The sequence below is a fragment of the Erpetoichthys calabaricus genome, chromosome 2, assembly GCF_900747795.2.
Source record: "Erpetoichthys calabaricus chromosome 2, fErpCal1.3, whole genome shotgun sequence".
Classification (NCBI taxonomy): domain Eukaryota; kingdom Metazoa; phylum Chordata; class Cladistia; order Polypteriformes; family Polypteridae; genus Erpetoichthys; species Erpetoichthys calabaricus.
The window spans coordinates 116,898,168-117,186,525 of record NC_041395.2 but is presented as its reverse complement, the minus strand read 5'-3'; the positions used below and the strand labels follow the sequence as shown (position 1 = coordinate 117,186,525).

General features: G+C 38.3%; 3 protein-coding genes across 6 annotated transcripts; 1 reads left to right on the top strand and 2 right to left on the bottom strand.

Moving 5' to 3' along the window:
• Positions 1-84,766: 84,766 nt before the first annotated feature.
• Positions 84,767-88,100, bottom strand: kcne4 (potassium voltage-gated channel, Isk-related family, member 4). The gene is made up of 2 exons (XM_028794413.2): positions 87,791-88,100; positions 84,767-86,396 (listed from the first exon to the last, which is right to left on the bottom strand). Exon 2 carries the CDS (start codon positions 86,370-86,372, stop codon positions 85,857-85,859), a length of 516 nt encoding a protein of 171 aa, XP_028650246.2. The 5' UTR covers positions 86,373-86,396; positions 87,791-88,100; the 3' UTR covers positions 84,767-85,856.
• A 12,065-nt stretch (positions 88,101-100,165) lies between these two features.
• Positions 100,166-199,799, bottom strand: acsl3a (acyl-CoA synthetase long chain family member 3a). 4 transcript variants are annotated; one of them, XM_051923780.1, is made up of 16 exons: positions 199,581-199,799; positions 196,441-196,636; positions 185,022-185,468; positions 173,492-173,669; positions 150,342-150,451; positions 142,186-142,324; positions 137,968-138,118; positions 130,544-130,667; positions 129,655-129,726; positions 129,151-129,290; positions 128,843-129,015; positions 121,416-121,490; positions 120,521-120,709; positions 110,959-111,073; positions 110,508-110,665; positions 100,166-102,564 (listed from the first exon to the last, which is right to left on the bottom strand). In XM_051923780.1, the coding sequence occupies exons 3-16, from the start codon at positions 185,370-185,372 to the stop codon at positions 102,407-102,409; spliced, it is 2,133 nt and encodes a 710-aa protein (XP_051779740.1). In that variant the 5' UTR covers positions 185,373-185,468; positions 196,441-196,636; positions 199,581-199,799; the 3' UTR covers positions 100,166-102,406. The 4 variants fall into 4 exon arrangements, with proteins under 4 accessions (XP_051779740.1, XP_028650241.1, XP_028650242.1 ...); XM_028794408.2 differs by lacking the exon at positions 196,441-196,636 and adding an exon at positions 193,238-193,309; XM_028794409.2 differs by lacking the exon at positions 196,441-196,636.
• An 11,344-nt stretch (positions 199,800-211,143) lies between these two features.
• farsb (phenylalanyl-tRNA synthetase subunit beta) lies at positions 211,144-286,696 on the top strand. Its single transcript, XM_028794407.2, has 17 exons — positions 211,144-211,268; positions 214,981-215,036; positions 229,116-229,270; positions 231,563-231,635; positions 231,839-231,954; positions 247,129-247,279; positions 250,946-251,054; positions 251,555-251,625; positions 251,714-251,775; positions 251,864-251,915; positions 259,092-259,153; positions 259,769-259,976; positions 260,136-260,216; positions 261,877-261,969; positions 262,354-262,471; positions 273,320-273,472; positions 286,110-286,696. Exons 1-17 carry the CDS (start codon positions 211,211-211,213, stop codon positions 286,259-286,261), a joined length of 1,770 nt encoding a protein of 589 aa, XP_028650240.1. The 5' UTR covers positions 211,144-211,210; the 3' UTR covers positions 286,262-286,696.
• Positions 286,697-288,358: the final 1,662 nt, after the last annotated feature.

Genomic DNA, 288,358 nt, shown 5'->3' with positions numbered 1-288,358 from the left:
AATGGGTGAAAAAGAACATTTTTGGAGTGAGTTGGATGAAGTGATGAACAGTGTACCCAAAGGGACAGAAAGTGGTGATTGGAGTGGATTTCAATGGGCATGTTGGTGAAGGGAACAGTGGAGACAAGGAGGTGATGGGTAGGTATGGTATCAAGGAGAGGAATGAAGAAGGTCAGAGGATAGTGGATTTTGCCAAAATGATGGACATGGCTGTGGTGAATATGTATTTCATGAAGATGGAAGAACATAGGGTCACGTACAATTGTGGAGGAAGATGCATACAGGTATATTACATCCTATGCAGAAAAGTTGATCTGAAGAAGATTGAAGACTGCAAAGTGGTGGCAGGGGAAAGTGTAGTTAAGCAGCATAGGACGGCGGTATGTAGGATGATGTTGGAGATCAAGAAGCGGAACAGAGTGAGGGCAGAGCCAAGGATCAAATGGTGGAAGCTGAAAAAAGAAGACTGCAAGGTTGACTTTAGGGAGGAGGTGAGACAGGCACTGGGTGGCAGTGAAGAGTTATCAGACAGCTGGGAAACTACAGCAGATGTAGTAAAGGTGACAGCAAGAAGGGTGCTTGGCATGACATCTGGAAAGAGGAAGGAGGAAAAGGAAACCTGGTGGTGGAATGAGGAAATACAGGAGAGTATAGAGGAAGAGGATGGCAGAGAAGAAGTGGGATAGTCAGAGAGATGCAGAAAGTAGACAAGAGTACAAGGAGATAAGGTGCAAGGTGAAGAGAGAGGTGGTGAAGGCTAAAGAAAAGGCGTATGATGAGTTGTATGAGAGGTTGGACACTAAGGAGGGAGAAAAGGACCTGTACTGATTGGCTAGACAGAGGGACCGAGCTGGGAAAGATGTGCAGCAGGTTTGGGTGATAAAGGATAAAGATGGAAACGTACTCACAAGCGAGGAGAGTGTGTTGAGCAGATGGAAAGAGTACTTTGAGAGGCTGATGAATGAAGAGAATGAGAGAGAGAAGAGGTTAGATGATGTGGAGATAGTGAATCAGGAAGTGCAACAGATTAGCAAGGAGGAAGTAAGGATAGCTATGAAGAGGATGAAAAATGGAAAGGCCATTGGTCCAGATGACATACCTATGGACGCAGGGAGGTGTTTAGGAGAGATGGCAGTGGAGTTTTTAACTAGATTGTTTAATGGAATCTTGGAAAGTGAGAGGATGCTTGAGTAGTGGAGAAGAAGTGTACTGGTGCCGATATTTAAGAATAAGGGGGATGTGCAGGACTGCAGTAACTACAGGGGAATAAAATTGATGAGCCACAGCATGAACTTATGGGAAAGAGTAGTGGAAGCTAGGTTAAGAAGTGAGGTGATGATTAGTGAGCAGCAGTATGGTTTCATGCCAAGAAAGAGCACCACAGATGCAATGTTTGCTCTGAGGATGTTGATTGAGAAGTTTAGAGAAGGTCAGAAGGAGTTGCATTGCATCTTTGTGGACCTGGGGAAAGCATATGACAGGGTGCCTTGAGAGGAGCTGTGGTATTGTATGAGGAAGTCGGGAATGGCAGAGAAGTACGTAAGAGTTGTACAGTATATGTACGAGGGAAGTGTGACAGTTGCGAGGTCTGCGGTAGGAGTGACGGATGCATTCAAGTTGGAGGTGGGATACATCAGGGATCGGCTCTGAGCCCTTTCTTATTTGCAATGGTGATGGACAGGTTGACAGACGAGATTAGACAGGAGTCCCCGTGGACTATGATGTTTGCTGATGACATTGTGATCTGTAGCGATAGTAGGGAGCAGGTTGAGGAGACCCTGGAGAGCTGGAGATATGCTCTAGAAAGGAGATGAATGAAGGTCAGCAGGAACAAGACAGAATACATGTGCGTAAATGAGAAGGAGGTCAGTGGAATGGTGAGGATGCAGGGAGTTGAGTTGGCAAAGGTGGATGAGTTTAAATACATGGGATCAACAGTACAGAGTAATGGGGATTGTGGAAGAGAGGTGAAAAAGAGTGCAAGCAGGGTGGAATGGGTGGAGAAGAGTGTCAGGAGTAATTTGTGACAGACGGGTATCAGCGAGAGTGAAAGGGAAGGTCTATAGGACGGTAGTGACACCAGCTATGTTATATGGGTTGGAGACGGTGGCACTGACCAGAAAGCAGGAGACAGAGCTGGAGGTAGCAGAGTAAAAGATGCTAAGATTTGCACTGAGTGTGACGAGGATGGATAGGATTAGAAACGAGTACATTAGAGGGTCAGCTCAAGTTGGACGGTTGGGAGACAAAGTCAGAGAGGCGAGATTGCGTTGGTTTGGACATGTGCAGAGGACAGATGCTGAGTATATTGGGAGAAGGATGCTAAGGATAGAGCTGCCAGGGAAGAGGAAAAGAGGAAGGCCTAAGCGAAGGTTTATGGATGTGGTGAGAGAGAACATGCAGGTGATGGGTGTAACAGAGCAAGATGCAGAAGACAGAAAGATATGGAAGAAGATGATCTGCTGTGGCAACCCCTAACGGGAGCATCCGAAAGAAGAAGAAGAAGAGGTGAGTGCAACTGGTCTGTAGTCATTCAGACTGCTTGGCCAGGAAACCTTAGAAACAGGGGTAATGACTGACTGTTTCTGCAGCTTAGGTACAACGCCACAGGTCAGAAAATAGTTAAAAAGCAAATGAAAAACCAGAGAGATCTGCTTAAAGCAGGACATTAAGAGCGACCTGATATGCTGTCTGGCCCCACTGCCCTGTTTGTTTTAGCCCACCGCAAGCCATTCTACACTTCAGATAAACTGAATCCTATCACAGCAGAATTCCTGGTGTTTTTATAAAGCATCTCCTTTACTTCTGCATTTTGGGTGCTGAAATTGCTTGTTTCAAATCTGGTAAAAACGTTATTAAGTTAATCTGCTAAAAGCTTCATGGTTATTAACGTGATACTGTAGTTCTAGTCTTCCCACCAGGCTAGCAGCTAATTATGCCAGACATTAATTGTGCTGTATACATAACTAGCAGGAGTACCCGCCGTTGCCTGGGAATCTATAACTGGTGAATTTCACAAATGTAAGAAACAGAACATAGAAGTTGAACAAACATTTTTCTGATTGACATTTTATTGTAATAGGTAATATAAGTGGTCATTTTAGAGGCTTTGGATACAGTATATGTTTTGTGTTGTCGTGGGGTTCCGAAAATGAACAAATTGTGAGGATTGCCCACTGTAGAACATGTTACGTAGAGTTGTCCGTGTGAAAAGCATGGATTTTCCAAATTGATGCCTTTAATTTGGAGTGATTTGGACACAGCAAAATCCAAACGAATAGGAAATTGTAGGCTTTTGAAATCAAAGGGTAAATCATTCTGAATCACCGGAATTCTTTGTATGAAAACATCTTGACGTCTTGCGCAAGGTTTGAGATGGCCTTGAAATAGACTTTTTTGAACAGGAAATTGTAGATGTTTGAAATCAAAGGGTAAATCATTCGGAATCAGCGAAATTCTTGCTATGAAAACATCTTGACGTCTTGCGCAATGTTTGAGACGGCCTTGACATAGACTTTTTTGTGGCATCGGAAGTGGACTTTCTAATGCCATGTGTTTTTTTTGGTTGCATGGGTATATTAGCGAAAAGCAGGACAATTATAATGTGTCACATGGTATTACGTACGGAATAAGTACCAGAGTGAGATGAATGTACGTTATTTACAATATGTCGGAAAGCGAACAAATAGCACCACAAATACGCAAAGCCAGTCACGCGCACTGGGTCGTTGACGTTTTACATCCATACGGCAGTTCCCCTTCACGCGATGAAAGCAGTCGGCTTTCTCATACTTGGACACTTCCACAATTTCTTGGCAATTTAAAGAAACATTGGTAAAGAGGGATGCACAGAGATCAAACGTGCCGCTAGATGGCTCCGCCGTTAACGTCTGTTGCAACGTGTGGCCATCTTATCAATGATAAGTATGGGGATTTTTTGCGAATGTTGTGTCGGTCAAAAGGTGTCCTGCGCTTGACCAAGGGCATTTTTCCCAACCAAACATACCCCATGACCTCACAAAGCAGCCCCATGCCCAGTTTGGTGGTGATCGGACGCCCGGTGCAGATTTGTATGGCGTACAAACAACATATATAGACTCTGCTTTATATATTAGATTCATAGGAGTACTTCAGGCCAAAAGAGGTTGCAAATAAACAATGCACATTGTATAGTTCCCAAAATGCTGCCCAGTTACTGACTTCCAAAATCTAGCACTTGAACAGGGCAGATAGCATACATTATTGGATTCTGTTAACACCCAATGCTTATTTATATTGTCACACACGTGCATGGGAGGCAGCTAAAGTCCTCAAATAAGAGTAATTAAATGCCAGACCATAGGGTGACCTTTCTCTCTTTCCACTGCAGACCATTTACAGGAAATTCCGCCTGGCCCTGATGAGGTCACTTCTGGTTCTGGTCCCAATGATGTCACTTCTGGCCCTGCCCCCCATAACGTCAGTTTCGGTCTCAACCTCGATGACATCACTTCCTTTGCCTTGCTTTACCTTACCCATGCAGTTCTGTTTTGGACTCCAATCTGTACGCAACTGTACTATCAATCAACTTTTTGCAGGTGGGTTCAAGTATACAGGAGGCTTTCCCAAACCTTTTTGTGTTCCTTTTGTCATTCTTTGACAACTAGTGTATTTGGCAGGATGCTGGGCTCCAAGACGTACCAGGAACAGGACCTGAAATACAGTACATCCTGGAAGATCAAACCTCAATTAATGTCCAGGTGGGAAAGTACCATACCCGAATTTCTGAGTGGGGAGGGCATCCCATAATTCAGAAAGACCAGGTGCATGCTCTGTCCCCAGTACACATAACTGGGCAAACTAGATACCACGGGGTGTGTGCCAGAGTCTCTCGGAGTGCCACCCTCCCCATCAAGGCAGAGCCCTTGGCTAAAAATGCCCCAGACCAGCAGGTGAGAGCAATAAGACAGTGGAAGTTTGACCTAGAGTGGCCAACCCACGAGTAGACATTTTCAATATGGGCTAAGGCAGGGCACTGGCTAAGGCCAGAGGAAAACAATGCACACCACATAGTTGAGCAAATCACCAGCAATTTGTTAATAAATATCCTTCCTAAATATTTCACCCAGTTGGTCTGGGAACAATATCGTAACATGGTTGAGCTCACGGAGCTCATTGAGACAATTAGGAAAGCCTCACATTTTGGGAGGGCAAAACTGTCCCTTAGTCAAACCCAGATGGAATACGTCCCAAAATACCAGCCCAACCATCACGAGCCAGAGCATGTACCAAAGTTCCCGGATCGCAGATGCACAATCTGCTCAGGGATAAGGGAAAATGCAGATGGAGGGGGAAGGAAGGGTGTTGTGCACTTACAAATCCTCTGGCAATTCCACATACAGGAGTGTTAATTTTTTAACGGTTTTAATATCACAGCCTTATTTGATTCCGGCTGCAACATTTCCATTGTAGCTCGCTGATATGTGTTACCACAATAGTGTTATTCACCATTCTCTGTGATTCTGGAGCAGGACTGGTCTAAAAGTAAAAGAAGTTGAACACCTTCCACTCCTAAATCAATTTTGAGCCTAGTCGTGGATGGAGACAATACATCTCAAGCTGCCCCCATGCCATGTAATCAGCCAGAATTGAAAGAAGATGCAGCCACTCAGTGTGATGTGGCAATTCCCGGACTGCCATGGGCGGAAACGTCATCAGCCATTGCAACAACACGGGAGGAAACCACGCCCCTTGAGGTAGGTCCTGACCCTCTCTTCTAGTTACAGTATCAGTTTAAAGAAACACCAGCTTCATTTAACACGGAACAATGGAATGATGATTCCCTTAAATTTGCAAATAATGCAGTCATTCTTGTCAATGGCCAACACACTCATCTGCCCATGCCACAGGGTCCTCACTTTGTCTTTGGAAACGACATTTTGTATCTGGTAGCACAGTATGAGGGGGAGGTGCGGAGGTTGTTGCTAATACCACAGACCTTCCAGCAGCAGGTTTGTAAATTTGCACACGCCCCACTCCTAGGAGGCAATCTGGGCTCTGAAAAAACTTTGGAGTGGATTAAGCTTCAATTTTATTGGCCAGGAATTAATAAGGAGGTTTGTCGCTTTTGCACGTCCTGCCCGGTGTGTCAATTGCGACAAATTCCTAGGAGGGACAGTGCTCTTCTTGTTCCCATTGCCCTGATTGATGTCATGTTTAAAAGGATTGGGGTCAACATCATAGGACCCCTGGAACCCTCAGCTAGAGGACATAAATATATTTTAGTCCTAGCGGATAATGCTACCTGGTATCCTGAAGCTGTTCCATTGCACTCATCTACTTCTAGTTGGAAGTTGGAAGGTTTTTTGCGGCATCCCTAAGGAAGTCCAAGGGACACCTTTTACCTTGGAGACGTTCAGGGAAACAGACAAGTTACTTAAAATAAAGCATCTAAAGACCTCAACAAGGCAGACATTTATTGGAACATTATTTCTAATCTGAACGGTATTGAAGTATTTGTATACATGGAGATCAACAAAAGCTACAGCCAATCTAGTGTGTTTTCAGCTTGTCATTGTTACATTTTTAAACTTGTACATGTAAGTATGATCAATCCAGGCATCATTGACTGCTGCATTTCAACAGGTTTAAACTTTAACCACAGCAGGTGGCACACAAATTAAGTAAAAAAGGCTGTAAGATATCCTTCTTTTAGTGATAATAATGATAGGCGCTTAAACCAAAGTAAATCCAGTATTTCACAATATTAGCCAATTTCTTTATACTATTATTCAAAACCTATTGTTCCATTTAAAACCAGAGAAGTTAGTATTTCATATAATGGAATGAGTAAACTCATGTCTTTCCATTTTTTTAAACACACTTTGCCCTAGTCATAGTGAATGTCTGTCCATTAAAGAACACTTTTGCGCACTTCTGCACTTACTCACTCTTCACAGAAGGGAAATTTAGAATAAACTATGAACTTACAGAATGTTGATGGACGGTCAGAGGAAGCAGAGGAATTTCACCTCCCCAGAAACACTGTGATATTGCTTTTAATGTCATCTGGAGATGTATGTCATTATAAGATATAGCAATTTACATTTGCTATTAAATCAAAAACATCACTCTTCAGTTTAAGTTTTTTTCTTGTCTGGCCTCACAGTAAACCCACAATCACTTTTTTAAATTGTTCTAAGAGCATCAGAACATTGCATCCAATAGTGGATTCAATTGGATATAAACAACTAGACTGGCAAAACCAGAGAGTCCAGGAGAAGAAAGGCAATCTAGCCGTGATGGAATTACTTTCATAACGTTTTTAAGGATCACAAACCAGCTATTGATAATACCTTAAAATGAAGTAGAAATTAAGTTGAAATTAATTTAAAACAGTTGAATTTTAATTATTCCTTCTGTCACTTGTAATTATTATTAACTGACACAGACTTTTGGAACAGAGCTGAAGCTTTGCCTTCTGGATGTGCAGGGCAGTTTTGATGTCAAACCACCTGCTCATGCTTGTGTGAAGTAATAAATAAGCACACAGCACAAAATTAAACAGAAGATGGACCTTGAACAGAAAAGCAGTGTTTCATCTGAGCAATACTGCTAAGTGCACATTTAATTTAAGAAATCTGGGCGATCTTTTAAACTGAACCAAAGCAAGCTTGTTATGGTAGAAAAGTTGTCTCAACATTAGTAATTAGCAGGGCTGTTGTGCAAACAGACTTTTTCCAGGAAGGATGTGGATAACTTGCAAGCAGCAGTGTGACTCAGTTTAGGCCGACTGTCATGGAAAATGCAAGTTTAAAACAGAAACAAGTATATAGACCAAATGGCTGACTAATGTTGACCTTGAGGCAATCAAGAGATGTTAGTTCTGTTTCACAACTTCAGAGACCTGGATTCCTCCTCTGCCCAGACCATTACTGTGAGGAATTTGAATGCACTGCCCATGTTTGGGCGGGTCTTCTCTCCTGGCAATCCAGTTTTCTCACATATCCTAAAGACATGCATGACAGTTCCAATTTAGACCAGTAATAAGTGTGTCAAGTCAACTCTCTGTAATGAATTTAGAAATGCATGGATAAACAGTTTGTCAATATAATGCCAATGCTGAAAGAAACTTCTTACAGAGGGTAGACCAAATCTATTAATAAAAAAGTTTTAGCATTTTACAGTTTTCATTCCAGTCATTTTCTAACCTGCTTAGTCTTAAACAGGTTTGTGGGCAGCACAGGGTGCAAGGCAGGAACCAATCCAAAACAGGGCAGCTGTACTAGGAACAAAACTAAAATTAGACTTTGCACTAAGTAAAGAGTGCACTGCAGTGGCAAATTACTCTCACAGATTTAGCATCCTGAGTTTGAATCCAATGCCCAGTTACTGTCTGCATTGAGTCTACAAACCCCCTTTGTAAATGTGGATTTTTCTCCAAGTAGTAATTTACTGCTCACACATTTCAAAAATATGAATATAAGGCTTATGATACTTATAAACTGATCCAATGTGTTTGAGACTGGATCCTTGTCCAGAACTTGTTCCTGCCTTGGGTTGAGTGCTGCAAAGGTAGGCTCCAGCCATGATGATGCTCAATTGAAATAAGCATGTTTAGGAATATTATTAACCTGAAATGACATTTACGTGATCTACCTATGAATTACAAAATTTAAAGCAAATTCAATTACCATAAGGAGTCAAATGATTCAGTCTATTAATTTATCTAACTTGATTTCCTAGGTCATCATAGCAGTAATGTAAACAATGCAGGATTTATCCATAATGGTGGAATGAGCCCACTGTAACGGATTATCATTTAGTCAACTCAGTATAATTTAGAAATGGACAAGATGAACATTTAAACTCCACCAAAGTAAGTACCACAGATGAATATAAAACTGTCATGGTGTTATAAATCAATCAGTGCCCATTACTGCATTTGCAAGGAAATATTGTAACAGACAGAACTTCAGGATTTGAGTGAAAAAGCATCTGCTTGTGAGAGCCTCACCAGCATGGGCAGATGTGGACCCTTGAGCGACAGGCAGCCTGTCCATTGTTGAAGGAAATGTGTAGTATGGCAAACCTTCTAAGGATTCAAGAAAGAGGGCAGAGGCTTACAAAGAAAAACTTTAAACAAGAGCCTCACATAGCCATTAATTCCTGCCTTGGATTCATAATTCATGGTGAATTATAGAAAGTGACGGAGACTGCTGAAAGTGACAGTGTTCACTGCTTTACTCATGAAATGCTCTGCTTCTGCATTCTGTGCTTTCATTTATTAAACGCTGCAGCACTGATTTGTGGCAGGGTGGCAAATTAGCTCATAGTATGCAATTACTTTAATCCACATGATGAAATACTCATTTTAGTGTTGCACACACGGCGCAGATGTGTGTGATGCTGGTCAAAAGTTCAAAGAGGCTTTTTCTGGCAGATTGCATATCCGCGTATGATGATTCCTCTACCTAACATCAGCATATTTTAAATGACAGCATTTTCCATAGCTAATTTAATGAATATGCCATAAAGAAACATTTCAGTATTCTGCGGAAAAAGAAGCACTAATGGGACCTCCTGATTACAAATGGGGTATTTCAAACACTAAGCACAACCAGCCAGACAGCAAGTGTTTGAACTGCCACAAGAAGTCTAAGTCCAAGGAAGAATTTAATGAAGATGCAGGGAGAACATACAAACTCTGGACTGAAAAACATCAAATGGGACCCAGGCTCTATGAAACAATATTAATACACACCAACACTGATACAATCACCATTGCCTTTGAATATATAAGATGTTCAAGACATGGTCAGAACAATCCATGTGCTCTGTTAGTCCTGTGCTCATTCAGCAGCAGCAAGTGACAGGTTGATGTGAAGTCTACAGAAAAACTAGAGGAGGTACATTATAGCAATTGGAGCAAAATATTATTATAGTGAGTAAGAAATATAATGTGAAGGGCAAGACTGTCAATAGTATTTCACAGTCATGCTGTTTTGTATTCTAGCTTGGGCTTTGACTGCTGTGATTATTTGTTCAAGTTACCAAGCTCAACAATAAGACTTAGGCTCTCTGCCATACGACTGTTTTAGGTGAGTCTAATACTATCAGCTAATATGTCAGTTCCATAACAGACGAGGTCTGAACTGTATAGGCATTGCTCAATCATCCTCTTTAGTTCAAATTTATTGTTATGTATGAACTGTACAATGAAATTATCATATGTGTGTTTCTCATAGACTGATGACTGTAAAACAACAATAAATACAGCATAGACAATGAATGCACCATCGGACAGTATATACAATCAGAACTGAAATACTTGTCAGCAGAGGCATGACCACGGGGGGGGCTGGGGTGGGCACTGCCCCCCCAGAGACAAGCCGTGCCCACCCTGCGAAATGCTCTGTCTGTCCAATGAAAACCCTGGAGAAGAAAATATTTGATTTTCAAAACTGAGTTGCTTTCCAATCGGCCCGTTTGAATTTGGGGCGTATCCGTCAGTGTCTCCTCCACTAGACAGGCTCCGTGCTGCTCACAGTTCACTTCGCCGCACATTTTGCAGCACGTTTTGAACTTGTTGACCGCATTCTTTAATTAAAACAGTGTATACGTTCCATTCTTCTTTTATTTTCTGGTTGGTAACACCAAAGGCTATGCATAGGTGGCTTATTAAAAAGCAGACATCTTCAACCTCTGTCCCTCCGCAAGCTGCTGGCTCCATGGTAGAGCCCAGCACCGCTGCTACCAACACGGAGCACAGCGCACCCACATCGGGAACTGAAACTCCAAAAGATGTAGATAAGCCTACACAATCCTCCAGCTCTGCGCCCGTGTCGGGAACTCCAAACCTCTGCCTTCAACAAAATATACAGTCCGGTCTGCCTGACTTAAATATGGATAGCCCATCCCAGCCTATTTTATTTAACTATCCCAAGCGCGCATTCGGAAAGACACTCGGATGTTTTAGTGCAAGCTGGTATCAGACTCGACCATGGCTTGAATATTCTGTTGTCCGTGATGGCAGCTTTTGCTTTGCCAGCCGCAAACTTAGTGTTTCCAAATCGGACCGCAAGGACATATTCACCAAACACGGCTACACTAATTGGAAAAAAGCTCTAGAAGAAGACGGTGGCGGCTTCCACAAACACGCGTCTAGTATCCTGCACGTCAGAGCCATGTCTGCATCACAGCACTCATCATTGGTGTGTCTTCAGCTGCATCTCACAGGTGGCGCAGTGGTAGAGCTGCTGCTTTGCAGTAAGGAGACTGTGGAAGATTGTGGGTTTGCTTCCCGGTTCCTCCCTGTGTGGATAGCACTTTGAGTACTGAGAAAAGCGCTATATAAATGTAATGAACTATTATTCTTATTATGCGAAAGCTCTTTCTCTACTTTGAACCGCATTCTCACTCCACTCCGCCGAACAATGCTGCATTCAAGGAAGAGAAATTTAGTCCTTCTGGCACATGAGAAAAACATGACAGAAAATCTAGACATGAATGAATTTTTTTCAGAATTTGCCAAGAGTAACCGCAGACTGGTCCTGTAGATAATATCCAGGTTAACCACTGGAAACTGATATCCTATAGCCTCCCATGACTATAATAAGCCACGTTTCTGTTCTTGCTCTCATATGTTGTATACATTTGACTTTATTGATATTTACCTTGTAGATGTAGTTCTAGGGCGGCACGGTGGCACAGTGGGTAGCGCTGCTGCCTCGCAGTTAGGAGACCTGGGTTCGCTTCCCGGGTCCTCCCTGCGTGGAGTTTGCATGTTCTCACCGTGTCTGCGTGGGTTTCCTCCGGGCGCTCCGGTTTCCTCCCACAGTCCAAAGACGTGCTGGTCAGGTGCATTGGCGATCCTAAATTGTCCCTAGTGTGTGCTTGGTGTGTGGGTGTGTTTGTGTGTGTTCTGCGGTGGGTTGGCACCCTGCCCAGGATTGGTTCCCTGCCTTGTGCCCTGTGTTGGCTGGGATTGGCTCCAGCAGACCCCCGTGACCCTGTGTTCGGATTCAGCGGGTTGGGTAATGGATGGATGGATGGATGGATGTAGTTCTATATTTATTCACAAAAAATAGTAATACAAGTTCCATTGCCTCTGTTAATTTTATTGAACAATAGGTTATGATTTATGCCACAATTTTTGCTTTTATATGTTATATAAAACTATGTTGTTATTATTATTTGACCCCCCCTACAAAAATGGGGATGGATGGATATTTTTTGCCCCCACCCCCCAGACAAGCCAAATGCCCACCCACACATGATGTTCTGGTCACACCTCTGCTTGTCAGTATGACTGGCTGGAGAAAAACCGTCCTTAAAACAGATGGTGTGAATGCTAAAGATCCAGAATAATTATACAGAAGACAGGAAACAGAAATGGCTAAGGTCTTTGGTAATGCTTTTTTCCCCATCTAAGGCAACATGAGTTTTAAAATGCCTTGAACAGAAAGGAGCAGGAATCAATAATATGCTGTGCCTTCATCAACACAGTGGTTTGTGGTCCTACACTAAGCAGGTGTCAGTGTGAGTGTGCAGCTCAAAAAGCTGATTAAGTATAGACAGAGACATTTCATTTCTCTTATGGCCTCAGGCTAATGTGCTAAATACACTAATGTTCTGAATTTCACTCTGGTTTGGGGACTTATCTACCTCAGTGAGAAGTCTTGTTTGGAGTTTGTATCTAGCATTCAATTCTAAATTCTTTTTTTATGATTTATGTTTTCTACTTTCAGTTTTCTATTTGTGAATATTAATATTATAGAATCTCTTTGGTGGTATAATACAGTTTTTGTTTTTTTGTACCTTGGAGTGAATTGAGTTTAATAATTTATCTCCTGTTTTCTGTTTAACAGGAATAACTATTTTAATGCTAAAGAGCCTTTTCTCTTTTTCAGATTATTTTTATTATAGTTGTTTTCTTTTGTTGTTCTCTAATTACAGATTTATAATTACCTGACTGTTCTAATCAATTTCAAACTCAATTACGTTTGGTGTTCCTTGTGGTTTGCAATTAAGGTAAAGTAATTAGCCAATTAAGATGCAGCTGAGGTGCCTATTTATAGGTGTGGCTTATTAGGTTTAACCTTTAGGGCATTGGTGCAGAACAAAGTGACATATTGGCAGCATGTGATCACTGCAGAGGCTTCTCTAGGGAGCAGGGAACCACTGGACTAAATCCATGAACATCTGCATTGGCTTTAACAATAACAAGAGTGCAACTTTATCTCACAGAAGCACAGAAAACACTCAGTGAGACAAAAGCCAAGCTAACCTTGTGTTTCAATCCATGTTTAATGCTTTCTCTACAAATATAACTGTTTTGTAGTAATTGGTGTAATGTTTGTGGTGTTGCTATGGTCTTTGAGCATAGACATATCTTATGAAGGCTGGTGCATTGTTTGGTTGCTATGATCTGAGTTACAACAGTTTATTTCAGGTGATGCATTGTTTGATGTGTTGCTATTATCAAAGCAACTTTGTATATCATTGTTATAATTTATTAACATCATCCCTGGATAAAGAAACACTGCTAAAAATGTTTTAGATAGACAAGCTGTGTGTGTAGTGGTTAAGGCATTGGGCTTCAAACCTTGAGGGTGTGGGTTCAAATCCTGTTACTGACACTGTGTGACTAGCTGCAAGTCACTTGACCTGCCTGTGCTCCAAATGGAAAATGAAAAGAAATGTAACTAATTATATCATAAATGTTGTAAGTCATCTTGGCATAAAAGTATCAGCCAAATACTGTAAGTAAATGTTAAATCTAGAAAGAAATGGGATAAAGGTATTGTTTAAGAGTCTCTGTTACCAACAAGAAAACAACATATGCTAGTACTCAATTAGCTGGTTCTGGGACAAATAACTCCAAGACATAGAATAACCTGCTAACAGGAACCTACCAACAGACAAAATAAAGGTTTACTGTCACTTGTACAGAGTATGACACATGAAGAGTTTTTTTTTCTCCATAGGATCCTTTCAGTTATACTTTACCATCAGCATTAAAATAACTGAAGAGCATATTTTCAAACCATTTAACTTTCCTATATCATTGAGAGGATATAGCATTTAACTGTATCTCTGTACCTAAAAGAACACAATTCCAGTAATCTGTGTCGTGAACTGGGAGTCCCAAAAGCACATCCATCCATTTTCCAACCCGCTGAATCCGAACACAGGGTCACGGGGGTCTGCTGGAGCCAATCCCAGGGTGCAAGGTAGGGAACCAATCCCGAGCAGGGCGCCAACCCACTACAGAACACACACACACACACCAAGCACACACTACGGCCAATTTAGAATCGCCAATTGACCTAACCTGCATGTCTTTGGACTGTGGGAGGAAACCCACGCAGACACGGGGAGAACATGCAAACTCCACGCAGGGAGGACCTGGGAAGCGAACCCGAACTACCACTGCGCCACCGTGCCGCCCCTCCCAAAAGCACATACATTCCATAAATACTTCCAAACTTGCACTCTGGGGGGGTTACCGTCAAAACCCTGACTAGAAACAAAAATGGCCTTGAAGAACCTTTATTAAATTAGAGATTTATTTTTAACAAAAATGCTCAGTAGCACAATGAGCCTCGTAGAGCACAAAAGGAATTGCCTGAGAAGGCAAGGCAAACATAGTCTCAAAACAGAATTCAAAATTAAGTCAAAAACAGAGCACAGGTTAAAAAAATTCTGTTATAAAAAAAGGTACAAAGTACCACAAAACACAAGTAAACACGCCATTCCCCAGCACATTCAAAATGAACCACCAGGTACTATGGGAGACCCTCCAGATTTATAGGGCGGAGGGCAGTTTCTGGTGGTGATTGGCAGGTGCCTCCTTGGCATTAACCTCGTGCATTGAGTTGGACTAGGAATTTTCTGCGCTACAGATAAATCAGAGTCAGGCTCAGGGTGATGTGCAATGATATGCTTTATAGTGTTAAGCCCAACAACTCATGGGACAGTATTCTGCTGCCATCAAATGGATGAAATAAAATTATATTGCAAACAAAAACATGACTATTTCTTTAGTTTCTGCTACTTTATGGTACAACATTGTATTTATGAGTTGGGCGTAGCCTCCAATGAAAAACACAATGGCAAAAAAGCTGTAAAGGCAGTTTCAGAATGGACTAAAATGGAATGACAATTCAAATCAAGCAATAATGATAACAATATGAATTGGTCATTAGACATTGTCACAGAAAGTGAAATTGATGCATGACACAGCATGGTACAACCAATCTGCCATAAAATACCCAGTGAATTTGGTCATGTGAAGCTTCTCTGTGGTGCAACGGAAGCTGAGTGACAAAAAGGTAAAATAATTGCTATCAAGTGCAAGGACAAGCAAGGCAATAGCTCCCTAAGCATTGTTCACAATGAGGCAACTGTTAATGCTCCTGTCAGGGCAAGTGTGGAAGTCACTAAGGCTTTAAACTATGGTAGTCTTCAATAACATAAGAGGCATGTCAATAGTTCAGATCAGGCACTGACATTCTACCATCTTGTGTGTAAGCAACATAAAAAAAAGAAAATCAGACAACGAAACACACTTCTACTGCCCTGATTTCAACATTGGGCTATGCATTAGTGACTGTCTCAAAACATATCACACAAAGCAGAAAGTTATAATTTTGTTTCAACCCTTACAATATACCAGTAGATTAAAACAAGGATAGTGAGACATCAACTATGCATGAAAACTTGTAGATATTTGGAGAAACGCACGTATAATTATGGAAAACAATTTACATCAGCTGACATCAAATTATAATGTGACTTTGAAAGAGGCTTTGGACACAGTAGCTTCCCTTAAAACAAAAACAAAAGTGCATAGAAATTCACTTAATTAGGTAATGTGAAATAATCATGAAATAAATTGTCTATTTCCACAATGTGCCTGGTGTCAGCACATGTCAACATCCATTAAAAATTGGTTCTTTATATAATTGGTATTTATTTAATTTCTGTATGAATACCTATATTTCCTGAGTGAAAAGCCAAATGAAAGTCTACGGAAGTCCTTGATCTTTTCGCAAGCTGGTGGACATGAGGCTGCCCTTTAATTGTTTGTTTAAAAGAAAAAAAACTACTTGCAAGCTACAAAGGGTTAAAAGCTGTTCTGCTATAGTAAAAAGGTTATTAATACAGGCACCTGTCATAAGACAAGGTGAAGAAGCTGACCTAGGGTAAATTCCGTTCTAGGAGTGCGTCTGTTTGACACAGGGAAGATGGCCTTTCCTTCTTTGGGGCCCCTCTGACACGTACACAAAACAGAAATGTTTGGCCAATTTGCACAATATAAAATTAAATGCATAGGTAAACGATATTATGCTTTTTTATAAGTAAGGGGAAGGGGGAGGGAGAAAATATAAAAAGCTGACTGAAAAGCGGCAAAACATAGAATCCATGTACTCATCTGCGACTGAATAAAGACTGATTGATTGAACTATTCCTGTCTTCCTCGGAGATCTCCTTCCACAGTTGCTTCAAAATTTTCTGGGGACGCAGCTCTCTGTACCCCAGACACTCTCACATTCATTGGCAATTAGTATTATTTTTGTTATTTTAATCTAATGTGATTGGACAAATGTTGACACACTATTTCATGTTCATGTTAATGGTTCACAGTTCACACTTGACATTAATGTAACTACAAATGAGTTTGTGCGTCTTTAGGGAGATAGAAACCACAAGTGGAACTTCAGAAATCAAAGAAAATGTGGTTATTTCTGTAATGAAACACCCTTTTATAAATCATTCACTTAAAGAAAAAAAATAATATAAAGGAGCATGGACCGAACCAAACTGACTTAGGAATTCAGCAACAAGCAAGTGATTGAGAATGAGCTTATTTATACACAGACTTTTTTCCCACGCAAGCTCCACTCTACTCCAAGGTGGTCAAGATCTGTTTGAGGAAGATAGGTCTACCTGGAGAAGCTGGCATAAAAGCAACTCCAAAATCACCCTGTTAGAGCAATTCGGTCATGTCTACTTGCTGCTAGAGTCCACCTGCCCTGTGTGTGTGGTCATCAGTGAGCTTCACAGGGCTGGTAGATAGTGGGTAAACAAGTTGCTTCTGAGGCAGAGGGGTGATCAAAGGGGTGAAGCAGCTTGGAGATGCCACCAAAGTGTTCACTATGTCCCATGTCTTTGAACGCTGATCTTGGTTCTCCTTTTTACCTACCTCCAGTAGTCCCGCCCCTTCAGGCAGTTGAGCAAGTATATGAGATATACTGTACTGTATATGTGTTTTTGGTTAGTAAAGTGGTGTGCTTCAGGATGATTTTAGTTACAACAAGTGTGTCACTACAGAGAAAAAGGTTGGAAAACACTGATCTGGACAATAGTATGAGGCTAAAATGTTTGGCAGGCTTAGTTAAATGACTCAATTTAATAAGACAGTAATTGAGAAATTTTCAGGCCCGAAGGAAAGGAGGGCAATATTTATGATCAGGGAAATATAGGTATCTTAATCATAAAGGCAGAATAAGGTTTAGATTGTACTTATCCTGGGTGTGGTATAAGACAGGTTGGGGGATGAGATATATTTTAAGATGGCCAAGGACTGGGCCATCAGTCAGAGACATAAGATTTGGATTTGATTTATGCTATGTATGTGTTATACAACAGAACAAAGTCCACATTATTCAAAGATTACACAAGTGGGGGTGTGGACATTATGGTGTGAGTTTTGGCAGAATGGGGACATGGGCAAGCTGGCAGAGGATCGGACAATTTAGAGACAGATGTAGTATAAAATTTGGGTGGCAGGTGCACATGTTCCTTTCCTCATCTATAAGGCAAGTTGTGGAAAAAATAAGGGGACTTTGGATGTCACAAACTGAAGTTTTGATGCACAGTAGAAATGGGAAAGCAGGCATCAGAATGGGCAACACAGTGGAATTCTGAACAAACATTAGTAGTGAAGACTTTGTGAACTTCATCTCTATATATATAAAATCCAACATTTGTCTGTCTGTATGTATGTCTGTTCGCTTTTCACAAATGAACTACTTAACAGATTTAAATCTAGTTTTTTTCTATAATTTGCTTGAACATTCCGGTTGATTTTGCGAATTCTCTCATTGTGCTATGTATCATAGTTTGCTTGTGGTACTGATTTATTTGTGCGAATCCGAGAGACATGCAGCGGGCCAAGGGAAGGGGATGGGGACCTCTTCACTCACGCACCAGCCTCATGGCATGTACCTTATCTCCGCTTAGCTAGCGAACAAGAGAACTACTTAACGGATTTAGATTGTGTTTTTTTCTATAGTTTGCTTGAACATTCCGGTTGATTTTGCAACTTCACTCATTGCGCTAAGAATCATAGTTCGCTTGCAGGAGCAATATATTCCTGCTAATCCGAGACAAAGGCTGCGGGTTGAGGGGAGAAGGAAGCATGATGTCAGGAGTAAGGAGCCGGGCACAGTCCTGTTTCAGTACTACATGGGTGGAGCTACGGGGGACGGTTAGTTAATGATAAAAAAGACAATATTAGATTCCAATATTTCAGTATCACCTCACAACCTAAATATTACATTTGAAAACCCTGTCTCGCCTTGCACATACATACACAGTAATTTTATTTTAATAACAGAACAGGAAGTCATAAGTTCCATTTATAAAATGAAACCTACTACTTGTGCCGTAGAACCAGTCGCAATTAAACTAGTGAAAAGCCCAATGGATGTTCTGGCAGGACCCGTTCTTAACAATGTCAATAGTTCATTACTGAATGGAGCAATTCATAATACATTAAAAGTGTTATCTGACCTTTACTGAAATAATCAGGGCTAGATGCACATACGCTTAACAATTATAGATCTATCTCAAATTTACTCTTTCTTTCTAAAATACTTAAAAAAAGTATTAGGCAATAATCGGTTTCAGTCTCATCTTACATATTACAAGTTATTACAGAAATTAGGATATCCCCTGATGAAGGAAATTCCTAAGTAATTATGTTGTAAGATTTAAGTGCAGAATTTGACTCCATTGACCCCTCTAATCTTTTACATACGCTGGAAAATTATATTGTGCCCTCAAGCACTGTCCTTGTCTAGGTTAGTCCATATTTATCAAATAGATTTCAGTAAGTACAAAAAACGTTGTCATTATACTCAAAAGTTAAATATGGTGCCCTACAGGGCTCAGTACACAGACATTTATCGTTCTCACTTTACTGTACATACTGCCATTGAGAACTATCTCCTGGCGAACCCAGAGCAGTACTAATGGGATTCTGAAAAAACATCAACAATTTTAGGCATTTAACACTTTTTTTAGTTCTAAGTCCCTACAAAAACAGTACATGGATATTCTGCCATATTTAAAACTCACCTGCTTCTCCACTGAAGTTGGTAACTATTCAAACAAATGTCTTCTCGGGTATCAAATTAAATTAAACTCATACTGTGCCATAGCCTGGCCAGCAGATCCCAAGGACTGACTTTGATGTCCCTTTCTGTCTACCTGGGAATGTCATCTTTACAACGGGTTAGAAAATGACTGGCTGAGTTTAATAACAAGATTTTTGCATTAGCTTATTAATATTCATTCCAAACACTGGTTACAATAAAGACAAGAGTGACCAGATAGGAGTATAATTACATTAAAGTCCAAGAAATTGGTTTAGCTGCTCTATAAGTCTCTGCACACCACTGGTCATGGTCATCTACAATGGGAAGAGGTGAGTAAGGGGGACGAGGAGAAGAAGCCTCTTCTGTTGAGCTCACCATGATGTTCAAGTTCTCTGACATACAATAATCACTAGTCATGATGCTCTTTGGCAGCATTTTGCCAATTCAATCTCCCAATTATGAATTAAGCATAGATGTTATCTTAGGCATAGTCTGGCAATAGCTTGTTGTGCCATTTGCTTGCTTCGAGCAGCGCTTATTTTCTTCTTCTTGTCATGATGCAACTCTTTGTTGTCTACTCACTAACTTTTGTAGATATCAAGTATTACAGAACACACCCATGAGCCTTTCTGCTGTCTATAACATCAGGCAACGCAATATAGAAGTTTTTCACTGTTTTGTTTAACTTAAAAATGCACAAATATGCTGTTTGCTTTCAAAAATATATTTTTGTGGTTGGTTATGAGAAGGCACTTTTGGTCTGGAGGACCCTCCACCTCATTGAGGCTCTGCATAGGGCCTTTGCTATGCCACTGGTTCCAAGTCAAAACCACCCAGTCCCATCTGGGCATTCTACAATACATGTAGTTGTGTTTTTTTGTTTTTTTTTTTTATTAATTTTTATTGTAATCATTCCATACAAATAGATCAATTTATAACCAAACAAATTAAAGACAAATCAGACCCCACCCCAGAGAAGGAGAGCTTAGCTAAAGGAGAATTGCTTAGGGCTTTTTAATAAGACAACAATAAGCAAAGGAAAGGGAGAAATAAATATATATGTAATTAAGAGATGGAGAAGGGAATTAAATGCGGTAATAGTTATTTCTCTTATTCTAAAATAATATTGATCAGATCCTGCCAGGTTTTGAAAAAATTTTGTACAGATCCTCTAACTGAGAATTTGATTTTTTCCAATTTCAAATAATATAAAACATCAGTTTCCCACTGACTTATCAGAGGAGAGTTAGGATTCTTCCAATTTAACAGAATAAATCTGCGTGCCAAAAGTGTAGTAAATGCAATCACCGTTTGCTTATCCTTTTCCACTTCAAGCCCGTCTGGAAGAACCCCGAACACAGCTGTTAATGGGTTAGGAGGGATTGTGACCCCAAGGCTGTATGAAAGGCACTTAAAAATTTTTGTCCAAAATGATGTTAGTTTGGTGCAGGCCCAGAACATGTGACCCAGTGAGGCAGGAGCTTGGTTGCAGCGTTCACAGGTTGGATCTTGCCCTGGAAACATTTTGGACAGTTTTAAGCGAGACAGATGAGCTCGATACATAATTTTTAGTTGAATAATTCTATGCTTTGCGCAAATGGAGCTCGAATGAATTCTCTGTTTTGCTACCTTCCACTCCTTTTCTGATATATTGATTAAGAGATCTTCTTCCCAATGTCCTCTTGGATCTTTGAAAGGTAGGGACTCTAATAAGATTTTATATAATGCGGAAATGGTGTTTAATTCCTCGAAATTGAGCAGTATTTTTTCCAGCATTGTGGAGGGTGCGAGGTGGGGAAAATCGGGCAATTTCTGTTTAACAAAATTTCTAATTTGAAGATAGTGAAAGAAATGTGTAGCTGGGAGGTTGAATTTGGAACGTAATTGTTCAAAAGATGCAAATATGTTGTCTATATAAAGATCTCTGAGCATTTTAATCCCAAAACTTTTCCAAGTATTAAAAACTGGATATGTTTGCAAGGGTTGAAAGAGGTGGTTTTCTTGCAGAGGTGCCACCGATAAAAGATTTTCCATCTTAAAATGCTTTCTAATTTGGTTCCATATTCTAAGTGAGTAAAGCACAATTGGGTTATTAGTATATTTGTGATAACTTGCATTTATTGGAGAGCAGAGCAGGGAGTATAAAGAAGTACTACAGGATTTTATTTCTATTGTGGACCAGGCCTGTGTATGTTCATTTATTTGTGTCCAGGTTTTAATGGCTTGTATGTTTGCTGCCCAGTAATAAAACTGAAAATTAGGTAGAGCCATGCCACCTTCTGCCTGAGGTCTTTGTAAGGTCGCTCTTCGGATACGTGGGTGTTTTGACTTCCAAATGAATGAGGTTATTGTTGAATCTAATTGCTTAAAAAATGATTTATTGATATATATTGGAATGTTTTGAAATAAAAAAAGAAGTTTAGGAAGGATATTCATCTTAACAGTGTTAATTCTTCCGGCTAGAGTGAGATGAAGGGTTGACCATCTATCCAGGTCTTGCTTAATTTTTTCCATACAGACGGCAACATTTTGTTGATAAAGAGCTTTATGTTTACTTGTGATATTTACCCCATGGTATTTAAACTGATCTGCTATGGTAAAAGGTAGGGTGTCCAATCTGATATTATTTGCTTGTGAATTCACTGGAAAGAGTATACTTTTATTCAGATTAATTTTAAGACCAGATATCTTTTGAAATTCTGTTAGTGCTGTTAGAACTGCAGGGACAGTGTTTTCTGGGTCTGATATATATAAAACCATATCATCTTCATATTGAGAAATTTTCTGTTCCAGTCCTTCTCTGACAATCCCCTTTATCTGATAAGAATTTCGGCAGTGAACCGCCAGTGGTTCAATGGCAATTGCAAACAGCAGTGGCGACAAGGGACATCCTTGTCTGGTGCCACGTTCTAGCTTAAAGTAGTCTGAGCAAATGTTATTAATACAAACTGAAGCTTCTGGATTGGTATACAGTAGTTTGATCCATGCACAAATATTCGGGCCAAACCCAAATTTCTCCAATGCAGTGAAAAGGTAGTTCCATTCAATCTTATCAAATGCTTTTTCTGCGTCTAATGATAGTAATATCTCTGGGGTGTTTGATTTTGCTGGTGAATATATAACATTAAACAAGCGTCGGAGATTGGAAGATGGATGTCGGCCTTTAATAAATCCAGTTTGATCCTGTGATATTACCGAGGGCAGCACTTTCTCCATCCTTCTAGCTAGAATTTTTGAGAGTATCTTAACATCATTATTCAGGAGTGAAATTGGTCTGTATGATGCACATTGTAACAAGTCCTTATTTTGTTTAGGAAAGACGGTGATTAATGCTTGTCGAAATGTTTGAGGTAGTATTTGGTTGTCTCTAGCTTCTGTAAATGTTGCCAATAAGAGGGGAGCTAGCTGAGTGGAGAATTTCTTATAAAATTCTACGGGGTAACCATCAGGGCCTGCTGATTTCCCGCTTTGTAGTGACTTTATAGCATCTAGTAATTCTGTTAGCGTTAGAGGTTTATCCAGTTCCTCAGCACTTAAAGCATCTATTTGTGGTGTCTGTATTGTATGCAGAAATGCATTAGATTGTGTGTTGTCTTCTTTGAGCTCAGTAGAATATAAGGGTTTATAATAATCTCTAAATGTGTGCATTATATTTTTATGGTCTATAATTTCTTCTCCATTCGTGTTGGTAATTACTGGTATTGCATTGCGAACTTCTTGTTTGTGAATTTGTTGAGCTAAAAGCTTATTAGCTTTTTCTCCGTGTTCATAGTAATGATGTCTAGACTTATAAATAAGTTGTTCAGTTTCTTTAGTTGTTAAGATGTTAAGTTCTGTATGCAGGGCCTGCCTTTTCCTGTGAAGAGCTTCGCTTGGACGCCTGGCTTGTTCTTCATCTATTCTAGTAATTTCGCTTCTTAGCTCTGATATTTTCTTGGTTTCTAATTTACATGTAGTTGTGTTGAGGTTTTTTCAATGTTTTCTATGCATGATGCAAAAATCCTCAAAGATTAAATGCTGTATACATATCATAATCAGTAATATCCTTAAACCAATCCACCATCTTCTTATATAACACGCTACCGTGGCTGTCCGTTTGTCTGTCCAGGATTTTAAATCACCTGTAGTTTGCAAACCACTTGAACTATTGACCTGAAATTTGGTTCACATACATTATGCAATGTCTACTATCCACTTTCGGGGTGATGATTGACCTCCAAGGTTATTCCTCTTTTATTTTTATTTTATTTTATTGTAGAACTAGCAAAATACCCGCGCTTCGCAGCGGAGAAGTAGTGTGTTAAAGAGGTTATGAAAAAAAAAGGAAACATTTTAAAAATAACGTAACATGATTGTCAATGAAAGCCCGTTTCACTCAGTAAGTCTTATGTGTGTATATATATGTAGATGTGTATATGTAGATATGTATATATATGTATATGTATATAAATGTTTATGTGTGTGTGTATATTATATATATAATATATATATATACATATATATATATATATATATATATATATATATATAAAAGACAGCAACAGTTATAACAATGACAACACAATTACATTGACAATCATGTTACGTTATTTTTAAAATGTTTCCTTTTTTTTTCATAACCTCTTTAACACACTACTTCTCCGCTGCGAAGCGCGGGTATTTTGCTAGTATATATATATATATATATATATATATATATATATACACATATACATATACACACATACATGCAGTTTTAATAACACAGAAATCAATATAAACATTAACATCATTATCATATGAGAATATGAAGTAATATATAAGAAGCACATTTCATATAAATATAAATTATTAAACAGTAAAATCTTCTTCTGTAATTTGCTACCGTGGCAATTTGTGTGTCTGTCCAGGATTTTAAATGACCTGTAGCTCGCAAACCGTTTCACCTATACACTTCAAATGTGGTACACATATAGTACGTCACGTCTACTATCCGCTTTATGGGTGATGATTGTTTTACTCTTTTTATCTTTATTTTATTTTATTGTAGAATCAACTCCTATCTGCGCACAGCAGGGCAGCCGTGGGCGGATGCGTATGGTGTATTCACTCCATGTTATCGTGCATTGCGCTGTCAGTGGTATTTTGATAAAAGAATTTGAACAACATATAAGAAGCGTATAAATTATTAAACAGTAAAACATTAACATTTAAGAAGTAAAGTTACATTAAGTACTACTGCAGTGCCTTCGGGTATACCTCATTTTTTGTTTGCCCATTACATGCTTAAATGTATACATTTTTTGGTGCACCTACCTGAGAACACGCGACATATAACCGAGCGTGGGAGAAGCATGGATTTTAAACATGCGTTGAGTTGATCTGCTGGTCTCCCTCGTGGAATAACTGGTAATGTTTGTCTAAAATCTACAGCGAGTAAAACGACATTACCTCCTATTTTTTTTTTTACGATCTCTGAGATCTTGCTTTTTTCGGTTCAAGGCTTCATAAGCTCTTTTATGTTGTATGGTGTACTTATCCCAAACCATCATCTTTGAATGTTGCAAGACTTTCGCCTTGTATGTAGATCGGGGTAATTACATTCATTGCATTCCTAGTCTGAATCACAATGTGATTGTATGGGTGGTTACCTGGCACTGTAGGGTTGCCACCCGTCCTTTAAAATACGGAATCGTGCCGCGTTTGAGAATGAAATTGTGCGTCCCGTTTTGAATCAATACTGGACGGGATTTATCCCGTATTTTTTTTATCATTTTTTTTTTAAAGCAGCGTCTCATGCAAATCATCCCACACGCATTTTATGAAGATGCCTCCTTTCCTACTTTTGATTGGGTAATACTTGATGTCATCGTTAGTTTGATTGGTGTTTTTAACTGTCCAGTGAGGAGGGCGTGTCTTTTAAGTACAGTCTGCAAAGTGTTGGCACTGAGATGTGGCGTCAGCGCCATACTTGAAGCCCCTAACGTTGCGGTCAGCAAGTCGGCTAACATCCGCCATGTGCCGTCTTTCAGTTGCGAGAAGCAGATCATAGAATGGTTGAAACTGTTGCCCCTAACGTTGCGCCACGGCGTGTGGTTCGTTTATACCTCGTGTGTTCTCATTAAACTTTTATCTCGCGAATATGTTATTGCAATCCGCAGCGGGAGCGTTTCTATAAACTTAATTTAAACTTACGTTTTACACCGTGCTTTCTTTCCCTTATGAACATGCTTGTATGCTTAACTCGCTCCGTTCTCAATTGTTTAATTAATTTTTTCCTCCATTTCCCCCTACTTCGTTCTTTTATCTCGCGAATATGTTATTGCAATCCTTAACGGGAGCGTTTCAATAAACTGATTGAAAATAGTTTTGCATTTACCTTTTTAGTAAAAGGCGAGCTTTTAAGCCTGAGAAATCAGCCCGTAAATGCACACGTTTAATTGCACATGTGTTAATATGTATGGTTACACAGTATTAAAAGACAGTGAACAACGTCAGTTACCTTTGTTCCCGCGTTTGATAAAAGGTGAGCTTTTAAGCCTGAGAAATCACCCCGTAAATGCACACGTTTAATTGCACATGTGTTAATATGTATGCTTACACAGTATTAAAAGACAGTCAAAAATTAACATCATTTACCTTCGTTCCCGCGTGTGACTCGTGCTGTAAATCTCTTCCTTGTTTTTAGTTCACGTGATTACGTAGGAGGCGTGATGACGCGATACGTGACTCCGCCTCCTCCATTACAGTGTATGGACAAAAAATATGTTCCAGTTATGACCATTACGCTTTGAATTTCGAAATGAAACCTGCCTAACTTTTGTAAGTAAGCTGTAAGGAATGAGCCTGCCAAATTTCAGCCTTCCACCTACACGGGAAGTTGGAGAATTAGTGATGAGTGAGTCAGTGAGTCAGTCAGTCAGTCAGTGAGGGCTTTGCCTTTTATTATTATAGATCAACTTTTGGCAGCGGCCAGCAGGGCGCCGTTCTCATCCCTACTACCTTTGCCGTCACTTCCCCTACCTCTTCATATCTTAAATCATTCTTGAGGCAGATTGAAGACTTAAGTGCCAGCATAAGTGAAAAATTAAGGAAAATGTACTAAGTAATTGCAATACAAACACTGACTTAATCAGTTTTAACGTGAAAAGAGGCCGACAAAAGAAGAGAAGAAGCGGGCCGCTAGGGTGGAGAAAAGAAGAGCTGCTTAAGAAGCAGCAAGCGCATCAACCTCTGAGCAAACGAATGCTAAACGTACACAGAAAGAGTATGAAGACTATGAATGCTCAAGTCAAATGTATTCACTGCACCATCACAGCACATGGCAAAGAGGACATAAAAACAAAAGAAGTTATTAGTAACTAGGGGAAAAAACTAATAACTAAGTTGACCCATTATGTATTAACGTAGGTTCTGTGTAAGGTTCTGTATTGGATTCCATTGTCTGTGTTCAGTTAATAGACAGAATAATGTGCACCCTCCCCCCAACCACACACACAATCACAGGATGTTTACTAGCACTTCCATTTGTTACTTTTCTATTACATACAGCACTTTGTAAAAAAGCTTTTTCCATCTATATGCCATACACCTTTCAAAAACTGTCTGCAATGAAATGAAATGAAGGAGATTATTGGATTTCCATGGAGAGAATGAGCTTATGATTTTTAGCAGTTCATGGAAGACTATGTTGTACTATTTTCATTATCATTAATATTTTTTGCAATGCAATCACAGCAGAGAAATCTGATTTTGGGTGGGAGGTGGGGAGCAAGTTAAATCTTAAATTGTGATGAATACAGCCTCTCTAATGTTTTCTATACAGAGAACTGGTTTCGCTAACAAATCCCTGCTCTCTTTTTCTCAGAGAATTTGAACACACAGATACATCAGAATAATGAGATTGATTATTTTGGCTCAGTACAAGTGCCTTCCACCAACCCATGTGCTCCCACCCCCTACATCTCTGGGATCAGCCAGCATTATTGAGGAAGACAGCTTTCTTGTCCCTCTTTCTAATTTACTGTGTAGGAAGCAGACCTCTTCTGGCCTTCTAACAGCTTGTTTTTTGACAGGTCTTTCTCAGAAGTCCACCATTCTTGTGGCAGCTTATTGGAATGGTCAAAGGTTAGGCAGCCTAATTGCACTGGAGGCAGAAATCTGAAGTTCCTAGAATTCTGTGCACACAGAAGATAGATTCTGGTACTTTTTTAATGTAGAGATTGTGTCACCAAGCATTCAGCGGAAAAATGTTTTGTGAGCAATGCTGACGTATGTTTAGAAATGATAGCGATGAAGACTGTATGACACAAACTTCCTTGCCCTTTTGCTTTAATGCTTGTCTTTCCTGTGGGGGTTTTGTCAATTGCCGATATGCTCATTTGCAATGCCATCCTCCCTCCTACCCTGTGCGGCATTTTACCCCCTCTTCCCCCAGTACAGCTGATTATAATTTCCTATTGAATCATACCAGCTGTCTTGATCATATTTATCCAACCTTAGTCAGAGGCTTTAATTAGACGTTGCATTCTCTCAGATCCAACCAAGTGTGACCCCTGTTGGCTTTATGTGCCTTTATTCACAAAACAGTGGGAAGAAAAATAAAATTTGTCATCAGTAGGAAATAGATTATACTGTAGGATTAATGCTTGTAATGAAGATGGATGGAGAGAAGGATTAATAACTGGGTTTAGCAATCCCAACAGACTATTGTCTGGAATTTATTTTATTTAATTTTACCAGCACTGGTGACTCAGACGTTTGATTTTAACGGGACTCTAACTCCTTGCGTGCTTATGTGCATGGCCCATTTGTCTGTTATTTCTATCTTCTCCTCCTGTCTCTCACTATCTTTGCCTGGATTATTTACCTTTATCAAGGCATGAAGGGAGCTCTGTTAATGAGGATAAATACAAATACATTGAAAGGACATGACGGTAGTTAACTCAAAACATCCATTTCATGAACCTATTTTTTTTAAAAATGCAGTACTTTGTAGATCCTTAATTACTATGCTGATATTTTTCTTAAGGTATTTTTTCAAAAGGTTTTGGGAACTGGAAGCACGACTTAAAAAGTGGAAATAGGAGTAAGAAGTACATCAGGTAAGCTGAGTTGGGCTTCTATTAAATGAATAGACATTATGTATTTTAATATAATTGTGTTTAACAGAGTGTGTCGACTTGTACAATGTTGTTCAGATATGCAAATAAGAATGTTACTGTACTCTGTACACATGACAATACTACTACTACTATAACATTATTGGGTAATAGAGTCCTGAAGAAGGAGTGCCAGTCCATCACAAGGCACACTCACACACCAAACACTTGCCAATTACAGTAACACCAACCACTACAATATCATGCATCTGATTGTTATTAATTTGCTAGTTAGATAATAATGATAACAGCATTTTCCTGTTTTAGAGCTGGTATCATAGGGCTGACAATATCCAATGGGAGGATGTTTTGGCTGAGATTACATCTCAAAACCATTTGTTGAAAATATGTTGCCATAAATATGCATAAATTTCATTAAATTGATCAAGAGGTGATAATGATTTTATAATGATGAAATATAACAGCTGTCACTAATGAGAATAAGTGTGGCTATGTTCATTGATTACATTTTCTGAATCTACTTATTCAGTACATAGTCACACATAGTTATAGCAACAGGCACAAGGCAGGAATAAAACCTGAGTATAACAGAGGAAGTTAAAGTCCAATGAATATATACTGTATATTTTTATTTTAAAAGAACTGTATGTGAGAACGGCATCAGTGTTCGACAGTGATTAGAGCCATTCTCTGATCACAGGTCTACAAAAAATTTTTTTTTCAAGTGCCAAGGTTTTTTGAATGGATTTAGGTTATTTTGAGGGTGCTGAATTAAAAAATCCCATTACTTTTGCTGAATTGGTTCTATTTTTTGAGATAATGGACATCCATGAAAATAATGCATTCCCCCAATGCGACTTGTGTGTGATAACAAATGCAATAGCTTTTGGTCTGTCTTTTGACTCTTTAACAGTGTCTTAGGTAATGAAATATCCCTTATAATTATTTTGTATTTCAATCTGTAGGCCTACAATGCTATAAAATCGACTTTTTGAAGCCAGAATTCAACTGTGAATTTGCAAAGGAAAGAAGTCGGCTACAGTATAAGTTTGTCAACCCAGTCTTGGTTTATACCCAAAAAGTTCTGTCTTAATAAATATATAAATACATGTAAAAATTATGACTTCATCAAGAAGAGCTTGCATCAACAATCCTGATGTATTCTGCTACATCTGTGGAGAGTACATAGTTGAAAAACAAAGAAGAAATATCACAGACTTTGTGAGTACAGCTTGAAGACCAGGATAAGTCTTGGGCTCCATATATGGTTTGCAAAACATGTGTGGAGCACCTACGACAGTGGACAAAAGGTGAAAGAAAAAGTTTAAACTTTGGTGTGCCAATGGTATGGAGAGAACCGAAAAACCACCATGACGATTGTAATTTTTGTGTTGTAAAGATTAAAAGCTTTAATCGTTACAAGAAAGCTCGGTGGGATTATCCTGATTTGGAATCAGCACGACGACCTATTCCACATGGCAATGAAATTCTCATACCAGTGTTTACCAGACTACCAAACCAGCCACTGCCAGACTCTGAAGAGAGGCAGGGATTGGAGTGTATGGCAGGTAGTAGCAGTGGAAGTGAATCTGAGGGAAGCTCTTCGACGCCTCAACCATTAAGCCAAAAAGAACTCAATGACCTGATTCGAGACTTACATCTGTCCAAGCAAGCATCTGAACTTTTAGCATCCAGACTTAATGAACGAAATCTTATAAAAGCAGAAGTTGAAATTACAGCCTATCGGACAAGAGAAGAGAGGCTTCTCCCATATTTCAACCAAGAGGAAGAACTTATATACTGCAATGATATCCCAGGAATTGTACTTCAAATGGGACTAACAGAATATCGACCAGAAGACTGGCGGCTTTTTATAGACTGCTCCATTAGAAGCTTGAAATGTGTTCTCTTGCACAATGGTAACCGTTATGTGTCTTTTCCAATTGCTCACTCAACAAAACGTAAAGAAGAATATGAAAATGTAAAAATCGTATTACAGAAAATCCTTTATCATGAACATCAGTGGTCGATTTGTGTTGATCTGAAGATGGTGAACTTCTTGCTTGGACAGCAATCTGGATACACAAAATACCCATGCTTCATGTGCCTCTGGGATAGCAGGGCAAAGCAAGATCATTGGACAAAAGTGTCATGGCCTACAAGGGAACAAATGATTGTTGGCGCTGCGAATATCATCAACAAGCCGCTGGTGAACAAGAACAAAATCATTCTCCCACCGCTTCATATTAAGCTAGGATTGATGAAGTAATTTGTTAGGGCTTTGGACAAAACGGGTAATTGCTTCAAGTACATTTGTAGATCATTCCCTGGACTGAGCATGGAAAAACTAAAAGCTGGAATCTTTGATGGTCCTCAGATTCGTAAACTCATGAACGATTCCAATTTTAGCAAATGCATGAATGACACTGAGGCTTTGGCCTGGAAGAGTTTTGTCTCTGTTGTGAAGAACTACTTGGGTAATCACAGATCAGACAATTATGAAGAATTGGTGCAAGATAAGCTTGCTAACTTCAGAAATTTGGGAGTTAATATGAGCATAAAGATGCACTATCTCTATAGCCATTTAAACAGATTTCCAGATAACCTTGGAGACTTCAGCGAGGAACAAGGCGAGAGGTTCCACCAGGATATGAAGGTGATGGAGGAGAGATATCAAGGCAGATGGGACATACACATGATGGCAGACTACTGTTGGAGTCTCCAACGTGATTGTCCTGATAACACACATAAAAGGAAATCACAGAAACAGCGTTTTTTGAAGCATTGACTTTAATAACAATTAATAACTAATTAATATTGTATTAATTAATCAAATCATACATAACTTTTTTCATGTCACTGTTAGATATTTTTAATTTCTTTTTTGTACAGTGGAACCTCGGTTCACGTACAGCTTGGTTTATGACCAAAAAGTTCGCCAAACTTTTGCCTCGGTTCACGACCACACACTCGGTATACGAACAAGCCAGTTTCCCTTTCGGTTTGTGCGCGCCGATGATTTCCGCACGTGTTGCTTTGTTCTCAGTCAGACGTGCGTGCTTGCACGTGCGTGCGTGCTTTCGCTGTGAACTCTTTGTGCTCTATTTCATTTCCCTTCCAGTTCGTATGCGCCGATTACTGTATTTAAGCACGTGTTCAGCCTATTCCTGTTCATTGTTCTCAGTCAGACGTACGTGCTTTACCTGTTAACTCTTTGTGCTCTACAGTATTTCGTGTGCTTTTGCAGTTAACCATGGCTTCTAAGCAAGTGAAGAGTGGTGGGAAGAAAGTGTTGCAATGTTACTTTTCTCTTTTTTCAAATGTTCATTTTTTTCCCTGTGCTTAAAACTCATTTAAAAAGAGTGTTTACAGCGATCGGGTTGTAATGCTATTAGCGTGAACTCCTGCAATGTTACTGTCTTGGTTGGCTTTTAAATAAAGTTCGGATTTGTTCAAATGTTCCTTTTTATCCCCCTGTGCTTAAAACTCATTTAAAAAGAGTGTTTACAGCGATCGGATTGTAAGGGCTCACGTGCTGCTGAGAGAGAGCAAGCCTGCACATGCAGCTCAGCAGGGAGCCTGGGTGTTTGTGTCAGTGTTATTCAATGTTTTTACATTAGTTTACTATTACACTGTGCATTCTATGGTGTAATTAACTATATTTGTGCTTAAAAATCTTTAAAAAAATATATTTACATACAGTTCGTACAGTCTGGAATGGATTAATTGTATTTACATACAATCCTATGGGGGAAATTGCTTCAGTTCACGACCAAATCGGTTTATGACCTGAGGTTTGGAACGAATTATGGTTGTGAACTGAGGTTCCACTGTATTCATAATTATGAATCAAGTGGCTACTTGTTCGCTGTACTAAATTCACACATTGCTCCATGTCTTAGTGGGTTTTCTCCAGCAGGTACTTCTATTTTTCCCTCACATTTTCAAAAATACAGTATGTGGCTAACTGTGGAATAACTTGTGAAAGTACATTGGCCATGTGCAAGTTGGGTCTAGTGTTGGAAATGTGCATGAGTGTGCACATGAAATGGACTGCCATCCTATCCAGTGTTGGCTCCCACTTTATGCACTACATACATACAGAGTAAGTCCCAGCTTTTGACAAACCTGAAATGGATAATAGGGTTAGGTAGCAAATGAATATAAATTGAGGGATGTTATGATTAGTCTATATAATGCACTAGTTCTCTGTGCAGTTCTGGTCACCACACTATGATAAAAACATAGCAGCACTTGAAGTTGTACAGAGGAACTCAACCAGGTGCAGTCCAGGACTTAAGGACATGTCCTACTCTGCAGACTCAGAGAATTAAACCCGTTTAGTCTTGAGCAAAGGAGACTGCGTGGGGACCTAATCCAGGTATTTAAAATCCTCAAAGGCACTGATAAAGTAGATCCAGCAGAATTCTTTCAACTAAACATTGAATTACATAGGCAAGGAAAAGAGTGGAAATTAAGAGTTTTGGGAACCTGGAACAAACTGCTAAGACAGGTAGTTGAAGCAGAAAACTTGACAACCTTTAAGAAGAATCTGGATGATATATTGGAACAGCTTAGCTATTAGCTAAAGAAATGAACTTGATATGGTCTTCTCTCACTTGTCAGATTTCTTATGTTCTTATGAATATATTTTTCTTATGGAAAAAATAGCAGTGTATTGTCCATTTTTAAAACCAACAGAATAACACTTGTGAAAGTTACTGCAGAGTAACTTTTTGGTTTTCATCAGTTTATATGTTACCTGTTGTCACTTCTCAGGGAACTGCCCAAAAGGTCAGGAACATCTCAGCCAAGCTGCACTCCTTCATGCCTGCTTTTCTAGAAGCCATTTATTGACCATATATATGGATATTTCAGGGCGGCATTTGAGGCATGTTCATGTACATATACTTACAACGTGACTGTGATTTATAAACTGTAAATTATACAGAAATGTGCATACAGTAGGTTTTATAATCTGGTTTTTTTTGGCATATGCAAATTTTCATAAATAATGCTCCTGGCATGCCATTTGTATGCGCTATATGTAACATACTGCATATTGCTTAGCTTCAGCAAAAGTCCCTAGGGCCCAGAGTCTTGAATCAACCAACATGTAAATCTGACCTTTCAATAACACAGTTAATTGATTCTTGCTCACATCATCTGGACAAATTATTTGAAAAGCATTTTGGTTGGTACTGTGTCTTAAGTGTTATCTGAAAACTTACATTTTCATAAAATTGTCTTTTTGATTAATATAGAATTTTCACCAGCATAATTACTGCCAAGAGCATTCTAATGAAAGTATGACAAATGCCATGCATATGAGGACACATGCACAAAATAAAAGATAATTATAAATACTATTTCTTTTTTAACTGTACATTCTGTCATTTTGTGAATGGTACTGTACACCCAGCCATTACGTCAATCTGCTTATTCAGTTTAGTCAAAGGCAGCGATTCCTGTATCATCAGGTCCATGACAAGAACCAAACCTGGAGACAGCACCAGTCATACGGCACACTCATGCACACAAAGTCATGCTCTGTTAATTTGAAGTTGCAGATCAGCACAACACTTGTCTTTGGTACTGAATTTGTAAAAATGTATATAAGTTGTTTCAGTATTGTTTGTACTGACTGTTTAAAGGTTCCAGCTTCTTTTACTGTAACTTGCTCAGCAGGACATGGGAAGAAAAATAAAAACAGAACTATCTGCATCATCTTGTTATATATTGTATATGATTAGAGATATACTTTAAGAAACTATCCATCCATCCATTATCCAATTCACTACATCCTAACTACAGAGTCACGGGGCTAGAGCCAATCCCAACCAACACAGGGCGCAAGGCAGGAAACAAACCCTGGGCAGGGCGCCAGCCCACCGCAGGTCGCACATACACACACACACACACACACAACAAGCAAACACTAGGGACAATTTAGAATCGTCAATGCACCTAACCTGCATGTCTTTGGACTGTGGGAGAAAACTGGAGAACCCAGAGGAAACCCACAGAAACACGGGGAGAACATGCAAACTCCACGAAGGGAGGAACCGGGAAGCGAACCCAGGTCTCCTAACTGCGATGCAGCAGCGCTACCCACTGTGCCACCGTGCTGCCCTTTAATAAACTAATAAAATATTTTTCCTGACAAGCAGTTCTCACTCCTCCAAGTCTCAATCAATCATTCCTCCATTCTAGTCACAGTAATATTTATCTAACACTTTACCTAAATATTTAATTAATGAAATCTGTATTCAGAGATCTCTTTTAATCAAATAAGATAGAGAGAAGAGTAATAAAGAAAAGCCAGCCTCATTCCTGTTGACTTTTTTTCTGTCTGTTTTCAATTTCAGTAGCTAGTCACCCAATTTCCACTCAGCACATTGAGTTTATAAACTAAACTGAATACTCACACTCCTGGCAGTATGACAAGAGCAATTTATTAAGCCTCATTTTGACAAGTGAGTGGACAAATAAACTTTCTGGTTCTGTGCTGGTCTCAGCCACCCTGCTTTGCAAAGCTGCTTTGTCATCATAAAGTAGTAAGAGGATCTATCATTCAGTGGTACAACTAGTCCTACTGGCAATAATTTGAATTAAACATTCATGTAGCACATATCTTAATAAACTGATCACTCAAAACAAAATGAGGTTGGACCTTATTTTGCATGTGGTTCAAAATAAGGGGAGAAACCTTATCAGGAGTGTTCTGTTACTGTGACTCACTGTAGGCAAATACGGACACAGCCTGGAACATGTGGAGCTTGCTCCACATTGACCATACCTTTAATGTTTCATTTCAAGACATACAAAGGCTTACCTCTTCAGTATCTGGCCTGAGGCAGAATAAAACATCAATGAGGACACCTTGTCGTAACTTACCTGAAAATGGTAAAAGTCTGTCTAGGTATTACGTGTTCAGAAGATCACTGGGTGAAACACCTTGCTTCAGGACTTTGTTGAAGACCAAGGAAGGTTTACCTCTCTCTTTAAGCTGTTCTACATTAGGGGTCAGATTCAATGGAGGATGTGTCTTAGCTTACTGTTATTGCACCAGTGAAATATGTAGGCCTCAGGTAACTTACCTGGGAAAGGTGGAGTTGTCAGCATGGCCCAGAAATTTGCAGCAGTCAAAAACTAGGTGCACAACATTAGAAAACCGGGTATGGGATGGGTATTTGACATGAAGGCCACTTGCTTATCCTTGTCTTGTTTTATGAAAATAAATGCCAGGATAGCCATGTGGTAAAAAGAAGTGTAAATATTTCTAAGTAGTTGTTATATTAACAAACTGAACATTTACAAGTTTGTTTCTTATAAGCTCCAGATCCAATAATGCCTTCAAATCACACTAAACTTAATTTAAACAACCAGGTTATAAATCACAGACTCCCAGTTATTAGTCACTTTTCAATGGGGGATACTGCATTCAATTTAAGAATGCACATTACAGAAGCTAAGCAGGTCAGGCTGACATCTTTTCAATGACAAAGCAGAAGCAGCATTACCTTAGGAATGATAAGTAAAAGAGAAGGGTCTGTAGGAGGGTGAGCCTTTGTTTGCAGTATTGGGAGTTTTGAAACTGCAGTGGGGTCAGAATATGTTGGCTTTGTCCTGGCCATTTTATTACAAACCCTCTCTTGATGTGTGTCTCTTAAGGTTAACTTTTTTTAGACAAAGCATTCGAGCACAAGCTATAAAACAATCCATCCATCTATCCACTTTCTGAATCAATTTATTTCCATTGCAGGGCCAGCTTTTCCATGTTTCACTCTGACCTTAGTATTTAAATACTGAATCAACAATTAATGGTAATAATTCAAGTAAGAATTTACTGTACACATGCCATTAAATCTGATTTTCCATTTGAACTTAACTATCTTTGCTTTTGTCATGTCCTGTCCTTTCCACGTTGTTGCTCTAATGCACACTCCGTGCTTTTACCAGTAGATACCATTTTTCCTGAACTTTTCTGTCTTAATTCCTTGAAAAATACCCTGCAGGCAGCTGCTCACCTGGCTTGCTTTAAAATAGTGTCATGAATGAGACGAGTACTTCTTGTCTGCCAGTGATCTGTTCAAGGTAGTACTGGAAGGGAAGGGTCTCCTGTTAGAAATCAGCACTGTGTCTCTCTTCTGAGGGAACAGAACGCCATACTCCCATGACACCTGAATCATTAAGACCCACCTTGGGTACTCCTACCTGTCCACTTTCAAAAAGCCCTCAAGATCAAATTTCAGTAGTCTTAAGACACAGAAAGTTGAAGGTAAATGCACCAAACAAGAAAGCAAAAGACCAACTAGATTTATTCATGAACAACAAAGGGGTCAGATACAATGGAGGATGTGTCTTAACTTTCATACAGTAGCTTAATGTTATTGCACCAGTGAAATAAGTAGGCCTCAGGTTACTTGAACATGAACAACAAATCTGCATCAGAACATTTTCTTTTTCCCCAGCCAATACATCAAACGGCATCCAGTTGGATCTGCAACCTATTTTTTTCAGAGCAACACTTTACTTTGCTTCCTTTTTAATTTGTTGTTATAGTTTCAAGACTATATTTTTAGCTTCTGGCATTACATAGCTAATAATTCTATTATAATTATAAACTCTATACAGAGTCATCTTTATCTGTACACGTTATGAAAGACTTGAAGCTGGAATTATACTTTGTGTCACAGCTTGCTCTAACTCTTTTGTGAATGGGTCTGATCAGATGCCTCAGAAGCTGTTCTGATCTCTTTGCCAGAAGGAACCTGACAGATGCTATGAACACTGTTCCCAAAAGGGTTACACAGATGCTCCTAGGTGGTGGTCCAGCCCAAGATAGTCAAGATAGAGAAATGAAAACTGGCCCATCCAGGGATGTGAACCCAGGGGAGTATATAGGAGCCCAGGAAAAATGAAAAGCAGTTAACTGGAGGCCACCAAAAGAGTGTCAACTCCATTCAAGAGGCGTTTTGCTTAACTTTATAAGTCTTCAAGACTTCTGTTAAGTTGGTTTGGAAACTCATTCAAGATGCCTGGTAGCCATTTATTCATTGTAGAGTTCCTCCCTCATAAAAATGCAGACACAACTTTGCTAAAATGTAAGTAACAGCAAACAATAAATATACCACCAGGAGTTAAAACTCTATGGAATGATTTTATGCTTTGATTTTCCAAGTGCCCTTAAGCAGCTATAATCATTTGAGTCATCTTGTAATGTGCTTCAATGCTGAAGATTGACTCATAAAGTAGACTGTAAAGGTTTGTAGATTGATCAAGCCACTTAAGACGACTCAATAGCAAAAACATTCCTTTTAAATGTTACAAACATTTTCTTTTGCTGCCTTCAGTCTAGGTATCTACTTCTGTCAGTTCTCTCAGTCCATGAGTTCTTTTTTCTTCTTGAGATATTACTGTCTTTCTCATAATCCATTTTCTCTAAATTTTATACATTTCCTCTTCCTGTTTATTCACTTACTTCGCTACACACTGCACATGTGTTGAACATACTGTTGTTCACCATGACTTTGAAATTAAACTCATCTTCACATTTTTATATTCTGAAATGAGCTACCCTATGTTCACAAACTATTTGAGCTGCTCACCATGCTCTTTGTCTCCAGTCATGTTTAGCTAATTTCTTCTCTATTCCAGTGCTGCTAAATCTCCGGCATTTAGTCTCATTTTCATTGTTTTTCTTGACATACTTCTTTCAAACAGTAATTACTATGCTCCTGAGTCCTCTCAGTCCTACCACAGTATCTGCGATTGCTGCTTGGTCATTTACTGTATGTGTTTCTATAGCTCATTTTCTATCAGTACACCTTCTTTAACATTCTTCAATGTTTTCCACATTTGTGCATGAGGATCAAGAAGTTTATGCCAATTACATATTGGTAGATGAGATCGTGGGTGTCTAATCAGCATTTAACAGACTTTAGCTCTTCAGTATCTGCATGGGATTTGTGTATACACAGAATAACTCAGTAACAAGCATCACAATTACACCTCTTGACTTCCTTCAGTATTTCTATAAAAAACTTTCTAATACAAGATACAAGCATAACAAACAACGTCATCACCTTAGTGTGTTAGTGTATTGCAGCTATTTATATTACATAATGCCCAGAGAATACTGCCTGTCTCAAAGATCATCATTCTTCAGTTTCTCCTGAGCTTTCACATAGACATATGTAGAATCCAGACACATCTTTCAGCACTCGTACTTAAAATATGAAAGCAAGGCGTTGGAAACATTTCTTTCTGCTCCCTTAAATCAAACATCTTTGACCACAATGCTACAACTGAATTAATATCCTAATAAACCCATATATTGCTCAAAAACATTAATCCATGTATCTATCAAAAATATGTGATTTGTGTATAATGGACAAAAAAAGAAACATTCCATGTGGCCTTGACATAGTGTAGGGGCTTGTAAGCCTTATGGATCAATAAAGATATTTTTGGCAGCATTTTTCTTCTTGTAAGGTTATCTTTAGTAAATTAACCAAAGAGTAGGAGCTAGACAAAGAGCACCCAAAATTCCACTACCAAGATAGTTCATACAGAAAACAAAAAAAAAATTTCTGGTGTTTCTAGCAGGGGCCTCTCAATCCCGGAGATATATTTTAAATTAGTAAAGTTACAATGCTCACAGTCCCACCTTAGTGTATAAAAGAAAGTAAAATTCCATTAAAATATTCAGTTCAACTTAGCAAAAGGAGTTTCCTAGCTGGAGCACTACAATGTGCGCCTTCATTAGTTGATTAACTTCCAGGTTTTATCACAGTTAACTCTGTCTTTTTAGAGTGCTTTAAAATTAGAGACAGCAAAGGTAAAGACACATTTTAAAACTAACATGCATGTTTTTTGTTTTTTTTTCCTATTAGTACAAGTAACCAATTTATTTTCTTTTACAACTTATAACACCATCTCACTTGTTAGAATTCCACATATATTTCTAGGGGTATGTACACAACAAACTAAGTGCATTTCTATAAAATGTGTAATGTTTATTGATTATTGCAACACACCAAATACTAACTGCTCCACAGTGCCATTCAAAGCCTATGTGGAGCCCTAGGTCATTTATCCAAACGGCACGCCTTGGTGTTAATAGCTGCATTAAAGTATTATTAGACTTTGAGGACGTGCCCCTTGAGTTACTAAAATCACACCCTTAGATTTCCACAGCATGCACCTCTTAGCTATCATAAATGATGCACCTCGGGTGACAGCATCCTAGATGGCCACCTATGTTGCCTAATAGATTGACCAGCTCTGCTGCTCCATCCGGGAACAAGAAAAGAATAATCCAACTCAAGGACCAAGACTGGAATTCTGTTAAGCAACATGTACAACAGTGGCTGTGGCTGGGTAACACTCACAGTCTAGTACAGTTTAGTCCAAGGACGCCACATGAAATAACTGTGAGGTTACCACCTTTAAGGTTAGGGATGGATAACCACCTCTAAGGCGAAGGATGCAATCAAGTGCAATGCTAGTCAGGTCATCATCAGTATGAAGGTGTACCGTAATTTCAGATGAATGAAACCTAAACTGAACAAGGTTGCTTTGTACATGATATTGAATCTGTAATTAGACTGTTTGTCTGGGGAAAGGCTCTCTCCTAGTATATCCAAACATGCAGTTAATGCTGTCTGTGAGCCTGTACTGTAAGTCTATTTTTAGGATGATTTCAATTCACTTTTGGAAGAGGTTCTCCTGCTTTTGAGTGGTGGAGGCAGCTGTAAAGATGGACATCCTAGAACATCAACCCAAGAACATCTAATTAGAGTGTTTGTAGGAAGTTCTACAGATTTGACTGAGATAAATCATCAATCCAAGAAGGCAGAGGCAGAATCAAAAACTTTTCTGAAAATCTTATTATTCTGTCTCATTGTGTGCTCAAGTTATGTATACAATATGTGGAGCTGGCCCAGCATCAGTCATTAAAATACAAAGAGTAAACAAAAAGGTTAGATCATTTTAAAGATAAAAATGATTTTGCTTTTGAGTAAACAAGTGTTATTGCACTTCATTTTGCATTATATATACATTAGACATTATAATTACAATCTTGCACAATAATAAATTTTATGACACAAGTAAAATGGTGTTTACAGCATACAGATGGTTATAATGTATTTTTTTTCACATGATACTTACTAGAAATACTACTCTGAGTCTCATTTTTAATAAAACATTCTTATGCATAAAATGCATGAATGAACTGATCTCCTGAAAGTATCCTATTGACTTTCAAATGTTCCAAATTAATGTACAGGATACAATTGTTTTAGTTAGAAGTTTTAACTTGTGGGTTAATAATATTACATAAAAGCTTCCTATCTATATTAGATGCAAATTAGTTTAATTATACTTATTAGCAGATAATCCTGTTTTAATTAAAGGCAGCATGGCTGGGTATACAGAGGACTAGATGTATTCAGTCACTTTATGTTCATGACAGTCACTAGAGGATGATACATTGGGATCAGCTTTTAAAGGCAAAATGGACAGGTTCAGATCATGATGCCCTTAAGGTGCCATTATTATTAATAAAGCACTCTAGGAGTAATCATTCTTTGATATGGTTTATGTGAGGCTTCTTAACATGATGAGGGGGCACAATCTATAGAATGTCACTTTGCTTGCTTTTTAAAATCTCTTTGCTACAATTAAGCCTACATCACATATTTAAACACAGGATTTGATATGGAAATTAAATGATCATTTTACTGAAATTAGTAGACATTTAAGAGGGAGAATTACTTATCAAATATTTTAGGTTGCGTTACGTTAAATAGTCTTTTATTGTGCCAGAGGGAAGTTTGTTTTCAGCCAGAGTGTATAAGCAATAGGACTTTGTTACACAGGTAAACCAAAATAAGCCAAGATATCACAACCATTGCTATATATGAGAACCATTGCTACAATCTCAACAACTCAATAAAACTCTATAAAAATCAGTACACACACCCATAATATTTCTACCATTAAGAATAATGAACTCTAACAGTACACAATAATTATTCAGAACTCAGCAGGATCTCTGCAGCTGCTAGAACTCTAAATGCTTTTTACTCTGGGGACAAAAGAGTTTTTAAACCTGTTGTTCTTCACCCTTGTGCACCTAAACATGCAGGCTGATGGAAAGAAATGAAACATTATTGTTTCAGTTTGAAGACTGCTTTGGAGTGGTGGGCCACTACGGTTGGAAACAGAGGGTGGCTACTGTCAGAACAGAATCGACCCTGTTTGCTACTTGTTTTTGATATAGCACAATGAGAGAGGTCTTCTGTAAAGTAATAGTTGTACTGCTGATTTGTGCTGTTGAGACAGTTTTATTTCTTTATACTACGATTCCCAAACTAACCTCTGAAAGTAAATGTAATAACAGAATCTATAAAATGCTTATAAAAAGTATTAATATAGTTTTTTTCTGTACTAGAACAAATGTCATTTCTTAGAAAGAAGAGCCAATTTTGTCACTTCTTACAGATTTGTTCTGTTTTATAATAATTGACCCTAAATATTTGTAGTGCTCTGTGACCTATACAGATTACCCTTTTATTATTATTATTGACAGAGAGGGGAAAAGAAGCATCTAAATTCTTTGTCGTAAGAATTCTTCTTTTGTTTTAGTGCGACACTAACATGTCTATAAGGTTTTCCATCTTTTTCTAGCAGAGCTGTAGTGGACCATTTACACTCTTTTCTTGATTCCGTGTCCCTAACATCTCTTCATTTTGCATTAAAATTGAGTTCATCATTGTTGGCACAGTCCATATTGAACTAAACATCCTCGAGTTTGACTGATGCCGATGATAATTCACGCTGGAGAACATTTTCAGTTTAATCACTAAATTGATACTTTTTACCAGAGGATCCACTGTGCTAAGGGTGAGGGACACTAGAGCACATGGTCAACTGCTACCCAGAAGACCTAAATTAGGGCTGCTATTTCTGGACACCATGACTTCTGAAAGCGATTACTGAATTCATCTGCAGTGGCCTCACACAAAGCAAGCACCTCCACTCAACAAGATGGACAATCCTCAGAAGAGGAAAAGGGCCACAGCCATCACCAAGGACTCAGCTGCTAGAAATAGCTAAAGACTGGCAGCTGAAGATGGACCCTTGGATGCCACCCAAATTCCCATAAACTGTTTGAACAGTGACCCTAAGCCCAGAAATTATACTGATGTCTGAATCATGTAGGCAGGGAGTTTTGGTTGAACTTAATGTTTTGGGGAAAGACTGGATGGAGGAGGCCAATAAAAGTAAGAGACTGTGAGCTTGAATACGAAAAGAACAGATGGATATAGTGTGTACCGACTGAAGTAAACAGTAAAGGATATTCAGTTTATTGTCTCTGCAAGGATAACAATCAATTGGAACACATCAGAGAAATGCCTTCAGAACTATCACAGAGGCTGTTGAAAGGGACTCAAGATTGTTCTGGATCAGGAGTAGTGACCCTTGGACTGATAATGCTGTTTTGGCAGAGGTAGGGATTTGATCGATGCTAGCAGGGTCAGCTAGGTGAGGGGTCTGTTGTTGAAACACCTAAAACACTCAAAAACTTTGGGTTATATCAAAGATGTTGTGTTCAAATGCAACTGATGTGGATTATAATCAATTCCTTGTTTTGCAGGTTTCATTCTAAGACACCTTGATGGGCCACGCATACAGAAAATCACGCCTTTAAAAATCTAGCACAATGCTTGCATTGATTGAACACTCATTATGTTATCGGGGCTATAACAAAAATGGCTTTTGGCAAACTTCATTTTAATCATGGACAAAATTCATTTTAATCATTCATAACATATATTCTAAAACTTGTGCCTTATTTGTTTTCTTCACATATTGGTTCATATTGGTTTATAGACATCTGCATGATGTGAATGAGGTGTGGGTATCAGCCTTTGGGTAATTCTCAAGCCATAGCAAGCCATACTCTAATACTCACAAAGCAAGACAATGATAATGCTTTAATAATACATTTTTCATTTCTATAAACAATTAATTGTATTTAATAAACACTGAACCATTGGTCTTCACAGGGGCATGAAGCCACACACATGATGATGGAAATAAGGCCTTCACACCTACCAGGAACAGGAAAGCTAGAGGAACACTTTATGAACATCACCAGATAGTGTGAAATGTCATCGCACATATTAACTCTTTCCTTCATAGGACTAGTGTCATCTGCAGCTCATTAGATAATATCTCACACCATAGGCCAACAAACAACACACAGAAGTAGAACACAATTTAGGAAGAAGAATTATGAAGTGTTCTATTGACTGCTCACAATACCAACTGCATTTAGAGTGGTCTAGGGCTCAAACAGACTTGACTGCCATGTACTGATAAAGGCATATCTTCTGTGATTTGGAGCTGGTGATAATCATACAATATAAAAAAATTCTTTAACCGCTTTCTTCCAAAAGAACAGATGTTATAAAGTGAGATTTTTTTGCCTACAGTCATCACCTCTGCTTCTTTTCTAGGAGCAGTGTGGCCACATAATTAATTATCATGGCGATCCTGCTCACTATTCTTTGACATCTCATGGCAAGACTATCTGCTGCCATTTTACAACAGGACATTGCCTGAGTAGCTATGGCTACAACCTCTCAGGAATGCCTACAATTAAATCAGCCCCCTTCCCCGGCCTCCTACATCCAAAATAGCAAGTGGTAAACGTTCTGGTTCCTTTCACAACCTCTGTGAACACTTGCCTTTCCAGAGGAGCAGTTGCTTAAAGCTTGCACCAGGAGACCTTTGGGTACCTTTTTTAAATTCCAGGCTACAGTATAAGGGGTCTTAATCATTTTTTTTTATTTATGTGTCACCTGTTTTGCATGTTAGATTTATATAATATAGACCAGTGCAGTATTTTATAGCATTCAGTAATATTATTCAAGTGTGATTATTTGCTAATTAGTCAATACAGAATGTAGCTCAGACCAACAAGTGATTTGTGAGGTAAATTAGATCTATCTCAAATAGCAAGGAAATCAACTCTGGGATGAGTGTACAATATAAAAAATCAGCTGGTTTTGGCTCAGCATAGTTTGAAATTAAGAGCTGAGACACAGCACAGTAGTCAGTTAAACAATACAATAACTACAACTCAAGTTGTTCTAAAATTCAGGAAATAAATGGTGGCCTTACAGCACCTAATTGAATATTAAACAGATTAAATGACAGAATTCCAGCATGCACAATGTGAAACTAGTGTTCACTGAGAGCTGCAAAATGAGACTTTCTGACAGCAAGAAGACTGGTAGATGTCTGGCACATTGATATGTGACAAGCAAAAAAGGCAGGTGCAGTAATTTGGTGGTTAGAATGAAATGATTTGCAAGTTAGTAGCAATTCGGCACAAGTAAACAGACTGAGATACAATGTTTCTTGCAGTAACCTGCTATACTATAACATAACATTCTCAAATCTACTTAAGGCAATTCAGGGTCAGAAAAAGCTGTGTCCAATCCTGGCAGCAAGGAAGACAAGTCAGCAAAAAGTGCTAGGCATGGTGCAGTTCATTGCAGGGCCCTGCCATAATATAATAGATAAGAAACAAAGGTATGGCAGACTAGTTCTTCATTTGATGAGGAAAAATTAGGCTTGGACAGTGGCAATGTATTGTAGGTGACAAACACTGAAGAAGCTTTAAATGCTGCTTAGAACCCAGCCTTGGCTAGTGACTGAAGATAACTGAATAGGCCTGAAGAAACATTTTCCTATGTGGTTAAATAAGTGCATATGGGGCTAACACTTAAAATGTAATGTGGCCAGTGTTTCATGATTTTTTATGATTCTGACAAGAATAAAAGGGACAATATTGAAATTCACCTGAAAAATCTAGTATTAGTGATTGTGCAATTGAAATGTACTATTTATTATAAACAACTGTGTAACTGGTAACATGGGCCTCAGAACTCCCAAGTTCTGGGTTCAAATCCTGGTTTATGACCTGTTTGTGTGGAATTTTTCCAAATTTCCTGTATTCCCACAGGTTTTTACCAGGTAGACTGTTTTGCTCCCACATCACCAAGGATGGCCCCTCTACATTCCCTCGGGATAAGCGAGGATGGCTAAGCAAGTGAATGTAACCTCCATTGGACTGCCACCACATCTAGGGTTTGTTCCTGCTTTTCGGCTGATGTAGCTCTACTGGCAAATGTGAGTTCATGAAAAAGGATGGATGAATATTTTTTCTTAATTTATGCAACTTTGTTATGAATATTAAATACATCAAAGTTCAACATGTACTGGAAAATTGTGTTTTAATCCGACTTAGTTATCAGTCTCAATAGCAAAGGCTCCCAAACTAGATTTTAAATAGGACCAGCACAAATGGTGCTACTGGCACTTACATATTGACAAAGTCACTGTGTTTTTAATAGCAAATGATGTTGGAAATTGTTTTGGTGTTTGAGCAGTAGGTGTCTTATATTTTTAATGCTGCATGGTGACAGGATTTGTGGAGGAGAGAAGCTATTATGATTTAAATCTCCTTGCCAGTTTTCATTTGATTTTTCGACAAATCTCCAAGACAGCCACACTAGGCCTCCTCCTGTGTATCCAAGAGAGATGTGCTGTACAGCCTGTGCACTTCTCTTAGCTTCTTTCTTCCAACCTGTATGCTTGTGACGCTCATAACTGCAAGTGTCTGTATTAAATGTTGTCCCAGTCCAGAAAGGTAACTAAACAGATTAACCATAAGCATGATCAACAATGTTTAGATTGTACTTGAACATCTGTCACAACAACCAGGACTGGTTCCTGAGATATATCAGGTGCTGCTAGCAAAGGCTAGAATACACTGCAACTGGAAAATGAAGGAAACAATATTTGCATCATGATGCCAAACTGAGCCTCTCAAAATAGTCAGATCCATGTACTAAAATAATGCTCAGTGTCCCATGTCCCCTTGCATCCATATCATAACCCTTGGAAGGGGCAGAATATAACATTTAATTTTGGGGTGCACTGTACAGGGATTGAACTCAGCCAGATATCTGTCCACAACATGTAAAGCATTCCATGGTAAAATTATTTAAATTTTCCTGCCAATACAATGAAATGGACAAGGCACTCTACAGATTAAAACAATGGTTGCAAGCTTTCACAAGTCAGTGACCAGCACTTCCAGTCAATCTACCACTCCATTTTCTAACTCATTTTTTTCCAATGGTTTTCTTCTCTGCATACATTGATATGTTTAAATCAAAGTCATGATAAAAATAAAACAACCAGAAATGGGACAAAGTGCTCACAGTAAACAAGCAGAGTGAGAACTTATTTTGTCAAAGAATCACAACATGATCCATCCCAGTCCAAATACTTGCACTGTGGTATCTGCCAGTGTCCATCCATGAACCTGCAATGTCTGAACTGCTTCTAAGAACTACAAACAGAGTGCTTATTGTTGGCATCACCTGAGCTCTATCTCTCACTCAGCCTCTACCTTTTGCACACCACTGCCACTGCAGAACTGAACCTAGATTCCTAGAGTTACGAGACACAAGCACTATACATTGTGCTGCCTCCAGCTGAAAAACCAATGACTAAAATGAAACTAAAGCAGTTACACAAGTAGAAACAGGAATGCAATTGCAGCAGACATAAGGAGGAACTGGGAAAAGACTTGAAGCCAAGAAAATGGAACAATGTACTGAATAAACAGAAATAAAACAACTGATAGTGATAGATTTCAGACAAATTGAACTAGCACTAATTTTGTTTAAGTTAATTACATACAGTATTTTAGGATGGGACTGCTGCCTCCTGGATCCAAAATCCTGGGTTTCAATCCTGTGTTTTGTTGCTATCTATAAGAATGCTGCATGTTTTCTCCACATCTGCATGCAGTTTCCCGAGTACTCCAGTAATCCTCCTACTTCCCAAAGGCATGTGTTAAGCTAATGGGTTTGGGTGTCTGAGTAGGTGTGTTTTGCAACTGATTGGACACTCCTTCCTTGGTTGGCTCCTGCTTTGTGCCCGACACAGGCAAGATAAACTTGGGTCATCAACAACCTGTTGTTTTGACTTGACACAGCATGTGGATTTCCCCACTCATACTCAGGGTCATAATCTTGACTTGCTTTGTTCAAATGGCTTGAATAATGCCTGTCTCAGGTTCACTCTCTGGTATTTCTGATCATAAGATTATTGAATGTAACTTTAGCATTACTACCACTACATCTGTCAAGAAAAAGTCTGTCTCCTATCGCAACATTAGGTCTGTTAATTCTGATTTGTTTGCTGCTTCCCTTCTGTCTTCATCTCTTTCTAAATTGCATAGTCTTCCCTCTCCTGAAAACATGGTTTCCCTTTATAACAGCGGTGTTTCCCAACTGTTAGATAACTTTGCTCCCTTAAGGACTAGGCAGGTTCCAGCTTCCCGCTCTTGTCCCTGGAACACCGGTGAGCTCAGAGCTATGAAAGACACTAGCCGGCGTGTTGAATGGCTTTATAAGAAAGGCCTCATAGTTCATTCACAACTTTACACTGAGCACATACTTAAATATAGGGATGCCCTTAACACTGCTCGCTCCAACTATTATTCCTCTGTCATAAATGGTGTTAAGTCTAGGCCTAGAACTCTTTTTAGAACGGTTAATAAACTCCTCCAACCCCCTCCTCTAGCATGCCCCAATACAGCTGAAGAGTGTCCGGCTTTCTTACATTTTTTTAATACCAAAATTGATCAAATCTATCACAGTTTCCCCTCCACACCACAGTCACTCACTCATTCCGATCTGCCATCTTCATCATCAAGACTCGCTTGTTTCTCACCTGTTGACTCTCTTGCCATCTCTAATAAGTCTAATGCCTCCTCCTGTCCGCTTGATCCTGGCCCCAGTTCTCTGCTTAAGACATGCTCATCCATAATTAGTATTCCTATTGCCTCATTGGTAAATGCATGTTTCAGTTCAGGTTCTGTCCCGAATGCCCTCAAAACTGCTGCAGTTACCCCAATCCTTAAAAAACCTCACCTGGATCCTTCTTCTCTCTCCAGTTACAGGCCTATCTCTAATCTCCCTTTTTTGGCTAAGGTGATGGAACGTGTGGTTGCTACACAACTCCATGCTTTTCTTGTAGATAATACACTCTATGAGCCTTTTCAGTCTGGCTTTCATACACAGCACAGCACTGAGACAGCTCTTCTCCGTGTAGTCAATGATCTTCTACGGTCTGCAGGTTGCAGTTCCCTTAATGTTCTCCTCCTTCTTGACTTAAGTGCAGCATTTGACACTGGTAACCATGAAATCCTCCTGTCACGTCTCTCTGCTGTAGGCATCTCTGGCTTAGCCCTTCAATGGCTCACATCTTTCTTTCTAATAGGCAACTATTTGTCACACTTGGCCGATATAAATCCTCCACCTCACCTGTGTCACATGGTGTCCCTCAGGGTTCAGTCCTTGGGCCATTACTTTTTCTACTTTATATCCTTCCTTTGGGTCAGATTATTCGCAGACATGGCCTTAACTTCCACTGTTATGCAGACAATATACAGTTTGTGGCGAGTGGCTGAGGGTGGTACCCAGCTGGGACGCGCAGGAGGACCGGAGGAGGGCTTACGCCTCCTCCAGACCACGAGGGGGCGACCGCCCTGGTGGCTTTGGGGACCACGGGAACAGAGTTTAGAAGCTCAACCCTATAGGGGCCCATGGTCACCGCCATTGGGTGCCCCAATGCCTACGGAGCCCTGGCCCTCAGCACTTCCGCAACACCTGGAGGTGCTGGGGGAAAGAAGACCAGGGACACCCGGAGTGCTTCCAGGTGCACAACCGGTACTTCCGCCACACTGGGGAGTGCCAGCGGAGGCTAATCGGGAGGCACCTGGAGCACATCTGGGTGTGTATAAAAGGAACCGCCTCCCTCCATTCAATGGCTGGAGTTGGGAGTGTAGCAGGACAGAGCTCGGAGGAGAGGAGTGGAGGCGGACCTGAAAAGGCATTTGAGGAAGAAGGCCTGGACTTTGGGGTGAAGTGGGTTGTGTGTGTTTCACTTTTGTAACTATTGTGTAAATAAATGTGTGTGGGTTGAAATCAACGATGTCTACCTGTCTGTGTTCGACCTGTTTCCCACAAGTTATATCTTAGTACAGACTCCCCTATTGATTCACCTCCCAGCACACTGACGGAATGCATCATTGATCTTAAGCTATGGATGGAAAATAACTATCTCAAACTTAATGCCAATAAAACTGAAGTGTTACTGGTAGGTCCAAAATCCCAACTTTCTAAGACATTCAATTTCTCTATTTCTGTTGATGGTACACTTGTCAAACCTGCTCCTGTTGTCAGAAATCTTGGTGTTTTGTTTGATTCATCACTTGACTTTGAGTTACACATTAGGTCTCTTTCCAAAATTTCATTCTATCATCTCCGTAACATTGCCCGCCTCCATCCATTTCTGTCCTTGTCTGATGCTCAAACTCTGGTTCATTGTTTCATAATGTCTCGTATTGATTACTGTAATTCCCTCTTCATTGGCCTCCCTGAAAAATCTATACAGAAACTACAGTATATTCAGAACTCTGCAGCTAGAGTCCTCACCCACACAAAGCGTTTAGTTCACATCTCCCCTGTTCTCTCCCAGCTTCACTGGTTACAGGTTCCATCAAGGATTAAATTCAAGATTCTGCTTCTCACCTTTAAAGCCCTACATAACATTGCCCCCCTCTACCTCACTCAGCTACTAGCTCCTTACACTCCTTGTCGCTCTCTCAGGTCCTCGAGCAGTAATCTCCTTACTGTTCCACGTACCAGACTTTCCACCTTGGGAGGCAGGTCCTTTAGTGCTATAGCACCTCAACTCTGGAACTGTCTTCCTCAGTCTCTCCGAGATTGCTCCTGTTTCTGCACTTTTAAATTGCAACTGAAAACTTTCCTCTTCTACGAACTTTTGTCATTTGTGTAATTTTTTTTTTTTACTCTGTATGTAAAGCGACCTTGGGTTTGTGAAAGGGGCTCAATAAATGTAACCTATTATTATTATTTTATTAACCCTGACTTGGAGTATGTGAGTATGACAATACTCCACAAAATATTTTAGAATAGGCTCCTTACACTATTGAATTGGAATAGGAGGTGTGGCAACTGTATCAGGTTCAAAATTAGCCTTTTCTTTAACAAAGTGCATTTAGACCAGGGGTCTCCAACCTTTTTTTCCCCTGAGAGCTACTTTTACAAAATGAAAATGGCAGAGAGCTACTCATGTTTTCTAACCTTTATTCCCATAGCTTATTTCAACCCAAACAAACTGTATAAGCTTGTTTTGCCTGAACATTTACAAAATGTTGGTGTCCACAACTCACATTTTGCATTAAAACATCACAAAAATATTTAGTTCACCTGCAAGTGCATTTTGTATGTCTGTATGCATTTTCTAGTATGTATTTTCTGTATGCATTTTCTATCTCACACTATTGAATTAAAACATGAATGCTGTCAAAACAAAACAATGCAATTACAAATACACAGATATGATTTACTCATTTGTCATTTTGTTACAGGTCACTCTTTCACTTCACAAGAGTATTCACATGTCCAGTTGCATGTGTGATGTGTTTTTTAGTTAGTGAGATGACTGGCACTGCATGGAGTCAACAAGAGAAGTGTATGGTGGAGTGTAGCCACTTAGGATCACTCTTATGGAGTCATTTAAATGTTCATCTGTCAGTCTTGTTCTGAACTTTGATTTCATGACATTCATGTCAGAAAAGGCAGACTCACTGAGGTATGTAGACCCAAATAAAGCAGACATTTTCAGAGCTGCTTGGTGAAGTTTCTTATAGTTATCTGGCTCTACTAAGCTCCAGAAATGCTAAGAATGCTGTTGAGACTTTAACTGCACATTATTTCGAAGGTTTACTAATACATAATATATAAAATCCAATGTCTGTTTGTCTCTCTGTATGTCTGTCTGCTTTTCACGAGAGAACTACTTAAAGGATTTAGATCAGGTTTTTTTCTATAATTTGCTTGAACATTCCGGTTGAATTTGTGACTTCTGTCATTTTGCTATGTATCATAGTTCGCTTATGGTACCAATTCATTAGCGTGAATCCGAGTGAGATGCAGCGGGCAGAGGGGAGGGGGGCTGTAGCCTTGGGGTGTGTTCCTTACCCCTGCTTAGCTAGAGAACGAGAGAACAATTGAATTCAGCTTTGTTTGATATTTAAAATAAAGTGTTACTTAGGTCTTCATGAATTCGGATGGAGTCCGGATATTCTCTTCTTAAGTGTATGCCACACTGAAAAGACAGATTGCAATTCAGATTGTGGATCGCGATTTTATGTTAAAAGGATCGTGATATGATTTTTTGGAAAGATCACCCACCCCTAATTTGACTAATTGAGTTTTCAAATTTATGTAGGATTCATTAACCCTTTGGCGAGCTACTTGGAAAGGGGTTGCAAGCTACCGGTAGCTCACGAGCAACGTGTTGGAGACCCCTGATTTAGACTGACTTTTCCGTACAAATATTCTCCTCCTTCTTTTCTTTTTTTTCTTCCTCCATAATTGAGTTTGGTCCTTCTTCATTTCCAACCAAGACTTACTCAGGTGGGGATCAGATCTTTGTTAAAAGCAAGATCATCACTCCCATACCCAGAATGCACTATCTGGACAGGTGGAGCCTCCTGATGATAGGGGAGCCTCCTCCCAGCAGCAACTCCTATTGGCACCCATGGATCCTAACAAGGCTACCATTCTGGACTATAACTTCTGTGCAGCTCTGCCAATGTCCAAATGAGAGCCTTGACCAAGGATGCCACCATCCAGTGTAGTGGGGGAATTTAAGGCCACAGGAGGCAGTCTCCCTCTGTCCTTCCATAGTGCAGGAACCTCAACTGGGAAAAGGAAGAATAACTAACCATGTTGGAATGCTCATCCATCCATATTGTCCATCCATTATTGGGGCCTTCAGGCTAGGTAGGGGAATATTATCCAGCCCAAAGGGGATGGTAGCCAGTGCACATCCTCCTTTACAGTGGATTCAGAAAAAGACTGGATGAAAGAATGATCACTATTTTAAAGGTGCTTTTCACTTTGTTGACTGCCACAAACTGCCAAATAATTCATAAAACGTTTACAACCAAGCTTTGTACAGTGACTTTTATAGAAGGTAAAGTATCATCAAAACTCACTCATCAAAGACATAAAGAATAAGATTATTAAAAGACTTTAATTTCTACTGGGTTTCATAATAAGGACAATCTAAACAAGCTGTGTAAAAAATCAAATTCTAAGTGAACCATTGTTTTACACACTACCTTTCATAATGCATATCATAATGTGATGCTCTAGAAATATAGAGAAACATTAGAATAAACCTTTGCATAGTATGCAATAAAGTATAAAATGCTGGTCATAATATCAAAAGTAAAATTACACTGAAACAATTGTTGTTATGACCAAATTCTTTTCCAGACATCCTGGAATTGTATCCTTCACAATACCTAAAATGGTTCAAAGTTATCAGGCTGGGTCTCTTCAAGTCTTGCTGTATGTCCTATATAATAGAAATGTGTTCTGAGGGTTCTGTTAAGCATTCACAGATTTACACAAAGCCATAGAGAGGGTTTTGATACTAGAGTATGTCTTGCAATGCCCTAATGCAGAGGTGGCCAGACTTTTGGACTTAGCAATCTACTCTAAAAACAGAAACTTTTGCAATATACCATCTTGATATATATAAAATCCAACATCTGTCTGTTTGTATGTCTGTCCATTTTCTACGAGAGAACTACTTAATGGATTTAGATCGGGTTTTTTTCTATAATTTGTTTGAACATTTTGGTTGATTTTGTGATCTCTCTCATCATGCTAAGTATCATAGTTTGCTTGCGGTACTGATTTATTTGTGTGAATTCGAGAGAGACGCAGTGGGCTGATTGGGGGGGGGGGGGGGGGGGGGGGGGCGCCCTCACTCACACACCAGCTTCAGGATGTACCTTACATCCACTTAGCTGGCGAACGAGAGAAGTACTCAATGGATTTAGATCGGGTTTTTTTCTAGAATTTGCTTGAACATTCTGCTTGATTTTTCGACTTCTCTCATCATACAAAGAATCATAGATTGCTTGCAGAAGCAATATATTCACGCTAATCCGAAACAGAGGCTGCGGGGTGATAGGAGGGGGAAGTGTGACATCATTTTTAAAGTTTGTCGTTTCACTACTATGCAGGCAGAGCCATATTACTGAATATTAATATTAACTAAGCAAAAAAAGAAAAATAGCATACTAATATCTAGCATAAAAAGTTCAATTCTTCATTCATTATAAATTAATCTTTTTAAACTAAAACAATTTGCCATACTTACATAAAAACATAATTCCTATTGTGAAATTGATACATAACACTACATATCTAGCAATAACATTGGATTAGACTGGAGTGGTGGCTCTGAAGCTAAGGATCTGCGCTGGTATCCCGAAGGTTGCCGGTTCGAATCCCCGTCACTGCCAAAAGAGATCGTACTCTGCTGGGCCCTTGAGCAAGACCCTTAACCTGTAATTGTTCCTGGGGCGCTGTACAATGGCTGACCCTGCGCTCTGACCTCAATGAGTATGCGAAAACTAACAAATTCCTAATACGAGAAATCGTATAAGGCAAAATAAAGAACAAAAAAAACACTTCATTAATCCCCTGGAGAAATTTAGATGCATACAGCAGCAGAAACATAAAAAGCATACTATATTCGCAGGGCAAAAAAATATAATCAATCAATAGATAGGTAAATAACTAAATAAATAAATGTATATTGTGTAGAAATTGCAAAGTTAATTTAAAGATTATAAGTTGTTATGTTGATATGTCGGGAGTAAGCACTAAATTGCCCGATAGTAGCAGGCAGAAAAGATCCCCAATGGTGCCTCTTACCACACTGTGGTGGAATGAGCATGTAGCTTAAAGTGCTCCAAAACAGAGTTTCCTTAAAAGGATGGAGAAAATTTTTCATGATGGCATCCAATTTTGCTGCTACCCGCTTTTCTACAATAGCTTACAATGTGTCCAGAGTTAGTCCTGTGATGGATCAGGCCTCCTGATAAATTTGTTTATGCTTTGTGTGTCTTGCTAATTCAAGTAGCTTCCCCAAGAGATCATGGCATAGAACAATACATTGGCTACTACAGACTGGTAGAACATTTTCAGCAGCTTGCTGCATACATCAAAACACCTTTGTCTCCTTAGGAAGTACAGTCTGCTCAAGCCCTTAAAGTATAGCACTATGGTGTTGTCAGACAAGACCAGATTGCTGTTTATGTGAATCCAAGGTACTTATAAGGTCTGCTCCACATCCACATCCTCTCCCTAAATGGTTACTGGTCTCAGAGGTTTTTTGGAGAACTGGAAGATGCCAGTACAGCTAATAGCAAGTAAGAATTTCATTTTACTGAGTGCACTTGACAATAAGCTTGACTTAACTACAATAACAATGATGTTTATGTGAACTTAACACAAGTTGTCAATATATAATCATGTGAATGGACCTCTATGACCAAACACAATTATGCAGAAAACCATAACAGGTAAAAAAAAATCATTAAATGATGGTTATGTAGCAAGCATTTCTCGAGTTTTCAGTGAAATTTCTACAACAGATATAGGGTAGAATTTACACTTAGTAACATTGTTGATTTTTCAGAAGTCATTGCAAAACCACAAAGTACCAGGTATCCTGTTTGGACACTTTCTCACCACTACCCCATGATCAGTATAAATATGATGTGAGGTAAGATGTATTAGTCCAAATTCATCATTCAAAACAATGAAAGATGTGTTTAACAACACTAGACTCTGATTATGTTGGAAATTAGCAAGAGAATCCTAAGTGACAATTTTTTAGTAAGTTAAGAGTTACCCCCTACTCCGGTAGCTGCTGTATATCACATGGGGTCCAAAACCTGATGATAAATCTTTTGTTTTTTTCTGTTAATCTGGTTATATAGCTAAATAGTCTATGGACTCTTTCACCTCATATTGACCTTGCCAACATGCAAGTAATTTAGATTGGGACATGGGTACAAGTAGCATAACTGTATCCTCCAAGCTGAAACTCAAGTGTTACCAAAATACCTTTATTCAGTTCTTCTTGCTTGGACCTTTTTCCTGTTTTGATGAGAGTTTGTAATTTTTCAAATCTTTCTCTCACTGTGAGCATGTTGTATTGCTCATCCCAGATCTCCTCTGCAATGTCTAACCTTTAATAATATACAGTACTTAAATATTTCAATAAAGTAGACATAATAAGGTCTCCCGATATGTTATCATTTCTTTTGGATTATCAACACAGCTAAACGAGGGGTGGAGGTGAGCACCAGTGCAGGTGGGGCTTTTCAAATGTATATATAAAATATTTTTCTTTGCTATCCTCTTTCCAAATTTGAAATCAAATAAAGAATTGATATAAAAAAGCAGCTAAACAGATGCACCAGTACCTTAATGACTGCACTGGAAGTCATTGTTTGAAAAGGAAATCCTACAGGTTTTGCATTGAGCAGTCCACAACTACCATTATGTATAGGTGTTCCCTTGGTGACTTTTCTAATGGTGTAATGCTATCCATAGAAATAATTCAAATGGAATATTTTTAATTGGCAGGGAAACCAATAGAACACAAGTAAACCTCATATTTCACCTCAGCTCACTATCAAGACATGAATTGGAGAATAGTTCCACTTCATCTATTATTCTGGGCCAAAAGTATCATTTTAACAGTCACGCTTTGATTATGATTTTATGAAGATAGCCATTGAGAGGAAGGTTGTGACTCAATTGAAACAGATATTTCTGGTAAAACTGGGGACCTAATAACACTGCACAACAAAGTTTTTGCTTCTTGAACACTGTTGGGTGTTTCCTATAGAATTTCAGGTGCTGATCACGAACATCACCCTGGGCATGTCCAGGCATGGAATCAGGCCAGGCTGGAAGCTGTTCTGTGGAAGTTGACACCCTGGGCATGCCTGAGCAGGTCTGAATGATCTTGACACTGTCTCAGCATGCTGTAAAGGTGGCTTGCATACACCGATCCTGCTCATTTGGTTAATATAGATAGTCAGCGTGTATGTATAGTATCAGTATAATAAAGTACAGTATCTGTAGCAATATAACAGTAAGTAAGCTTGATGCTATAAATGTTTTGGTGTTGGGCAATATGTCTTGTCAATGTCATAACAGCCGCGATACATTCTGCTATATCTGTGGCGAATATACACTTGCTCCTCAGAGATGTTGGATGACTGCTCTTGTGAACAAAGCTTATCATCTGTATTTCAGCTGCAAAATTGGTGATCAAGAGAAGGAATAGGCACCTCACATTTGCTATGCGGCATGTGCTGTCAGTCTGAGAGCCTGGCTCAGAGGCACTCGAAAGAAGATGCCGTTTGCTGTTCCGATGATATGGCGAGAACAGAAAGACCATGTGACGGACTGTTACTTCTGTTTGACTAATGTGTCTGGTTTCTCTGCCAAAAACAAGAAGTCAATTGAATATCCTAATCTGCCTTCAGCAATGAGACCCGTGCCACATGACATCTGTCTTCCAATTCCGAAACCACCAGAGGATTGGACCTTAGACGAACCAGATGAAGAAACTGTAATGCAGGGTACTGACAGTGACATTGACCTGGATTTTAAACCATGATCATCAGGTGATCCACATCTGATAACACAGTCTGAATTGAATGATTTGGTCAGAGATTTGGGTCTGTCAAAAGCAAAAGCCGAGCTGCTGGGTTTGAGACTGCAGGAATGGTGTTTGCTGTCACCAGGTACGAAAATTTTTGTGTTTCGAGGTCAACATCATGATATAACCACATTTTTTGCACAAATCGACAGTCTCTGTTTCTGTTGTGACATTGAAGGATTGTTCTCAGCCTTGGGTTGTGATCACAACCTGGAAGAGTGGCGTCTCGTCATTGATTCGTTGATTTGATTAAAGTCGTTGCTCTGTTACTAGGACTGCAGCTCGGCTATACAAAGTACTGTTGTTTCATTTGTGAATGGGACAGCCGCACCAAAGAGTCGGTCTATTCTCAACAGAACTGGCCACTCCATAAAAAGTTAGTTCCAGGACAGAAAAATGTGGCACATGAATTGCTTGTCGACCCAGCAAAGATATTTTTGCCTCCTCTTCACATAAAACTGGGACTCATGAAGAATTTCGTGAAAGCACTGAACAAGGAAAGCAAAGAATTTTGTTATTTAAGACAGATGTTCCCAAGAATAGCTAACGCCAAGATCAAAGAGGGCATTTTTGTTGGCCCCCAGATCAGACATGTTATGAGTGACAAGCGGTTTGAAGATCTGTTAATTGGGCCGGAAAAAATTGCCTGGAAAGCCTTCAAACACGTTGTTGACAATTTTCTGGGCAATTACAGAGCCCCAAACTACATTCAGCTGGTAGACAAACTTCTCAAAGCATACAAGACAATGAAGTACAACATGTCACTCAAGATTAATTTCCTCCACTCACACTTCTTCCCCGCAAATCTCGGTCCTGTCAGTGACAAACACGGTGAAAGGTTTCACCAGGACATTGCTACGATGGAGAAACGATACCAGGACAACTGGAATCCATCAGTGCTTGCTGACTACTGTTGGACACTGCAACGTGATGCACCAGACATTGAATACACAAGAAACTCAGGAGCAAAACACTTTTAATTCTGTTGAATTTAATAGCTTATGAGAAACATAAACATGACAAAATACGGTATTGTCAGTAAACATATAAATGTCTATTTCTCAAAGTTCCTACGTGATGCAGTAAAACTATATTTGTGCATACCCAGTAGGTGTCTGTCACAATTGGCAAAAACTTTTCAGGAAGCAAGACTTTTCAAAAACATTGTTGTGCAGTGTAATTGCATCAGTTTCGCAAGTTCTCTCTATGATCCAACATAACATAACTAGTTGTTATGACGAAGTATGGGTATGCTGCTGTGGATCTCCCTAGATGTACTGCAGCTTCTACTTCTACACCTTTTCATACATGCTTCAGGGTGTCATCATTTTGCTGATCAGCTCTGAAACTTTGTGTCATGGCAGTAAGTCTTTTGTGATAAGGATGACATCACTTCCTATGTCCACCAAAGCAAGTGCTGACTCTTCCTCTACCCTGACTTATAAATAAATGGGAAATGAATTACCACCAAACACCAATTATCACTGCTCTGTATCATTACTTACCTCTGGGTGAGTTCCAGCTTTCATTGCTCTGTCCCCATCAATAGCTGTTTCACTGACACTCCCAATTCCTCCCCCTGTGTTCATGATGGGGAGGTGTGGTTCTTCTGGTCGGTGGTGGTCTAGAGAGGTCTATCTTCTTAGCACCTCCAGCAAGTCCGTTAACCACTGGTTTCAAATCTTTAGCCCTTGAAAAAATAACATTTTATAAAATCACCAGTTTGATCAACATTTTTTTGAAGTCTAAAATTTAGTTGTGTCTAAAATTGCAGTAGCTCTTTGAATCCTACCAGCTATGACATTTGGAACCATACCAAACTTGTTTAAGGAAGTTTTCAATCCTGGATGTTGGAATGCTTTTATCATGTTGCTATTTTTATAGTTTACCCCAAAATAACTCAGTTAAACAATATTGTTACTATTATTATAAATAATAATTCTTTACATTTATATAGCACTTTTCTCACTACTCAAAGCACTTTACATAGAGAATGGGGAGCCGCTTCAACCACCACCAATGTACAGAATCCACCTGGATGATGTGACATGTGAGGTATTATTGCATCAGTATTTTCACCACACATTAGCCATTAGGTGGTTAAGGGGTGAGAGAGATTGTCAATTAGAGACAGGGGATGATTAGGGGGCCAGAAAGACTAGGCTATGGAGGGCAATTTAGCCTGGTCTTCAGGTTACACAGGATCTTTACAAAGGATGCCCAAGAATCTTTACAGACCACAGAGAGTCAGAACCTCGATTTTACATCTCATTCAAAGGACGGCACCATTTTAAAAGCACAGTGTCTCCATCACTGCACTGAAGCATTGCAATCCACACAAAGACCACAGAGTAAGCGTCTCCCGTTGCCCTCTCCAATACCTCTTCAGGCAGAAACCCAAGCTTTTGCTAGATGGTATTTCATCCAAGTAAGGACCGGGCCCAGACATGCTTAGCTTCATGTAGATTACCTGTTCTGAAATGCAGGTGTTATGGCTGCTGGCTATATAACAAATTGAAGTATTCAGTCAAGCCAGTCCCCTTGTAAATAGAATAGGGACCTGTGTTTTTATTACTCAGATTATACCCTGGATTAATAATGTGCAGAGTTTCTATCAATGTGAAATCTGGAAGTGAACTGACTTCCATGTCTGAAGTGTTTCATTTAAAGAAGTATTGAGTCACATGACCTGAAAGGAAAATCCTCTTCGGATGCAGTAAATACCTGTCTACTTCTAGCTACCTTCTAGGGAGCATGACTGTTTGTACATACAAGTCTAAAAATCCCTCTCCGAACTCAGTCTTCACTACAAATTGGACTGAAGTATGACAGCATACATCTCCTGCTTCCAAATGCACCTTCAGGTCATCTGATGACAGTCTGCAGTGTATTTCACTATTTCCTCTTGAGTCACAGTTTTATCATTTTAGTCCTCCATCCACACAATTTTGCCACCCCAATCTTACCCTGGAGCAATACCAGAGAAACATCGTAATGGTAAAAATGAGCTGAATGTCCACAGTGGCTGCATTTACAGTAAGTCAATGTGTTACTACAGGCTATTAAGGCTACATTCAGACGGCATTTAAGAGTGACTCAATTCCGATTTTTGTCTAATACATTTTTTTTGTTTGACATATCAAATTAATTTAAGTAATTTAAATCCGATATGACTATGTTTCAATATCAATCCTGAATCTGCAAAATGAATACAAATGAATTCATCAGACAGATCTGACCTAAAAGACAACCAAGAATGCCAGCTACATGCTGACTGCTGACATAGCTTTAAATTGCTTACAGGACATCTGTGAATTCATTACTTTAAGACAGCACGTGCCCAAAGATGCATGTGTGGAATCATCACTCTCACATATGTTCATATAAACTGTGGACATGACAAAGGAGGCAGAGTTGGTGGAAACTAGATGTGGAGGGGTATGAAGCAAAACAGTAGTTTGATCATTTTTCTTCTTTGCATTTCATATTTATCTAAAAAGATCAAAACTTTGTCACAAGTGAAAAAAAATCACCATTGAGTGACATTATACATAGGTTTTAATAACATGTAGCTGTCTATTTAACCTGTCAGTCTAACAGCTAGATTAAAGTGATGGTAACAGTACAATCATAATCTTGACATATAGCTCCACAAAACATCCATCCATCCATCCATCCATTGTCTCCCGCTTATCCGAGGTCGGGTCGCGGGGGCAGCAGCTTGAGCAGAGATGCCCAGACTTCCCTCTCCCCGGCCACTTCTTCTAGCTCTTCCGGGAGAATCCCAAGGCATTCCCAGGCCAGTCGAGAGACATAGTCCCTCCAGCGTGTCCTGGGTCTTCCCCGGGGCCTCCTCCCGGTTAGACGTGCCCGGAACACCTCACCAGGGAGGCGTCCAGGAGGCATCCTGATCAGATGCCCGAGCCACTTCATCTGACTCCTCTCGATGCGGAGGAGCAGCGGCTCTACTCTGAGCCCCTCCCGGATGACTGAGCTTCTCACCCTATCTTTAAAGGAAAGCCCAGACACCCTGCAGAGGAAACTCATTTCAGCCACTTGTATTCGCGATCTCGTTCTTTCGGTCACTACCCATAGTCCATGACCATAGGTGAGGGTAGGAACATAGATCGACTGGTAAATTGAGAGCTTCGCCTTGCGGCTCAGCTCCTTTTTCACCACGACAGACCGATGCAGCGCCCGCATTACTGCGGATGCCGCACCGATCCGCCTGTCAATCTCACGCTCCATTCTTCCCTCACTCATGAACAAGACCCCGAGATACTTGAACTCCTCCACTTGGGGCAGGATCTCGCTACCAACCCTGAGAGGGCACTCCACCCTTTTCCGGCTGAGGACCATGGTCTCGGATTTGGAGGTGCTGATTCTCATCCCAGCCGCTTCACACTTGGCTGCGAACCGATCCAGAGAGAGCTGAAGATCACGGCCTGATGAAGCAAACAGGACAACATCATCTGCAAAAAGCAGTGACCCAATCCTGAGCCCACCAAACTGGACACCCTCAACGCCCTGGCTGCGCCTAGAAATTCTGTCCATAAAAGTTATGAACAGAATCGGTGACAAAGGGCAGCCCTGGCGGAGTCCAACTCTCACTGGAAACGGGTTCAACTTACTGCCGGCAATGTGGACCAAGCTCTGGCACCGATCGTACAGAGACTGAACAGCCCTTATCAGGGGGGCCGGTACCCCATACTCTCGGAGTACCCCCCACAGGATTCCCCGAGGGACACGGTCAAATGCCTTTTCCAAGTCCACAAAACACATGTAGACTGTTTGGGCAAACTCCCATGCACCCTCCAGGACCCTGCTAAGGGTATAGAGCTGGTCCACTGTTCCGCGACCAGGACGAAAACCACACTGTTCCTCCTGAATCCGAGGCTCGACTATCCGATGGACCCTCCTCTCCAGGACCCCTGAATAGACTTTTCCAGGGAGGCTGAGGAGTGTGATCCCTCTGTAGTTGGAACACACCCTCCGATCCCCCTTCTTAAAGAGGGGGACCACCACCCCGGTCTGCCAATCCAGAGGCACTGTCCCTGATGTCCATGCGATGTTGCAGAGGCGTGTCAACCAAGACAGTCCTACAACATCCAGAGCCTTGAGGAACTCCGGGCGTATCTCATCCACCCCCGGGGCCCTGCCACCAAGGAGTTTTTTGACCACTTCGGTGACCTCAGTCCCAGAGATGGGGGAGCCCACCTCTGAGTCCCCAGGCTCTGCTTCCTCATTGGAAGGCATGTTAATGGGATTGAGGAGGTCTTTGAAGTACTCCCCCCATCGACCCACAACATCCCGAGTCGAGGTCAGCAGCGCACCATCCCCACCATATACAGTGTTGACACTGCACTGCTTCCCCTTCCTGAGACGCCGGATGGTGGACCAGAATCTCCTCGAAGCCGTCCGAAAGTCGTTCTCCATGGCCTCCCCAAACTCCTCCCACGCCCGAGTTTTTGCCTCAGCAACCACCAAAGCCGCATTCCGCTTGGCCTGCCGGTACCTATCAGCTGCCTCCAGGGTCCCACAGGACAAAGGGTCCTGTAGGACTCCTTCTTCAGCTTGACGGCATCCCTCACCGCCGGTGTCCACCAACGGGTTCGGGGATTGCCGCCACGACAGGCACCGACCACCTTACGGCCACAGCTCCGGTCAGCTGCCTCAACAATAGAGGCACGGAACATGGCCCATTCGGACTCAATGTCCCCCACCTCCCTCGGGATGTGGTCGAAGTTCTGCCGGAGGTGGGAGTTGAAGCTACTTCTGACAGGGGGCTCTGCCAGACGTTCCCAGCAGACCCTCACAACACGTTTGGGCCTACCACGCCTGACCGGCATCCTCCCCCACCATCGAAGCCAACCCACCACCAGGTGGTGATCAGTTGACAGCTCCGCCCCTCTCTTCACCCGAGTGTCCAAGACATGTGGCCGCAAGTCCGACGACACAACCACAAAGTCGATCATCGAACTGAGGCCTAGGGTGTCCTGGTGCCAAGTGCACATATGAACACCCCTATGCTTGAACATGGTGTTCGTTATGGACAATCCGTGACAAGCACAGAAGTCCAATAACAAAACACCGCTCGGGTTCAGATCGGGGGGGCCATTCCTCCCAATCACGCCCTTCCAGGTCTCACTGTCATTGCCCACGTGAGCATTGAAGTCTCCCAGCAGAACAAGGGAGTCCCCAGAAGGTATGCCCTCTAGCACCCCCTCCAGGGACTCCAAAAAGAGTGGGTACTCCGAACTGCTGTTCGGTGCATACGCACAAACAACAGTTAGGACCCGTCCCCCCACCCAAAGGCGAAGGGAGGCTACCCTCTCGTCCACTGGGGTAAACCCCAATGTACAGGCTCCAAGTCGGGGGGCAATAAGTATACTCACACCCGCTCGGTGCCTCTCACCGGGGGCAACTCCAGAGTGGTACAGAGTCCAGCCCCTCTCAAGGAGATTGGTTCCAGAGTCCAAGCTGTGCGTTGAGGTGAGTCCGACTATATCTAGCCGGAACCTCTCAACTTCGCGCACACCTCAGGCTCCTTCCCCTTCAGAGAGGTGACATTCCACGTCCCAAGAGCCAGCTTCTGTAGCCGAGGATCGGACCGCCAAGGTCCCCACCTTCGGCCACCACCTACCTCACACTGCACCCGACCTCCTTGGCCCCTCCCATAGGTGGTGAGCCCATGGGAAGGGGGACCCACGTTGCCTCTTCGGGCTGTGCCCGGCCGAGCCCCATGGGTGCAGGCCCGCCCACCAGGCGCTCGCCATCGAGCCCCACCTCCAGGCCTGGCTCCAGAGTGGGGCCCCGGTGACCCACGTCCGGGCAAGGGAAAACGCCGTCCAAAATTGTTTTTCATCATAGGAGGTTTGTTTAACCGCTCTTTGTCTCATCCCTCACCTAAGACCAGTTTGCCTTGGGTGGCCCTACCAGGGGCATAAAGCCCCGGACAACAGAGCTCCTAGGATCATTGGGACACGCAAACCCCTCCACCACGATAAGGTGGCGGTTAAAGGAGGGGGCTCCACAAAACATATAAATTAAATTTAAATTTAATTAAAATAAACTAAATAGCCCAATATAATCACACAATTCAATAAAATTGAAGTATTATGATAATTTTATACATTTATCCATGATTTCTGTTTACTGTATCATTTCCAACTTATACAAAGAATGCAATATCACCATCCAAACAATGCAGGAGTTTTTCCAGGAAGATACCTACAATGAAGAATGCATTTAGTGTGCCAGAACCATTGCAGAGTTTTAAAGGAATACTCCAACCAAAATTAATCTATTTTTATATGTTACTTACCCCCATGTAGTTTGTAGTGATGGATGAGAAAAAAAATTTATTGCATGTTTTCATGCAGAATGTAAATAAAAAAATGTGTGCTATAATAGAGCCAATAGTAAAGCTGCACAATGACAAACGATGTGAAAAATGTCCAGGTGAAAAAGAAAAAAAACAAAAACAATCTTACATTACTCGCGTCACATAATCTATCCAGCCATATGCTCAAAACATACAAAACACATACTTTTTTTGCAAAAATATTGTTAAATAAACAGTTCTGGGAAAAATCAGTGCACATTATAAGCAGGATACTAAAGCAACATGGCATAGACTTTTTGGAACTGAAGATCTGTCTCTCCCCTTCATTAGTTGGTCAAGAGTACTGTCATGGCCATTTGTGTCCTATGCTATTCTAATTAGAGAATTATTATTATTATTATTGACATCATCATAATCATTATTATTATTGTATTATCTATGATGTAGAATATAATTTTTGTTCCCCAAAATTTAAAATGAGTAAACGAACATCTGTTCACACCCAAACATTTGATGGACTTTAATTCAAAGCCATCCTGCATACCTCAGGCCCCCAAAGATTTGATCGAAAGGTTATTCAAGCAGCAGGTCATTATTAAAATGCATGCTAGGCAGTACTAGAGGAAGGGGTTTTTTACTTTAAAATACTGCTTATGGTTTACAAAGCCTTAAATAATATTTTTCCATCCTATATTTCCAAATGCCTCTCATGTTACACTCCAAATTGTACCCTTAGATCGTCTTAGAGTGTCTGCTTATTATTCCAAGAGCTAAACTTAAAAGAAGTGGTGATGCAGCCTTCTGCTGTTATGCACCTAAAACCTGGAATAGCTTACTGAAAGGAATTTACCAGGCTAATAAAGTGGAGCACTTTAAAAAACCGCTAAAAACCCGTTACTTGAACATGTCTTTCTCATAGCTTCACTTCAGTGTAACCCTGATATTCTGCATATGCAGGTGATCTGCGCCACCACCATCTGATCAAAGCACCGTGATGTCCCTACATTGATGGATTGAAGGCCAGATATCCACATAACCATCATCATCTAACCTCTTCCAAGTGAAGCCTGAAAACCATGAGGACTGATTTAGATTATTTATGTTAGATAGAATGCCCAGTGGGGGCTGGGTGGTCTCGTGTCCTCGGAACCCCTGCAGATTCTGTTTTTTATCTTCAGGCCTCAGGAGTTTTATTTTGTTTTTTCTGTCATTCTTGCCATCGGAGCTTACTTTATTCTTTGTTACTTGCTTAATCTTATTGTTATATATTTTTTTTTCTTCATCTTGTAAAGCACTATGAGCTATATCATTGCATACAATATAAATAAAAGTTGTTGTTGTTGAGATACAACTTTTTTTTTTTTTTTTTTTTTAACTCCAAAAGCAAGTTGAAACACTGAAGCCTTTTTGTGGGGAGTCCTGTCTGTTCATATGGCAAAAAGAATGTAATATAAGGTTTGAAAGCAGGCATTCAATCAGGAAAGTGGCTGGCACATTGTCATAAAATTCAACACCTGCTGCTAACGCCTGCCCAAGAGGCGGCAAACATGGTAGTGCTGTCTGCTTAAAACTAGTGGCTGACAGCAGTTTCACAGCTGTCTTGCTGAGCCCACATCCCACAGTTCCATAAGTGCACAGACCTTGTCCTTTGCTACTGAACAGGAGAGCAGACAAAGTGCTATGAAAACTTTACAAAATGACATAAAACAAGGCAACTGATGTAACTTAAGATGTCCAAAAATAAAATATAGATACCACTGATGTCTATTTGAAGAGAACTTAGTATTTTTAAATATTTCATATATATTGCAAAATATTTTAAAATAACATGTTACGGTATCTGAAATGCATTTTAAGATATCTCAAATGCATTTCTAGATATTTTGACATAACTTTCTATGCATTTTGAAATATTTTAAAATAACTTTCTGTGCATTTAGAGATTTCTGAAATACAGTTCAAGGAAGCATAAAATGATGGTCTGGTCTTGAAAAAAGAAATACATTTATCATGTTAACATTCAATAGACTTGGACACCATGTGATAAAGAGTCAGAAGTGGCTACCAAATTCAGGGGGACCCTTAACTTATCAAACAATTGTGACTGAGGATGCCCTTAACAGCATCCAACATCATAAGTTTCTGGTTTTGTTAAATTAATTTTCCTGTATAATAGTCAGAATTTTAAATAGGATTTCTTGTCAAATTAAGATACCTTGAAATTAATTTTAGTTTATTTTTTCAAAATACAGATAAGATTTCTTGAAATGCAATTAAAAATCTTAAAATGCATTATGAGATATCTTCACATCAACTCATGTTTGATATACCTAAACTATATTTTTAGACATCTCAAATCTGGTTACAAAATATGTAGAATATATTTTATCTTTGAAAAGACTCAGGATATCTGGGTATTGTTTTAAACTACCTAAAATACAATTAAAGCTATCTTAGTTGTGTTTTTCAGATTTCTTAAAACAGCATCTTAACAATTTTGAGATATGTCAAAAGTACAAGAACATATCTAAAAAACAACTTCTGCATTATTTTAAGATATCTCAAATATATTAATATATTGCCATCTAATAGAAAAAATAGGAAATTATACCAGAAATGCTAGACAGTGTAACATCAATTGAATCTTAAAATACACATTAACTTATTTTAATCTATCTTGAAATGCATTTGAGGTATTTTAAAATATATCCAAGATATCTTAAAATATATGGTAACTTACTTTGAGATATCCTCAAATTCAATTCAATTTGTTTTCGTATTGCACTCTCAACTGAGCTCAGCTGCAGAGTGCTGTGACAAGCTCTCAGGTAAAATTCAAGAAACTTTTTTTACAAACTACTAGATACAAAATTCGTACACCTTGCCATGTGTGTACACATAGGAGACGCCTGATGGGCTCTGTTGAAATGATACCATTCCTGGACGGGAGGGGGCATTGACGCTAACAACTTCTCCCTTTTCACCCACAGCTCCAAATGACATGTGCCAGAGGATGCATGGGCCCAACTTGATGGACAAGCCAAGCCTCGACCCTTCCTAGCATGGAGGTATTTATTCCAGTCGTCAACTGAAAGAAGGTTGGCTTTTGGACCACAGACTTCCAACGTGATGGCGCTCAGGCGAACTCAATATGTTTTATGAAGAGCAGCACTTGGCAGCAAAGCCTTTGTTGTGCTTAAGCACACATACTATTTTGTCATATTTCTTTTTGATTATTAAATGAGGATCACTAGGCTGATGCTCCAAACCTTACTTTTATATCTGTCCTGTTTTTGTACCACCACAACATAAAGACACAGATCTGTTTGAAAACACAAATGTGTTTCAGACATCTGAAAACATGAACTACTTTTTGAGGTTTGTAATATTCACTTTGAGACAGGCAGAAGTGATTAGAGGGATTGCCATTCTCTGCCACCAGAGAAATGCTGAGTGAAAGAAGTACTTCTTTATATTCCCTGCTCTGTGCCCCAGTAAATACAAATTATCAAAAATACACTAATAATCCAATTACCCTTCATTCACTCAGAATATGGAACCAATGTAGGAAGCACTTTAAGATGGAGAAGCTCTTTTCTGTTGCGCCTCTACATGACAAGCACTCTTTTCCACCCTCTTAAACATACACAGTATTTAATGCTTGGAAAATGTCTGGGATTAAAACATTTAGAGTCTTGCACATGGATAATGTTTTTGCATCCTACGAGAAATTAAGCTTCAAATTTAACTTCTCATCAACACTACTTTCAAATTAGAAACTTTGCTAAACTAAACCTGCCCAATTTTCCTTACCTTCCACTTATTTCTACTCCAGAAGAAATATTATTCAGGGAATGGATCTTTTACTTAACCTTTCATAGTAAGAAGTCAAGCAAAATGACACCTTTTATTGGCTAACTAAAAAGATTACAATATGCAAGCTTTCAAGGCAACTCAGGCCCCTTCTTCAGGCAAGATGTAAGAAGGGGTCTGAGTTGCCTCTAAAGCTTGCATATTGTAATCTTTTTAGTTAGCCAATAAAAGGTGTCATTTTGCTTGACTTCTCACTACATTCATAATGGCTAACATGGTACAACACCCTAGTACTACTTAACCTTTCAGAAATGGAGTGGAAGGCAGCCATGCACAGAATACACTCTAGCTCCATATGTGCAAAACACTCAATTATTCAAATTAAAATTTTCTATCAAGTACATTTATCTCCATTAAAACTATCCAAAATGTTTCCAGGGCAAGATTCAACCTGTGAATGTTGTAATCTAACTCCAGCCTCATTGGGCCACATGTTCTGGGCATGCAACAAATTAACATCATTCTGGACCAAAATCTTTAAATACCTTTCAGACAGCCATGGAGTCACAATCCACCCTAATCCACTAACAGCTGTGTTTGGTGTACAGTACTTCCAGATGTGCTTAAAGCGGAGAAGGACAACCAAACTGTAACCGTCTTTACTTCACTACTAGCGCGTGGACTTATCTTACTTAAATGGAGGAATCCCAACTCACTACCTTTAAGTCAGTGAGTAACTGATGTCCTATACTTAAATTGGAAAAAATCTAATTCTCACTCAGAGGATCTGTTCAAAACTTTTTTTAAATATGGCAGTATCTAATCAATAACATTTTAGTACAATCTTCTATATTGGGGAAAAGGATACTTTTCCTTCCTTGCTGCTGCAAAGATTTGCTGTCCTCTGTTTCTTTTGGGTGGGGGTTGAATTTTGGTTATGTTTGATTTGATTGTATGGATTGTTATTTGCTTTTAATTAAAAATAATAAAAAAGAAGTGCTGAGTTGCTTATGAAAGTTAAAAGCTTTTATACACTGGTTTGCTCATATTTATTAGATGTGATGAAGTCTGGAAAAGTGCCATATAAAATTAAACTTGCAAGATTGAAGTCAATGGACTCTAACATGTAAGGCTGCCAGTTCACTCCCCAGCATTGACTCACAGTGTGACTCTCAGTAAGTCACTTATCCCAATTCTAAAAATAGAGGCATGATAGTACTGAAGATATTTACCCATAAAGTACATTTCAATATATAAATGTTATCTGAAGGAAGGAATGACCAATTGAATTGTATTGCAATCAATACAATGTAGCACACTGGGTAAGGCATTAGACTGGAACCCTCAGGGCAACACATAAAATAAAAACTGACTGGTACATCAGTCTGGTACACCCTAAAAAGTAAATGAAAAACGTACTTGTTAATGTAAAAAAACTGCAATTTCTATACATAGGGTTCCTAGACATGTCTACAACAGAGTTCTTGAAAGTAACATTTATTTTTTTCAAAATCATAATCTGATTACGTTGAGATAACACCGGAGTTGTGGCAGTGCCGACCCTCTCCTCACCTAGGTGTAGGGCTGTGTCAAAAGTCCTTTTCTTCACAGAAGACTCCGTTCCTGACTTGCAACACCTTTGCAGTTGCCATGGAAATCCTGCCAAAGCGAACAGCCACAATGCCTCCTGCCACATATTCTAAGGCTTGTTCTTCTACGAGGCAAGAGCCAGGCTTGCAAGTGCATAGATTCCACACACATTAAAAGAAATGACAGAACGCACTTGGTTCGGGGGGTACTGTATATGTATCTAAAAAGCATTGACTTGCATAATAAGCAATTTAACAAGACTGAATATAGAATGCTGTGTATTAGCCAGTCTTTTATACAGCACCCTTCATGGTGATCACAGGCTAAGAGAATCTGCTTGTAATGAGCCAGTTATGTTTATTGAATGCAGAAGCCTGTAGTCATCAGCTCATCTACAGCAAGGGCACAGCAGTGGGCATAAATGGGGTTTGCTCAGTGCTGAGATGATTGTGAATAATAAAGTGTGAAATCCAGCAATGTGATAACTTTTCAGAGTAAAGCTGCTGCATCTCCATATTGAGAGGTGCCAACTGAAATAGGTGACAACACCCCCATACACCTCCTGCTATGCTCCTTTTCAAAAACTCAGCCACCCAGGACATCTTAAGGATTGGATTGGATAGATGAATTGATGGATGGTCCTAATAGGCACCAGGAGAACTTAAAAAAAAAAAAAGAAACTTCTGACTTGGCAGTGCAGGTGAGGCATTATGCAGATGTATTGCTGTTGGTATAAAGGAGCCCCAGTAGCGTTTCTTGACACACTTTTGCTCAATAATTTGTTGGCTGAAAGCCCTCACTGTTAGTGTGTCAGAGAGAGGATGTGAAGCATTGCTCATCAAGACATTCAGTTTTGTTTTCAATCCCTCTGTCACTACACCCTCTAGGGGGTTGAAAGCGCATGTCATAACCGAGCCTGTCCTTTTAATTAGCTTGCTGATCCACAACACAGTCATTATAAAGAGTAATCCTAAGTGGAACTGGTAGAGGACAAGAGAAGACCAACTGGACCAATGCAGCACCCTCTACATGGAGGTCAACATAATATTCGTCCTGCATCCCGGTTGATGTTAATTAACCTTTCTCCCAAATCTGGTTGCAGCAGTAATGACAGACTTTTTTACAGTAGACCACAGCCTGTTACATCTTAATCAAGCGAACCTGAGAAGCATCTGCTATGCCCAAAGTCCTCTTGAATGAACATGGTCCTTCATTCCAGGCCCTGCCTTTAGTATCCTCTTTCAAATCTCATACATCTCGATTCTTTCTTTCTTTAAAAATGGACACTACCTCCTAAAAATAAGTACAAGCTTGGAAAATACAACAATGAACTATAACATAGTGCAAGAAAAAGAAGTCAGTGTCAAGCCAGGTAATTGCAGAACATATCAAAATACATAATATGCAAACAACCGTTGTGTGCTAAAAAAAGAAAAAAAAAAACTTACTACTTCTATTAGCCTACGAAAAGAAAAGTGACTTCCATTAACACTGTTGTGTTGCTTTGTTTAGATTTGTTGTTTCCTCGTCTATCTTTCAAACCCCAGCAGGATTCAAGAAAGACATTCTAGAGATAAGATTGGCAAGTCGGTGATGAAAAGATCAAAAGAAGATTTGACTAAAGCCGGTGACATCCGGGACTTGGACGGCCCGCCTCGGAGTGGCTGGGAATTGAGGAACAGCAGATCGTCTGGCGCCCTCTGCTGGGCTTTACGCTTCAGCGGTGAGCTCTCTGTGGGCAGGTGGCAAAGCCGCAATTTAACATATGCAGCAGCGAGTCAATGAACAAAGCGACGATAAAGGACCCGGTATTAGAAAAATAAAAGAGAGATCACTGAGGCAACTATGTGATTTGTTTTTCCGGGCATTCTTATAGTATTACAGTTAGAGCGCCAAGTGAAGTGCAGCGGCATCACGGATTCAGCGTCGGCTGTTTGAATCCCACGTCCGGTAATTGCAGTTTGTAGGCTCTCTGTATGCCAGCATGGGTTTTATTCCAGGTACTCTGGTTTTTCATCAGCATCTCCAAAAACGTGCTGGTAAAGTTGATGAGTAATTCCACATTGGCCCTATCTGAGTTCGGGTGTATGCCCTCTGCCATGGCTCAGAATCCGATTCAAAGCAGTTCTCTTCCTCGCTTCCTGATTTTGTTGTGGCTCCTTAGCAGAGAGCTGGAGGAGATAAACCGCATAACTTAAGTAGGAAGACACTAGCAAAATATGCGAACTGATAAAAGGAGACACTACTGCAGCACAAATCCAAAACATGGGCCAAAGTGGGTGAGGGCCAGATATCCACTGTGCCTATGTGGAGTTTGCATGTTCTTCCTGTGCTAGAATGAGGTTTTCATTTTCCTGTGCTAGCACGAGGTGCTTCATTTTCTCTCATCAAGGCCTGCTTCACACCTTGTGCTCATTTCACTCAGGATAGACTCTGTAGCAGGGTCAGCAGGTAAACTGATAGTCTCCTTGGTATCAAGTACATCACTTTTGCCTCCCTATTGATTAATGACTGATTAATGTAAAATAAAGGACATCATTTCCTGCCGTATACTTACATGAAGCACACTCCACACATTGGTAAAGAAATATTTTCTCTCCTTAGTCATTTTACAATGGCAATCAAATTCTACCTAGGCTTTTGTGTCAATAACGTCTTTCAGCTGTTGGAGATGTTCTTCCTCATTTGCCTTTTTTCCTTACTTGAGTATCACAGCCTTCTCAATCAAGCCACCTTTTATCTTGATGTGATCAAAATACATTTAAATCATCCTGACTGTGATTAGTTTTGGTATGCAATTGTGTTTGTTCTTTCAGTTCATAATTTGAACTTCTACAGCATTTGCTTTTCTTGATAGCTTTTGCTCTGCCTTCATTCTAACTTTGGGCAATCATTCAAAGTCTAAATAAAGATAAATAAGGCACTACATAGAGAGATATATTAGGAAATATATACTAGATCAACACTTAGATAGATAGATAAAGCACTATAGATAGAAAGATAGATGACAAAGGCATACAGATAGTGCATGTGAATTCAGTGTCTGTTATACAGTACCTAAGTCCTGTTGTAATGTTCTCAAACATACGTACTTTGCATCCTGAAACTCTGTAAACCTTTCATTTCTACATAATAGATACATAGATAGATAGATAGATAGATAGATAGATAGATAGATAGATAGATAGATAGATAGATAGATAGATGATAAATGTGGCACTTGGTGCCATGGCCCACCTGGCAAGTTGTTTTGCCTGCCTAAGGAAAAGTCATCCCAGATGGAGGATCGCAGGAATCGTGGGAGAGAGGGTCCTTTCATCGGATTGGCTGGCCCAGCACTGTTTCAGCTGTGGAATGGCCAAATGGGGAGGCAGCTTGAAGGATGAGGTCTCCAGGACTCTATACAAATACAAATCTTATTATGGGATATATCATTTACTGTTAAATTCTACTCTGTACTTCTAAAATTTATATATATTTTTTTTTTTTTATTTCTTACTATATTGAGAAATTGTTCTGTGTACTATACTGTATTGTATTGTATTGACCCCCTTCTTTTGACACCCACTGCACGCCCAATCTACCTGGAAAGGGGTCTCTCTTTGAACTGCCTTTCCCAAGGTTTCTTCCATTTTTCCCTACTAGGTTTTTTTTGGGAGTTTTTCCTTGTCTTCTTAGAGAGTCAAGGCCGGAGGGCTGTCAAGAGGCAGGGCCTGTTAAAGCCCATTGCGGCACTTCCTGTGTGATTTTGGGCTATACAAAAATAAACTGTACTGTATTGTATTGTATAGATAGATAGTTTATTAATCCCAAGGGGAAATTCACATACTCCAGCAGCAGCATACTGATACAAAAAAAATTAAATTAAAGAGTAATAAAAATGTAGGTAAAAACAGACAATAACTTTGAATAATGTTAACGTTTACCCGCAGGTGGAATTGAAGAGTCACATAGTTTGGGGGAGGAACGATGTCCTCAGTAGATAATAAATAAATAATATTCTTTACCATTATCTTCTTATACCTTTACTCTAATGCTATATGAAAACCCCATATTCAAAAAATGAATAATTTTCAATATGGAAAATGTTGTCACATAAAAATGAGTTAAAAAAGGTGTTGTAGCAAATCCACATCTTCAGGCTATTTTTTTAAACAAGTAATTTTTGAGGAGGTAGCCGCCAGAGGTTCCAAGGTGAAATTTGACTAGTAATGCTTGGTGATCATGGCAAAGTGTTTCATATTTGTCAGACATGAATTTCAGTGTACCCTGTACATGTGATGTTGAACCCAGACTTCAATAAAGTATGAAAAAGACATCTTTCAGAATTGAGTGAGTTTCTACAAGTGTAGGTTGGCGCCCTCTGCTGTACATGGACAATAAAATGTAAAATGCTATTAATGTTTTGAGATAATATCACAAATAGCAATGTCCAGGACTACGCCGCCCTAGTTTTTCTATTGGCAGTGTTTTCTGCTTTAATAATGTGTCTATATTGATCATGTCAGCTCTTATTGGTTTTATTTTCTATTCATCCATTTCCTAAACCCAATTATTCCAATTAAACCTATGTCAGCAGCTACAGACAAAAGAAAAGAGTGACACTCACATTTGGAAACAATTTACAAGCACTAGTTAATCTGGCATACATGTCATTGGAGGCCATTGGGGGTTGTTCAGTTGCTAAGTAATGGAGTAGTCAAACAGGAGAACTCCTGTCACACTGAGATTCAGACTCATTCTTCCAGAGTTATGAGGTAGCACCACAAACCCTTGTTCTGTACCACCATGCTGTCCTCAATTAAACACATCAATATTCAACGATCTGCTTATTTATTAACAAGGTTGTGGTATATTTACAATTGAAAGTGATTGAATGGTTTAGAAATTGGTGTATGAAAGTGTCTTTCTTCAGTGCATGTCGGATTTTGTCCCACCATTGCTGGAAACAAAATCACATTTTCTTCCTATATATGAAAAATATAGGGAAAAGTTACAAATATATTGTAAAGCAGTTGAGTCTTTGTTATGTGTGTCATTGATATGTTTTTTATGCATTTCAGTTTGAATAATCAAAGCAAAACATTTAGCTCTTAATAGCATATCAAAAAATGAAAGAGAAGTGAAACTCGTATATTTGGTGGACTAAATACTATTCCAAAGCACCATTCTTATCAATTTCATACATACGGCCACAGTTACCTCCATCTCCTGACCAGGAGCCTGAAGGAAAATGTGGAGATAAAGATAAAACTCTCCAGATACAGCAAAGCAAATTGTTCTCTTGTTCTAGGAAGCATCTGAAGATGAACATGTCCCTTGAGGGAACCAGAGAGCAGCAGGAAACAATAAAGTCAGAGTTTGTTTATGAGCCACATGCTACTTCTGATCACATGCTATGACACTAGCATAAAAGAGAGTTTTCGGGAAAGAAGAGAAGTTCATTTCATGTATGGCTTAATTATTTTTATTATTGCTTTATAGCTGGAAATTTGTCTCAAACAATCTGAGCCTGTACTCAGGTCAGAGAAACAGAGAAAATTAAATTGAACTGAATTAAATATCTAGTGATTACGAGGAAAAGAGCTCCACCAGGAAAAGTGCAAATATTATATACTGAAACAAAACAGTGATTCTACTTTGATAAGAATTACACAGGCCTATTTGCAGTGCTGGGATTATTCATTTTTTACTGGACTGATTTTCTTGAACTATGTGGATTAAACATTACAGATCATCCAGCTCTAACTGTTCAGAGCAACCAAAAATTGTAAACTGAGACAGTGTCTGTTATAATTGATTTCCTTTAGTTAAAACAACAGCCTAATGAAGGAAACTGAAAAGCTAATCAGAGAATTTGTGTTCTTGTTGCTTGAGGTCACAACACTTTTAAAGTAGAAAGCTGACTCTTTTGACCAGTAAACCCTTTTCAGAGCCCAGTCTGTGTTAACATCTGTCATTGTGCAAAAAGATAAACTTAAAAGTTAAGGAGCATGTCCTTCACGAAAATTATTTATAAAAACCAGTTGTGATCCTAGTAGATCAACTGGAACAAACCATAAGTATCATGTAGAGTGGGTGCGAGAATGTTATGTTATGTTATGGTCTGTTGCTGAAAATGCATATGGTAAGTTAACAGTTTGATTGTAATTCCTGGTGAAATACAATGACTGTGATTTGAACCTAGTGATAGAACTGTCATTAATTTGCTGCCCTCATGGTGACATCTTCTGTGTGGAATGGCTTAGCTACATAAGGGAGCAGTGTCAAAAAAAAAAATCAGTCAATAAAAACAAAGTAAATAATGAATATTTAACATTCAACAATTTTATAGCTTGATATAGCAACAATTGTTTCTTGGCATCATTGAATCTTTTTTCCTACTGCAAAAACACAACATGCATCATTCCTAAAGTAATAAAGTCTTACTAGATATTATTAGGCAGAAAAAGCAAAGACAAATAGTGATGTACTTCAATAAAAGTGCAAAAAAACAGCCTAGCAATCCTAGCTTCGTTGATGATGAGTTCCACTCAAAAGCTATGAGAGCTATGAAGTAATTTCTTTTTATTAGATTGTCCAGCACACACTTATAATACTGTAGAATGTCAGGATGATCTGGGTGGCTTGTTGATCTAGCTGGTCATAGGTTTTTTAAACTGTGGACCACCATGGGGCATTTGTGCTGGTGAGGTTGACATTCTTAAAAGAAATCTATTCCAACTTTAAAGACATCTTTTTAAACGTACCTCAAAGGTACATCAAAATCAAAGCCGATCTCAAGTTCACATTATGGCCTGTCACAGACTGAGTTGGAAGAGACTGGCGAAGGTATGGATCAGCCAGGACCTCACGCTGCAGCATCTGCTCCAGCTGACACCGCATGTGGAAGCAAAACTGTGAGTGAGGTGGGCAATGAGAATTCACTGATCTCAGGCAGGATATTGGAATCAAGTATGGCCTCTTTATCCCTACTGTGTCAACAGAATCAACTCCGACAAGATACGTAACTCCGCTTTCAGAGCACAAAGAAGATGGAAACATCATTCAAGCTGAAGACATTGATTGCCGCAGTCAAAATAAATGATGCAATGGAGGATACACACAAGAGAACAGACAGAATTGACGTTAGAATGGACAAGATATTTCAAGATATAAAAGATCAGGAAGTACGTTTAAGCAATAAATTTGATGTAAATCTTAAAATAAATCTAGCAAGAATTGATGAAAACATACTGGAAACTTTAAGCAAAATTTAGAGTAAAATAAGAGTACTTGGTGATCACCTAGAAGAAGTTAAGCAAAGACATTGTTTTTAAAAAAGCTAATGTTCATCACCTGTTGCATAAAACCAGGCCTATATCAATAAGGTCTAGAGATTCTGTATCATGTGACATGCATCAGTGGTCTGCTATAGTTAAGGTCTGCTGTTAATCAAAACCATGCTCTGTCCTGACCACTTACAGCATCCAAGATCCAAGATTATGTTCTGCTTTACAACACTGGCTTTATATTAGTAGGGGGCTGTGACCAGTTAGTACAAAATTTTGGGGATCCTTGGCTTAAAAAAGTTTGGGAACCTCTGGTCTAGGCTATCAGAACCATGACTTAGCCTGTTATTAATGACAAAGAACTCTCGGGGGATGATTTTCTCCAGGAGTGCTTCTACTTGGAGTTGTTCTGTTCCTCTCCTTTGTAGTCATCTGGCTATATCTCACTATAATAATAATAGACTTTCTGTATATTGTGATAATTTTATGTTAATCATTCTAGTTGCTCTGTTTTTCTCTGTGGTAATAATGTAAACTTATAGTTTAACTGACTGTTGCTGGGTTGCATGCCAGCACTACAAACCCGTGTTCAGTGAGGAGTGAGGAGCACAATGCATTGAACTCATCTAAATTACAGTTAGAAGAAGCAGACTCCCCGCCTTTCTTTGCTAAATGCCTCGTATATAATTCACAGCTACAAACTGTCAACTTACCAGCCCGAACTGCACTGAGAGCTTGCAGATCATCTGTGGACTACTTGAGACTGGATATTTGCTGGAGCAATAAAGATGAGTATTGAAGAGAACAAAGCTAGTCTGAAGAGCATAGCCAAAGAAAGTGTTTCAAAGTGGTGCGTACAATGCTTTGAATTCAATCTAACTGCCTGCCTAATGTTATGGGATGAAAATAATCAGTGAAAATAACATCCCTGTTCCCTCATTGAAGGCATTCTCCTTTCAGTGCTCAGCGGCGCTAGTTTTTAACAGTTTGGAAATGGATGGAAGGCTAAACTAAGTGCTTCAGCATACATACATTGGAAGACCATTTGATTCAGATGGTAAAATGAGCTTTGATTTGTTATATTAAAGAGTATAATTTCAGGGCAGTGGGTAGTGCTACTTCCACACAGCTTTAAATGTCCTTGGTTCAAAAACCAACATTAGTCACTGTCTGTGTGTAGTTTGAATGTTCTTCATGGTTCTGCAATGATGTTTCTACAGGTACTCTGTTTTTTTCCACATGGGAGGTATACCAGGAAGAAATATTTGCTGTCCAAAGTCTGGCTATAGTTTGCTCATGAACATCTAGTCTAATAAAATATGCTCTGGACAGACAAGATAAAAACAGAGGTATTTCACCACAGAAGAAGAAGACATGTTTGGGGAAAACCAAAGAGAGCGTTTAAGCAGAAGAAGCTAATACTAACTGTAAAGCATTTTAGTGGAAATGTTATGGTTTTGGGCTACTTAGTTACATTAAGGCCTGGGCAGCTCACCATCAAAGAATCCAGTAGGAATTCTTCATTCTATCAAAGTGTGTTTGAGGAACTTCTGAGATCATCTGTCACAAAGACTGAATCTCATCCAAAAGTGGACCTTGCATCATGACAATGATCCTAACCATACCAGTAAATTCACCAAGGAACAACTGAAAAAAAAAGAAATGCAGCATTTTGGAATGCCCAAGTCAAAGTCTGGATCCAAATCCCATCAAGGTGCTGTGGAAGGATTTGAAACAAGCTGGGCATACAAGACACCCCTCAGACATCCTCCGGCTGAAGGAGTTCTGCATGAAGAAATAGGAAAAGCTTTCTCCCAGTCAATGTCAGAGACTGCTAGATAGGACATGTCTACTTGAGGGGGCCATACCAGCTGTTAGAACCAAAGGTGGACTTTTTCCATAGACAGAAATGGCATATCTATTTATTTTTTGTTGAATAGCTTATTGCAAAGTCAAATTTCCATTTTTTTTCTGAATTAAATCACATTTATCTGAAGATAATGTTTAAATGAAGAACATACAGTATCCTCATATCTCCACATATTGTGAAAAGGGTAAATCATTTCATGGAGTGTACTTATTTGCTTTTTCACATGACTGTATTTTATCAGTTTTAGCGATGGTCGATATTGCTACAGTGAAGCCATAAGATGGATTGCATGGAAAACCCTAGAGAATTATGCTCTTCAACTTGATAAGGGCATGCCAAAACCAGGAAGCAAGCAGAGAATAATGATAGTCAATAGGCAAGCATTTAAATGAAGAAGTGAAATAAAGTGCAAAGATGACAAGATCATACTGAGAGAAGGAATCCAGAGTCCTCCACTGACAGAGTTCACTCAGCATGGAGGCCATGGTGCAACCAGACAGTGAACAATTATACCTCACTGATAAAGCTTTTTATGGTCACAATCACCACTTAAAGAAGAGGAAAAAAGCACCTGAAAGGGAACAAAGCACCGGAAATTATTAAAACAGATTACACCAAGATTCTTCAAGGTTATTTCATTGGACAATGGTTCAGAAACCTGACCAACATTTAACTTTGGCTGCTTAACCTGTAGCCATTTGCTCTGTAATGCGGAGGTCTGGAAACCAGCAGGCTGAAGTCATGTTAAAGCTGTAGTGTTGTCATGGTAACTACTGTATGTCTGCCAATTGTGGTCTCCGCTGATTTTAATGGCCTCAAAGGCAATAAACAAAGATCTCCATGTACTTAGCAGAATGGAACTTGCTGTGTTTATCCAAAAGCCTGGGGAGCCCTGCGTGGGCCGCCGTCCGTCGATCTCCCTCCCCAGTGTGAAATAAATGCACGTCTCCTTTAGTAACAGCTGAAAGCAACGTGCTGCAGTTGGGAACTTTCTCACAGTTGCTTAGGGCTCAGATGCACTAATGCAGTGTGAACTGATTGTCCCTTATCTGAAAATAATTGTCATTTATTTTGCAATTCACCAGGAACATTCTGCCATGCAAAAGATGTTTGCTTTTGGTAAATAGAGCTGCGCTCCCCAAACAAAAATTTGTCATTTGTAAGACTGTTTTGCCTATGCTTTCCAATTTCAGTTACAAGGGCAGTGAAATTCCTTCTGTTGGCCATGTAGACTTGGTCCTCAGATAGCCTTGTGCACTAACCTCCCCCCAGAGTAAGACACATTTGTAATAGGCACGTGATTTCCTTTTGGGAGCTAAGATGATTCATGGAGCTTTGCATGTATTTCTGCAGTGAGCCACACAGAGCAGAGAGTCCATTGACGTTATCCTTATCGTGGATGTCTCCTGAGAGGCATCTATTAGACAGAGCTACACTTGCATCACAAAATCTCTTACAAGAGCAGCAATTGATGGCCCTAAAAATCACGTACTACAGAGTGTTTCAAGCCAAATATTTCAACAACTCCAACATCTCAGCTGGCTGCATTACACTGGTCTCCTGACAACTTATCAGTCATCCCCAAAAGTCTCCTTCATACTGTAACTTCTGACTGGAGTTTACGTGTTAATTATACAATGGTGGTCTCTCCCTCTGGTGATTCAAAACACACACAATCCAAAGACCTGCTGGGAATTCTGGGATATCCTAATATAGATAAATACACTTCTAAACTGGCACCCCACTGTGTTGTAATTCTTCACCTTGTCTGTTCTGTGTTGGCATCACATATGGCTGACTTGAGTAAAATTGAGAAAAAATGAAGAATGGATGAATGCACAGTTGAAGTGTAGTAATAATGTGACAGGGTAGGACAACCTTATGTGTACCCATAATGAATAGAGCTTCGTGCTGCTATTTAAATCATTTTAAAGATACTGCTACACACTTACCAAGATTTTAACTGTAACCTCTAAAATGATCCATCCATTTTTCTACCTGTGTATCCAGTTCATAATTGTAGAGGACAAAACCAGTTCCAGGAGAACTGGCCACAAAGCAGAACCAACCCTGGAACCCATACCAAGCTATGAGACATAGGTGATCAACCAGCTCTGTCCTCCTCTCTATGCACAGGCATACTATATAGTGTTCTTTGTGAATGGTCAGGCAGTTGTGTAGACCTCAGTTCCTAAGCTTAACTCTGAGGATCTGTCATCCCTTGATTGGGAGGACTGGACTCTTCTGTCTTATGTTTAGAAAATTGGACTTTTTAAAATCACTTTAAGCACTTATTATTTTCTTGGATTGTCTCCATGTTTGCATGTGATAGTGTGCTTTGTGAAAGGCACTATATACTTGTATATATACTGTGAAGCACTTTGTGATGTTACTTACTGTTAAATGCACTATAAATATGCATGGATCCCTTTCTAAGCATCCTAGTGGTAGCACACTGAGTTGGATGGACCAGGCCACCCCATCCTTAACTGAAGTCCCCAACTCCTTCTGGGGAGCTTCCCAACAATTCCAAGCCAGCCAACATAGTATACAGTAGACGCCTTCCTGAGTCTGACTCCTGTCAAGCCCTACATGTGAAATTCAGAGAAAATGTGAACCCATCCATTCATGCACCCAAATTTTTGGAATTTAATTATTCTAATCCAGGATTCTAAGAAACTGGAGATTATCCTAAAATAATTAAAATAACATTGTCAAACTGACTTAATCCAATTTAGTGTTGCAGGCAATATTGGATGCAAGGGTGGAATCAACCTTGGATAGTGTCTGTCACAGAGCCACCTTGGAAATGCCAGCTAACATTACACACATCTGGAGATAAAAGATAAGTAACCAGAGAAAAAGCCATGCAGACACTGGAGAAAGGCAGACTCCATGAAGACAATGGCTGAGCATGAGATCTGAGGAGCAGCAGCCCTGTGGGGGCATCCTCAGCTCCACAGAAATGAATAATTAATCTAGATTAACAGCAAGTACAAGAAAACAGGTTGCAAAGGCTCCTGGGAGTAATTTACTGTATAAAATAACTTCTTAGCCAATGTTGTTATATTGTTTATTGGTAGTCAATTTGTTATATGCTGCCCAAAAGGTACTTCAATAACATTAAAACAACAATAATAATAATAATAATAATAATAATAATAATAATAATAATAATACCCCATCCATCCATCCATTTTCCAACCCATTGAATCCGAACACAGGGTCACGGGGGTCGGCTGGAGCCAATCCCAGCCAACACAGGGCACAAGGCAGGAACCAATCCCGGGCAGGGTGCCAACCCAACGCAGGACACACACAAACACACCCACACACCAAGCACACACTAGGGCCAATTTAGAATCGCCATTCCACCTAACGGGAGAATTCTTGCCTTGGACAAAGTGGGCACAGAAAATAGACAGGTGGATGAATAATAAAGATACTGAGTTAATGAAATGTCCATGTGAGTGTTAAAATCCTGTCCAGTTTTTGTAAAGTTTGGATTTCATTGTATCATTTTTTGTACTGCCAGAAGATGCCATCTGGGACAACATTAATAATAATAACAATTAGTAATTAATAATTAATTACACTTATATAGTGCTTTTCTCATTTCTCACAGTGCCATACATAGACAGAGGGGACCAACGTCAACCACCACCAATGTGCAGCATCTGCCTGGATGATGTGACGGCAGCCATTCTTGTGCCAGTATGCTCACCACACATTAACTATTAGATGCTGACAGAGAAAGTTAGCCAATTAGAGACAGGGGATCATTAGGGGGACAGATTGACCAGGCTGTGATTTTCAATTTAGCAAAGGACATTGGCGTATACTCTACTCTTCCCAGAAATCTTTTATGACCAAAGACAGTCACAAATTCAGTTGCATTTCTCATCTAAAGGATGGCACTAATTTTTACAGCACAGTGTCCCTGTCACTGCACTGGGGCATTGGGATCCATGCACATAGACCACCGCGTAACTACCCATTAATGGCCTCACCAACACCTCTTCCAACAGCATCCTAAGCTTTTTCCTAAGTGGTCTTTCTTTCAAGTACTGACTGGGTCGGAGCATGCTTAGCTTCAGGTGGATGTCCTGTTCTGAAGGGCAGGTGGGGATGGTTTGGCTGGTGGCTTATTGCCTGTTCTGCTTGCAGCCCTTCTGTAAGTGTCACGTAAAAGAAAATTCCAATGTTTTAAAAAGCTGAGCTGATTTTCAAGGAGCAGATAAGCTCAGTGCTGGAAGGTCATAATGACTGCAAGTTTTTTAGTGGCCAATCACATTTCACTCCGTACACACATCTCATGGCCTCAGTTGTCAGTGTTTTTGGTCTTCTATCTAATATTATTAGAAATCTGCCTTCTTATTAAGCTGTTTGTTCTCTTTAATTTAAGTCAGACTGCTTGTCCCTTATCAAGCAGATTATCTCTGATGAGCAGACATGTTGTTATGAATGACAAAGTGTTAAACTGATGTGTGGTGTTATCAGGAGTAACATGCCTTTTACCAAATTAGTGCAAATGGACACGTGTGACCTCAAAAACCTCTGGTTAGATTTTAGATAGATAGATAGATTTAGGGAAGGCAGCTTGTTTTAATGGATTCATAAATTCAGGAACGGGTAAACAGGAACCAGAAAAAGTTATGAAATGTCCACCTGTCTAGGTGCATCAACTGCAAATTAAAGCCAAGCCTTAACATCAGTGGCCCCAGAATGCTGACTCACATAGGAGCTCACAACTGAAACAAAAATAAGTCAACTCTCCACTTCACTTCTGGGTTCATTTCCTCTTTGTACATTCTAACTCCCAGCTCTCCAGTAAAGGTTGGGGATAAGGCAGCTCTCCCTAGTAGCTTCCATAACTCCATTACCACCAAAAATCGCAGTGCACCATTCCCATGTGAAAAATTAAAAAACAACCATTTTCTAGTATGTTCACCAAAATGGAAGGCAGAAGCTTCTCTTTGGGCAGAGACTGGCTCACTTAGAGCTACAGAGCACACAAGTGGATGAACTGCACTTTGCTGTAGTAATAATAATAATAATAATAATTCTTTACATTTATATAGTGCTTTTCTCACTACTGAAGATGCTTTACAGAAAGAGGGGTGCCACTGCAACCACCACCAATGTGTAGCACCCACCAGAATGATGCAACGGCAGCTGTTTGTGCTCCAATATGCTCACCACACAAGAGCTATTAGGTGGTGAAGTGGTGACAGAGAGAATTAAAGTACAGACAGGGGATGATTACGGGGTCAGAATGACTAGGCCGTTGAGAAAAATTTAGCCTGGACAATTGGATACACCCTACTGTTTCTGGAGGATGTCCAGGGATCCAGGACCTCGGTTTTACATCTCATCTGTAGGACACCGTCATTTTTACAGAACAATATCCCCATCAATGTACTGGGGCATTGGGATCCGCGCTGGGTAAGCAGCCTCTAAAAGCCTCACCAACAGCAACCCAAGCGTTTGCTGGTCTCCCACCCAAGTACTGGCCAGGCCCAAAAAACGCTTAGCTTCAGGTGGATTGTAGTATTGTTTTCCACTGAACGCAAATGTGACCCCTGAAAAGTGGGGGTGAGGCAAGTGTTCAGACAGTGTAGCTCTTCACTTGGGTGATGAGACTACAATGGAAATCAGGCTCTGAAAGGCATGGAGTAAATTAGCAAGAGATTTATTTAATTTAAATAAGAGAACTGTCTCAGCAAAACACTTAAATACATACATTTGAAATTATTACATTTTATACAATATAATACAATATCTACACAAAAACAAAATTATTTACATCTTTCATACAGCAAATTTTGCATAGTGTATAAAATATCTTTCGTTCAAGTGATTCCAGGGAAATAGAAATGTGTCTCTTTTTTTTCAACCGGAAAAGACACACTTCAGTAGAAAGTTACTATGAAAAGAAACTCCCAGCAACCCAAGCTGATGTGTTCCAGATGGTGCAACATGATGATGTGGCCTGGAGTGCTGTCGGTGTGGGATTTGCATGCTCCTTCTGTGTACATGAAAGCTTCCTGCATAGACCCCCCATTTCCTCTCACAGTGCGAATGCATTCGTCCTAAATGAGAACAATGTCAGCAAACCTGGGTTCAATGGACTTAAGTCCTATCCAGAGTTGGTCCCCATTTTCCATCCATAATAGAATCTGTAGGTTCAGAAAATGTTCCACTTGGCTCCACCAGAGTATTTTCTTGCCCTGATGGCTGTGGGTGAATGTGATTACAACCAGGAGACTGGGTTCAAATTCTCGTCCAGATTCAGGCTTTGTTTTTCCCCTGGTCCTCTGGTTTCTCCCACATGCTGAAGTCCTGTACTATCTGGTTAACTGGTAACTCTATGCTGTCCTGTTGTGAATAATTATGAGTGCATTTATCAGAGAAGACTGGCACTCCACCCAAGGCCGGTACCTGCATTGCACCAACACTACCGTGTGACTCTAATATTTCATTACTCCGAATCGGCAAGAGGTTGGATAGTCAGATCTTTAAAGTAAGCGAGCATTACCATCTTCTAAATGTTCTCATTTTCACAGCAAAAGCAATCTCGATGGATAAACCTTAGAAATACAGTTGTGTACAGCAATAGAGACCATTTAAGCTACCACTTCACTAAAAGATTTGTCCCCAGCTGGCATTACTTTCAAAATCAGGTTACTAAGAATTGTTTATTGGCAACATCAGAATGGAAGATCTTTTATTTGATAGGGGTTTCATGCCCCAGAAATGCTAGCAGGCCATTTCATTGATGGCTTCCAAAGAATGAGGGAGAAGGGCCTGTGAGGGTTCACCAATGCCAATGTCAGACTCTTCTTCCTCAATTGCAGGGTGCAGGTCTGGTGAGGAGCACACTGAACTGTTGCTGCTTTCCTCCAGCGTGCACAGTGTACAGGAGAACGCTGATGGCACCATCCCATCGGATAAGGAGCCAAAGCCAGGTAGCAAGGAGAGGTGGACACCTCGGAGGCCAGAGATAGTGGGAAGACTATGTTTCTTCACTACTCCCCCCCATGCCTTCTCCTCTTCCTCATACAGTAGGAACATATTCCTCTCCCTCTTCTTAGACCTCATATAGAAGAGCATAATCCCCAATAGGAATATTCCATAGAAGGACAGCACTATAAGAATGTAGAGGTACTCGTGCCCCCTCTCCTTCATGTTAACTGTGCCAGGAGCCGCAGATCTGCCAGTCACTGAGGGGGCAATGGTGACCTCTGTAGCGTTTAACACAGCCATTATAAGCATGGGGACTGCAGATCCGGATTTGACCTGTGAGGGGGAAAAGATCTCAATTATTTGAGAGAACGAGTGCATCCAACACTTGGGTTATTTGTAATTTATTTTCAGAATTACACTTTACTAAATGTTTTTGGTTAGTTTTTTATTTTAATTTTAATTAGAAACTGTATAGTATATTATATTATAGCGGATTCAAATCCAACTACTGTATAAAAATTCAATATGATGATGTTACCATACAGTCCTTCTTGAAAGAAGTGAGCTGCCGCTGATCGAAGTCGCCGGTTTAGATTTTGAGTAACCGTTTATTTGTGCCAGTCTATTTATGATCGAATTGTGAAATGCAATGCTCCAATTTAGGACATGTGCTAGTCATTTTTAAGCCCGCTTACTGTTTTACAGAGACGTTAGAAACCATAAGCCGGGAGCTTCGCGTGCAACGCAGAAAACAAACCGTTAATCGCCGGCCACACTCGTGCACGCGCACTAGGGTGACTTTTGGGTTGACGGTCAATTTAACGTGTGGGTTTTGGGGATGTCAGAGAAAGCCGTTCTGTCAAGAAGAAAATAAATAAATACATACACACACACACATACATAAAACACTGGGGGAATGTGTAGATGGCGAATTAGTCATGAGATGTAAGGTAGTAGCTCCATTAACCATTGCGCCTCCTTGCCCTGGCATAAATATGGCGCTTTCTAGTTAATTTTACTTTTTCAGTTATTTATTTTTAACAACTGTACTTCTACTTGATGCATAATTGCTAGACTATTGAATGCCCATTCTCGACTACCGTACGCTTGTGAAATTTAAATTCTTCTCATATTCTAAATTAGTGATGGCTAGTATCCCTGTTTAACGATATGTATTACGCAGTTAAAAAGAGACTGCAGAATGCTTAGTAAAGATAATGAAGCTTGATGAGCGCGATATCATAAAATAACATCTGCAAAAAAAACTACTTTGGCTTGCCTGTCTAAAACGGTGAAGCCAAGACGGCTGCAGAGTTTGTGGATTATTTACTATTTTTTAAAGTAGGAGATAAAAAAACAGACACCTTGCGCCGGGGAGCAATGTGGCGTAGGTATTAGTACTGTTATCTGATATCAATACGAGTTTACGCTCCATGGTGGTCTGAACGGGTTTTCTAAGGTTTAACTTTTTTTTTTTAATTTAATGATGCACCGATTTTATTCCAAAGATGTACAGCGTGATCAACTCAAATCGACATTAATGGTGTCCCCTCTTGGATTGACCAGATATTGGAGATGTGCAACCTGATATGCGAACAAGAACTAAATTAAGCGATGCAAAATTTAAAACATGCAAGTTAAATACATGCTTGCACCTTAAACAATCTTCAAACCGTTTGATTCCTGCAAATCGCTTTCCAATAGGTCTGAATAAGACTGTTACTTACACTTCCACAACCGCTGCTGATTCCTGGAGGACGAAGAGGACTTTTTTTATCAAAGCGGCCGTCTCGTTTCGTCAGTGCGCCGTAAGTGTGCTCGCTTTGCACTTCTGCGGAATTTAAATAGTCGGTGCCTGGAAGGCGATGACGCGAAACACTCCAGGCGCGCTGCTCTTTTTTTTCTTTCTGACGAGACGGGATGTGAGGAGTGGGGCTAAGTGTTAGTGGCTGCACTGTCTTTTTTTTTTGTTCTTCATTCTTACAGAAGACCGAACAACTGGAAGTGTGCCCACTGTCTAGTCTACCGTTTTGCTTTATATGTACTGTATATATATTACATGTATATGTGAATATATATTGTCTTTACGCGTAATTTATCGCTATATCCTTCAGGATTAATACCATTTTCCAGAACTTCTGAAATACTGGGGAATCTTGTAAAAGAGCACCCCTAACAAGTTTACAACAAAGTGAACGTATGCGCTGCAATCAATGGGGTTAGAAAGGGGTGTTGAGCCATCAATTAATTTTTGGAGCTGCTTATTCCATTAAATAATTACGGACAGCTTCAATATATCCCAGTAGCATCGGAACCAAACCCGAAGGGAGCGCAATTAGGCATTAATCCATATCCACTCAAGCGGGGCCATCGCTCAAAAGAACGTGCGCTTGTTGAGGGTTGCAATGGTGCATCCATCCTTTTTTCAGAGCGGGGTCGTAGGTGAGCTGGTGCCATTGCTAGCAAGCATCAGGCGCAAGCCATTCTCAAACCGGCTTAATCTGGGTAACGGTAACATGGGGAATCTGCCATGGACAGGGTACCATTCCACTGCGGGACACACAGCCACAGAGGACCAATTTAGAACGACCAGTGATTAAAACACCCACTCGTGCATGTCCAACACACAATTCCAACTCTCCGATTCATCACCTCTAGTTATGTGAGGACGACAGGGGAAGAACGAGCAAACTCCGCACAGAGCAGAATGAAGAAACATAATTTAATTTAATAAATTATGAGATCGTAGGAATGTTGCATAAAATGGAAGGAAACGTGTTTCTCAAGTGAAAACAAATAACAAACGGTCTACGTTTACGGCTCCTTATTACTTATCCATCCATCCATCCATCCAACCATTTTCCAACCCGCTGAATCCGAACACAGGGTCACGGGGGTCTGCTGGAGCCAATCCCAGCCAACACAGGGCACAAGGCAGGAACCAATCCCGAGCAAGGTGCAACCCACCGCAGGACACACACAAACACACCAAGCATACACTAGGGCCAATTTAGAATCGCCAATCCACCTAACCAGCATATCTTTGGACTGTGGGAGGAAACCGGAGTGCCCGGAGGAAACCCACGCAGACACGGGGAGAACATGCAAACTCCACGCAGGGAGGGCCCGGGAAGCGAACCCGGGTCCCCAGGTCTCCATATACCAGTAAAAGCATGCCGGATGACGCTTAGAAGAACATGGCAAGAATAGTTTTGGATTGGATTCAGTTAAAACCTTCCATCTAAGTGTTTCCTACCCGCGTGTGTTATTTTGCTTACATTACCTCTCTCTTTCTTTCTTAATATAATGTAGAGTCCCGTAAATTGTCTTTGCTTTCGCGCAGAGTGTGTCGTATGTGGATGACGCGATTTAACCGTCATGTTAAGCTGTTTGCATAGAAACGACTTTCACCTTACAGCAGCGGACATGCTTTCAATCAAGCGCCTTTCCAGAAAAGCGTCCATCCCCAGAGTGTCAGGCAGAAGAAATACGTAACTCCTCCTAAGTTTTAGATTCTCAAGCTTCCTTAAGCCTTTCCGAAATAAATCGGAGCAAACGTGGTAACAGACAGCGCTGCAGTTGTGCTTTTCTACATGTGGACAACTAGTACTGAAGAGCTGTTTTCCATCCATCCATTATCCAACCCGCTATATCCTAACTACAGGGTCACGGGGGTCTGCTGGAGCCAATCCCAGCCAATACAGGGCGCAAGGCTGGAAACACCCCCCGGGAGAGCTGTTTTCAAATGTTAATAGTCAAGTTTATCGTGTAGTAGCTTTAAAAAAAATACACCATGCCCCCTCACGGGCTCCGTAGCTGCCTAATCACCGTTTTGTTAATAACGCGTACAAAGTGGGAACCGGACGGCAGTACAATCCCCGGTACACCGAAGCGCACCCTTTTCAGATTTTTTACGTGGGTTACACGTCCGTTGAAGGTGTATCCCTGGTTTGCACGCTTGTATACTGGAGGTAAAGGTGCCGCTGCATGAGTTACCAGAAAATGTGACATCGTAAAATGTTTTTCATATCCCCAGAGTAGACGTATCATCAGCAGGGCCGGCGCCACCATTAATAAGGCGAATTAGGCAGTCACTTAGGGTGCAGATCAAAGTGTGCTGGGAGGCACCCAGTCGCACAGGTTAGCAACTGAGATGTCGGTGGGCGCACTAATAAGCTTGGCCTATGGTGCAAAATAACCTAGCATCGGCACAGAATATCAGATACCTACAGTGGATTCAGAACGCATTCACACCAGGGACATCTTAGCGTACAGTCACAGTGGGTTTATGGGGCACTGGCCAGGGGCAGAGGGGCCCACGATGTTTCTGATGCCTTTGTTTCTGTTTTGCTATTAACACGGGGCTCCAGCACACTACTTTGCTTTAGGGGGCCTGTGATGCTGTTCAGACTGCTCACATTCAGACCCCTTCACTTTCTGCACACGTTATTCTTTTGAAGACTTCATTTTAAATGGATACATTTGCCATTTTTGACCATCAATCTACACTCAATGTCCCATAATAACAAAGTGAAAACATGTTTTTAGAAAGGCTTGCAAATTTAATAAAAATCAAAAACGGAAATCTCGCATATTAATGTAAGTAATCAGACCCTTTGCCATGGCACTTCAAATTGTGGTCAGGCACATCCTGATTGCTTTCATCCTCCTTGAGATGAGACTTGAACTTGATTGGAGTCCACCTGTTCCAAATTGCACTGATTGGACGTTATTTAGGGAGGCACACGTCCCACGATTCACACTGCATGTCAGACAAACACCAAGGAACTCTATATGGACCAACATGATAAAAGTGGGGTGAAGCAAAGATCAGGGTAGGAGTATAAAAGAACTTTTAAAACGTTGAGTGTTTCTAGGAGCATAGTGTCCTTAATAACTGTGAAATGGAGGAAGTCTGGAACCACAAGGACTCTTTCTAGAATAAAAAACATATGACAGGCCACTTGAAGTTTGCCAAATGGTATTTAAAGGACTCCAGAGAATGAGGAGAATAGATTCTCTGGTCTGATGAGAAAAAAACTGAACTCTTTGGTCAACACTCCAAACATTATGTCTGGTGAAGACCAGGCACTGCTCATCTCCTGCTTAATACTGTCTCTACAGTGAAGCAAGGTGGTAGTTGTAACATCATACTATGGGGTTGGGGGGGTTCCCAGTGACAGGTACAGGAAGACTGGTCAGAACTGGAAAGGAAGAATGCATCCAGATACTAAGAGGTTCATGAAGAAACCCTGCATCAGACTGGGGAGACGGTTCATCTTATAGCACTGTGGTGCCGAACTCTGGGCCCGGAGGGCCACAGTGGCTGCAGGTTTTCATTCTAACCCTTTTCGTAATCAGTGACCAATTTTCACTGCTAATTAACTTCTCTTCCCTTCATTTTAATAACTCTGTTTTTAAGGATTCAGTCCTTGAATTTATTCTTTTCTTCATTAAATGGCAGCCAAACAGAAACGAGACGTGAAAGGAGCCAAAAGATGACCAGCTAAATTGGAGCTTCGAACTCCAACCAATTTCACTCCAACCAGTTTCTTAATTAGAAGCTGATTCTTGCTGTTAATTAAACTCGTTATTTAATTCCATGGCTTGTTGCTGCTCTCATTCTGCCACTGCAGACATTTCCAAAACTGTTAATTTTTCTGTTTTTTTCTAACAACACAGATAAAATGTTTTGGTGACCTGGAAGATCAGCCTTACTGAGACCTTCATCTTCCTTTATTTTCAGCTATTCTGTGATGAGTACAGGTTAGCTGGCCGTGTGGTGGCTTGTTAAGTGTGTCTCATTATTGTTATGCTGCTAATTAAGGAAAACGAAATAAGTAAGGGGCTTGAGTCATGTTAATTAAAACTAAGAAGTTGATTAATAGCAAAAACTGGTCACTAATGAAGACGATGGTTAGAATGAAAACCTGCAGCCAGTGCGGCCCTCCAGGTACCGGGTCATGATCAGACCCTTAATTCAATACTTTACAGACACCCCTCTGACAGCAGTCACAGTTTTGATTGTTCTTAGGCAAGTCTCTACAAGCTTTGTACATCCAGATTTGGACAGTTTATCCCCTCGTTTCTGGCAGATCCTCTCAAGCCCTGTTAGATTGGATGGGGAGAGTCTGTAAACTGCCATGCTTACAATACGTGAATGAGAGAGTTCAGTTTTTGGTTTTCAATTTGCAAAAGTTTCTGAAAACATGTTTTCATTTTGTCTTTAGGGGTTATTGAATCTAGATTGATGGGCAAAAATGGCAGATGTATTTATTGAAACTTAAATCTACACCGCAACTAGATTTGTGTGTAGATACAGTAAATAGATAAGTGTTAGTGTTTTTATTTTTAATTTGTTACATTTTTTTCTTACTTTTACCATAACAGCTGAATATACCTGATGTTGTCAAAAAACAAAGAGATGGAATCATGTTTTTAAAATTTTCTTTTTCTTTCTCAATCTCCGAATACATGCATACTGAAGAATCAGACTGTCTTTGTTTTTAATATTTGACATGGCACACTGTGATCTGATGGCTTTTAAGTATAATTTTAAGCTTTGATAGTGCCAACTCTCTCTCTCTTACAGTATATCACAATGTGTTTTTTGTGTCTATCCATACACCTATTGCATGCGCTTCAAGTTTAGGTGACTCCTAATCTTTGACAATAGATAGACAGACATTAAAAGAAATGACACTGTACTGGGGTACTGTATATGTATTTAAAAAGCCTCGAATTGCATATTAAGCAATTTAACATGACTGGTTCTGGAATGTTGTGTATTAGCCAGTCTTTTATACAGCACCCATCATGGTGATCACAGGCTAAAGGAATTTATGTGTAAAAAGCCTATTAAATTTATTGAATGCAGAGGCCTGTAGTCATTAGCTCACGGCAGTGGGCATAAATGGGGTTTGCTCAGTGCCAGGTTACTTGGCTTATTGTGAATAATAAAGTGAGAAATCCAGCAATGTGATAAGTTCTCAGAGTAAAGCTGCTGCACCTCCATATTGAGAGGTGCCAACTGAAATAATTTGGCTATCTGGTGACATATACCCCCACATACACCTCCTGCTACGCTCCTTTTAAAAACCTCGGCTGCCCAGGGCATCTTATGGATAGATGGATAGATAGATAGATAGATAGATAGATACGAGATGAGACCAAAATGTTTAAATAAAAAAATTTTACAGTAAAAAACACATTACCATTAACCCCACTCAAAATACTCCCCCTCATTTCGAAAACACTCATCCCATCGTTCTTGCCACTTTTTGAACCAGTTCTGGATGTCCTCTTTCGTGTGTGTCTCCAGTTGCGCTGTTGTGGCTGCCTCGATCTCCTGAATCGATTCAAAACGTTTACCTTTCATGGTCATTTTGACTTTGGAGAAGAGCCAGAAGTCACACGGTGCCAGGGCCGGTGAATAAGGCGGACGAGAGCCCGATGTGATTCCCTGTATATTTTTAAAATGCACCTACAAATTGTACCCAGTAAGTTTCGAGATGTAATTTTTCACCCATCAAGTGTTCTTTTATCAGTGTATTTTCTGAAGCAGCTTTTCTTTTGCAAGGCAGCAGAGAGACCTTCACTCTTGCCAGATGCAGACTGTGTATCAGACTATGACAGGGTAGAGTAACATCACGCACCGCGGGCTAACGTGAACGCTTGAGAAGTGATGAAGGCCCATGGTTGGGGGTTTCAAGGAATCCCGACCGGGGGAATGCGTGCAAATTACATCGAGATGAATAATCGGCATATTGATGGGGTTAAAAAAAACGCGAAATAAATAATAAGACCTAACATGTTAAAATACTAAACACGAATATAGAAACTACATGACAGTTTAAAATAGTGGGACGTACAGTACCTACCATTCAACATTTCGGGAATGTGGTTGCTTCTTGGGCAGTCCAGCGAAATGAGATTTTTTTTAAGACTACATAACAAAATATTCACCTAGTGTCAAAATATTTTGCACTTCGTGATGAAGTGCTTCTTACTGGTTTGCAGCGCTCGTGCCATGTAATCTTCAGTCCAAGGTGTGAGACGATGTATCACCGAGCCGTGTTCGTAATGGAAAAAGTTAGCACGGGGTCTGCTCCTGGAGCGTGTGCGCACTGAAGAGGGCACGAGTATAAACAGATTGCTGCCCTGTTTTTAGAATGATTTCAAAATACAGATGGAAAAATAAAACGTCCATCTGTTAATACAGTGGGTCTGGAGGTTACAGACATCATTGCGAAAGATTTGTTTAATACAGAGCACTGGCTAGCAATTGGAACATTTGAAGTTTCTCAACACCTGCCGGGAACTTTTATTCACTGCTCCAGGAAAGGAAAAAAAAAGAGTGGAAGAATTGCCTTCCAGATACGCAAAGCCTACAAGCCAACTCAGCTCAGTACAGAGTAGCGGCGAGCGCATCTTGTCAGATTGCAGTACGCTAAACAGCCACGGTTTCATTATAAGGAATAATTAAGAATATATAATGATAATGTATAGCAAAATGCAGAGGACAGAAAAATATGGAAAAAGGCGATCCGCTGTGGCAATACCTAAGCAGCCGAAAAAAGAATGATAATACATATATTTTATAGTTAAGAGCATGCAAATAAAAACATGTATTATAATTCAGCATTCTTCTAAGGGGGTTACGTTTTATAAGTACGCCACTAAAAGAATTACAAGAAAAACTGTTAACTTAAAAGGAAACAAAACTAGCAAACTAACTTACCAAACTCATTCATCAATTCATCTTCAACTGTTTGTTAATAGTAACACTTTTGTTAAAATGCTGTATGATTTTCAATTTTATTAAAATATATTCTGTTCTTTCCTGATCTTTGGCATAGCATTGGTGTTGTATTGTGTGTTCTATGGGGCTACGTTTGGCAAACTGTAATAAATGCTGAGGCTAAACAACCACCAACTAGAAATGCACTCCCATGATGGTTCAAAAATAGAGTAATGGCAGCCTCTTCCAGAACAAAGATGTCAGGACTCCCACACTGCAGAGTCTGTGGGTGGTGTTCATTTGTGGATGCCTGGTGACGAGACAACCCAAGTAGATGGTTTATATATTTAGCCCAACAGAGCAGCAGCAGCTGCCGCCGACCACTTGAAAGGTGACTTGTGAAAGGTTGTGTGCAAGCAAAGTCAGGTGAGTGGATTATTAAAAGGAAGGAATGAACCTTGGATGGGATGCCAAATCTTTTCTTCAGAACACTCACGCTCAGGAATAAGCGGACAGATTATGAGAGGTGATTCAAAAAGTTTTAAGCCTGGCCCTGAAATGTGTATTGTACTGTGCTGATTTTGTAAACAGAAAAGGATTATCTCCAGTGCACCAGTAATTGAATTAGATGTTTCTAGCACTTGTGGCGTACAGTGCATGTTTCTTAGTGAAGTTAGTTGCTGACAACAGTAAAAAGACAGAAATTCACCATTAGGTTGCAACACAAGACCTTTTTGTCTCTGTATTACTTGCATCTACCTGACATGAGCTTGTCACAAGTTAAATATCATAAAGCTAAGGGGATCTGAGCAACGAGGTGCGAAACAGCAGGACAAATCACGGTGCCATCATGCCATACCTATGAATTCCAGAAAAGAAAAACAAAACAGTATCATGTTGTAAATAAAGCAGTTTTATGATACTAAGTATTTACGATATATTATGCTGTGGGGATTCAACTGAAGAACTTTACTTACGGCACAGCGCTCTCATTGCCTATGCCATGCGGTCTGGAGTTGTCTTCCTCAGTAGAATTTAGTGATTAGGCCCATCACCATGTCCTCAGTACTTTTGCTGGGAAAAGTGTAACTCCTTTTGGCATAGGAGTGTAGGCGGTGAGATTCATTTCTTGAAGTAGTTCTTCTATTCTCCAGTTGGGTTCAGTCACTGGTACAGAGCCTGGTTTAGAAGAGTGACTCTGATCCCACTCTTCTCTGATACTCTGAGCTACTGAATTCAGAACAATAGGGTGCAGGTCCAAGAGTTCTTATCTTAGTCCCTAAGGCAGGACCTGATGAACTTCCTGGATTTAGTGAGATGAAGAAATGCACCTCACTTTTTAAACAGGAGTGTAGCCTCTGCTATTTTTTTCTTTTGATTTGGAAACAATAACACAACAAGCACAAAAGTATTTTGACAGTAATCTGTGAAACACAGAATTCAACTCCCATGGGAAAAAGAGATGTTTAAGACTTGAAAGCCCCACCTAAATTGATTCTTCATATAGGATGAAAAAGCAAGTACAGGTGTAGCATGTTTGCTTTAGGATTATATTAATGAGTTTTAAACAGACGTGAAAAAACAGATACTTATTTAATGGATACTTTTTCTCAGTTGGAGATAACAAGGAATATCACTTTCCCACAATTCTGATATGTTTTTACTAATTTATTACTGTGTATTTTTACAGTGGCAGTCACCATTTGTTCAATATCTTCAGTGCAGGTCATGGCCAAATGTTTGATGTTCTAAGGGTGAGCTACAAACAGTTTTATTTTGTCTATTTTTTCTCTCTCTTTTATTTCCCCCAAGTATTTTTTTTTTCTGATTTCCACTTAGCTTTACCTCACAACAGTTATTTGAATGTACCTCCTGATCTTTCTCTTTCCTGCTCAGTTTAGTCCTCAATTCAGAAATTTCCACTGTATGATCTTTTGTGCAGTGTTCTGATGGCGTTGTGTAGCTAGTTGGTGCTGGGACAGCACACAGTGCGTTGTTTGGGGTTTTAGATAGGGATAATGAAAGTCTTCTGGTTTTACTTTGCAGCTTATATGTAATGCAATCTCATTCCTGGCCTTGCAATGATGGGTCCCTCAAACTATTGGCTGAGTGATTTTCATTGATTGTCTCTGGAATATACTGTTGTACTTGCTATGTTATTTTCACTTGATTGGGTTGTGCTTTGTTTTATAAAAAAATAAAGAAAGAAAGAAAATTGATGGGGCTTATATTGGGCTGGATGTTTCAAAGATTGAAAGACATAAAAAGACACCTTTACGGGTTTTCAAAGTGTTGGGCATTTGAAGATTTTATGTAGCATCATATATTAGATTGATGCTCCAGAGTAAACATTATAAATCAATTACTAGACATACTAGCTTCATTACAAACTTGTGGATGCCAGTGCCTACCTCAGCAGCGTCAGATATGAGAGAAGACAGCCCTAGAAAGCACAATGAACTAACACGATGGCACCCAATTACAATGGGTCAATACAGAGTTACCAAAACACAATTTAGTGTTGCCAAAGCATGCTTTTGGAATGTGGTATTAAACCAGAGTACCCAGAAAAAGCCTGTACAGACACTGGGAAATTGTACAACTGAGTAATAAAAGAATGAATGGGGGATTTGACCAATGAGGCGTGAAACAGCAGAACAAATCACTGTGTCATTATGCCATACCTACGAAATCCATAAAAGAAAAAAAATGTGGTTACCAAATAAATTCCAGTTGAGATGTCACCTAGCAAAAGCTAGAAAATGTAAAGCTTGAAATTAAGGATTAAATTAGCAACAGTAACTGAGGCCTGCTAGTAACTACAATCATACTTAACTGGAAAAAAGAGAAGTATGAAAACGGGTGAAATGATGGATTCATTCTGCATCAGAAAAAGCATTGTTAAAATGTGTTTTGTTTCATATGAACTAGAGTGAAAGCTATCTTGAAAGATACTCAAGTAACAGAATCATTTCCCTGCTACAGCATCCAATTAACATACTGTACATGTGAATATTATTTTGAACCATGCCATGTAAAGGTACATGAGTGTTTCCAGGACTTCAACTAGTTGTTTCACACCTAAGTCTTTCTAGGCCTAGCAAAACATGATAATGATATCTGCTCCTTTTTATTAACACCTTAATTGACAAGGAAATCTTCTTCTGCTCCATGAAAATGTTCTTAGCCACACTGCACAGGTTGCTCTCCACAAAACAATGGAGTCAAAAAGATGCTACACCCACCCCTTTCTCCAAACTTGGTCCCATTTCCCAATCGGAAGGGGTAGTTTTGTGGGATGCCCTTGTTGATCTGTCTTTGTGGAGTTTCCAATTAATTTACTATACTAGAATGATTAGAACTATCCTGCACTTGTGCCACTAGCTTCTTCATAGTGACTGTACTGTCTTCTACTCTGGAGCTGATCAAAGGAGGAAGATGTTACTGTATTAATGGATACACGCACAGCTCCCTGACTGGGTTTATTTCTGAGGTAGTCTTGAATTTTTCATAAATAAAAACACCATGTTCTACAGCAAGATTGTTCACCAAGTGTATTTGCTATGGGGGCATCATAGTTCACAGGTCATTAATAAACTTTGGAGTGGTGACATCCAATTTAAGACAGTACAATTTTCTCTGAAATCTTTGGAGTGGTTGGAGATAAAGACTCTGAATGGGCTCCATAAAACTGGTAGGCACTGCAAGCAGACAAATGGTATTTGGGACAAGGAATTACATGGTAATGAAACCATTTCATTTATACAACCACTTTTAAGAATGAAGAAATGCTACTGCTATTAAGAAAAAAGATGAGTCACAGGATTGTGTGTCAAAGGTTTTGCTTTTTACTTCAACACTCTTGGTTGGTCGCAATATGTGTTCTTTGTGATCTACTTGAGAATTGCAAGTCATCTCATAAACTGCAAGAGATTTGTCCACTCTTAAATCCACTAGTACCTCTAATCTCATTCTACTGAATGCATCTTACTCTTGATGGAAACACCAAACTAGTGTTTGGTAATAAATCCTGGCCATATCTATCAATATTTATCTTCCATGCAGTGCAAAGTCTGTTTTTTTTGGACTATACATTGTAAACACAGATTACTCCTAAAACAAACACATGGGTGTTGAGATCAATTTAGTCTAAATAATGTGACTGATTTCAAGATATTTAACAGCAGCTGAGAGTATTTTTAAGGGTAATTTCAAAGGGTAGTGAGACAGGCATTGGTTGATACATTTACAGCAAGTCAAACTCATGGCCACAAAACAACTATGAGTCAAAACGTACAGTAATTATCTTTACCTCTTTCTTTTTCTTAAAGATTACTCAATAAGAGAATGCTTTCATCCTTTTAAACAAAGTTGTGATGCTAAATGACACACTGTCCTGGGTTAAACAGCTGGCTGCCATGACATCCCATGTCTTGCAATGCATGACTCACATGCCTATCAATACAGACCATCACAGTAACAAAATTTTGTTGCACATGAGAAAAGAGGATAACAAATGAGAAACAAAAATAATAAAAAAAACATGTCTTAAATCCTAACAAATGCAATATTGTCTTGACTGCTAACACTTTATTGGTGAATGTAAAAGCATCTTTATGAATTATAAAAATCTGGTGTACATTAAGACTGTAATAGCATTTGCAGAGCTTACAGTATTGCAAAAATAAGAACTGTTGTTTAGAGTACAATATGCAATGAAATAATACAGAGTTAACCATAACTGCATCTGAAAACTGATGCATTTTTAATTATTAAAAAAGGATACATCTAATTTTCTTGATTATATTAAATTTATTTATACTGCACATTCAAATTGTAAACCATGTCAAACTTATATCTACACTGCTTTTTCCATAAAGCTTCATATGCATATCTCATTAAAGTTTTTAGTGCACATGTGTACTGTAGTTGTAACTCATTAAATCACTGATCATAAACCTCCTAATTCTTCTAACTGTATAAGGCGAAATAAAGAACAAAACTGACTTATTCCAAAATGACGGATGAAAACCAATAATGTCCAGTTGTTTGAATATTGCCACATTTGTACGACACGTTCGCATGGCACTGGAACTTTGTTACTGGTTGAAAGACATTGCCTTTTTGTTAAATGTACTGTCATGTGAGCCATACAACAATAAAATTCATTTGCAAGCAGTTGAAGGGCTTATACTAATCAATATAAATATACTGATGACACCCTTTTGCCCCCTCTTGTATATTTAAACTCTGAAGTTTAGAAAATATCCATAGAAACTAATGAACAATCTTAAGAAATGAATGGAAAAGAGTTTTAAAAGGCAACAGTTACATCAAAAATGTCAATCTGACGCAAACCACCATTTGAATATTTTGTATTTTTCCAAGGCCAATTCCAAATAAATAAATTTGATACATTTGCATTTAATCTATATTACAGAGCAGGTTCCCCAGGACAGAGTAGCAGAAAACAACATTGGGGGCTTTATAACAATGTTTAAACAATTCAAACATATATTATACAACTGGCCACTGCTCCAATGGCTAATACCAGACCCTCATATTTACAAAGCAAGAAACTTTACAAATTTGAAATTGACATATTATTACTACAAATACTATGAAGATAAAAAGCACATTACAAATGGGAAAAATGTTACATGTTACACTGTCAAATTAAAATGGTTACCTTTTTTAAGCGTTTTCTTTAAATGACAATGCAACTAAAACAGTAAATGTTAGGTCACAGAAATCAAGACACAACATTTTGTCTAAAATGCTTTTGGGAAGATGCTGTGATTTCTTTGGAAATTCAACTATCTATTTTATACCACTCTCATATACAAAATGTTTATGTGAATGTATTATGCTACCATGTGTCCATACTATAACTACAATGGAATAGTATTAACACAGAATTAAATCACTTTTCCACAGCTAAACGAACCCCTTTTGTTGAACATGTTATAAAAACCATCATCACCATACATGTAATCCAAAACAGAAAAAAAAGAAAGAAAAAAAACTACCCAATTAAAGTTGGGAAAAAAGGGTAAAAAAAACACATGCAACACAATGTCATCATCATCAAAATATACATTATTCTTGTTAATTACAATTTTGCCATGTTAATATATGCAATAAATAACAACTCCTCCAATTGCAAATGCCTAGTGTTTTATGTTTTTTTTTAACATTATACAAATCAGTCCTACACATTTTCTCAAATAAGCACTCATGCATGGGGTGGGGGGTGTACACTACACTAGCAAGACAAATCATATTGCACATCTGGTTATAGTTCAAATTTGAACCCGTGAAATGTAAAGGGATAGTATTATACTTGGAGCTAATATTTAAAAATGCTAAATAACAAGCAAACCACCTTGTTATTAAATGGTTTCTTTGACCTAACATGACATTTTCTCTAAAATCCCTAGCATTAGTTTAGGATCTACTTCTTGCAAAAATGAAGAAAAAATTTTGTTTTAATTTTCAGTAATATTACTAGGTATGCTTAAAATGAGAATCACATTCCACTTTCAATCACAGGAGAAAAATAGCATAAAGAGATAAAAAATGTAAATCTCCGTCACAAACAACAGTACTCTATAATTGCTCCTGACCTGCAGGCACTTGGATGTTTAATACACAATGCCAGCCTATACCACTTTGTAAAGTGATACATTAACAGTGTAAAGAAACCAAGCTCTTTAAGCAAGGCAGCTTTTTGCATATGATTTCTAAAAATTAATGAACTGGTAATGCCAGTACAGTGAGCTGGTAAGGACAATTTAAAGTTGAATGTCAACCATGTCTGATTCTGCACACTGTAATACTACTGCATGTTCTGCGGCCAATATGCAAAATGCTTTAATAAGCAAGAGCTTCTTCTTTAAGCAGCCTTGTAATAATAACCAGGTTCTACTACAGTTTTAATTTATGCCCATTTATGAACACAAATATCAAATCATCACTTTTGAAGGTCTATTTGTATTTTAGGGAGAACCATTCTGCATTAGGCACATGATTGAGTCTTCCAAATAAGTTTTACATATTAACAAATCTGCACTAAAATAATTTACTGGTGGGCTAAAGAAAAGCCCTTTCTTTACTAAGTTACTAATGGTTATCAGAAGCTAAAATCTGAGTTCTTACAATTTATTTACACTCGGGGTTTGTTCATATTAGTGAACCTGAAAAATAATTTTGTGTGTGTATGTGGTTTAAGCTTCCAATACAAAACCTATACACCATATATTACAGCATCAGCTATTTTTTGACTTCATTTGAAGATTGCCATTTATCTTGTAGGCTCTTAAATTTCAGCAGAGTACTTAATGTGTATTTATATTGCAAAATTGAATTAAAAAAACACAGTGAATCTTCATATCATTATTGTTCTCTAATTTAGTTTTGACTCTGAACCTGACCTAACAAACAGATGACTAAAAAAGTAACAAAGAAAAACTGACTTGAAAACCACTGATGATTATGATGAGTGATGACAGATAACAACACAGGCCACGTTTTGGTCTCAAATTGGATACAATTCAAGTATTTTCCTATTTAACCCAGACTTGTCTTAACCGTGCACTCAAGATTATTTTCCTCCATACATTCTCTCAATGTCATCTTTGTAGTAGGTCTTCAGCTCTTTTCTTTTAAGTTTAAAGGCATCTGTCACCAGACCAGTTTCTGGAGTCCATGGTTCACAGCAGAGGCGAATTTTCATTGGAATTTCAAACTTTTCTAATTTAGCTGCAAGACATAACCAGTTTAGCAGAAAGGTAATTAAGACAAGTATGTTATGTGTCTAATAACAATTCAAAAAGTACATTTCTATACATAAACATGCTAATTTTTCATGTTTTGTAAGTTTAAGAAGAACTGAGGCCAGACAAAACTTGTCAAGTGATTTAAACCAAATTCTGTTCATTTTTTGATTTCACAAAATACTTTTTTGTTGGTTCTAATGGCTACATGTTTTATGAAATCTACTAATTTCTTCATGGCATTTCTCTAAATATATTCTTAATAACCCACTGTGAAATAGCATTTAGAAAATGGCAGTGCATCATTTTCTTAATATACTTTATCTGTAGCAATGACACAAATCCTGATTACAGTAATTATCACTTTAATTATCATAAGTTATCACTTTTTTCGGAAGCAACTTTTGGTGGCATTAACAGTAGAAGTGTCATGTGAAACTGACAAGCAAAGGAATGAAATGAACAATTAGTGGCTCAGGGCAGCCACTGGAATCTAGGGATGACTTCCTGTACTCAGAATTTTTTTTTTTCCCTGGAGGTATATAATTTCACACCAGTGGTATCACAGAGAGCATGGACATGTTTTTGAGCACAGAAACAGTACAAATGAAGCTGCAGGGTGGGCCAAGTGTGTAAGTATGTATTTATGTGGACAGGTTTGTATTGTTGTGAATTAAAGCAAACCTTGAATTTTACTCATATTTTCACAACAAATCTGAATGGGGCTATCACTTTAATATACTGAAAGTGGGACACCACACTGTCATTCAAGATATTGTTTAATCTGTTTCATTTACAACTCTGTTTTCATTTGTAAGTCAGAGTTTTATGGCTACTTCTATGAATTTTCATGTACTAATGTAATCTAAACATAATTTAATGAAATATTTTGCTCTCTTTTGGATGTTTTTTTATTGTTTTTGTCTTTTTTGTATTTACAGTATGTCATTTTTTAATATTGTGTTTAATATTGTGGCCCTAGCAGTAAAAAAGGAGAAGCTTCAGTTTATACTGAAGCTTTGAAATTGTGCTTTTGATTTCATACTTTGTTTATTGTGAATTTTGCTATTCTTTCTGGAATTCATGGATTTTGACTTCTACTATCTTCTAAATCTATTTCTGCTCCTTTTTTGTGATTGACTTTGTTTTTCTTTAAAAGTTTCTTTTCAAAGGAAATTTATTATGTTATTGTAGGTTCAAAATTTGATATGTTCCCTCTGCCTCTTTTAATTGTATTTTTGAGTATTTCTGAAAGCTTGTGCTCCATATTGGGCCTGTTGAATTTAGGGTTGGGTGTCTGTAATGAGGCCTATCTTGGGGAGGCAGACTTAGGTGATGGACTGGTTTGTGTTTATTTCTGGCCTACACCCATTATTGTGCAACAATGCATCAGAAAATAATAGCATAATGGGACTACCATTTAAATATAACACCTACACAGCACTCCCACTCAACATTTTATTTGACAGGGAAGCATTCTTCCACGAGAATTGACAATAAACTCATGACATGTAAAAAATAAATACATATACACACAAGAATACCTTAAAAAATGCCTATAAAAAGCCTACACAATCTTTCAAAATCATCATCTTTTCACTTAACAGATTACATGGCACTGATTAGGAACACCAAACAGAAGTATAATAATTACTACTAGCTAACCCACAGCGTAGCATATGCCGCATAATTATGTATTGATGGGTGAATACTTCCTGAAAGACACAGTTGTCCAAATGGGGTAGGTTTGAGGATACGACTGTGAGTGAATGAAAAGATGGAACTCTGGAGACAGCAACATTCAATTGTCCATGACTGAAAACTGGGTTTGGCAGATACAGGCATATCGTTTTGAAAGTATGTCCCTGTGTCTTATTAATTGTCATTGCAAAGGCCAATCTAACAGGAAATTGCGTGTAAACGTAAAAGGCAAATTTGAATCAGATGGGGTGAGGGATTCTCTCTCTCGCACCTGTGTGAGTGTGTCTCTCTCTCGTGTGTGTGTGTGTCTCTCTCTCTCGCGCGCCTGTGTGTGTGTGTGTGTGTCTGTCTCTCTCTCTCTCTCTCTCTCTCTCTCTCACGCGCGCCTCTGTGTGTGTGTGTGTGTCTCTGTCTCTCATGTGTGTGTGTGTGTGTCTCTCTCTCTCGCATGTGTGTGTGTGTGTGTCTCTCTCTCTCGCGTGCGCGAGTGCTTGTGTGCTGTAAGTGAATGAAAAGATGGAACTCTGGAGAGAGCAACATACAATTGTCCGTGACTGAAAACTGGTTTTGGCAGATACAGGCATATCTTTTTGAAAGTTTGCCCCTGCGCCTTATTAATTGTCATTGCAAAGGCCAATCTAACAGGAAATTGTGTGTAAAAGTAAAAGGCAAATTTGAATCTGATGGGGTCAGGGAAATCTGGGGAATAAGGACAGCTTATGAGGTAGCAGCTGTGATTGTTTTACACTCCAGTACATTGCGGTGAATGCTGAGAACAGTCCGTCTAGTGCCTTTACAGAGACTTTTTGCTGGCATGAGGTTTCTGAGAAGCATGACGACTGAACCAATTTTAAGTTTGACTTTATGCAGAGGCATGGCAGTGGGAGTAATGGCTGCCCGGCGGGTCATGGGAATAACGCCGCCGGATTGCCAGTCGGCATTGTTTATGGTCGGAACTACGATGGTATGTGATCTTCTTCGAACCTCCGACTTTCGTTCTTGATTAATGAAAACATTCTTGGCATATTCTTTCGCTCTCGCACATACTGATTACTCTGTAGTGCGTGTGCCATGTTTGGCTGCTTAGTGAATTGTTGGTGGAAGGGGCTCGGTCTTGCGTGCGTCTTGCTTGCCATGGACTTAGTGAATTATATATATAGACTAGCAAAATACCCGCGCTTCGCAGCGGAGAAGTACTGTGTTAAAGAGGTTATGAAAAAAAAAGGAAACATTTTAAAAATAACGTAACATGATTGTCAATGTAATTGTGTTGTCATTGTTATAACTGTTGCTGTCTTTTATATATATATATATATATATATATTATATATATAATATACACACACACATAAACATTTATATACATATACATATATACACATATCTACATATACACATCTACATATATATACACACATACATAAAGACACACATAAGACTTACTGACTGAAACGGGCTTTCATTGACAATCATGTTACGTTATTTTTAAAATGTTTCCTTTTTTTTTTCATAACCTCTTTAACACAGTACTTCTCCGCTGCGAAGCGCGGGTATTTTGCTAGTATATATATATATATACATATACACACATACATGCAGTTTTAATAACACAGAAATCAATATAAACATTAACATCATTATCATATGAGAATATGAAGTAATATATAAGAAGCACATTTCATATAAATATAAATTATTAAACAGTAAAATCTTGTTCTGTAATTTGCTACCGTGGCAATTTGTGTGTCTGTCCAGGATTTTAAATGACCTGTAGCTCGCAAACCGTTTCACCTATACACTTGAAATGTGGTACACATATAGTACGTCACGTCTACTATCCGCTTTATGGGTGATGATTGTTTTACTCTTTTTATCTTTATTTTATTTTATTGTAGAATCAACTCCTATCTGCGCACAGCAGGGCAGCCGTGGGCGGATGCGTATGGTGTATTCACTCCATGTTATCGTGCATTGCGCTGTCAGTGGTATTTTGATAAAGAATTTGAACAACATATAAGAAGCGTATAAATTATTAAACAGTAAAACATTAACATTTAAGAAGTAAAGTTACATTAAGTACTACTGCAGTGCCTTCGGGTATACCTCATTTTTTGTTTGCCCATTACATGCTTAAATGTATACATTTTTTGGTGCACCTACCGGAGAACACGCGACATATAACCGAGCGTGGGAGAAGCATGGATTTTAAACACGCGTTGAGTTCATCTGCTGGTCTCCCTCGTGGAATAACTGGTAATATTTGACTAAAATCTACAGCGAGTAAAACGACATTACCTCGTATTTTTTTTTTTTACGATCTCTGAGATCTTGCTTTTTTCGGTTCAAGGCTTCATAAGCTCTTTTATGTTGTATGGTGTACTTATCCCAAACCATCATCTTTGAATGTTGCAAGACTTTCGCCTTGTATGTAGATCGGGGTAATTACATTCATTGCATTCCTAGTCTGAATCACAATCTGATTGTATGGGTGGTTACCTGGCACTGTAGGGTTGCCACCCGTCCTTTAAAATACGGAATCGTGCCGCGTTTGAGAATGAAATTGCGCGTCCCGTTTTGAATCAATACTGGACGGGATTTATCCCGTATTTTTTTTATCATTTTTTTTTTTTAAAGCAGCGTCTCATGCAAATCATCCCACACGCATTTTATGAAGATGCCTCCTTTCCTACTTTTGATTGGGTAATACTTGATGTCTTCGTTAGTTTGATTGGTGTTTTTAACTGTCCAGTGAGGAGGGCGTGTCTTTTAAGTACAGTCTGCAAAGTGTTGGCACTGAGATGTGGCGTCAGCGCCATAGTTGAAGCCCCTAACGTTGCGGTCAGCAAGTCGGCTAACATCCGCTATGTGCCGTCTTTCAGTTGCGAGAAGCAGATCATAGAATGGTTGAAACTGTTGCCCCTAACGTTGCGCCACGGCGTGTGGTTCGTTTATACCTCGTGTGTTCTCATTAAACTTTTATCTCGCGAATATGTTATTGCAATCCGCGGCAGGAGCGTTTCTATAAACTTAATTTAAAGTTACGTTTTACACCGTGCTTTCTTTCCCTTATGAACATGCTTGTATGCTTAACTCGCTCCGTTCTCAATTGTTTAATTAATTTTTTGCTCTTAGCTGTTTGCGGCTCTTCCTCCATTTCCCCCTACTTCGTTCTTTTATCTCGCGAATATGCTATTGCAATCCTTAACGGGAGCGTTTCAATAAACCGATTGAAAATAGTTTTGCATTTACCTTTTTAGTAAAAGGCGAGCTTTTAAGCCTGAGAAATCACCCCGTAAATGCACACGTTTAATTGCACATGTGTTAATATGTATGGTTACACAGTATTAAAAGACAGTAAACAACGTCAGTTACCTTTGTTCCCGCGTTTGATAAAATGTGAGCTTTTAAGCCTGAGAAATCACCCCGTAAATGCACACGTTTAATTGCACATGTGTTAATATGTATGCTTACACAGTATTAAAAGACAGTCAAAAATTAACGTCATTTACCTTCGTTCCCACGTGTGACTCGTGCTGTAAATCTCTTCCTTGTTTTTAGTTCACGTGATTACGTAGGAGGCGTGATGACACGATACGTGACTCCGCCTCCTCCATTACAGTGTATGGACAAAAAATATGTTCCAGTTATGACCATTACGCTTTGAATTTCGAAATGAAACCTGCCTAACTTTTGTAAGTAAGCTGTAAGGAATGAGCCTGCCAAATTTCAGCCTTCCACCTACACGGGAAGTTGGAGAATTAGTGATGAGTGAGGGCTTTGCCTTTTATTATTATAGATACAGTGCATAGATATCTTGCTAAATAAAAAACTGATCAAAAATGAAATTGGCTATGATAAAATGGAAAGACTTAAAAAATAGATAAAGGAGGTTGAAATAAAGCAGCCCAAACAATTGGAATAGTCATTAAATGTTAAAGGCAGCTAAGGTATTGAGAGTAAATCGATGTACAGATTTCTCAGGCAAGAGAAGACACAAAATGACTGAAAAGTAGGTGTGATTATTGAAATGTATAAAGGAAAATGTGTTCCATTAGAGGTAAAGTCTTATGGAGCAATGAAACTTTTGAAGCAGACATAGAGGGGCGTTCAGTAATTTATCTACCTCAGTAGGAAAGAAAAGAGTTTTCAAAAAATTTTTGTTTTATTTTTCAATATAGTCTGCTGATAGCTCCACACACTTCATCCACTTTTCCTGCAATGACTTCAACCACTTTGAAAAAAAAACTTCTGCTTGACCTTCAAACCAGGATGACTTGAAAACCACTGTCCATGGAGAGATTTCTTCAAAACTCTGAACAGGAAATAATCTGAGTGAGCCAGGTCAGGACTGTAGGGTGTGATTGATGTGACATGTAAACCTGCACAATGTCGTGAAGAAGCAGCACGCCTGCTCTGAGTTTACCTTGTCTTTTCTAATTGATTGATTCCCGCAAAGCAATAACTGTGTTGGTGTAACTCTTCCCGGTTATGGTTGTCTTGTGTGGCATGATCTCCAGAACCAAAAGTCCTTCAATATCTCAGAAGACAATTGACACAAGTTTTCCTACAGATTTTTCTGTCTTGAACTTTTTTGGGGTGGGGAATGACTTGTGCTTCTACTGCATTGACTCCATTTTGGACTCAGGATCTCAGTGATAGATCCAAATCTCATCTCCAGTCACCAAACAATTAATAAAATTCATTTGGTCTTCATAGAGCATCTCCAAGTTCTCCTGACAGCACTGGAGCGTCATGGCTTTCTGACATGGCATCAGCATTCTTGGAACCCAACATGCACTGACTTTTCATGAATTATTATTTTCCAAACTGTATCTGCCGAGATGCCCATTTTTCAACTATTCGGGGAACCTTAATTCATCTGTCTGACAAAATTAAATCCTCAACTTTCTTGCACATTTCTGTGGAAGTTGTTTTAACAGGCCATCTAGTGTGAGTCTAGTGTCATCTTCAATGGACTCTCTAACCACTGAAATTGCTTGCTCCAAAATTTTACTTTGTAGGATGGTGGGGCAGACTCGCCGTGAAGAGCAGTCATGTGTTCATGGATCTCCTTTGGCTTTTTTCCTTCATTTGTAAGAAATTTTATCACTGAATGTTGCTACAAATCTACCATTTTCTTACTTGACTCGCACAAGGACTCTCCTGACATCCTGTCTCTTGGAATGATAGACTTGCACTGAGCCAAAATTGTGCATGAGTAACCTTGAGACATGTCATAACATGCCCAGACTTGTTTCAACATGCTTGCAACTTTCTTTCATACTCAGGTTGATAAATTATTCAACACCGTTGAAGACATCTGAGATAGCGCCAGGCAAAAAATGAAGAGAACAGGGGATCAGGTAAAATGTAATGAAATTAAGGTTGGTTTCATGTCAAGCAAAATGAACTATGTCCACTGTTTCTATTCTGCATGAAATTCACTATACAAAGAGAAAGAAGTTGGTTTTTAATGGGTTTCTGTATTGAGAAAGTTAGCTGTGCATAAATGGCAATGTCCAAAGTCAGGTTAATATGGTCATGGATGTAGGTGTATGATACAGTCAGACATTAATTCAGTAGATTTATTGACATAATAATTTTATTAAGAGTATGGAAATGCTGGAATTAATGCAACACAGTGATAATGGGCAGAGATAGAGATCGAGTGGTACTGTAAGAAGGAGGAGATGTAAATAGTAGACATTTCAGAAGTTATCCTACATATGTTTTTGTAAAGGAACCTCTTTGACATTGGAGAGAAAGTTTTCAGTCTATTGGAATAAGATGTGACAGATTAAGTGGAAATATGAAGCACAGCTGGACATGCCCAAAATGAGAATTATCAGAAATGTATGGAGGTTTTCTGAGAAAGATGAAGTAATCTGCAAAGTAGAGGGAGACGACTGGGAAGAAGGTAATGATGAAGGTTGACTGCATGAAGTAAAATGCAAATAATGCCAGTGTTGTACTGTATTGGGTGTGGAGCAGTTTGGGAAAAAGACCACAAAGGTGGGAGAATTTCAAGGACAAATGGCTAAAACAGGAGTTTAAGAAGATGTTGCTTTCAGAATGTCTGAACAACTGAAACTCAAGCATATAAGTAAAAAAAAATTATTTAATGCGTTTGGTTTCACACTTTGAGACGTGAAAATTCCAAAAGGTTCATAGATTTTCTATAGGTATGATCTATACATGTAACTAGTTAATGATTTAATTACAATGTACCAGTTATAGCAGCTTCTGCAACAATGCGCAATACTTCTTTTTCCATTTCAGAGTTATTGCAGATCTCTTCCCATGTTCCTTTGATTTTCTTTTGCTCAGCAAGGGCCATAAGATGTTTCTGATTAGGCACAACAAATCCAATCACATAGGACTGGTCGCTGTAATTTAATAGTTTAAAATAACATTAATAAAATACATAAAACATTTTAAAAGTTATTTAAATAAAGTGTCAAAATTTCTATATATTTTATACTATTAATAAGTTGACTAATCATTATATATTCACTTAAAAAATAACAAAACTGTTAAAATTAATACTAACGGTTCGCATAAGTTCTTGGTACTGTACATTGTACTAGAAAGGAATGTGCTTGATTGCAACTTAATACTAATTTAAATAATTATCATTCACCACTCAATAATATCATTCTGAAAATTAAATCCACTTTACCTATTTGCATATGCACAGATGTTATCAATTAACGCACAATTTTTTAATACAGCTTCAACTTTTCCGAGAGACACATATTCTCCTGCTTGAAGTTTTACCAGATCCTTCTTGCGATCTGTAATTAAACATAGAAAAATATACATATATACTCATACACACACACACACAGTATATATAAATATATATATGTAGTTTTTTACTAATGCACATAGCAGCTTATGTTTTTAACACAGAAAATTTAGTCAAAAGCAATTTTTTGAAAAGCAAAAACCAAGTACAATATAAGAATTTAATCATTAATATAAAATTTATAAAATTACCTCTGTGGTTAAAATTCTGTTTATATTTCATTTCAACCAGTATGGCTTTTGTTTGTTTAAGATTTTTCCCTAATTTCTCCTGGAATTTACAGATGCCCTTTTCTGGAATTAATTTTCATTTTAATTTCAATATTTTAATTTTTTTGTATAGTCTGGTCTTTTAATTATAATTTTATATTAACCATTAACAAGCAGCAGACAAACCCAGCCACAGGGGATGCACAAACCAGTGTGTTTCTTTGTGCTGGTCCCAAGCCTGGATAAATGGGGAGGGATACGTCAGGAAGGGCATCCGGTGTAAAATTTTGCCAGATCAATATGCAGACAGTAATGCAAATTTCCATACCGGATTGGTCGAGCCCTGGGTTAACAACGACCACCACCAGCACTGTGAGCCAACAGGGTGCTGGCACAAATTGGACTACTGTTGGCCGAAGGAGAAGAAGAGGGGGGGAGACGTGTCCAGAGGCAGGAGGAGAGGAGGAAAGTAAAGAGAGTGGAACTGCGGGTAGGAACTTTGAATGTTGGCAGTATGACTGGTAAGGGGAGAGAGTTAGCAGATATAATGGAGAGAAGGAAGGTTGATATATTGTGCGTGCAAGAGACTAAATGGAAGGGGAGTAAGGCCAGGTGGATTGGAGCTGGATTCAAATTGTTCTATCATGGTGTGGATAGGAGGAGAAATGGGGTAGGAGTTATTCTGAAGGAACAGTATGTGAAGAGTGTTTTGGAGGTGAAAAGAGTGTCAGGCAGAGTAATGATTATGAAGATGGAAATGGGAGGTGTGATGATGAATGTTGTTAGTGCATATGCACCACAAGTTGGGTGTGCAATGGGTGAGAAAGAAGATTTTTGGAGTGAGTTGGATGAAGTGATGAACAGTGTACCTAAGGGACAGAAAGTGGTGATTGGAGCAGATTTCAATGGGCATGTTGGTGAACGGAACAGTGGAGACGAGGAGGTGGTGGGTAGGTATGGTGTCAAGGAGAGGAATGAAGAAGGTCAGAGGATAGTGGATTTTGCCAAAAGGATGGACATGGCTATGGTGAATATGTATTTTCAGAAAAGGGAGGAACATAGGGTTACGTACAAGAGTGGAAGACGATGCACACAGGTATATTACATCCTATGCAGAAGAGTTGATCTGAAGGAGATTGAAGTCTGCAAAGTGGTGGCAGGGGAAAGTGTAGTTCAGCAGCATAGGATGGTGGTCTGTACGATGATGTTGGAGATCAAGAAGCGGAAGAGAGTGAGGGCAGAGCCAAGGATCAAATGCTGGAAGTTGAAAAAGGAAGACTGCAAGGTTGAGTTTAGGTGAGGTGAGACAGGCACTGGTTGCAATGAAGAGTTACCTGACAGCTGGGAAACTACAGCAGATGTAGTAAGGGTGACAGCAAGAAGGGTGCTTGGCGTGACATCTGAAAAGAGGAAGGAGGAAAAGGAAACCTGGTGGTGGAATGAGGAAATACAGGAGAGTATACAGAGGAAGAGGATGGCAAAGAAGAAGTGGGGTAGTCAGAGAGATGCAGAAAGTAGACAACAGTACAAGGAGATAAGGTGCAAGGTGAAGAGAGAGGTGGCGAAGGCTAAAGAAAAGGCGTATTATGAGTTGTACGAGAGGTTGGACACTAAGGAGGGAGAAAAGTACCTGTACTGATTGGCTAGACAGAGGGACCAAGCTGGGAAAGATGTGCAGCAGGTTTGGGTGATAAAGGATAAAGATGGAAACGTACTCACAAGCGAGGAGAGTGTGTTGAGCAGATGGAAAGAGTACTTTGAGAGGCTGATGAATGAAGAGAATGAGAGAGAGAAGAGGTTAGATGATGTGGAGATAGTGAATCAGGAAGTGCAACAGATTAGCAAGGAGGAAGTAAGGATAGCTATGAAGAGGATGAAAAATGGAAAGGCCATTGGTCCAGATGACATACCTATGGACGCAAGGAGGTGTTTAGGAGAGATGGCAGTGGAGTTTTTAACTAGATTGTTTAATGGAATCTTGGAAAGTGAGAGGATGCTTGAGTAGTGGAGAAGAAGTGTACTGGTGCCGATATTTAAGAATAAGGGGGATGTGCAGGACTGCAGTAACTACAGGGGAATAAAATTGATGAGCCACAGCATGAAGTTATGGGAAAGAGTAGTGGAAGCTAGGTTAAGAAGTGAGGTGATGATTATTGAGCAGCAGTATGGTTTCATGCCAAGAAAGAGCACCACAGATGCAATGTTTGCTCTGAGGATGTTGATGGAGAAATTTAGAGAAGGCAAGAAGGAGTTGCATTGTGCCTTTGTGGACCTGGAAAAAGCATATGACAGGGTGCCTCGAGAGGAGCTGTGGTATTGTATGAGGATGCTGGGAGTGGCAGAGAAGTACATAAGAGTTGTACAGGAAATGTACGAGGGAAGTGTGACAGTGGTGAGGTCTGCGGTAGGAGTGACGGATGCATTCAAGTTGGAGGTAGGATTACATCAGGGATTGGCTCTGAGCCCTTTCTTATTTGCAATGGTGATGGACTGGTTGACAGATGAGATTAGACAGGAGTCCCCGTGGACTATGATGTTTGCTGATGACATTGTGATCTGTAGCGATAGTAGGGAGCACGTTGAGGAGACCCTGGAGAGGTGGAGATATGCTCTAGAGAGGAGAGGAATGAAGGTCAGTAGGAACAAAACAGAATACATGTTTGTAAATGAGAGGGAGGTCAGTGGAATGGTGAGGATGCAGGGAGTAGAGCTGGCGAAGGTGGATGAGTTTAAATACTCGGGATCAACAGTACAGAGTAATGGATTGTGGAAGAGAGGTGAAAAAGAGAGTGCAGGCAGGGTGGAATGGGTGGAGAAGAGTGTCAGGAGTAATTTGTGATAGACGGGTATCAGCAAGAGTGAAAGGGAAGGTCTACAGGACGGTAGTGAGACCAGCTATGTTATATGGTTCGGAGACGGTGGCACTGACCAGAAAGCAGAAGACAGAGTTGGAGGTAGCAGAGTTAAAGATGCTAAGATTTGCACTGGGTGTGATGAGGATGGATAGGATTAGAAATGAGTACATTAGAGGATCAGCTCAAGTTGGAAAGGTTGGGAGACAAAGTCAGAGAGGCGAGATTGCGTTGGTTTGGACATGTGCAGAGGAGAGATGCTGGGTATATTTCAAGAAGGATGATAAGGATAGAGCTGCCAGGGAAGAGGAAAAGAGGAAGGCCTAAGTGAAGGTTTACGGATGTGGTGAGAGGGGACATGCAGGTAATGGGTGTAACAGAGCAAGATGCAGAGGACAGAAAGATATGGAAGGAGATGATCCACTGTGGCAACCCCTAATGGGAGCAACCAAAAGAAGAAGAACAACAACAAGCAGCAGATACACATGTATAAGACAATGAATTCGAGACAGAAGAAGTATTATTTCCACTTTTTTAGTCATCAGCAGGTAATAACTTAAATAACAAAGCAGTATCTGGCCCTGATAAATGCATTACGGTGCATACCTTAGCCAAGAGAAAATATTAATTTCCATACACAATGTCTTCTTCTACCATAAAAACTTGAATTAATACATATAAAATGTAGTATCTGTTAAATTGTGTAAAAGTATCTTAATGCCTATCTGCTATATAAATTAAAGTACGAAGCCTTGCTTTAGACACTGAATATTTCTGCTTACCCTAGAAATCACAACATTGCCTTCAACATCTACCTTCTCATCTTAAAACTGTGTTATTTTGCTGAATGCCAGGAGACTTGAAATCATAATATAAATCATGAAGCATCTATCTTCCAAACCCACTGTACTTGGAGTAGGGTCATAAGGAAGCTGGCACCTATCTCAGTATTCAAAAAAAGAACAATCCCCAAATAAGGCACCAGTCATCTTCAAGGGGCAAACACACAGACACACACTAGGGCCAATTTAGTACTGACAGTCCGCATAACCGTCCATGTCTTCAGGCGGAGGAAGGAGACTGGAGTACCTAGAGGAAACTCATGTGGACATGGGGAGAACATGCAAATACCACACAGGAAGTAAACTCCAGCGTCCTTGTTGAGAGGCAGGAGCACTACTGTTGTACCTCCATGCCACCCACTTCATAGTATACCATAGTTACATAATCAACTCTCATTTTAAAATAATTTCTTTACATAATTTTTAATATTTATTAACTAAACGTTTCAACAATCCATGATCATTTAGAATGCATTGCATTCTAAGTGCAATTTACATGTACCTGTATGCAGAAAATTACTTAAGAACAATATGGCCACATTATCACCCCTCCCTGAGTAAACACCTGCTCAATAATGATGAAGGCAATGCCAGAATTCTCACTGCCAGTTTGAACAGTGCCAGAGTTAGCTTGGTTATAGCCAAAAAGCAGAATACTATTCTGACCATTACAAATAACCAAGTATTGGTTAGGCTGAACGTAAAGCATTGCAACTTTCAGTTTTTTTTTCTTTTGGCTTTTTATGGTTCAATGAAAACAGTTCTGTTTCACTCCATTAAATAAAATATCTCTAGTAAATAAAAGTACAGAATTACTGAGTGTAGTTATACAAGATAAAAGACATTAAATAAAACCGTATGCAAAAATGCAATAAAAACTCTAGTAAGCTGACCAGATGAAAGTACTTGGTAATATTAAGAAGTGCAGATGTAGCTGAAGTTTGCTCTTATTTATGTATTTTCTTTCCATTAATGACAGCCACACACACAGAGGGCTTGGGCACGTACAAATTAATAGACACATAGTAACAGAAGAATCACCTTGGCATAATTTTAATATTATGAAATAATGCAGTTCTGAAATTCTGTAAAGTGCAGGGCAAGTGTGGTGACAGAAAATTGTGTTCATTGTGTAAAATCATTCATTGATAGTGTTCCATAACATTGTGATCATTCTGCATTTTAGTCAAAAATCAGGCAGCAAAAAAATGAAAGTTTGTGCATAACATTTAAACTATGTGCTGTCATGTGAACTCTTATTGTTACTGTATGTTTGGTATTTCATGTAACTGGACGGAAATTGGATTATCTGCTCTTTTGTCTTTTAAAGAAGTGTTATATTGGAAAATAATGTATAGGTGAAGTAGAGGAGGGTGGTATACAATATTTTCTCATCTCCCATGAAAAAATATAAAGTTGCCACATTACAATTAAGCAGCCCTAGAGTAGCTAGTGTGAGTTCTCCAAATGGGCATACAGCCAATAAATTAAAGAGTTAAAAGCAATCTTAACGCTGATATAACTTAGCATATACTAAGGACCTTGTAGCCATCTAATTCAGGCAGCATACTGTCTGAATGTCTGAGAAGTTCTAAAAAGTCTAACAGATGCAACCTACAGTTAGAACTTCAGCATTGGCCATAACACAAATAGCCTTGTACAGCACTTACAGGATATCACTTATAGTGTATGCTAAAGCACTATGATGATGTTCTTTGCAGCATTTCTTTGCATGGTTTGGCGCTGGGACAGATCCTAACTTGGACTGGCAATTCATGTAGTTGTGAAAACAAGTAGAGTGTGTGTCACACTTGCACCTTATGTGGGCAGTGGGTGACTTGAATCGGAGCAGCAGAGTGTGGATCAGGGTTAGAAAGGGGTAGCACAAAATGGGATCAGTGAAGTTGACATGCAGCCGAGAAGAGAGACAGTAGGTTCTGCGGCTGAAGTAGTATGTTAGTTGGACACATCAATCACAAAATTTCGGGTCAACTCACTGGCAAGTGCTCCTGTTTTTATGAATGAAGACAACGTTTGAAGATGTTGATGTTGTGTCAGTGATTTTTGACCCTTAGATCTTGCAGATGGCTTTTCCACTCTTTGCAGTGCAGTCTGCAATAAACGAAAATATTCAAAATTGATAGTCCCCAGCACTGATTAAATCCATTGCTGTTGCCTTCCAACATACTGATTAGTCCTGGTGTCTTATGCAGGTATGTAGTGAGTATTGTATGCTAACGTAACATAAATTAAAGAAAATTATTTCTTAAAATTAAAGCAATTTGAAAAACAGTAATTGTGGTGGTAAAATGTGAGACTTTGTATTATTTTAAGAGTTAAGTTGCAAGTCATTAATAAGCAAGTAAAGTGAAGTCAAAAAGTTACAAATCAGAGAAACTAACACGCGAGTCACGTGACTCCCACTTCTATCATCGAATATTTATATAAATCATTATAAATTTATCATTATAAATAATGGAAACCATATGTCTGGTATCCACAGAGAGATGCCATTCAGAAATGAATTAGGATATACTGTGATAAGTATAGTACAGGTTCACATCAGGCTGGAGAGAATGCACTGGTACAGCGTGTTGCCACCACATGACAAAACAACTCGGGATCCCAATTGGCAATCCCGCAGGCAGACGCATGGTCCAGTTCCACCTCCCGGAAATGACCATCTATCTGTCGCAACCAGGTGAGCTGATAACCCTTGGGAAATTGTGCCACATCGCCTTAGTACAGTAACTGACACTCCCTCACAATGCAGATAATGTGCCTTATTCGGGACTCCATGAGCAATCACTTGTTCGACATAAAGTCAAATTAGCAGTACCCAAGGATTCTCCAAAGAGACACAGTACCAAACGAGTCCAGTCTTCATCTCAGGTCACTGGATAGAGAACATGTCTCTAAACCATATAGCAAAACAGGAAGAACCAGGACTCTAAAGACGTCTGAAGATATCAGGAGTGCCACACACCCCATTCAGCAAACTCATGACCCCCCGTGCTCTCTCAATCCATCTACTGAATTCATAGGAAGCGTACCAAAGACATGAATGTTACTGCCGAGGTAAGTAAACCACTCTAAATTCTCTCCACAGACAAACACACTGCCGAAGGCTGTGCCCAAAAAGTACTTAAAGGGCTGAATCTTGGTTTTTATCCAGGACACTTGCAAGCCCAGACACTCAGACTCTCGAGAGCCCTGATCACAGCCTCCATTGACTTTGGGATGACCACTGAATCGTCGGCAAAGTCAACATCAGAGAATCCTTCTCCACCAACAGATGCTGGATCCCACGACCCTGCTGAACACCAGTCCATGCAAGCATTGAATAGAGTAGGAGCAAAAACACACCCCTGAGGAATCCCAGAATCAACTGGGTAAAATGCAGTGGTTCTGCCTCCACTCTGTACAGCACTCACGGTACCCGTGTACAGGCCAGCCATGATATCCAGCAACTTTGGGGGATCCCACAAAATCTTAGGTTGTCCCACAGGGCACCTTGATCAGCTGAGTCAAATGCTTTATGAACATAGACAAAGGCTGCAAAGAAATTCTGCAGATATTCACATTTGCGCTACATGAGAACCCTCAGTACCAGGATGCAGTCGATGGTACATTGACCTCTTAGGTGTAAAACCAGACTGCTCAGGTCACTGGTAGGTGAGCAAGTGACCATGGATCCTATTGAGAAGGACCCTAGCAAGGACCTTACCCAGCACCTACATCAGTATTATCCCCCTGTAGTTGCCACAATCCAGACCATCACCCTTCCCTTTCCAGATAGGGATGACAAGTCCCATTTTCCAGTTAGTTGGGATGATACCCATCTCCCAAATGGAAGCAAAGACTGCTTGCAATGCAAGGAGGACAGCCTTACCACCAGCCCGGAGAAGTTCACCCCGGATACGACAGATCCCTGCAGCTTTCCCTGCCCTCAGCTGGTTCACCACCAGTGCAATCTCAGTGAGACTGAGTGATTCACAACTAATTGAAGGATCAGCCTCAAGTACCGTGGACCCAGAGACGTGCAACATCCTAGCCGGAGAATTAGCTTTCATCAGCTGCTCAAAGTAACCAGCCCTGCGGGTCACAATTGCAGCGTCTTCCGAAAGGATCGTTACCGTTCCATCACCTGCCCTGACTGTGACTCTCAGAGGAACACATTCCTGTGTATAATGCTTTGATTCCTCTGTAAGCAGGATGTGGGTCACTAGACGACAGATGGTGTGTCACTTGCTCACAGATTCCTCTGACAAACGCCTCCTTATCTGCCCTCAGAGCTCTTGTGGCCATCCTTCTCAGTTCCCAGTATAGACCAGAGTTTCCATCAAGCTGTGTGCTGCAGTTCCTCTCGATAATATCCAGGGTGCCCTGTGAGGTGAAAAACCTCCTTCTGCGAACACTGCCAACACCAACACAACCCTTATTAACCTTCGGGGTCTTGTCATAGAGGGTTTCCCACATCACATTAGGATCAGCAGTCGCACCCAAGTCTGTAAGTTCCTCACACAAACTGTGTGCAAACTCATTAGAAACAGCCTGATCTTGGAGTCTGGCCTGGTCCAACCTCATTCTACTAATAGGTGGTAGCCTACTGGACCTAAGCTGGATAAATTGTGTCACTCTCCAAGACATCCCTCATCAAGACATCACTCAACATGGTCGGAGCATACACTGAGACAACAGACAAGGCACCCAGGGAGTACCTTAACCTCAGTCTCATAATACACTTGCTCAAAGGAGCGACAACAGCAACAGCTATTCCCTGAGTATTTTAGGCATCAGAGTGACTAGACCAATAAAAGGTGTTCCCACCTATAGAAATCTGGCCAGTCCCAGGTCTGCATACCTCAGAGAGTGCCACCACTAAAATGCGGAGTTTACAAAGCTTCTCTGACAGCAGAGGAAGATGATCATCATGCTGGAGAGACAAAACGTTCCATGTGCCTACCTGGATGGGCTGCCTCAAATTGGGACCCGAGCACTCTGTGCAGAAGGTGATGCCTCAGCACCTCACCAGTTCCGATCCCCAACAGGCCTAACCCCATTGGCTCTTCAACAGTTTTTGACTATGGGCGGCTGCAGCACAGCTTTTCCCTTGGAGAGCAGAAATGAATCCTGTCTGCCAATTTCGGAATTGCATTAAATTTTTACAATGGCTGAAGTTACAATCCTGCCACCAAACCCCAAGATTTCCCTGAAAGTTGGAGGACTGCTTGCAGGACTGGATGCAGTTTAACTTCACACCAGGACAGATAGTACAGATTTCAATATAAGCAGAAAAAAAGACTGGGTAATGCTGAAGTTGGAAAAGAATAAAAATACAACAAAGTAAAGAAATGTATCATTACTTTATAGGAGTACTGTTCAATCCCACAAGGAAGAGCTGGGGAGGTTTCTTTAAAATGCCATAAGACACTTTTGTTAATGGTTCTTTTTAACAATCCGTACCATCTGCTTCTCAATTCTCAGAAACTTCAATTGTTACCACTCTGCTGTTGAGTGATGTACCTACCTATAATCTTTAGGCAACCATCTGGATGGAATTCACCAATGTCTCCTGTGCAAAACCACCTTTGGCCATTTTCATCAACAAAGAAATCATCTTTTTTGTCGTTATTTTTGTAATACCCCATTGTTACATTTGGTCCCCCAATAAGAATCTCCCCTCGGGGATTTGGCTTATCCATGCAGTAGTAGCCCCCTATAAAAGATGAAATAATAGTTAAATACTGTCCCACTTTAAACCTTTTTTAGCTGCATTCATTTAGGGGCCTCAATTCGTTGTTGAGAGACATTATGTTAACATTACTAAGAACGGACAATATCAAGCTGATGCTATAAACATATTAACATTTTCAAAATTAATATTTTTAAAGGCAACCAAAGACATTAAACTATGCTTAGAAGAAGCATAGTTTTTCTATGTTTTATTTTTATCTATTTCATGTGATTGTATCCAGTTCAATTTGATTTATTATTATTAAGCATACTTACACTTATGAGCCCAGCATGGTATACATAATAATTAATATGCCAAAAATAAGTGTAACATAAACACAGTAAAGCTGAGACTCTCTGAAACACTCTGAGAAGGACCATTTCATATGCAACAATGAGAATTTAATGGTGTCTGAAAATAGGTGCATCACATATGACTACTGTATTTATAAAGTGTTTTATATGTTCTAGTTTATACTGTATGTTGAAAATTCTAAAGCGCTTCTTTTAAAAATAGTCCAGTATTAAAAAAAATAAACTAATTTTAATCATATAAATGCTACCTTAGACTGAAGAGTTAGAATTAAATACTTGTGTTACCAAAATATAATAAGCTGCAATTATTATGGGAGTACGGTTTATTACTCAGTTTAAAAAAAAAAAGATAAGCATGGTTGGTTGTTGCTTACCCTCCTCCCAGTTTTTTAGCTTGATCTCACAGCATACCAATGGAGCTCCTACTCTTCCAGTACTATAGTCCCACACTAAAAATAAATACAAATATATTAAAACATTTCCACTACCAAAGTATAGTATTTCTGGAGCTGTCTCCCTCGTGCCTGTCAACCAGCCTGAATCCTTTGCCTTGAAGCCCACAAGACAGCTCCAAGTGGCTTCTTTGAGTTAAGCCTGACTGTGATATGGTTCAGTCAGACATTGAAAAAATTATATATATTTTAAAATTCTATATATTTTTGGACTCCTTGAACCCTCTTCCATAGGACACAAGTACATATTTGTACTTTGCTATTAGTGCTACACACTACCTGGAAGCCACCCCACTGAGAGTGGCAAATTCAAAAAGTATTGCATGAGAACTTGTTCTTTGATGAATTTTGTGAGGGCAAAGTGCAAAGGAGGATTACAAGTAAAAATGTGCATAAATAAAGAGCAGGTATGTATGACAAACAAATCAGTAAGGAAAGAAGAGTTATGTTGTAATTTCCTGATATTCAATAAATCAATTGAATCGTGCAATAAGACTTCTATCTTTGAAAATAGAGAGAGAGACAGACAGACTAATTTACCTACAGCTCAGTAAGCCTATCTTGGCCCCAAGACATTTTAGGTAAATCTCTAATTGACAATAATGGCTTTATAAAAGATTTTCTTTGCTACTGAATTTGTTTGATTTTTTTGATAACAGAGCAGATTAAAAAAATTGTACGAGTATTTAAAAGGCATATTATATACTTCCACGTGGACAGAAAACAGTGTATTTATGTATGGTATTTGGTATTTATTATTTTCTCTTATCTTTGAGGCTCTTTCAACCCAAGAGCAGGTTGGAGGGCTTCTGCCACATGAACAGAAAGCAATGAGTGACTACTATGGATGTTCTGTCTTTCTGAGGTATTGTCTGCCCAAGAGTTAATATGCACACGAATCTCTGACCTTTTTATATAGCTACTCCACTGTCATGATCCAGTACTTTTCAGGAATGTTAACAAGCACAATTTCTCCAGTGCCTATGTGCCACTCTTTATGGTCTATATTGTGTGATTATTGGCTTTCCAGTGGGGCATTATTTAAAATATCCATGGACATGTACATTAAAATCAAACAAATGCACATTGCAACTAAAATCAAAAAGGTCCACCTAACTACTAGCATGGATGGGACTGCAGTGCATCATACAGCCACCGTTGCATAATTAGCACAATCTAAAACTGGAAACTGGAGTCTGAGAATGAAAGGTAAGACATGAACATATTCAAAAAACATAGAAATACCATACCATGGAGTACATAAATGCAATCCAACCAAGAGTTGACAAACTAAGTGTGTTTATATGCACTTTTAATAACCGAGTTATTCACAGAAACCTGGTTTCTAAAATGTCATAGAAGCCCATACTCCAGGGGGAGAAACTGGGTTATTGGTCTCTGAAAAACCCATTAAACATAGATTTCTCTGCAAGTAACCTGATTATTTGGCCATATAAACTCTTAACCGGGTTACAAGTAAGGATTTCATAGTCTGCACATGACCATTGCACTCTATTTGGATGCACATGTCTTGGCTTCACACACGCTTTCAGTAGCCACAAGTAGAAGCTTCTGCAAAAGGGCTGCAACTAACGATTATTTTGATAATTGATTAATCTGTGGATTATTTTGTTGATTTGTGTTCGTTGTCATTGTGGTTGTTGAGAAATGTCCAGAGTATTTTTCTTTTGCAGCCAAAGAAGTGATTTAATTTGTGTGAAACTGAGTTCTTCCTTTGCTGTATAATATGCTGAGTTTATTTTAATTGAAAGTTCTTTTTGATCCATGATTCTTCTGTTTTTGTTGTCTGGAAACCTTTTACCACCACAGATTCTTTGGCACATTTGTTTACAGTCAATACACTGTCACTGCATGCTCCATGTCATTTGCTGTTGGGACTGAGCTGTTATATTTTATTTGAAACGGTGTGATCCTGCCACAAAATATGTTATACGGGCTAAACTAGGCTTGCTGCAGCAGTATTTGTACATCGTTGTGTCTTCCTCCAGATTGTATAAAAGCCAGTTTTAGCTCGACAGCCAACTAGTCTGAAACTTTCGCTTTTCCACTCTTTCCTGTCTTCTGACTCAGAATGAGCGATGCACCTTTCAGTCGCGGTTGAGGTGCTGCAGGATTCACTGCTTTTTTCTATCTGTATCGTACTGGAGTCTTTGTTTTCCTTCGCGCACAAGACTGAAAAATAACAGTTTTTTGCTTGGACAGGGACAAATGTGCAGCCATATTTTGTAAACACACAAACGCTAAAGTCACATGTGAAAGCAAACATATAATAAATACAGCACTATAACAGCATATTGATCTTGTCAAAAAAAAAAAACCACTCAAATATGACAAGTGAAAATCTGAATGTTTATTAGCTAGTGCCCTGTCAGGATATTCTAATATAAAAAGCTGAATGTGTGTTTGTCTGCAAGCAAATCTACACCACCGAACTTATTGCTACGAAATTTTGTACAGATTACCCATTTGTATGAGGAAAGACAACAGGCTATGTTTCATTCTAACACTTTTCCCCCAGGGAACTTTATTTAGTGAGAACCTGCATTTTATAAGAGAAGTGTACCATTTACACATATAATGGGCAAAGCAGCTATTGTGATAGCCATGTCTGTTGACCTCTCTGTCTGTTAGCGTACAGCACTTGAGGGTTAGGGTTGCTCTTGTTGAGCACTTCAGGAGAAGGTGCAACCAACAGCTTTAAGTGGGGTCCCACATAAGCAGCGGCTTGGAGGCGAGAGACAGAAGGAGGGCTTGTAAGGTTCCCACAGACGCCAAGGAAAGGTGGCGAGGACACAAGTTAGACTTGCAGTAACCCAGTGTGTGCTGCCTGAGGTGGTTGGGGTACAAGCTGAAGAAAAGGATGACTGAGTCTGTCGATCGATTAGAGGAAGGACCAAGGCTCATATTGATATTAAAAGAAGATCCTGTGTTTTAACCTGTGAATTTTAACTGTTTGGATTATTTAGTGTTTGTTTTTAACCTCCACAAAAACACTGTTTTACTTATTGATTATTTATTTTGAAGGTACTGCACTTTTCCGCTTTAGGGTTTTTGAACCCATGACTTTTGTTAAATAAAAGCACTAAGCACCTTTTGTACCATACTCTTGCCTGATTTTCCTGGCTAATCCTGGTACAGTAATCCCTCGCTACTTCGCGGTTCACTTTTCGCGGATTCACGACTTTGCGGATTTTATATGTAAGCACATCTAAATATATAACGCGGATTTTTCGCTGCTTCGCGGGTTTCTGCGGACAATGGGTCTTTTTACTTCTGGTACTTGCTTCCTAAGTTGGTTTGCCCAGTTGATTTCATACAGGAGATGCTATTGGCGGATGGCTGAGAAGCTACCCAATCAGAGCACGCAGTTAAGTTCCTGTGTGCTGCTGATTGACTCAGCGATGGAGTGCTGCATTAACCAGGAAGTCTCATCTCACTCATTCAGCATTAACGTGCTACTGCTGCAGGGGCCGTGTCCAAGCGCCAACAGAAGATGCAAATGATTGCAGAAAAGGTAAAAGTTTTGGATATGTTGAAGGAAGGGAACAGCTACACCGCTGCAGGACACCATCACAGCATCAATTAGTCCACGATTCTTTTTATTTAAAAAGGAGGAAAAGCATATAAGATCTACGGCCGCAGTGTCCTTTAACCAGGGCGCAAAATGAGTTGCAAGTGGACGTGATAGGGCAGTAGTCTGGATGGAATCTGCTTTAGGAATCTTTGCAACAAGGTCGACGACGTCATGACCGCCTACAAGCTGCTACGTGTACTTCGCTATACAGTAAGTGTAAACTTATCTACTGATTTCATATTGCTTAGCAGTTGTCCCTGTTATTAATAGAGTAAAGGGTGGTTTGTAAACAATACAGGGAGGGTTTAAAAACGTCCAAATACACATTAAATAATTAAATAAATATGGTGTCCCTACTTCGCGGAAATTCAGTTATCGCGGTCGGCCTTGGAACCTATCTCCCGCGATAAGTGAGGGATTACTGTACATGACTGTAGACGGTCTTGGGTTCACGAATTACAAGGATTCTGCAGCTAACCAGGACTGCCATACTTTCCACATAAAACAACTCAGTACCGTATGGCCCAAGTTAGTTGAAATGTGGCACACTTATTCTTCAAGGAAATTTGTCATGACAGTTTAATTTTTGTTGAGGTATGTTAAACAGATATCTCCCACAATTTTAAAATGCCAAAATCTTCCATTAAAAAGCATTGGCAAATTTGTTAATTTGTTTGTTTGTTAATTCTATATTTGTTAATATGGAGAAACATTCTGTTCTACTTCAGACATGAACTAGTTCATTGTTCAGCTTTACCTTGAGAGTAGATAAAATATAGAAAAAATGCAAATAAATGTATTTCTTTTTTTAACTCTGACAGATGCTACTGATGACAAACAGATCCCCAAGTTAATGAAAAACCAGAAGACTGCATGTGCAGGGTAGAAAGTCACTTTCACTGTGTGACTGCATGTGCAGGACTGCAGTCCTCTCATCAGCAAGTCCAACTCAGCATGTGTAGAAAACTCTGAATGCACTTTCCTTCTCCCGTTGCTTTAATTAGGAACAGGTAAATTAAATGATCTTACTAACTGTATAAAATGTAAGCAAGGAAAACAAATAAACATTTTTCCCTATTTACCTTAAACTAAACCAAGCTCACAGCGCTATTATCTACACATTATAGAGTCAGAATTTCTACTATTATTATAATTTACTAGGGCAGCCAGACATCCAGGTGACAGAGACAGTACCGAATTCAGGCTATGCGTCCTAATAAATAACTGAAGAATATCAAAATGTTTTAAGAGGCTGCTCATCTAATAAAACATTTGTTTGCCGAAACAAACATCCTCACAATTATCCCAGTTCAATGTAATATACATTTAATAGCGTGGGCAAGCAGGAAAAGCTTAAATAAGAACTTTTGTTAAATGTAAATAACACTGCCAAGACAACCAAGAAGAAGACAAAAACTGGCAGTGCTGCCATTTATTTGTTTACACTTTGAACACTGTATGGGGGCATATGTGTTTATTTGTATAATATTTTTTATTCCTGTGCCCTGAAACCTCGGTGTTGATGAGGAGATAATGCAGGTATTAAACAAATGATGATGGCCTGCATACATGCTACACATGTGTCCCGGTTTGGGACTTAGAAACTGGTCACTCTATAATTTACCTTCAGAATGCCACATTCACCTGATATCCATACCGGTCAGTTGGTGTAATAAAGTTCACCTTTCACTTCTGTTGTTTCACAACATTCTGTCATAACTCAATAGCTTTGCAAGTCCCATTTCATGAAAATTACTATGGCCAGGCATGCTCCAGCAAATACGGAACTAATAACAAAAGTGTTTATTAGCAATCTATTATCCAGCCCACTATATCCTAACTACAGGGTCACGGGGTCTGCTGGAGCCAATCCCAGCCAACACAGGGCTCAAGGCACAAAACAAACCCATGGACTGTGTGAAGGAAACCAGAGCACCCGGAGGAAACCCACGCAGACATGGGGAAAACATGCAAACTCCACGCAGGGAGGACCTGGGAGGCGAACCCAGGTCTCCTAACTGCGAGGCAGCAGCGCTACCACTGTGCCACCATGCCGCCTATGTTTATTATTTATTTGTTAGTTGTTTATTTAGGTTATGTTAATTTCCAACTGCAAACTGTTACTGTGTGTGACTAAGGTGTGTGTGTAGGTGGGTGAATGTGTGTGTGTTTATCCATGTGTGAGCAAGAGTGGTCTTTGTAAAGGACTACACCCTTTACAAAGTTTTCAGAATTTTGTCTAGCCTTTGTTTAAGCCTTTGGACCCTGGAACTCTGAAATGAACTGAGAAGTCTGTAGAACTTACCTAGTGAACTCAGTCCATTGAAGGTGTGACAGACGACCGGCTATGGACTCCGGTCGTCACCCCCAGGCCGCTAGGAGGAGCCCTCCGGACAGCATATTTGCGCCCCGAGTTCCAGCAGGGCCTCATGGACTGTGCAGTGTTTTGACACAGCCCTGCTGGATATCTTGGGGGCCGCCAGGAGTCGCTGTAGGGGGGCTAGTGGGCTCTGGCATGCCCTTTAACCCGGGAGTGCATCCCAGTCACGTGATGGGAAGAAGCGATGTGCTCCCGGGATGAAGAAAAGGACTTTGCCCTGACCCGGAAGGAAAACAGACTTGTGGGTTTGGCTTGGAGCCACTTCCGGGTCAGGGTCTATAAAAGGACTCTGGGAAGCCCAGAAGATTGAGCTGAGCTGGGAGGTAGGGTGGCGACGTGTCTGGGAGAGGAGGAGTATTGTTTAGTAGAGAGTATTGTGTTAATGAGTGTGTGGAGGAGAGTGCTTGGTGCACTACAGTATAATATTATAATAAAGAATTATTATACTTTCACCTGGTCCGAAGAGTGGTACCTGAGGGTTCGAGAGGTGGACAACACGCTTATATGCTACAAAGGCTACAATGCTTACACAGCCCTCAAAACCTCTTGAATGTTATGTCATGTGATAATTTTCTAACGTGTTGGGACATAGCAAAGGTATACAAAGTTGGTCCCCACAGTCAGTTTATTCAGTGGGGCAAAATTGTTTCCCTAGGGAATCTATTTAGTGACTGCAAGTGTACTTTACTCCACCCTGGACATCAGCGGGTACCCCTGCTGGTTTCCTATAAATTGCAGTATGTACAATTTTCTTTAAATGTAAAGTGAATTAACATAATTTTAGGACTAAAACTACACGGCCTTATTAATAACTGATAAAGGGATTCAGTTAAAAGTAACAACTGACAATATTATTCATAGTGTTAAATAAGTAATATAAATTAAATCCAAAGACAATAGTCTGATAAGGCACAGATGATACTATAAATTAAATTACTACATAAAATCAAAACTGTTGTAAAGTATTTCTTTTTTTAGTATTAAAAGAATATCTTGGTATTTTGGATTTTTTTATGTTTGTAGTGTTATTAGCAAGAAAGAAGTTGGAAATAATTCATTCTGTCACAAAATGATACAGAAGTCTTTTTGTCTGAAAGCAGAATAATTATTAAATTCTGTATTTACAAAGGTTTGTGTAGGTTGGATTTTCATGTAAACAATAGTACAGAAGATTCACACAACAGCCCCATTTGAAGTACTGTGTTAAAAAATAAACTGAATAATCTGAGAATAATATGACAGAAAGCCATTTTTGTGAAAAACAGCTTTTGATTTTCAAAATATCAATCCTATCCTTTAATACCATAATTGAGGAAAAGAAAATGCATATTAAATATTGTTGCAAATGTCACCAAAGAAGAAAACATAACTTACTATCACTGATAGTTGCGGCCCCACATGTTTCTGTTAATCCATATCCTTGACCAACAGGACAACAAAAGCAAATATTCATAAATCTTTGAGTAGCTGCTGATAAGGGGGCACCTCCTGACAAAAGGATGCGTGTCTTTCCACCAAGCAATGATCTTACTTTTCGGAAAACAAAGCTAAAAAGACAAAAATCATGTTTAAGCAATGAATATATTAGGAATGAGTCACACAACTCAACAGGTAAGATAAATCCAAAAATGTCTGCAATGCCGTGCAGAGTTACAGTACATCTTACAATACACATACATTACCTGTCACACAGTGGTGTGCTGTAGCCTTTAGAAATCTGTTCCATTTTATAATTATAGGCGAGCACAAAAAGGGTTCTCTGCACCCTATTCATCTCTTCAACTTTAGTCATAACATTTTTATAAATGCGATCCATTATTTCCTATATAAGAAAAGACACCATCATTATATTTTTGTAAATGAAGACCAAGAAAATGTTTATTTAACACTTAAAAAGCCCAAGACTAGTGCTGTTATACATAACTATGTATATTTCCCTATATGTATAAAGAAAAAATAAAATAAAAATTTGATACTATAATAAAAATGTAATACAGTAGTTGTGATTGTGCAAAACTGATTCAGAATTTATAGTTTCATGACTGATAAATTTGAGATAGAGCTTCTAGTAAGAAATATTTAAAAAAAATCACCCATGAAATACAATACAATGAGTATTCCCATCATTTTAAGGGGCGCCTTATGAAATGAAGTAAAAGGAAAGGTAATATTAGAATCACACTCACTGGTACAGCTGCCATTAGAGTTGGTTTCAAAACACTGGCATCTCCTTTACTTCCTTTTTTGATTTTGGTTGACTGAAATTAGACATAAATTAATTATTTTTTCTTATGAAAGTTAATGAAAAATCAGAAAACGATATTCATATTATTAACAAACAACCTTACAGTGTGCCTGAATTTATAAATACATCAAATGATAATTACTGGAGCTATGTTTGCTTACTAGTATTTGGGCTGGAAATTTTTGTTTAAATTTCCAGGGTTATTGAATTTTTAGCCAAGTTAATGTGTTTTGACTAAGATTCATCTAAGCCATTGTCATCACTTGCTTTGTACTTGATAAAATTTCTCATTACTGTGTTTTCTATCAAGTCAATTAAAATATCTTTATGATTATTAATTAACACTTACAGCTAGGTACTGGTAAACATCAAAATATTGTAAGTGAGCAAGCCAGTAAAAAACAATTATTTCTAAAGACTAGTGTAATCTCACTGTATGGGGCTAACTAAGCTACATCAAACCTTGTGGTTTTCTCCAGGGTTATACTGAATGGGCAAAAGACAATTTTAAATTAACCTTAGGAATCATTGGACTTTATAATTAACAGGAACTTGTCACAGGTAAATCTTTAATTGGGTTGTAGGTAAGTTTCTGTCCACAACTGGATCTTCTGTACACAACTGGACCTACTGACTAAACTAGTTCTACAAGCTCACACAGGAGTGGCATGGAGAGATGGGTCCATACTCAGCTGTTAACTTGAAATATTCTGCCTGCTGTAATGCTAACATGCAAGTCCATATACATAATACACACTGCTGCATAAGATAAGAATATGAATGGAATGAGCATGAATAGTAAGCCTTAAGAGCCCAATCTAGAAACAAACCTGATCTGCTAAGGTCTGTGGGGATGAATAGCCAACACGGCATCCATGAACCAAGCACACCATCTCAGCACTCAATTCCAGTACATGAGCAAGAGGCAAATAACCAATATAAGTGTCCTTCTCACTGTAAGTAAAAAAACAAAAAACAAACTTGCAATCAGTTGAATTGAGATGAAGATCATGTACTGTGAAACTCTAAAATGGTCATTATATTACTTTACACAAAGTAAATTTACCCATGGGATTAATGGCTTTGTATTATGGAGCAACTCAGAAACAGAATAAAAATACAGTATGTACTGGAATCTAAACTTATTAATGACACTTGACTGTTTGATATCAAGTATATTTGAATATAGTTTTAAAAACTGTTCCACCAAGACGTACATGACACCAACACATTTTTTAACATATTTAGTAAACCTTCATACATTTTGCCATGATGTGATACAGTTGTTAAACAGCTTGTTAAACACAGCTTGTCTCTTAAGATGGGAAAAAAGCAGCTTGTTAATTAACAAAAAAAAAAAACACAGTGATCCTGTGCGTTCTTTCTCACAGTTCCCCTAACCAATGACTTCAACCATTTTCTACTTTATGTGGAGGGTTACTGTGGCTTTATCGTGAGTGGCAGCCTTTTCAGCAGCTCCGTGTATGACTGTATATGTATGTGTACTTTTCTACTTTTATTTTTCTATTTTTATTTGTATCAGTATGCTGCTGCTGAAGAATGTGAATTTCCCATTGGGATTAATAAAGTATCTATCTATCTATCTATCTATCTTATCCATCCATCCATTATCCAACCCGCTATATCCTAACTACAGGGTCACGGGGGTCTGTTGGAGCCGATCCCAGCCAACACAGGGCGCAAGGCAGGAAACAAACCCCGGGCAGGTCGCCAGCCCACCACAGGGCACGCACACACACACACACACTCACACACTAGGGACAATTTAGAATTGCTAATGCACCTAACCTGCATGTCTTTGGACTGTGGGAGGAAACTGGCGTGCCTAGAGGAAACCCACACAGACATGAGGAGAACATGCAAACTCCACGCAGGGAGGACCCGGGAAGCGAACATGCGAGGCAGCAGCGCTACCCACTGCGCCACCATGTCGACCCTGTGGCTTTATGTAAAGGGAAATTCATCTGGTCTCAGGGAGGGCACACACCATGTATACAAGTTTGCATGGTGTGTCTTGAAGGAGACTTATGTAAACACAGCAATCATGTCAAAGGTCTTAGGCATCAGGGGTATCAGACACAAACACTTTATAATTAGAAACAATGCATTAGTGCGTTCAATTGTTGTTTTTTGTGACACACACTTACAGACTCAATATGACAGAGTTTTACATAAATGAGAGATGGTTAGCTGTGCTACATGTTCTGGTCTCTTGCATACAACAGAGTATCGTAGCTGCGAACAACACAAAGGGATTAACAAATGCGGATTTTTTGGGCAAATAACAAACAATTTTCTGTGGGGCCCACCTGCCAAATAACATTTGATGAATCATGAACAAAGTCTTCTGGATTTCTAATAGATAAAGTTTGTATATACCATTGTGTACAACAACACAAATAGACCAAACTAAGTTGCTGTACCTTCATTTGTGTGAAAAATTTGAAATTCAACTCTTGAGAGTGCCATGCAAATCAAATCCTCAAGCTGATAGTTTAAAAATCGGGAGTGTGCTCCCCTCGACTTTCTCATATACTGAGATAGAGGAAACGGTAATCTGAACCACTTCCAGTTGCCCAACATTTTTCAAATATCATATCTCTTTGTTTCTCATCATAACTAATTAATAAAATCAATATACATTCATGTATCTCTATTTATAATCAAACTTTATATTAAAATAATATTTTCACACTTAGGGATGTTGAAAACGATGGTGGAATTTTTTCATGAATTGATATGCATTACCTAGATTACATGCACAATAAAAAGAGTTATAGTCACCTAAAAACATAGAAAGTGTTAGTATTATATAATATTTGTTGCAATAAATTGCTATAGGTAAAACTGTATTTAGCTACATTTAATAATGATAATGATGGCGGAAATAAAAAAAAAATCACAAAATAAATGTATTACCAGGAACACAATGGGGTTGTGGCAGCTTATTGTTCCCATTACATCGTTATATTTACATGACATGTTCAATATGTATACACTATTGTTAAACTGATGATTTATAAATTAAATTAAAATTAGTAATAGTTATTGAAAGAATATACATTATATTAAATACAGTTTTTAATATCATGTACACACTTAGATTTCCATGATACAAAAAATTGGGATGGTTGCTTAAACAAAATACTACTTCAGGTTGAGTAATTTTTCTCAAATTTCATATCTGTTTGCTTTTTATCATTATAAATATCAATACAAAATTTGAATCATCTATCTGTAATTATAACCATAGTTCACTTGAAAATTGTGGCCCAAAAGTTGATAGGATTTCTTATTTTTGATATAAAGCAGGTGTACAAAGTCTCTCTGACCTAGGTCAAAGCATTTTCGAGTTATCTTTTTTACACACAGACACACATAATTTCATAAATGGTATTTTCAGACTCAGGAAGGTCTAAAACGTCAAGATTCATTAAAATCTCAAGGTCGAACTTTTTCACGATACTATGTATATGAGAAAGTAAAAAGTGCCCTAAGAGAATTTATTGGAGGAGTCTGCATTTGAAAAGGAGAAAAAAAACTATTTTCAACTGGGTAGGGACCCATCAATTGCATTGATGACAACAGAAGCTATCCCTCACAAATATGCATATGTAGCTCCTGGAAATACAGCTAACTTAGGAGGCAAGTTAAAAAACTCTTAATGTCTGTAGGATAATACAAAGCTAAGTGTAAAGATTGTATAACTGAATTTAATTTTTAATTTTCAATGTGTAATATTTATTCAAAAGAAATGAATGATACAAGCCTTAGCACTCTTATTACCTGATATAAATATTATTTCTCTTCAGTTCATTTTCTTTCTGCTTTGCCTGTTGATGTTAGTGATGGTGGCAACATGCTGAGTTGGACAGACAAGGATACTCTTTTGCTTTATCTAGCTCCTCCTAGAAAACTCCCACATGTTCCTAATGGGAGTCAAGAGATATAATCCCTCTAGCATATCCTGGGTCTGTTCCTGGGCCTTATACCAGTGGGCCATGCCTGGTACATCAATGGTGTGTTGTTCCACCGAAATATCACAAAGTATTCAAGCATCCAAAATACATGCCTAAACCATTTCAAAAGAATTTTCTAAATCAGGAAAAAATCCTCCATTATTATTGTGCTTCTCACCCTATCATAGACACTAAGCCTAATAACCCAGCACAGGAACTTCATTTCAGCTATCTGTACTCATTTTGTCAGTGACTACCGAAAGACCTGAAGATGGGCATCTGGTGCATCTAAAGTTTCTCAAGAAAACAAGCTCCCACTCAGAGAGGAGAAGCTACTGTGACTCCATACCCTGCCCATTTTCATTGTCCCATGCGCTCTTTTCTCCCACTAGGAGCAACTGATTGCTTCTAAGCACAAGTGTATGTTTCCTTCTAATTTTTAGAAACAGGGAAAAAGCAGTGATAAGTAACATGCCTTGTAATAGCAAGAAAGGCTACTGTTAATTGTCCCATGGAAAAAAGTATGGTCTATGATAGTTATTGCTATTAACTCCACAGAATATGTGCAGTAATATTTGTGTGCTGATCATGTTGGTATGTATGATGTTATGATGCTAAAGGCAGCTATAATAACTATGTGCAAGTCACACGCATTCACTTTGCTTGGTAGCCTTGGTAGAAAAAATGGTAGCTTTTCAAGTTGACTTTTTTTGGTTATCAAATTCTCCCAAGTTTCAAAAAGTATTACAGATTTATAAAATAACTTCATGGTGCATAACATTTTCTGCCTATCAACTGAACTCCATTGCAGCTAAACAAAGTATCGTACAACTATGGGCATCTGTGAGAATTCATTTCCATATCTGTTCACTCCTACAGGAAAAAAGAAGGATCAGTTTGGGTCCAGGTTTCAAATTTGACAGAGCCATTTTAGCTCAATTGGATCAGGTCTACTAATAGAGCTGACAGCTTTTCATTTTGCATACACCTGACCAAAGAATGGCATCCAAACAATGCTGATATATTCAAAATGTTGATGCTTATTATGTGTTTCTAAAGTTGTTTACATTATGGAAAATGTATTAACAGCAGCTGCTGAAAGAAGCATGTCCAAACTCAATTCCATTAAGTCCAAACTCAAAGATCTATGTGGACAAGAACAGCTCACTGATCTTTTGATTCTGTTGATGAAGAATGATATCACTATGAACAAAGACTAAATGAGTCATTACAATCTGTGAAAACATGGGATCCAAAAGGAGATTTTGCTATAAAACCCAAAAGCTGACAATACATAAAAGCAAAATGGTATTATTATTATTACTTTTTTACTTCTTTTTACCGAAAGAACTTAACACCTATAGTATAGTATATATACATAATTTTACATTATACTTCTAGTTTCCGGGTAATAAAAATTGTACTTGCTGAAAGTCTAATGCACAAAAACATAATAATCAGTTCTAGTGTCTTCCTGAACATAAATACAGTAGGGGCTAGCATTTTGGCTACTTACAGTAGATAAAAATCTGCAAGAGCTCTTTTGTTTGATGTTCTAAATGGCTGACTTTTCACTGCATAATACATGAAGGTTTTGCATGATGTTATCAGTCAGCCAGTCATTTTCTAACCCGATTAGTCCTTAACAGGGTCGCAGGGGGTGCTGGAGCCTATCCCAGAAAGCATATGGTACAATGCAGGAACAAACCCTGGACAGGGCACCAGTCTCTCGCAGGTGAATACACACACACCCCAACCACACACTAGGGACAATTTAGGATTGCTAATATTCACCTAATCTGCATGTCTTTGGACTGTGGAAGGAAAACGAAGAACCTGGAGGAATCCCCCCCCCACACAGGGATAACATGCAAACTCCATGCAGGGAGGACCCAGGACATGAATCATGGCCTCCTTACTGTGAGGCAGCAGTGCTACCACTGCGTCACCATGCCACCTGCATGATCTTACATTTGTTTTTAAAAGTATTTACTTGAAGTGAGAAGTATAAGAAGTAAAACCATAAAACACATAAATATGGAGAACACTTAAAATGACTACTTCTGTACAAAATCTAAGGAGACAAATTTATCAGCCATATGTTATTGTCAATAGTCTGTAGTATAGGTAGGCAGCTTACCTGTAAATAAGTTTCTTTCAGGCTGGTGAAGAATGCTTCTGCTTTTACTTCTGAGATTTTAGATAACTAATAAAGAATATGCTATAGAACTATGTATCTGTAGAATTTAATTTAGTATACTTCTTCTGTCCTCTTTGGTCTAATTTATACTTTTGCTTCAGTAATTTTTAAACATTTTTTATGGATAACAAGCTTTAAATGGACAATAAAAGAGGGTGTATATTGCAAACTTCACCTGTAACCATAAACTCGCATTTCTTACTAGCCTAAAATAAACTTTGCATCATTTTGCTAACAATACCTAAGTATTCTTCTAGAATGTAGACCACTGTTTATTGGAACCAACAGGGCCGCCACTGCAAAGTGAAACTCTTTAGAAAAGTAGAACAATCCAGATAAGAACGGACCATTCAGCCCAACAAAGCTCGGCAGTCCTATCCATTTAATTCTTCTAAAATGACATCAAGTCTAGTTTTGAAAGTCCATAAAGTCCTACTGTCTACCGCACTACTTGGTAGCTTATTCCAAATGTGTCTATGGTTTTCTGTGTAAAGAAAAACTTCCTAATGTTTGGTCAAAATTTACCCTTAACAAGTTTCCAACTGTGCCCCTGTGTTCTTGATGAACTCATTTTAAAATAAATCTCAATCCACTGTACTAATTCCCTTCATATTTTTAAACACTTGAATCATGTCTTCTCTTAATCTTCTTTTGCTTAATCTGAAAAGTCTCTTAATTTTTTCTCATAATTCATCCTATGCAGCACTGGAACCAGCCCTTTCGCTCTTCTCTGGGCATTTTCCAGTGCTACTATGTCCTTTTGTAAATTGGAGACCACAACTGTACACAGTACTCCAGATGAGGCTTAACAGTGCATTATAAAGCTTGAGCAAATCCTCCTTGGACTTGTACTCTACACATCAGGGCACTATACAACCTAACATTCTGTTAGCCTTTTTAATGGCTTCTGAACACTGTCTGGCAGTTGATAGTATCGAGTCAACTACGTCTCCTAAATCCTTCTCAAAAGGTATACTTTTGATTTTCAGACCTCCCATTGTGTATTCAAACCTAACATTTTTACTTCCTATATGTAATACTTTACATTAACTTACATTAAATTAAAACTGCCACAAATCTGCCCAAGCCTATATGCTGTCCAAGTCCCTCTGTAATGATTCTACAGATTCTAGATTATCTGGCAATCCACCTAGCTTGGTATCATCTGCAAACTTAACTATCTTGTTAACATTTATTCCTATCCAAATCATTTATATATAGTAAAAATAGCAGCTGCACTAGTGCTGACCCCTGTAGAACAACACCCTTAATGTCAGCCAATTCTGATAGAGTTCCTCACACCATAAACTTGTGCTTCCTGTGTCTGAGCCAATTTTGCGTCCATCTACAAACAACACCCTTAACTCCCACTTCTTTAAGTGAGATGCCCAACCTCTCATATGGCACCTTATCAAATACTTTCTGAAAGTCAAGATAAATAATATCATATGCTCCTCTTTGACCAAATCCTTTTGTTGCTTCCTCACAGAATTCCACCATGTTGGTAGAACATGACCTCCCTCTTCTGAATACATGCCGACTGTTCAGTAAAACTCCTGTTCTTGCCATATGTTGCTCAATCTTATCCTTAATATTTCACTTATGCTAATTTACCTGTGATGAACATTAAGCCTACTGGCTTATAGTTGCCTGGATCTGCCCAGTCACCCTTTTTATATAGCAGGATAATATTTGCCATTTCACTAATGTGCAGTGACTTCCTAAAAATATGTGTCAAGGGTTTATATATGTACTCACTAACCGCTTTAAGAACTCGAGGGTAAATATTATTTGGTCCTGGTGATTTCAGCCTTTTATGTCAACAATATCATATTCATAAATGGGAAGAATAGACAATGGTTTTCAAAAATGCTGAAACGTGTGTGTTGGATTATGCCAAAGAATGCCCCCAACCTACCCTCAGCTTCTAAAAAAGCAAGCCATTACTGTATTGAGGCTCATACAGCACCTCTATGTCCTCAGGAAGACGGTAAAGAATTATTCTTGACCATTAACATTTCAAGATATTTCAACACATTCTCCAAACTAAAAAAAGAAATATACAACTTCTTACCCAAGATCTGGAATCCTTTCAGCCATGCCTGTTAATCCAGCAATGAGATTACTGTGGGAAATCATCACTCCTTTTGGTATCCCAGTAGAGCCACTTGTGTACATAATAACAGCAATGTCAGATGGTATTGGTTGCATTCTAGGTTTCGAGACTGAAAAAAATTCGGAACCTTTTAACTTGATAAGTATCACAGTTACTGACATCAAAATAAAATCATCACAAACACTTTTATTGGACAGAAGACAGCTTTAATACTGAAAATAATACTAAACACTAAAAAGTTATCAGCAAACAGTAAACGTGATCAAAAAATTGCATTAGCCATTTAAAAAAACATGGATTTTATTCCACTTTATATTCTGACTCATAAAAATGTTCTAGCGAATATAAGAATGACTTAAGCTGCAGCTCCAAAATGTGGCCTTCATTTGAGCTACAAGTTAAGAGATAAACACTCCTAATCACTAGAAAACAAACAATGAAAAGTAGTTAGCAATAATTTATTAAAATACATTAAAAATCTGTGTCATGTTTTAGATTGCCTATATAATCTTTAAAAAAAAAAATCCAGTACAGCATCACTGGGGTGTGAGAGCCTATTCCTACAGTATTGCAGTATTCCTAGCAGGAAGAACTGGACATCAGTCTATCTCAAAGATAGTTATTTCGTTTAGCTAAATTTGCATTGTGTGGCTATGATGATCTTAAATGTACATAAGGATTAGCAAAGATAAAGTTTAATTAAATTCAATGAATGGTAGGAAAAGGAAAGAATTTAAACTTATAAACTAGTTCAAATTTTTTTGGGAAGCAAGTATCAGATTTTATTCATTTTAATGTCTCTGAAGAAGTTATCAGTCATAAACGAGGTTTCATATTTATATATTCAGGCTGAAGGTTATCAAAGAAATTGATATCTGAATAAAACATCAGACACAATTCTTTATATTAACATTATCTAAAATATATCAGGTATTAGACCATAATTATGAACAATGCCTCACTATAGCATATGTTCTGGGAATGTGGGTTGAATAATCTCATTCAAAAGAAAGAATACTAATACACCCTCCATAACTCAATGGAAAAACTATATCTTATAAAAATTAGAAAACATCCAATTTTCTTTTCAAATAACTGAACAGAACTGGTTTATAATTTTACAAAAATTAATTAATGTTATTATACAACAAATATACCTGACGCCTGCCATCATTTCTGTTAAACTCTTATTGTTTTAATCAAAACTAGCCAATGCCTGCCGTAGCATACGGCGGTGTAAGAATAGGAACGGAAAGCGGCGAGAAAGGAATTCAGAAATCAAGATGAAATAAATACTTATTGAAAGACACAGTTGTGAATAGGTGTTTTGGTGGAGACGACAGATAATTAGCGTTTGCTTGCAGTACGTCTGATAGTCCTTTGTATTGTTCCACGCGCAGATCTTGTTGATGTAATCTGAGATAGTTGAGACGCGCGCCCTCTGTTTTAACAGACGCATCTACGACGTACTGTTGGAATAGTTTGCTGCTGGAGTGCAAAACACTAAATGTATTCCTCATTGCTAATCTGTACGCGTAAAATTAGCATTGAGTAAGCCTTATTCGCTTTGGCGGTTCTTTTATTGGGAACATGTTGTAAATCTTTGTGCCAGCCAATGTCTCCGTAAGGGAATAAAAGTGGGTAAACCATAGGATTGCAATTCATATTGAGCGTGGAAATCTGTTTACAGGAGTTGCCTATTGGATAGATGCAAATGTCCCTTTCGGCAGGCCATCTTCTCCAACGAAAATTGCTGCAACATCGGTGTGACATGTCGGGGCACTGTATCGTTGTAAATCCTGCCTAGGGTTTTCCTTGAATACCATTCGTACAGATGCTGTTGGATTGGACTGAGCGATTTCATGCATGTTTGTAAGATTTAGCGAAGGGGTTGATGGTTCTGAGCATGGAATCTAGCTGGAGAAGAAGTATATTTTCGCTGCATGCAGAGTTTTATTTTGTAAGCGTATTTCAGTAGCTTGCGCTGTGTCAAAAACATACAACTGTCCATATCCTGGAGAGGTAGAAGTGTTAGCGTACAGTGGAGAGATTTGGTGATAAATTTGTCCATGTATTTTAAAACAGTATGGTCCGTGGCCAGAAGGTTGAGTTATCTGTGCACCCATGGAAGCAAACGCTACAGAACAGTTGTATTCTTGAATGTGTTCATGATAACTTTTACCTTCTGATGTTTGCTGTGTAAGAAGCTGTTGTAAAGACACAGGTGGCTCCCGCAAAGGTGGTAAAGCTACTTTACCGTTGTGGCAGCACCTCGAGTACTTGTTAGATGTATTATGCTCAGCAGGCCAGTATAGTGCATGACAGTGTTTGCACTGCTGGTCTGGAGTCACAATGTTGTATTCTTGGACGGGATGACAGGAATTAGGTGAAGAAGTACCTGTGGTAACAGGAAGAGGATTGTATGTATGTCTGCTGAGACTGCGTTGGCTTGGAAACGTTGCTTTGCAGATGTTGCATTGCAAGAGTTGTGAATGAGTTTTGTTGTGTTTAGTCAGACAATCCTGTGTAGTGAACTTCTTATTGCATTTCTGGCACTCATAGTTGTTGGGAAGAATGCCTTTTCTTGTGTTTAGCAAGTGAGGTTCGCGTTTGAAAAGTTTTGTTGCAGGAGGAATAGGAAAATGAGAAAAGCAGTGTGGGGGTGTATGGGAGGCCTCAGGCAGTGTGGAGAAGGGTTTGGAAGAGCAGGAATAGGAATCGAGAAATCCTGTGTCGGCTGAGTGTGGGCGGGACCAGTTTTGTAGAGGAGCCACAGGCAGCGTGGGGAAGGGTTTGGAAGACGACGAATAGCAATTGAGAAATGCTGTGTCAGCTGCGTGTGGGCGGGACCGGTTTTGAAGTGGAAGCAGGACGAACCAGAAGAGAAATATATATAAGAGATGAGGATCTATAACACAATTTACATTTTATTATTGAACCTTCTAAGGAATATGCAGGTGAAACCTGTCTTATTTAAACCACAGATATCTAATGTGTGGCATTGATGTTTATAGTGTCATCATGCCAAGATAAAAAGAGCTCTCAGGCTTTCTGGAACATTGTGCTCTACACAGATTAATAAAAGATAGAGTTGTTTGGCCATAGTAACAGTAGACATGTTTAGAACAATAAAAAAACAGCATTTCAGAAGAGGTACTTCATACCAACTGTAAAGCATGGTGATGGAAAAGTTATAGTTTGAGGTTTCTTTGCTGCCTTAGGTCTTGACTGGTCTAATAAAAGCCCTGATTGGAATTCCATTGATATGTTGGCGGGTGGTCAAAAATTTTACCACTTTGATGTCAGAGGCTAGAGGGCAGTTATGCAAAATGCAAAGATGTCACTCCTGCTAAAGAGGGCACTACCAGCTTCTGAGGTCAAGGTTGTACTTACCTTTTCCCTAGTAGACCATTACATCTATTAATGTTTTTGTTGAATAAATACTTGAAAAGGTAAATTTTCCTTTTGTTTTTATTCAAGTAATAGCTGTCCCCCAAGGCTCCGCCCATGCAGTAGTGAAACTACAAAAACTTTAAAAATCAATAAACAAGCAGGTATAGCTAGCTAAGTGGAGGCAAGGTATGATCCAAAACATGGCCAGAGGTAGACCGATTCGAACAGAGGCTGGCGCATGAGTGATGTCGGCCCCTCCTGGTTCCCGAGTCATGACGTTACGCTTCCCACTCTTCTCAGCCTGCAGCTTCTGTTTCAGATTAGTGCGAATAAATCGCTCCTGCAAGCGAACTATGATACTTGGCGTAATGACAGAAGTCACAAAATCAACCGGAATGTTCAAGCAAATTATAGAAAAAAATCTGATCTAAATCTCTTAAGTAGTTCTATCGTGAAAAGCAGACAGCCATACAGACAGACAAACGTTGGATTCTATATATAGAGAGATATCACCTTTATCTGTAGGAACTGTTTACATTAAGATCTAATATTTGCCTTTTCAAATATGCTGAAAAAGTCAACAATTTCCATGGGGTGAGCTTATTTTTTTCACATGACTGCATAATATCATGTAATATAATAAAATAAAGTGAGCAGCTCAGTATTATTATTTGCATTTTTTCAAGAATTCCATGAGGAGTGTGACTGCCTTGTGAATATAATAATTAAAGAAAAACACAGAAGGTAATTGTCAATCAAATCTTTGTTGCTGATTTCACTCACTGTTTTCTGGTTTAGATCCAAGCGTCTGTACTGATGTCATGCTGTGAATCATTATGCCTTTTGGGTAATCTGTCCAAGACATTGGTTTTTCGTCTACAATAATGATATGCTGCAGTCGTGGAACTTGAAGCAAGATTGCCTGTGAAATACAAAACATGTTACACTTCTCATAAATTGAATATCATTGCCAGATAAGGGGCATATTATGTTAAGCAGTGAAATCCAAAAAAAAAAAATTAAATGATCAAAACTGGGAAGTAAAAGTTGCAAAAATATTACAGAAAATTTTAACCAAAGAAGAATTTTAATAAGAAGACAAAAATAACTTAAGTCATACAGTATGACTAAAATCTGCTAAAAATGTCAGAAAGGCAAGAATAAACAACAAGCCATATAATACTGTAATAAATTGAAAAAGATAAATCTTGAAAAGATTGTTTACACAACTGAACAGACCTCACATGAAATGCTATGTCCTGTTACATAGTAAGAATGTACCATTTTGTCATTCTAAACAGGTCTTATGTTATGTGGCTACTAATAGAAAATATTTTAAGATGCTTTAAACATCTACATTGTAATATAAAATTGCATGTTGTGAACTAATGTCAGAAAAGTTTCCTATATCTAATACTTTGTCTTAATCTTTAATAAACATAATTAGAGATCTACTATGAAAAGAGATGATCAACAAAGATGAAAACATTTGTTCAATAAAATGTCAGAAGTCTACAACAAAAAAAAACATGTGCTATTATCTTTTAAATTGTATATATACTCTCTGGCACTTTGTTTAAATAAATTAAAAAGAAACAGGCAAGACTAAGAATATAAATGAATTCGAAAAACAGATATGCATGTTAATCAAAAAACGTAATTTTTTAATTGGGTATTCGGAGGTTTTGTTGAACCGCTCTTTGTCTCATCCCTCACCTAGGACCAGTTTGCCTTGGGTGGCCCTACCAGGGGCATAAAGCCCCGGACAACAGAGCTCTTAGGATCATTGGGACACGCAAACCCCTCCACCACGATAAGGTGGCAGTTCTCCAATGAAGAACAAAAAATTTGGATGGCGTTTTCCCTCGCCCAGGCGCAGGTTACCGGGGCCCCCCTCTGGAGCCAGGCCTGGAGGTGGGGCTCGATGGCGAGTGCCTGGTGGCTGGGCCTGCACCCATGGGGCTCGGCCGGGTACAGCCCGAAGAGGCAACGTGGGTCCCCCTTCCCATGGGCTCACCACCTATGGGAGGGGCTAAGGATGTCGGGTGCAGTGTGAGTTGGGTGGTGGCCGAAGGTGGGGACCTTGGAGGTCCGATCCTCAGCTACAGAAGCTGGCTCTTGGGACGTGGAATGTCACCTCTCTGAAGGGGAAGGAGCCTGAGCTAGTGCATGAAGTTGAGAGGTTCCAGCTAGATATAGTCGGGCTCACCTCGACGCACAGCTTGGACTCTGGAACCAATCTCCTTGAGAGGGGCTGGACTCTCTACCACTCTGAAGTTGCCCCCGGTGAGAGGCACCGAGCAGATGTGGGCATACTTATTGCCCCCTGACTTGGAGCCTGTTCATTGGGGTTTACCCCGGTGGACGAGAGGGTAGCCTCCCTCCGCCTTCGGGTGGGGGACGGGTCCTAACTGTTGTTTGCATATATGCTCCGAACAGCAGTTTGGAGTACCCAAACTTTTTGGAGTCCCTGGAGGAGGTGCTAGAGAGCATACCTTCTGGGGACTCCCTCGTACTGCTGGGAGACTTCAATGCTCACGTGGGCAATAACAGTGAGACCTGGAACGGTGTGATTGGGCGGAATGGCACCCCCCGATCTGAACCCGAGCGGTGTTTTGTTATTGGACTTCTGTGCTCATCATGGATTGTCCACAATGAACACCATGTTCAAGCATAAGGGTGTTAATATGTGCACTTGGCACCAGGACACCCTAGGCCTCAGTTCAATGATCGACTTTGTGGTTGTGTCGTCGGACTTGCAGCCACATGTCTTGGACACTCGGGTGAAGAGAGGGGCAGGGCTGTCAACTGATGGCTTCGATGGTGAGGGAGGATGCCGGTCAGGCCTGGTAGGCCCAAACGTATTGTAAGGGTCTGCTGGGAACGTCTGGCAGAGTCCCCTGTCAGAAGTAGCTTCAACTCCCACCTCCAGCAGAACTTCAACCACGTCCCGAGGGAGGTGGGGGACATTGAGTCCGAATGGGCCATGTTCCGTGCCTCTATTGTTGAGGCGGCTGACCGGCGCTGTGGCCGTAAGGTCATCTGTGCCTGTCATGGCGGCAATCCCCGAACCCGTTGGTGGACACCGGCGGTGAGGGATGCCGTCAAGCTGAAGAAGGAGTACTACAGGACCCTTTGTCCTGTGGGACTCTGGAGGCAGCTAATAGGTACCGGCAGGCCAAGCTGAATGCAGCTTCGGTGGTTGTTGAGGCAAAAGCTCAGGCGTGGGAGGAGTTTGGGGAGGCCATGGAGAACGACTTTCGGACAGCTTCAAGGAGATTCTGGTCCACCATCCGGTGTGTCTGGAGGGGGAAGCAGTGCAGTGTCAACACTGTATATGGTGGGGATGGTGCGCTGCTGACCTCGACTCGAGATGTTGTGGGTCGGTGGGGGGAGTACTTTGAAGACCTCCTCAATCCCATTAACATGCATTCCAGTGAGGAAGCAGAGCCTGGGGACTCGGAGGTGGGCTCCCCTATCTCTGAGACTGAGGTCACTGAGGTGGTCAAAAAACTCCTTGGTGGCAGGGCCCCTGGGGGTGGATGAGATACGCCCGGAGTTCCTCAAGGTTCTGGATGTTGTAGGACTGTCTTGGTTGACATGCCTCTGCAACATCGCTTGGACATCAGGGACAGTGCCTCTGGATTGGCAGACCGGGGTGGTGGTCCCCCTCTTTAAGAAGGGGGGCCGGAGGGTGTGTTCCAACTACAGAGGGATCACACTCCTCAGCCTCCCTGGAAAAGTCTATTCGGGGGTCCTGGAGAGGAGGGTCCGTCAGATAGTCGAACCTCGGATTCAGGAGGAACAGTGTGGTTTTCGTCCTGGTCGTGGAACAGTGGACCAGCTCTACACCCTTAGCAGGGTCCTGGAGGGTGCATGGGAGTTTGCCCAACCAGTCTACATGTGTTTTGTGGACTTGGAAAAGGCATTCGACCATGTCCCTCAGGGAATCCTGTGGGGGATGCTCCGGGAGTATGGGGTACCGGACCCCCTGATAAGGGCTGTTCGGTCCCAGTACAACCGGTGTCAGAGCTTGGTCCGCATTGCTGGTAGTAAGTCGAACCTGTTTTCAGTGAGAGTTGGACTCTGCCAGGGCTGCCCTTTGTCACCGATTCTGTTCATAACTTTTATGGACAGAATTTCTAGGCGCAGCCAGGGAGTTGAGGGGGTCCGGTTTGGTGGACTCAGGATTGGGTCACTGCTTTTTGCAGATGATGTTGTCCTGTTTGCTTCATCAGGCTGTGATCTTCAGCTCTCTCTGGATCAGTTCACAGCTGAGTGTGAAGCAGCTGGGATGGGAATCAGCACTTCCAACTCCGAGACCATGGTCCTCAGCCGGAAAAGGGTGGAGTGCCCTCTCAGGGTTGGGGGCGAGATCCTGCCCCAAGTGGAGGAGTTCAAGTATCTCGGGGTCTTGTTCATGAAGAAAGAATGGAGAGTGAGATCAAGAGGTGGATCGGTGTGGCGTCCGCAGTGATGCGGGCTCTGCATCGGTCTGTCGTGGTGAAAAAGGAGCTGAGCTGTAAGGCAAAACTCTCAATTTACCAGTCGATCTACTATATGTTCCTACCCTCACCTATGGTCATGAGCTATGGGTAGTGACCGAAAGCAACAAGATCGCGAATACAAGCGGCTGAAATGAGTTTCCTCCGCAGGGTGTCTGGGTTTTCCCTTAAAGATAGGGTGCGAAGCTCAGTCATCCGGGAGGGGCTCAGAGTAGAGCCGCTGCTCCTCCGCATCGAGAGGAGTCAGATGAGGTGGCTTGGGCATCTGATCAGGATGCCTCCTGGACGCCTCCCTGGTGAGGTGTTTCAGGCACGTCTAACCGGGAGGAGGCCCCGGGGAAGACCCAGGACACACTGGAGGGACTATGTCTCCCGGCCTGCCTGGGAACGCCTCGGGATTCTCCCAAGAGCTAGAACAAGTGGCCGGGGAGAGGGAAGTCTGGGCATCTCTGCTCAAGCTGCTGCCCCTGCGACCCGATCTCGGGTAAGTGGAAGAGGATGGATGGATGGACGGATAATTGGGTAATGCTATGAAAAATGTAACAGCATGAAGATAGATTTTTTTAAAACTTTGTTATTATATAATTAATTTAAATTATGAACAAATTTAAAGCACACCCTTTTGTTACAAATTTCACGTGGTGAATGTATCCAGTGAGCATACTTTAAGTGTTTACTTTGTTATTATAATATAAATTAGTATTTAACTGTAGCAAAAACTGAAACGAAAAAGAAAACTGCAAGATTTTCATGTTAAATAAATTTGTAAACAATTAACAATTTTAAAGTGCTTCTTCTTCTCTTAACAGTTATGAAAATAAACAAAAAAATGCAACATAAATGGTATCAGCAAGAGTGAAAGGGAAGGTCCACAGGACGGTAGTGAGACCAGCTATGTTATATGGTTTGGAGACGTGGCACTGAATAGAAAGCAGGAGACAGAGCCGGAGGTAGCAGAGTTAAAGATGCTAAGATTTGCATTGGGTGTGACAAGGATGGACAGGATTAGAAATGAGTACATTAGAGGGTCAGCTCAGGTTGGACGGTTGGGAGACAAAGTCAGAGAGGCGAGATTGCACTGGTTTTGACATGTGCAGAGGAGAGATGCTGAGTATATTGGGAGAAGAATGCTAAGGGTAAAGCTGCCAGGCAAGAGAAAACGAAGAAAGCCTAAGAGAAGGTTTAGGGATGTGGTGAGAGAAGACATGCAGGTGATGGGTGTAACAGAGCAAGATGCAGAGGACAGAAAGATATGGAAGAAGATGATCCACTGTGGTGACCCCTAACGGGAGCAGCTGAAAGAAGAAGAAGAAGAAGAAGAAAGAAGCACTGACTCCCTTTATGTTGTGACACCAACGGCCAAAGTATAGTCTTAATCTTTTTTCCTTCAACCAGGCTCTCCACTGATTTTTAACACCTCATTCAAATGCACTTGCAATCTGAGTGCACTGTGTTCCCAAGGCTTTACCAACATTGACTCCATCTTCAGCAGAGACTTTTAAACATATTCATTGTGACTCACAGACAGCAGGTTACTAACGACTAGTCAACAGACCACCCGGCTTGCATACAATTGCACAATTTTTAAAATGTTTCCAAAACACGCTGCACTGTTGCTTTTTTACATGATTTTTGCTTCTTAAATAAAGCAGCATAATGGTCAGTGAATATTTGTATGAATCTAAATCAGATACTGTATATACTTGAAATGCATTACTTAATAGAGAACTTTAAGCTTTTTAATATGTATAACAATTCTGGGTGCATTATTAGACTCACTTAAGGTCTCTTTATAGTCAGCTTTACAAGCATCCATTTTGTGCTATCTGCACAAGCCTCTGTAGGCAGGTTTTGATCTGATAGAGCACTATTTCTCCTCAAAGGTTATCATAGATGTTATCATAGATGGGCACACTCATTACATCATAAACAAGAAACACACTATAGAGAAAGTCAGGGATACTCATATGAAATTTCCACTAACCTGGATGAAACTTACATTAGCTATACCTTCTGTCCCTCAGAAAGCTAACTGAACTTGGGTTATACAAGGGCATGACCTCAGACTTTTCTCTTGAACTCTGTTTTATATACTAACTTGATCTGGGAAACATTTGAATTAAGACAGATTAAACTGTACTTAATGTGATAAAATATTCATTCAAGCAGGAAGAACAACTTCAGAATATAACCTTGCCTTTCTTATTATTATTAACACAGGCTGAACCATCCACCAAATGCATAATATAACATAGTATTTCTTTCTTAGGTAGGAGGTGTATCTTTTCTTGATGCAGACAAGTTTGTCTCCAAAATACATGTCTTTTTTAGATCCAGGCTGTAGTGTTTCATGAATATTTCGAAAGAGGACTATGTCACTGCTTTACATTTGTAATGACTTGCATTAGGTGGGTTCATGTTGTAGATAACAGTGTGTAATTTGTTGTCCACTCAGTTAGTCCATATGTTTGTGTTATGGACTTAAGAGATGTAATGCTGAGTTTATACTTTCAGGTCACGGAAATGGTGAATAAAGCAGATCCAATGGCTGTGCTGTTCAAATTTCTCGGTCTAGATTTGGCCTGACTTTTTACATAAACATCCAGCTTATGTGAAATGTTTGTCCTATGCATGTGTTGTAATGTAATGGCGTGGGTGAGGTATAATTATGGATCCCCAAATGTTGTTTTCTGCTGATTCTCTTCAGTTTTCTAAATGTTACAAGCAAAGCTAATTATCTACAAATTTTGAGTCAGCATGGAACAGCTATGGCAATATATTCTTTAGCATTTTCTGTTATGATTTCCTACACCTATATAAATAAATAAATATGGATACACAACAAGAGTTAAGAATAAAGGGACTGCATTGTTCACTGCTTTGAAATATCCCAACTTTCATGTTCTCCATGATCTGGATAAATGTGAATTGTCTAGCTAGTGTTATCTCAAGTCTATTTAATGTATTAAAGCATTATTAAAATAACTTATTATGACTAACTTAACAAGTATAGCTTGCAGTTATGATTGCACAAAGAATAACAATTTCTCAGAAAAGATGACATTTCTTTTATTCTTTCTTTTAATTCTTTCTGGTCTAAACAACTTACTTCTTATTTAAAGCTATGATCACTCATTGCAAGACAAAATTTGATCTTGATGTTCTTTGGAAAGCATAGCCGGACTCATATGTAATTTGTGTGGGAATTCTTTCACAGGATGGAAACAGTATTAAACAAAATTTTGCTATGGTTCTGTCCCTTAAGTACCAAGAGGACAAGGAATGTGCTTTGAGATTAGATTACACAGCTGGCCAAGACTGAGTGCAGTCCTGCCTTTACGTAACCCTTTTTTGGGACTTAGGCCAGTGCTACACAAACAGATTTTACATCTTATTCTAACAAAAACATTTAATAAAATAAAACAAGCACCGATAAAACAAAATTATAACAAAACAATGAGTAAGCAAATAACTTTGCTGTGAACTGAGAATTTTTTTTTTCAGTCACCAGAAAAATCATGGTAATACTTGTGATTAACAAATGCTTTAAAAAATTTCCAGGAAGCCATTTTAATTGTAGACCTCAGTTTAAGAAGCAGGCATAATATTCTCTAATGATTAAAAAAAAGACTTCTCTAATTTGACATAAAAAACAGACATTATTACTTTCACTCTTGTGATAGGCTGGTGCCTTATTCAGGGTTTATTCCTGCTTTGACCCCAAAAATCCTGGGATAGGCTCTGCCCCCCACTATAATGAACTGGTTTAAATAGGTTTGAAATGACTATGTTTTCATTTTTTTATACATTTAAATTTGTTGGCATTGTTACACAATATCTACTATTTGGTTGTATAGAATTTTATATATACTGTATTTATTCTAAACAAGATAAGAAAAAAAAAATTACTCCACTAAACTGATGGAATTTATCTAATAACCATGATCCGGTTTATATATATTATTTTAATGTTTAATTAAATTTTGGAACCTCTATCCATTCTTATCCAGCTAAGTCAATCACGAGATAGCATTATCAATTCTGCAGCACAGTATTCAAAGTTCTAGCAATATCTGAACTGGAATAAAAAGTAAATTCAATTTACATGATGAATGATAACCATTTCAATGGTTTTTATTTTGATGATACAAACCTAAGGAAGTAAAAAGACATTTTCAGTGAGTAAACTTAAAACAAATCATTTTGCTAAGATAGACCAAATAGTTCTTCACTTCAATAGTTTTTTATACTGAGAGATCAGTTGAGAATTGACCAGACAACAAAATATTAGGCTACAGAAATTACCTGAAGTCAAGCTCCAAGGAATTATTTTATATATTAAACACCCTTATTAACTACGGCCTATCAGCTATATGTAAACCACTATAACAAACAAAAATCATGCAAATATAGTTTACAAAAATGGCTTCTTACTTTCAGTCTGCTTTGAAGAAGGTCTCTACTGGTTATGATATGGGTTACCTCAGTTTCATTTAAGCCATGTGCTATGGCTGGTCCTCCCAGAGTAGAATATAATGTGACAACTAAAATGAAAAGAGAAAGAATTTAACCAAAATTTTGAAATAATGAAAATGGTAAATAAAAAGCAAGCAGTGTGATATGGCAGATGTAATGTATCCACATCACCTACGTAACTCAGCAGAGTAAAGACATCTAACATTTTATACATTAATAATAATGATAATAATAAAGCCACTGGCAAATTACAGCAAAAAAAGCCCCTAGCAGTGTACAAAACAACATCTTCTGAAGAAGAATGATTATGTAATCATTTCTTACACCTGATTTATTTGATGGCATATTTTAAATTATAAAATTAGAGAAACTTCATTTTCAGACACAGAGTAACAGTGAATTCAAAAAGTGAGCCATTTGAAAATTACAAAATATGATTATTTTAATGGGTGGTATGGCAGCAAGGCAGCTAGTGATGCTGACTAACAACTCCTGGAAAATGAGTTTGAATCTTGGTCAGCTCATTGTACTGCATTTTCTCCCCAATTCATTGTGTATTTTTCTCTGGGTAATTTGATTTTCCTCCTTCATCCCAGAGTCTTGTGTTAATTTATTATGAGGCTAAATGAAATCTAGTTTAAATGACTGAGAGTGTTTATCTAATCTGAGGCAGCTTCTTGACCTGCATCTAATGCTGACAAGATAAGCACCAACATGTGTAACTGTTTTTTTGCAGGTTAAAAAAATTGATAGATGAACAAACATTGTAATGTCACTAGAATCAAGAGCAAAGGTACTTATTTAGCCTGCAGTACTTGTTTGACATGAAAAGCTTAAATATTATGGTTAAGATGTTGTATTTATGACAGAATAAAGAAAGAATAAACAGAATAAAGATGCAGAAACAATGGCTGTGGCAGCAACTGGGCCACCCTGTTTAATGAGGAAGAAAAAAACATAAAAAGATTTCTGCCCTTGGCACTCGATTTGGGTGGTTTTCTTATTCTATAGTTTGGTACTTCAGTGCAAGCTCTGTCTCTGTTGAGGTCCTGGTCCAAACTAAACACCTCTTTCAGGGGACTGCCCGTATTTATCACATCCCAGGCAGAAAGGGCGGAGCCTTCTCCAGGCCTTCTGGGTGAGGCTAACTGTTGTCCTGGTTAGTGACAGCTCTCCTTCATGTCCCAAGCAGGTACTACTTACTGTTTCAAATCCTGGAAGGTGGTCCCTGGCATGTGTGTGACATATTCTAAACAACAGAGATGCCAATTCAGTTCTCACCTCAACTTAATTAACAGGCAAAGCCAAATATTGTAAACTGTCAATGCATACAATGTAAATTGGTTGTTTTTATATTATAGTTGGTTTTTACAAATATTTGAATGTATACAGTTAAAAATATTTCAGCATATTTTTTGTTTATTTCAAATAGTGGAGTAAAAAGATAAGTATGACACAATGAGCATACTGCAACTAGCACGTAATCAGCACCTCCAGCTTTACAACCAGCCGAAGGACTTCATTTTTTAAGTAACAGCTGGAAATGTAATGAAATTTTGTGGTGATATATCCCAGCTGCTGTATTCAAGTACAGCAGTTACAGCATGTACCTTTCTGAAAGAAAACCACTAATAGTCTGCTTTTTGTTTTTAAGTGTTACAGAAAAAAGCAACAGACTTAAGGTCAAAGATTTTAAAGTTAAAACTGAATATTTCGTTCAGTGCATATTCATGTTATTTTCAAAGATATAAACATACATCACTTTTGCATTATACCACCTAAAGAAATGCTCATGATCTGACTCACAAAGATTTTTTAATTCTAGACTATTTCAGCCTTACAGCTCCTGAATTACTCTACAAGCCATATAAGACCAAAATATGCAAGTGGCACTGTATTATGGTCAAAAAGATCTTTTCACAGACAATTTGTTTAGTTTTAGCAATTGTTTAAAATGTTTTCTGAGGTACATGAATGGTTTTGCAATGTGCCTGAGTTTTAATTAAGTGATAATTTTTTCATGTTCCTAGATAAACTGAGAAAATCTCATAATAATAAGTATGACATCTTTTGCTAGAAAAATTACCTGCAACACCATTCAACTTAAATGTGTACAGAATAAGGATTGCTTATCATGGAACATGATTTCCAGATAAGACTATGAGCCATTCTGAAATCTTTTAAAAACAGAATCACTTCCAGGAAGATGTGGAATTCTGTATATTTCAAAGCTACTGGGTGCTTTTTAAGATGTCCTTAAAGGTTTTAGATGTTTTTAAATGTCTCAGAAAAAAGGTATACTTGACATGATAGATAAATGTTTATCATTTTACCATACTAATAAACAGTCATGTAAATAATAAGCAAATGTCACATCTTTTTACTAGTACACATGACCTTTCAACATGAACATTTATCATTGTATATATCAAACAACTAGTGTACTTTAACAATATTAATAGGGGAATGTCTTAAAAAGACAAAGGAGGGAAAATATTGGAAGTGTACACTACACTAGATGTTCAAAAAAATAAAAATAAATAAATACATCAGCACTACTTTAGTTTAAAAGTCTCGACACATGGCTGCTTGTAATGTGGTGGGAGTTAAGCAGGCGGGAAGTGGATTGTGCTCGTTCCCACGAGCTCTCTAAGATCAGTCCATTGACCCCTGGATCATAAACTGTATTTCAATAGCTCTGCTTTCCTTTCAAGCAACAAGGCTATGAACTACAGACTAATTTGCACTTCTGATAGGCCCTTAAGAAAAGAGTAAAGAAAAAGTCAAGTCTGCACTCATCCTTATTACAATAATCTTATAAAAATTATTTGAAAAAAACAGGCTGTAAAATCCCTTCTGAAAAAGAAGCTTGGCCACTATTTGTAAAATATTACTTTCACTGTAAATTTCAGAAATAAGCAGTGAACCTTCCTGAAAAGTTAGTGGCATGATATGGCACTTTAAGTCCATTCAGGATATTATGCAATTAAGTTCAAAACTAGCAAACTTCAAAAGAAAAGTAAAAAAACATAAATATTTGCCAGACCTGTCTGTTATCATCATCAAAATCAGCAAAAATAATTACCACATATTAGCACAACATTTCAGTAGGTTTGTCTACAACATAATGTAACAATGATTTTGCAGCAAAACCTGGTACCTTAGTATACTATAGGTTTGCTTCACCATATAGTTTAAATAAATATCATACTGCATTTTAACTTATGTAGCTATACAATAAATAGCAGTTTTGGAATATTCTGTTCAGTAGACACTGCAAAATAAATTTGGTTGTGGGCCTTAGCTCTTTATCGTTTCCATGCATATGTTAAATAAAGATATTGTTTTATAATGCGTGCAGTTCATTTAACTGTTTGTTTGTTCATGAAATTGCAGATGATGGCTAAGGAATTTATTACCCTACAATTATTTCACCCTGAATTTCAATTTTCAAAATTGAAAAATTATTCTATCGTTATTATACAAATAGGCTATTTTTTAAAAATGTAAATATATTTATAGAAATATGTCATACTAAATAAAAGAAAAGGAAAGGCAGACAAGTTTCCATGTATAGTGGAACCTCAGTTCATGAACGTCTCTGAACACGTACAAATCGGTTTACGACCAAAAAGTTTGCCAAGCTTTTGCATCTGTTCACGACCACGCACTCGGTATACGAACAAGCCAGTTTCCCTTTCGGTTTGTACGTGTTCAGTCTCTCCCTGTGCATTTCCTGTGCAGCGAGCGAGCGAGCAAGACAGAGAGAGCGAGAGAGAGTGGGACACACACACACACAGGCGTGCGAGAGACACACACACACAGGTGCGCAAGAGAGACACACGCACACACAGGCGCGTGAGAGATACACACACACACACAGGCGCGCGAGAGAGACACACACACAGGCGCACGAGAGAGAGATACATGTACACACAGGCGCGCGAGAGAGATACACATACACAGGCGCGCGAGAGAGACACACACACACACAGGCATGTGAGAGAGACACACACACACACACAGGCACGTGAGAGAGAGAGAGACACACGCACACACAGGCGTGCGAGAGAGAGAGACACACACACACACACAGGCACGCACGAGAGAGAGAGACACACACAGGCGCACGAGAGAGACACACACACGAGAGAGAGAGAGGGCTGGACACATAAGGTAGGAAGGCAGTTAAAGAATGCACTGGGCTTGTTTTTGTTTTCACTTCTGTTTACAGCAATCGGTTCATAGCGTGCATTGTTGTAATGTTACTTTTCTTGGTGGTTTATTAAATTACGGATTTTTCAAATGTTCATTTTTTTTTCCCTGTGCTTAAAACTCATTAAAAAAAAGTGATTTTAGTGAGCGGTTCGTAACTCTCTAGCGCGAACTATTGCAGTGTTAGTTTTCTCTGTTGCTCTTTGCTCTTTATTTCCAGAAAAAATGCCAGTTATCTTTACTTGTCTTTTGCTGCAGAGCAAGAAACAAATCAACAGCTATTTCACATTTTTCCAAATAATTCAACCAGAAAAATCACATGCACACATTTAATCACAAGAGCACACGAACACAGCCATTACTTCATCTAAGTGTACTGTTTAGTAATTCGATGCAGTAACAGCTACCTTTTCCTGAATGTTGACCATAATAGGCAGAAATCTGTATTTTCACTCCTTACTGTTGAATTGGAGGAGGCAGAAATAATGACTTAATATAAATATTAAGATAACTTGATACTAATCTAAATTGAAATATTAGTACAAAAAATATTGATTCTAAATGCAATCAGCCCAGTTTTTTCTCTGCAAACTCAGACTATTTAAAGTGAAGAGGGATCTCGTGTTGTCCTTTTATTGCACTGTGCTCCAATCTGTGCACATTTACAGCATCGCTGCCTGGTTTAGTGGTCTGACAAATCAAATTAGAAAAGCTCCAGCAGTTTATCAAACATGCATCCAAAATTACTGTGTGTTAGAAGAAATTATCTCAGCTGAAGACACTTGTTACATGCCCCACTTGAGGATAGTCATACTATAGATCTGCCTGTGAAATGTACCATGAACATTTTTGCAAAATTAAGTAAAGATAATTATATTCCAAAATAAATGCTAGTAAACTTAAAATTATGATTAAGACAATGTTTTCAGGCTGATTGTTGTGATAAAAATGGTAACAGACTGAAAACAAGGTTACAAAATGCAAAAAATAAATGTGGATTTTGTAGAGGTTTCTATTGTATGGTTTTTAACTTGGCACTGTACACTGATGTCATTAAGAATGTAAGAAGGTTAGGTAGGGAAGTAGGTAAACTTTACTATTACATAGGGAAATTTGTTTACAGCATGATAGTACAAAAACATAAGATATTATTACACAGATAAAAGAAAATAAGCAAAGACAGTGATGATTAGTGTTATCATAATTATACATACTTAAGATTAGTACAAAGATTAATAATTACCATTAACAGTACACAAAATAATACAGAATTTAACATTTAGTAGTATTCTTGTAAGTAACTAGAATTCAAAATGCTTATAGCTCTAGGAATAAAAGAAATCTCAAACTTGTTGCTCTTTACCCTTGGAAACCTAAATCTGCAGCGTGATTGAAACAGCTAAAAATTAGAGAAAAGAGGATGGCTATTGTGTAGGTGGACTGAGATGGCCTTCTTTCTAACCTGTCAGTAATACAGCTCAGTGACAGAGGTCTGCTAAAAACAATTTTACTGCAAGTTTTTACAATGTTGTTAACATGTTTTAAATCCTTAATGATGAGGTTGCGGTCAACAACTTCTAACATCTTTTTGCCAGCACTGACACTTAATGTTTTTTTTATACATATACAACTTCTAGGTAAAAAGCTTATGTGTAAAATACCCTCAAGTTTCTCTTGCTTTCTGGCCAAAGACTGAAAGGCACAGATGAGCTTTGATGGCCTGCCAAGTTTTGCAGCAGTGACAATTTCACTCTATATGCTGCAAAATAACAGCTATGGGTCTTGATTGTTTTACCTCAGACATGACTCAGCTTTTGATCATCTTACATAGTCATTTTCAATAACTGGGAAATGGAAAAGGAAAAATGGACACATTTATTGAATAAAAAGAAACAATTTTTACAACTTGGTAAAAAAAAAAGTACACCCAGACTCTTAAATTTCATTACTGTTGTCACACCTGGAAAAACATGAATGTAAACAATATGTGGTTTCAATTTAATTCAATTTGATTTCATTATCTTGTAGACTATTCAAATACAGCATAAAATAATAAAGGAAACAATGGGTTCATCTTAACACTTGCATATACATAAACATATATATATATCAGCAGTATTTTTGCTTGAAATGTCAGAAGAGCAGGACATACCTACAGTTCTCAACAATATGCTACTGCTGGAGTATGTGAATTTCCCCTTGGGATTAATAAAGTATCTATCTAGGCCTTGGAAATACAAAGACTCAAGGTGCAGCTGGGGGACACCCGGACGCAGTTTGCTGAGTCAGTGGCAAGGTTAAAAGCACATGCCGCTGCCAAACAGGACCAGTCAAGGACTCCTTCCCAAGTTCTGATGTCTTTGCAGAAGAACGATGACATCGAGTTGTATCTCCTTATTTTTGAATTCACAGTAACTAGACACCACTGGGAGCATACGGATTGGGCCAACATTTTAGCGCCTTTCCTGAAGGGCCAGGCACAGAGAGACCTACTACAACCTGGGGGCTGAGGATGCCACAAATTAGGACACTTTAAAATCCGAAATCCTGTAAAGGTATGGAGTGAGTTTCTGCAGACCAGCTGGCGAGGCTGTGTCATGAGTGGTGCCTCGATTCGACCACAAGCATACGATCTATGGGGCAAGGCAGGGCGCTGGTTAAGGCCAGATATAAATGATTCTAAATCATTCTAGATCATAGAGTAGGTGGCCTGCAATCTTTTAATGAACAGCCTGCCCAATTTTCTTGCCCAGCCGGTCCACATACAAGCATACAAAAACAAGGACACACTGATCAAAACGATCAAAAGACATAGAATGGCAGTCCTGTCCAAAAAGTCAGAAAGGTCTTTGCGTCATCCCCAATTAACCTCAACTCAGCGAGCCGATATACTGCAGCTGGGCTAAGGGTGAAAGGTACTGTGCAGTTGCTAACCACTTATCTTTTCCGTGGACCAGAGTGGTGAAGGTTAATGGGCAAAGGGTGACAGGATTTATTGACACCAGCAGCAGTATCTCCATTATTGTGCACTGTCATGTGGTACTGTGATAATGGATTAAGGGAAAGACTAATCTAAATATATTCATGGGGAAACACAGTGGTATCAGTCCATCTCCTGTGTAATCAGCTATAACAACTCCGTAAGGGCGGTACAAGTGGCGGAATTCCAAAATCCTCCCTTTGGTACATTCAAGTCCTTTGAGTATCTTGCCATTGTTATTCAAGGAGTTTCTCAGTCTCTAGTATTGTCCATGTATCAACCTCCTAAATAAAAATGCATCTTTCTTTGAGGATTCTTTGAGGAATACTCAGACTTAATGTCAATTAGAATTACGAACTATGACATGTTCCTAACAGTGGGCGACTTTAATTTTCATATCGATAATCAGTGTCACCTGAAAGCAAAAGAATTCATGAACCTCCTGGACTCTTGATTTGTCCCAGCACATTATTCAGCCAGCACACAAAGGAGGGCACACGTTGGATTTAGTAATTACTAAAGGACTAAAAGTTGATGTGAGGCAGATAGTTGATATTGGCTTATCAGACCATTTTCTTTTACTATTTAATATAGAAATAATGATAGAAAAAATTAGTGAGAAGCATATTGTTAAAAAACGCTTCTTTGATTCATCTGCAACTTAAAGTTTACAAATATTTTACGCAACCAGTCCGTTTGTAGTGCTTACTACAATAGTGAGAATAATGTAAATAGTAAGGTGGAAAATTTTAATACTAAAATGAGAGCTGCTGCTGACATAGTAGCTCCTTAAAAGACAGTTAAAAAATCCTCCAGGACTGTTATACCATGGTATAACCAAAAAGTGTCTGATCTAAAGAAAACATGCCAGAGAGCTTGATTTTTTAATCACAAAATCAACAATGTTAGAAATAATATAGTACATCTCCCCAATACTGATCCTCTTAAACCCTGGTACTCCATTTTAAACAAATTAAATTCTTTCACTAGGATAGATTTATCTGATTTATATAAAATAATTTGTCAACTGAGACCCTCCACCTGCATTCTTGACCCAATACCAACAGGTTTTTTCAAAGAAGTATCCGGTGTGCTAATTGATAGTGTTCTTGACATAGTAAATTCATCTTTAGATACGGGGGTCTACTGAGACTGTCTTAAGACTGCTGTTGTTAAACCCCTGCTCAGGAAAAATAATCTTGACTCCTCTGCTTTGAAAATTTTAGATCTATTTCTAACCTGCCTTTCTTAAGTAAAATCTTAGAAACTACAGTCATTATGGAGCTAAATGATGATTGGTTTGAGTCTTACTTGGCAGACAGAAAATTCTTTGTTAGTTGTGGTAATTATACTTCAAAGACACATGATACTCTACATGGTGCTCCACAAAGATCTATCCTGGATCTGCTGCTCTTTTCGATCTACATGCTTCCATTAGGTCAGATTATCTCAAGGCATAATGTAAGCTACCACAGCTATGCTGATGACACACAGCTGTATTTATCAATTCAGCCTGATGACCCCGACTCTCTTGGTTCACTAACACAATGTCAGGGAGGAGACAGTTTATTAGGAGAAGCAGTCAAAGTTAAGGGAAAGTGCACTAAGGGATAAAAACACATTCAGTATACAGCTTAAAGTGTAATGGTTGCAGAGGGAAGAAAGTGTAGCAGTAAGAGCCTCTTAAACAGTAAATATAGTTGCTTAGAGAGGGTCAGAAAGTGACAACGGATCCTGCCGTTGGTTAAACACAAAATAAATTTATATTGAATTTTTAAAGGGCTCAATTTTCATCCAAACATATTTTAATCATGAGATCAATACAATGCAAGTCCTGTATGATGTTGTACTTCTTGGATGCTGGCTTCTATGAAGTCTGCTCCCAGAAGTTATATGCCTGTGGGAGATGCCAGTTGTTCCAGCACCTCAAGCTCAGGGTCACTGAAATTTACGAGGAGGTAGCTGACCCGCATTGTATTAAAGAATTGGTAGATCTTGCCCAGGTGTCATTCAGGGAGACTGTGTACACCCCCAAATTGGCACAAGAGGAGAATCCAGATCATAGTGGTAGAAACAGGTGAGCCACTTTAAGATATAACCGCAAGGCAACAGGTGAACATTGTTCAGAGATGTCAATTCCAGTATTAGAAGTCTCCAACCATCTTCATGACCTTGCAGAACTGGACAGTGACTCTAATAACTGAGGTGATTGGTAGGAATGAGGAGCGAAAATGGGTCAGGATGAATAAGCTTTTAGCCAGAGCAGTGGAGGATCCACTTGCCACTGTCTATGCTGAAACAAATGACATTCATAAGGGTAGGCTGTCAGTACTGCAATTCATATTTAAAAAGTTACGCACTAAGATGAGGCACAGAAATGACAAGATATTTTGCTTGTGCCAGGTGCCAATCCAGATTGAGCATATTAGAAGGCTTAACATGAGGCTCAAATCTTGGTGTAGGACACAGTGACATACAGTTAGGTCCATAAATATTTGGACAGAGACAACTTTTTTCTAATTTTGGTTCTGTACATTACCACAATGAATTTTAAATGAAACAACTCAGATGCAGTTGAAGTGCAGACTTTCAGCTTTAATTCAGTGGGGTGAACAAAACGATTGCATAAAAATGTGAGGCAACTAAAGCATTTTTTAACACAATCCCTTAATTTCAGGGGCTCAAAAGTAATTGGACAATTGACTCAAAGGCTATTTCATGGGCAGGTGTGGGCAAGTCCGTTGTTATGTCATTATCAATTAAGCAGATAAAAGGCCTGGAGTTGATTTGAGGTGTGGTGCTTGCATGTGGAAGATTTTGCTGTGAACAGACAACATGCGGTCAAAGGAGCTCTCCATGCAGGTGAAAGAAGCCATCCTTAAGCTGCGAAAACAGAAAAAACCCATCCGAGAAATTACTACAATATTACGAGTGGCAAAATCTACAGCTTGGTACATCCTGAGAAAGAAAGCAAGCACTGGTGAACTCAGCAAAGCAAAAAGACCTGGACGTCCACAGAAAACAACAGTGGTGGATGATCGCAGAATCATTTCCATGGTGAAGAGAAACCCCTTCATAACAGCCAACCAAGTGAACAACACTCTCCGGGGGTAGGCATATTGATATCCAAGTCTACAATAAAGAGAAGACTGCATGAAAGTAAATACAGAGGGTGCACTGCAAGGTGCAAGCCACTCATAAGCCTCAAGAAGAGAAAGGCTAGATTGGACTTTGCTAAAGAACATCTAAAAAAGCCAGCAATGTTGTGGAAAAACATTCTTTGGATAGATAAAACCAAGATCAACCTCTACCAGAATGATGACAAGAAAAAAGTATGGAGAAGGCGTGGAACAGCTCATTATCCAAAGCATACCACATCATCTGAAAAACACGGTGGAGGCAGTGTGATGGCTTGGGCATGCATGGCTGCCAGTGGCACTGGGACACTAATGTTTATTGATGATGTGACACAGGACAGAAGCAGCCGAATGAATTCTGAGGTGTTCAGGGACATACTGTCTGCTCAAATCCAGCTAAATGCAGATTGATTGGGTGGCATTTCATGATACAGATGGACAATGACCCAAAACATACAGCCAAAGCAACCCAGGAGTTTATTAAAGCAAAGAAGTGGAAAATTCTTGAATGGCCAAGTCAGTCACCTGATCTTAACCCAATTGAGCATGCATTTCACTTGTTGAAGACTAAACTTCAGACAGAAAGGCCCACAAACAAACAGCAACTAAAAGCCGCTGCAGTAAAGGCCTGGCAGAGCATTAAAAAGGAGGAAACCCAGCATCTGGTGATGTCCATGAGTTCAAGACTTCAGGCTGTCATTGCCAGCAAAGGGTTTTCAACCAAGTATTAGAAATGAACATTTTATTTACAGTTATTTAATTTGTCCAATTACTTTTGAGCCCCTGAAATGAAGGGATTGTGTTAAAAAATGCTTTATTTGCCTCACACTTGTATGCAATCATTTTGTTCACCCCACTGAATTAAAGCTGAAAGTCTGCACTTCAACTGCATCTGAGTTGTTTCATTTAAAATTAATTGTGGTAATGTACAGAACCAAAATTAGAAAAAAGTTGTCTCTGTCCAAATATTTATGGACCTAACTGTAGGTTTATGGAACACTGGGACTCCCACTTTAACAGAAGGGACCAGTTCTACTGTGACAGGACACATCTGAACGAAGGGGAGCCAACATACTGGAAAGGCATGTGAGTTTAAACTAGCAAATAGGTGGTAGAGAGTTTAGGAGAGAGGTTTAGAGCTTCACACAAAGGGACATGCAGTAGTATAAACACAGACATACAAGACAAACTGAACGATTATAGCAGAATATTAAAAAGAAAAGATTAAGAAAGTAGTAATATATTAACAATTGCTTGATTTAATGCTAGGAGTATTAGGAATAAAATATGTCAGCTGAAAATACCTGTACCTGCACAGAATCATGAAATTGTAAGAATAACAGAAGCCTGGCTAAATAATAAAAATAGGAATGAGTACAGCACATTATTTAGGAAAGACAGGCAAAACTGACAAGGTGGGGGAGTATCAATTTATGTAAAACAGGATTTGAATGCAAGATGTCTTCAATTAAATGGTGAGCCATAGCTTAGTGAGTATGTTTATATTTGACTAAAAAGCATTAGGGATCTAGGCTTTGCAGACAATAGTGTTAATTTAAATCTTTTTAATAATCTTAAAAAGGGAAGTTTAGAGGGGGATATTATTGCCTTGGAGGACTTTAATTACCCAACTATTTACTGGAGCAGCCTTTCAAATAGCAGAGCAAAAGAAGAGGCGTTTTTTGGATGAGATCAATGATTGTTTAATATAGTACATTAAAGCACCAACAAAGGGTGAAAGTCTCTCTAGACTTAGCGTTCTGTAATAATCAAGGGAAAGATGTGATTGAACCATTAGGATTTGGTGATTATAACATAATACATTTGTCAGTGTTTTGCCATAGTGCATATTTAAAAACTAAATCAGTTTAATTAAATTTTAGTAGGGCAAATTTTGAACAGATGCAGTAAAGCCTGAATAAGATAAAATGTGATAAGCTTTTAATTGTGGTGGAATTTAAGAAAAGGAGCATGTTCACCTGCGCTTTATGAATAATAAAGAACAAGTTTATCTCAAAATTTAGAAACAGAAGGAAATTAAAGAGAACTCTGGTTGATAAACAAGGAACTAAAAAAGAAGTTACAAATTAAAAAACAGCTGTAAAATAGGTAAAAGAATAATAACTCCAGCACTCTCATATGGCATATGAGAGCAACAGTTAAAAAGGATATTAACAGAGCTAAAAGGCAGCTGGACAGAAATACTACAGTGCAGAGAAGATGAAATATGACCCAAAAGATTACTTCAATATTTTAGTAGCAAAAGAATGATCAAGATGGAGGTGAAGAGTATCAGAAAAGGTAAAGCAGAGATAGAAAACACAGGCAATGAAATAACAAATGCTTTGAACTTGCATTTTATTGAGGTTTATACATGTGAAAAAGCTGATAACCTCCCAAAAGTAATAGAAACAACCAAGGACATACTTGCTGATTTGACCAGGGTGAAGAACTAGGCTGAAATCAAACAAATCATTAAAATCAGATGCAGTTCCATATAAAAGTTTGTACTTCCTTGCCATGTTATACTGTATATATTTATTTAACATTTGAAGAAAAAAAAAAGTAAATATAACTTCGACATCAAACAATCTAAAACAATGGCATTTTACTAAAATGTTAATGTAGGGTTATGATGTATTCGATAAACTACAAAATATATTATTTGGTTGATGTCTTTATCCAAGGCAACTTACAATATTTGAGAGATTTAATCAGTTACATTTCTTTGATTTTCAAATTGGAGCATAGGTAGGTGAAGTGACTAGCTCATGGTCACATGGTGTCAGTATTGGGATATGAACCCACACCTGTAGGGACTGAGGATTAAAGCCTTAACCACGGTGCCACACTGTCTGCCTACATATAAAACTGAGGACATATAAAAACCCTTGACATATAATCTTCAAAAATCCAGAGGACAGCGTCTAGGCTTATTTCTAGAACTAAGAGGTAGGGGCTATGAAGAGAGACTGAAGGAGATGAACCTTTTCAGTTTAAGCAAACACAAAGTAAATGGAGACATGATCGAAGTGTTTAAAATTACTAGGGCAAATGGTACAGTGGATCCTAGCCGGTTTTTAACAATAAATTTGTCAGTTGTAAAACTATTAAGGGCATTATTGGGATTATTGTTTTCCTTATTTCTATGCTATTTCTGTTAATTTTGTTTATTACTAGTTAATTATGTACTGTTTACATATGTTTGTTGTGTTTTGTGGGTGGTTCCTCAAGAGGCGGGGCCACCCTGATATCACAGCTGCAGGTCCTCCTTCTGGCTTTATGTTTGAGCCAGAGACAGGATTCAGAATTAAAGCATTTCATTTTTGTTTGGATTTTGTAAGTAAATTCAATTTCTGTATTGGATTTCTGGTTATTTTGTTTATCTCTTGCATTTGTCTTAAGGATTCTGATTCAGGACTTTGTATTTGGACTTTGTTTGCTGTGGATTGCCTTCTAAGGCATATCCTTTTGCCTATTTTCACTCTCTGGAGCATTTTGCTTATATCTTTCCATTTTGTTAATAAATTCTTTTTCTAAAGATTATTTTGTTTATAAACAGAGGTTTTTAGTTACTCTTCTGCCAGGCACTGTAGAGCCCTGCATGCCCGCACTACCAGGCTGAAGAACAGCTTTTACCTAAAAGCTATCAGCCTATTAAATGCACAGAACTCACTGCCCCTTCCTATAACAGAAACCACTACCTATTGAACTGAACTTGTGCATCAACCACACATAGTCACACACTTATACTGTACATGAACCATGTGGAACTCATGACCATTACATTGACTGTAATTCTGTGACTTTATACTTACATATTTACCTTTACTTTTACTCTGTGTATATCTGAAACTGTTAATAGTGTAGGTGGAGAACAGGCATTGCAGATGAGATGGAGAGAAAAACATTACCTGGATGCGAGGCCAGTGCAACGACAAATTGGCCAGTGGAGCAAATAAATAACTTTGGGCCCAGCAAGTATAAAATAATGGACGGACCACCTGAAGCTGGGAGTCAGGAGCAATTCAATCCCCCATACTTCAGGTGGCAGTGGTCCTTACATGGGAACCCAGTCGGTACACCAGCTGGGGTGCTTGGGATATGAAGCCCAGAACTGCAGCCCTGTCAGGGTCTCTAAGTTGTAATAGAGGACCTCCCTACTTTAACTATGACCTGAAAGTGCTTCCCAGAAGACATGCTGTGACCCCAGATGCATTCTCGGGTCTGGCATAAAAGACAGCCCACTGCCACTCATGGAAGAGTCAGAGTTGGGCAACACTCAACTGGAGGACGGAAGGAGGAAGATTCATTGCTTCATTGTGATTGGAATTGTATTTGTGGCTGATTCATGGAGGACGTCTGTGGAAAGGTGCTTTAGAAGGAATACAAATCTCTTGTTTTATTCATATATTGTGTGCTGTATTACTGTGTCTGTGGTTTATGAGCTTTTTGAATATCCCCCACAAACCCCCGTGGTTAAAATAATAACTGTGATTCTCATAGTTTAATGCTTACTTTAAAATATGTTCTTCTTGCAGTTTAATATCTATTCTTATATACCTTTATCTAAGGTACCTATAGGCTTGCTCCAAATGATATTTCATTGTATTGTACAGTGACAATAAAGGTATCTTACATCTTACCCTCCTGTTGGTGGTTATGGGTTTTGATATGTTTTTGGGATTTCAAGTTTCTATTTGAAGGCTTCAATTCCTTTTGGATCTGCAATGCCTGAGACAGGCCAGGGAAGCTGGGATTAAGCCTCATTGGGGTAGGCCTTTTCCAGGAAGGCAAAAGGAGGCCTTGTCTGGCCAGTAAAGCCTTTTAAAGGGCCCTTATTCACCATGTTAGTATCTCCAAATCACAACAATTAGTAAATACATTTCATTTGCAGTTTTTAATTAAACACACTTGAAATTTACGTAAAAGAGCCCTGAAGTCTAAAAGTAATTCAAACAATTTTTTAAAATCAAATTTAAAAAGTCTCTACACAAATAAACATCAGCATACTTAAAAATGCAGAATAATACTAAAACTGTGTAATTTTGTTTTTCTCCCTGTTTCTAACCTGCAGAGTTGAAATTAACAGTATAAATATAATATCATGCATATATGCTCACTAAATTTCAATGCTTTGACCTAGTCCATGTTTTCAAAAGCCTACAAAATTATTCACTAACAGTTTCATTATACTGTATGCTTCTGAAATTAAAACAAATCAAAAAATTTGTGACTGCATGATCTGTTTTTGTTAATAAGGAGCTTTTGTCTTATGTTATATGAACATATGATAACAAACAGTGCATCCGGAAAGTATTCACAGCGCATCACTTTTTCCACATTTTGTTATGTTACAGCCTTATTCCAAAATGGATTAAATTCATTTTTTTCCTCAGAATTCTACACACAACACCCCATAATGACATCGTGAAAAAAGTTTACTTGAAACTGAGAAATCACATGTACATAAGTATTCACAGCCTTTGCTCAATACTTTGTCGATGCACCTTTGGCAGTAATTACAGCCTCAAGTCTTTTTGAATATGATGCCACAAGCTTGGCACATCTATCCTTGGCCAGTTTCGCCCATTTTTCTTTGCAGCACCTCTCAAGCTCCATCAGGTTGGATGGGAAGCGTTGGTGCACAGCCATTTTAAGATCTCTCCAGAGATGTTCAATCGGATTCAAGTCTGGGTTCTGGCTGGGCCACTCAAGGACATTCACAGAGTTGGCCTGAAGCCACTCCTTTGATATCTTGGCTGTGTGCTTAGGGTCGTTGTCCTGCTGAAAGATGAACCATCGCCCCAGTCTGAGGTCAAGAGCGCTCTGGAGCAGGTTTTCATCCAGGATGTCTCTGTACATTGCTGCAGTCATCTTTCCCTTTATCCTGACTAGTCTCCCAGTCCCTGCCGCTGAAAAACATCCCTACAGCATGATGCTGCCACCACCATGCTTCACTGTAGGGATGGTATTGGCCTGGTGATGAGCGGTGCCTGGTTTCCTCCAAACATGACGCCTGGTATTCACACCAAAGAGTTCAATCTTTGTCTCATCAGACTAGAGAATTTTCTTTCTCATGGTCTGAGAGTCCTTCAGGTGCCTTTTGGCAAACACCAGGTGGGCTGCCATGTGCCTTTTACTAAGGAGTGGCTTCTGTCTGGCCACTCTACCATACAGGCCTGATTGGTGGATTGCTGCAGAGATGGTTGTCCTTCTGGAAGGTTCTCCTCTCTCCACAGAGGACCTCTGGAGCTCTGACAGAGTGACCATCGGGTTCTTCGTTACCTCCCTGACTAAGGCCCTTTTCCCCCGATCGCTCAGTTTACATGGCCGGCCAGCTCTAGGAACAGTCCTGGTGGTTTCGAACTTCTTCCACTTATGGATGATTGGACCTTCAAAGCAGCAGAAATTTTTCTGTAACCTTCCCCAGATTTGTGCCTCGAGACAATCCTGTCTCTGAGGTCTACAGACAATTCCTTTGACTTCATGCTTGGTTTGTGCTCTGACATGAACTGTCAACTGTGGAACCTTATATAGACAGGTATGTGCCTTTCCAAATCATGTCCAATCAACTGAATTTACCACAAGTGGACTCCAATTAAGTTGCAGAAACATCTCAAGGATGATTAGAGGAAACAGGATGCACGTGAGCTCAATTTTGAGCTTCATAGCAAAGGCTGTGAATACTTATGTACATGTGCTTTCTCAATTTTTTTATTTTTAATAAATTTGCAAAAATCTCAAGTAAACTTTTTTCATGTTGTCATTATGGGGTGTTGTGTGTAGAATTCTGAGGAAAAAAATGAATTCAATCCATTTTGGAATAAGGCTGTAACATAACAAAATGTGGAAAATGCGCTGTGAATACTTTCCAGATGCACTGTATACACATCACCAATATAAGAAAATGAATAACCATAGGATTTCAACTGCAGAACAGTAACTAATAGCCTTTGCTAGACAAAATCCAAACAAAGTGCAAACTCTACACAAAAAAAGCACTCAAAAAGGGAGTGTACAGTGTTTCGTACAGTGTTTATTTATAAACACATATCTAGGTATTCGCTCCACCTTCCAAACGCCCTCTCTCACGATGATGAAGTGCTGTAAGAAATCCAGTGAGAAAGGTTTTTAGCAGTCAGTGTTTCTTGAGATTACAGAAGTTCAAACAATACAAAAAGTTCATAAAGTAATCAAGTTGTGATCACGTGGTATGTGTTCTGAATGCTGTTGTGAATATTCATAGCATTAAACAACCGGAGAAATATTTTATGAATACAGTAGCTTGTATTAGAAAATAAAGAGTACATGGGATAACTTTTTTTACAATAATGAAAAGTCTGAGGCTGTATTTTACTCCTTTTTATTAGGCTAGAATGTATTCAAGCACATTTAGAGTTTTAAATTTGTCTATTCTTATCATATCATTTAAACCAGTGGATATGTTTAATAATCTGACAAAGCCAATAATTAAGTAGCTCACCACAATGACACATAATCTACAGTTAGCCATAGCTCACCTTGTGGTGTCAGACAAGTCTTGGGTCAAACCTACATATCTTCTTTATAGATGCTGCAGCACAGTCAATGTTGCACTCATTTAATGTTATATTCTCAGCTGTTTCTATTTTGTTTTTAAAATAAAATACTCCCAAACCGTTGACACCTTCTGCTTGAGCCATCATATCTGTGCTTTCCAGATTTACTTGAAAAAGCACATTTTAATGAGTCTTTAAACTTAAGTAACTTAATTATTTGTAATACCCATACAAAATACTCATCATCTTCCTTATCACCATGCTTTTTATTCCACTTTTCCTAGTTAGGTATAGGGAGGCCTGGTCAAAACCACTCATCATGTTGCCGCAGCAGCCCTAACAAATATAATTCGGATGCTCCCAGAATATATGAAACATATGAAAGTCATAATTGTTCTACCATGTCCTGTCCTTGGTCTGCCTCTAAAACTTCTTGCAATGGATCTTGCCTTATATATCTCCCTGTGGGAGATTTCTGGAGGGTATCCTATCTATTTATCCAAATCACCACATCTGGCTCCTGCCAATACTGGAAAGCAGTTGACCGAAGCTGAGGCCCTCCCATTCTCCTGAGCTATTCATCCTATCATATAGCTCAATGCCCCTTTGTGTAATAATCTTATTTGTTGTGCTCACCTGCAGTCTCTCAAACTTGTAACCAAAGCTGGGGATAGAATGCACACAGATTACTTAACTGACAGCTTGGTCTGTAGACTTAGGTCCTGCTTTACTATTATGAGCCAGTTTAATGTACCTAATACTGCTCCCAACTTATCAATCACCTCAGTAATCAATCTGTTCTCTTGTCTCACAAGTGAATAAGACCATGAGGCACTTGATTGTATCCACTTGAGAAAGCTGCTCACACCTTACCCACAGAGAACAAACCACTTTTTCTGTAAGGTGACCATGACCTCAGAAAAGACGGTGCTAGCTTTCATCACAAATGCATCATACTAACTGCAAACTGTTTAAGTGCACATCAAAGGTGACAGTTTGATCTACAGGTACCTCAAAGTTTTCAATCCATTCTCAACAACTAGGGGGCTCCGCCCCCTGCTCGCTTCGCTCGCCAACCCCTGGCGTTGGGGCATGACAAAGAGTGAGATGTATGAATTAGATATAGAATAGTGTGCAGGTTTGGATGATGCCTATATAAATACAAAATAGAGTGTTTGGCATAGAGTAATGTTTTATTGGAATATTTCTCTGTATACAACATTAGTAGTAAAGATGGTGTCTTGTCTTTGAATGAGTCTTCCTTGGCATGGATCATTTTTAACTTTAATGTGAGATGAACGTTGAACACATGAGAAGGCGACATAAAGTTGTCCATGTCCAAAAACGGGTTCAGAGAGGTAGATGCCAACTTTGTCCATGGTTTGTCCTTGTGATATGTTGATGGTCATGGCAAATGCAGGTTTAATGGGGAACTGTCGGTGTTTCAATGTAAAAGGTAATTCCAGGTCAGAACTCGTAAGGTCAATTCCAAGAATGAGAACAGTATTGTTAGCATGTGAATCTGAAAGAACTGTTGCTTGAATAACATCGTGTGTTATGGTGTTGACGACTAACCGTGTGCCATTGCTTAAACCCTGTTTAGTGTTAAGGTTTCCTAATAGCATGATTATTGTTCCGTTTTTAAGGGTAAGGTTGTGTTGTGGTAATCCGTCCGGGTTAATAGTGTTCAAATATTCTAAGGGTAAATTCAGATGTTCATTGTCGTCATCAGAGTCAACTTTGTCAGAGCTTAGAAAGAGCCGTGTCTCTCCAGGAAGTAATGAAATGACCTGGTTAATAATGTGATTAACATTAATATTTTTTGGACATAATATAGTGCGTTGTGTTAACCACATATGCGAAAGCAGTATGGGCCATTGCCTTTTGGTGGCCTGATATCTACTTCGGTAGATGCAAAAGCAAATGAACTATTGTAGGATCTAATGCAGTTCATAAAGTTTTTACTTTCAGGCACATCCATAGTTATAAGCTTCTGTAGATATTCAGGATATGAATGTAAAGGAGGCTTTCTAATCTGCCCCTTTTGACAACAACGTGTAAATTCATTATTTGTATTGCCAGTTGTTTCTTCTGTGAAGTTAAGTGAATGACAATGATTGCAAATGACATTCATTAATCCCAATGAATTTTCCTCAATAGTGGACTCATTATTGAAAGCGTTGTCAGCCAACTGGCGTAAGCGTTTAGCAGACGTCTGGCGTTGATGTCCGCGACGGGCATGTTTTGCTTGTGGTGTTTGAGTGCCGCGTTGTTGCATGTCCATTATTTGTGACGTGCTATTTTGGATTTTTAATTGATTCGCCTCCGCTTTGCGCAAAGTCCGTTTCACTCTACGTCGTGCATTGTTTGTATCGTGCCTTGTCCGTTTTTGTATGTCGGTCAGTTGAGCTTTCTGCTTTTTGAGTCCTGCTTGCTTGTTTTCTGGCCGGTCATATGCGCGTTGCTTTGCTCCCTTTTTTGTACGTCTGAGACGCGAGCTCTTTCTTTTGAAATCGTGCTTGTTTCGATGCAGCACTTTGAGATGCGCGCTGTATGCATCTACGTTCAATGTGTCTGTTCATTTGGGCACGTCTCTGTAACGGGGTTACTTGAGCCTTTGCGTTTTTTGATCCGAGACATTTTTTCTCACGTATTTTCCGAAGCGCGTTGTATGCGCCGCCGTGTATTCTTTTGGTTTCATTCGTGTTCGTGTGTTTGGTCCCGTTATCCGATCCGAATCGTTTTGTACCCGTGACCGTGTATGCATGACTTGTTTGTTCCTCAGCGTGCGAAATATGTATAAGTAATAAGGAGGATCGCACTCACTGTTAATATGGAGCCTTTTCTCTAGTTGAATGGTTAATAGTGCTTTATTTTAATGAGATCCACCTATGCTGCCTAGTGTGAAGGTTTTGAGATGACGTATGTTTAATATGGACGTTTCCTTTAGATATGTGGCTTTGGGTGTCACTTCTTATTGATTTGGGGGGGGGGGTGGTGTGGGTGAGGATTGTTGTTGCGCGAGCGTCTTCTTTCGTTTTGTGTTCCAGGGGCTTGTTGAATCCCCCTCTTTGTGTGTGTCCCGTCCGTTGCTTGTAGGGTGTGTGGGGTGGTTTTGTGTTCTTTTTTTTTGTGTTCCAGGGGCTTGTTAAATCCCCCTCTTGGTGTGTGTCCCGTCCGGTGCCTGTAGGGGGGGGAGCCTTGCCGTTGTGCGCGAGCGTCTTCTTTTTTTTTGTGTGCTAGTTTCGTGTGCAGTGGGTTTCGTGCGGTGCCTGCCTTTGACTACATTTTTCTTTGCCTTTTCCTTTTTTCTGTGCTTGCGGCGTCTCATTTGTTTGTCCTCTTTTTTTCTTTGCTCACTGCTTTTTTCTGTGGTCTTGTCCGCCTCTCGCGGCCCTTTCTTGCGCTTGCGCAGTACGTCTTTTTGCAGCTACGGCCCATGGCCGGATGTGCCTGCGTCCATCATCCGGTTTAGCATTCTCGGTTAGTAATATGGATATCCCTAGTTGAGGTCAAGAGTTCTCTATCCTTACTGACAAACTTCTCTAGTCATCAAATTATTTGCTGGCACCCCTTGGAAACCATCCAAAAGTCAAGTCATGACCTCCAACTCCACCCACTCTTGGGCCTTCACTTTAGCAATTGTTACAGCTGCCATATTTTTGGCATGCCAACACCTCTCAGTCAAATCCGGGTACCTTTTTAACATTGGATGGAAGGCTGCCTTCTTCATCTTGACAACTTCCTTTAGAGCTGGTCTCAACCAACATTATCTATGGTTGCACAGGGGTATTTTTCAAGAATCAATTGCTAACATTTTGTAGATTTGGAGGAATTTATGATGAACCTCAGTTAAATATCTAGCTCAACACTACTAGCCACAACATTTTATTATTCATACTTGAGAATTACATTAGGCTGTCATACAGATAGAAAACAGAGTGTTAGGCACAAGGCTATTTTCATTTTGTATGCTACCCCTAATGGATAAAGATTAGCCTTGTGGGGAAATGACTCTACAAACATCAACTTTTTTCATTAGTTTGTGGACCACACTAATGTGACATAATACAAACGAGGGACAACAAACCCATTTCATAAAAGGATACCTGCACTGTTCAGTCCTTCACAAGGCATTTTTCTAGCTCTCCTTCTGCTTCAAATAACTCAGCATTCTTGGCAATATCCTTAAAGGCAGATCACTTATTACAGTACACACAGTTCACTTAGAAGTCCATTCACACTGACATTACCTTTAAGATGCTAATACACTGGTATAAAATACATTCGGTTTTCTTTTGCATGTACATTATTCTTAAAGGGGTAGTCTCACTTATTACACAGATAACAAACAAGGTCATAAGCAAAGACACTAACTTTATAACATTTAAGTACATACTTAAAAACATATTTCTATTTCCATTTCCTTTTGTCATATAACATTTTTATATTTAAAAGTATTCACAAGCTCTTCAAAAGCAGTAGGAATGTCATCACAAGGTACAAAACATAAAGCTAACAACATTTTCATATGCAATGGATTCGTCATTTTTGTAAGTGCCCACTAAAGTAAATTACCACACTTTTTGCAGTTCATCAGCTGCACACATTTGACACCATGCTCTCTTTTCAGAGCTTATTTGTTTTACATGTTTTTGTTGGTGCATATCTATTTATTACTCCATTATTGACATTTAAATAAATGTGTCTTAGATATGTACTGTAAATGTAACATGGTTTTGTAAACTTATATTGGTATTTTATACTCATATACATATGTGCCAGTTCTAGATTTATCTTTAGAAGTGAAAAAAAAATGAATACTAAGCTGAAAGGTACTGAAACAGGGTAGGCAAAGGTTATTTTTATGTATCTTTCCAAAACTACATGAAAGTATTTTCTGAGGCCTTCATTTTTCGAATAGGAAACCACAACAGATCAACAAGTCCAAGTAAACCTAAAACTCATCAATATAGAATATTTTTTAAAATTAATTCAATTAAAATGTCCTGCCATTCTGAATATAATCATTTACTCAAAGTCTGCAAGATTTTTTCAGACAATTTTTATGTAATACTGAAGAGTTAAGAGTTAACATTTGTTAATATTATTAAAAAACGTACTGTATCTGTAAAAAAACGTATCTGTAGATCTGTTAATAAAAATACTCTTAAAAATAATCTTATGCATATGTGTTTTTAAAAACCTCTATTGCAGTGATTAACTTCTACTTACGAGAAAAGTTATACATAAAGCAGGCCTGTGCTGCAATAATCCATTCAGCTCTTGTCTCACAGAAGATAGCAATGTTTGCCTTTTGTCTTTGTCCAAGGGCTGCCAGGCCACTACCAAACTGAGAAGCAGCAACATAAACTTGCTCATAAGACATCCAGTTATACCGACCAAGGATAACCTTAAATGCAAATAAAAAAAATATACAGTTAAAGATCAGACATAATGATCTTAGTTAATATACAGATCACATTTGAAAATATATTTAAATTTAAAAAATCAGTAGTTCTCCAGCTGACAATTATTGCCTGTTATGAAAACAAATATCATAACTTTTCCTCAATATTTTGTACAATGCAATGGAAATCTTTGAAACATTTGCTTATAAAACTACTAGCAATGGTCTATCAAATAAGATTAAGAGGTGACATGATAGAAGTGTTTAAAAGTGTGAAGGGAATTAGAACAGTGGATTGAGACTGTTATTTTAAAATGAGTTCATCAAGAACACAGGGACACAGATGGAAATGTGTAAAGGGTAAATTTCGCACAAACATTAGGAAGTTTTTCTTTACAAAGAGAACCATAGACACTTGGAATAAACTACCAGGTAGCATGGTAAACAATAAGACTTTAGGAACTTTCAAAACTAGACTTGACGCTTATTTAGAAGAATTAAGGGGATAGGACTAGTGAGCTTTGTTAGTTTGAATGGCCTGTTCATGTCTAGATTGTTGTAATGTTCTAATGGACTATGGTCACTTTCGATTATGTAAACTTTTCCAATTATTTGTTATGTACATTATAATCTTTTCAAATGTAATATTTTTATTATTGAAACACTTTTCATTGGTCATATAAGAATGCCATTGTTAGTCTTCTATTCATACAAGACTAAGTACAAAATTTCAGTTTATTCAGGAAGCACTGCAAGGATAAGATGCTACCTCTTTTGACCCTGAAGTGAATTAAAGATGGGATAGTTAATACAAATACCTATTTTAATTAGCTTATTACTGTTTTGAAGAAGTAGTTTCAGAGCAGGTCTGCAGTTCAGTTTCTCTGTTCATGATGGTAACTGTGTTGTATGATGTTCTGACAGAGAATACGGTGCCACTGGAAACCCTTGTGACCATTCAAGTAAAACTTGCCTTTGATTACCACCATCATCAGACAATAGGCCCCATAATTATGCAAAATGCCTCATGAGAAGTAGTATGCTCCCTTAGGATGGGAAATTAAGCCAGTGGCTTACAGGATTAACTGGCTCTATGCCAAGTACAGGCATGCTGCCAGAGAGTGGTAGGGAAAGCCTGAGATTTGAGTACTGTTGGGGATGTGGTACACAAGAATAATATTGGTACAATGGCCCAAAGGGTAAAGCACAAACATAATTAATTATTTGCTTCACATTTTTACAGATTTCTAGAATTACATTTAAAAAGATCTACATTATGTTTTGGAACAAACGTTTAGTAAGAATGCAAAGTCAAGTGAAGGACATTATTTGAAGATGTGAACTATACTGTAAAGTCTCCAAAAAGATGGTGGTTTATGAATGCCAAATGGACTATTTGTGCACATCTTGCTTATTCTCTTCCTTGTCCATGCACAGTTGTGGCCAAAAGTTTTGAGAATGACACAAATATTAATTTTCACAAAGTTTGCTGCCTCAGTTTTAATGATGGCAATTTGCATATACACCAGAATGTTATTAATTGCAAAGTCCCTCTTTGCTATGACAATGAATTTAATCCCAAAAAAAACATTTCCACTGCATTTCAGCCCTGCCACAAAAGGACCTGCTGACATGATTTCAGTGATCCTCTCATTAACACAGATGAGTGTGTTGACAAGGACAAGGCTAGAGATCACTCTGTCATGCTGATTGAGTTAGAATAGAGAGGTTCAATTGTTGTGAAGAAGGTTCAGGACTCCCAAGAAAGTCCAGCAAGCACCTTCATTTGAATACATCTCCTAAAGTTGATTCAGCTGCGGGATCAGGGCACCACTAGTGCAGAGCTTGCTCAGGAATGGCAGCAGGCAGGTGTGAGTGCATCTACACGCACAGTGAGGCAAAGATTTTTGGAGGATGGCCAGGTGTCAAGGAGGGCAGCAAAGAAGCCACTTCTCTCCAAGAAAAACATCAGGGACAGACTGATATTCTGCAAAAGGTATAGGGATAGTAACTGCTGAGGACTGGGGTAAAGTCATTTTCTCTGATGAATCCCCTTTCCGATTGTTTGGGGCATCCGGAAAAAAGATTGTCCAGAGAATAAAAGGTGAGCGCTACCATCAGTCCTGTGTCATGCCAACAGTAAAGCATTCTGAGACCATTCATGTGTGGGGTTGCTTCTCAGCCAATGGAGTGGGCTCACTCACAATTTTGCCTAAGAACACAGCCATGAATAAAGAAGGGTGCCAACCATCCTCCGAGACCAACCTCTCCCAACCATCCAAGAACAGTTTGGTGACGAGCATTGCCTTTTCCAGCATGATGGAGCATCATGCCAAAAGTGATAACTAAGTGGATCGGGGAACAAAACATCAAAATTTTGTGTCCATGGCCAGGAAACTCCCCAGACCTTAATCCCATTGAGAACTTGTGGTCAATCCTCAAGAGGCGGGTATACTAACAAAAACCCACTAATTCTGACAAACTCTAAGCATTTATTATGCAAGAATGGGCTGCCATCAGTCAGGATTTGGTCCAGAAGTTGACTGACAACCATGCCAGGGCAAATTGCAGGAGTCTTGAAAAAGAAGGGTCAACACTGCAAATACTGATTCTTTGCGTAAACTTAATGTAATTGTCAATAAAAGCCTTTGAAACTTATGAAATGCTTGTAATTATACAGGAAGATTCACTCGAAAGAGGCACCGAATATTCTGTAATAACTTGCGTTAAGACAAAGGAATCTGAACAAAACAATGTGCAATGTGCTCCTCAGTATATGGAGCTTCAACCAAGCCAGGATGCCCCTGTGTCAGAGCGATGAGGTAGGTGCTGGATAGCCATCATAACATTTCACCTCTGTTTGCAACTTCTGGCTTCTGGGTACATACTGCTCATACCCCTTCACTCAGTCACTCTACTTCTCATCAGGATGGTGGTGTACAGTATTGAGTAGCGAATCTTCATGGTGCGAACCTATTGGGTCACCAAGTCATTTAAGCGATGTCAGTGTAAATTTCGGAAGAAACATGGTGTTCATGACGTAACCTCAAAGAGAGGTATTCAAAAGATGGTACAGAAACAACGGGATCATTGATACCTTCTCATTGCAGAGGCTGTCCGAAAATGTTGCAGGACACAATCGATGACGTGTAACAGCAGTCGCCTATGAAATCTTTGAGATGCCTAGCACAGGAGACTGGGAGGTCTTATTCAACATGTCAGAGAGCTGCAAAAAGAGCAAAATTGAATACGTATTGTGTCACCGTTGTTCAGAATCTCAATGCAAGTGATATGGAGAAAAGAGTCAGATACTGTCACTGGTTCCAGGCGTTTGTGAGGGACAACAAAGGAATATTGGACATCACATGGTTCTCGGATGAGGTGTGGTTCCATTTATCGGGTTATGTTAACTCGCAAAACACCTGTATACGGGCCGCTGGAAATCCATTTGCCACTCACCAAAAACCGCTCCATGATCAAAAAGTCGGTGTATGGTGCACAATGACTTAGTTGTGCATCATAGGCCCCATTTTCTTTGACACTACCATGAACACCAATATGTAACTGGACATTTTTAAACAGTTTGTGAATCAACTGGATAATCGTGAGTTAACAGAAGGTTACTTCCAGCAAGATGGAGCAATCTGTCACACATCAGCAAGGAGCATGACAAAAATTGAGTCCTTCTTCAGCAACAGGGTAATTTCAAAGGGGCTTTGGCCACCACAGTTGCCGGATCTGACACCACCAGACTTCTTCCTTTGGGGTATGCTCAAAGGAAAAGTCTATCAGAACAGGCCTCGCACTGTGGAAGATTTGAAGGAAAACATCCAATGTGAAATTGCAGATTCTCCCCCCGAGATGCTTGCCGATACATTCAGGAACATGGAGTGCAGCATTGAAATGTGTCTGGCAGAAAACGGAAACCACTTCCAGCATCACATGTAATGCAATCGATTACACATACCTGAAGCATATTTTTTTGGTTCAGATTGCTTCATCCTAACGGGAGTTACAACAGAATATTCGGGGCCTCTTTTGAGTGAATCTCCCTGCTTCAGTATACGATAGAAACATCTGACAAAAAGATCTAAAAACACTGAAGCAGCAAACTTTGTGAAAACCAATACTTGTGTCATTCTCAAAACTTTTGGCCATGACTGTAGTATTTTATTTTGCATACTTTGGTTCTCCCTCTTAAAGAAATGATCTACTGGCAACTCAAAACTGGCACAAATTGCATCGTGAAAGACAACCACAATGTCTATGGTTAATGTATGATGCTGCCTGAATAAGCAACACAGCCTCAGGTGTGACCCTAAATGAGTAAAAAGAAGAGAAGAGAAAAGATCCATGTAAAGATAAATTAGGAAATATATTTTGTTTTTTTTATATGTTTGGGTGATGCCTTTGCCAAGCAGATTAGGATAAATTGTGATTGAACATTTTTTTGTTAAAGTTGAAGCACAAACAGGTTAAGTATCTCTTTCATGGTCATACAGTGAGGCAAATACAGGAGTGACATAGGAGTGAAATCGATAACATCATACTGCCTGTCCACTATACAGTACTAGCCAACAACACTGGGCATATTTTACAGGATCTCCAAAGAAAGCCAGGCAAATATTTATTAAGTGCAAGTGTATAAGTCATTTGCTCAAAGCCTCAGATGTCATCAAGAACAGGCTTTTTATATACTGTACAAAACATGTCAGTATTAAGAAAACTTTGAGAGAGTGGAAATGCAATATGATGAAGTGAATATCTAGAAAAAAAAATTTTGAATTTCTTCACCCATCCATTCTTTCACTTTCACATCTGCTTATTTAATGCACTGCATTGCAGGGTTTGCTCATACACAGGCACATTCATTCATAATAGGCAAGTTTTTGGGTGAGAACTCACACCCCAGTGTACTTGGAGAAAAACTCATACACACAGAACACAAAAACTACACACAGAAACCTGTATCACAAAACAAATACAGAACTTTAGAGCTGTGAGACAGCAGCACTTAACATTGTGCCGTGCTAGGACTATTATCATCGAAAAATGACTTTGAAGACCAAAGCATCATCTTGTTAATCACAGGCGACCAATCAAAAGATTGACTGAAAATAAACAACAAAAGCTGGATCAACTTTGTGTAAGGTGAACACAGTCTGGTTTCTGGGAACCTGTATACTGAAACTGTTCTATGAGTGTAGGAGCGATCACCTGTACAGTATCTACCCTTAACAGCTTACTTGTATGATATTCTTCAGGGCTCTTCATGACAAATTAATGAACAGCGTTACCTTTTTTGAGTTGATGTTAGAAAAAAGGCACATACAGATTACAAGAGCAGCGTGAACTTTTTGAAGTGGAAATGCTCCTTTTTCACAGACAGATTCTTGTAAGCCTTGGTGCAGCAGACCAGCATGTCAGCATTGAGACATTAATGAGACAAACAAAAGTCTTTGTCAGTGCCCCAACTGACATGCAATATGTTGCTGTCTGCTGCACCCAGATTTACACAGATGTTTGCTTCTGAACAAGAAATGCTACAGTTTAAAGTTCAAGCTGTTAAATGTAAAATGGGGAAAATGTTTTGATTGGGTTTCTCAAGTTCAAAGAAATGCCTACTCTGGACTTTCCTGGTACTTGTCAGTGATCTACCCACTTCCACTCTTTTCAAGTGATATCATTGATGTTTCAAGTTTTGTTCTGTTTTTAACCTATTTTGTGCTTTCATTGTTTCCTAGCATTTACATTTATCTTTTTGCCGTTGTGTTTGTGTTACTCCTCTTTTTTATCTGCATTTTCATCTTTCTGCTTGTGCTTTCAATTTTTTATTTGCATTTTTATCTTTTTATCATGTTTTTACTTTTTGCGTCTTCAGGTTTTGTTTGTGCTGTCATATTTTTCAATTTTTCTTTGCATTTTCATTTTTGTCGTTATCTTTTTTTGCATTTTCATCCTATTGTTCACCCTTTTACATTTTTTCTCAGTTGTCATCTTTTTATCTGCTATTTCACTTTCTCTTCTTGTTATATTATTGAGTTTTCATGTTTGTTAGGGTTTTTACTGTTGTTTGTGTTTTGCCCTTTGGGTTACCATACATTTGAGGGTCAAAAGATAATGTAATAGGAGTCCCGCTGTCCACTGATTGGTTGGAGAAAGGCCAATTAGCTTAGTCTTTGCTTTTTGCTAACCATGACAATGGGCAGGCAACATGGGTGGGTTGTTATTTTATTGTTTATCTAATTTGTTGGCTTTTCTTTCAAAAAATATTTAATGAAAAACAATCTATCACATTCTTCCCTTTTCTGCATAGGCTTTCCACAGGTATTTTAGTTTCTTTCCATATTCCAAAGACATGCAGGTTAAGTGGACTTCACAAACATAAAATGGACTAGCATGGTTATGGCTATTAATATGCCCTATAACAGAGTGGCATTCCATGCACATAGAATGGGATCCAGCTCCCAAATACCATAAAATTGGATTAAACAGATTTAGTAAATGGACAGAATATGCTATCTTTTTCAGTTGACACTACTGAGTAATATACAGTATATTGGTTTGGAGAGTTGTTAGTTTTATATTTATTAATTTGGGTGATGCCTTTATCCAAGGATACTTACAACTTTTGAGATACAATTTTTTACATTTATTTTGTTTTTCGAATTGGAGCACAGACAGATGAAGTGACTTGCTCATTGTCACATAATATTAGTAGCAGGATTTGAACCCAAACCCTTAATCACCACCCCACACTGTCTGCCCTTTTTAACTTGCAGACTACTTTATTACTTTATTATCTCTAAAAATTATATAGTTCTATCAGCACTGGCAGGTTTGAATATTCAATTCATATTCTATTATTAAATCCTATACTATAAACTACAACAAATATGCAAATTTTCTAAATATGTCAGAGGCAGCTCAGTTTAGTTAGTTAAGCTGTATGAAAATTACCATTACAGTATAATGGTGTAAGTTGAGAGGCTTATGTTTTCTCACTTATATAAACAAGACAATGAAATTATTCAACGTCTGGTATCATAGTCCCCAATTCCCACACTGTTTGCTAATCAGTATACTGTAATACCCATTTTTCAGAGAAATAATCTTTGTTATGTTTTGTTGCCCCCTGGTGTCTTTTCACTCACATGGCAGTTTCAACTTTTTAATGTTAAATAACCACTAGACACTGCTACACCAAGCAATCTCACAAAACCTCTACCATCTATTTACATATCACAGCAGCATCATTAAGAGCAATCCAGGAACTTGGTCCCTTTCAGATAACAAGTGACACATATTCACACCAGGCCATTTTAGGGTTTGCAATCCACCTAATACACATTTCTTTAAGATGTGGGAGAAAAACCTGAGTACACTGAATTTAGAAATATTCAGACCCATTAACTTTTTATGTTGCAGCCTTGTAATAACATCATCTGAATACATTTTTCCACACATCAAACAACATTCAAAATCCCAGAATGAAAAAATGAAAGCAGGTTTCTTCAGACAAGAGACTCTAGTTTCTTACACTATGATAGTCCTTTAGGGGTGTTCTTGCAAGCTCCAAGCAGGATTCCATGTCTTTTATTGAGGAGAGGCTCCTGTCTAACCACTCTTCATAATGGCTAGATCAGTGGAGTGTTGAAGTTTCTCCCATCTCCACACAGGTTCTCTGGAGCTGAGCCAGCGTGATCATCAGGTTCTAGGTCATCTCCCTTACCATGGTTTTTCTCCCAAGATTGCTCAGTTTGGATAGGTAGACAACTCTAGGAACAGTTGTGGTTGTTCCAAACTTCTTCCATTTAAGAAGTATGAAGGTAAATGCACTCATGGGAGCCTTAAGTGTTGCAGAATTCTTTGTAGCCTTCCCCAGATCTATGCCTCAACACAATCCTTTCTCTTTTCTTATTTTCATGTCCAATCAATTGACTTGACCACAGGTGGACAAACAAACAATGTGTAGAAGCATCTCAATGATGATCAATAAAATGTGATGCACCTAAACCAATTTTTAAAGTGTCACAGCGAAGGGTCTGAATACTTGTGTCAAAGTGGTATTTCAGTTTTTTTATTTTAAATAAATTTGCAAAACTTCCTAAAGTTTTGTTTTCCCTTTGTCATTCTAGAGTATTGAATGTTGCTTAATGTTGGGACAAAAACAAATGTAAATAATTTTAGAACAAAGCTGCAACATAGCAAAATGAAAACAGGGAAGGGGTCTGAATACTTTCTGACTCCACTACACTTAGGTGTGAATATACAACTGCCTTTGAAGTACAAATTGGGTGTGAATTCCATGAGTTCTTTGTTTAAAGCATTTGTGATAATTACAATAATGGTGGAACAGTAGTTCATTCTGTTCATAATGGATACCAGCTCGTTGTTTTAATCCTACCTGTTAGCACACCACCAACTGTGTTTTCATTGGTAAGGCAGTATATTTGTTTTGTTTTTTTTTGTAATTGTTTTGCACGGTTCATTCTCTGGTCTAAGAAACATGATAGGATTCTCTGTAGTACATCTTTTAGGAACTTTGAGTCTGTTTATGTTTGCCCTCAGCTGACAAGCTCATAAATCTGCCACAATCAACAGATACATGCTTTTATACTTGGGCATAATCCTCCATCTGTCTCACACTGGCATGGAAGTGCACTTTATAGTTTGAAATTAGAAAAAAATAAAATTTAATTAATGGGTTCAACTCAATTTTTTTTTTCTTGGTTCTGTTCTTTGCCTTTTAGTTTCTGTTTTCCACCACTGTATGTGAGACTAGCTTCAACAGTCCCAGCAACCCATTGTACAATCCTCATGTCAGCAAGATCCAACTTTGATCCAACATTTTACATCATAGCCATTGTTTCTAAGCCATATTATCATTGCTGGTCTCACAACTGTACAACAAATCTTTAATTTAACCTTCACCAGGAAATTGTTATCACAAAGAAATCCCTATTATTTTCTCCAGTTTGTAAATCCAGCTTGCATCTCAATATAATAATCTTCACCACTTTGTATCTAAGAGCCCATATTTTTACACTCAATTACATTATTTACTTGCTTGTTTTGCAAATGTATGTAATTGTCTCTTTACTAAACATTCATGTATGTGTCCACTGTCTTAGTTTTACCAATTTTCATTTTTCTCCTTCAATAATCTGTGTTTTCACTTACCAGCATCATATTTTCAGCAAACTTCATGTACCACGAAGAATCAATTTTGTCATCTGTGACCTAATCTATCACATCAAATAGTAGTTCTGCTTTCTCTGTATATGTCTTGAATTACTCTGAAATACTTTTTTTATTTCATACAGTAACACACATCTTCTTATGATACTCTATCATATGTCTTCCTCAAGTCTATGAAGACACAATACAATAGTTATATACTCAGATCCGATGTATCAGATGTTGTGCTAAGATCTAACAGGATTAAGATACTGATTTACTTGTAGCAGACAGTGAACTAAACAGTAAAGGCAATGAGCAATGAAAGTTTTAAATTATGCTGTGTCTTGAACTCATATTCTTTCAAGTTAATTGAAATTGAAAATATTGGTAGAAAAAAAACAAGATCCTCAAAATCTGTGAAAAGAAAGCGCAAGTGAGAGACTGGGCAAAATTTGTCAAGAGTTTTTTTTTTTAAGATGAGGTCACAACACAAGTAACTACAGATGTGTTTATTACTCTCATGACAACAGGAACTATTTCACAATGGGCAGATACATGCATACAGAAGATGGGACCAGTACATAAGGGCTAAACATCATTCTGCAGATCAGCGTTTGTTGAATATCAAAATATAAAAAAACTGTTAAAAGAGAATGGTGAAATATGTGTAGCAGTAAAGAGTATAAGATGATGTGCAACTAGGATATATGTAGATACTGAAATTTTCAACTTTATCATAGCAAAAGGGATACATTTTCTTACTTTTTTTGGAAAATGCACTATGAAGCAATGTATGAATCACAGAGAACATACAACAAAGAAGAAAAGTTTTCATAGCAACTCTCAATCATTCTGCCACAATAAACTTTTTTGCTGTATTAAGCACATCTCTATAAATTATTTGCTGATTAGAGAAAGCCTGAATATGTTCAAGTATGTGCAGTCAACAAAATGATTTATGTGTGTAACTGGTTTGGCCACTTTATCTCAAGCAGTGTAGTTGTTGTGACCAAGACAATCTTCTCATGAAGATGGCAAAGAGGATGAGATAAAAATAGATATTTAAGGTAGGAAACTTGTCTCTTGCAGTTATCAAACAGGAAAAATGGAGATTGTTTAAATAAAAAAGAAAAAAAAAAAGAAAACAAATTTATAGTCCAATTAGCCCAAATTCCTGCTGGAGTTTGTAATTGATAAGTTACCTGAGTAGGTAGGAAAATGATGTTGCACCAAGTCAGAAAGGTCACAAATGGATATCAGTTCAGTTTTATTTGTGTCAGTATCCTCTGAAGTACTGGCTCAATCCAAAAAGAGACTGATACTGCCTTCTGCCCGGAAGTCACTACATACGCTCTTACTCCCTACTCCTGTGGCCCAGAATTTTGATTAAGCTGAACTGCTAAATGGACGTGTGGATATATTTATAACAACATGCAGAATCTGGATTTAAAACCTGGAGAAGTGTTCCATCAGCCAAAATCTGTACATTGTCAGTCTCCATAAAATTTTTATGTATAAATACAAGATATTTAATAAGTATCACTGAAAATTACAATTACAGTATTACTTTTTCATTTTAGGTTCATTACAATGTAAAACAATTCATCCTGTTGTAAAAAAACTTCCTTCATTACATCTAATAAATAGCCTAAACCAGCGCATAAATGAAAAGTAAATAAGAATGCAAAGACAAAATGTAAAATTCACTTATTAAGAGGGGTCTGTATCGAAGGAGTGACACTTCATAGGAGTGACATAACAAAGGAGTGACATAAATACTGTATTAAAGGAGTGACATTTTATTGGAGTGACATAACAATGGAGTGACAAATTATGATTAAAATTTTATTTCAATAATTTGTTATCTTGCTTCAACAGAGAGTAGGAACACAACTGAAAGTATGCTTGCCAAATAAGTCATTGTCGCCTCACCTACCACTTGGATGGTTGGTTGGATGGTTGTCACTCCTTTGAAATTTATATCTAAGGTTTCACTCCTTTGTTATGTCACTCCTTTGAATAGGACCAATTAAGACTGAAGTATAATCAAAAGGTAAGTAAATCTTGCTGTGGTTTTGAATATCAAGGAGTTACTGTGTATTTCCTCATAATAAGGAAAAAGTTAAATGTATAAAATGTTAAAAGAATACTGCAAATTAATTCCAGACTAACCTTTTTGAAGACTTTCCCATTTGGTTGTAGCTCATCTTCTTCACTTATTAACTCTCGAGTTCCCAAGCAGTCATCTTTCCCAAATTTGGTCTTGGCATATTCAAACACTTTGTCCAATGTGTCACAGCCAGGGTATAGAACAGAGGCAAGGCAATGCATGCTGTTTACAGAACGGTATGGACAGCCAGGATTTGAATTTACTGTTCGTGCTTTAACTCGTTTGGCTATAGAGAGTGTTTGACTGACTCCAGATACTAAATACCAGGGAATAAAAGTGACCATAGAATAGATCCATATTAGTGAGTGTAAAACTTGTAATAATAAAGGATTGATGTTCTCTTTCAATTTCATTCTTGAAGTTGATTAAAGGAGCTTAAGGTGTACAGGCACAACAGGGTTTTGCAGTTTTCACGTTATTCCCAATGGTGAAGCACAGATTTCCCTTACCTAAAATTAAAAAGGAAATATTGAAGAATTCTAAACATAACAATAAAATAATGTATTATACATTATACTTTCTTGCAAAGTTCATTAGAGTGAAAATCATAAAAAAAACTTAGGAAAAATATTAACTAACCAATATTATGTCAATTATAATCTATTAAACCCCACAGCTATTTACAATAAAAGAATATTCACAAAGAATTCTGTTTTCAGAAGTTATATGCTAGCACTGGGTTAGAGGGCCGAGTCTGAATTTTGTATAAATGATGCTGCCAAAATGAGACTAAGCAAATTAAATTTTAGCCTAAAGTATATCTATTTGACTGTGATAAAGGTGTGGTTAATAGCACACTTAATTATTTTAAGTTAATAGGTGCTATATAAGACACAAAATCATATCTATACAAATACATGGCTTCTAAGCAAAAACAAGAAAAATATACTCAAACTTCATGATATGAATGGAATTCAGCTTTAGGTATACATAAATTTGGACAATTTATTTACACATAAAAATACTGTTACAATCACTGAAAAAAAATAGATGTTGGATATAGGAAAAATAATTTTCTTTACACAAATGAAATTAATTTGTATAGCCCAGATATTAATTTGGTTCTCCCAAGAAGATTTACTATAAAAAAACTATAATACTAATGTAAAAAAGTTAAGGTAAAAAAGGTGTAACACATTTACCATGTTATTTTATTTAGGAACGACCTTTGCATTGTGATTTACGGAGCAAAAAATTTGTAATTAAATGTTTCACATCCATACACAGGAAATGGTTATCATTGCTTTCTTCCAGTACATTACTAAAATTCAACAAAGGCTAAATACACTGAATATAAATCTAATGGAATTGAACATAACCTACATAAGGATAGTCACTTAAAATAACCTCTTGCTTCCCCTCTACCTTACACATATTTATTTATCCACTTGAACTGCTGAGATACAGAATCAAATGATTAAGTCTGCGCAATTCTGTAAGCGGAGTGACAAACACTTGTTTTGTTACAAAAGAAAATCCTGAACTAGGTGAAAGGTACACAGGCTAATCTCTTCTGAATATTGAGGGGAAGGCTATTAACTTTCCTACTGCTGTGTTAGAAGATTCTTTAAATGATAATTACTTGAGAACCTATCTGCATTTGAAGAGATCACTATAAAGACATTCTCAGTAATGTGCATTCCATCGAAAAAGAGAGACACTGTGAACAGATCTGAGGTGTCAGTGTGCTTATTTTGGTTTTACCATAGATAGTACCTGCTTTTACATGCTGTATATCCAAGATCTTAACTGAGTAAAAGGCATTCTAAGAAGATAAGTATAACCAAAACAAATCTTTGTAGCATATGTGGAACTATAACTGCTTGTAATCAGCCAACAAGATAATGTCTGGCCAAAATTAGTACCTCTAATAATGTACATGATATACATTTTGCTTTACAATTAAAAAAAATAAAAAACAATTGTATTACAGTATTGTTGCAATACAAGAACAAAAAAGTGTACTAGTTTGTAAATTTAAGGCACTGAATAATCCCTCACTAGAAAATAATTAATTTTGTATTTTAATTAAGTTGTGTGTCTACAGTACTACCATCTAATTACAGGTTGGCAGCAGCCATTCTTTGATATAAAAGCAAACTTATAATTATTTAAAAACTGTCACAATTGTCTATGAAATGCAAAAAGAGGTTGCAAGTTTTAGACCGTCTTATAAAAATCACGGCTATTTTTTGGGCTTTGCTTTTTTTCAAATGTCTTTAAAAATGGAACCATTAAATACAAATGGATTAAATTGCATAACTCAAATTGCAGTTCATAAAAATGAGCTTTTCTCTTTTACTATTTAGAGCTGAGAGAGAGTGCAGGGCTCTGTTTGGTAATTCTTTTACTTCCTTCCTATTTGTGTCAGCTTCATTAATCAATTATGTGGCATTTCAATCATGCACACTGATTAATGATGTACAGTTGATCTCTTAAAATTCAAAAATTATTTTGTCATTTTTTTGGGTACTCTTCGGTACCTATAAAAGTTTTCATTTACAGTATATACATATAAATACAGCCATATAATATGTACATTCAAGAGAATGATGGTGTATAGATCTCTACTAATGCATAAGTACAGTATATGGATGTATACTCTGTTTCTGAGTATTAACTTGTCAGGCATACTTCATAAAACTGCTTTTCTTAACATACAACTTTTTTCGTTTTTACAATTTTACACATACTGGGGCCATTACCACGTTACTGCCAGGATAGGCTCCAAACTGCTGCACTTCAAAACTAAGACCTATGGATGAAGTGTTTTTCCTTTTAACTTTTGTCCTGCTTTCTCATTTTTAAGTAATACATTGCAACTATTATTCTTTATTGTACAGTTCAGTTACAGTTTGTGAACATTGGTTTGCTGGAAAAACAGAATGACACCAGTTCAGCAATGTGAAAGTCTCCAATGACATTGAAAGAAATACTGTGGGTTTTTCTAAATAACCATCTTGCTAGAAAAAATATATATTATATAAAATATTACATAGAATCCTTGAGGCTGCAAATAATCACATGTAAAGTTCGACTTTTAATAGATTAATGCATATTGCATAAACTGATTCATTATTAGAAAATACTGGTCATATAGTTTCTTCTAGAAGGCTCAGAATCCATGCAGCTAAGCAGTGCTTATACTGTAAGTGTAATATGCAGGTCAAGCGCTAAAAACATACTTATACTAAACTTGCATAACTGGCTACTTTAAGGCTAGTGATGCACATGTGATTCTCTAGCAAATAAATCCAACAGGGATTTTACCCTGCAGGTTTTTCTTGCATTGACAATCATAATTATCATTAAATTCTTTTGTCAACATTTAATGCATTTACAGTTATCAGAAGATCACTCCAAAATTATGTTCAATTTTAGTGGCAACAGACATATTTCGCCAAAGTGTTTTTACCACAAAAATGCTGAGCTCATTAATGACCTTGTTCTCCATATATTTTTCAGGAAGTTTGCTATGTAAAAATTTGTGAATTTCCCCTTGGGATTAATAAAGTATGTATGTATGTATGTATGTATGTATGTATGTATGTATGTATGTATGTATGTATGTATGTATGTATTTATCTATCTATCTATCTATCTATCTATCTATCTATCTATCTAGTTTATACAAACATTTTTTTCCCATTGCCCCATGGTGCTTTGTGAGGCAAGCATGACATCACAGAGCTTTAGCAGCCATGGGCAGAACTTTCATGCCTGCATACCATAGGAGTACTCCACCTAACATTTTACATCAATGCCCGATCTGCTTCGCTCGTGCATAATGTCACTACTCCAGCTGAATATGCATCATGCACGTGTTTAAAAAATCATGCACGTTGTATCTTCACTGGTAGATTATGAGTGTTATGCTCCTCGCTATGTAGTACACATCAGACAGTGACAGTCACAGCCCACCCTGAGTATATAATGCTGATCCCTCACATCACAGGCTCTCTGCATATGTTGGTACACATACATTGTCTACTGGTACTCCGAAGTTCAAACAGGGTCGTGCCAGTATGGAGTAAGGCAACCCAATCTTCGAGTCCCAGCAACCATGCACTAAGTCCATATAAGGGAAGAGATGCAGGTCGAATGCATATGCAATTAGCCATGTGGTGCAGCAGGGTGCCTAGTCAAAAGAAACCTTAGAGAGGACCCACCCCCAGAGTCAGTAAACACATGGGAACCGGTGAAATAATAATAAAGACAAAATATTTTTGTTAAATGTAATGTAAATATTGTAACGGCATGAAAAATAAAAATTTTTTTGCAATTCAGTTTTCTGAATAAAGGGAAAACCTACAATGTTAGATGAGAACAGCGCACAAGCACACTTTCAGAATATATTGGGGCAAGACTACATGATTTATTTTTAAGGCACAGTATTACATCACAAAGTTAATAGGGTTATTACTGTCACGTGTACAGGTGAAAGCAGGAAATTCAATCTGCCATATCTAGTGCTGTCATGCCAATGCATTCTTATTGCTCTTCTAATACATTTTTATGACTCTTAAAAATGGATACTTTTAATAGAACTCAAAGATCATTAAAATCAATACAGCTGACACAGGGTTCTTAACAAGAGCAAGTGTCTGTGAGTGTGTCTAGTTACTATGTTTTTGTTTTGTCATTCCAGCAGAGAGCACATTACAAACATTTATAGTAATAAAATACATTGCAACATATGGCAAGCACATCACAAACATCTGCATTTTATTACTATGAATATTCAATGATGCCCCATCTGTTGGAATGAAAAATGCATTGCATTTTATTACTACATGCCATTACAAAATACATTCCAGTAGATGGTAGACTATAAACATTAATGCCGAGGTCTACATGGGTTGCTTAGATTTCAACACATTTTAGAAGGGTAGAACAACTAGTACTAATAAATGAACTTTGCATATGCATGAATCATAAAATAAAATAATCCACATACCTCATCAAAGATGCTGGAGTGCTTTAATTAGTTGTTAATTTTCTACTAAATTCTGGCTAACATTAGCATTAATTTAAAATAAAAAGAAAGATAAATGAAAAAACATTGCCAGCTGCAAAAAAAAAAAATTCCAAATCAAAAATATTAAATAATGATATATTTGAAAGACTGTACAGCACAGGAAAAAAATGCCCTTGACTGACTGAGAGTTAATGGTTAAACTGTGATCTGTGCTGCTGATTCTAAGCCAAGCTGTATATTGGATTAACCTGCGCTTTAATGACAAGTGATTTTCAGAAATACTTAAGCAAATGACCTGACTTGTACAAATATATTTTTAAAAATATTAAACTTAAAACCAGTAATATATTTTATTTAAATACTATTCTCTTCTACCAGGGATTTTTTGTCTTACAATTTCAGAATAAGCAATATTCGAACATGGTATACAGTACCTTCTCACAAAGACTAACATTAAAAATGAACCATACATTGTGCATTTAAATTGCAAATTTCATATTTTACCAGCAACACACATGTTGCAGTGAAGTTTTTGCCATACAACAAAACGTCTAAGTAATAAATGTACCATAGACAGCACCAAAACTATCTTTAAATAAAGTACTGGGTTTTGCCTATTAAATGTAACAAGAATTTTCTGAGTGAGCTGTCCCTTATGCCTTTTGAAATTACTTTCTTTTTTCAGTTGTGCCTAATCTAAATATTTCCAGGTATGGTCAACTCTGTCAACAATTAGTTTGTTGCTTTGGTACACATTTTATGTCTTAATTCATCCCTAATAGCATAATGTAGTGGCATGCCTGAAATTATGATTACTGATTGATATGCATCTCCTAAAACAATATATACAGAAAAAAAAAATAACATGCGGATGCTAACTTGCTCAAATGTGCATGGAGGCAGGCTTTATTTATAGTAGCCAATACACAAAACATATTTAGTATGGGTATGCTCTCTTTTGAAACAAAACTGTACCAAAACTGATATTTTTAATTCAATAAATAATAGAATGTTCTGTGATTTGCAGAAGCATTTTTCTTTATGTATAGCTTAAAATGAAAAAAGTGAGGATACAATCATTTGGTCTATATTAAATTACTTTAACCTTACTATAAGTAGACTTTGTAAAATTACTTTTCTTGATCCATAACAGATACTCTCTTGTATCTTTTGTATCTGGTATACTTAAAACTTTAGCTGTTTAAACTCAGTAATGTTATTGAGGATTTAATTATGTTTGCCATTTTTTTTTTTTACCTTTGAGGCACTGAATTTTGTTCAATACACCTACTATTTTGCATTATAGACATATAATTGACAACTTTCTTCCAGGCAGCAGTATTCTTCTTGCCCATTTTAACTATGAATGAACCATGTTAGTGTACATGTTACTGTATATATAATACATTAAATCTACTTTTTGCTCTTGTATTTTTTTAAAAAACATCTGCCATTGTCAGTCAGGCAAAATATGACTCAGAATAAATGGACTATAATATTCCATTTTTTTCTTATCTATCTATCTATCTATCTATCTATCTATCTATCTATCTATCTATCTATCTATCTATCTATCTATCTATCTATCTCATAAGACATGTCTTCTCTTTAATGACATAGAAAATTTTCTTTGGGAATCATTCTAAAAGCTTTTTTTGCTAAAATGACCAAAAGTAATACTACCATGAAAAATAAATGTTTTCTCATTTGCCAAGTAACACTCAAATTTAATTCTGCAGCAGAGAAATAAAAGCTGCAGTGTGACAGGTTAAATAAAGCATACTAAATTTGAAAAGCCCCAACAGTAAACATTTATGAAAGCTCTAAGACTTCTGAATTGTCAAAGGTAACATTTGTATATATTTTTTACACATCTACTCTTTATACATTCTTAAGTTCCATACACTTCTGTAGTAAGTATCAAATGCAGAGGGATAAACTACAGCTTGTGTCAGAAGATGTTAACTGTTGTTCTGCAACAACAATGAAAAATGTATGAATAAATTTTTGTCAACCACAGGCAACATAATTTATACCCATATAAAATGGTGCTAACTAAAAGTTGTGATAAAACTCAACTCTTTATTTAACTCAGTATGTTAACGATACTATATTTCGAATGCCTAAAAGATACAATAAAAAGCAACTAGTAAAATATTATTTAAAAGAACATTTTAGATATTCAAAAATGAAGCTGGTTAAAGATAAGTTAACTCAGGCATGCAGCTTGTTTTTAATAATACTGCAGTGATTATTTTTGATAAGCTATTCTATGAGACATGAAAGGATAACAGGCAGAGAAAATGTGTGCACGTAAGATATTTGTAACTATATCTATATCTGTTTGTAATATATTTTTAAATTTTAGAAAATGAAACAAAATACTTCTTACAGTTGAAAATCTAGGTATACTACAGAATCAGTAATATGCTCAACAAGCAAAAACAAATTTAAATATAGCTCTGATGATTAGTGTAGAATGAATAAAGAAGCATTTAATTTCAGATTTTTGAAGGCACACTGAAATACTGTTTAAATACACAGGAACTTATTTTTTTTTTTTTGCTAATTGTTAAAATCAACTGTGGCTAAAATTTAGTAAAACTAAAAAGCACACTTGAAACACTTACCTAAAGGAGACAGTAGCTGTACTCTACCTCCTATGATTTACAAATAAACTTTGTAACGAGAAGTACCTTAAAGGCAAGACCAGTAGCACAAAGCTATTTAAAATGTAACTATAGCAACTGCATATCCAGCTTGAGCAGGTTAATCACGCCTTTCTTAACTCTCTAGGCTCCACCTAATAACCCAAAAAGGTTTGGTGTCTGGTAGACCCTAAAAGGTGCAACTTTCACAATCTGCACTTATGCAGCTTGAGGATCTTAGCGATCCAATTAATCGAGCATTAGATAGTCCAATGACGCCAAATGCCATATTTGAATATTTAGCTACACAGAAACCTTAAGAAAACTACATGCAACAGCAGCTTTGCTAAAAATAAAATTAAAGTAGTTGCATTTTCTCTCATGTTAATGTAGCCATACAAAAGATAATTATATTCTTTGCAACTAAAATGAGGTAGTGGTATGCATTATAAAAGAGACAGTGGGAGAAATAAGAGATGGATAAAGAGAACTCTCACACAAATGTCTATTTGTTGACTCTAAATGTGATGAATTATCCAGAAATATCCATGACTATTTTTAATCGATAAGGAACTAACTATATGTTACCTACTTTTTTTTTATGATATACTGTTTCTTGTATCTGTGTCGTCTCCTTTTAAAATGTTCCAGTTACAGAAGACTACTGCAAAATGAGAAAAAGGGAAGTGAGTAAATAACTCCTGCACACAAGCCAAAAGAAATCTTTGCACCAAAAAAACTTTCAATAATAAACAAAACAGTAATATATTAAAAAAAATCTAAAAGATGGCACTCATTTCATATGGTCTTTTAACCATGACGCAGACCTCTGAATGTGATGTCACATATTTCTCTGCTCTCCTAGAAATTCATCAGATGTTATCAAATCTGATGTATAAAAGAGAATTCAGATAAACAGGGGGGAGCATACTCATGTAATGATTTAAATACCAGCAGCAAAATTTTTAAATCAATTCTAAAGCTAACTGGTGAGTGTCTCAGGAACATTTCTGTTAGGTAGAATACCCAGTGGAGGCTGGAAAGTCTTTTGGCATTTGAACCCCTGCAGATTTTGTTTTTTTTCTCCAGCCTGTTTCTTCTTTTTTTCTCTTTTCCAGCCATTTGACCTTACCTTGTTTTGATGTGACTTATATATATATTATTTCCTAATCTTAATTGTTTTTCTTTTCTAATAACTTTCTCTTTGTCATCTTGTAAAGCACTTTGAGGTACATCATTGTATGAAAATGTGCTATAAAATAAATGTTGCTGCTGTTGTTTTTGTGGACAGGTTTGCATTAAAACTGCAATCTTGAAATAAAATTGGGTCTCCATCCATGTAGATGCCATACTTTTGCTTATTCGTTTTTAAATGTTATACCTTTTTAAAGAAGTTATAATTCTTTGCATCACTGTAGAACTAAGACATATGAAAGTTTTTGCTGAATACTTTTTCAAAGTAAAGTTTTAAAGGAAAATAATAACAAAGAAAGCATGCATTAATCACAGCCCCAATTAAATTTCTCTAATTTTCCATATTAACCTTTTCCAATTTAAATAATCCCTGAAAGTCAAAATATTTTGTTTGCTTTGGGAATTTCCAAATATAACATAACACTCTTACACATTTCTTTATATTTTTAATCTTAATTAAAATACAGTATTTCTCTTCTGGTTCATCCTGCTTCCACTTCAAAACCGGTCCCGCCCACACGCAGCCGACACAGCATTTCTCGATTCCTATTCGTCGTCTTCCATGTCATGCACTATACTGGCCTGCTGAGCGTAATACAGCCAACAAGTACTCGAGGTGCTGCTACAACGGTAAAGCAGCTTTACCACCTTTGCGGGAGCCACCTGTGTCTTTACAACAGCTTTTTACACAGCAAACATCAGAAGCTAAAAATTATCGTGAGCACATTCGAGAATACAGTTCTTCTCTAGCGTTTGCTTCCATGGGTGCACAGATAACTCAACCTCCTGGCCACGGACCATACATTTTAAAATACACAGGCAAATGTATCACCAAATCTCTCTACTATACGCTAACACATCTACCTCTCCAGGATATGGACAGTTGTATGTTTTTGACACAGCACAAGCTACTGAAGTATGCTTACAAAATAAAGCAAACTCTGCATGCAGCAAAAATGTACTTCTCCAGCTAGATTCCATGCTCAGAACCATCAACCCCTTCGCTAAATCATACAAACACATGCATGAAATTGCTCTGTCCAATCCAACAGCATCTGTACGAATGGTTTTCAAGGAAAACCCTAGGCAGGATTTACAATGATACAATGCCCCAACATGTCACACCGATGTTGCAGTGATTTTTGTCGGAGAAGATGGCGAACCGCCTGCCGAAAGGGACATTTGCATCTATCCCATTGGCAACTCCTGTAAACAGATTTCCACGGTCAGTATGAATTGCGATCCAATGGTTTACCCACTTTTATTCCCTTACGGAGACATTGGCTGGCACAAAGATTTACAACATGTTCCCGATAAAAGAACCGCCAAGCAAATAAGGCTTACTCAATGCCAATTTTACGTGTACAGATTAGCAATGAGGAATACATTTAGTATCTGCACTCCAGCGGCAAACTATTCCAACAGTATGTTGTAGATGCGTGTGTTAAAACAGACGGCGCGCGTCTCGACTATCTCAGATTACATCAACAAGATCTGTGTGTGGAACAATACAAAGGACTATGAGACGCACTGCAAGCAAACGCTGAAAATAACAATGTACGTGAAGGCAAAATTATCATATTACCGTCCACATTTCCAGGAAGTCCAAGATACATGCAACAAAATTATCAGGATGCCGTGGCGATAGTACGTAAATTCGGAAAGCCTGATTTATTTATCACTTTCACATGTAATCCTGCTTGGCCGGAAATTCTACATGCACACTTCGTCATTCAAGAAGTATTTATTTCTTCTTGATTTCTGAATTCCTTTCTCACCGTTTTCCGTTCCTGTTCTTACACCGCTATATGCTACGGCGGGTGTTGGCTAGTCTTAATTAAATGTGTAATTATTTCTGGAATCCACAGTTATTGTGGCAACACAGAAAGGCTACTTGTTTTACATTTGAAGGAACCTGTCAAAGAAATCATTGTATTACTGCATTGCAAGCAACGAATTAGTGACTGAGTTTACTTCTAAGATTTTATCATACCATCAAAATATTTATTAAGTTGACCTTTGATAATGAGAACAAAGTAATCAATTAAACTGAACAAGCATACTTCCATAATTTAGAATTACATTGCTGCTTTCTATTGGGGAAAACCATTTACAATCACAGAAGTACAGAACAATTGCTTATGTGAGTTTTGCATAATCAGAATAATAAAAGTTTTAAAGTTCACAGCTAGAGCCAAAAGGCCACACTGATTAAAAACTACAATAACAATATGCTTCATTCTGTACTTTTTAAAATGGTAATCTCAAACAAGCATAATGTTTGATACTGCACAAAGAGAGTGTAAAAATATATTCAACTGAGCAATACATTAATTTATGACAAAAACAGACATCTGAATAAATACGTATTTGAAATGAACACCAAGATTTAGTTTAGGAACACTATTGCTCACAGCTCTAAAGTCAAATACAAGCCATTTTTAATCCAAATTAAACCATGATTCACTCAACCATTGCTTTATAAGATAAATTATTTGTAAACATACAGTAGCATTGTTTAATTTGAAAAGAGGATGAACAAGTTAACAAAAACATCTAACAAAATATTAATATCAAAGACCTAACAAGAAGTAGGACTACCGTTTGCCTTCAGAACTGCTTCAGAATGCTATTATACTAGTCCTTAATAGATGGTGGTGGGATACTGCACTGTTCTTCAAGAAGAAAAGCCTCCAGTTATCTGAGGGATCGAGGAGGTAGAAACCTGGTTTGTACTCAGCTCTCTAAGACTTTCCATATAGGTTTTAATAATGTTTAGATATGGTGATTCAAGAGGCTGTGGAAGACATATGAATTCATGTTGTTGACCATGAAACCGCTCTTGAAATACTTTACTAGTATGTATCAAGGCTTTATGCTCCTGGCATAGAGAAAAAAAATAAGGGAGAACAGTATTTGCATTAAATGGTGCACCTGGTACTGTAAAATGGCCTCATATTCCTTGGCCATTAAACAACCAGATGAGAGCTGCAGAGAAAGTGTCCCCTTAAAAAATTGTTAAGAAATACTCTAGCACCAAAATACCTTGGAAAACTCGTTGAGTGTTGGCTCTTAAGAGAAGATGCCAGAGGGCTGAACATAAATCGAAGACAAATAACTTAGCAGTCCACTATGAAATATTAAAGGCAAATATAGTAGAATGTAACAAAGCAATCCCTTTTCAGAGGCAGAGTTATTTTTCTTAAATTATGAATGAATCCAAGAATCTTATTCTCAACTATTAATTGCTCTCTAAACCCAGTTTATTCAACAGAATGCCTCTTGGAAACTTTTAATGAAATTTATGAGGCTTTTGACACATTTTTAAAAACAAAATAAATAATATTAGAAGTAATATAATACATCCCTCCAAAATGAATCCTGTTGAACATCAGCATACACTTTTTAGTTAAAAAAAAAGAAAAAAATAGTTAATTGACTATTTTAATGCTGCAGTGGCAACACACTCAAATCACTAGCTTACTATGGTAAAGTTAATTCAAAACAAAACAGCAAGTGGGAAGTACAACTATACAACTTCATTTCCTAAATTATTACAGTAGCATGACGTTTAGAGACAATTTTAAAATCATCTTTCAGAAATATAGTCATAAATGGCTTACCCAACCCACTTATTTTACCTTATATAACTTATCAATAATATTAATTCTATAATATATCTCACAGTACACTGCAAAAAGTGTACACTGACATCCCTAGGAGCAGACCTATATAAACCTGCAGTGATTAATAAAATTACTGAATACAAAGGGTTGCCGTTGGATTTTCAACCTGCCGAGATGGAAAGTACCTTTCTGTCTCAGTAATTAAATCAATACTACTACTACCACTACTACTACTATTACTACTAAATCAAGATTGAAGATACATTTTAAGTCACTGTGGCAAACTCTTATGAGAACTGCAAATAAGATTACTCATATGACTTTTTTTAACTTGATAGTATTATGCTACCTAGAATCTTCTTTTCAGTGTAAGTATTTGCACTTGGTTACATGGGCATTATAGTTACGTTAACAGCAAAGTAATGAAAAGAGAACTTGAAATGGATGAGTAATCACCAATGATAGGCCAAGAGTGAGGTATTCATCAGATTCCACCAGAATCATCAGCTTCTCCCTTTACCATAATGCACTGCTGAGTGCACAAACTTGGGCTAAACAAACAAAGTGGAAATCAGGGAAATGTGTTATAGTTTTCTTGTCTAATTTGATTTATATGCCTTAAACTAATATTTGGAAATCTATATTAATACGTTATATGTTGATTTCCTTTTTAGCAGTGTTTTAATGAAAATTTCTGTTATATTTTATCTACACACTTATTGCACAGTGTGCAGGGTCTATAGGATGAAGCACTTTAAAAAATAAACTGAACTAAAAGAAGAATGAATTCAAATACAGTATAGACTCAGTCATTGCCCATGTGAAGTGACCAGTAAATGAGTGTCAATATGGTAAGTGGCATAAGTGATGTAATTAGTGCTTTTGACTAAATAAAATATAAGGAATGGGTAACAAAAACAATCATAACTTAGAATGAACTAAAATATTCTAAATATTTTCAAAATAATGATTTTAAATAAACACCCAGTTACTGGCCATGTGAAGTGACCAGTGACACATATGCACGATTGACTTATTACACTACTTTCGCCAGATAAATGAAAGTCAGTGTGGTAAGTGACACAAGTGATGAAACTTGTGCTTTCGACTAAATAAAAAATTAGGTATTTGAAACTAATTCTCTGTAGGCTGTCAAAATGCGATTTAAAAATGATGTGATTATACAAATAAACACCTATGGTTTTAAATATATTACAATATAAGGTTTATGTATTTATCATGTGACGCAAATTACAAAAAGTGACATTAACACAGGTTTGTCAGCCTCACAAGTTTTTTGGCAAACGTAGCACGGTTGCAAAAATAATTTCAAGAATAAACCAGGATATAATGTAGCGGAAATACATTATTTACTTCTCATGACATAAGGTCATTAACAGGTTGGTCGAGTGATTCTGATAAATAAAGCTTTCAGATTTGTTTACAAACCCCAAAGAAGAGACGCGAATTAACGAAAGAAATAAACGCTTCTTTTCTTGTGCTCCTTCCTGTTACGGACACACGGGCCTATGCAGCGCTACCGTCTCATACAGTTAAACTGCGACGCAAATGCCGTCCAGATAATCGTACTGTAATCTCGCATTTGTGCGCAAATAAATCTGAAAACTGGTCACCAGTGCGAGCGCGGGCACATGCATGCAATCAGAGCCACGTTTCAGACGCGTTGTTTTTAACGTTACGGTCATATTCATCCGTCCCCCAAGACAGAAGACGATCAACATGCGCCACTGCCTCCCTAACCTGATAAGTAACGCATCTTGGCTGCCGTCTGTTCGGCGTCTGTTTCGATTGTGTCTGTAAATGAATGTACAGCACTCTCACGCTGCCCTGCAGTCCGGAACCTTGGGTCGCCTTTGAAAGCGATTAGTGTTTGCTAACTCTACACGCCAAATTAAAGAATTAGTTTGCCTGCTGACCGTTTTCCTCCTATACGACAGATTAAAATCCATTTGCCCCTGTAATGACCTGTCAGGGGATTGCATGCCCCTCTTCTATATATCAAAGGCCACTGTCCGTCTGCAACATTCAGTTACATCACGCCCACAAAATAAATAAAGATAACGATAATAACAGATGAATAATGGTACTACTGACCTGATTGCTTGTAAAATTATTGGTTTTCGTTGAGATATACGATCCCTCAATGACTTATATGTATTTTCTCGCCAATGCATTAAAAACTAAATTAATTTTCTTAAAAAAATAAATATATCAAATGGGGTTTGATTCAACTGTTCGGTTTTCCTAATAATTTGTTCTATTCTCTGTCCGGAAGTAGCAGGAGTGCCGTCAAAGGTAGCATTACTGTACACGCTCTGAACGAGGCGATCCTATTGGCTTTCAAGCGGTGGCGCGTGTTGGAGGCCGGTTTCTGACGTCATCGCGATGCTGCGAGAGGTTACTCTCGGTCATGCAATTAATTCGGGGCTCAGCCTGCACAAAAGGAGGATGTAATATTAAAAAATATTTTGCTAACATGTTAGGTCGCTCACGCGCAAGCAGACCCAAACCACCAATACAAATGTGTACAAATCGGCAGTCTATCCTTTGCTAGACTTATTCATTTATTCCGTTTCAGAGTAACGGTGGTTGGGATTTGTCCGGGCAGCATTAAGCACTATACAGGACCAGCAATGGACACGGCACCGATTAACGTACCGCTTTGAGCACGGGGATGTCGTTATACAAATAAAATGCATATTTGTTATTATTATTATTAATGTATTAAGATTGTTTTGAGAGAATGGGTAGAATAATCTAAGAAAATTTCACGCAGCCACAGAGTGAACATGCGAACACCGCACAGACAGTGCAAACTGAATTCAGGACTGTGGAGCTGTGAGGCAGAAGCTTTAACTACTGCTCCTCTGCAAATCGTGTGACAGATATTTCAAAAGTTATTTAAGAAGATGTTCTTTCTAATTTCCTGTATAACTACTTTTGGCAGTTATCCTCATTTTACATTTACATTTATTTGGTTATCTGTCACTTTTATGCAAAATTGTTTATAAGGGACATCGACATAATCAAGTAAACATCAGTCTGGGAATTGAGAAGCAAGTGTTGCAAGACACGGATATAAATTGATCATTACAAATGAAAAGCTTAGAATAAAATACAAGTGAGTCACAAATCCTAGATTTAGAAAAAAACTAACAGCTTATATCAGTTAGACAGAAATTCACCAAACAAGACAGTATTCAAACACTTCTCAAAATACATTGAGGAAGTCAGATGTTTGAATGCAGATGGACAACATGTTGCACCAGCTAGGAGCTACAAGAAAAAAGTCTAGATTGCGATTTAATGCCATTTATTCACAGATCTGAGTGGTTGAGAAGGAGCATATACAGTAGGTCTTGCAACTGTCTCCATATGTATAGGTGCTGACCCGTTGACTACCTTGTAGGTGAGCATCAAGGATTTGAACCTAATACATGCCACTACAGGGAATCAATGTAGTGCTCTGAAAAGAAGAGTGACCTGTGCACACCTTGACTGGCTGCACAACAGACATGCTACTGCATTTTGAGTCTTCTGCAGAGGCTTGGCAACATTTGCTGGTACTCTTGCCTGCAGAAACTTGCAGTAGTCCATATATTGCATGGACCATGAGCTGTTGCTGCATACTCTGTCAGATATAGTCTGATTATGTGGATGTTATATAAAGTGAATCTGCAAGACCGAGAGAATGTAGCAGCATGGTCCTTAAAGGACATATGGTCATTGATCACCACCTCAAAGTTGCATATAGACTTGGCGGGTGTTAGCGATCATGAGCCAAACTGAACAGAGACAGTCTGCTGAATAGATAGACGAATTGGGATAACAAAAAGGTTTTTGCCAGGTTGAGCTGGAAATGGTGTTCCTTCATCCATGTTGCAATATCAATGATCCCACATTATTATGCATTTACCATGATGTGATGTAAAGATCACATAATAGAGAGTTTCATTCCCGTTTGTTCACACGATAGCTTTCAATTGTTTTGGCATACAGAAGATGCAATAAAGTACTTTAAAGTGTGACAGAAAGATCTTAGCACAGTCGACTCCAGTGTGCCCTGTAGCTGCTGTAAATTAGCTAGTACTGGATCTCTACTCCAGATAGTTCATTTCACTTCATTCCACAGATGTTTTATTAATCTGAGATATGATGACTGGGGAGGCAACTACTTCATACTGAATTCATCATCATGTTTCTTGACCCATTTGGCAGATAAACATACTTTAGCTGATGGAGCCACTTGAAACACAATAATATTCATATATCTGACATTCAAATGTAGACGATCAATGTGTAACAGGAAAACACACTCACATTTTTACATTGCCTCCACCAGTCTGCTATAGATTCCTGACAAGAATATTCCATGAATTCATAAGGTTTCTGCCACATCTTGTTCCTTACATCAGCATGAATCAGAAGCAAATGGAATTCATCATGATACATAGTCGCTTTGCAATCCTCCACTTCTCACTGTGTTAAATAGTTCACTGCAATTTAAGCCTTTTATATTTTTCTGAGTGAAATGTGGTTTGGTTTGTCAGCCGCCAAGATCAGTTTGTGACAAGGTAGAATAAGTTCTGCATTCTGTAACCAGTCTTTGCACAACTATTAGTTGACTGATTATAACTTATTTGTTATGTAATGTCAGTCTCAGTCAACAGCTTTTAACAATGGTCTGTTCCAAACCATATGACTGCAGCTAGTGAATGTTGTCTCATTTTGAATACACCCATGACATTCAAACCCTAGCAGGAGTGCTGTTCCTGACAGACTAATGCCGACACCTCTATCATAATTTGTCTTGCCCTTCCTTCCTTTCAATTATACACATACACATGCATTACAACCCAATCAGGTTCCACTCCTGTCATAAAAATATAAAAAGGTGCAAATGCGGTACACTGAGTAACACACTGCACACTGGAGGATTAGAAAACTGTGTCTAGCATGACAAATTCCATTTGCTGCTGATTCATGCTGATGTGAGGAACAGGATATTGTGAAAAACCTGTGAATTCTTTGAGTCTTCTTGTTGGGTATTAACAGCAGGCTAGTGGTAAATGTGTATAAATGTGTGGTTCAATATCTGCCTACCTACTTTAAATAGCTTTGTCTGCACAAACAATGCTGCCAGCATTTGGACAGTCAATAATGTGGGAAAGTCGGGCATATGTAATAAAATAGCCACTGAGTGTATATGGTAACAGTGATTGATATGCAAACCAAATACAAGTGTAACAATGTCTTTACTCCATTAAATAACTAAATTGCCAGCAGGATCATTTGCTTGTGTGTACAGTCTGAGGCAGATATGTGGGCTGTGGTTTGATTACAGGTCTGGGATAAGCAGCTGTGTGCTCGAAGGGTGAATGAACCAAGTCTGGAATGAGAAAACGTACACATTAAATTGTGTCAAGCAGTAGGGATTCAAGTCTTTTGGGGCAGAATTGTCTTAAACACTAAAAATAATGAGTTGTAGTGAAAATATTTTTTAAAGTGGTGCCATACAGGATTATAAAGATATAAGATATAAATTATGATTATAAAAATGTCAAAATGGTAAAGGCTTGTAGTTTGGAGTTATCTGATCATCTCTAATGATGACTGACTGTTAGATGATCTCAAAGAGGATAAAAAACATTTGTTTAAAATATATTGAAAAACAACTGTGTCAGTACCTTATAAATGACAATGCCCTAGGATGGATGGATAGATTCTTTAACTATCATGGTAGTGAAAAAATAGTGAAAGAGGAGGTGAAATGTATAATGGTGATCTAAAATATACTCAGCGAAATTACAAATGTTTTAAATTTTCATTTTTGTGAAGTTTTCACAAATGTAGAAATCAATAAACTCAGTGTACAGTAGTTACAGGGCCCATCAGTAAAGGTACTTAGACAGGAACACCAAGAGGTAACTCATGCAAACACAGGGAGAACGTGCAAACTCCACACACTGAGGACCTGGGATCTGAACTCTGGTATCCTTATTTTCACTAAAATGCAAGAAAAGTATATGATCATTCAAGGGCATATGCCATTATTTATCTGGATTTTCAAAAAGCTTCAGAAACCAAAAGTTATAAAATTTAAAGAAGATGGAGTTCAAGGCCCATTGCATAGAAGGCTGCAAAAATTTCTTGACCAGAGTAAGTAAAGGGTGCTGGTAACTTTATCAAATTTGGATGATGTTAAAAGTGGCGTTCATTAGGGATCAGTTCTGGGGCCACTACTCTTTTTAATATGTACAAATGATCTTGATAAGAATCTAAATAACAAGCTGGTTATATACTGTATACATGATACTAAACAAAGTGGAATGTCAGTTAATGTAAAATCAGCAAAGTCATATCAGAAGGACCTGGAAAGAATTACAACTCAGTCAAAATTAGGTGGGGAATGAAATTTAGGTAGAATAGATTTATGGTTTTTCACCTAGGAAGTAAAAATGTTAGATTTTAATTCACGGTGAGACATTTGAAACTTGAGACATATGCCTCATGAGAAGGACCTAGGAGTTGTAGTAGACTCTTCATTATTTATGTCCAAACAGTGTACAGAAGCCTTTAAGAAAGGTATGATGTTGTTGGGTTATACAGTCAAATGTGCACTGTACATTTTACAGGCCTTTGCAGTGGTCCAGGCACACTGCATCAAATAAAGAATACAGATACATCTACTCTAACCATCCACACTTTCTTATTGGTCCAAAGTCTTTTTTCAAAACAGGACTTTTACAATATAAAATAATAATGGTTTTCACTGGAATTTTCTTCATTGATCAACTGAAAAAAATCTTTGTGTAATATGAAGAAACCTCCTACAAACCACCTACACCTGAACACCAGCAAAACCAAGGAGCTGGTGGTGGATTTTAGGAGGCCCAGACCCCTCATGGACCCCGTGATCATCAGAGGTGACTGTGTGCAGATGGTACAGACCTATAAATACCTGGGAGTGCAGCTGGATGATAAATTAGACTGGACTGCCAATACTGATGCTCTGTGTAAGAAAGGACAGAGCCGGTTATACTTCCTTAGAAGGCTGGTGTCCTTCAACATCTGCAATAAGATGCTGCAGATGTTCTATCAGACGGTTGTGGCGAGCGCCCTCTTCTACGCAGTGGTGTGCTGGGGAGGCAGCATTAAGAAGAAAGACGCCTCACGCCTGGACAAACTTGTGAAGAAGGCAGACTCTATTGTTGGCATGGAGCTGGACAGTTTGACATCTGTGGCAGAGCGACGGGCTCTCAGCAGGCTTCTATCAATTATGGAAAATCCACTGCATCCACTAAACAATGTCATCTCCAGACAGAAGAGCAGCTTCAGCGACAGACTGCTGTCACTGTCCTGCTCCACTGACAGACTGAGAAGATTGTTCCTCCCCCAAACTATGCGACTCTTCAATTCCACCCAGGGGAGTAAACATTAACATTATACAAAGTTATTGTCTGTTTTTACCTGCATTATTATCAATCTTTAATTTAATATTGTTTTTTGTATCAGTAAGGTGCTGCTGGAGCATGTGTCTAACAGATTTAGTTTTCCAAAGCATTCCAGAGCAGATTGTAATTGATCTGATGTGGATATTTTTCAGCTATGACCATTGATGTCTATCCATCTCTTTTATGAAACGCAGATTTGCTAAGTAGTCAGGCAATTGTTTTATTGTTAGTTTTTCCATGTTATATTTAGTAAATTATTTAACATTACTACTTCTTGCTCTGATATTTATTTTTGGAGGATACCCTGTTCTTCACAGATTTTGCCAGTTTGTTCGATTTTTTTTTATAATGAACTGTAATATAGTTTTGGCAACTTTTAATGACTTAGAATTTTTCATTATTATTATGTGCTTTCCAAAAAACATACCTTAGATAGTTTTAAATGTATATTTTTCTTAATGATTTCATTCTGGACAGAAGCTAACAAACTCAGTGACATTTTAATATTTAGCCTAAAATTACTTTGTATAAATAATCTGTGGTGTTATTGATGAGAAAACTGTTCTCTAGCAAACAATTTACTTTTGTTTTATAACCATGACTTTTATGACAGTTTGAGAACTTTGCATTTATTAGTAAAGTTTTGGCTTGGGCTCCACCCCAGCACTTCCTTCCACATAAAGATGTTTCATAACACTGCCCATTTCTAACAGTATTATTTTGAGCATGAAATGGGCTTCAGTCACATGATATGAGGTGCAAAGAGAAAAAAAGAAGGATCTGTACATTTATTCACTCTAGCACTGTGATTTTTAGCCAGGTAAAACATATATTTATCTGGTTTTCTCTGAGTTTATATTGGTCATTATGTTCCTTTTTCAGATTTTGCCTTATTCCTGGCGTTCAAATATCTCTGACTACCTTGCTGATTTGTGCTGTTTAATCTTTTAACATATTTCTGTATTTGGGTTTTACAATCGTTTCTTTTTCAGTCATCATGGCTTAGCTTAATAGCATTGGAAACCTCTGTAACATCTCAACCATTTCTAATATCTTTCGTTAAAATGTCTTTTAATAGAGTAATTATGAATATCCAGTGCTTTGTATATTCAAGCTCTTATCATGTTTTTCATACTGTAATCTGTTATGAGCTTCATGCAGGATTACCCAGCTATCAATACAGATTTATTTCTCAGTTCCTTGAACCATGATTTAAAATCTAAACCAATTACAATTTTTCTGGTGTTTGCATATTCTCCTTGTGTCTGAGTTTTTCACAGGTGCTCGTTTCTTTGTTTTATATGTTCCAAATTTATGCAATACCGAATAAGTATTATAATACGACAATCAAGAATAAGCTTCATTATGTCAAAATTACAACATTTAAAAAGTCTCCTACCCTCAACCAGCAGAAAGAGCTAATTTTAATAAAAAGAGAGGTCCACTCTTTTATACAGGCCCATATTAATTAAAACAATAAAACTTTTGTAGAGGCACTGGCAAAGGGTTAGCAGACTTATTTTAGAAACTTGACAAATTCTAAAGACAAGTTTGTTTTTTTGCTAGATTTAAAAAACAAAATATTATTTCCTCATTTACCTATTGAGGGTAGAATTCTTCAAACTGAGCAGAATTTGTTGATGTGCTAGCAATAGATCATAGGATACATACATCATATAGTTTTAATTTGAAGATTTGTGTCCGCTGTATGATTTTCTGCTGAATTATAGCATGTTTTGCACAAACAGAACAGAAGAAGAATGGATATTGCAAATTATTGAAATACAATTCTTGCTTGATTTGGATAGAGAGGTCTCTTTCCCAACATTGCCAAAGGTTGTCTAGTACTGTGACAATATTTGATAAAGTCTGGAAATGCTACTAATGCTTACTAATGAAAATACTGTACTGTATATCTGGTGGATTTATGGAAGTTTGGCAAATTCTTTTTTTACAATGTTTCTAACTTGTTATTAAGTATGTTTAGGAATTCTATTATTACAACAGAGCTGATCAAAAGGCATATACATATTATCAATGGTAAGATCTCTGAAGGTCGAGATGTCTAGTATCATCCAAGACCTAACTACTGTATAGTTGAGGGAGGGCTCAAATGTAATATTATCCTGTAATGGAGCAGCAGACAGTATTGTCTTTTCCTTAAAGAATTTTCTACATTGGGTCCACGTTTTTTTTTTTTTTTAAGTGAAGCACAATCTTGTAAATTCATAATAATTATTAATGAATTAGTGTCTGGAGCGGAGAGTAGAGGATACAGTGAGGATTTCTTACAGCATTTTCTCTCCCAATCTAACCACACAAGCTTTTATTCATCACGGAGTTCTTTCTATTGTCTCAAATTATGAAAATTCACAACCTTGCTATACAGCTGAAAGTAAGGCAGTGCCATGCCGCCTTCTGCTTTCAGTCCAAATTTTTGATTTTTAATATCTGCTGTTTTTCTTTCATATAAATAAGTTGATAATGGAATCAAGCTTTTTAAAAAATGGATTTATTACTAATTATAGTAGTAGGAAGAAGGAATAACATTTTTGTGAAGATATTTATTATATCTATATTAACTTTGCTAGACAGAAGTAAAGAGTTGATTATCTATTGACATCTTAATACTTTCCATCATGCTGCCAACACTGTGCTTAAAAAGATCTTTAAGCTTCCTTGTAGCTGTAACTCACAGACACATGAACTGTTCTGAAATGGTAAATGGATAGCCTAATATACTATTACATGCTAATGAGTTTACCAGAAAAAGCAAGCTTTTTTCCAGGTTAATTTTAAATCCAGAGATCTTGAAAAGTAATTGAACACATTTATTCAGATCAGCAACTATACACTTGAGTTACAATTACCTTTATTTCTTAGTTTTGCAGAGAAGACAAATGTCTAGCAGATCAATAGTACTGAAGATAGTGAGGAACCTTGTAGGACTCCATGTTCTAATCTGAAATAGTCTTGAGTTTTACTTTTTACCTGCTTCTGGGCTGGAGTTATGTAATTGAATTCAACTGGCAATATCTGGTCCAAACCCAAATTTGAACAAAACAGTAAAGACATATCCCCATTTTACTCTTTGAAAACTAAGAAAGTTTAAATCTTGAGACATTAAAATTTCTGGGAGCTTGGTTGCTGAGGGAATGTACAGTACACAGAGCAAGCTGCAAACGTGATCATAAACAACTGTCTTTAATGAATCCGGTTTGATCTTGTGATATTATTATAGGAAACAGGTTCTCAAATCTTATTTTTTAGAACTTCAGCCAATACCTTGATATTGTTATTCACAAAATATACAAAACGTTGCTGCCCACGATCAGAATTGAGAAATAAAATGGTGGCATTCTGACATCACCAAAATAACAGTAAAAAGCAAAAGAATAATAAAAGTACAAAATACAACAGAAAAAGAACAAATTTGTAGCAGAATGAATTTAAGCAATATATACTCTAAATAATAACTTACAGAAAGAGCAAAATGGCAAATTCCAAAATATTTGAATACTTTTACATCTTTGTATTTACTTTCTAAGCATTGTGCCTCTCATCAATATCATCTTCATCATGGGTTTTCTTTCATGCCTAGAAAAGGAAGAACATGCAGTATACAATCTTTGTTGTCAGGTAAATGTAGGAAATCCATCAGGCTACATAAAAGAAGCTGTATTATGCATTTTATAGATATGGAGAAGGTATTTTACAGGGTGCCAAAAGAAGTGGTGAGATGGGCATTGAGATGGTTCGGTGGATATGAAAAGTTAGTGTTTGTGGGGATGTCAATGTATTAAGAAAGCATGAATGGTGGTCTGGAAAAATAAATTAGAACAGCCAACAAGTTTTGGGGTGAATGGGGGTGTGCACTGAGATCTGATCTACCTGTAAATCCATTGTTTTTCAAGATTGTGATAGAGGCAGTGCTTTTTATCATCCTCAAGAACGTAACTTTTGTACTGGTAATTAACATATTACTAGTTCATGTCATAGTGCACTACTTCAATGAAATTCTTATAAAGCTGGCATATTAACTTTCCTGACCAAAAATGAAAGAATTAGTTACTGAAATTGCATTAGTAACATTTTAAAAGAAATTGTCTCACTTGGATGGGTTCTAAGGGGCAGCATTGTGGTATAGTTGTTATCATTTTTGCACAAAAACCCTTTTTTAAAATCTTAAACTGGGAATACTCCAGGTAGAATTTTTACATTCTCTCTGTCCTTGTGTGGGTTTTGCCCCCCCACAAGTCTTTGATTGAATAAACAGATTCGGATTATGAAATTTTTTTTTTCATTTTCTTCACTATTAGAGGGCTTTTGAATCAACAGACATAGTGAGGGACAGTGAGGCCAAGAGAAGGAGAAAGGGAGACAGCTGTGCAATATGACACACTTGCAGCTGCAGAGATGTCATAAGCCAGTTTGCTCATTTGAGCATGCAGTAATTCTCTTTAGCTCCACTGGGTAAACTGGTACTTTCTGAATCCAAGATCCTGTGTATGTGGCCAGCCTCTGCATGTGAAGATGCAAAATGTAGAAGGGTAGGATTCTAAGTGATTTCTCACTAGTGTCAGCCCTTAATTTTGGCACATCTCCACTGAGGAGTACCTAATATTTTGTCATTTACAAAAGTGTGTGTTACAAACCATCCCTTTTAGAACTTAAAGATAGAAATATTGGTCTGTCAAATTAAAAGCCAGAATAAAGTTTAATGATATAAAAATAATTTGAAAATAACAACATTATTACTACTAAACCCTGCTCCAGTAGTGACTGAGGTTGCAGTAGAACTTCCAGTTAAGTAGTTGGGGCATGTAGTGACCATGATCCTGGGCACCTCCTACAGTTGTGTAGTGGGTAACAGACCCTTTACACATTGGAGGGATTATATAATTTGATTGAGCATCTGGGAACTGCGCAGAAGCACCAGAAAACTGCCTCTAGGAAGGTGGCCTTATATGCCTCGATCCATGGGACACAAATCATGCTATATCTTAATTATAGGCTTTTATATGACAGTATTTTATCTATTTCAAAAAATGACTTGTCAGTTTGATCCACTTCCCTTTCTATAATATTTATGTATGAATGACTATTTGTATTCCATTTGCTTTCACTCCTGATTGCATTGCTCTTTTGTCTACAGCACAACATCAGTCAATCTAAATTGCAGCCATACTGTATATTTATGTATTTAATCAAACACAGCAAATACAGTATATGTTGCAAAGACTCTCATAAAATCCACTACCCATATATGTTACTTAACAATTCATTTCTCTGTTTTTAAAGGGCATTTTGAAATTTACAGTACTTCCAAGACATAGCATTAGGCCAATCCTCATTGTGTGTGAATATCAAGTGGACGCTTCCTTTCGCCTGTTCCCTAAAGGAAGTCTGGTAGCAACAGTTCCTTGTGCAACCAAACAACGTTTTCATTATAAATATTTTACACAAGTCGACGCATATTTGTTGAAGGAAGTCTTGTAATAAGTGTTATCCTGAATATTTCCTTTTTAAATATTTAACATCCGGGATAGTACTAAAATACACACATACCTGAACTGTAACACGTGCTGGAAAAACAAAGCTGAATAAATTCATTACAGCACTTGCTGAATTAACTTGATCCATTACACAGCGAAGTCAACTAAAGCCAACCCCTACAGTACCAATTACAGCAGAGAGGACCAGCTAAGGATCGCCAATTCTAATCATGCACGTATTTTTAACAAACCAGGGTCAAAGGGAAACGGAGACATTCAAAATCCTCAAAGACAGACACAAGACCAAAGTTCTGGTCTCTAAAAGTGCGAGTCACCAGGGCTAGTAATTAAATTACCGTGCCGGTCCGATGATATAACAGTACATGCTGAAAATATATAGTTTGAAACAATAGTAAACAAAAAAATATCGCATCCTTGTACAGTTTTCTGTGTGAAGCATTCAGATTAAATAATCGACTGTACACACAACAACGCCGTTTCAAGTGTTGCTGACTCCTCAGGACCCACATGACGCTCTCTACTTAGTTAATACTTTAGTTGACTAATATTTTGCCTGTTTAGCCATTTAATACATATTTTGCCGGAGAACGTAATTCCCATTTTTCAGATACTAATAAATGTTAGTTAAGGGCGTTACTATGAATTATTAAGATGCGTATTGTTGGATACATAATTATTTTGCTTAGGCCTAATGCTCGTCAGCTAACAGCAAGGTCCTTCTGCTAAGGAAGTTGGCGATCGTGAGCTGGTGACCATGCCGACTGTTAGCGTTAAACGTGATTTGCTTTTCAAAGCTTTAGGGAGAGAGTACAGTGAGTACACAAAAATTATTATATTGTTTATTTGAGTATTTTGTAGAATAATCTGAGTGATTACTTTATATTCGAATGGTATACTCGTGATTTGCTCATATGACACGCAGAGTGCTTTTCTTACAAAAAATGAATGAAGACGTCTTTGACTTTCTTGTCTTTGCAAGGAAATTTCACGGCAGTGGTGTTCTTGTGTAAAAAACTTGAGAATCACAGAAATCTGATATGCAAGTCTTTTATTTTTTTGAGTAATTGGCTAACATGGTTTAAATTGTGTCAGCTGGGCGGAGCGTTCGCTGTCAGTGGATTGCATCATTTGTTCCTACAGTCGCATATTGGCGTTTCAGTGTCTCAGAAATGTGAATAAAGTTAAGCTTATAATAGTTTGATCTCAACGTTGTTATTTAGATTTTACGTCTTTTTTATAAATTGGATGTACAGTGGATATAGAAAAGAATCACCCCCTTCGAAATATTCCCATTTGTTTGCTTTACAGCCTTAAATGAAAACACACAAACCGATATTTTTTCCAGCTTTACTTACACAATGCAGTCTATAACAGCCAAGTGAAAGATATCACAGCTACAGTTTAGAAGAATTTAAAAAAACAAAAATCAAGAAATACTGAGATTAATAAAGGATCACCCCCCCCTCCTAAACAATGTTTGTAAACTCAATCAGGTGTAAGTAACCACCATTTCCATTGCAGACCATGGTTACTGGCTTCCACCTATGATCAATTGTAATGAGTGTGATTAGTGAAGCCTAAAAACAGCTGTTCCTGGAGCTTTCCCTTGCTTGGTAGTGCAACTGACAGCAAACAACTGACTATGGGTAGCAAGCCACTTTCAGAAGATCTCAGGGATAGACATAAGGCAGGAGATGGATACAAAAAAAATCTCAAAGGCTTTATCAATCCCAAGGAGCACAGTAAAGTCCATAATAAAGAAGTGGCAGTTTGGTACTACTAGGACCTGTCCTGAATCTGGCCGTCCCTCCAACCTGGATGGAAGGGCAAGGAGGAAACTGGTAAGAGAGGCTACCAAGAGGCCAATGGACACTTTGAAGGAGTTACAGGATTTTATGGCAAAGAGTGGTCATTGTGTGCATGTGACAACAATTTCACAAGCGCTCCACAATTGTGGCTTGTTTGGGAGGGTCGCAAGGAAAAAGCCACTTCTCAGGAAAGGCCACATTAAGGCTCGTTTGAGCTTTGCCAGAATGCACCTTGAAGATTCTGATGACTAGTGGAAAAAGGTCTTATGGTCAGATGAGACCAAAATCGAACTCTTTGGCCTCAATACCTAACGGTACACCTGGCGGAAATCCAATGCAGCTCACCGTCCACAACACACCATACCTGCAGTTAAGCATAGAGGTGGCAGCATCCTGTTGTGGGGGTGTTTCTTTGCTGCAGGGCCTGGGGCTATCGTTAGGGTAGAAGGAAAAATGGATGGGGCAAAATACCGTCAAATTCTTGAGGAAAACCTGCTACCCTCTGCCATAAAGTTGAAGATGGGCAGAATGGTCACCTTTCAACACGACAACGACAAGCACACAGCAAAATTGACCACACAGTGGCCAAAGGAGAAAAAAGTGAATGTCCTCGTGTGGCCCAGACCTAAATCCCATTGAAAATCTGTGGAAAGATTTGAAGATATCAGTCCACCAACGCTCACCATCCAATTTGACCGAACTTGGAACAGTTCTGTAAAGAAGTGTGGGCAAATATTGCTCAATCTAGATATGCAAGGCTGATAGAGAAGTATCCCAGCAGACTCAAGGCAGTCATTAAAGCAAAAGGTGGTTCAACAAAATATTGACAGGGGGGTGGGGTCTTAATCAGTGGCTTCAGTGGTGGTCTTAATGTTTGGCATGTGCCAAAAATTGAAGAACCCTTTTCTAGCTGTGAATTATTGTGGTGTGAACATTACATTTTTATGTACCTTCCTGCATAAGGTCCTGGCAGTTTTTTTTGTTACTGATTCAACTATAACTTACTTTGTATTGTAGAATACAATATTGTGGAGTACAATGTGAGGCAATGTCAAAAATCTGAAGCTGAAGCTGATCTAAACATCGATTTGCTATCAGGTCAATCATGCAGAACACTGAAGAAAACCCTTAATATGTATAGCTATATTTCATTGCTAAATATACATATAGCATGGAAATGACAATCAAATTTCCACTAGTGCTGAAATACGCAGGACCTATCAGTGGACATGCTTACTGTATTTTCTTACAACAGTGTGCAGTTAAAGAAATTATACTTTACAGTTTAGGGTCTGGTAAAAAAGATTGTGAATAATAAATTTAGGGTCTACTAAAAAAAAGACTATGAATAATAAAAACATTAATATCCTCACTCCTACTGCTGCACAGATTAAACAACATTCTCTGCAATTCACTGTATAGAGGTTGTATAACTTTTATATGAATATACTTAAAACATTATAGAAAATAACATTTTAAATTCATCAATCTGTAAAGGAAATGTTTGGTTTAATTGAACAGATATATGTCTGATTTCTAGTCAGTCATTTATTTCATATTTGTGAGGCAAATCTGAACATAGCTCACCTTAGCCAAAGATGAATTAATTCCATCCATTTTATAACCTTGTCTAGACTAGTATTCTGGTAGCATCAAATCAAATTAACGATCACTGCAAGATGATTTGGTAAACCAGCTTAGAGTCATGTCTCCAAACATTATAAAACACTGAAAATAATGTTGAAAAAGGAATAAAATACATTTCTGCTGAGCACTTTAAGTTTAAAAGTACATAAACCTTCATTAGAAACCGCTTGAGTAGATGCAGTATCATTTGTGAAGGGGAATGTTTTTCCTACAGACTGAAGTAAAACATGGATGTGGCTTAGTGAATATTGTTTGTTTTTAGTAATATTAGTACATTTAAAACAAATGCATTTTGAATATGCTGATATAATATTTTTCAGTATGTTCTTGTTTAGATATAAATTATGTGATTCAGCTCTAGTTAATCAAAGAGAAGTATATATATTTGTACCTCATCAGCAGTCATTTTACCATTTCACAGATAGAACTTATTTTTAGACACAGGATACAAATCATTTCCCATGTAGGGTTTGTTTTGGTTTTTCTAGCCTGCCCCCAGCTGGTAACAGCACAAACCTCTCTATCCCCAGAAACAATTTCTAGCTCTTTTAGGGGAAATTTCAAGGCCAGATGTGTATTATGTTTCCTCCTGTATATGATCTCTGTACTTGCTATGATAAGGGTGGTAGTTGGATGTGGTAACATTCAATTGACTAGCATTTGTTGGACAGATCTGTATGTGCTAAACATTGACAATAGGGGATTATGCATTATACATTTGTCGGAGTATTTTAATTGGTAGTAATTCAGTAATTTTACATATTCCTTAAAAATAGTGTAACATTGCAAAATCAATCAAATATTTTTAGATTGGGGGAAATATTTCGTTTCACTTATGTAAATATTTTTAGCATAGAATAAAAAGTGGTAAATGACAATTGATCAAATAGATTTTTGGTTGTGTATAAATAATCCTCTATTTAAAAATAATTAACATTTTTTCAATCAAGTATTTGTAAAAGCTGTCAAACTTAGTATGACATGGTAATATGGGATTAATAAAGTATCTGTCTATCTATCTTATAATCAAATTATTTTTTTTTAACTTCTCCAATATTTTGTTTTGTAGCTGATGAGGAGTTTGATGAACTCTGCTTTGAGTTTGGACTTGAACTGGATGAAATCGTAAGAAGTTTTTGTGTTTTATGTTATAACTGACTCATTTTCAGTTATAGTAAGCTATATTTTTATGAAATAAATATGTGTTCGTTGGGACCACAAAATGAATCATAAATTTAAAAGCAATTATTTGAACCACGCTATACACACCATGCAGTTCATGACAAAGTTTGGAAGAAATTCGAATAACTTTAGTGTTAAAAATTAGTATACTCGTATATTTATACTATATACATAGAACATACTTAATATTTATGTCTATGTACACAGAAATTCCAATAATTAAGCTGATAATCCTGAAAATATTTGGCAGTGATTGTAGAGTCTAAAAAAGTAGATTCATTAATATATATATATATATATATATACTAGCAAAATACCCGCGCTTCGCAGCGGAGAAGTAGTGTGTTAAAGAGGTTATGAAAAAAAAAGGAAACATTTTAAAAATAACGTAACATGATTGTCAATGTAATTGTGTTGTCATTGTTATAACTGTTGCTGTCTTTTATATATATATATATATATATATATATATATATATATATATTATATATATATAATATACACACACACATAAACATTTATATACATATACATATATATACATATCTACATATACACATCTACATATATATACATACATACATAAACACACACATAAGACTTACTGAGTGAAACGGGCTTTCATTGACAATCATGTTACGTTATTTTTAAAATGTTTCCTTTTTTTTCATAACCTCTTTAACACACTACTTCTCCGCTGCAAAGCGCGGGTATTTTGCTAGTATATATATATATATATATATATATATATATATATATATATATATACACATATACACACATACATGCAGTTTTAATAACACAGAAATCAATATAAACATTAACATCATTATCATATGAGAATATGAAGTAATATATAAGAAGCACATTTCATATAAATATAAATTATTAAACAGTAAAATCTTCTTCTGTAATTTGCTACCGTGGCAATTTGTGTGTCTGTCCAGGATTTTAAATGACCTGTAGCTTGCAAACCGTTTCACCTATACACTTGAAATGTGGTACACATATAGTACGTCACGTCTACTATCCGCTTTATGGGTGATGATTGTTTTAGTCTTTTTATCTTTATTTTATTTTATTGTAGAATCAACTCCTATCTGCGCACAGCAGGGCAGCCGTGGGCGGATGCGTATGGTGTATTCACTCCATGTTATCGTGCATTGCGCTGTCAGTGGTATTTTGATAAAAGAATTTGAACAACATATAAGAAGCGTATAAATTATTAAACAGTAAAACATTAACATTTAAGAAGTAAAGTTACATTAAGTACTACTGCAGTGCCTTCGGGTATACCTCATTTTTTGTTTGCCCATTACATGCTTAAATGTATACATTTTTTGGTGCACCTACCCGAGAACACGCGACATATAACCGAGCGTGGGAGAAGCATGGATTTTAAACACGCGTTGAGTTGATCTGCTGGTCTCCCTCGTGGAATAACTGGTAATGTTTGACTAAAATCTACAGCGAGTAAAACGACATTACCTCCTATTTTTTTTTTTACGATCTCTGAGATCTTGCTTTTTTCGGTTCAAGGCTTCATAAGCTCTTTTATGTTGTATGGTGTACTTATCCCAAACCATCATCTTTGAATGTTGCAAGACTTTCGCCTTGTATGTAGATCGGGGTAATAACATTCATTGCATTCCTAGTCTGAATCACAATGTGATTGTATGGGTGGTTACCTGGCACTGTAGGGTTGCCACCCGTCCTTTAAAATACGGAATCGTGCCGCGTTTGAGAATGAAATTGCGCGTCCCGTTTTGAATCAATACTGGACGGGATTTATCCCGTATTTTTTTTATCATTTTTTTTTTAAAGCAGCGTCTCATGCAAATCATCCCACACGCATTTTATGAAGATGCCTCCTTTCCTACTTTTGATTGGGTAATACTTGATGTCATCGTTAGTTTGATTGGTGTTTTTAACTGTCCAGTGAGGAGGGCGTGTCTTTTAAGTACAGTCTGCAAAGTGTTGGCACTGAGATGTGGCGTCAGCGCCATACTTGAAGCCCCTAACGTTGCGGTCAGCAAGTCGGCTAACATCCGCCATGTGCCGTCTTTCAGTTGCGAGAAGCAGATCATAGAATGGTTGAAACTGTTGCCCCTAACGTTGCGCCACGGCGTGTGGTTCGTTTATACCTCGTGTGTTCTCATTAAACTTTTATCTCGCGAATATGTTATTGCAATCCGCAGCGGGAGCGTTTCTATAAACTTAATTTAAACTTACGTTTTACACCGTGCTTTCTTTCCCTTATGAACATGCTTGTATGCTTAACTCGCTCCGTTCTCAATTGTTTAATTAATTTTTTGCTCTTAGCTGTTCGCGGCTCTTCCTCCATTTCCCCCTACTTCGTTCTTTTATCTCGCGAATATGTTATTGCAATCCTTAACGGGAGCGTTTCAATAAACTGATTGAAAATAGTTTTGCATTTACCTTTTTAGTAAAAGGCGAGCTTTTAAGCCTGAGAAATCAGCCCGTAAATGCACATGTGACTTGTGCTGTAAATCTCTTCCTTGTTTTTAGTTCACGTGATTACGTAGGAGGCGTGATGACGCGATACGTGACTCCGCCTCCTCCATTACAGTGTATGGACAAAAAATATGTTCCAGTTATGACCATTACGCTTTGAATTTCGAAATGAAACCTGCCTAACTTTTGTAAGTAAGCTGTAAGGAATGAGCCTGCCAAATTTCAGCCTTCCACCTACACGGGAAGTTGGAGAATTAGTGATGAGTGAGTCAGTGAGTCAGTCAGTCAGTCAGTGAGGGCTTTGCCTTTTATTATTATAGATATATATATATATATATATATATATATATATATATATATATATATATATATATATATATATATATATATATATACTGTATATACTGTATACAATGTGTGTATATATATATATATATATATATATATATATATATACAGTATATATACGTGTGTATATGTAAATAAAAATAGAATGAAATAATTTGCAACTCTCATAAACCCGTATATTATTAATAATAGAACACAGAAAACATATCAAATGTTGAAACTGAGACATTTTACTATTTCATGAAAAATATTAGCTCAGTTTGAATTTGATGGCAGTAACATGTTCCAAAAAAGTTGGGACAGGGTATCAAAAGGCTGGAAAAGTAAGTTGTACTAAATGAAACAGCTGGAGGAACATTTTGTAATTTAATTAGACTACAGTAATCCCTCCTCCATCGCGGGGGTTGCATTCCAGACCCCCCCGCGAAAGGTGAAAATCTGCGAAGTAGAAACCATATGTTTATATGGTTATTTTTATATTGTCATGCTTGGGTCACAGATTTTCACAGAAACACAGGAGGTTGTAGAGAGACAGGAACGTTTTTCAAACACTGCAAACAAACATTTGTCTCTTTTTCAAAAGTTTAAACTGTGCTCCATGACAAGACAGAGATGACAGTTCTGTCTCACAATTAAAAGAATGCAAACATATCTTCCTCTTCAAAGGAGTGCGCGTCAGGAGCAGAGACTGTCAGAAAGAGAGAGGAAAGCAAACAAATCAATAGGGCTGTTTGGCTTTTAAGTATGCGAAGCACTGCGGCACAAAGCTGTTGAAGGCGGCAGCTCACACCCCCTCCGTCAGGAGCAGAGAGAGAGACAGAGAAAAACAAACAATCAAAAATCAATACGTGCCCTTCGAGCTTTTAAGTATGCGAAGCACCGTGCACGAAGCAGCTGCACAGAAGCTAGCAACGTGAAGATAATCTTTTAGCATTTTTAGACGAGCGTCCCTATCGTCTAGGTGTGCGAACAGCCCCCCTGCTCAATCCCCCTACGTCAGGATCAGAGAAAGTCAGCGCGAGAGAGAGAAAAGTAAGTTGGGTAGCTTCTCAGCCATCTGCCAATAGAGTCCCTTGTATGAAATCAACTGGGCAAACCAACTGAGGAAGCATGTACCAGAAATTAAAAGACCCATTGTCCTCAGAAATCCGCGAACCAGCAAAAAATCCGCGATATATATTTAAATATGCTTACATATAAAATCCGCGATAGAGTGAAGCCGCGAAAGGCGAAGCGCAATATAGTGAGGGATTACTGTAATTGGTAACAGGTCAGTAACATGACTGAGTATAAAAGGAGTGTCTTAGAGAGACAGTCTCTCAGAAGTAAAGATGGGCAGTGGTTCACCAATCTGCAAAAAACTGCACCTATAAATTGTGGAACAATTGCAGAATAATGTTCCTCAACGTAAACTTGAGAAGACTTTGAATATCTCTTAATCTACAGTACTTAATATCATTAAAAGATTCAGAGACTCTGGAGAAATCTCTCTGTGCAAGGGGTAAGGCCGAAAATCAATATTGGATGCCTGTGGTCTTCAGGCCCTCAGGCAGCACTGCATTAAAAAACAGGCATGATTCTATCATGGAAATCACTGCATGGGCTTAGGAGCACTTCCAGAAATCATTGTCTGTGAACACAGTTCACCATGCCGTCCACAAATGCAAGTTAAAGCTCTGGCATGCAAAGAAGAAGGCATATGTGAGCATGATTCAGAAATGCCACTGTCTTCTCTGGGCCAAAGCTCATTTAAGATGGACTGAGGCAAAGTGTAAAACTGTTCTGTGGTCACACAAATCAAAATTTGAAATTTTTTTGGAAAACATGGAGCCACATCCTCCAGACTAAAGAGGAGAGGGACCATCTGGTTTATTACCAGCACTCAGTTGAAATGCCTGCATCTCCGATTGTATGCTGATGCGTTAGTGACAATGGAATTGGCACCTTGCACATTTGGAAAGACACCATCAATGCTGAAAGATATATACAGGTATTAGAGCAACATATTCCCCCATTCAGATGATGTCTTTTTCAGAGAAGGCCTTTGCATATTTCAGCAAGACAATGATAAACCACATACTGTATCTATTACAACAACATGGCTTCATAGTAGAATAGTCCAGGTGTTGAACTGGCCTGCCTGCAGTCCAGACCTTTCACCAATTAAAAATATTTGGTACATCATGAAAAAATACGACAGAGAAGACCCAGGACTGTTAAGCAGCAAGAATCCCATATCAGATAAGAATAGGACAACATTCCTCTCCCAAAAGTTCAGCAACTGGTCTCCTCAGTTCACTGAGATTTATGAACAGTGGAAAACATGGTCCTGCCCCAACGTTTTGAGAATTGGGGTTGTGTGTGTGTATGTATATATATATATATATATATATATATACACAGGCAGTCCCCGGGTTACGTACGAGATAAGGACTGTTAGTTTGTACTTAAGTTGAATTTGTATGTAAGTCGGAACAGGTACATTATTTTAATAAATGTTATTGTTGATCGACTGTAACCAAGTGCTCTGCCAATAAATGATGGAGTTTCACCTCTTTCTGACCTTTTTACTATTTCTACTTTATTTTCAATGTTGATGGTTTTTCTCTTCTTTACTGTATCACCAGCACTTGCATCAGATTTGTGTTTCAGAGACATTCTTGAAGGGTGAAGACAAAAGGTTAAGATGAGCTCTTCTGTACAGCACTGTACACGCTATCACAGCAGATTAGGCACCAATCGTCAACACGTCTGATGTATAGGGTGGTCCAGATCTAAATATGCAATTTTCATTACGCTATAACTTATTCAGTTTATTACATAGAAAATCACCCGAAAAATCCTGGACCATCGAGAAGTGTGTGAACTGACGACACGAAGAATCGTCCCCACGCCGAACTGGAATCGTCCCCGCATAAATCAAAGTCATCCAGACGATCTGGATCTGCAGAATTAGATCTGGACCACCCTGTACTGACAAGAGACGACTTCCTGCTATGTGCGTAACAGTACAAGCAGGCTTGCTATTGAGAATGAATGGGGGCAGCGAGGGGCGGTTCATCACCAGCCCACATCACAGTCACCTCCACTGCAGTATGCTGTCTGCAGTGACCCGCCTCAACACGCAGCCATCCGAGGCACACTACAATGCTACCCCCCGCCTCCCCGTTCACCCTCAATGGCCTCCGTTCAGCCACAACAGGGTCACCACTTGCAGCGGGTGGCGGGCAGTGAAACCACTTGCCGCCGGGAGCCACCCGACGGACACTACACTGCGCGAGCAGCGAAATTGACCCCCTCCAGCCTCCGTCCAGCCACTGCTTGCAGCGTCCCCGGGCCGAAGATGACGGAGCAGCAGTTACTGAGGCGCATGCGTCGCAGCTGCGGCCCCGTTCGTATGTTGTAGGTCGGGTGTCCGTAACCTGGGGACTACCTGTATATATATCTATATCTATATATATATATCTATATATACTGTATATATATCTATATATCTATCTATATATATGTATATATATCTATATATATATATGTATATATGTGTGTATATATATATATATATATATATATATATATACATATATATATATATGTATATATGTGTATATATATATGTGTGTGTGTATATATACAGTATATATGTGAATGTATATATATACACATATATACAAATACATATACAGTCATATGAAAAGTTTGGGAACCCCTCTTAATTCTTTGGATTTTTGTTTATCATTGGCTGAGCTTTCAGAGTAGCAACTTCCTTTTAATATATGACATGCCTTATGTAGACAGGTGCATAAATTTGGGCACCCCAAAAGAGATATTACATCAATACTTAGTTGAGCCTCCTTTTGCAAATGCCTCTGGACACCTCCTATAGCCTTTGATAAGTGTCTAGATTCTGGATGGAGGTATTTTTGAGCATTCTTCCATACAAAATCTCTCCAGTTCAGTTAAATTAGACAGCTGCCAAGCATGGACAGCCTGCTTCAAATCATCCCATAGATTTTCGATGATATTCAAGTCAGGGGACTGTGACGGCCATTCCAGAACATTGTACTTCTCCCTCTGCATGAATGCCTTTGTAGATTTCGATGTTTTGGGTCATTGTCTTGTTGGAATATCCAACCCCTACGTAACTTCAACTTTGTGACTGATGCTTGAACATTATCCTGAAGAATTTGTTGATATTGGGTTGAATTCATCCGACCCTTGACTTTAACAAGGGCCCCAGGCCCTGAAATAGCCACACAGCTCCACAACATGATGGAACCTCCACCAAATTTGACAGTAGGTAGCAGGTGTTTTTCTTGGAATGTGGTGTACTTCTTCCGCCATGCAAAGCGCTTTTTGTTATGACCAAATAACTCAATTTTTGCCTCATCAGTCCAAAGCACTTTGTTCCAAAATGAATCTGGCTTGTCTAATTGAGCATTTGCATACAACAAGCGAGTCTGTGGCATGAGTGCAGAAAGGGCTTCTTTCTCATCACTCTACCATACAGATGTTCTTTGTACAAATTGCACTGAATTGTAGAACGATGTACAGATACACCAAATGCAGCAAGATGTTCTTGCAGGTCTTTGGAGGTGATCTGTGGGTTGTCTGTAACCATTCTCACTATCCTGTGCATATGCCGCTCTTGTATTTTTCTTGGCCTGCCAGATCTGGATTTAACAGCAACTGTGCCTGTGGCCTTCCATTTCCTGATTACATTCCTTATAGTTGAAACTGACAGTTTAAACCTCTAAACAATCTTTGTTTTCAGATCTTTTGAGAGTTGCTTTGAGGATCCCATGCTGTCACTCTTCAGAGGAGAGTCAAAGGGAAGCACAACTTACAATTCGCCACCTTAAATACCTTTTCTCATGATTGGACACACCCGTTTATGAAGTTCAAGGCTTAACGAGTTAATCCAACCAATTTGGTGTTGAAAGTAATCAGTATTGATCAGTTACATGCATTCAAATCAGCAAAATTACATGGGTACCCAAATTTTTGCACAGCCAGTTTTTCACATTTGATTTAATTTCATACAACTAAATACTGCTTTACTAAAAATCTTTGTTCGGAAAACACCCCAGTACTCAGATGTTCCTAGGAAATGAAAGACATACCACTGTTATCTTTTTTGTTGAAAGTAGAGTAAATTATTATGCAGGCTGAGAGGGGTTCACAAACTTTTTCATATGACTGTGTGTATATACAGGTGCTGGTCATAAAATTAGAATATCATGACAAAGTTGATTTATTTCAGTAATTCCATTCAAAAAGTGAAACTTGTATATTAGATTCATTCATTACACACAGACTGATGTATTTCAAATGTTTATTTCTTTTAATTTCGATGATTATAATTGACAACTAATGAAAGTCCCAAATTCAGAATCTCGGAAAATTAGAATATTGTGAAAAGGTTCAATATTGAAGACACCTGGTGCCACACTCTAATCAGCTAATTAACTCAAAACACCTGCAAAAGCCGTTAAATGGTCTCTCAGTCTACTGTAGTTCTGTAGGTTACACAATCATGGGGAAGACTGCTGACTTGACAGTTGTCCAAAAGACGACCATTGACACCTTGCACAAGGAGGGCAAGACACAAAAGGTCATTGCTAAAGAGGCTGGCTGTTCACAGAGCTCTGTGTCCAAGCACATTAATAGAGAGGCGAAGGGAAGGACAAGATGTGGTAGAAAAAAGTGTATAAGCAATAGGGATAACCGCACCCTGGAGAGGATTGTGAAACAAAACCCATTCAAAAATGTGGGGGAGATTCACAAAGAGTGGACTGCAGCTGGAGTCAGTGCTTCAAGAACCACCACGCACCGACGTATGCAAGACATGGGTTTCAGCTGTCGCATTCCTTGTGTCAAGCCACTCTTGAACAAGAGACAGCGTCAGAAGCGTCTCGCCTGGGTTAAAGACAAAAAGGACTCAACTGCTGCTGAGTGGTCCAAAGTTATGTTCTCTGATGAAAGTAAATTTTGCATTTCTTTTGGAAATCAAGGTCCCAGAGTCTGGAGGAAGAGAGGAGAGGCACAGAATCCACGTTGCTTGAGGTCCAGTGTAAAGTTTCCATAGTCGATGATGGGTTGGGGTGTCATGTTATCTGCTGGTGTTGGTCCATTGTGTTTTCTGAGGTCCAAGGTCAACGCAGCCGTCTACCAGGAAGTTTTAGAGCACTTCATGCTTCCTGCTGCTGATGAACTTTATGGAGATGCAGATTTCATTTTCCAATAGGACCTGGCACCTGCACACAGTGCCAAAGCTACCAGTACCTGGTTTAAGGACCATGGTATCCCTGTTCTTGATTGGCCAGCAAACTCGCCTGACCTTAACCCCATAGAAAATCTATGGGGTATTGTGAAGAGGAAGATGCAATACACTAGACCCAACAATTCAGAAGAGCTGAAGGCCACTATCAGAGCAGCATGGGCTCTCATAACACCTGAGCAGTGCCACCGACTGATCGACTCCATGCCATGCCGCATTGCTGCAGTAATCCAGGCCAAAGTTCCCCAACTAAATATTGAGTGCTGTACATGCTCATACTTTTCATGTTCATACCTTTCAGTTGGCCAACATTTGTAAAAATCTTTTTTTTGCATTGGTCTTAATTGATATTCTAATTTTCCGAGATACTGAATTTGGGACTTTCATTAGTTGTCAGTTATAATCATCAACATTAAAAGAAATAAACATTTGAAATACATCAGTCTGTGTGTAACGAATGAATCTAATATACAAGTTTCACTTTTTGAATGGAATTACTGAAATAAATCAACTTTGTCATGATATTCTAATTTTATGACCAGCACCTGTGTGTATATATATATATATATATATATATATATATATATATATATATATATATATATATATATATATATTAGTATTTAACAATTTTTCTTCTTTTTTACTTTTGCCTCCATATTTGTAATTTTCAATTTCCCAGCATATACTACATTTAACAGTTTAACAGTGCTGTGTTTAGGATATGATTGTACAGCCCTTCTGACATACAGTGGCATGCAAAAGTTTGGGCACCTTTGTTTAAAATGTCTGTTTCTGTGAATAGTTGAGTGAGCATAAGATGAACTGATCACCAAAAGACAAAGTTAAAGGTGACATTTATTTTCAACATTTTATGCAAGATTAGTGTATTGTTTTTGTTTTGTACAATTTTACAGTCAAAAAAGTAATGGAGCACCATGTAAAGGTTTGAGCACCCCAAGATATTTGAGTCCTCAGATAACTTCTCCCAAGTTCTCAGACCTTAATTAGCTTGTTAGGGCTATGGCTTGTTCACAGTTATCAATAGGAACCCACAGTTGATGCAAAGCTGTATAAATTCTCTGACTCCTCAAACCTTGTCCAAACAATTAGCAGGCATGGGCTCCTCTAAGTAGCTGCCTAGTACTCTGAAAAATAAAATAATAGATGTTCACAAAGCATGTGAAGGCTACAAGAAGATAGCAAGGCATTTTCAGGTACCTGTTTCCTCACTTCGTAGTGTTATTAAGAAATGGCAGTTAACAGAAATGTTGGTAGTCAAGTTGAGGTCCTGAAGACCACCTGAACAAATATCACTTTAATGGTACAGTCAGCAAAAGAAAATGTTTCCTGCATCCTAGCCACAAAACTCAGTTCCTGAAGTGAAACAAGCCAAATGCATTTTGGAAACAAGTCCTTGAACTTTTTGACCAAGTGTGCAAAGGTATGTTTGGAGAAAAAAGGGTGCAGAATTCCAGGAAAAAAACACCTCACCATTTATTAAGTATCGGGGTGTATTGATCATGCTTTGGGTTTCTGTTGCAGCCAATGATACAGGGAACATGTTATTGTTAGAAGGAAGAATGGATTCAGATAAATACCAGCAAATTCTGGAAGCAAACATCACACCATCTGTAGTAAAGTTCATATGAAAAATAGGATGGGTCTTACAACAAGATAGTGTTCTGAAACACACCTCAAAAGGTACAATGGAATACCTCAAGAGGCGCAAGCGGTTGTTTTTGCCATGGCCCTCATAGTCTCCTGGCCTAAACATAATTGAAAATCTATGGATATATCTCAAAAGAGCAGGGCATTCAAGACGGCCCAAGAATCTTGCAGAACTAGAAACCTTTTGCAAGGATGAATGGGCGAAATTACCCCAACTAAGAACTGAAAGATTCTTAGCTGGCTACAAAAAGCGTTTACTTGACAAAGGGGGTCTTGCTTCAGGCTTTATTAATTTTTTTTGTGTTGTTTTGTACCTGTGGAAATAAAAAATGTAATCTTGCTTAAAATATTAAAGAAATGTGTCATCTTTAATTTTATGCCTTTTGGTGATCAGTTCATCTTCTGATCACTTAACTATTCACAGTAACAGACAATTTAAACAAGGTTGCCCAAGCTTTTGTTTGCCACTGCATAAACAGGGCTTCACCATGATGTAGTGGACAGAATGGACAATTACAATTAATCACTATGTCTAAAAAAGCATGGACAGGACAGGACATGGCATACTGAAACCCACACCAAAACACATGCCTCTATTCTATGAATTAAGTTACATGTAGACAGTCTTCAGGGCGCATGCAGAATTTCCAGTTAAGCAGTATGTTTAGGCAACTGTGTTTCTTTGATCATACATATATGTAGGAAACATGATAATATTGAAGCACAAGAGTAAAAAGCTCACAAAGTCCTCGTAATTTTAGTATAATTTTAATTCACTACATACATTACAATGAATGAAATATGGGTGTTCATTTAAACTCCAGGCTGCAAAGATGGAGAAGTGTGTATTTATTTTACTTAATAAAATTACAAAATAATGAATAGGTTACATAATTTACTCTACTTTAGCAACAAACCCTTTCTCTGCATAGTAACACAACCAAAACACATTTAAAATGGATTTATTGAATTAGCAGATATATCAATGTTGATCAATGTTAGTGTAAACTGTAAATTTGCTCAGTAGTATTTGGAGTACTTTTAAACTAGGTATTTCTACCAAAGCCTTGAAAAATGCATCTTACAAAAGTAACATTGCCGGTTAATGTAAATACAGGAGTCACCATGTCTTTCAAACACTCATTATTTTTACAATATAATAATATTTCAAAGTAGAAAATCCTTTTCAGAATAAAAGTATGGGTATCTCTCCCACTATAAAATCTTCCATATGTCTTTTCAAATTTGTTGGTTTAAAGAAGAATATTGCCAGCACAAATACATTGTTATCTCAAGTAGAAAAACAAATGTTTTAAGTATTTCATTCAGAAATCGCTTGCTCTTGGTTGGATTTTTTCAATTGTTGTGTGCTTTCATTTGTGCTGCCTTGTTATACGCTACATGCTTTAATGGGTATGGTATAGTGTATATCAGAATTAATAGTAGGGCTGCATCACCATATTCCTTCAAAAGGAGACTCAAAAGCTAAGTTTCCAAAATAACATTTTTTATTTCGTTTAAAATTAACTTTCAGACATATCTGTTTATACTGCTCTTTTCTTTGCTGCTCCTAGCCTAGTTTTATTTTTATACTGACATAACAACTTTAAGTCAGAATTCTGATATACTTCTTCTTTCCACTGCTCCCATTAGTGGTTGCCACAGCAGATCATCTTTTTCCATATCCTCCTGTCCCCAGCATCTTGTAACATACAATAAATATTGCAAATAAAATTGAAAATGAACTGCTAAGGGATAGTTTTGCTATGCTTACAAGCCAACAGTATGCTAAATGTGTCAGAGACTTGCCTAAGTACTATGGAAAACTATCCCACACCATCAATTTCAAGTGAAGCTTACTTACATTTACATTAGATGAGGCCAACATAATTGAGTAAACATCAGTTAGGGGTCTGTTTTTGAAAATAGTAAAGACTAGGTTACAAAGTGAGTCATAAGAAGTGAAAAGTACTCTAAAACTTAAAGGTAAGCAAACATTAAGTCAATTCAGGCACTAAACTAGTAACTTTACGCTAAGCAACAAATGACCCTAGCATTAAAACCATCAGGTTGGAAGGGGTTTACAAAAATTAAGTAAGTTAAGGAAGGAAGTTAAGTAAATTCATTACAGATTTTGGTATTTGCTGCAAATTACAGTTGTTCGTTGTGCTTTATGTTTAAAGCTCTGGACCAGTGAATATTAATGAACATCGCATTAAACACCTTCTTAAATGCTTACATTTATTTCACATGGGTGTTTTTTTTATTTTTGAAGTTCATACATTTGTAAAAAGTGCTCGGAGTGAAACAAGCACTATGAATAGTTTCCCAGCATAAAACATACCTATATGTGTATGTGTCTTTTTTAACTTTAATTGGTTAAAAAAAATACACAGCAGTGTTTGTGAAGAATGACTGACTAAGTTACTGCAGTTGTGATCTGAATGCTTGAGTTTTGATGCAAATAGACATTACAACTTTACTCTTTACTGACATGTTCATAATATTCCAGTCAAATAAGTTTTCACATCCCAAGAGCCAGTTCCTATTTCCAAGATCTAATCTAACTGGATTTATTTTGTACATCCAACAGACATTTCACCCGACTTCCATTTTCTGTTTTGTGTGTGGTAAAACCCACACAACAGCTTTGTAGATTATGTTTAGGATGAATTATGTTGAGCTGTGTGGATCAACTGGCCAATAAGCTCCCTCTGTTGAACACCAACACCTGGCCGTACTCAAATAATGGATGCTTGCATCCCTGATCTGGGTACAAATTTATTGGGCTTTATATGAGCCATCATAATTATTATCCTACCCCTCCCTGAGACAGATTTGCTTAAGGTAAACTTGCCAATACCAGAAAGCTTTCAGTAGCAATCCTCTGAATGTCTGTTGCACACAAATACCACTAACCATGCCAAATTTTTGATCCTGGGAGCTATAGTAATACATGTTCACTTAGACAGAAATTTTGTATATCATTACATAGTTCTTTCTCTGTTAAGTACCGGTAAATTCTTGGAATTTCCTGTCTATGTATTAAAAAGTGATTGCCCTCATGAATTGATACATTTGTGTCATTATTAAATGTGTTACTTTCATCTTCTCGTATGTTACAGATGTAAGATGTATAAAGTACTGTACTTTATTTTTAAACTTATTAAAATTTAGTAATCAGTATGTATAAGTGTGTTTTACCTTTTTTTGTGAGTATCCTTTTTTTTTTTTTTTAAATACATTTCTAGACATCAGAGAAGGACATAATTGCTAAAGAACAGGGGACAGTGAAGGCAGAGGGTGCTTCAGATGATATTTTATACAAAATTGATGTTCCTGCAAACCGTTATGATCTCTTGTGTCTGGAAGGATTGAGCCTTGGACTTCAGGTTTTCAAAGAGAGGTAAGCAATCTCTTTAGTAGTCCTCTAGTATATTTTCTTAATAAAAGTTAATAAGCCAAAAGGGTAGTCTTGCTATTCATGAATTTAGATACGGGTAAATGATGTTAAAAATAAGTGTATTTTCAAGGTCCAGAATCACAAGATAATATGAAATAGGTTGCATTGTTTTGTATTAAATACATTTTTAAATGAAAACGTTGAATGGTTATATGTATGAAAAGGTCCTTTGATGGTCTGTCATCTCATTCAAGGATGGCTTCTCCCTTGTGCCTGATGGTTCTTTGATAGATTCTGGCTCCTCAGTGGCTCATTTTGAAAAAGCGAATTTGAAACCTGAATTTGAACACATGTTGTTTTAGACAATAATGACTACAGATGTTAAAATCCAAGAAATTTGGTAAATGTCAGAAACATTAGGCATATTTCTGGACTTAATGTCAAATTATGACAGCTCAAAATTTGCAGATTTAATTTCCAATGTCAGTTTGTGTATAATGCCGACGACAGGAAGGTTTTGCTAGTTATTTCATGTTTATGTAGCTGGTTGACGCCTAAATGTTGGGACGTGGGGTTTCAAATTTGCATCATGTGTCACTGTACACTCTCGATTGCTCGTTATGTTCTGGAAAGCAGCAGTTCAGCAGACACAAAGGGGGGTGGCTTGTGACTTACTTGTGGGTTCTGCTTATTTCTGTTTGTTTTTCAGCCCTTCTCTGCTAGAGTGATGTCTTAATTTTCCCAAATGAATGTATTCCAGCATAATTACTATAAAATGATAGAAAGATGATGACCTAGTTTGCTTAAAATTAGAATAAATAAATGCACCTTACAAGAAGAATTCAAATGTTTTTTAGAATCTGGAAGTCTGTGTTGTGTCAACATTTTAAATATTTCACTATCGTTGAACGATTATTTCACATTGAAACTTGGGGATGAGGAAGGGGTACCTCTTCTGAATAAGCTGTTGTAATGTTTATTTTAATGATGTGTGTGCGTGTGTGTGTGTGTGTGTGTGTGCGTGTGTGTGTGTGTGTGTAAAATCTTGAAGTAAAAAAAATAAAAAGTAAAAAAACCTAGATGTATTCCCCCATCACTGAAAAAATCATTAATATCAGTAAGATTGTTTTAGAGATGTTGTAAGCAAAAATAGTGGATGGTGGTTATGAAAAATGTTTTATTTTTTTCTTTGAGAATAATGAGTTAATATCTTCAGTATATATATATAAAATGCTAAGGGTTATATGTCACACAAAAACCTGCGAAACACTGAGCCTTGAACCTTGATTTTGGTCTTAAACAGCAGCTTGTGAAGTGATATGTGTAAAGAGACCAAGAAATGGAGGTGCAGTGGTGCAACTACATACCCTGGCTAACAGGAAAAAAATAGCAGACCGGGTACATGAAATTTCAGAACACGCATGTTCGTTATTCCTTATCACTACATTCTATGCATTGTACCTCCGGAGGAGTGGTCATTGTTTCATTTGGTTGTCAGCTGTCCAGTGTACACAGTCTGCCCTCTGACTAACGAGAAAATCAAACATTTTGATTTTATCCTAGCCAGTCACCGACTAGTTGGTCTCAGCCGTTAGGCATGACAGTCAACTTCACTGGAGCTCGCTGTCAACAGCCTCCAACTGGCTAAGATTAGCTAAGATTATGTAAATGAAGTCTACAACCAAAAATCACTGGAAAAGGAGTGTAATGTGACATAAGCCTGTTCAGCCATTTCATATCCTTCTTTACTTGTGCTATTTCTAATTGAAAATGTGAGGTGCATTACTAAAGAAAAGCTTGCTCACTATCCAAACTCAGACAAGCAGTGTCTGTCTTAATTAAAGGGCAAAATAAAAAGGCCTGAATTCATTGAAGCAGCTTTCTTGCCATTGGTCTAACTACACCTATTCTGTTTTCTCAGTTTATTACTCCACCTTCATTTAAAAGCCAATTTTTCCCATTTCTTGCTCTGCTAGTGTCTGTTTACAGGAAGCTCTCACAGCAGGCTCAACTACCGTAATACCTAGTGTAAAGGAGCACTTAGAACTAGATTACCATAAAGTTTAGAAAAATGATGTTGGGGAAAAAAATAATTTTTGTGATTGGTGAATTTACTGATCATTTTTTACAGTGAAAGTCATTGGTGGCATAATGGTTGGAGCATCACTAGTTAGTAAAACTAATGACTATAATGTAGTTTTGTCCACTTCTCTTGCTGTCACCCAGTAGAGGCAGCAGCTGTTAAGGCTTTATAGTTTATCTAATTAATGTTTTTTTTCTTTCTTCTTCAAATAGGTGTGAACCTCCCAGATTCAAGAGGGTTGTTCCAGCTAATGGGGACCTTCAAAGACTCCTTATTACTGAAGAAGTTAGTAATAACTTACACATTTTGAATGTTAATGTTTCCAAAAAATGTTTGGAATTAATATTTTCTTGCTGTTGTCTTTGGTCAAAACAACTTAAACTGTGCATTTTAACATTTCATTTTCTATGACAACTAAACAATATGCATAATTAGCAGTTTTATCAAAAATGTTTTGCTTTTTTTTTTTTTTTTTTTAATATTTTCAGACTGCTCAAGTGCGCCCACATGCTGTGGCCGCAGTCTTGCGAAACATCAGTTTCAATCAAGAACACTATGAGAGTTTCATCGAGTTACAAGAGAAATTGCACCAGAATGTATGCAGGTTGGTTCTTTAAAATATGAAATATTTATACTTTTAAGATAGGAAAACACCAAATATAATGGAAGCAACATGATAAGAATCAGTACATATTTCTTTTTTTCTTTTCCTAGTGATTTTTCCATAATAACAGAAAATCAACCATTCATATATAGTGCTTTTCTTGAGTAAAATATTGAAGACGCTTATTTTCCTACACATATTCTCTAAGTTATAACAGTTAGGTCTTCTTTATTATCTCCTGTGAGAATTAAATCTTCCCTTGTAATTAGATATAAATTCAAGTGACTCAAAGGGGCTATGCTGTATTAAGCAGACCTAGCATAAGCTTCTTATCTTAAGGTTCCTGAGACAGGTAGTTTAAGGATTTACGGATTAATTTAAGGACTAATAATAATAATAGTAATAATAATAATATGTTTTATTTATATAGCACTTTTCCCATGCTCAGTAGCTGGTAGCTGACATTTAAGAGAACAAATAAATACAAATGTATTTTGGAGCCTTAAAAAGGGTTAAAATTGTTTACAGAGAAATCATGAAAAGAGAATAGACTATAGAGATGCCAGTGCTATGCCATGAGTCATCATAGCTGATCTGTACCATGCTGTACCTGCCATACTCAGTCAAAGACTAAAGTTGTACTACATACAAATTTTTCAATTGTTTGCAAACTGAAAAGTAATGTTATTAGGTGAGTAATTTATGGTTTTGAGCTGCAAAGAAAATATTTTTTTTATTTGACAATGAGTCATTTTTATCCATTGTTCTATCAAATTCATAAGAATGTTAACTTTGTTAGTGTTATTAGAAGGAGGGCACAATTTATTTTGACAGTAGCAGGTGGTGAATGACATGATATTCCCATCAATGTATTACAAACATCTTAATTTGTGTACAGTGTTCATTAATTCATTATTTGTCTGGATTCATTCAGTTCTGTGTATGTATGATGGCTTACCCCAAAATCAGCTGCAAAACTGGAGCCAACCCTGGAAGACCTGCAAGTCTGTTGCAGGGCAAACTCATGCACATATCTGCACTCTTTTATAGAAAAATAAAGAGAGTTTTAACTTCGTTAATTCTGAAAATGATGAATATGTAAGGTTTCCACTTTATTTTCCTTGCCTTTGTTTGTAGGAGGGTGCTTAGTCCTGTAAAAAGTTATGAATACGTAAGGTTTCCACTTTATTTTCCTTGCCTTTGTTTGTAGGAGGGTGCTTAGTCCTGTACACTTATGCAGGGACAATTTTGTCAATTTTAATCTGACAGGTACAGTCATGGCCGAAATTATCGGTACCCCTGGAATTTTCCCAGAAAATGCACCATTTCTCCCAGAAAATTGTTGCAATTACAAATGTTTTGGTATGCACATGTTTATTTCCTTTATGTGCATTGGAACAACACAAAAAAACAGAGAAAAAAATCCAAATCTGACATAATTTCACACAAAACTCAAAAACCGGGCAGGACAAAATTTTTGGCACCCTCAACTTAATATTTGGTTGCACACCCTTTGGAAAAAATAACTGAAATCAAGCGCTTCCTATAATCATCAACAAGCTTGTTACACGTCTTAACTGGAATTTCTGACCACTCTTCTTTTGCGAACTGCTCAAGGTCTCTCAGATTTGAAGGGCGCCTTCTCCCAGCAGCAATTTTGAGATCTCTCCATAAGTGTTCAATCAGATTTAGATCCGGACTCATTGCTGGCCACTTCAGAAATCTCCAGCGCTTTGTCTTCAACCATTTCTGGGTGCTTTTAGAGGTATGTTTGGGGTCATTGTCCTTCTGGAACACCCATGACCTCTGACGCAGACCCAGCTTTCTGACACTGGGCCCTACATTGCGCCCCAATATCTTCTGGTAGTCTTCAGATTTCATGATGCCTTGCACACAGTTAAGGCATCCAGTACCAGAGGCAGCAAAACATCCCCAAAACATCTTAGAACGTCCACCATGTTTGACTGTAGGTACTGTGTTCTTTTCTTCGTAGGCCTCATTCCATTTTCTGTAAACAGTAGAATGATGAGCTTTACCAAAAAGCTCTACCTTGGTCTCATCTGTCCACAAGACGTTCGCTCAGAAGGATTTTGGCTTCCTCTAGTACATTTTGGCAAACTCCAGTCTAGCTTTTTTATGTTTCTGTGTCAGCAGTGGGGTCCTCCTGGCTATCCTGCAATAGCGTTTCATTTCATTCAGATGTTGACGAATAGTTCGAGCTGACACTGTTGCACCCTGAGTCTGCAGAACAGCTTGAATATGTTTTGAAGTTGATTGGGGCTGTTTATCCACCATTCGGACTATCCTTCGTTGCAGTCTTTTATCAATTTTTCTCTTCCGTCCACGTCCAGGGAGATTAGCTACAGTGCCATGTGTTGTGAACTTCTTGATTATGTTGCGCACAGTGGACAAAGGAACATGAAGATCTCTGGAGATGGACTTGTAGCCTTGAGATTGTTGATATTTTTCCACAATTTTTGTTCTCAAGTCCTCAGACAATTCTCTGCTCTTCTTTCTGTTTTCCATGCTTAGGGTGGCACACTCAGACACACAGCAGAAAGGTTGAGTCAATTTTTATCCATTTTAACTGGCTTCAGGTGTGATTGCTATATTGCCAGCACCTGTTTCTTGCCACAGGTGAGTTCAAACGAGCATCATATGCTTGAAATAAAATGATTTTCCCACAATTTTGAAAAGGTTCCAATAATTTTGTCCGGCCCATTTTTGGAGTTCTGTGTGACATGATGTCCGATTTGGCTTTTTTTCTCTGTTTTTTTGTGTTGTTCCAATGCACATAAAGGAAATATACCTGTGTATACCAAAAGATTTGTAATTGCAACAATTTTCTGGGAGAAATGGTGCATTTTCTGGGAAAATTCCAGGGGTGCCGATAATTTCGGCCATGATTCAGCCATCTATGACTCAGGCGCCGTCGTAAGTGGCAGCCATTCCAGCAGCTCTGAGTATGACTTTATTTTTCTACCTTTTTCTCTATTTCACTGTTAACTCCTACCACTTTTTTTATGTGGACTCGTTCCCTGGACAGTGTTTACTACTTGGACATGGATTTTTACATGCCGAGACTTGTCTATTCAAGCAGTCAACTTCAATCACTGAGTACAAGTGCCCGTGCCGGTGTGGTTCCCTATTTACCTGACGAGGTAAGAAGGCGGTATCGTGGCAGCAGAGCCGGTGCTAAGATAAAAGCCAAACGTTTAGCAAGAAAGTGGCGCTACAAACCTTCGGTGCCTTCTGTGATCCTGGGAAATGTGAACTCACTACCAAATAAAATCGACGAACTGGCTGCGCTGGTGAAAAATGTCAGGACCTACAGAGAATGCAGTTTGTTGTGTTTTAGTGAAACGTGGCTAACAACTAACATCCCAGATGCTAACGTGGAGCTACCTGGGTTTAGCACAGTTAGAGTGGACAGAGATGCAAGTACCTGCGGGAAACAGAAAGGAGGAGGACTCGAACTCTGTGTCAATACAAGATGGTGCAGCTCTGGACATGTTAACGTTAAAATCTCCACTTGCTGCAGGGACATCGAATTATTGGCCATAAGTCTGTGTCCCTATTACTTGCCCAGAGAGTTTGGACACGTCATTGTTGTTATTGTTTACAGCGCTCCTCGGGCGAACGTGGAGATAGCGGGTAACGTCATCCATTCCACAGTTGCTAAATTACAAGCACAGCACCCCGAGGCGCTCGTGCTAATCGCTGGAGACTTTAACCATGTAACGCTGGACAAAACATTACCTGCCTTCTCCCAGTATGTGGATTGTAACACCCGGGGAAATAGGACTATTGACCTACTGTATGCAAACGTTAAAGACACATACAGCTCCACCCCGCTGCCTGTGCTTGGGAAAGCAGATCATAACCTGGTTCTGCTTCAGCCTCACTACAAACCAAGAGTGAGGGAGCTACTGTACCTACAACCACACGCTCATTCAGGAAGTGGTCCCCTGAGGCAGAGCAGGCTCTGAGAGACTGCTTTGGAACTACGGACTGGGATATCCTGCAGGGATCATATAGTGAGAACATTGAGGAGGTTGTTGACTGCACTACTGACTACATTAACTTCTATATGGGCATTGTAGTTCCAGTAAGAACAGTAAGCTGCTATGCTAACAACAAGCCAAGGATTACAAGTGACATCAAGGGCCTTTTGAACCAGAAGAAAAGGGCTTTTAAAGGCGGTGATCAGCATGAGCTCAAGCGCATGCAGAAGGAACTCCGAGTCCCGCGAAGGAGCAGTACAGTTGAAAGCTGGAGCAGAAGTTGCAGAATAACAGCATGAAGGAAGTGTGGGATGGGATGAAGATCATCACTGGCTGCAGCTTGAAGCGGGGTGCCTCCATCGAGAGAGACGTGGAGAGAGCAAACCAGATGAACAACTTTATTAACAGGTTTGACCACCCTAACCCACTCTCACCTTGGAGTACTGCACCCTCCACCCATCCTTCTGCTTATACCAGCATAGGTGAGAGTTTACCCCAACCCACAATTACAGCAGCCCAGGTAAGCAGAGAGCTGAGGAGACTTTGTGCCAGCAAAGCAGCGGGTCCAGATGGAGTATCGCCACGACTGCTGAAGGCCTGTGCGTTGGAGCTGGGGAGTCCTCTACAGTGCATGTTCAACCTGAGCCTGGAACAGGGGAGAGTTCCGAGGCTTTGGAAAACATCTTGCATCACCCCAGTCCCAACGGTATCACGTCCAGGTGAGCTGAATGATTTCCGGCCTGTCGCTGTGACGTCACATGTGATGAAGACCATGGAGCAGCTGCTGCTTCACCACCTGAGGCCACAAGTCCACCACGCCCTCGACCCTCTGCAGTTCGCATACCAGGAGAAGGTGAGAGCAGAGGATGCCATCATCTATATGCTACACCGATCCCTCTCCCACTTGGACAGAGGCAGTGGTGCTATAATAATTATGTTTCAACACCATCCAACCTCTGCTCCTTAGGGTCAAGCTGACAGAGATGGGAGTACAGTAATCCCTTACTATATCGCGCTTCGCCTTTCGCGGCTTCACTCCATCGCGGATTTTATATGTAAGCATATTTAAATAAATATCGCGGATTTTTCGTTGCTTCGCGGGTTTCTGCGGACAATGGGTCTTTTAATTTCTGGTACATGCTTCCTCAGTTGGTTTGCCCAGTTGATTTCATACAAGGGACGCTATTGGCAGATGGCTGAGAAGCTACCCAGCTTACTTTTCTCTTTCTTTTGCGCTGACTTTCTCTGATCCTGACGTAGGGGGATTGAGCAGGGGGGCTGTTCGCACACCTAGACGATAGGGACGCTCGTCTAAAAATGCTGAAAGATTATCTTCACGTTGTGATCTTTTGTGCAGCTGCTTCCTGAAACGACATGCTGCACGGAGCTTCTCATACTTAAAAGCTCGAAGGGCACGTATTCATTTTTGATTGAAAAACAAACTCTGTCTCACTTTGTCTGCTCCTGACGGAGGGGGTGTGAGCTGACGCCTTCAACAGGTTTGAGCCGCGGTGCTTCACATACTTAAAAGAAAAACAGCCCTATTGATCTGTTTGCTTTTCTCTCTATCTCTGTGACAGTCACTGTTCCTGACAAGCACTCCTTTGAAGAGGAAGATATGTTTGCATTCTTTTAATTGTGAGACGGAACTGTCATCTCTGTCTTGTCATGGAGCACAGTTTAAACTTTTGAAAAAGAGACAAATGTTTGTTTGCAGTGTTTGAGTAAAGTTCATGTCTCTCTACAACCTCCTGTGTTTCTGCGCAAATCTGTGACCCAAGCATGACAATATAAAAATAACCATATAAACATATGGTTTCTACTTCGCGGATTTTCTTATTTCGCAGGTGGCTGTGGAATGCAACCCCCGCGATGGAGGAGGGATTACTGTAGATTCATACCTGGTAGCATGGATTGTGGAGTATCTTAAAGACAGACCTCAGTATGTGCATCTCGGGAACTGCAGGTCTGACATTGTGGTCAGCAACACAGGAGCGCCGCAGGGGACTGTACTTTCTCCGGTCCTGTTCAGCCTTTATACATCGGACTTCCAGTGCAGCTTGGAGTCCTGCCACCTGCTGCATCAGGAGTGGGCAGGAGGAGGAGTACAGGAACCTAATCAAGGACTTTGTTAAATGGTGCGACTCAAACCACCTACAACTGAACACCAGCAAAACCAAGGAGCTAGTGGTGGATTTTAGGAGGCCCAGGCCCCTCATGGACACCGTGATCATTAGAGGTAACTGTGTGCAGAGGGTGCAGACCTATAAATACCTGGGAGTGCAGCTGGATGATAAATTGGATTGGACTGCCAATACTAATGCTCTGTATAAGAAAGGACAGAGCCTACTATACTACTTAGAAGGCTGGCATCCTTCAACATCTGCAATAAGATGCTGCAGATGTTCTACCAGACGGTTGTGGCAAGCGCCCTCTTCTATGTGGTGGTGTGCTGGGAGGCAGCATAAAGAAGAGAGACGCCTCACGCCTGGACAAACTGGTGAGGAAGGCAGGCTCTATTGTAGACATGGAGCTGGACAGTTTGACATCTGTGGCAGAGCAACGGGCACTGAGCAGGCTCCTGTCAGTCATGGAGAATCCATTGCATCCACTAAACAGTATCATCGTCAGACAGAGGAGCAGCTTCAGCGACAGACTGCTGTCACTTTCCTGCTCCACTGATAGACTGAGGAGATTGTTCCTCCCCCACACCATGCGACTCTTCAATTCCACCCGGGAGGGTAAACGTTAACATTATACAAAGATATTGGGGGTATTTTCTGTACGTTGCTTAAATCATCCGAGATCAGATGGCTCATCTTGGATGAGTTAATGCCAGTGAAACTCATCCGGGATAAGTCGGTTTTTCAAACGCAGCCGTGTAGTAGATTAGTCTAGCTGGATCTAATCATCTGAGATGAATGCGCGCACCCGCGCTGATTGAAAAGCCCATATATATTGAGTCTAGAAAACATGATCAGCAAGTCTTTGATAGGCTATAGCAAAATGAAGAAAGAACGGGTGCATTTTTTTTCACACAAGCAGAGCAAGACCTTTTATTCGAAGGACATGAAGAATTTCAAGATTTAATATGCACAAAGGGTAACACTGCAAAAGCAGCCCAAACCAGAAAAGACAGCTGGCAAAAAGTGGCCGACAAATTAAACACTAAGGAGTGTGCATTGTACTTACTGAATGCAGCGTTTCATTTCATATGTGTCAGATTAATTAGATAGATAGATAGATACTTTATTAATCCCAAGGGGAAATTCACATTTAATTTATTAAATATGCATGTAAATTCATATTTAATATGTCATAATTCCAGATCAAACGTGAGCACAAGGAGAACATGGAGACAGGTTAAAGTGAAGTACAAGAATATACTTCAAACTGGTAAATATTGGTATATAACTATTTAAAGAATTGTTGACATAAAGAATCATATATACACTGGGTACGGAAAGTATTCAGCCCCCCTTCAATTTTTCAGTCTTTGTTATATTGCAGCCATTTGCTAAAATCATTTAAATTAATTTTTTTCCTCATTAATGTACACACAGCACCCCATATCGACAGACAAAAAAAAAATTTTTGAAATTGTTGCAGATTTATTAAAAAAGAAAAACTGAAATATCACATGGTCCTAAGTATTCAGACCCTTTGCTCAGTATTTAGTAGAAGCACCCTTTTGAGCTAATACAGCCAGGAGTCTTCTTGGGAAAGATGCAACAAGTTTTTCACACCTGGATTTGGGGATCCTCTGCCATTCCTCCTTGCAGATCCTCTCCAGTTCTGTCAGGTTGGATGGTAAACGTTGGTGGACAGCCATTTTTAGGTCTCTTCAGAGATGCTCAATTGGGTTTAAGTCAGGGCTCTGGCTGGGCCATTCAAGAACAGTCACAGAGTTGTTGTGAAACCACTCCTTCGTTATTTTAGCTGTGTGCTTAGGGTCATTGTCTTGTTGGAAGGTAAACCTTCGGCCCAGTCTGAGGTCCTTAGCACTCTGGAGAAGGTTTTTGTCCAGGATATCCCTGTACTTGGCCACATTCATCTTTCCCTCGATTGCAACCAGTCGTCCTGTCCCTGCAGCTGAAAAACACTCCCACAGCATGATGCTGCCACTGCCATGCTTCACTGTGGGGACTGTATTGGACAAGTGATGAGCAGTGCCTGGTTGTCTCCACACATACCGCTTAGAATTAAGGCCAAAAAGTTCTATCTTGGTCTCATCAGACCAGAGAATCTTATTTCTCACCATCTCAGAGTCCTTCAGGTGTCTTTTAGCAAACTCCATGCGGGCTGTCATGTGTCTTGCACTGAGGAGAGGCTTCCGACAGGCCACTCTGCCATAAAGCCCTGACTGGTGGAGGGCTGCAGTGATGGTTGACTTTCTACAACTTTCTCCCATCTCCTGACTGCATCTCTGGAGCTCAGCCAAAGTGATCTTTGGGTTCTTCTTTACCTCTGTCACCAAGGCTCTTCTCCCCCAGTAGCTCAGCTTGGCCGGACGGCCAGCTCTAGGAAGGGTTCTGGTTGTCCCAAACGTCTTCCATTTAAGGATTATGGAGGCCACTGTGCTCTTGGGAACCTTAAGTGCAGCAGAAATTTTTTTGTAACCTTGGCCAGATCTGTGCCTTGCCACAATTCTGTCTATGAGCTCTTCAGGCAGTTCCTTTGACCTCATGATTCTCATTTGCTCTGACATGCATTGTGAGCTGTAAGGTCTTATATAGACAGGTGTGTGGCTTTCCTAATCAAGTCCAATCAGTATAATCAAACACAGCTGGACTCAAATGAAGGTGATCTCAAGGATGATCAGAAGAAATGGAAAGCACCTGAGTTAAATATATGAGTGTCACAGCAAAGGGTCTGAATACTTAGGACCATGTGATATTTCAGTTTTTCTTTTTTAATAAATCTGCAACAATTTCAAAAATTCTTTTTTTTGTCTGTCAATATGGGGTGCTGTGTGTACATTAATGAGGAAAAAATTAATTTAAATGATTTTAGCAAATGGCTGCAATATAACAAAGAGTGAAAAATTGAAGGGGGTCTGAATACTTTCCGTACCCACTGTAATATAAAAAACATTAATTCTAAAGCTAATAAGAAGGCAGACAAGCAAAAAACAGGTGGAGGTCCACGCGGTCCAGACCTAACCCCTGCTGAAGAGTTGGCTATCCAGCAAAATGCCCATTGCCCTGTTAGTGAGGGCATTCCAGGGCAAAGCTCCTCCTCAGAACCAATGGCAGGATGCAGTGGTCACTTCATTTCAGGTAAAGGATGGTCATTGCATATATTTGTCATCGATGTGTGCCATAGGTATGTTCCATATAGCCCTCTTTTTTGTTGGGTCAGTTGCAAGGAATGTCATATCCCTAGAACCTGTGTCTGACCAACGAGATATTGACGAAGGTCAAATATTTGTTGAAGACACTGTCTGATTATTTGGATCTGCATACAATCCAGTGTCCCAATCACATTTGGAAATCCTGGGTAATGAGAATGTTAGGCTGATTGTGAGATTCTTCATGAAACTGTGGGTGTTTTTGCCTTTGTTTTACCTACCTGCAATGACATGAAACGCCACTTTTATTGTCTGCACACACAGGTGTCCAGGAAACACTATGAAAGCCCAAAGGAAATATTTCAGAGCTAAACAGATTTTATGAATTGCCTGGCAAACTGCACTTTTAGATAGATTTTTCCGCATTGCCTACAGTATATAAAAAAAGTGCCGCTTGCGAAAAACCTCAAAGCAATGCATACTGTCTATGTGGTTGTGAGAGCCCGACTTCGCCTAGTTTGACTTCGAATATAAGGTGCTAATAAATCTTTGAGGTACAATATTCCCCCTCGGCTATAGCGGCATCTTTCGAAAAGAATTTCCTCCGGGAGCAATAAAGGATCTTGCTGATTGCGCAAAACCCTCTCTATATGAAATTCTCTTCTTATAATTTGTGCACCAATATCAATTGGTCGCTCATTCATGAACGGTGAAGCCATGACTGAATGAATTCCATGCATTGACACTGATTAAGTGTGTGAGCTAATCCTTGTTTACATAGAAAAAACCTGCTCCGAGCAGGTTTGAGGATTTGGATGTGTTGCTATGACAACACATCCAGCAAGAGTTTCGAAAAACCGACAGATCCAGGATCATGCCAAATGGTCAACAATTACATCCGGCTAAACGAGTAATCCACGTATGAAAAATACAACCATTGTCTGTCTGTATACCTGCATTGTTATCACTAATTTAATATTTTCTTTATCGGTATGCTGCTGCTGGAGTATGTGAATTTCCCCTTGGGATTAATAAAGTAGCTATCTATATCTATCTATCTATCTATCTATCTATCTATCTATCTATCTATCTATCTATCTATCTATCTATCTATCTATCTATCTGATTGTATGTGTTTAAGATATGAGGGGCATACCAAACTCACTGGAGGAAACTGCAGACACCATACAGACAATGATTGGGCCCATTATTCAAACCCATGTTCTTGAAATCCCTGTGCCACTTGTATTAACTGTAATACTCTGCAAACTTATTAGTTTACTAAAACAAGTTTATTATTAAACATCCTTACATTTAAATAATAATAATACATTTTATTTATAATGCGCTTTATATTTTAGCAATCTCAATACACATGGCCCCATTATATATGTTCATATTATTCTTACTTAATTGCACAGACTCCTATAATTGAGTAAACTGACACTTGGGGTTTTGAGTTATACAAATACAATTAAAAACAAATAAAAAATAACAATACAAGTAAAATTGGTAGGTTTCAGATGCTGAATGATATTGAGGAGTGGTCAGCATACAAATCAAGTAAGTGTGTCCCCATCTATAGTCATAATGCAACCTCTTTCTTTTTTCTCTACTATCCCTATATCTTGTGAGAGCTAGCCCGAACACCATCAGACAGACACCGCAGTTCTAAAAAACACACAGTTTATTTACAAATTAAAGTCCCGCACACACACAGTGCTCTCGCACCAGTCACACTTACACGGGCCTTTAAACGTCCGTGGGCCACCTTTCTTCCTCTCACTGGAGCTTCATCCTCCTCCTGCACCCGACTCTGGCTCCTTACTTGTTGGAAGGCATCCCCTTTTATGATCACCCGTATGTGCTCCAGGTGCTCGCTGATGTCCTTCCGCATGAGCACCTGGAAGCACTCCGGGCATCCTTGAAAGGTCCTCCATCAACCCTCCCAGGTGTGGCGGAAGTGCACATTTCCTGGGCTCTATGAGGCTCGGGGCGCCTCCTGGCGGTGGCCATGGGCCCCAATGGGTTTGAGCGTCCACGCTCCGTCCCCGTGGTCCCCACACGGCCTGGGGGATGTATAATCTGCCTCCCGGTCCTTCCAATCTTAAACTTTTTATTTTGCTGTTAATCACCAAAATGTCCTACTGCTTAAGAAATATAGCTTACTGTATATACCCCCGTATAAGTTGGGTCTTGAAACCTGAAAAATCCATCATAAAATCAGACCTCAACTAATATGCCCGCTCAAAAATATGACACATACATTTTTTTTTTTAACATGTTCTTGCTTTCTCCAATCTCGCACCAGTTTCTAAGACACATTGAATTTTGTTGCAGCAACACAGTTACCAATTTCTTTCACCACTTCAATGACTTTTAATTTAAAACCAGCTTCATATTTTCTTCTGATCGAACACTCCATCGTAGATAAGGGATGCTCTTACGGTAAAGTCGTATGAGGGAGTGAGATACAAAAAACACAAAACAGTGCAAATGTCGCTTCGGAATAGTTCGGGAATTACCATGTGGTCTCGTCGGCACAATACATAGAAAAAAAGGCAGTGTGCTCTATTTTTACTCTCTTCAGGTGGGCGTTAGCATATCATAATCTCTTGGACCAATAGCATAAATTTTCCACATTCGACTTATACAACTAACATTATAAAATATCGGAAAATTATACGGTAAAATCAAGGCCTGATTTATCTGAAGGAGAACTTAAATGCCAGTATACACGGTAATTTTGCAATATTTTCTAACTGTAGAGAACATATTTTTAAAGACATTCAAATATGTTGGTCATAAGTTAAGTTCAGGTCAAAGATAATCCCTACATATCCAATGGTTTCAACCAAACAAATCATTTTTACTCAACTACTACTTTAAATAAGTAAACCAGTTAATTATTGATGAAACTGAAAAAGTATTTTTTACATTACATTATAAATTCAATTGAGTATAATTAGCATACAAATAAAATTAGATATTGTGTTTCTGAAATACATTTCCCAATGGTAACATACTGTATGTATATAGAGAAGAGGGTCTGGGGAGAAAACTTGACTGAAAATTCCCTTGAAGATTATATTTTTTAAAATAAGAAAATGATGAAATTACCATTTACTTATAAACTTTAGAGCATAGAGGTAAATTGGAAAGTTTTTTATTGCTCTTAAGAATATTATAATCTTGATTTGATCTATTTAAAGTTGATCTGAAAATGGCTGCTTTAAAGGCATTCATACTCAAAGATGAATAGTAGGTTTCATTTTGAAAGTCAAATGTGAAATCTCCTATTCCTTCCTATGATGATCAACTGCAGATGTTAACGAATTTTAAAGAAATCTGGGTTGTTTTTTTTTTTTGCTATAATTTTCACATATTAAAATAGCATGCTAGTTTTAGAATGTATGTGAAATTTATTGCCCAAAGGATACAAAATTTATTATTAACATAGTTGCATGTAAGTGCTCCTGTTACCAATTGCCTTCCATGAATTTAATACTACATAGGTTGGGGATGGATGGAATAAATGATCATAATGTATGGGAATAATCATTGGATTCTGGCTTTAAAGTGTTTCCTACATTGGTACCATATTTTACATGAATATTGCACTCCCAGATTACTGATAAATTGGTGATAATCAGTATCTGATTTATTATTAAAGAATGTATAAAGTGATTTCTATTTAATTTTTATCTATGGATCTGGAATAGTAAATCAGAACCTGCCTTGTATTGAAATTTCTTGTAAAGGTGAGTCCCTGTAGAGTAGTAAACTTGCAATTTTTGTTGATCTCTGTAAATGTCCTAATTTACAGCTTTCTAATTTAAGATAGTGTGTGTTCTTATTAAACAAGTAAGCCCGCAATTCGCTAGCGAATCGGAAATCCTAGAATGGCAATCAGTTTCTGTTCCGTCCGATATGTGGATGGATGACATATTATGGAGGGCGGGTGCGTCTGGGGAAATGTCATTTAATCCAATAAGCATATCTGTACTAAAGCGGTTTCGTTTTGTGGAGACGTGAGTCTGTTGCCTTCGCAGACACCGACTGCTTGAACAGGTTGTGTTGTTTGGGGGCCACCTACTGACTCTGGGAAGCCGCTGCGTCTGACTGTGGGGCGAGCGTCACAGCGCAATATGTGCCTCGGTGGGAAGCCGCTGCGTGAAGACATATCATGGAGGGTATATGCGGTGGTGTGGGCGGTCGCGTCCAGGCGGCTGTACAACCTGGTGTGCACGCTTTACCTCAGGTGTAGTTCACAGGTCGTATTTTCTTTGGTTTGAGCCGTGACTCCTTTCGCAAGCGCGTTGTAGGCACGCTGTGGCAGGCACCACAGTGTTTTGGGACGCCGCTGCATTTGACTCTGGACTCTGGGGCGGGCGCCAAACTGAATGACCGTTATGTGATCTACATTACTGGCACAGTGGATTAGAGCAAGTGTAGTTTACAGGTGGCGGGCTCGTTGCAGTGCGGCAGTGCACGTGACATCCGGTTTACAACCTTCTCGTTTCTGTGTTTTCTGTGCAGTGCAGCAGTGTGCGTGCGCCTCGATGTGCCCTGCGTCCATATCCAGTTTACAACCTTCGGCTAGTAAGATGGATGATGGTGAATTCCTTATAATTCTCATTACCTTTGTTTTGAGAGGAGTTGCTTTATTTAATACCTTTTTCATGTACCGTATCTATATTACTAAACCACAGTTTAATTTATGCACGGACAGCGGACGCACCGACGCACATGCGCACTGTGCCACAGCGCCCCAGAGTCAAACCCAGCGGCTTCCCAGAGTCAGTAGGTGGTGCCCGAACAACACAACCTGTGAGCTCAACGATTTGTAATACAAAACCGAGTCCGTAGTTCCCAGAGTCAGTGCGTGGCGCCCGAACACCACAACCTGTAAACTACACCTGCTCTAATCCACTGTGCCAGCAGTCAGTGTGTGTAAGTTGGAGTATGCTTCCTAACAGTAAACGACTTCTACCTAACGACACAGCCACAGAACAACAAAGACGAGACCGCATGGATAAAAACAATACACGGAGGCTCCTACGACGTGCTTCAGACACACCAGAAGCAAAGACGTCACGGCTCCACAATGAAAGAGCTCAACTAACGGAAATACAAAACGAGCCCGTATGGATAAACACAACGAACGAATGCACCCACAGCGCGCTTCTGACACAGCAGAGGCAAAGGAGTCATGGCTCCAAATGGAAGGAGCTCAACGATTAGTAATACAAACATGAACCCGTATGGCTATGACCTGTAAACAAGCCCGTATGGATAAAAACAATGAACGAAGGTGCCCACACAAAGAAACCGCTTTAGTACAAATATGTTTATTTAATTAAATGAAAACTTTACCATGGCTACGACCTGTGAACTAAACCTGAGGTAATGCGTGCACACCAGGTTTTACAGCCACCCGAACGCGACCGCCCAAACCACCACATATACCACGTTCGTTTAGTAATGTAGCCCTCCATGCCCGAATCCGCCGCCGTCAGCAACCAACTTCTTGCTGACGACACAGCCATAGAAAAACAAAAAAGAGACTGCATGGATAAAAACAGTAAACGAAGGTGCCTACAACTGAGTGACAGCTCCAAAAAGAAACCGCTTTAGTACAAATATGTTTATTTCATTAAATGAACTTTCCCAGGATGCACCCACCCTCCATGATATTTCATCCCTCCAAGTATCGGAGGGAACAGAAAGTGATTGCCATTCTTGGATTTGCGATTCTTTCGAGAATCGCGGGCTTGCTGGTGAGTAATAAAATGTAGTAACTGATTAATATTCGTTCTTGAAAAGAAATGTTTCTTATAATAATATAAATTTTGTTTTCTATTTCTATTATCTTTCCAGAAAAAGAACACTTGTAGCAATTGGCACTCATGACCTGGACACAATTTCTGGACCATTCACCTACACTGCAAAACCACCAGAAGATATTAAATTTACACCTCTGAATCAAAGTAAAGAATATACAGCTTCTGAGCTTATGCATCTCTATAAGGTAAAGTATATTGCTTAGTACTCTGAAGGGCTTACATTCAGATTGTTCCAGCTACAGCAAAATCTATATATAATGCACAGTTGACTGACTCATTCACTCACTTATCAGCAAAAGCACAGTTTCTTGTTTAGCCAAAAAGCTGACATTTGATAGGATGGTACATCTAGGAAAGGTCATTTCGATACAGTAATCCCTCGCTACTTCGCGGTTCACTTTTCGCGGATTCACGACTTCGCGGGTTTTTAAATACAAGTGATTGCCCGCCTATCGCGGAAGTTATGTTCCAGACCCATCAGCAACAGGAGAAAATCCGTGATATATAAAGACCATATAAATAAACATTTTTATAGTTTAAGCCTTAAAATACCCATCCCACACGCTTTAAACACATGTAAACTTATAAAACACACTTTGTTAACACATATGATATGTGGATGTCGGGCAAAGGATATGAATAACATCTCACTATTATAAAACATTTTAACTTCACGCAAGACAAGACAGTGAGACAGGAAAATACAAGACTTTAAAATTATTGACATGCAGAGCGACAAGCAGCACAAAGCCAGCACAAAGTCCACTTCTCCTTAGTGTTCATTCAGCTCCCCACCCCCTTGACAATGCGAAGTGGCAGGAGCCTACTGTGCCTCTGGGGAGGGGGGGTTTGAGCAAACGTGTGTTCAGCCCTCACACACCCCCACTCCTCCCCCTCCTTCTGAACGCGCAGAGCGACAAGCAGACATTTTGGCAGAAGCAGCACAAATTCCATTTCTGCTCAGCGTGAGTTCAGCTGCCCCCCTTCACAAAGCGAGTGCAGACACATCGACGTCTGATCGCTGCGTGCAGTGTTGGTCTGCAGTGTTTAAGAATGCAGAAAGTGTTTAAGAGCATAGGAAGTGTTTATAAGAGTGTGGGAAAGGTTAACAAGAGAGTGAGAAAGGTTTATAAGAGTGTGGGAAGGGTTTATAAAGCCTTAAAATATGTATAAATAATAAAATAAATATAGGTCGCTACTTCGCGGATTTTCACCTATCGTGGGGGGCTCTGCGATAGGTGAGGGATTACTGTATATCAATATTTAGGGTTAAAACCAGAAAAATTAAACATCTTAAAATTCACAAAAATATCTGACAGATTTGATTGAAATATGGTGACATGGTAGAAAAAAACAATTTTTTTATTTGTTGATATTTTTTATTTATAATACCCAAGAGAGAGTGATATATTCTAATGCACCGCATCCTCCATTTCAAAGCGAAAGAAGCAAAGCTCAAAGAAGATGCGTTTAGCAAGAGTTTGCTGGTTGCTATGACTGTCAACATAGACAAACTTTAAATAAGACCAATGACAACGCGGCATGTCATCAAAAGTAGCAACTGATGTGTTTTTTTTCCCCTGCTTTGGTATAGCAGTGGTGTTGTCTTGTTGGATTACAGCATTTATTTTTGAGCAGTGTTTCTCAATCTTTATATCTGTCAGCATTGGTGATAGTTTCAGTGTCCCAGGAGTGTGCCATATGTGACAACAGATCACAGATAAACTGATTACACTGCATTTTTTAAAATTAATGTATAGCCTAGTGTCTACCTGCATATCTTCTTTAAGTTCACAATACCAGTCAGTGATCAACATTAAGTGCTTTTTTTAAAAAAAAAGCAGATTAACTAATGGAGCATAGCCACGGCTGAACAGAATGAAGCACGATTATTTCTATAGCTGATGGAGATTCTGTTTTTCTGAATGTGATAAGAGGAGAACAGGATGGTTAATTTGAGTAAAAGTAGTTTTTTTTTTATTGGTAAACATTTTTTGGTAAATCCATTGTATACTGAGGTAGTACTAATTTTAGTATTTGATGCTAATGGAGAGTTGAGATTTTTAGCAGTTTTTAGCTTTGAGTGAATCCACTTTAAATCACCTTTGTAACATTATTGAATACTTTTTTAATATGGAGTTCTGCTGCAATCTATTTCACACTAACACCACCAAGGACTGAATGTAGCATGTTCAACAGTATAAACAGCTAAAGTACTTAGTTAAATTTTACTTCTGATACATCATACATCTTACATACATGATAAATTAACCAATGGCAATATAACTGAGGCCCATTGGCCTAGACAACTTCATTAGGTGAACCAGTGTAACACAGCTAGGAAAGTTAATATAACTTACACCTTCATGTATGGATGGTTTTTCATGTTTGGCTTTTAATTTTTTGAAGTGTTATATTGTCTTCTCAGCTGAATTGCTTAATAAATATACTGTATAAATCTAAATGCATTTATTTAAGGCACTCACTAAATTAATATATGTAAAGTTGTTATCTTTTTAAAAAAATCTTTTAATAAATACATGGAAGACATCCTCACTTTCATTTTGCATTTTTAATGTATTTTCAGCCTATTAATTTGAGTGAACAAATATAAATTCGTGCTGCAAAATCCAGTGGATGATTGAATTAAATAATTACACTGTATATATAATGTATAGTACATAGCGTTTTCTAATCTACTGGAAGCAGTTTACATAGACAGTGGGGAACTCACCTGGATCAAGCAAGCTTTTTTTTGCTTTTTGTATACTCATCACATGTTAGCTATTAGGTGGTGAAGGGATGAAGAGATAGTTAACCAGTAAGGGACAGAGGATGATTAGCGGCCAGAATGGTCAGGCCGTGGTATGCAGTTTACCATGGAAATCGGGAAACACATTACTCTTTTCAAAAGATGTCCCGGGATCCATTGTGACCACAGAGAGTCGGGACCTCAGATTTATGTCTCATCTGAAGGATGATAACAATTTTTAAAGCACAATGTTCCTGTCACTTTGCTGAGTTGTTGAGATCCACGCTGGATGAGCTGCTCCTGATGGCCTCACCAACACCTCTTCCAGCAGCAACCCAAGCTTTTTCCTAGATGGTCTCCCATCCAAGTACTGACTGGGTCCAAGCATGCCTAGCGTGATGTGGATCAGCTGTTCTGAAGTACAGGTGGTAATGGAAGCTGATTATATGAAGGTCTTTATACTTTCATTCTTGCGTATATCAGGTCATCATGAAAGGTAAGGAAACAAGAAGAGACTGAATGTAGCCCTGCATTGGAGAAATTTGTAAGACAGTTAAATATTATTTATTAAACATCCTTTTTCATTAAGTGGTTGGTGCTGCTGCTTTAGGGCTTCAGGATCCTGGGTTCTAGTCCAGGCTCAATGCACATGCTCCCCATGTGTGCATGGCTTTTTTAGGCCATGCTAGAAAAATTGCTGACTCAAAATGTTCAGTACTCTGTATGAGATTGTGCCTTTTAATTGACTGGTGACCAGTTGAAATATAGTTCTTGTGTCTGTTGCTGTGGGATGAGCTCTGGCTTCTGCCTCCCTGAATGGGTTTAAAAGGTTTGATAATGCCTAGATTAATGGGTACCTATCATATATTGAACAGTTCATTTGAGAGTATAAATACTATAGTAAATCTCTTAATGAAAAATGTATGTGCATAAATTGACAGCTGATTAAAAGATTTCATCTGAAAAAACCTGAAACCCCCAGGTGCCACTTAGTGCCAAGTTTACCCACCACTGTACTGAACAAATACAAAGAAGCAACGGAACAACATGATTAAAAATGTGCCATTTTTTGCATTAACTTGTTCATTCTATCTTTCAGAATGATAGCCATCTACGCCACTATCTGCATATAATTGAAGACAAGCCAGTGTACCCTGTTATTTATGATAGTAATGGCGTTGTTCTGTCGATGCCACCAATTATCAATGGTAAGTTTTCCTTTTTTGTGTAACTCTCTAAGAAGGTATAAATTAAATTCACTAAGTAAAATTTGTTGAACCCGTTATCAAAAACACTAAATAGGTCATAATACAGTACAGTATGTATTTTGTACTAAGAATAACTCATTAATGCATCTAAAAGGTAGATGTTATTTGTGACAGTTTAATCTGTACCTGTACAATACAAGCCAGGAGAAAATGGGAATGTTTTTAATCATTTTGTATGTGTGTGTGTGTGTGTATGTATGTATGTATGTATGTATCTATGTATGTATCTATGTGTATATGCGTGTTTGTGTTTTATATGCTAGTTGTAAGCCATACAGGTGTCCTCTCACAGTGGAAACATATAAGTAGTCAATTTCAATTTTAATTTTCAAGAGTAGACATACAGTGAAGCATTCAGATTTTTGATTGTATTCATATTAACTGCTATATAACATTTATTGTAATCAGTAAATTTCAGAACACACTTACTTTTTTTTCAGGGAATCATACAAAGATTTCTTTGAACACGAAAAATGTATTTATTGAGTGCACAGGAACTGATTTAACAAAGGTAAATCAATTATGTCTACATTCATTCTGTATTATTGTTAATTGCATTTATGTAAAGTTTAGCATGACTTTGCCCTTCTTCCTTTCAGGCTAAAATAGTTTTAGATATGATGGTGACAATGTTCAGTGAATATTGTGAAGAACCCTTCACGTAAGTACATCACAAAATTAAAAAAAAAACAATACAAAAGTAGGTCATATTTTTGCAAATTCATTTATCACTATATATATGTTTGCAGAGTTGAAGCAGCAGAAGTCCTATACCCTGATGGGAAAACCTATATTTATCCTGTAAGTATTTCATTTAATTTTAAATTTGTTTCTGAAACAAGAAGTTATTTCTTTTATTTGTTTATTTGAATTACTTTGAAATAACTCTTGATAATTTCATAACTTTTTAGTTTAGTTTTTGTGGAAAAGTTAAATGATCATATTCTTCTGCAAATTTGCTTTGCAATTATGTAAATATTAGACTATTTCAGTAATTTCATTTTTTTTAATTAATATATCAAATTGTTGATGATGCAAAAGGAAATATTTAAAATAATTCCTTTCTTTTTTATAGCCTTGATCGAATGTGGGTACTTCTATTTTCTTTCACAATCTGTTATTGTTGTTTATGTTTTTATGCTTCAGGTAGTGTTTGATTTAAAGTTGCTTTGACAGCTTTTTTTAAAAGGCTTGTGCTTGACTTATTTCTACATGTTATTTGTTTAGGTAATAAAAAAATGATATCTCATGGAAAATCTATAAAGCCATCAATAGGAAAAGGGTTGGATGTTTTGTGGAACGTTTTATATTAATATTCAGTGGGTACTTCATTTTGAGATTAAACTTGAGCCCACTAAAAAGAAAGCAGTACTTCAGGAGTTGTAATGAGTGAATCCTGTAGAGTTTGCTTCAGCATTAGTTTGGCGAAATCACTGAAATGTTCATAAACTTTGCCAAATTCTGTGAAATATATTTGAAGAAATGGTGAAGGAGGACCTGAACTAGGTTTGAGGGGCTTATAATGGTGTCATGTTGCTTTAATTGTCCCTGAGAGCTAGGGAAGTGTTCGCCAACTATGGTGGACTGATTTTTTTTTTGCCAAAAATGTGATCTTCACTGTAAGACAGCAGTGCTAACCACTGTGCCACCGTGTCTCAAACAATAAACCCACAAACTAGCAGTAACTAAAAATATATATATATATATCATTGTGCTTACAGAGTTCAGTCTTGTGGCTCATATTAGCTATGTGACAAAGTAGTGGCATGAGACTGACTTGTTCTATTGTATGAAGTTGCGGCACTGATTACAGCTGCAGTGCTTTTTGGTTTCTGATCTCTGTGCATTTTTTTCTTTCATGTTATATTATTTCACATGGTTGTGTGTATTTTATTTCTCTGCCTCCTTTAAGGCTTGTTTTGAGATGTTTCTGGGCACATGGCTAGTCATGGATGCAAATTAGTCATGAAGTGCTGCCTGGATCAGTGTTTTATATCCAGTGGCAGTACTTATAATATTCTCATTACGGTCAGCTAATGTATTCCTTAAATGAAAATACTGCAAGTTTTTTTTTTTTTTTAAACGCATGAAGGGCTAAGTGGGTGGCGGCAACACATATGCATGAAGCAGCTCTGCAAGGATCTTAATGTATGCATGCATGAAAGTACTGCTCATGGCTGCTACAGCTCTGTGATGTAACATGAGGTTTGCAAAGCATCATGGGGTGCAGGGGAAAACCGAGCACAGGACGAATTTCCAGGAAAATATTTGTCAAACAAGATTAGCGAGGAATAAAACATATTTTCTTTGGTGAATTTCGCCAATCTACACTGTTCAGGTGAAAGCCATTTCTAATTACTATTTTGTGTACATTGGAATGCCCAGTGTTGATCTTGACTGAATCCTCTTATGATTCTAGTAGACAAGTCTTGCGATTCAAACAACTTTTAAAACTTGCAGCAAGCAGCTTCTCTGTCCTTCCATATGCATACCATTCTGAGTAATTCATATCATCTGTGTTCTGTGCTTATGATTTATTAATTGATTGGTCTTTAAACTGGATCGAAATAACATGCTAGTTTAATGAGAAGAATGGCTCCAGAATTCAAAAGGTGCCAAATTCAGTTTATTATTCAGTAATGGAAAAAGATGATCCGCTGTGGCAACCCCTAATGGAAGCAGCCGAAAGAAGAAGAAGACAAAGCAGTACATGGCCACCTTTCAGAGAAAATGCATCTGTGGAAGCTGCAGTTATTTCTGAGATAAACAAAATGTAGTGTCTTGTGTGATGATCATTGAAAAATTTCACTTGCTTATAATCCTGGAAGTGATGTGATGTTGTTGGTTATGTGGGGGGATGTCTCAAGCAGCAGTAAGTCCAGTGACTGTCTTTGGATTCGCCTAAAGACCTTATATGGCAAACCGTTCAAAACATTTGTATCAGATGTGTAGTAGTTTACAGTTGTCAGATATTACATAGTTCAAAAACAGTTTGTTGAATTGTTGATTTAGAATTTCTCAATCAGTGGAGTTGTGAAGCAAGCACCAACACTTCACTTACAGAAGTTAACTTACACTTGAGCTGTATGTAACTTTTGCTGTATTGTTTAGATGTTTTCTTTTGGTGATTTTCTGTTGTGTGGTACTTTACCTGTGGCTTCACAAGTGACCTGTCTAAACCCGCCCACAAAATGTTTTGATTGGGTGGCTGATATTAAATTGTTCTCCTTTAGTAAAGGAACAGGTCAGAACACTATTAAAGGGAATGGGTGCCTATTATAAAAGTAGTAATAGCCATACCAAATCAGAGTATTATTTATTTATTTTTAAACCAGTGCCATGCACAAATGTAACAGATCTGAATGTGTAATGCACAATAACCTTTTATGAAAAGAAACAGATGTGAGTTTTTGGTAAATACACCACAGTTTTTATTTATTATATGAGTATTTTTAAATTTGTTTTTTTTTTTTTTGAATACGTATTTTAAGAAGAGGGAGGAACATAGAGTTACATACAAGAGGGAAGATGCACACAGGTAGATTACATCCTATGCAGAAGAGTTGATCTGAAGGAGATCGAAGACTGCAAAGTGGTGGCAGGGGAAAGTGTAGTTAAGCAGCATAGGATGGTGGTCTGTAGGATGACGTTGGAGATCAAAAAGAGGAAGAGAGTGAGGGTAGAGCCAAGGATCAAATGGTGGAAGTTGAAAAAGGAAGACTGCAAGGTTGAGTTTAGGGAGGAGGTGAGACAGGCACTGGGTGGCAGTGAAGAGTTACCAGACAGCTGGGAAACTACAGCAGATGTAGTATGGGTGACAGCAAGAAGGTTGCTTGGCATGACATCTGGAAAGAGGAAGGAGGGAAAGGAAACTTGGTGGTGGAATGAGGAACTACAGGAGAGTATACAGAGGAAGAGGATGGCAAAGAAGAAGTGGGATAGTCAGAGAGATGCAGAAAGTAGACGAGTACAAGGAGATAAGGCGCAAGGTAAAGAGAAAGGTGGCGAAGGCTAAAGAAAAGGCATATGATGTATGAGAGGTTGGACACTAAGGAGGGAGAAAAGGACCTGTACCGATTGGCTAGACAGAGGGACCGAGCTAGTGCTGGGCGGTATACCGGTTCATACCGAAAACCGTTTTTTATTTTTTTTATGATATGGATTTTTCTTATACCGCAACAATGGTTTAAATTGCCTAAACGACGTTCGGAACGTGGCGGAGCGGGAAACTGTTCAAGTGGGGACCCTTTTCCACTGATACACCGCTAAACACAGATTTGTTGCACTAGGGCTCTTTTTCACTGCTACACCACCAAATAGTGGGTGGTAGCATAGGTATGCCGCGCGGTGAAAATGGACAGAGAGCATTCCGAAACTGGACTAAAAGTAAAGTTGAACAGAAGAGCATTTGCCGAAAAAAAGGAGTCACGTCCGTTGCCTGGAGATACTTTAGTTTTAAAAGGTCAGATGTGTAAATACTGTTTCTATTCTACTGGATAATACTGCAAGCCAAGTTGAACTTGTTTTTGTACTTGCTAGTGTATGTTTTGCTCATATTCATCCTGCGATGTGCTGGCGACTCGTTCAGAGATGGGCACAACTCTGAATGGATGGCATAATTAAACATGTATAACGAAGATATTTTTAAAGTTCTGAACACTCCATCGGCTAAGTTAATAATTAGTTTTAATTTCACAAAGATGTTTATCGTGTGGTGATTGGTAATGTGGAGAAAGAAAAAGGAAAGATAGGAACTGGGGTTTTTGGTAGAGAGCAGGAATATCATGAAGTGAATGGATTCTGTGCGGTGATTGCTGCAGGCGCCTGCTCTTAGTGCGGAGGAAGTCAGTTTAAGAAGCGTAGTGATTAACGACTGGGTCGGGGAACACTTAACACAAAGTATTTGATGTGCTGCATTAACTTGTGACGGGGTTTGAGAAAATCTAGTAAATTAAACATTGATTTTAGGATGAAGTTTAGTTTACAACATTCTACTTTAATTATAAAATAAACTATGAGAATAAAGTGGAAATGTCGACTTTAATCTTGACATAAGCGTCAACATTAAAGTGGAAATGTCGAGAATAAAGTCAACATGTTGAATTTATTCTCGACATATAGTTTGTTTTTTTCTTCCGTGTCCATATTTTTTCTTCTTCACAGTGGCCCTAATGCGCTTCCATAGGGCTATACCACAAACAGCATTATAAATGCAAGTTGCAGTTCTATTATTTATGTATATAGCTTAGCTTGAAGCAAGGTCCATATTAATGCAGTTTGCTTAAATGATGGTACAGTTGGTAAGATGTCATCACCAAGTTGCACTTGTTTTATTTTATTTTAATTTGGTGAATACTGTGTAATCCACCTGGGCTTGAAGCCTTGAAGTAATGATGCAACTATCAGTAATACTATTATGTATTTTATTGTTATTATTTATTAGTTTAAATATTATGCAGTTTAATGATGGTAAAATTGTTTAAAAAGTCACTTTAACGTGTCAGTGGACAGAGATTGTTAACATTAACAGAAAGTGTAGTTGGTTTACAAAAAATATTTACTATTTATTCCTTTTCTAAGACGTGTTCAGTGCAATCCAACTTTTGACAAACACCTCTGGATATTTTACTAAGTCTAAATGCCTCTTTGGATGGTTGAAAATATGTTGTCAAAATCATAGTTTAAGCATTTGCAAAATTTGTTCAATTAAAAGGTTCTATATTTTGACTGCATCTGTCATGCAATGTGATTCCTTCTCTTTAGTGCCACCCCCTTGAAAACTATCACTTTATGGGGCCATGCAAACCTGGATTAATACTTGTGTGCACATTAAAATGTCTTTTTGTACGATGTACAATTCTCATAACAGTCTAATAGGTTATTCTTAGCCAGTCTACTGCAGTAATTGCAGTGGAAAATGTGGTTAACATCCACTCATGCATGGGGAAAAAAATACCGTCTAATACCGTGAAACCGGCAGAATTTAGAAAAATACCGTGATATAGAATTTTGGTCATACCACCCACCTCTAGACCGAGCTGAGAAAGTTGTGAAGCAGGTTAGGGTGATAAAGGATAAAGATGGAAACGTACTCACAAATGAGGAGAGTGTGTTGAGCAGATGGAAAGAGTACTTTGAGAGGCTGATGAATGAGAGAACAAGAGAGAGAAAAGGTTGGATGATGTGGAGATAGTGAATCAGGAAGTGCAACGGATTAGCAAGGAGGAAGTAAGGACAGCTATGAAGAGGATGAAAAATGGAACGTCTGTTGGTCCAGATGACATACCTATGGAAGCATGGAGGTGTTTAGGAGAGATGGCAGTGGAGTTTTTAACCAGATTGTTTAATGGAATCTTGGAAAGTGAGAGGATGCCTGAGGAGTGGAGAAGAAGTGTACTGGTGCCCATATTTAAGAATAAGGGGGATGTGCAGGACTGCAGTAACTACAGGGAGATAAAATTGATGAGCCACAGCATGAAGTTATGGGAAAGAGTAATGGAAGCTCAGTTAAGAAGTGAGGTGATGATTAGTGAGAAGCAGTATGGTTTCATGCCAAGAAAGAGCACCACAGATGCAGTGTTTGCTCTGAGGATGTTGATGGAGAAGTTTAGAGAAGGCCAGAAGGAGTTGCTTTGCGTCTTTGTGGACCTGGAGAAAGCATATGACATTGTGCCTCAAGAGGAGCTGTGGTATTGTATGAGGAAGTTGGGAGTGGCAGATAAGTACGTAAGAGTTTTACAGGATATGTACGAGGGAAGTGTGACAGTGGTGAGGTCTGCGGTAGGAGTGACGGATGCATTCAAGTTGGAGGTGGGATTACATCAGGGATCCGCTCTGAGCCCTTTCTTATTTGCAGTGGTGATGGACAGGTTGACAGATGAGATTAGACAGGAGTTCCCGTGGACTATGATGTTTGCTGATGACATCGTGATCTGTAGTGATAGTAGGGAGCAGGTTGAGGAGGCCCTGGAGAGGTGGAGATATGCTCTAGAGAGGAGAGGAATGAAGGTCAGTAAGAACAAGACAGAATACATGTATGTAAATGAGAGGGAGGTCAGTGGAATGGTGAGGATGCAGGGAATAGAGTTGGTGAAGGTGGATAAGTTTAAATACTTGGGATCAACAGTACAGAGTAATGGGGATTGTGGAAGAGAGGTGAAAAAGAGAGTGCAAGCAGGGTGGAATGGGTGGAGAAGAGTGTCAGGAGTGATCAGCAAGAGTGAAAGGGAAGGTCTACAGGATGGTAGTGAGGCACTAGTGAGGATGGTGGCACTGAACAGAAAGCAGGAGACAGAGCTGGAGGTAGCAGAGTTAAAGATGCTAAGATTTGCACTGGGTGTGACAAGGATGGATAGGATTAGAAATGAGTGCATTAGTGAGTCAGCTGAAGTTGGGCGGTTGGGAGACAAAGTCAGAGAGGCGAGACTGCGTTGGTTTGGACATGTGCAAAGGAGAAGTGCTGGTTATATTTTGAGAAAGATGCTAAGGATAGAGCTGCCAGGCAAGAGAAAAAGAGGAAGGCCTAAGAGAAGGTTTATGGATGTGGTGAGAGAGGACATGCAGGTGATGGGTGTAACAGAACAAGATGCAGAGGACAGAAAGATATGGAAGAAGATGATCCGCTGTGGCAACCCCTAACGGGAGCAGCCGAAAGAAAATTTGTAAACTTCTGTATCACTGCTGAATGTGTTTTGAGAAAACATAAAGTCTGAAACATAATAGACCTAGATTTAGAAAATAAAATTTCAGTTTTATTTACTTGCTGCTGTTTACCTGACTGGCATCTCCTTAATTTATTTTATATCATTCACAAAATTTTATATCCTATATTTGACACCAAGGACAGACAGTAGCCAACAGCTTCAAGAGCCATTGTTACATCTTAGTTAGTGTATAGCATCTTATAAAATAAAGACCAGATACACAATTATTTATGTATCTTGATTAATGTTTTCCATTAATTATTTTGTATTTCAGGAGCTACCTTACAGAAAGGAAACACTGACTGGTGATTTAATCAACAAAAAAATAGGTGTCAGGTATGTGTTGTAATTTTACATACTTTATATTATAACTGGTCTGATGAAATGCTGTTATTGGCCCTTAATAGGTTTTTGAGCTAGTGCCAGAGTCGATTTATGTATTTTCTGAAAGCAAAGGGCTAGTTTGGAACTTTAGCTTATTCTGGCAACTTCACGTTTAAAGAAGGAGCCAACCCTGACCAGGTCACCACTGTATCACAGGACACACCCACTCATGTACCACCACTGACTCATGCAGAACCTGTACAAAGACGCTAGTAAGCCTATCCAAGCATGTTTTTGGGAATTGGAAGGAAACTGGAGTTTACAAATAAAAAAGTTTATTTAATCAATAGCAGTAAAATGATCTATAATATCAATGAAAGGATATAAATATGTGCTAAAATATAAGGCAAGATTATTTACCATTTAAAGGTTTGTACTAAAATGACTCTTTCCATGCACGTTTTTCTTTTGTTTTGGCTTTGGATGTCCATGATTCTGTATTTTAGAACATTAATGGACATTTAGAAACAAATGATTGGTTGTGTTTCTGATATATTGGTCGATTTTGATATATCTGTTAACCTTCATGCTTCAAGTTTAATTCCTAAAAATGTTTCTTTTATACAGTGAAACCCCAGAAAGCATAGCAAAACTTCTGACCCGAATGTACTTGAAATCAGACGTTTCAGGAACAGAAGGCATAATTGAAGTTGAAATCCCACCAACCAGGCCTGATATTATTCATGCATGTGACATTGTAGAGGATGCTGCCATTGCCTTTGGTTTTAACAACATTAAAAGGACAATACCTACAACATATACTGTTGCTAATCAGGTTTGTAATTTCAGTCTGAGACTTGTAACTATGGTATTTTATGACTTCCATTGTTAACCTTTTAGTTTTTTTGATTTTATGAAAGATAGGTGAAAAAATTGATATTCATCAAATACAACAAAATAGAAATACTTGCTTTCTTTTTCCTTCCCATTTTAGTTCCCTTTAAATAAATTAACTGAACTTCTAAGGCAAGATATGGCAGCTGCTGGATTTACCGAGGCACTCACATTTGCTTTGGTATGTATTCTTCAGTAAGAGCTACTGGTTATATCTGGAAAACCAAGTGAAGTTTCAGTAGATGTGTTTTCAGTATAAGTGTCTTGAAAAATTAAATTTTTTTTTTCTTCAAACATAATTTTTTCAGGAAAGTTATACTAAATCATTGTTGGTGTAATAAAATGACCTAAAAGGATATTCGTTTTCACAGCTCAGTTACTATTATACTATACTATATACTATACTATAGTTTTCAGGATGTCATTTGATATTTACTATATAACAGAAACAATGCTGGTGAGGTTTTATACCAACTTGAAAAGAGCAATCATTTCTAACTTTAGAGGGCAGCAGAGAGCTGCTTTAATTAAAAAAAATACCATACATATTTTGGGACAAAGGCAAATATTTATATATTTTAGAACAATGTACATATGAATCTATTTTTTTTTACATTTATACTAGTTTATGTTAGTGTTTTAACCAGTAGGTTAATAATAAAATGTTAGGCTGAAAGCCTGTTCTTGCCTTGAGCTAAAATTTGGCTAGTTTAGCAACCTTTGAAAAAACATAAAATATTTTGCAGTATATTCAATAAATAAGCTTAAACATTCCATTTTTGAGTCATTTGTAAAGTTATGAATGTACAGAATGAAATGAATGAATTGTGAAAAATATAAAGGCATGTTAGTAAAAGAGCATGTGATTAGTAGGGGCGCATAATTAAGTTTCAGGAATGCAGTTCACAGATTATTTCTTGTTGTAACAAAGAACCGCTGTAAAAATTAGCATAAGTGGTATATATTAATTTTAAATTTGACTGCTGCATGTATAATATAATGCATTTCACAAAAATACTGTGTTGCAGTTTTTTAGTGGTAAAGATTACATTACAGTTATACATAGTCTAAAACAAAGCCATTTTTTTCTTGAAAAAAAAGTGGAGTGGTCAGTATAAAGACTACAGCATAAACCGGAGACGTAGCAAGTGGTAACAGCAGTGGCAGTGAAATAGAAGAGGCACAATTTTGATTTTCTAAATTTCTTAAACTTTAGTTAATTTCCTATTAACGGTGTACTGTGCGTTGTTGAACATGTGTCCCAGCAGATCATAGATAAAACAGTAATAAATTCTGACATAGCCCCCAACACATCACTACAAGGCACTGAATCACAAACAATATTACATTTGCAATATCCAGGCATGGCTATTGTTTTGCTGTATCTGTAATGTTATTTTGATGCCAGAAGTGTAAACACCAGCCTTGTATGCTTTATTCTTGTATTGTTAGAGAAAGTGTGTATACTAAGGCAAGTGCTGGAGCAAGGGTTGTGGATACAGAAGGATACATGCTCACGTAGCTGTTAGAACAGAGTCGAACAACTTAAATAAAAAAGTATTATATGATTTTTCTCACCTGCTGCATTTATTTTGTTTATTAAGATTAACATTCATGATTCTTGCGAACTAGGCATATGCATCAAAATTATGAAAAAGCAAGGTCGTCTGTGTGAAAGCAGGTATACTCATCACTGAATATTATAGACTATATGCTCCAGCTAGTGTTGGTTATCAAAAGCATAATTTTAAAAGTAAAATTGTTCTTTGACTGCATTTTTACTATAACAAATTCTATTTATATTCTACATTTTGTCTGAATAACTTTATATACTTTCTTAGTGTTCCAAGGAAGATATTGCTGACAAGCTCTGCAAAGACATTGGTAATATCAGAGCAGTCCACATTTCAAATCCAAAAACTGCGGAATTTCAGGTAGGAAGAACAGTAGAAAGTTACATATTAGAAATATCAGGATTTGATCATTTTTATATTTCAAATAATGGACAGTAGTGATATAAGAAAGAAAAAAAAATCATTTCAGTTTTAACATAGTTATTATTTTTAATATAAAAAAATTGAATGCAACAGTCTGAAAAAAAAAAAGTTCTCATTTATGTAATATCCTTTAAAGAGATGAGAGAGGAATGTAGCTCAGCAGCATTTAAATTATTTTAATATTTCGTGCTGTAGTTTGAAGAGCTAAAATAAAAGCAAATGCTTAATTTTGAAGATAGATGGCTTTCATTTATGGTGTTTTATTAATGTCTAAGAAGAAACTTACTACTTATGTTACTCTGTGGACTGTTCTTCCATTAGGTGGCACGCACAACTCTTCTCCCTGGCCTCTTAAAGACTGTGGCAGCTAATAGAAAAATGCCTCTTCCTCTGAAGTTGTTTGAAATATCTGATGTGGTTCTGAAGGACAGTAAAACAGGTGTGTGATTATATGATAATGGTATCAATTTAATCAGTCTGTCTTCACATTTTGCAGAGAGCATTATCAAGAGGCTTTCTGAAGTGTTTCAAGAGTTTGTGTTACAGTCCTTTTTTTGCGTGGATAGTTCAGGAATTTATCATTCCAGGATACATTTAGGCAGCTTCTGTAATATTCTCCATTTGTAGAGCTCAAACTTTGTTACCTCGTTTCACCCAGGAAATTTTATAAGACGATGGGCCTCAGTTATAATGCTGTCAGTTAATAAAATGTATCAAAAGTACTATGTAACTAAGTACTTTTCTGTATAAAATATGTATAGATTTTTTTTTTTTAAAACCAAAGGCTAATATTATTGTTAAGTAGTATGGTGTAAGTGGTTAAGGCATTGGACTTTGGACCAAGGTTGTGGGTTCAAATCCTACTACTGACACTGTCTAACACATTTTACTTTAACTTATTAAAAACAGCAGTGACGTTTACAGGCTGCATATTAAGGCAGCCCATGCGGTGAATTGAGTGTTTATACTTTTGAGATTGTTTTTCCTAGTGCTTCAAGTGGAAGAAGAAGACTACCTGTACTACGTTTTAGAGGCTTATTAAACAATCTGCAGATCCATGGATCTGCAGATTTGTATGTAAAGAATTTTGGGAAGGGACATCCCCTTCAGAGTAAGCAGATTTGCATGTAAATGTAAATGATTTCAGGGGGCAGGGTGGGTGTTCCCTTTCAAAGTTCACAGATTTGAATGTACAGTATATTACAATGGAGTACCTTGTGGGGGACCTGTTAAGTTTAACCTTACTCTGCCTGTCCCCCTTTTCTTGGATCCAAGGACACCACTTTCACCTCTTCTTCTCTCTCCCTCCCTTTTTGCTACTAGTGAAACAACTCCAACACTCACAACCATAGCATCTGCTACCAACACTTGAGATTTATAGTGTACTTGCTAACCATTGAGCTTCATCAAACTTTCTTTTTCCAATTCACACCTCACTGAACTCAACAAATGCAACCACATCTCTTTTTTCCAGTTTATGTCACCACCTCTTCTTCAGACATATTGGTTATTGGTGCTGTCAGTTGTTTCTGCTGTGTCCTTTGCTTGCATAAAGCCATCTCCAAGCAGAGCACAGAGTATATATGTTAGCATAATATTAATAAATATTGACAAATAAAAATTAATTGTTTAGCTAGTTATCTTTTTCTGCAAATGTCACCAAGTTTCAAGTGAAATCAATCAATGAATTTTTGAGAATTTAGGGCAGTTAGTTTTTCTGTTTTAGGTACTGGACTATACCACTAAGTATTGATTTATCGATAGGTCGTTTTTTAGCATGTCCATACTGTCCTAGATGTGCAGTCCTGCCAGATTTAAGCTTTTTAACTAAACAGGAAGTAGTGCTTTTGTTGATAAGTGAGTGAATATGTTAGTAAGTCAACTTGCCATTTTATAGAGATATGGGTATATGTAGAGATCAGCACATACAACACTCTTACTTATATTATTTGAGGTATTTTTGGATCGTGGCATTATGTATTACAAGAATCTGTATAGGTAAGATCAAATTGACGAGAGTTGCCTACCTTTGTAAGGAGCCTCTCGGACATTCAAGATTTGTCCAGGATTTTATACATTGATATGGCTATTTTAGCGCTTACTGAATTGACTGACTTAATAAACCATATTGTTTGCTTATTTTTTTATTTACCTATTTATTTTTCTGTTGCATACATCAGTTTTTTATGTTAGGTATTTTAACTTTTTTTCCCAGGGTAACCAAACTCTTTTGGCATTTGCTTTTAGTGGACTTGGAAGGGAGTTCTCCTTTGGCAACTTTATCTACTTTGTGCCCACAGAGAATTTGGTATTATGTTTTTTTGTATATGAAAATAATTATGAAAGTCCTGAGTGCAGAATTGTAATTAGAAAGTTTGAAGACTGCATAGTTTTTTTTGTTTTGTTTTTTTTTTTCCAAAATTAGTGATGAAGGCTAAAATCAGTCTATGAAATGTGAGAAATAATGAAGGTGATGAAAGTGTTAATAATTACCTAAAATTGTTATTTGCCGTTTATGCAGCCAGTAAGCACCAGCTGAAGCCCCTATACATTGGACAGTCTACTCAGAGCTGCTGCTTGTATCGTGAATTCTAATGCTAATTCAGAGAATTCTTAGTTGACAAAACGTATGTTTATTAGTATGGCATTTTTTATGTCATCAGTTAGGTGAAATTTTCATTCACAAAAACTGGAAGAAAGGGGAATTTTATTGCTGGACAAATGTCAAAAGTCAAAGTGAACTTTATTGTCATCTCAACCCATATACAAGTATACAGATAGACAAAATTGCAAAGCTCAGGGTCCACAGTGTAACAACATGACGTGCAAATAATAATTTAAAAAGAGAATTAAAATTTAAAATTTAAATTAAAATTAAAACACAAACAAAACAAGACATTGTTCAGCACACTATTCAGCAGACGATCTTACTGCTTGGAAAAAGTAAGGTTAAAGTGAAGTATGTACCCGGAAAATATACCGCCTTGTACCCAACCACTTATATTCAAGAATTTATTTCTAGCTTTATGATAAAAGTATCATCTAGAATTAGTAAATTTTCACCTTGGATTATCGGTGCAGAACTACTGTTAAAAGATTAGTTTGAAAAAATGGTGCCAAGAATCATTGATAAGAATAAATTGTAAATTTGTAAATATACGTCAGAGACATGGAGGGTATGTTTTCTTTGCTGCTTTGAAATTGACAAATTCCTCAGTTTTTAAGAGTTTTTTTTCCTTCATTTGGTTTCGCATCCCATAGCCCAAGTTATTGGAAGAGTCTTTTTATTTATGTATGATGCTTAATAGTACATGTTTCCAGAGCCCATACCTTTAAAACTTCGAAACCTAATCATAAACAAATTTATGAATAGAAACTGCAGCATTGAAAACTTTAAAATTAGCAGCTATAAGACACGGCTAGCTGAATGGCCTCAGATATGTTTTTAGGGTAGTCAAGGATGCACTAGAGGCTATGATGATCTGAGCATTAAGAAAGTGATTTTGATGCTTTCACTGAGAGAAAGAATTCTAGTTTAAGACAAAGAGTGGCATTGTATTGTCATGTTGTACGCATGTGACATAAACATCACCCAAGACAAATTACCTAGCTAGCTAATTGATTTATCTGAAACAGGTCATGCAGAAGATGTGTGTCCTCTTACCAAACAGCACTGTCTGTGTGAAGACACGGCTTACAAATAAAATGATAACAGTAAAGGCAAAATTATTGATTTTGTTTAGCCTTTTTGCGATGTTTGGAAATAAAATAAATTGATAATTTAAGGGTGTTGGAGTTTCGCAATATTTGGCAGTTGTACAAAATCAAGTAGCATAGAAAGACATTGTGGTCTGTTAGATTACTAGAATTTCGTAATTAATCTTGCTTTGTTGATCAAGTAACATATGTTATATAATTAATTGGTGTGATTTTTTTTATTTCAGTGCATTAACTGAATGCACATAAATGGGTGAATCGTTCACAATTTAAGTGATTAAAAATGTATCAGTAAGAGCACTCCGTTCTCTTGTTCTCTTTATACCTTAGGATTTGTGTGCATGAAACCAAACATACACATACATGCCTTCACGTTGATTCTGTAATAGTAAAATTCACTTCAAAGGACCAAAGAAGAAAAGTTGCTGTTCAAAAAGCAGAAAGCAACCTCTGACTAGAAACCAGAGTATATAAAAAAATCACACATGCATATATATGGCCTGTTCACGGTTTTCTCATTTATCCTTTGAGAAGTCAAGCAAAATGACAGCTTTTATTGACTAACTAAAAGGATTACAATATGCAAACTCAGGCCCCTTCTTCATGCAAGATGTAATCATTGCACCCACAATGGCTAACACAGTAAAACACCTTATCCTCTTAAAATCTGGCCATTACGTTTTACTTATTTATTTAAATATTATTTTATTAATCTTATTTGAAATTTATTCATTTCTGCTTTTATGAAGAATTGAACTCCTTGTGCCTTAAGGGTTTTTTTGTCATTATGTAATTTTATTATATTGCATACCCAAAAATGAATGACTATTATTCTTTTTAATAAAGGAGCTGCAGTTGGCTGAAGAGTAGTGAGTAGAACACTCCAGATTTTTAAAAGAAAGTCTTTATATCTGGCCTATTCAAATGGTGCACGTGGGCCACGTAAAAACCCAGAAACAACTTCCAAGTGGCTCAGCTCATGGTCCTCCCAGAAACACAGAGAAAAACCAGGAAAACACATTTTACGAGCCTTCAGAAATTCCCACACAAATTCCTACAGTAGTACTGACCGTGAATGTAAAACTCCGCTTAGCCTAGCACCATTCAACCCATAATGCAGTGTGTTGTAGTGTTTCTAGATGTGATGGTAGTAGTCTGAGATATAGGAATACGTTGTACCGGCACCTCGGCCACAACAGCTGGTTGTGGCATCGACTACATGTTAAATAATTGTATAATCAATTGTGTGCTGGGTCTGTTGTACTCCAATTTCATCAAGAAAGTGAGTTTTCACAAAAGAATCTAATTGTCACTCCAATGAGAGCCTCATTACTGACAAGCACTGCCTCCGCACTTCTCTTCATATGATTGGTTGGCCCTCCACTCATACGCTTCAATCCAGCGAATTCATGGCTGTTAAGAGGATGATGATCAGCCACTGACACTGAGCAAAGAAGGAATTAGAAAGACTGCATTTGATGAAAACATGCGAACAGTTTGGAATTTTCTTTAAAACACAATCAAATTAAGCACTGATTGTTTTGCGGAACTGCAACTACAGTTTTATTTGTAGAATGCAGAGCTTGGTTAAAATTCTTTGATTTCGGAATTTCTGTCTAATTTTATCAAGCGCAATATTATGCAGTAAGGTACACCTTTGCAGGTAGCGTAATTGTTGCGCCACTACCAAGCAATGAGGAGATCATGGGTTCACATTGTGGGTTTTCCTGCAAGGAGTTTGCAAAACACTTTGAGTAGTGAGTAAAGTGATATATAAATATAAAAGAATTATTATTTTACTTGATGATTTCTCAATTTCAAATTTTATACTTTTATGTTTTTCACCAAATAAACAAAACATGTAGCACAAGGACTCTCTACCTCTATATATACCAGCACCTCAAACTTGATCCAAATCCAACATATGCGTACTGCCACCTTTTTGTTTACAAAATAGGTACTGCTAATCACACGTGATAATATAAAATGAACCTATGTTCCCTCAATGTACAGTAGACGTTGTAGGCATGTGTGTTACTTACTGTTATCACTTGTTATGGGTTGCTGCACTGAGAGCTTTGGTAGCATTGATAGTTTTTTTTTTATTCTGTTAAATGCACTTTCTGATGTACCTGGGTCATTGATGACCAAAATATTTACTTTATTTCAAAAGGTGAGCAGATGTTATTTATAATACTGTCTGGGTCTTATTTTAGGAAAATCAGGGGTGCGGAAATCCAACGCCCGACTCGTCCGACACGAGTAAATTGACCGTCGGACAAGCGTGTTTTTCTGTTTCAGTTGTCCGTGGACAAGTGCAATTTTCTGGAGAAAAATATTATATGTGCTGTGCTGGGCACATTTTACCACTACTTTCACATTTTAAACATTTGGGTATGTACTTTGTGCGGAAACAGTCTACTTAGGCATGTTCTCCATGTCTCAAATTGGTCTTCAATATTGTTTATAAAATGACGGCTGATTTTTCAAAGGGGAAGCACTTTTACGGTCTTACATAAGTATTTTACCCTAATACTTACACGCTTGAAGATGCGGTCATTTTTTTCATGCCAACATTACGATGTAATGTGATGATTTTTCATTATAATCAATAACTTTTATATATTACCAGTAACGGCGTACTGCACGATAACATGCAGTGAATAAATACACTTGACTTGAGCATTCCTAGTTTTCATCCTCTTTCTCTGTACGTTTAGCATTCATTTGCTCAGAGGTTGATGCGCTTGCTGCTTCCTGAGCAGTTCTTCTTTTCTCCACCGTAGCGGCCCGCTGCTTCTCTTCTTTCGTTGGCATCTTTTCGCGTTAAAAATGATTGTTAGTTTTTGTGTTGCAATTACTTAGTACGTTTTCTTTAATTTTACAATTAAACTGGCACTTAAGTCTTCAATCTGCCTCAAGAATGATTAGCGAAGGTGGTGGGGAATGAGAACGGCTCCCATAGGCATGCGCCGTTGATTCAACAATAAAATAAAATAAAAATAAAGAGTAATACAATCATCACCCTGAAAGCGGATAGTAGACGTCACATAGTATACTGTATGTGTACCAAATTTCAAGTCAAAAGGTGAAATGGTTTGCGAGCTACAGGTGATTTAAAATCCTGGACAGACAAATGAACAGCCACGGTAGCGTATTATAGAAGAAGATTGATAAAATTCATTGTTTCTACATAAAATGCAGTCATTTTACTTACAATACAGTTGTTTTCACCACATAACAAAGCTTGTTAGGCAGTTAATCTTTCCTGAAATTTGCGATTTCGTGTAGGTTGTGATATATTGAGGAGTTAAGAAATTTATTGCGTGACAACATCAATTTTGATGAGCTGTCAATAGATCGTTTTTGATTATTAGCGAATATTTCATATAAAACAAGTTGGTTTCACGCTGTCAGTTTATTAAAAATAAAGAAGAAAACATTCTAACGGTTTCCAAAGGTTATGAAATATCTATAAAAATCTTCACTGTAACTGTAGTATGTGAAACAGAACTAGTGTAGCTATAATGAAGGCATTGTTTATTAGTGAGTTAAAATGATAAGGGAATCTTTTATAAAATGTTCTAGAGCAAGGTGGCAAAATACTACTCCCTGAAAGAACTTTTTTCAGTTTTAAAATGGAAGGCATGTTTGGTATCAATAAAAGAGATCAGAAAAAATAAACTATTTTTCACTTTTGTTATTTGTTTATGGACAAGTGAATTTAACTGGCGGACAAGTGGATTTTCTAAGTTTACTTGTCCATGGACAAGTAGAAAAAAATTTGATTTCCACACCCCTGAAAATGTTTAATTTAATTAAAAGGGAAAAAATGTTATTGCTAAAACTGCACACTATTTTGTTTTTCTGCACTTTGAGGTGTGACTAGGTCAAATATGACCAAAATGTTTGTTTTTTTTTAATTTCAAAAGTGGAAAAAAGTATTGCTACTACCTGAGATTCTGTTCAGTTATAGCTTTTTTTAAATAGTTTTTAATGTACTTTTAGATGTGTCTGTGTCAGATGTGACCAAATTTAAAAGGGACGAATGAATAAACATTACTTCTTTTTCAATACATTCATTTGTGTTGGCTTAAAATTTGTTATTACCTGCTGCTTACGGTCTGCTGAAAATGTCTGGCCCACCTAAACTTCTTGGTTTGAAAATCTGGCCCAGCTGAATTTGTAATTGAATAGCCCTAAAATCATTTGTTTCACGTCAATGTCAACTAAATAAAATTTGGTGTTTTAGGAACTTCTCTCAAAGAAACTGAATGTTACAGTGTAAAATCAAGATTTTTTATAATGCACAACCCTGGAATCAATTTTCTTTTGTGTCCCAGTCTGTCAATTACCATTGTACTAAATTTAGATTTCATATCTGGTAGCATTGCATTTTACACTGTTTAACACAAGGTGTCCCCCTTTGTGGAAGCATTTTGTGTCCCAGTTTGGAAACATTTAGTCTCTTGCACCTAAACAAGCCACAAGCAATAAATTTGTAACTGTGTATGTATCATTATATACTCATATAAACCTTTGCTCTCCAAACTGTTTTTCATGCCAGTCCTTGAAACAATTTCTGTTTGCCAATAGACACAGAGAAACCTTACATTTTGAACAATAGATTAGGGTTTTTGCACTGCGTTTTCACATCTTCCTCCTGCTTTCTGTTCTAATGCCCCACAAAGGTTTAGTGATCTTTCTTTCTTTCTTTCTTTCTTTCTTTCTTTCTTTCTTTCTTTCTTTCTTTCTTTCTTTCTTTCTTATTCCTGAGTTTTCTTGCATTTCACATCTGGAATAAACTTAAGTACATACATACATTTTCTTTTTGGGGGTTGTCTTGCTGTTGCCTCTTCAGTGCACCTGTTGTCACTTTCATTTGCACCAAAGGAGGTATAGTTGATTCACAATCTCTTATGCTTCCTAATTGGAAAGATTGATGTCCCTGAAGCTTAACTGACATGGTGTTAGATTGTGATGATTAATTGTTTTCTTAATTTTTTTTCGGTGTTATTATAGACAGGAACACCTAGAGATTTCATGGCTTGGACAGTAAGGGTGAAAGAAAATCAAATATCTTATTTGTCACTTAAGGCAAATTGTACAGTCTGTTTAATGATTTTTGTCTTTAAATGTCTTTAATAAAGCAGTGTACTATTACATTACAGCATTAATACAATATTATTTTCCACCTTTTGATGTAGCTGATTCTTCCATCCCCATAGATAGATTTGAACATAGTTTGCTACTGGAGTTAAGAAAAAAGAGCTGTGGTCAAGAAAACCTGACATTTTGTAGGATAGCTGAGCAGATTCCCATTGGATTAACTTCATTTTTTCCGGTTTCAGATATGCTTTTTACCTGTAGTTGAGTGGAAGGTTGTGTTAGTTCTTCCAGTTCAGTAAGATTAACAGGTAAGACAGATGTGACAAAAGCCATCGCATTAGAATAATCTTTGAGGGATGGTGTTGTGTCTGAAATAATTTTAGAAAGGGCTGTGGAGGAGGTTCTGTTCAAATTCCAGAGATCTTTGACAATTCAATTAAAAAATAGATGTCTAGGAGCAGGTAAAGGTGATGCCAAAACCCAAACATTTTCCTGAAATAGGCTATTGTTTGGTGGCAGCTGTCGCAGATGAGATTGTAAATATTTACGGAGTCTGAGCCTGAAGAGATGTTGAAGGTATACAATTTTTAGTTGGTTTACCGTGTGTCTAGTGCAAACTGAAAAGTAATGTACTTTTTGTATGTGCATTTCCATTCATTATCTGTGGTTGCAAAACAAAGATCCGTCTCCCAACATTGTTTAGTAAAAGTGACTGTATAGTAGTACTTTTCAGTACTTTTACAAATTCAGTTGACTGGACATGATTTGGAAAGGCACACACCTGTCTATATAAGGTCCCACAGTCGACAGTTCATGTCAGAGCACAAACCAAGCATGAAGTCAAAGGAATTGTCTGTAGACCTCTGAGACAGGATTGTCTCGAGGCACAAATCTGGGGAAGGTTACAGAAATATTTCTGCTGCTTTGAAGGTCCCAATGAGCACAGTGGCCTCCATCATCCGTAAGTGGAAGAAGTTTGAAACCACCAGGACTCTTCCTAGAGCTGGCCGGCCATCTAAACTGAGCAATCGGGGGAGAAGGGCCTTAGTCAGGGAGGTGACCAAGAACCCGATGGTCACTCTATCAGAGCTCCAGAGGTCCTCTGTGGAGAGAGGAGAACCTTTCAGAAGGACAACTATCTATGCAGCAATCCACCAATAAGGCCTGTATGGTAGAGTGGCCAGACGGAAGCCACTCCTTAGTAAAAGGCACATGGCAGCCCGCCTGGAGTTTGCCAAAAGGCACCTGAAGGACTCTCAGACCATGAGAAAGAAAATTCTCTGGTCTGATGAGACAAAGATTGAACTCTTTGGTGTGAATGCCAGGCGTCACGTTTGGAGGATATCAGGCACCGCTCATCACCAGGCCATTACCATCCCTACAGTGAAGTATGGTGGTGGCAGCATCATGCTGTGGGGATGTTTTTCAGCGACAGGGACTGGGAGACTAGTCAGGATAAAGGGAAAGATGACTGCAGCAATGTACAGAGACATCCTGGATGAAAACCTGCTCCAGAGCGCTCTTCACCTCAGACTGAGGCGAAGGTTCATCTTTCAGCAGGACAACGACCCTAAGCACACAGCCAAGATATCAAAGGAGTGGCTTCAGGACAACTCTGTGAATGTCCTTGAGTGGCCCAGCCAGAGCCCAAACTTGAATCCGATTGAACATCTCTGGAGAGATCTTAAAATGGCTGTGCACCGACGCTTCCCATCCAACCTGATGGAGCTTGAGAGGTGCTGCAAAGAGGAATGGGCGAAACTGGCCAAGGATAGGTGTGCCAAGCTTGTGGCATCATATTCAAAAAGACTTGAGGCTGTAATTGCTGCCAAAGGTGCATCGACAAAGTATTGAGCAAAGGCTGTGAATACTTATGTACATGTGATTTCTCCGTTTTTTTATTTTTAATAAATTTGCAAAAACCTCAAGTAAACTTTTTCACGTCATTGTGGGGTGTTGTGTGTAGAATTCTAAGGAAAAAAATTAATTTAATCCATTTTGGAATAAGGCTGTAACATAACATATAGTGGAAAAAGTGATGCAGTGTGAATACTTTCCGGATGCACTGTATGTATGTCAATGTGTCAAAGGAAGAGAACAACTAACTCACATAGATATAGCTCTATGTGTTGTACTCATAAGTAACAATCTCAAATGAATAAGGATAAGTCTCATCTTCACTTTGCTATTTTGCAGTCAGTATGTGCAGCAAGCATTACAGTTTTGTTGTAATATATACTACAGTGACTTACAAGATAAGTTAAATTTTGGAAGAAAATTTTATCAAATTTTATTAAATATATATTAAATATGCATGCGTGTATTCATACACGTTTATTTATATATGTAAATATTCTTATATAAAAATAAAATTCTCAAGTAGAGATACTTCTGTTGGTAATTAAATTGAATGTTTGAATGTTTTTATCTAGTTAAGAATATTTTGTGTTTACTTTTGAAGATGTTGGAGCAAAAAATAACCGACGTCTCTGTGCTGTGTATTACAACAAGAGCCCAGGGTTTGAAGTCATCCATGGTCTATTGGACAGAATTATGCAGCTTTTAGATATAAAGCCGGGCAGAGAGCAAGGATACTACATTCAAGCAGCTGAAGGTAAGACATCCCTTTTTTTCTTTTATATCAGTTTGAGTTTTTAACATGTGAACCTGATATCATTTCAGGTGACATGTACTACAAGAGGTACAGTATATTAATCTCCAGAGGTCAGAGAAGGATTCCTGCATCCTAAAATATACTTCAGTTAATCTATTTGTCTCTCTCTCTCTCTCTCTCTGTGAATTGCCAAATAGTTATTTTGAAGGTGTACACACATTATTATTTCTCAGGGTGATAGTGGCTGGAAACTGTGATATTTAGTAAAATATAAAACAAATAACATTCATGGTACAAAATGCAAATATTTAGTTAAGTATGTTTGTTATCATGAAAAAGAAAATTACATTAAATTCAGAATAATTGCACTTAAAATATTATTGTATAAACCTCAAATGTCTGTTTTTTATATACTCATACAAGAATATTATATTCTGAAAGACTATTTGAAAGCCGTGATTAGAATTTTGTATAATTTATTCGGCGATTGGGGGATATTTGACACATTGAAAGGAATCAGTGATTCTTTTGGACTGTTAAACAGATGGTGGTGAAGCAACCCAATGATATATACATCTGTATCTGTGTGTGTGTGCATATATACTGTATATAGTGGAATTAGCCCAGACGCAGACAGACACAGGACACACAGAAGTGCCAAAACACATGTTTATTTTTTATCTTCTTTTACAGCACCGTTCACAATCACCTACAGCACTATTGCTCTGTACTTTTCCCTCTTTGTCTTTCTCTTTGTCTTTTCTACTTCTTCTCTACCACCCTCACTCCTCCACTTGCAAGCTCTGTCCTCTGTCTCCTGACTCCGGCTCCCCGAATGGAGTGAGTCGGCCCCTTTTATGTTGCACCCGGATGTGCTCCAGGTGCTTCCTGACGCTCTTCCTGCAGCACTTTCTGGTGTGGCAAAAGTGCTGCAGTCCAGGGCTCCGGAATTGTTCAGGCGCCCCCTGGTTGTGACCACGGGCCCCAACAGGGCTAAGCTTCAAAATATTGTTGCATCCAGGGCTGGCATCAAGGCAAGCGCTGCAGGCAGTGCTCTTTGGTCAGGATGGCATTTTCATGTGGTTTTTTTTTTTTTTTTTTTAACATTATGAAACAATAATGCAAATAATTTAAATGTGTACCTAAAGAATTACATACACAATCAGTACTACCTTTAATATTTTATGAAATAAAATTTTAATTGAAAGCTTTAACATTTCGTGTTAAACAGTTCAGAACAATATACTGGACGTCGATACATAGCACTGGTGTTCATTTTCTTGATTTATACATACTGATATACAGTAGGTGCAGTTTTATGGCAGTTCTGGTTCAGTGCTAGAGAAAAGTTACGTAGGTCAAAATTACACTTTCTCTTTTTTTTTGCATTTCAGTTATATCACCTAAGTGGTTAATAAGTTATCTTTGAGTGGCACTAAAACCAAAATAAGTCTCTAGTACCTCTGTATTTAACTTGCCGGTCTGCCAGGTAGCTTACAGTGCTGACTGCCCTTATACAATGACAAAATTCTACTAAACAGAAGTGTAATGATTATCTCTACCCGTGAAGTTTGCACTATCTTCGCTAATTTATGCAAAGAATGCAACATAACTATCCAAGTAATACACTGTATTAGTTTTTAAGTGAGATAGCAGCTATATAGATCTTTTTTAGCATGTCAGGAGCAACAGTGTAGGGAGAGCAGTGTTTTCCAGTCGTTTTACTATGGTTGCACATGTTTTGTAACCCAAAAAATCCCCAGGGACGATGTTACCAAACACAGAAGTATTAAATCTCTTAGATGTGCTAAATTGTCTGCAAAATGGTGATCGCAGAGCTGCTTTTATGTCAGCTTCTGGTGGTCCCATCCTTCTCGGACAGGTCTCAATCACCTGAGGAGCGTGTCCCAATGACATTACACTGTTATTTCCACAGCCCACCAGTTGACAAACACTCATGTAGAGTATAATAATCAAGACGCTGAAGGTGATGAGCTATTGAGGATAGTATTTGTGGAGTTTTAACACAAGTTTTAATGTTTGCCCATTTAAGAGAGGTTTATTTTTTCAGTTAAATGACTTTGAATACACTTCTAAACAGTGAACAGTAATTTTGATTGTTTAATTTTACTTTGACACGTATGTGTTTCATATGCTATGCCAATTTGAGACTTAAGACATTGACCTCGTTTTCTTATTGCCTTCTTTTCAACTTGCATTTTAGAAAGGCATTCAAATTCAGGTTGTACTTGCTCAAGTAGTATTTTCTTAAAAGTTCAGGTTTAAGGTCATTGATAAAGTTTAAACTATGCCATTATTTTTTAATTCCTTTGTGCTGATTCTTGATTAAATTTGTGATTCAGTGTGTATTTGCTTCATGAGATATGTATTAATGTTATAATTACATATTTTAATGTTAGATGTGGTTAATCGCGATTATATATAATGTGTGTGTATGTATGTGTGTGTGTGTAGTGATATATTGTGATAGTGTGATACATTAATACATTAGCTGAAATATCCACAGGCTTTTCCAATAATAGATGCTGACTTGCTTACGCACAGCATATGACTCATGCTCATAAATACAGACACAGAGACACACTCAAGGATCTACAGATTTCAGATTCAGATTTAGAATAATAGCATGTCCAAATCCAAAATACTCAATGTTCAGGTTTCCTTTCTGGGTAAGGACCCAGGAAGAAAACCTGAATATTGAGTGTTTTGGATTTGTGATTTTCAGTCAGTGATTTTAAATTAATTTAAAAAAAAAATCAAATAGTTCCTATGATGATAATTAGCTGGGAATATCGTGGGAGAATATGACACATCCTGCATCACTGTGACTTTCTTGCATTTGAATAAGCCTTCATACTGCTTTATATTGTATTGTTTGATCAGTGAACAAAATAAACGGAAGTGCTTTACTGGAAATACATTTTACAGAACACACATTAAAATGTTAAGATTTTGAGTCTGTACAGTGTTTATAACATTCAGGATTAGTGTATCAATGTGTGCATAGCCACATTTGTGTTCGGGGTTTATGTGTTTAAAAAAAACCAAAAAACTATTGTAGTTTTAAAACGAAACCACCTACCTCCTCTTGCAAAACCCTTGTAGCAGATTTTATTTTAAACTGTCTGCCAACTGTTACATGTTATAGACTGAATTATGGTGTTCATTTAAAATTGCTGTTGTTATAATAAATGTTGAAAACTGCTCTTCAAGGTCATGCACACAGAAAGGCCCTTGGATCTGTGAAGGATCCATTATCTAATCGATTGCAAGGCTCTAAAGTTAGGACTGTTTTCTTCTGTGCCTGTCTGCATATACAGATGCCTCTGTGGTGATGTTCCAAGAAATGCAGATTATTACTATCAGGAAGTGGTAATTGACAGGTGCAGTACACAGTAAGTCTAGTATATGGAAACAACATTTTTCAGGGCAGTTACAGTTTAATCTTCACTTCAGAGAAATAACTAACTATGCTTTTTCATCACAGTACTTGCGTCAGGGAGGTTTTATTGCCCTAGATGCATTTTTCTAAGAAGATGAAGTGTATTTGGGGAGATCAAATGCCTAGTTGTCATAGTGGTTTTTAAATTATATCTGTACTGTAGTAATTAAATAACACTCTTAGAAATGATCATTTCTCAATGTTATTATCAATATATTATCAATTTATTGTCAGTATTATTAATCCCCTCTATTGCTCTAAGCATAATTGATCATAGAACACAAAACACCAGGAAAAACAAATTAAATAATAACAGATTACTTGTCAAAGATGTGCAATAACGATGAACATAATGAAGAAAATGTTAAGTTATTTATGACAAAAAATAGCACATAAAATAAAGATTGATTTGATCTTATGACGTTGGAGACATTTAACAAAATCTCAGCAGAAATTGTGCTTACTGGCTATGCTTGTCCTATATCTCCAAATTCCTTTCAGTCATCTTAAGAATTAAGTATTTCTATATTATCATATTGGGTCCTCATTCAGATGCTCGAGTATTTTTGTTCATCTTACCACGGATTATCTATTGCTGGATGGTATTTCTAAGTATTGGAGCAAACTCTTTTAATAAATTTTAATATCTCAAAACACAGTTTTCATTATTTTTTTTTTGTAATTGTCAGTCACCAGTTTTGTAAAGTCTGTTACATAAATGCACTGTAACAAATAAAAATGTATTCATTAACTAAGTTCCTACAGTTTAATTTTATTCACTACGGTCAGCACATTCAACACCTATAGAAATCAAGTTGCTGCTAATATGACCCTTAATTAAATGTGACCCTTCTGGATTTTATTGAAGAACATTATTTCAACTTTAAAATGTTGCATCATTATTTGCATGCTGACCTAGTTATTTTGTTCATTCACTGCATTTAGGACGTGTGGTTTGTTGCCATATGCTGCCTGCTAAGTTCGTTGACAGGTCTGCTTAGAGGTCCTAACCTCCAATGCTCATAATTAGACACCTGTATGTGAACACAGCTGTTCAATGATGCGGGTGAAATTGCGATGTTCCTCTAAGCTTTTACTGTTGTAAGTTGACCCCAGATTTATGGAGTTTCGCCAGAATATTGGAAAGATGGTCAGTGATGGTGGTCATCCAGGGGGGGAAACACATGATGGGAATCCTTTTAAAAACTTCAATATGGAAGTGGATGGTTTGTAACAGGCGTGACAGGTTAGATGTAGTCTAGAGGTCGGCAGCAGTGTCTCCAGAGAGTTAGGAAAAGGTCCAGTCTTCTGACTCAGGAAGGGCGAGGTCTGCTTTGAAGCAATATCATTACAGTTGATGGTATTAGATCGTCAAGGTTCTCTTTGGAAATGAGACCTTTTGCTCATATGTAATCCAGTAATTAAAGACACACTGTTTTGGAAGATTTAGACTTGGTGACTTTCAGTGGAATCTGGTGCAAATTGTTTATACTTCAGGCCACAATACAAGCTGTAATTGCTGTGGGTGGAAGAATGTCAGATATAGATCAGCCAGCTGGTGTTTAGGATGGAACCGAATCATTTTTATTGTCCTGTACTGACAAATAACTATGGTATTGTCCATGTACTGGCATGTTAAAAGTAATTCAGAAAATTAGGTGCAGTCTTTTAGACTAATCAGTTTTCAAAAGTTATCATGGAATTTCTGTTAATTTGCATAAATGTTATCTTCTTGATATTTGTAATGTGCTATATTCTCTGTGTTTTACACAAGATGATATAGTGGTGCAGTGCTTAGTACGGCAGTCGCACAGCTCCAGGGTACTGGGTTAGAATCCTGGCACTTGTACTGTCATATTCTTCCTGTGTTCATATCTCAGTGATATGTGTGAATATCTGGTTGGCAACTCTGAACTGCAGCTTCTCACAGATCTGAAATAGATAAGTGGGTAGGCAAACAGATGTGTAGATGGGTAATAAAATATGAATTTATCAGACTGTAAAAGGAATTTATACTTTAGAAAAATGCCAATATTTGCATTTACAAGATGTCTCTTTGACATCATGTAAAGTATTTTGAGCCCCATTGTTTGTATGAAAATGTGCTATATAAGTAAATATTGTTGTTGTCGTTGTATTGAAACAATATTAACTGAGCAATCTGAAACATTTTAGTCGTCTCCATCCATCCTCACAGTGACAATCAAAGGTATATCCTACAACTAGCACATGTTGTAATACTACATAGGTTGTTCCAAGTATCAAAGGATACAATAAGTACCACTAAAATACAGACCAAATTAACTGTATAATGAGTTTTAAAAAAGTAAATAAATCAATAAAGAAAATGAAAAATAGATAAGAGATAATTTTTTTGTTTTCTTTGTTGATTTCATGAAATGGCTGAAAAAAAATGCAGATTGGATTTTCCAGCATTGCTGTTCTCTACCACTTGCCACTCAGGAGATTTTTCAATAAAACATCCTAATTATCGTTTACAAAACAGGGGAACATTTACTAATGTCATTAAAAAAAAAAAAAGCCCTAAATAAATAAAAACGATACAAGTTCTATCCAAATTGCTGCTGCTTTGTTTGGGCCCAGTCAAGATGGTCAGAATAAGAGTGAAAAGGAAAGTTGACAGTGTGACTGAGCTTTGTTTGACCCAATTGAACTTCTTTTTTTGACCCGGTTGACATAGCTGACACTGGCTCTTATGGTACGAGTTTTGCTGTCATGCATTGTCTGTTTTTTATTTGCCTTAATTTCTCTCCAGTCAGACCCTCTGTTATAGACATAATCAGCCTTTTGTTCTAAAATCCTCTGTACTGTTTTTCGGAGTGATATAAAACATTTATATTTTAATTTATCTGCTTGGTAGATGCTTTTATCCAAAGCAATTTCACAAAAGCGGTATACATAATCGAGTAACATTAGGCTGGGGCTTATTTTTTCAGCAAGTGTAGTAGGATAGGCAACAAAAGTTGATTACTACAAGCAAAAAGATGTAATAACTAATAAATTTACAATTCTAGATTAGCAATCAATAAAACAAACTTAATGTAACAACAAATCAACCAACCTTTTTTCTCTCAACCAAATAGTTTTCTTAAATACTTTGAGTGAGTCAGCAGTACGGATGGAGGTGGGAAGCTCATTCTACCAACTAGAAACTCTACAGGAAAAGAGTCTGAATTGAGACTTGATACCACGCAGAGGCAGCATCACCAGACGCTGTTCACTGGCAGACCTGAGTGGGCGAGAAGGAGCATAGCGCCTCAACAGTGTTTCTGTATATGCAGGTTCTGACCCATTCATTGCTCTGTAGGTGAGCATGAGGGATTTGAACTTAGTGTGCTGCTATAGGGAGCCAATGCAATGACCTGAAGAGAGTTGGGACTTGCCTGTCTCAGCTGGTTAAATATAAGACTACATTCTGGACCATCTGCAGCGGCTTGATAGCACATGCGGGCACTCCTGTCAGAAGCGAGTTGCAGTAGTCCAGATATGATGAGATAAAAGCCTGGACCATGTACTGCATATTCTGTCTGATAAGGTCTGATCTTGCAGATGTAGTACAGAGTGAACCTGCATGAACAGTAGAAACAGTAGAAATGTGGTCAGAAAAAGCTGCTCATCAGTCACCACTCCCAAGTTTGCATTCTGACTTGGCAGGTGTTAGCAACAGTGAGCCAAAGCAGTAAGGAGATGATAAGTTGAATAAGACTGGCCGTCTGGGATCGCAAGAAACTCGGTTTTTGCCAGGTTGAGCTGTAGATGGTGGTCCTTCACCCAGGTTGAGATACCAATAAGACATGCAGACTCTAGCTGATACCATATTGTCCTCTGGAGAGAACAACAGGTACAGCTGTGTATAATTGGCATAGCACTGATAGGAGAACCCATGGGATTGGATGATGAGGCCCAGCGAGGTAGTATACAGAGAGAAAAGTAGAGGACCCAGCACTAATCCTTGGGGCACCCCTGTGCATGTCTGGTGTGCCTTTGACAACTCCCCTCACTAGGACACACAGTAGGATCTGCCCAAAATGTAGCACTCAAATCATCTGAGAGCAGTCCCAGTGATGCCGGGGTCAGATACGGTGGCAAGAAGGATGTTGTGGTTGATGGTGTTGAAGGCACAAGAGAGGTCAAGAAAGATTAGGACTGATGATGTGTTGGTAGCTCTAGCCAGTTTTAGCTGTGTGACCACAGTTAGTAGATCCGTCTTATTCAAGTAGTTCTTGTTGAAGCCAAACTGGTTGGTATTGAGAACAATGAAAATGTCAGTGAATGTTAAGGGAGTGCAGCACCGTGGCAGAGTGGGTATAGCTGACACGTCCCAGAGGTTATGTTAAGTTTAGTTGGCACGTTCTCCCACTTTATGAGGGGCATTTGCTCAGCTGGCATCCCTAAACCTCAGAAGTGTGTATGTGTATCTGTGGTGGTCGGCACCCAGGACTGTTGCCCTTCTCCCGGGTGGGTTGATGTCTTGTACCAATTGCTGCTGAGGTATGTTGCTGAATTAGATTTAGCTGGTAAAGGAATTAGCTAGATGGGTGAACATGTTAAATAACATAAAAATAAGCATTGAATACTTAGTTATCTAATAACATTCTACTAAATATATCTGACTGAGGCAAAACAGAAATAGCTAGCTACCCTTCTGGCCACTATGTATTTTCTGAGAAATGTATGTTCAGAATCAAGCTTTTTAAGATTAATTATGTGTTTATGCTGCATTTTTTTAAATTATTAAACATACTACTTTTACTAGCTTCCTAAGATGTGTTTGGTTCTTGAAATGTGTTGGACTGCTTGCAAGTTGTGATTTAGTATGCAAACATTTTGGAAAATAATAAAAATGATAAAAAAAAATTGCAGTTATTTTAAAATCAAATGGTGTATGCTATATATTTACTTCTCTGTAGTAGGGCTTCCACTGAATACCTCATTGTACACATTATTACTGTTCTATAAAGAATTCTGTGTTTGCAAAGGAACACAATAAGAAAAAAGCACAAAGAAGAAAAACAATGTGATTATTGAGTGCAGGCGAGACTGTATTAGGTCTTTGACGCTCAATTGGGCTGAAAATGTGTTAAAGAGCAGATACTTGAGTGGATTACAGAACAAAGGAGGCCTTTTTCATCAAAGGGATGGTCTTGGTTCATCTCCGAGAGGCTATTGCAGGTTTCAGAAGAGCTTGCAGAAGGTATTATTTAACTACTCGCTGGCATGTCTGAGCCCTGGAGTTCAGCAGCAATGAAAAAAGTTTGACCTGCAGAGTCACATGCTGACCTGTCTTTACTGCAGTTTATTGAAATCGTCTATTATCTGTGCTGGGGGGAGGAGATGGTTGATTTGGAGTCTTTTAATAGCAGGGTCAAATATCAAAATGAAGCTAAATTTCAGCTTGAAATTTCTTTCTAGATGTAATCTGTAGCTGTTAGTACAGGGTTACTTACAGCCATTAGCTCATGTATGTATAGGCAAAGCAGTTTAAAAGTAGCAGTTTATGTTTCAACTTTTTAACTTTATCTGCTGCATATTTCCTTCATAGAAAAACCCAGTGTGTGTCAAGAGCGAGTCAGCTGCTCTGTATTATGCACTCTACTTTTTGTTTCCATTTTAAAGTATATTCTTTAAGTTTATACATATTTATACTCCTGTCTTTCTGTACACATACATATACTATTTGTTTCTTCTTTATTTATCCATCTATCATCCTAGAGTGCACTATATAGTACATTATCTATCTATCTCTCATGATATAGTACTTTATCTATCTATCGTCATATAGTACATTATCTATCTATCTATCTATCTATCTATCTATCTATCTATCTAGAATACATTAGCTATCTATAATGATATAGTACATTATCTATCTATCTATCTATCTATCTATCTATCTATCTATCTATCTATCTATCTATCTATCGTCATATACAGTGGAACCTCGGTTCACGAACGTCTCTAAACACGTACAAATCGGTTTACGATCAAAAAGTTCGCCAAACTTTTACATCTGTCCACGACCACACACTCGGTATACGAACAAGCCAGTTTCCCTTCTGGTTTGTATGTGTTCAGTCTCTCCCTGTGCAGCGAGCAAGAGGGAGAGCGTGAGAGCACGACACACACACACACACAGAGGCGCGCGAGAGAGAGAGACACACACACACACACAGGTGTGCAAGAGAGAGACACAAAGGTGAGCGAGAGACACACATGCACACACATACACACAGGCGCGCGAAAGAGACACACACACGCTCACACACACAAGAGAGAGACACACACACACAGGCGCACGAGAGAGAGAGGGGGCTGGACACATAAGGTAGGAAGGCAGTTAAAGAATGCACTGGGCTTGTTTTTGTTTTCACTTCTGTTTACAGCGATCGGTTCGCAGCATGCATTGTTGCAATGTTACTTTTCTTGGTGGTTTATTAAATTATGGATTTTTTCAAATGTTCATTTTTTTCCCTGTGCTTAAAACTCATTAAAAAAAAAAGTGTTTTTAGCCAGCGGTTGGTAGCGCTATAGCGCGAACTATTGCAGTGTTAGTTTTGTCTGTTATTCAATGTTTTTACATTTAGTTTACTATTACGCTGTACATTCTATGGTTTAATTAACTATATTTGTGCTTAAAAACTTTAAAAAAAATATATAATTACGTACAGTTTGTATGGTCTGGAACGGATTAATTGTATTTACATACAATCCTATGGGGTAAATTACTTTGGTTCACAACCAAATCAGGTTACGACCAGAGTTTTGGAACGAATTATAGTCGTGAACTGAGGTTCCACTGTAGTACATTATCTATCTATCTGTCTATCTATCTAGCTAGCTTCACAGCGCATCACTTTTTCCACATTTTGTTATGTTACAGCCTTATTCCAAAATGGGTTAAATTCATTTTTTTCCTCAGAATTCTACACACAACACCCCATAATGACAACGTGAAAAAAGTTTACTTGAGGTTTTTTCAAATTTATTAAAAATAAAAAAACTGAGAAATCCCATGTACATAAGTATTCACAGCCTTTGCTCAATATTTTGTCGATGCACCTTTGGCAGCAATTACAGCCTCAAGTCTTGTTGAATATGATGCCACAAGCTTGGCACACCTATCCTTGGCCAGTTTCGCCCATTCCTCTTTGTAGCACCTCTCAAGCTCCATCAGGTTGGATGGGAAGCGTCGGTGCACAGCCATTTTAAGATCTCTCCAGAGATGTTCAATCGGATTCAAGTCTGGGCTCTGGCTGGGCCACTCAAGGACATTCACAGAGTTGTCCTGAAGCCACTCCTTTGATATCTTGGCTGTGTGCTTAGGGTCGTTGTCCTGCCGAAAGATGAACCGTCGCCTCAGTCTGAGGTCAAGAGCGCTCTGGAGCAGGTTTTCATCCAGGATGTCTCTGTACATTGCTGCAGTCATCTTTCCCTTTATCCTGACTAGTCTCCCAGTCCCTGCCGCTGAAAAACATCCCCACAGCATGATGCTGCCACCACCATGCTTCACTGTAGGGATGGTATTGGCCTGGTGATGAGCGGTGCCTGGTTTCCTCCAAACGTGATGCCTGGCATTCACACCAAAGAGTTCAGAATTTTCTTTCTCATGGTCTGAGAGTCCTTCAGGTGCCTTTTGGTAAACTCCAGGCGGGCTGCCATGTGCCTTTTACTAAGGAGTGGCTTCCATCTGGCCACTCTACCATACAGGCCTGATTGGTGGATTGCTGCATAGATGGTTGTCCTTCTGAAAGGTTCTCCTCTCTCTACAGAGGACCTCTGGAGCTCTGACAGAGTGACCATCGGGTTCTTGGTCACCTCCCTGACTAAGGCCCTTCTCCCCTGATCGCTCAGTTTAGATGGCCGGCCAGCTCTAGGAAGAGTCCTGGTGGTTTCGAACTTCTTCCACTTACGGATGATGAAGGCCACTGTGCTCATTGGGACCTTCAAAGCAGCAGAAATTTTTCTGTAACCTTCCCCAGATTTGTGCCTCGAGACAATCCTGTCTCTGAGGTCTACAGATAATTCCTTTGACTTCATGCTTGTTTTGTGCTCTGACATGAACTGTCTGCTGTGAGACCTTATATAGACAGGTGTGTGCCTTTCCAAATCATGTCCAATCAACTGAATTCACCACAGGTGGACTCCAATTAAGCTGCAGAAACATCTCAAGGATGATCAGGGGAAACAGGATGCACCTGAGCTCAATTCTGAGCTTCATGGCAAAGGCTGTGAATACTTATGTACATGTGCTTTCTCAATTTTTTTATTTTTAATAAATTTGCAAAAATCTCAAGTAAACTTTTTTCATGTTGTCATTATGGGGTGTTGTGTGTAGAATTCTGAGGAAAAAAATAAATTTAATCCATTTTGGAATAAGGCTGTAACATAGCAAAATGTGGAAAAAGTGATGCGCTGTGAATACTTTCCGGATGCACTATATGTTTCTGTTTCTGAAGTCTCTTTCTTATCCTTGTGTTACAGTGCGGCATAGTGGTTAAGGTTTTTGGACTTCAGCCCCAGAGGTTGTGGGTTCAAACGTTGCTACTTGGCACTGTGCGACTATGTGCAAGCTGCTTCACCTGCCTGTACTGCAATTGGGGGAAATATAAAACAAAAAGTGTAACCGTTTGTATTATAAATGTTGAAAGTTGCCTTGGATAAAGGCGTCAGCCAAACAAGTTAATATACATGTAAACTTGTTTAGTGCTTTCTTATATCTCTCTTACCTTTTTGCCCCTTCCTGGTGTATTTAGAAATGTGTCATCTCAGTTATCATCTGACAGATTTGTAAGTTGAAGCTATATTTTAATATTTTTTAAGGGCTTCTTATAGTATGTGAGATATAATAAGGAAATGTGTTGTGCAAAGCAAGTCATCACTTGCTCTCATACTCAGTACAGGCCTTGGCCAAACCTGCATGTGTAATAACTTCTAGAAGCCTCTGTAATTTCAGTTTGATGTAAGACATTGAAATTTGAGGCATTATTAAAAAGGTTTTGTTACATGAGCAGCCTTAAATGGTATCATTGTTTATTTCATGTTCTTATGGGAAAAGAGCTATGTAAATAAAATGTATTATTACTATTATTATTATTATAATACAGTTTTCCACTGATCTTGTTCTCTTTGTCTCTCTGCTTTTTTATCGGATAGATGCCACATTTTTTCCTGGCAGATGTGCTGAGATTTTGGCTCTCGGACAGAGCGTAGGGAAGCTTGGAGTCCTTCATCCTGATGTCATCAGCAAATTTGAACTGACTATGCCCTGCTCTGCCTTGGACATTGACATTGAGCCCTTTCTGTGATGGATGGTGCAATGATATGATTTAAAAAGAAAAGAAACACAACTTCTTTGCCTTGCCCTTCATTTCCCTTTCCTTCACTGAAGAGCTTGATAGCATCAGTCTCATATTTTTAAATATTTAATAGGGCCCAGGAATACTATGTCTAGTGCTGCGGTTAAACATATCCTCTGTGCTCTGTCAGGGCCAGTCTGTGAAATGTGATAGGTTACTGTTTAGTGGAAAGCTCCAGCCAGGACAGAAATAAACCAGTATTGCATTTTATTTTATTAGCAAAGTAAACCATATCATAAGAGCAATCAGGGGGCTTAGGAAATGGTTTGAGGAAGGTCACTTTTCACTGTATATTTATGCTTTTGAAACATCCACTTCTAATTACATGTACTGTAATCATGATGGCTTAAAAAAAAACATTAAATGAATACAATGTAATAGAAAGGACTCTTGTTTTAAGTCAGATATACATGTTGAATTGCTGTTTATTTTAAAATGTAATTCAAATAATTCAGGAGAATGGTAACCTTCTGAATTCAGTGTATTATTAATTTCAAATATTATTTCATTTTTACTTGAGTTATTTGGTACAAGTACTGAGTATACAACAGTGGTGAAAAGGCATTCAGATATTGTTTTAAATATACTCCGAATATAAGATATACTGGGAGCAACAAAACAATTTATTACAGTCCATTGTAAATCCTGAATATGATCTGTAAAAAAGGCCAAAAATTACTGTTTAAAATACTAATTACTTAAAACTTTTTTTGGCACTTACTGTCATTCTGCTTTTGGCATAAACATTTGTATGCATGTAGGGTGCCTTGGAACAGTCAATAGCGCTTTGGGAAACTTTCAAATTTTACATAATATTCTCAGACCCACTTTATTCAAACCGGGGCTCTGGGGGCGGCACAGCCAATCCCAGCAGCATCAGGCACCAGGGAGTAAATAACCACAATGGGACACACCAGTCCAGCAAAGGACAAGTTTACTGATTTTGTGGAACTAAAACTTTGTCCATATATTTTGAATTGGGTTGCAGGAGAAAGTGGAATTCACTTTAAAATGGTAAACTTACTGAACCTGTTTAATTTATCTTGAGTTTAAAGACAAGGTGCTTGCCCATCACATAGCATGGTGGTTGTTTCCTCTTAACCTGACTTGGGGTCACAGTGAGCTGGAGATCATCAAGGCAGCATCCAGCACAAGGTATTGTGGTGGTGAATGTGCGCTTGTATCATTTGAATATACTTGTTTTTGTTCACCTCTCACAGATTTCCCAGTTGCTGATTTAAAAGGAGAATCTCTGTAGTAGTGTGCTGGCACCACCTTACCTAACTGTGAAGTGCAGCGTTCAAATGAAAACGAAGATGGCAAGGAACACTTAGTGGGGCAGCACAGTGGTGTGGTGATCAGCTCCTGCTTTGATATTCCCATGTACTCACATCTCAGAGGCCTGCTGGTTAGGTTGTTTGGGCACTTTTAATTGGTCTAGTATGAGTGTATGTGCCCATTATGACCTGGAGCCCCGTCCAGGGTTACCTTGAGCCTGTGTTAGACTAAATGGGTTATTTTGTCGTCAGATTCTAGAGACTTTTGGTGAAAATGTAAAGTATTCTGAATAATGTAAACTTAATACTACACATGCTAATATTAAGCATCCATTTATGGCAGAGGTCCTCAATCCCAGTCCTGGAGGGCCACAGTAGCTGCAGGTTTTTGTTCTAACATGTTGCTTAATTAGAAAGCAATTCTTGCCAATAATTTAATTTCATGGCTTGTCAGTGCTTTAACTTTGCACTGACAGGTAATTCTCATATCCTGGATTTTCTTCCACTTTCTAAACATATCATCCAAATGATTTGAAGGCTAAAACAGATGAGTAATTCTCAGTCCTTCACTTTTTTCTCTTCACTTTCCTTCCAAGTATTTAATTAAACCCAATAGTGCATGATAAATACACACAGGTGTAAATGGTAACAAGCTAAACGGAGAAATGCTGGTCTCTTTTGTCATTTGCATGTTATTGTTAATTAGGAGCAATTAAAAACCAAGAATACAGCTGTTTAAGACTAAATAAGCAATAAGGGTTCAAAATCT

Coding starts and splice junctions, on each gene's coding strand:
- kcne4 (XM_028794413.2), bottom strand. CDS start 86,372: ATGCTTATAATGGCTGTGTTAAACGCTACAGAGGTCACCATTGCCCCC.
- acsl3a (XM_051923780.1), bottom strand. CDS start 185,372: ATGAAATTGAAAGAGAACATCAATCCTTTATTATTACAAGTTTTACAC. Junction 150,452..173,491: donor CTTTATGTATAACTTTTCTC/GTAAGTAGAAGT, acceptor TTTTCATTTTAG/TTGTCACATTATATTCTACT. Junction 120,710..121,415: donor GCTAAAAAACTGGGAGGAGG/GTAAGCAACAAC, acceptor CATCTTTTATAG/GGGGCTACTACTGCATGGAT.
- farsb (XM_028794407.2), top strand. CDS start 211,211: ATGCCGACTGTTAGCGTTAAACGTGATTTGCTTTTCAAAGCTTTAGGG. Junction 247,280..250,945: donor AGCTTATGCATCTCTATAAG/GTAAAGTATATT, acceptor TCTATCTTTCAG/AATGATAGCCATCTACGCCA. Junction 251,055..251,554: donor GATGCCACCAATTATCAATG/GTAAGTTTTCCT, acceptor CTTTTTTTTCAG/GGAATCATACAAAGATTTCT.